Source organism: Schistocerca cancellata, chromosome 10 (genome assembly GCF_023864275.1).
Source record: "Schistocerca cancellata isolate TAMUIC-IGC-003103 chromosome 10, iqSchCanc2.1, whole genome shotgun sequence".
Taxonomy (NCBI): domain Eukaryota; kingdom Metazoa; phylum Arthropoda; class Insecta; order Orthoptera; family Acrididae; genus Schistocerca; species Schistocerca cancellata.
The window spans coordinates 215,406,336-215,694,693 of record NC_064635.1 but is presented as its reverse complement, the minus strand read 5'-3'; the positions used below and the strand labels follow the sequence as shown (position 1 = coordinate 215,694,693).

General features: G+C 43.1%; 1 protein-coding gene and 1 non-coding gene across 2 annotated transcripts; one reads left to right on the top strand and one right to left on the bottom strand.

Annotated features, from left to right (window-relative positions):
• The first annotated feature begins 63,508 nt into the window (after positions 1–63,508).
• Positions 63,509–265,405, top strand: LOC126106275 (uncharacterized). Its single transcript, XM_049912498.1, has 6 exons — positions 63,509–63,549; positions 149,109–149,159; positions 194,597–195,590; positions 213,245–215,437; positions 251,961–252,047; positions 261,755–265,405. Exons 2-6 carry the CDS (start codon positions 149,110–149,112, stop codon positions 263,690–263,692), a joined length of 5,262 nt encoding a protein of 1,753 aa, XP_049768455.1. The 5' UTR covers positions 63,509–63,549; position 149,109; the 3' UTR covers positions 263,693–265,405.
• Trnal-caa (transfer RNA leucine (anticodon CAA)) lies at positions 80,202–80,276 on the bottom strand. The gene has a single exon. It is a non-coding gene; the product is annotated as a tRNA-Leu (tRNA).
• Positions 265,406–288,358: the final 22,953 nt, after the last annotated feature.

The following is a 288,358-nucleotide window of genomic DNA, read 5'->3' as shown; positions in this document are numbered from 1 at the left end:
AGAGAGAGACAGCAGTGCACGAGGAAAACAAGTTTCCGAAACTCTTGCTGTGAAAAATACTGTATGTCAATGAAACGAAACTACGTCAACTCCTGTAGTTAGTTTTTCTATAAGGAATCTTCTCTTAAGGAATTAAAATCCACTTCTATCGGTTCCGTGCGTTTTTATCGCTGTAAAATACCTCTCATTCGATTCTGAAGCACAAAAAGTTCATATTTGCATACATTATAATTTCAAATTATAGACTGATGATGAAGCGTCTATTTTGTCGGCATTGGTGAAAGTTACTATGATACCTATTTTCCAAGTATTATGTAGCATGAATTTTGAAGGGTTTGCAGTGAAAAAATGTGGTCGCCGGCTACTTTACGTTTCGTCCAGTTTAGGTGATACGTTGCAGTGAAATAAATGTAGCTAATATATGGAAATTGTTTTTAAAGTTGGAACGAAAGTGATATCTCAGTACACAACTGAAAAAGTAGAAGTTAAAGTGCTTGATTCGTGCGCGCTGGCGGCCAAGTGCTGTAGCTTGCAGCTCAGTCGCGAACATTTCGTGGAAATAGACTCACTTTTTTCAAATCAGTGATCGCAAATTATTGTTGTACTTACTACTGGAAGAAAATCATGATGAACGAGCCATCCTACTCGAACTGTTGCATAATGAAAAAGTTGAAACATGTCGTATCTTTAAGACAAGGCTTGACAAAAATATCGTTTACGACGCTTACAAGTCGTTGCACACACACTTTTCCAACATCACAAACGAAGAAGATACACATGGAAGGCCCCATGGAGACCGGAGAAGACTGCAGATTGATTACACTCTAGTGAAAGCACGTTTTAGGAACCAGGAAGTAGATTGCAGGAGCTATCCCTCTGCAGACATAGGCAGTCACCATAACCTGGTCTTGATGAAACGTTCACTCAGATTCAAATGTCTACAGAAGAAGAAGAAGAAGAAGAAGAAGACAACAGTAAAACTTAAATGGGAACTAGAGAAACCGAAATCCGAGAGACTGGCAAAGCGCTATCCTCACGAAACATACAACCTATTTAAAAATATTCAACATGGTAAAGTAAATGAAAACTGGGATCAAATTAAATCTGGTATGTATAAATAAGCAGAAAAGATAGTTGGAAAACCTAAACCCAAAAACAAGAGGAAATGGATTACAGCAGATGTTATTGAGCTTATGGAAAACAGGAGATTATACAAAAACGCAACTGATGGACAAGGAAAGCTGAATACAGAAGACTAAAGAATTTAGCCAATAGAGAAGCTAGGAAAACAAAAGAAAATTCTCTTGAGGAAATGTGCAGGGAAGTGGAAGAAAATATGGAAAAAAGGGAGAACTGATTTAACCTACAAAACACCAAATAATTTTTTTAACAAACGTAAAACAACACTCTCAGGCACAATAGAAAATAAAGAGGGCAAAATGCAGTTTGGTGAAGACATGGTGAAGAGATAGAAAGAATACATGGAGGAGTTGTATGCCGGAATACCGCTTTCGGAGGAAGTGATAGGAAGAGAAGAGCAAGAAGACGAATATAACAAGGAAAATGACATTCTGCAAGAGGATTTTGACAGAGCTCTAAAAAAACTGCAAGACAACAAAACAAAAGGTATTGATGGCAACCTGCAGAACTAATAAAGAATGCTGGTGACAGCATGAAAACGATGCTGCTTAAACTTATTAGGTCCATCTATAACACAGGAGAGATAGCGACAGACTTCCATAAATGCGTCACTGTACCCACACCAAACAAGGCAGCAGCTACAAAATGTGAACAGTACTGAACTTTAAACCTGTTATCTCATGCGTCAAAAATTGTCATAAAAATGATTCTGAAGAGAATTAAAGAGAAGGTGGAGGATATGCTGAGTGAAGATCAGTTTGGTTTCAGAAGGCGATTGGGAACAACAGGAGCGATTCTGGCACTGAGACTTCTTATCTAAAAGCAATTACAGAAAAATAAACCAACTTATATTGCCTTTGTAGACCTGTAAAAGGCATCTGATAACGTTATGATGTTGATGTTCAGAGTACTGAGGAAAAGTGGAATGAAGTGCAAAGGCATCCGTGTGATAGATTCTATAAGAATGAGGTGGCATTGATTAGGAACTGTCACCAGGAACAAAAAGCAAATGTTAGAAAAGGGGTAAGGCAAGGATGTGCTCTCTCTCCCCCTGTTTTCAATGCTTACATCCAGAAATCTAGAGACCAAGTTCGAGAAACTACTGGGGTGTGAATCAAAATTAATGGGCAGAAGATAGACATACTACGTTATGCAGATGACGTTGTTATTGTCACGGAGATAAAAGAAAATTTAGAGGAAGTCCTCAGAACAATGGAAAGGATTCTATGCAGTCAATATGGAATGAGAAGAAACAAGAAAAAGACTAAAGTGATGGTATGCAGTACAGAAGAGAATGAAGATTGGAAGAGAGGAGCTGGAAGTGATAGAGGAATTTACCTACCTCTGAAGCAAAATCACAACGGATGGTAGAAGCTGGAAAGAAATTGCGAGCAAACTGGCCAAAATTGCATTTAATCTGAGGAGAAACTTACTCACCAGCAACAGCATCAGTCTGAAAATAAGGAAACGTATCATGAAAGCTTTCGGTTGAAGTGTGGCCCTATACGGATGTGAAACTTGGAGGATTGGAAGAGAAGAGAGAAGACGGCTAGAGGCCCTGGAGATGTGGTGCTATAGAAGGATGATGAAGATCAGCTGGAGACACAAAGTAACAAATGAAGAGGTGCTTAGAAGAGTACAGGAAACCAGACCTATGTGGAGGCACACCCAAACAAGAAGAGACAGACTTGTAGGGCACATCGTACGACATAACAACATCATTGGAACAATAGCAGAAGGAGCTACTGAAGGGAGGAATCGGCGGGGGCGACCAAGGATATCATACATGCAACAGATCACGAATGACGTTGGATGTAACACGCACGTGAATATGAAGGCAGACAGAAGAGAGGAATGACGCTCTGCTGCAAACCAACCTCAGGCTTGAACACTAGAAGAAGAAGAAGGAAACCAATCGTCATTTATTAAACGAAGACAAAGTTCGGTCATTTTTTCAGGTTAAATATTTCCCAGTTTAATTATTCCTAGACCGGGTCAAAGAAGCTTCCGGGAAGACTTCATGAAGTAGATATTTGAATCCAATAACACCTGACGCGAAATTAGCTATAACGTTAAAGCAACAAAAGTCAAAATACTTCGAAAATTGCTGTAGTTTATTTGTCATTTATTCTATAATAAATGATGTTTTTCCATACACCTGGAAAATACGAACAAATGCAGGACAGTCGCTATTTCACTTCAGGTAGAACATTCTAACGTTTTCAAAACAGTAAAACAAGTTTGCGTTAAAATATGGCACATTTTGCACAACTACATAACAAGATTATCTGATCTGTGTCAACACTTATCAAGCTGAGCCTGTAGTAGCCACAAAGGCACACTCTGTCTATGTTGCATTATCAGCAATGGATTCATCGTAGACTACAACAGCATTGGTTTGAATAAATAAATAGATTCTCTACCAAAATGATCCAAGACCTACTTTGCTTTTTCTTGTTCTTTTTTTGTCTACCCAGAAATAATTCTACATCTACATCAATACTCTGAAAACCGCTGTGAAGGGCTTTCTCCAGTTCCATTCACAAATGGAGAGCGGGAAAACGACTGTTTTAAGTCCTCCGTGCGCGCTGTAATTAGTCGGATCTCTGACCTCGCCCACGCAAACCACATGGGGAGATGCATAGGAACTTACACGCAAACTAGCTCGAGAAAGCCTACTTACAAAGTTTCAGAACTGGCTTCAAGTGATGACTCTAAAAAGTGCATCTCCAAGTATCTGTGAGTTCAGTTCTTTTAGCATCTCGGTGACCATTCGTGCTGCCCTTCTCTATATACATTCAATATCCCTTGTTAGTCATATCTGGTACGGGTCCCACACACTTGAGCAGTATTCTACGACGGCCCAGATAAGTTGATTTGTAAGCAATCGCTTTGTACACTGTCAGCGTTTCACCAGTTGTTGCTTTTTTATGGTCTTCAATCCAGAGACCGTTTTGATGCAGCTCTCCATGCTATTTTATCCTGTGCAAGCATCTCCGAGTTACTACTGCAACCTACATCCTTTTGATGAATCTGCTTAGTGTATTCATCTCTTGGTCTCCATCTACGATTTTTACCCTCCACGCTTCGTTCCAATACTAAACGGGTGATCCCTTGATGCTTAGAACGTGCCCTGCCAACCGATCCCTTCTTCTAGTCAAGCTGTGCCACAAATTCCTCTTCTCCGCAATTCTATTGTGTACCTCCTCATTAGTTACCCCAAACGATCGTACTTTTGATAATAAGCATAGGTGATCGACAACAATTCGCGCCCCCCATCGTGCATATCTTGTGAATGACTTCCTTAATGGTAACGACAACGCTCGACTAGAGTGGCCAGCATGTTCTTCAAACATGAACTCTATCGAATATGCCTGGGATAGATTGAAAAGGGCTGTTTATGGACGACGTGACCCAGGAATCTATGCCGAATCGCCGTTGAGGAGTGGGACAATCTGGACCAACAATACGTTGATGAACTTGTGGATAGAATGCCACGACGAATAAAGGCATGCATCAATGCAAGAGGACGTGCTACTAGGTATTAGAGGTACCGGTGTGTACAGCAATCTAGACCATCACCTCTGAAGGTCTCGCTGTATGGTGTTACAACAGGCAATGTGTTGTTTTCATGATCAATAAAAAAAGGGCGGAAATGAGGTTACGTAGATCTCTATTCCAAATTTCTGTACGGGTTCCGGAACTCTCGGAACCGAGATGATGGAAAACATTTTTTTCAAGTGTGTAGTTAACTGCGGCCTAACTCAGTGGCAGTATAAAATTTGATAGGGATTCCATCGGTCCCTAGGGCTTTGTACAATTTTAACGAGTAGGTAAACTCTTTACTGATTGCAAGTGTTAATCATACAATATTCGTAAGTTTGGAGGTATTGCTTTAAATTTTATTATAAAACAACTGTGCAGAATGACACCTTCAGTTATTAGTGTTAGAGCCGGCCGTTGTGGCTGAGCGGTTCTAGGCGCTTCAGGCTGGGACCGCGCGACCGCTACGGTCGCAGGTTCGAATCCTGCCTCGGGAACGGATGTGTGTGATGTCCATAGGTTAGTTGGGTTTAAGTACTTCTAAGTTCTAGGGGACTGATGACCTCAGATGTTAAGTCCCATAGTGCTCAGAGTCATTTGAACCATTTGTTAGTGTTAGAAACAAGCCTGAAAATAATTCGCTTGGACATCAGAAATACCATGTGAGGCTAAACAATTTTCGTTCGAATGCGAGACGTAATTGTCTATATGACGTTCGATTTTCTACGTGTTGTTTTCCATTTTGATCACAAAGACCCTTACGTACTTGCTATAATATGTCTGAGATGTTTTACGTTGTAATATACACTAACTGGCTTCCGGTACTTAATACTGTACTGTACTTCATTTTTGTGACTTATTGCACGTGTGAAAATTAAAAATTTTTGCAAAAATATTTACCATTTTGTAGCAGTTTAGCACTATATCCCTCCACGCTTGAGCCTTCTTCGAAAAGTTTTTACAATCTGCTTCGCCTGCGCCGCACAAGAATTAGGGCTTCCTCACCTGTTGGACAGGTTGTTCTGTTCGCATGGTTCAGAGTGAGCGCAGTGGTCGCTCACCGATGAGACTGATGTGCCCTCCGCCGCTTCTGGCTCAGCGGTCGGAGTGAGAGCGCTCACAGGTGGCCCCGCCCCCTGCGTGGGCAGAACGCGTCCTGTGTGGCCACGCCTTGAGCGCTCTCGTTACGAGACAGTGGATGAGTGCAGTCTGAGTAACATTCCCTCCACTTTAAGCAAAAGCAAGTTTCTGACACGCTGATATGGCGCGCGGCGCTATCCTGTGAAATACAATTTGAAACGAGAGTACACGAGTGGGAGCCGGCCGCTGTGGCCGAGGGATTCTAGGCGCTACAGTCTGGGACCGCGCGACCGCTACGGTCGCAGGTTCGAATCCTGCCTCGGGCATGGATGTGTGTGATGTCCTTAGTGTTATGTCTGCGTAAGGAGAAGAAACTAACGATCAAAGTCCGAAAACAATTTATTGGACTGTTCAATTAACCAAAACAAATTCTCCAAGTATAACACCAACACAAACAATCCGTCTTCGAATCACAACTACTTCCAAGAATAAGATAGAAAACAACTGAAATAAGTTCCTACTAGTCTCCGCCAGAGACTTCTCCGATATACCGAGCCTAATCCAGAGATCAGCGAGAATATCCAAAGCCAGCCATGGTGGCCGAGCGGTTCTAGGCGCTTCAGTTTGGAACCGCGCGACTGCTACGGTCGCAGGTTCGAATCCTGCCTCGGGCATGGATGTGTGTGATGTCCTTAGGTTAGTTAGGTTTAAGTACTTCTAAGGGACTGATGGCCTCAGATGTTAAGTCCCATTTGAACCATTTTGAAGATCCAAGCCGGGCTGCCAGGGCGGCAGCTATCCAAGTCTGCTGGCGGTCGATGAACTGCCGATGTGCGGCCGAGCGCCGGCCTTTAGCCGCTTCGGCGGATGAGTACCTCGGAACTATTTTCCATCACGTGGTTTGGCGTGTGAAAATAGTTCCGGGATCTGCAGCGACCTCTTCCTTACGTTTACGTGCACCGGTAGTGTCCCCTGGTGGACGCTGGTGTCTTTGCTGTGTTGTCGTTGTTGTGGTCGTTGCTGTGGCCGTTCATCAATATTGCGTGTCGGTTGTGTAGTGCTTCGGTGTGCCCGCGACGCGGGCAACCCGCGGCTGCAGGCTGTCAGTTTGGTTGCTGATACTCTAGGCGCCGTGATGTCTGGTGGACACAACAAATAGTTACCTGTAACACGCAGGCCTTACAAAATTGTCGTAAGTAGCACGTAGGCGTCCAAGATAGATGACATTATAAATGTTAAGTGTCCCCATCACACACGAGCGCAAGCCAGGTACTGCCGCAACTCCGGCTCTGTTCTTACACCGCAGGCCGCGTCGCGAGATGGCGCTAGCAGGAGAGGCGCCCATGAATGTCACAGCTCGCGCCATAACAGGCTCTGCGTGTGTGGTAACGCCACGTCATTAGGGCTTGTGCATAATTCTAGGGATTACTGTATCACGTAAACATATACAAAACTTATGAAAGCTGCACACCTACACAACTGCACATCTTGCCTGGTCACATATACGACATATCGAAAAGCAAATGCAAATTTCATGAGAACTGCGGAATTACAAAAATATACATCTGTCCGCTCCTATACGTAATAAGATGTGACAATACATAGATATTTAATGGGATCTGCAGGGTTATACACAGCACATCAGTCTGGTGATATATAAAATCTACCGAGAGTATCTACAAATTTTAAGAACATTACAGGGTTACACAGTGCATAGTCTGGTCATATATAAATACAGATTTTTTCCGGTCATATCAAACGCACATCTGCCTGGTTACACAGAAAACATACCGAAGAGAAATGCAAATTTTCTGGGACTTCCGTGTTTCTGACTGTAGTTCTCGTCTTACTGTGTAAAACGTTTAATAGAAGGCTATATCTCGTAATGAATAGATAATGACAGCGTTTTAATTTCCTAAATTCGGTTGGTAATTATGTGAATTATTGGAAATGAAATTTTTGTTGCCCCTGGAAGGCGTTACATAACCAACCTGAAACTGTTACTGGGTTTCTGTTTCAAGTTAGACGCTTATTAAATTAAGAGGCCACGATCACGTTCTGTCAGAACATGCAGTTAATCCACGGCTACGTAATTCTGAGGAGGGAGGTTCAGCGGTCGTGCGAACCGCTCGCACAGCAGGCAACATCGAAGCTGTTCGAAGCGCTGCTACAAGAAGGCCACGCCGTCCCGTCAGAGGGCGAGCATCGTCTTTGCCGTCCAAGCGGAGAAGGAAAAGAGAATCGAGGATCTGTTGTATGGCGACCACTTTGGCTTTTGGAAAAGTAAAAGCACCAGAGAGGCAGCTCTGCCGTTGCAGTTGTTAATGGAAACAGAGCTGAAGAAAACTCGAGACATTTTCAAAGGATTTGCCGACTTCGAGAACACCAAGACGGAAAAATAAAAGCGGAAGACCAAGAACAAAGCGCTCCGATTGAAAGTGGTGTAAGACAGGGCTGCAGTCTTTCGCCCCTACTGTTCCGTCTATACATCGAAGAAGCAACAGCAGAAATAAAAGAAAGGTTCAAAATTCGGATTAAAATTCAAGGTGAAAAGATATCAATGACAACATTCGCTAATGACATTGCTATCCTCACTAAAGTGAACAAGAATTACAGGATCCGTTGAATGGAATCGTCTAATGCGTACAGAATATGGTTTGAGAGTAAATCGAATAAAGATGGAAGTAATGAGAAGCAGCAGAAACGAGGACAGCGAGAAACCTAACTCAGATTCTGGGATCACGAAGCAGATGAAGTCAGGCAATCCGCTATCTAGGCAGAAACCATCGACCTTGCCGTTGGTGGGGAGGCTTGCGTGCCTCAGCGATACAGATGGACATACCGTAGGTGCAACCACAATGGAGGGGTATCTGTTGAGAGGCCAGACAAACGTGTGGGTACTGAAGAGGGGCAGCAGCCTTTTCAGTAGTTGTAAGGGCAACAATCTGGATGATTGACTGATCTGGCCTTGTAACACTAACCAAAACGACCTTGCTGTGCAGGTACTGCGAACGGCTGAAAGCAAGGGGAAACTACGGCCGTAATTTTTCCCGAGGGCATGCAGCTTTACTGTATGGTTAAATGATGATGGCTTCCTCTTGGGTAAAATATTCCGGAGGTAAAATAGTCCCCCATTCGGATCTCCGGGCGGGGACTTCTTAAGAGGACGTCGTTAACAGGAGAAAGAAAACTGGCGTTCTACGGATCGGAGCGTGGAATGTCAGATCCCTTAATAGGGCAGGTAGGTTAGAAAATTTCAAAAGGGAAATGGATAGGTTAAAGTTAGATTTAGTGGGAATTAGTGAATACAGGATTATAAATACATAATCAAATAGGGGTAATGCAGGAGTAGGTTTAATATTGAATAGGAAAATAGGAATGCGTGTAAGTTACTACAAACAGCATAGTGACCGCATTGTTGTGTCAAAGATAGATACGAAGCCCACGCCTACTACAGTAGCTCTGCAGATGACGAAGAAATTGAAGAAATGTATGATGAAATAAAAGAAATTAATCAGATAGTGAAGGGTGACGAAAATTTAATAGTCATAGATAACTGGATTCGGTAGTAGGAAAAGGGAGAGAAGGAAACGTAGTAGGTGAGTATGGATTGGGGCTAAGAAATGAAAGAGGAAGCCGCCTTGTAGAATTTTGCACAGAGCACAACTTAATCATAGCTAACACTTTGTTCAACAATCATAAAAGAAGGCTGTATACATGGAAGAAGCCTGGAGATACTGACAGGTTTCAGATAGATTATATAGTGGTAAGACAGAGATTTAGGAACCAGGTTTTAAATTGTAAGACATTTCCAGGGGCAGATGTGGACTCTAACCACAATCTATTGGTTATGACCTGTAGATTAAAACTGAAGAAACTGCAAAAAGGTGGGAATTTAAGGAGATGGGACCTGGGTAAACTGACTAAACCAGAGGTTGTACAGAGTTTCAGGGAGAGCGTAAGGGAACAATTGACAGGAATGGGGGAAAGAAATACAGTAGAAGAAGAATGGGTAGCTCTGAAGGATGAAGTAGTGAAGGCAGCAGAGGATCAAGTAGGTAAAAAGACGAGGGCTAGTAGAAATCCTTGGGTAACAAAAGAAATGTTGAATTTAATTGATGAAAGGAGAAAATATAAAAATGCAATAAAGGAAGCAGGCAAAAAGGAATACTAACGTTTCAAAAATGAGATCGACAGGAAGTGCAAAATGACTAAGCAGGGATGGCTAGAGGACAAATGTAAGGATGTAGAGGCTTATCTCACTAGGGGTAAGATAGATTAAGATATATACTGCCTACAGGAAAATTAAAACCTTTGGAGATAAGAGAACCACTTGCATGAACATCAAGAGCTCAGATGGAAACCCAGTTCTAAGCAAAGAAGGGAAAGCAGAAAGGTGGAAGGAGTATATAGACGCTCTATACAAGCTCGATGTACTTGAGGACAATATTATGAAAATGGAAGAGGACGTAGATGAAGATGAAATGGGAGATACGATGCTACGTGAAGAGTTTGACAAAGCACTGAAAGACCTGAGTCGAAACAAGGTCCCCGTGTAACGCCTACGCTCTTGCGTACGTTAACTCTTTAAAGCCTGTACTATGGTAAGTTGACGGGCTTCACCTTATAAACAAGGATTTGAGTAAATGTGTTGACTGCGTGTACCTGAATGGAGGCAAAATCAGACTTACACTCACTCAGTAACAACAATGATACGTCAAGCAAGTCTAAAGTGCAACTACACGTTAGGACGGGCAAGAAATATACACAGCAGATGTTGCCAATTGTTAATAATACGGCCGCCAGCCTAATTAGCCATTAAGTGAGTTTTTTCCCTGTACAAGTGGATGTACGTACAAGCATAACAACACGTAGTAATACTGCATTATATGATAAACTTTTGAACCAGAAAAATCTACTGAACTAATATTTTCACTTTCTGTATTAATTTGGACAAGCTATAAATACACAACATTACACTATAATGATTACTACAAACTGCGTTTTGTCTATTGATCCGACTGAAATCGGGCATAGGTTACCCTAGAAATAGCACTTTTGAAACACACATATAATGTCAATTTTAAGAAGGGTAAAACACTGATAAATTTAGGTTTTATATTGACTTTAACTCTGCTGGTCAAATCAGTTCAGTACACTTCTGAATTCAAATGAATAGAAAAGAAAAAAAGGGGGAGTCCTGAAACTATTATGATCACTGTAGTGAAAGTTTGATTATTGAGAGAATTAAGCATTCAAGATTTCCAAAATATGATTTATCACTCTTTTTGTCTTATTTCCTGCTCATTTAACTACCGTTATTTTTGTCTCAATTTAAATAAACTTCATTACTAAACCAATTTCAACCTTATCTTCCAACTTTGTCAAACCTATATTATTCGTCCAGTATTCATTAACAACAAAGTTCGTTAAACATCATTCTAACATAGATAGGCCTGCTGGTAATTATTATTAACAAAAACGTTTAATCTTCATCTTGGGACACTCGGATTGCACAATATGTGGAAAGGACCCTGTCTAGGTTAGTTGTGAGGATAATTAATTGATAGGACAGTTCTGGTAAAATTTAAGTTGTTATTGAACAGTATGTAGCAAAAGTAACACTGGTCCACACGAATACAGTACTGAAAGTTTCAACCTGTTCGTATCGATGAGGCGGTCGGCAAGCGGCGAGATGGCGTGGCACAAAGCACACATGCAATTACAGCAATGGCTCATGAAATATTGGCACTTCACTTCTTCATAGCGTCGCAATACTTTTCCATTTAGTGCCTATGGAATATTGCCATGCTGTATAGGCGTCGGAAACAGCACATCTGAGGCTCAACAAAACCACTTTTTCCAGGAGAGCCTCCTCGATCCAGCACGTGTTTCTCAGATCGATGTCCAACTCCGACTACTACTGCTGAGCCCGTTATGCCGTACCGCGCCCGTGTGCGTTTTCCCGCGCTTGCCTGCCTTCACCTTTTACCGCTCCCCTAGAGACAGGGTATTCACCAAAGGTTTTACATTCCACATATTCTAATACATTGCCTACATATGGACCAGGCGTACAAATACAACTTTCACATCTTACAATAGTTTCAACATTTGGTACACTTCCCTTCGATTACAACATTACTTGATATTTGACATAAATATTAAAATTTTGCATCGAAAATTGTTTATAGCTTTTTCAACATAATGTCATGAAACAAAAAAAAAAGAAATGAAATTCGAACATCGATTATGCTAATTTATTGAAATTCAGGGGAAAAATTTATTACATATACAGTAGGATAACGTTAGTGTTGTTACACATGCCCTTTTTCCATTAAATTTCACTAAGTGTAAATTTGATGGGAACACTGAACTTCATATTTATACAGGGGTTCTGAATCTTGGTGTGATTGTCCCATCAAAAAATTTTATACCACAAACTTCCTTCCACTCACTTTACATAAGTCTATAATTTTTTAACATATCAAGAACATTTACCTATCGTTTGCTTAAGTGCCATTTGGCACAGTCCAACCTCCTATCACAACATTATTTAAGTAGCAAACTACTCATCATTGTTCAATTTCTGAGACAAATAAAACCAAATTTGGAACACAAACACTTATTTACAAAAGCAAATACAATTATCTATTTACACTATAAAACAATTTGTTGCTGCTTGTGTTGAATGGCAGTCCATTTCCTTATTTACTAAGAAAAAACACACAATAATATTTAGAAAATTACTACGCACATTTGCTGCCTATTATTCAGATTTGGGCAGTCCTTTTCACCTCAAATTGTCACATCTCCTATATCACACTTACAATTCTCCTTTGACTATTTATCTGCCCTCTTTGGTGTTTGGCAGTCCTTTATATTTTGGCTCATACAATGCCCATTTTCATTTTTGACAGTCCCATCTTTTATCTGGCTGACAGCATTTATCCTTTCTTTTCAGCGCTTTTCTCCATATCTCTTTACATTTATAGTACAATTGGTAATCTGAAACTCACATAATTACATTAGTACACTGATATTGGTCTACCTATGTTACAAAGGTTTGTTACATTTGGCATAATTTAGCTTCAGCATAATATACAGCATATTTACTGTAAATTGTTTTCTGATTGTACTTAGTTCACTCACTTCTAGGAACATACAGTTTCAGGTCCACAACATTTCTTACACCTAAAGGTCTTTTGGATTTTGGGTAGAACAGGTAGTAAGCATTATCGTGTGGAATGTTCTGTATCACATACGGTCCATTATAAATATATTTAAATTTGGAAATTTCACAGTTCAGTTCACTAGATTTTTCGTGGGTTTTTAAAAGAACATAATCCCCAATTTTAAATTTTGAAACTTTCAGATTTTTATCATGTCTTTTAGATCTCGATTCAGCTTTTTGCTTTGCCCTTTTTCTGACTAATTCTTTCTTTTGACTCAACCCCAAGCTTGTACAGGGCGGAAACTCTAGTTTTTCCTCAATTAAACTTTTACTTCTGCTGCCTATCAATATTTCTTCCGGTGGGAACCCAGTAGTTTCATGATGTAAGGTATTCATGACATTCTCAAAGTCCGATATAAACTTGCCCCAGGCCCTATGGTTATGACTGCAGTACGTTCTACACAATCTCCAGATTTCTCGCATGTACCTTTCAACCGGGTTGCTAGCAGGATGATAAGCTGAGATATATTTAACCTCCACACCATTTTGCTTCATTCCTTCTTTCCAAATTTTGGATATGAACTGGGGTCCATTGTCAGATAGTACTGCCTTGGGTTTCCCGATGGTTCTGAAGTATTCGACCATCCTACTAAATACAGCTTTTGCTGTTGCTCTTTTCAAGGGGTATAATTTCACAAACTTTGAGAATACTTCCAAAATTACTAAAATATATGCACAATTTCCCGAAGTCTTTGGGAGTGGACCATATAAATCTACTGATAATAATTCTAGGGTGTCTTCAGGTAATGTACTTTGCATTGGACCTCTATTAGTTCTGTTCGGTACCTTGGCCCTTTGACAGACATCGCACGATTAAATTCGTTCCTTTACCTTCTTTTTGACACTACCAGCAATCACTACTACATTATTCAATTTATCCAAACATTTCTTTGGCCCACTATGCCCCAATGCTAAATGAAAATAGTCTACGACCTCGGTATCAAACTGGTGTGGCCAACATACTCTCCATTCCTCAGTGGTTAAATCTTTCCTCCTATATAAAATGCCTTTAAAGATTTTGTAATACTTCTTAATTTGAGGATACTGCACACTGTCAAAATTTACCTTCACAGATTTCCATGTCGGATCCTCATTCTGATGGTATCTCATATTTTTACATATTTGTTCAATTTTCCTTTTTCCTGAAACCTCTTTCATATACCTTATCTGAAAAGTACCCTCTTCACCATTTTCATTGGGTACTTCACTCATACCATTAGGCAATCGAGATAAAGCATCTGCCACATAATTCTCAGTACCCTTAACATAGCAAATCTCGTAATCAAATTGTTGCAGGTACAAAGCCCAACGAGTTAACCTGCCATTAAGTAAACGACAATCTTTAAGAAAAGTTAAAGCTTTGTGGTCAGTATGTATGATGAGTTTATGGTCCCACAGATAATTTCTGAATTTCTTTAACCCCCATATAATGGCTAAAGCTTCCTTTTCCGATATAGTGTAGTTTCTCTCGTATTTCGTTAGAGTTCTACTTGCTAACGCGATAGTCCTGTGTTCGATTTCTTTGCCATCACAGATTTCTTGGAAAACTTCTATACAAACTCCATAAGCATTGCTGTCAGTACTCATATGGAAAGGTTTTGACAGTATGGGGTGATGCAAAATATTTTCATTCAAAAGTTCACCTTTTAATTTTTTTAAATCTCTCGTGCACCCTTCTGTCCACACAAAAGCACTATTTTTCTTAAGTAGATTATTCAAATGAGGACTATTAAAAACTTGCCCCTTGACGAATTTTCTATAGAACCCACATAAACCCAAAAAGGCTTTCAACTGTTTTCTATTTCTAGGAGCTGGACACCCTGCTATTGCACTTAACTTTTCCGGGTCCTTGCCAATACCGGTCGTAGTAATAATGTGCCCCAGAAACTTTATTTCCGACTTCACAAATTCACATTTCTTCCACTTAAGCGTCATTCCACCTGCTTGTAGAGCAACAAAAACTTTCTGCAATAATTCACAATGCTCTTGCCATTCTTCTGTAGCAATCAGTAAATCATCTACATAAATGGTTAGCCGGGAACTCAATTCTCTCCCTAATACAAAGTCCAGTGCCCTAATAAATACTGCCACCGAAGTGCTAAGCCCAAATGGTACTACTTTATACTGATAGCATTTCCCGGAAAATAGAAAAGCGGTATATTTACAGGATTCTTTACTCAAAGGAATTTGCCAGTATCCGGCGGTCATGTCCAGACTGGTTAAATACTTCAGATTATATAATTTTTGAAGCATTTCGTCCAGATTTTCAGGTCGGTCTATTCTTTTTACAATTTTGTTCAAAGTCCTGGCGTCAATAACTACTCTTACTCCCCCATCTCTTTTGTTCACGATGATAAGGGGACTATTATATTCGCTGCTACTTCGTTCTATTACACCCCATTCTATCATTTTATCTATTTCCACTTGCACAGCCTGCCTCTTTGATATGGGTACCGAAAACGGTCTTACAAAGAAAGGTTTATGCTCTATTGTCTCAATCTGGTATTCAAAGTTCTTAACTAGGCCAGGTTTGTCCGAAAATACGGTGCTATTACTTTCTAAAATATCAAGCAATTCTGTTTTCTGTTCGGGAGATATTTCCTTCAAATTTTCCACCATTTCTTTAAAATTATGTCCCTGCTTGTCACTCTCATTTATTAACCTCTGGACATGGTACACCTCATACTTGTTTGTCAAACCATCATTCCCTTGGTCAATCTCCAACAATAAAGAATCAATTTCTGAATCGAACACCTTCCCATATTCCTCAAATTTTAATTCTAAATTCCTAGATGCACTATTAATTTTGATCACTTCCTGGCTACAATCAATAATAACCTTTTCTTTATCTAACCAATCTATTCCCAGAATCATTTCGGTACTCAAGCCTGGTACAACCAAAAAATCGTGTTCAAAGTTTTGTCCTTTTATACTAAATTCAACCAAAATCTGGTTCTTTACCGGCTTGCTAGTCTTGCCAGTAGCACCAACAATTTTTACACCCGTCACTGACATAATTACTATACCAGGCTTATCACAAATGTGTTCGAAAAACGACTGGGAGATTGCGCTTATCTGAGATCCAGTATCAAGAATTACCTGCAATTTCACATTATAAATTTCAACTGGTATGACAGTTTGTTTCATCGTCGAATGTTTTTCATTGTTGTGGTCTTCCCTAAGCAAATCCGGGTCGACGATAACATCGTCCCAAGATATGCTTTTAACATTCACCCCACCTATATCTGGCGGTTTCTTCTCTACCGCGACCTATGTAACTTCCTCTTCCTCTGCCTCTGCATCTTCCTCTCTGTATCACGTTGACGCGAAACCCTTCGCCGTCATTTCTCTCGTCATTATTGCGATTATTCCTATTACCAAAATTTTGATAATTGGCACGACTTCCGCGCGAATGGTCTTCATCTTCGACCCTCTCGAGAAACGTTTGGAAGCTGCGATGATTGCTTCCCACGTATCTCTTCGAATCTTCTGGAAGCTTTTTATATAGCTCCCATATGATTTCTGAATCGGATCTTCTCCCTCTTAAATGCGTCAACTTTCGGTACCAATATTCGCAGAAATCTTTCAAAGAATTCCTGCCCCTGTTATCATGAAGTTTGGCCATGATAAACTCGCGCCACAAATGATCCTGTCTTTGTTCGGACCAATATTCTTCTGTAAACTTTTGCTTAAATTCTTCGAACGTCATTCGTTCGGTATTCAAATTAATTCCCCAGCGCTTAGCGTCACCTGATAAGGCGCTAATTACCATGTTTATCTTTTCCTGATCAGACAAGTGTTCAGGAAATATTCTCTCGCAATTTTTGATGAAATCTAACGGATGCCATCCGTTATGTTTCTTGGCGGGATCGAAGCGTTCCTCACCTTCCAATAGCTTCGTAAGTGGTGTGCCATTATAGACAACACCAGGCCTATCTTTAATTTTACCCTCAAGATCGAAAATTTTGCCTTGAATTTTCGAAGTATTTTGTTCACACTTTTGTACACATCCGGTCACTTTTCCGCCTAATTCTCTTTCAGTGTCTGAAACTGCCTTTTTCAACTGTGATATTTCGTATTGACATTCGTTTACGATCTCAGTTTTAAGACCGAAAACTTTTTCGTCTACTTTTGTTTCCACTAGAGGCTCTACTTTCTCTTGGATGTTGAGAATTTCAACATCAAACCTACTGTTAATGTTGTCAATTTCCCCCTGCATAGTATCCATATTTTTATCAATTGTGTCAATTTCAAACTTCATAGTATTTACTACAGAGCTTAAACTACCCACTTTTTGTTGTACCTGTTCTAATTGTTTAGTAATTTTAATTCCTTGTTCTTCGACCTGTTTTTTAAGCTGATCATTCTGTGTTTTGAGCTGATTACTCTGAGTTTTAAGCTGCTCATCAACGTGTGCTTTAAGCTGATCATTTTGTGTTCTGAGCTGACTAACCTGATTACTGACTTGTTTTTGAAGCTGATAATACTGCCCTGCAATTTGTTTGGTTAATTGTTCAAATAAATCGTTCATGCTTAAAATTTTCACACTGTTTTGTTCTACGGGATCGGTGTGTTCCGATCCTACCTCAAAAGTTTATTTCGGTTCTTTCTTTATCTGTGGAGAATCAAACATGTCAGTGGATTCGTTCACGTACCCACTATCGTCTACAAAGTCATCCCCTTCTTCTTGTTTTATCTCTTGCTGTGTTCGAGGCAATCTCGACATTTCAATCTGTTCATTAACATGTTCGTGATATTGTATATACGCCAATTGCCTTTCTCTAACGCCATCTGTTATCTGGCCGCGTAAACTCCTGCTATTGCCGTGCGCCTCTTCCATTACGCTCGGCACATCTACTCTGTCTACTCTACCGTCCATACTGAATGCAAATTGCACTACACTATCGTATTTGACGTTCACTATTATTTATTTTACTAAATTAATATTGCAATTCGTGCCACTGAACATCCACTGTTCGGTATTCACATTAATTTGTGACCGACAACAACTGGATGTCCTGTCACCAGGAAGCCACTTGTAACGCCTACGATCTGGCGTACGTTAACTCTTTAAAGCCTGTACTATGGTAAGTTGACGAGATTCACCTTATAAACAAGGATTTGAGTAAATGTGTTGACTGCGTGTACCTGAATGGAGGCAAAATCAGACTTACACTCACTCAGTAACAACAATGATACGTCAAGCAAGTCTAAAGTGCAACTACACATTAGGACGGGCAAGAAATATACACAGCAGATGTTGCCAATTGTTAATAATACGGCCGCCAGCCTAATTAGCCATTAAGTGAGTTTTTCCCTGTACAAGTGGATGTACGTACAAGCATAACAACCCGTAGTAATACTGCATTATATGATAAACTTTAGAACCAGAAAAATCTACTGAACTAATATTTTCACTTTCTGTATTAATTTGGACAAGCTATAAATACACAACATTACACTATAATGATTACTACAAACTGCGTTTTGTCTATTGATCCGACTGAAATCGGGCATAGGTTACCCTAGAAATAGCACTTTTGAAACACACATACAATGTCAATTTTAAGAAGGGTAAAACACTGATAAATTTAGGTTTTATATTGACTTTAACTTTGCTGGTCAAATCAGTTCAGTACACTTCTGAATTCAAATGAATAGAAAAGAAAAAAAAGGGGGGCCCTGAAACTATTATGATCACTGTAGTGAAAGTTTGATTATTGAGAGAATTAAGCATTCAAGATTTCCAAAATATGATTTATCACTCTTTTTGTCTTATTTCCTGCTCATTTAACTACCGTTATTTTTGTCTCAATTTAAATAAACTTCATTACTAAACCAATTTCAACCTTATCTTCCAACTTTGTCAAACCTATATTATTCGTCCAGTATTCATTAACAACAAAGTTCTTTAAACATCATTCTAACATAGATAGGCCTCCAGGTAATTATTATTAACATAAACGTTAAATCTTCATCTTGGGACACTCGGATTGCACAATATGTGGAAAGGACCCTGTCTAGGTTAGTTGTGAGGATAATTAATTGATAGGACAGTTCTGGTAAAATTTAAGTTGTTATTGAACAGTATGTAGCAAAAGTAACACTGGTCCACACGAATACAGTACTGAAAGTTTCAACCTGTTCGTATCGATGAGGCGGTCGGCAAGCGGCGAGATGGCGTGGCACAAAGCACACATGCAATTACAGCAATGGCTCATGAAATATTGGCACTTCACTTCTTCATAGCGCCGCAATACTTTTCCATTTAGTGCCTATGGAATATTGCCATGCTGTATAGGCGTCGGAAACAGCGTATCTGAGGCTCAACGAAACCACTTTTTCCAGGAGAGCCTCCTCGATCCAGCAGGTGTTTCTCAGATCGATGCCCAACTCCGACTACTACTGCTGAGCCTGTTATGCCGTACCGCGCCCGTGTGCATATTCCCGCGCTCGCCTGCCTCCACCTTTTACCGCTCCCCTACAGACAGGGTATTCACCAAAGGTTTTACATTCCACATATTCTAATACATTGCCTACGTATGGACCAGGCGTACAAATACAACTTTCACATCTTACAATAGTTTCAACATTTGGTACACTTCCCTTCGATTACAAAATGACTTGAAATTTGACATAAATATTAAAATTTACATCGAAAATTGTTTATAGCTTTTTAAACTTAATGGCATGAAACAAAAGAAAAGAAATGAAATTCGAACATCGATTATGCTAATTTATTGAAATTCAGGGGATAAATTTATTACATATACAGTAGGATAACGTTAGTGTTGTTACACCCGGAGTAGACAACATTCCATTAGAACTACTGACGGCCTTGGGAGAGCCAGTCCTGACAAAACTCTACCATCGGGTGAGCAAGATGTATGAAACAGGCGAAATACCCTCAGACTTCAAAAAGAATATAATAATTCCAATCCCAAAGAAAGCAGGTATTGACAGATGTGAAAATTACCGAACTATCAGTTTAACAAGTCACAGCTGCAAAATACTAACGCAAATTCTTTACAGATGAATGGAAAACCTAGTAGAAGCCGACCTCGGGGAAGATCAGTTTGGATTCCGTAGAATTGTTGGAACACGTGAGGCAATACTGACCCTACGACTTATCTTAGAAGCTTGATTAAGGAAGGTTTTACATTCCACATATTCTAATACATTGCCTACGTATGGACCAGGCGTACAAATACAACTTTCACATCTTACAATAGTTTCAACATTAGAACTACGTTTCTAGCATTTGTAGACTTAGAGAAAGCTTTTGACAATGTTGATTGGAATACTCTCTTTCAAATTCTGAAGGTGGCAGGGGTAAAATACAGGGAGCGAAAAGCTATTTACAATTTGTACAGAAACCAGATGGCAGTTATAAGAGCCGAGGGACATGAAAGGGAAGCAGTTGTTGGGAAGGGCGTAAGACATGGTTGTAGCCTCTCCCCGATGTTATTCAATCTGTATATTGAGCAAGCAGTAAAGGAAACAAAAGAAAAATTCGAAGTAGGTATTAAAATCCATGGAGAAGAAATAAAAACTTTGAGGTTCGCCGATGACATTGTAATTCTGTCAGAGACAGCAAAGGACTTGGAAGAGCAGTTGAATCGAATGGATAGTGTCTTGAAAGGAGGATATAAGATGAACATCAACTAAAGCAAAACGATGATAATGGAATGTAGTCGAATTACGAGGTGCATTCAAGTTCGAAGGCCTCCGATTTTTTTCTAATTAACTACTCACCCGAAATCGATGAAACTGGCGTTACTTCTCGACGTAATCGCCCTGCAGACGTACACATTTTTCACAACGCTGACGCCGTGCTTCCATGCTAGCGGCGAAGGCTTCTTTAGGAGTCTGTTTTGGCCACTGGAATATCGCTGAGGCAATAGCAGGACGGTTGGTGAATGTGCGGCCACGGAGAGTGTCTTTCACTGTTGGAAGAAGCCAAAAGTCACTAGGAGCCAGGTCAGGTGAGTAGGGAGCATGAGGAATCACTTCAAAGTTGTTATCACGAAGAAACTGTTGCGTAACGTTAGCTCGATGTGCGGGTGCGTTGTCTTGGTGAAACAGCACACGCGCAGCCCTTCCCGGACGTTTTTGTTGCAGTGCAGGAAGGAATTTGTTCTTCAAAACATTTTCGTAGGATGCTCCTTTGGAACGCAATGGGTAAGGATTACGCCCTCGCTGTCCCAGAACATGGACACCATCATTTTTTCAGCACTGGCGGTTACCCGAAATTTTTTTGGTGGCAGTGAATCTGTGTGCTTCCATTGAGCTGACTGGCGCTTTGTTTGTGGATTGAAAAATGGCATCCACGTCTCATCCGTTGTCACAACCGACGAAAAGAAAGTCCCAGTCATGCTGTCGTTGCGCGTCAACATTGCTTGGCAATATGCCACACGGACAGCCATGTGGTCGTCCGTCAGCATTCGTGGCACCCACCTGGATGACACTTTTCGCATTTTCAGGTCGTCATGCAGGATTGTGTGCACGGAACCCACAGAAATGCCAACTCTGGAGGCAATCTGTTCAACAGTCATTCGGCGATCCCCCAAAACAATTGTCTCCACTTTCTCGATCATGTCGTCAGACCAGCTTGTGCGAGCCCAAGGTTGTTTCGGTTTGTTGTCACACGATGTTCTGCCTTCAGTAAACTGTCGCACCCACGAACGCACTTTCGACACATCCATAACTCCATCACCACATGTCTCCTTCAACTGTCGATGAATTTCAATTGGTTTCACACCACGCAAATTCAGAGAACGAATGATTGCACGTGGTTCAGGAAAGGAAAAAGTCGCCATTTTAAGTATTTAAAACAGTTCTCATTCTCGCCGCTGGCGGTAAAATTCCATCTGACGTACGGTGTTGCCATCTCTGGGACGTATTGACAATGAACGCGGCCTCATTTTAAAACAGTGCGCATGTTTCTATCTCCTTCCAGTCCGGAGAAAAAAAATCGGAAGCCTTAGAACTTGAATGCACCTCGTAATTCGGGTGATGCTGAGGGAATTAGATTAGGAAGTGAGACACTTAAAGTAGTAAAGGAATTTTGCTATTTGGGGAGCAAAATAACTGATGATGGTAGAAGTAGAGAGGATATAAAATGTAGACTGGCAATGGTAAGGAAGAAGACAAATTTGTTAAAATCGGGTATAGATTTAAGTGTCAGGAAGTCATTTTTGAAAGTATTTGTATGGAGTGTAGCCATGTATGGAAGTGAAACATGGACGATAAATAGTTTGGACAAGAAGAGAATAGAAGCTTTTAAAATGTGGTGCTACAGAAGAATGCTGAAGATTAGATGGGTAGACCACATAACTAATGAGGAAGTATTGAATAGGATTGGGGAGAAGAGAAGTTTGTGGCATAACTTGAATAGAAGAAGGGATCGGTTGGTAAGACATCTTCTGAGGCATCAAGGGATCACCAATTTAGTATTGGAGGGCAGCGTGGAGGGTAAAAGTCGTAGAGGGAGACCAAGAGATGAATACACTAAGCAGATTCAGAAGGATGTAGGTTGCGGGAGGTACTGGGAGATGAAGAAGCTTGCACAGGATAGAGTAGCATGGAGAGCTGCATCAAACTAGTCTCAGGACTGAAGACCACAACAACAACAACAACAACAACAACAACAGGCAGAAATATAACCCACAATGGACGGAGCAAGGGGCGCATTAAAAGCAGACTGGCGCTAGCAAAAAGGGCATTCCTGACCGAGAGAAGTCTTCTAGTATCAGACACAAACTTTTATTTGAGAATGTACGTTTGGGTCACGGGACTGTATGGTAGCGCAACGGATTGCGGGAAAAAGATCATTGAAACATTTGAGCTGTGGTGCTACAGAAGAACATTGAAAGTTAGGTGTAGAGGTAAGGTAAGGAATGAAGAAAGGAATGTATAGAAAATACTGACAAGAAGAAGGCCATGATGATAGGATACCTGTGAAGACATCACGGATGAACTTCCATGAGAGGGAGCTGCAGAGAGTAAGAACTGTAAGGGAGGACAGAGATTGCAATACATCCATTAGGTACCGTCAGCGTAAATAGTGACAATGAGTTCGTTAACAATTTGTAGACTTCGTTCGTAGCCCATTTTCGTCTTAATGGAAATGTTAGTGATTAATATTTTCGCAACTAACAAAAGAAAATCCTACCCTCTTACCCCAACGTCCATTGCACAGCAACACAGTTGGCATTACTAGTTAGTATTACACAACCCTGCAGCTACTACCTTAACCAAAGTCGCCCCTTTAGCATCCAGTAATGAAGTGAACGTTATGGAACTATTTGTGCTCAGGTTTGTTTCCATCAGGAGCAGCGTAGTCCACGACCGTATTAATAAGATACAAAATGGGAAGAACGGAAACATCGGTGGTGAATTTCGTTCTGACTACTACAGATCGATTTCAGCTACTGTCCAAAGACATTTTCGGTGCAATTATATCCAAATCATGACGGCTCATTTAAATACGATACGTCATAATAACTTGGATATAACTGCATTGAAAATAGCTACACACTAGCTGGAACTCATGTGCAATAAACAGTTTAAAATTGACGACCTATGCTGTCCTTCCTTCTACCTTAGACTATCCGTGATGTTCAGGAATTGGTAATAAGGTCGCTTTTTCTCTACAGAGTAGTTCGGAGGCATTTAGTGTTCGCGAGACGGAGGTGTGGCGTAGTTCGCACTAGCACATACCCACACGACTGCTTCTGATTACATCACCCCAGAACGAGACATGAATCCCACGTAGATGAACCGAAGTTATGGGAACCTATGAATCAGTGGATTGACAGACAATTTTCGTAGTGAGGTCGCCCTATAGCAGCGTTCAGACACACTCGGTCAGCTGAGTAGCTTGGTATTATCATCGCAAAGTTTCTCCTTCGCCAGCTTTCTTTCGGGTAGTGCTCAATCGACATAATGTTACCAAATGAGGAACCAGTCATTAGCATGCAAATCGACGGCTATAGCTCGAGGGAATATCGAGAAATCAATGGCGGAAAACTCTTTCATAACAACCTTCCACCATATAAGTACTGGGACAACCTGTGTATCAGTCCACTCTGCATTGTTGCCAGATGTATCCAAGATGGCGGCGATGACGTCATCCTAGATGGCAGCAATGACATCATTGAAGGTAGACTTGGCAACAGCGCATAACGTCATCCAAGATGGCGGCAATTACGTCATTGAAAGTGTCGGGAAGTTCGAATTTTGGAGGGGAACTGCCACGCCCGCCTCCCCCAGAAAAATGGCTCGAAGTTCAAACTCCAACAGAATAATGCATCACTCGCCGGTTATCTCTACTAAGCAAAGGAAATCGCTCGAGGATATGTCACTTCGGCTACCTCCACTAACCTGTCAACCGAACGCCAATTCCTCCTAAGAACTGGCACCAACTTTGAATTTTGGCGTTGAAAAAAGCTCAGTTGCGGTTTCGCTCCTAAGGTGAAAAAAATGGTTCGAAAGAAAACATACTTGTACTAACCTCACTCACTCCCTCCTCCTAAGGTTTCGTGGGAAGAAAGGACTTCTCTTTATTATTTAAACAATTTCTTGCAGATGTCTTCGCCACTAGGCCCAGAGACCAACTGGCTTAGTAAGCATCATCACCACCAGATGGCGCTCTCATCTGTGACGTAATCCAAGATGGCGAAACACAGTGTATTAACCAAGAGCTCCAGACACCAACTGGCTTAGTACACATCGCCACCGCCAGAGGCCGCTCTCGTGACGTCACGTGATGACGCAAGTACCGTTATAGAAGATGGCGGCGTACAATGTGTTCACCACGAGGCCTAGTACATATTGACACCACCAGAGCTCGCTACTGTGGACTTGGAATGAATTTTCGCGAATGCCACACCCACCTGGACTTGAAAGGAAATAGTCAAACTCTCCACCACGGTACTCAACTGACCAGTACGTCCCTTACCGACCCATGTCGGCGGCTAACGTGTTCTAACGTGCACTAACCTGTACTAACTTGTACTAACGTGCACATTGCATGATGTCATCCAAGATGGTGCGGTGAAATGGCCAGAAAACTGCGCTGAACACAAGTCTTTATTTTGCAGGCAGTGTCACCACCATGAGATTTAGTGTCCAACTGACCTAGTACACATTCGAGCCTGCAGACGGTACTGCCATCCCTAATATGACCTAATCCCAGATGGTGGTCTGTAGGACCGAAAATGGTGCGAAAATGACTCAGGCTGCTCTTGGCTGCTGCGCAGAGTAAGGGAGGAGTGCACCTGTTGAATATATTTGTCACACTGATGTAACACATGCTTGGGGTCACACCACATAGCCCACAGATCTGTAAACTACTACTAAATAACGCTCTCCATAAACGCAAACGACTCCTAATTTACCCAAAAAATTTGAGACTTTCAGACTCCTCCTAAATAATGCAGTACAGTGATGCGTAGACACGCTCAGTACCCCCAAACTGTCCAAATAACGCGTAGCACAGCCTACAGAGCTGCTCGAAAAATGTCATTACATAAACCATATACAATATAAACACATTTTACACATTGTCAGCCACACTAACTATACAATACAATATATACACATTTTACACAAACAGTGCACTTGTCTTTTATATCTGTACAGCTCCCGAAAACATTATCATACGTCTACACGTTACGATGCTCCCCACTCCCAGGGAAGCGCAGTCAGCCATTTTTTTCTTTCTACAGACGCGCCATTCAGAGATAATAAAGTACTTTACACTGATCAGCATTTCGCACCGTCAACTAAACCTCACAAAGTTGTCTAAACGTCATAAATTACATACGAGACACGCTAGAATTTTGGAGCATGAAACCGATCAGCGTCCCAGCATCATATCACTGAGTACCGTGTCGATCTAGTGAACATACAGTTCATATCGCCCACCATACAAAATAACCCCTTTTACATCAGCGGGCCGAAGTCGCTCTCAGAACTCTTCTATAAATTCGGGATCGCTCCCCTCGACACAAACGCTTTACTGTCTCTACTTCCTTGCCTGTCGATTTTCTGTGCACATCTCCAGACTCGCGGATCACAATAACACACTTATTTTCGCCATAATATTATCCCATTGTCGCAATACTTCTGGATATCAAGCACCAGGCAGCATGCTACCGATCGCTTACGCATTTCCCGAGATATAGACTAAATTATTTCTCTACAAACACTACATGGAGCGTGCTTTAGACGACTGACTAACTGAAAACACATGAAAAATCATATTTCCACTCACGAACACTCCAAATCGTCCATATAATTGAAACGTCCCCTTAGAAAAATTATACATGACTGTGCTTAAACTGACACACAATATTTTTTAGCGCAACACATTCTGACTTTCAAAAATCCCAACAAAAAAATGGCCCTGGCTAACATTAACCTATACGTTTCACAAATCACTTACCTCACAAAAATCTTCGTTACTCGAACTAGTGCAATACAGCGAGCGCCACTACTGCCAGGTAAATAAAAGATTCAAACTACTGAAGGCACTAACTACTAATAGGCACAGTTAGCAAATGAAAGATTTTGATAGAGAACAAACAATGTATTTACCTTAATAGTGTTCAAAAGTCATAATATATATAGCAGTTCGTTACATCCAGTCTTACAAATGTACTGTCTCTGATGGACACACGTCCAGATCATCGGCTCTCAAAATTCCTCCATCTCTCTCCCCACATCCACCACTGCTGGCGGTCACCTCCAACTGCGCAACGCTACGCGCTGTTAACAGCCAACTGCCCAATACTACAATAGCAAATTCCAACAATGCCACCCAGCCACAGACTGCACACAGCACAGCCAGTGATTTTCATACAGAGCGCTATGTGGCGGTGGCGTTACCAATATAAGAACCTAAACAGCCTACTTACATAGCCCCCATGCTCCCCACAAAAAATGTTACAAGTTGTTTTTGCAGTGGACAATACAGATTTGAAAAAATTTTACGTAATTACAATAACAAAGAAATCAAATGCATATACTTATTGATACAACGTTGATCAAAAGCTAAGATTTTCTCACAGTCCATAAAGACAGTCCCGATCATTCATCACAGTAAAGTTGCAGTGTTTTTTTTTCTCAAAGTCTGAGCAGTAAAAGAAAATGCACACAGAAGTAGTGGATTTCCATGCAGTCTTGAAGAAGTAGTGTTGTCCTTCCAACGGAAAGACAGTGCTGACTCTTGACATGCAGGGAGGTAATGGGTCACAACAGAGCAAACCCACAGCAGAGTCATTCGAAGTTTTGAAGAATATTGGTAGGTAAGTCATCACAGAGCAGACCCACTATAGTCTTGATAGAGAGTATGGTATTAGTGGGCCACCAGAGGTGCAGACCCACTGCAGTCCTTGTAGAAATAATGGTATTGGTGGGCCATCAAAAATGCAGACCCACTGTAGTCCTTGTAGAGATGGCCAGCAGCCATCTGGTGCGACTGTGCAGGTGCACAATCACCATCGAAGATTCTTGCGGACAATATAGCAAGTCCATAAACCATCACTTGTGCACTCACAAAAAAAAAGTTTTGAAATGTCCTTAGAACCAGCAATGCTGTTATCCAGTCCCTTGCTGAATTATCAACACACATGAAAGCACTAACAGTCCCAACTTCTCAGATACTGTGCATATGTTATGACCAACAGAAATGTGTGCAGTGAAATGTAACTTACAAGTTACTTAATTTGATGAACTGGTGTCAATTAAATTTTATAACGTAAGAATACAATAACAAAGGTACAAAATACAACATTAAAGAACATAACAATACAGATAACATTTCTAGTAAAACAGGCTTTACAAAAGAATAGAAATAAACATGTACATCAGTGCTACAAGAATTATGACATAAGTACATACATAAAGATCAGAATAACTTTTGAAACATCAACTTCACATATGAGCAACAAAACAGAACAGATAAATAATGTCTAAACATCTTTACAAAGTTGATAACATACGTGGTGTCACCGCCAGACACCACACTTGCTAGGTGGTAGCTTTTAAATCGGTCGCGGTCCGCTAGTATACGACAGACCCGCGTGTCGCCACTGTCAGTGATGGCAGACCGAGCGCCGCCACACGGCAGGTCTAGTGAGACGTACTAGCACTCGTCCCCAGTTGTACAGCCGACTTAGCCAGAGATGGATCACTGACAACTACGCTCTCATTTGCCGAGACGATAGTTAGCATAGCCTTCAGCTGCGTCATTTTCTACGACCTAGCAAGGCGCCATAGCATTTGATATTGAGATTATATAATGTATCAACAAGAGCGATGTTCACCAATTGTGGATTAAAGTTAAGTATTCTACCAGTTACTCTTGTTTGGCTAGTCTTATTTCTCTGACCTGTTCCATACCTCACGCCAGCCTGCGTGAGCTTAATCGCGTGCCTTTCGGCTTCCAACAACATAGTATTAGAAAAATTCTACAACATAACTCTCATCAGCTAAACACATAAAGACAGGAAAAAGTCAAATACACAAGGGTACACAAACACATAGGGGGATAACACATAAGGAAAGGACAGGGTTTGTTTTCAGTGTAACATTTGGTACTGCAGTATTTTGCAAACAAAACTTTTTTTCTTGGAGATCTCCCTTCGTTCATCATTATTCCCAAAAAGTCCTATCTATACCTGCTTTCTGTACTTTTTTTGTATAACTTCTCAATGCATTTCGTCCAATTCATCGCAACTCATTCTCTTATATAGTCTACCCCCTCTTAAGCTAACTTAAATCTACAGAGCTCAGATGCATAAACTAAGGGACGAGGCAATACAGCAACACATAACACATTAACACAAACAGCAGTGACAAAAAATTCAAATTGGCAAAGCAAACAGCAATAAATATAAATTATCAAAGCAAATGCAACATTATTGCCAATATAAGGCAGTGTGCAGCAACAAGAAAAATAAATCAGTAGTAAAACTGGCTTAACAGAGTAATACAATGTGAAATTCAGTAGCACTATGACTGGCAAACAGCAGCAGCAAATGCAATAACTTATACCTAAACATGACAAAGCTCAAGCAGAAAAAATATTACACTAAAGATGGCCATGTCTAATACCTATGTGACATCTTAACACTAGAGTGATGCATCACGAGAACTTACTCTAGCAGGCAAATTACCAAATTGTAAAAAAATTATTTATGCAATTCCTGTGAATAGAAATGTCTATTTATGTTCCCTCGTTTTCTTGGAAGTAGATCATAAAATTATTATTTATTGGATCTGTAGACAGAAAATATTTATATTAGTACATCTATAAAATTTTATTTTAATCAATGCTGCAGTGCAGCTAGAAACTAGATATTAAACAAAATAGGCAAAGCAAGGTGTGAAACGTCATTCACTAGCCATATGGCATTTCATAATGCAGTAAACAACCTTTCAACTAGCAAGACAATAGACGTGAAATGTTTCTCATCATTTCATTTCAGTAAATATCATAAATCAAGAACTCTACAGTGTAATCATGTTTTCAAGTTTGAGCGTGTCGTATTAGCGATGCTTTCTACAAAGAACTGTCAATATCGAGGTTAATGGCCTCTTTTCTCTCTACCTAATGGCTTTTTCTCCAGGCAACGCACAGCTGGGCGTCAACGACGCATTACGTCGAGGTCACTTAGCTTTCTTACCAAAATTTACAACAGAAGTTTCCGCTACAGTGACAGTTTGATACAAATAAAATTTCACAAGTCGAGAAATTACAGTAGAAACAAAATCCTATAAATATAACAGTGTCCAAAAAATTTTCGCCAGCATTGTGATACATTCACGCATTTATACACATTTCATAACTCTTAATGTACGATTCTTGGTTTCCACCATCCTTTATTCACAAATTAGAGTTCCTAGCCACTGCTCGTTACTCCTTACCTTATTATACATATACATATTCGTCGACAATTCTTCAACATTTCATCATAATAAATACGTAGCATAATCAAATTCCTCATATAGCATCAGCTTATTGATCATAAACATACCTCAACAGCATAATACACATCGTCATCGTAATAATAACATCATAACACCTCAGTCAAATCTCAAAAACGTCGTAGCTTTCTGCAATAGTTTCAAATCCTAAAAAATATTCTCTGCTCATTTCAATAGTGTCATCTACCTCAAACGTACTTTAAAAACCATGATCCCATATCAAATACATCATTCAAAGCTCTCATAGTATCGCAATGGTTCCGAAAAAGATATGAACAGTTCACAAAGTACAGACAAAATACAGTTTCATAAGTGTGAAGTTATCCAACTGTGTAATTACGTAAACATCTGTCACTGATGTAGTAAAAAAATGTTTGTTTCTCTGTTAAATAATCAGGTAGCTGTGTAATTCAGTGTTAGAGAAATATGGTACCGATGTGTAAAGCTGTATAAGCAAATACCATATTAGCTAGGGCTCCTTGTGCTTGCCAAACACATGGTACACAAAGTAAGCGTGTCCCCCCCTGAGGATTAATGTAATTATACCCTCAGGTGTTACAGATTACAGCAATGGAATGAAATGTATCATGGAAAACTTTCTTTGTAATTCAAAAATCTTTAAAAATAAATGTTTTAAGTACAAAATTAATCACTCAAATGCGTGTCCTGTAGTGCTAAATTGTGTGTCTTGTTGTAACATAATCTCTGTCATTACCTAAGGGTAAAAAATGTGCCAAGTGTCGTAATTATCGTCGTCCGTAAGCAAAGTTCTGTGGAAGTCAATGTACTTACCTCGTAATAAACAAAAGCGAAATGATATGCGTATAGATATCGTAGTTATTACGTACAGTACCGTGATCAAGAACTGTAACGTATTGTTGTGCTACAAAAAAGGCTGTCTTATTGTAGCTATACCACAAAGTTACTACTAAAACATGTTTTACTTTCCAGAAGAACACAGAAAAACTGTGCAGATATAAAGCAGATACAGCAGAAAAACAACAACGTAAATTGTGTCACACATTAGTAGCGTCGTGATATAATTGTGTAGCTGTCAAAGAAACCAAATGCTAAGTTATCTTTAATCCCACAGAAAGTACTTCAAATAAAGAATATCTTTTCAAGTAAACCAAAATGTTGCATGAACATCTCATTAGCAGTATATGTTCTAAGTATGTAAGCCTTATAGTCGTTACGTAATTGTGCAATTAACAAGCAAGAATGTACACACACAATAACACTGTGTCGTCTGTTCACTATAACAATGCACTCATAAATACTGTCTAAATATGTTCCCTAGGTTCTAGACTGGATAGTTTATTTTAAAACATAGTTGCATGTAAGCAGTTTCTAAGTGTGACAAAGAGTACTAGTAATGTAAAGTGAAAATTTTTATAGCAATGACTAAGTTAAAAAGTAGATTCTCTCTCAATAAACGGTTTTACATGTGAAATGTGGTGTAAACCTTTAGTCTTCCTAGTACGCAGAGTTTCAACTTCAACGCAATTATCATGCGGTATACGTCGGTAAACAATACTGGAATTCTTCTCAAGGTTAGCGTCTATGTTATTTTTCTCTGAGCCAGCCGCGCACGTGGCTGCCTGCGGTGCGAGTCATTGTCTGCTATCTCTTTGTTGGCGCGCGTCGTTATTAGGATTTGGAGACCTAACTTCTACAAATTCACCTTGTCGAAAGGGCCCTGCCCTGTTTTAATCCCGCCAGTTCTGATGCAATTCAGGTCTGTCGTTACAATTGTATCGTCTGTCGTCATGTCGGGAGTTTACATAGTTTCTTTTTTGTCGGTCATGTGGTGAAGAATTTCTCCCAGAATCGTAACTGCGCGATGGACCGTTGCGTCTGGAGTTATTCTGTCTCTCTTGATAATAATTATTTTGGTTCCCATATTGTCTGTTTCTGTGGTTATCTCTGCCATATTCATTACTATGGAAATGCGATCTTTCTCTGTAATTATTACTTCTCTGCCAATGGTTGTCATATGAGTGGTGTCTGTTTTGGTCACGATTTACGTTGTAAGAATAGCCTTGTCGTGTCCATTTATTATTTCTGTCATCGCGGAATTGTGACGGATGTGGCCTGTAATTGTTGTGCTTCTCTTTTTGCGTTCCGCGAGTGTCAGTGTCAATTTCCAATTCTTGTAAGAGTCCCTGAAAAGCTTTAAGTCGTCTTTGCAACGTCCTGCCAAAATAATATGTCGTAAATGTTCATCCAATTTGATTAAGCAAATGTGGATGAGTTCTGAGGGCTGTAAGTGCTTGACAGGTACTGATTCTTGTGCAACATGTCTTCAAAATATTTCACAAGACTGGAAAATTCAGATTGTTCGAAATGTTTCATCATTATGATGCTATGTTTTACTTGGTCCTGCGTGGCTTGAGACCAATATGTTGAGAGGAAGGCATGATAAAATTCTCCTTCACTGTGGCAATCGTGAATGACCGATCCCATTCTCACAGCTGGTTCATTCTCTAAGTAGCCACAGATAAATTCTAATCTTTGCTCTAATGACCAGTTGGGAGGAAAACAATGAGAGAATTGATGAAGCCACGCTTGTGGATGAATGTCCTTGCCGGAATTCTTAAATGTTTTGAATTTACGTGTAGTAATAAACAGCTTATAGTTAAAATCATCGTGTCGGCGAGTCGCATATCGGTCATTGTTACGTCGTGTCGGCGGTTCCATCTCAAAATTCGGTGCACCTTGCCAATTTCTTTCATAATTTCCGAAATACCCTGTGTTATTATTTTGCGGCTTTTCCGTATTTCTAAGTCCCTCTTCCCGTGCTGGAGCGCGAGTGTCCTCTGAAATATGTAATTTTTGTATTACTTGTGCCAACTGATCTTGTACTTCCCGGATTTCTCTTTTGTGTTGCGTATTAATTTGATTCTGATTTTGTTTGAATTTCTTAATTTGTTCCTACTCTTCTGTGTCAGTGATGGCTACAGGTCTTGTGTCATTCAGATCATCTACCTTTGTAGATAAGTTAGTGAACTGATCCAAAAGTTCGGCTACTTTCTCCGATAGTGTACTTATTTCCTCAGTGTGTTTTTCTGAACCAAGTTTCAGAGTGTCGATTTGTGTTGAAATCGTATCTACTGTGTCCTTTAAGTTTTCCTGAGTTTTTGCAAGTTGCGTAACCGAATCGGTAGATGCAACTGAGTCAATTTTAGCTTGCTAGGTCTCATGATTTTCATGAACAATAGTTTGCAGTTCTTTTATGGCTGCTTCGTGATTCTGTAATGTATTTTCATGCTGCGAAAAAATAGGTTGGAAATGCTCACAAATTTGTGTTTTTACGTCATTACTGACTTTTTGACATTTCGATTTGATTTTATGTAACTCAGTAGTTAAATCTTCACGTGTTTGTTCAAGCGCGGTGTGAAGATTTTGTTCCATTGCGTCTAACTTTTAAGATTTTGTCCCATTTGTTTCTGATTTTGTTCAAGTGTTGTGTCTAACTTTTGTTGTCTTTGTCCCATTTGTTGCATTAACTGTAATAACAATGCATTGGTGTCTGAAACATGTTCCTCAGTGCTATGAAGTATGTGTTTGTGGAAAGGAGATGACTATGCCCTGTTGTAGGGAAGGTATGGATTTGACTTGGAGTACTGGGATAGCAAAGGGAACAGTATGTCCAGTCATAAAGAAGGTACAGACATTTCCACAGTAGGGTGTATTTCTGATACTTCGCTCATTGTCAAATGACGTTCAATTGAGATCGCGATCGTAAGACGGCCGGCTTTCCTGATCAAGTGGAAATTTGCGAAGATTGTGTATGGAGGTGCATTTGCGCTGGACAGTTATTCCCTCGCAAGTAAATTGTTCGGTTGACTGCTTCTGCACATTTCGCGTCTTTATTTAGTTGAGAGAAGATCGATTGTGGTGTGTGCATCTGGCATGTGGAGGATTCGTTTGACTGCTCTCTAGACATGGGAGGGACCTTAGTTGCCTTGTAGATTATATGGATGATTTGGAGTATGTTAGATCAGCGAGATCGGTATTCGCGAGTGGAAATATGATTTTTCGTGTTTGTTTCTAGTTAGTCAGTGGTCTTGCGCACGCTCCACGTAGCTAAAGTTTCGTGTTTGTAAAGAAATGATTTCGAGTATGTATCCCAAGACTTATGTTGCATTAGCGATCGGTAGGATGCTGTCGAGTGCTTGAAATGGAGAAGTATTGCGAAAATAGGATAGTATTATGGCTAAAATACCTGTGTTCCTGTAATCCACGAGTCTGGAGATGTGCGTAGAAAAGTGAGCAGGCAAGGAAACAGAGTCAGTAAAGCGTTTGTGCTGAGGGGAAGCGATCCCGAATTTGTAGAACAGTTCTGAGAGCGACTTCGGCCCGCTTATGTAAAAGGGTTTATTTTGATTGGTGGGCGATATGAACTGTATGTTCACTAGATCGACACGGTAGTCGGTGATATATTGCTGCGATGGTGATTGGTTTCACGCTCCAATATTCTTGCAAGTCTCGTATGTATTTGATGACCTGTAGACAACGTTGTGAGGTTTAGTTGTCAGTGCGAAATGGTTATCAGTGTAAAGTAGTTTATTATCACTGAATGTCGCGTCTGTAGAAAGAAAGAAAAGGCTGACTGCGCTTCCCTGGGACTGGGGAGCATCGTAACATATAGCCAGTGTGAGTGTAGGTGTACGATAATTTTTTCGGGTGCTGAACAGATATAAAAGATAAGTGTAACATGTGTATATTTTGTATTGTAAAGTTAGGATGGCTTACAGTGTGTAAAATGTGTTTATATTGCATTGTAAAGTTACTGTGGTTTATTTTATGGCGTGGCTAGAGAGGCTGACTGTTGTCCTATCGTGAGTGACGTATAGATTCAGCATATTGATAACCATTGGTGTATGAGAGAGAGTTTTTATGTGGAAAATTATATGCGCTATAGGTACTGTGAAGCACAGTCATCAAAAAGAAACATTACCCGTACATTGATTGGTGTCACACTGTGGCAGCAATGGTAATATTTAAGTTTAGTTACACTGGTAAATATCTTCCGAGCTTCCAACATTCTCGTGAGTCTTGAATGTATTTGATAATCTGCAGACAACTTTGCGAATTTAACTATCAATGCAATTTAGCGATATGTGTAAAATAGGCGCTGAAAGTCCGAGAAAGCATAGATGGATGGTGCTTCGATACCAGTGGCATGAGTAATTCGGAGGGTAAATTCGATAAGACCCAATCAGAATTCTGGATTCATTGACATCGTTTGTGCTGGGATGTAAGAGCTCTACATAGCGTAGGGAACGGTTGCGTATGTTGACATGTGGAAGGCAAAACGTTAGGAGCGCTGGGATGAGTGCATTCGATGTTATTCTCGTAAACAGGCCTGTCGGAGTAGGAATGCAAAGCCGTGTGACGTGAGAATAACATTGGGAACGTTGTTAGACGGCGAGTCACTACGCAGACGTTTCGCGGCGAGGCGAGAGCCGTGCTGGGACGGGTACACACGGCTGAAGGCAGCTCGCATGTTTGATTAGATGGAGGCAGCCTGTGCTGTTCTGCCGTCTGCGATAAAGGCGTGTGCTGCCCAGAGGCGCCTCGCGCGTGGGGGCTGCGCCTTGGCGTTCTGTGACGTCGGTACAGCGCAAGCTGTACAGACGCGACTGTCACCTGCGCCGGCCGCGTCGAGGGCCGGCGCGCACGGCACAGCTCGGAGCATCTGCACTCTGTATGTAAGTCTTCCCTCCCATCCGATCGCGTCATCATCGGCGTCTAGGTGAAAACGTATGTGGATAGGAATTTCTCTTGTGCCAAGTAAGAAAAGGGATGTATCGGCATCGTGCCTGTAGGCAGCTGTGTGTGGTTTGACAGCTGACGGCCGCGTCACTTGGCACGGCTCCAGTGGGCTCCAGTGGACAGGGGCGGTGTCTGCATACAATGGTTGCGTGTCTGTTGCATTATTTTTCGAGCAGGTCTGTAGGCTGTGCTATGAGCTATTTCGACAGTTTACGAGTAATGAGCGTGTCTACGCATCACTGTGCTGCATTATTTAGGAGGAGTCTGGATGTCTCTACTTAAATTATTTGGGTAAATTAGGAGTTGTTTACGTGTCTGGAGAGCGTTATTTAGGAGTAGTTTACAGATCTGTGGGCTGTGTGGCGTGACCCCAAGCATGTGTTTTGCATCAGTGTGACAAGTATATGCAATAGGTAAATAAAATGTTTGAAAATAAATAGAGTGCACTCCTGCTATACTCTGCCCAGCAGCCCAGCGCAGCCTGAGTCATTGTCCCACCATTTTCGCCCCTACAGATCACCATCTGGGATTAGGTCTTAGGAGGGATGGCAGTACCCTCTGGTGGCTGTAATGTGTACTAGGTCAGTTGGACACTAAATCTCGTGTTGGTGACACTGCCTGCAAAATAAAGACTTGTGTTCAGAGCAGTTTTCTGGCCATTTCACCTCACCATCTCGGATGACGTCATGTCTGTGCACGTTAGTACAAGTTAGTTCAGGTTAGTGCACGTTAGTACTCGTTAGCCCGCCAACATGGGTCGGTAAGTGGACGTGGCGGTCGCTCGAGGACCGTGGTGGAGAGTTTAACTATTTCCCTCCGAGTCCAGGTGGGCGTGGCATTCGCGAAAATTCATTCCAAGTTTAATGGAGGTAGGTTAAGTGAGCTATTTTCCCGCGATTTTCATTGCTTGGTAGAGATAACAGCAGTGTGATGCATTATCCTATTGGAATTCAATCTTGGTGCCAATCCTTAGGAGGAGGTGGCAGTCTTATGAATTAGGTTACTAGAAGTGACCTATCTTCCTGCAATTTTATTAGGTTGATTGCGAAACCCCAAGTGACCTTTGTTTACAGCAAAAATTCAAATTTAGTGCCAGTTCTTAGGATGAATTGGCGCTCGGTTGACTTAGGTTAGTGGGGGTAGTAGAGATAAGAGGGGTGTGGTGCATTATCCTTTTGGAAATCAAACTTGGTGCCAGTTCATAGGAGGATGTGGTGGTCAGGCAACTTAGGTTAGTGGAGGTAGCCCAAGGGGCCTTTCTTCCCGCCATTTTCTTTGTTAGTAGAGATAACCTATGTGTGGTGCATTATCCTGTTGGAATTTGAACTTCACGCCATTTTTCTGGGGGACGGGGGCATGGCACTTTCCCACCAAAATTCAAACTTCACTCCATCTTGAATGACGTCATCGCCGCCATCTTGGATACATCTGGCAACAATGCAGACTGGACTCATAGCTCTTTGTCCCAATACTTATGGTATGCTGAGGGAAACTTTGTTAGAGGAATTAAAAGATGTGTCGAGTGAAGTACACCCAATAATTAGTATAGAAATCAACAATGTAATTGTAGCATGTGTCACCAACACGGGCAGTGTAACGAGTGTGTTGAGGGAAGATGTATTTAACTGCTGTAGTGTAACAAAGCCATGGCCAACGTTGCCATTACAGAAGACTACAGTGAGATGAGCAGTTTCAGGAAAGGGAATAGAAATGAAGTCGCAAGTGCAGGTAGATTTTGTGCGCCAGTCAAAGAGGTTTAGCACTTTGTTTATGATTGTGTCATCATTAACTGGTCAAGGAATATTGGGAGTAAGTTTTTTTAATCAATATAAAGCAGTTGTTAACATGCGAAATGGGTTACTGGCGTTAAGTCGAGTTTCGGAAGAAGTTATAATGAAATTCGATGATTGTTTGTGTGCTAATGAAGATGTACACTTCGCATTATGTCTCGCAGTAAAGTCCGATAGACACGAACAGGTTATGGGGTTGAATCAAGGGAAGACTGAAATTCAGAAATGTTTGGATGAAGAGATTAGTGAGAAAATCTGGCACCTATGAGGGACCACGGTCTACGATGATTTACGAAAAATTTTGTACATGAACAAGAGTGTGTTTAAACAGGATGCAGGTTCGATAAGGAATTTTGTATATAGATTTAAGGTCAAGCGTCATAAACAGTTTAGAGCCCAAGTATACCCGATGCCTGTCCTATACAAACAAAGAGTAGAGGCATAAATCGAAAGTATGCTGCAACAAGGCATTATAGAACCGGCATCCAGTCCATACAACAGCCCCTTAGTCTGTGTTGAGAAAAAGGATGGTTCTATCAGACTAGTTTTGGGCGCAGGGACACTCAATAAAATAGTAGAGGCAGAGTTCTGCATGAAAGACTTAAAGCCTGGAAAAAGTGGAACTCACATAAAACTGAAAACAACTTTGATGAATTTAAGCAAGCCAGAAAGAATGCCTCGAAAACTATTCGCAACACCAAGAGACAATATGAAAAACAACAACTGGACTCAATCGAAGAGAATTTCAAGAAATGCAACACGGCAGCTTGGTACAAAACATTCAACCAGAAACTCCGAGGATACCAGTCCCCTTGCCTAAACCTTATGAGAAATAATAAGACTCTCGCCACCAACAATACTGAAAACTGTGAAATCCTGGCTGAATATTTTGAGACACTCCTAAACTGCCAAACACCCATCCAGACTCTCAGTTTTATGCAACCAGAAACATTACCAACACATTCAACACCTCCGACACGAGAGGAAATCACAAACATAATCAAAAATCTCAAAAACAGGAAAGCATGTGGAGAAGACACAATTACAGCAGAAATGCTCAAGCTTGGGGGAGAAACATCAGTAGAAGCACTACACAAAGAACTTGAACAAGTATGGGAAACCAAGAAAATCCCAAGTCACTGGAAAACTGCCCTAATTCACCCTTCGTTTAAAAAAGGTGACAAAAGGGATGTTAACAACTATCATGGAATATCGCTTCTCCCAGTCCCATACAAAATTCTATCAAAAGCCCTGCTCAATCGTGTATCACCAATTATAGAGGGAAAACTTGGAGAATATCAAGCTGGCTTCAGACCAGGAAGATCCTGTGCCGAACAAATTTTTAACCTCAAAACAACAATGAACTACAGGGCTATTACAAATGATTGAAGCGATTTCATAAATTCATTGTAGCTCCATTCATTGACATACGGTCACGACACACTACAGATACGTAGAAAAACTCATAAAGTTTTGTTCGACTGAAGCTGCACTTCAGGTTTCTGCCGTCAGAGCGCTCGAGAGCGCAATGAGACAAAATGGCGACAGGAGCCGAGAGAGCGTATGTCGTGCTTGAAATGCACTCACATCAGTCAGTCATAACAGTGCAACGACACTTCAGGACGAAGTTCAACAAAGATCCACCAACTGCTAACTCCATTCGGCGATGGTATGCGCAGTTTAAAGCTTCTGGATGCCTCTGTAAGGGGAAATCAACGGGTCGGCCTGCAGTGAGCGAAGAAACGGTTGAACGCGTGCGGGCAAGTTTCACGCATAGTGATGTGAAAGATTCAGTGTTTAAACCTCCTCTATCAAGAAACGTGCCAGAACTGCGAGCTCGCATCAATAATGCTTTGATGGGGACATGCTGCGCCGAGTGTGAGAGGAACTTGATTATCGGCTTGATGTCTGCCGAATCACTAAAGGGGCACATATCGAACATTTGTGAATGCCTAAAAAAACTTTTTGAGTTTTTGTATGTGTGTGCAAAGCATTGTGAAAATATCTCAAATAATAAAGTTATTGTAGAGCTGTGAAATCGCTTCAATCATTTGTAATAACCCTGTATTTATCTACAAGGAGCAAGAAATATTTCATAACATTCATTGATTTCAAAAAAGCTTATGACTCAATCGATAGGGACACACTCATCAAAACACTTCGAGAATATGAAACAGATGAAACAACAATCACCATAATCAAAGAAACATTAACAAATACATCAAAAGTAAAATTCCAAGGAGAAATTTCACGGCATTTCGAGGTCAAAACCGGCGTCAGACAAGGAGATGCGCTGTCCCCGGTACTCTTCAACTGTGTTCTTGGTAAAGTCATAGCAGAATGGAGAAAACTCACGCAAAAACATGGAGTTGAGAAAGTCCAAATTGGAGGGAAGTGCTACAAAGCCATTGAAACCAACTGTTTTGCCTTCGCTGACGATCTCGCCTGTTTAGCTTACACACAAAAAGACACAATAAAACAAATAGAATTACTTAAAGAAACTGCTGAAAAAGCAGGCTTGCAAATTTCATTTGAAAAGACAGAAATCATTACAAATATCAAAAATCCACCAAAAAAAATAACTACGAAATATGGGAAAATACAGGTATCTAAACATTTTAAATATCTTGGTGAACTAATTCAGCCTGTGGCAAAAGGTCATCCAGCCTGCAGGGCTAGAATACAAAAACTAGAGACAGCAACTCACTACTGCAGACAAATGTATTCAAAAAAATGTATATCCAAAAACATTAAACTCAGACACTACCAGACTGTCATTAGACCGCAGATACTATATGCATCAGAAACACTGGCAAATTTTACATATGCAGAACAGATAGAAAATCGTGAAAGAAGAATTGTGAGGACAATTCTTGGACACAGGAAAATAACAGATGATCAAGGCAAGCCTGTATACAGACTAAAAAGCAACAAAGAAGTGTATAGGAAGTGCAGCAAAATTACAGACGAAATTAGAAAAAGAAGATGCTCCTTTTATGCTCACATCATGAGGATGAACCCGAATAGGCTTACAAAACAAATATTTTCGTACATCGCAAATCTAAAAAATTAAAATTTATGGTTTATCAACACAGAAAGAGATCTAAAAGAAATGGACATAGATCAGGAAACAATATTTAACAGAAACCTTTTTAGAAAAAAACTGAATTCATTCACGGGTTTCGGTGTGAAAATTAAGAAGACTTGTGGAACTAAATGGTCTGAAGAGAGAAAAGCCGCCTTCAGCGCAAGAATGAAAGAAGTGTGGACTGAGAGAAAGAAGACTTCCCAGAAGCGCAAGAAATAACTGTTTTCACGGTCTTTAACGGCCAAATTTGTATAATAATAATAATAATAATAATAATAGAGGCAGAGACAGATCGGCCACTGACGCTTGATGAACTGTTACAAAAGTTGCGTGGGATAAGATTACTCAGCTCAGTAGATCTGAGGATGAGTTTTTGGCAGGTGGAGCTAGACAGGGGGTGCAGGAAATACACGGTGTTCCTGTGTTACGGGAAATCATGTCAGTTTCGGAAACTACCATTTGGATTAAATGTGTCATCCGCAGCATTTATTGGGGCATTAAACACAGTCATTCCTGATGAAATAAAAGATAAAGTGACGCTGTATGTAGATGATGTCCTTATAGCAGAGAAGGATTGGCAAGATCGCAATAGAACATTAAGCACATTGCTCGATGCAATACAGAGACACTGAGTAACCGTGAATTTAGGAAAGTCCGAATTTGGACGGAAAGAAATCGAGTTTCTAGGTCACATTGTGACGCCAGAGGGAATAAGGCCGAACCCAGACAAACTCGAAGCAATCTGAAATTTTCCTGTACCGAGAACGAATCGTCAGTTAGGTGGTTATTTAGGGTTAATCAATTTTTACTGGAGGTTCATTAAGATTCAGGGTGCGGCGACACCCAGATCATGTCAACTAACTGGGAAGAAGACTGTATGGAATTGGGATCCTACAGCGCATTAAAGAGGGCACTGTTATCGGTACTTCTTCTCGGGCATCCAGACCTAGGAAAAGAGTTTTGCATGGCCACAGACAGTTCCTGTAGTGGACTTGGAGTGACATTGTTCCAAGAGCAAGAGCGAGGAGAAGAGGTATTACAACAGCCAATTGCTTTTGCGAGCCGACTGCTTAGCAAAGCTGAGAGAAACTACGCGATAACTGAGCTTGAAGCTTCGGCAATGGTATAGGGTTTTAGTAAGTTTCGCTACTATTTGTATGGGAAACATACTAAAATCTATACTGACCACAAGTCACTACAGTTTTTGATGTCAGCCAGACTCAATCATAGAAGACTCACAAGGTGGGCACTCTATTTACAGGAGTTTCAGTTCACAGTTGTGTATATTCCTGGACCACAGAATATTGTGGCAGATGCATTGTCAAGAAACCCGGTGGGCCATGGTCAATGCTCTGACGAGGAGCTAAATGAGAACAGGTATAACATACTGTATATGCAGGGCGTGCCGTTCGAGAAATACGTAGGATCGGCACTCAAGAATGTGGCGAAAGAAGAAGATAAAGACGCGACATGGAGAAAGGTGAAGGACAAAGTTTGAGCAAAGTCAGATATCAATATAGCACGTTTCTATACGATCCAGAATGGGATCCTGTTCTTCAGAAGGAATCCGATTACACAGGACTGGGTGTTATGTATACTGGATGAAACTGTCAACAAGGTGATCTGGTACACACATTTAAGTTTTGGTCATTATGGGACAAGGAAATGCTGTAGGAAGTTAAGAGAATCCGTTTACTTCATTAGTATGGAAAGGAGGATAAAGAACGTGCCGAGCAGTTGCAAATTGTGTCAGAAGGCAAAATCATTAACTATCTCGTGCAAAGCACCGCTTTTTCCAATAGTGCCAGGTAGGTTGAGGGAATTTGGAGCAACAGATTTGTTTGGCCAAGGCAGTACAAGAATATAGGTATGTTTTCGTGGCAGTGGAATTGGTTTCAAAGTACGTAAGTTTTACCCCATTGAAACGTGCAACGGGAAGGACATTGGCAGCAGCAATAGTTAACAATTTTCTGATGGAAGTAGTAACAGTAGAAAAGTCCATAGCGGACAATGGTCCACAATATAGATCCAGACAATGGCTAACCACAATGAAGAGAAGGATAAGACCAGTATTCATATCCAGATACCATGCCTCAAGTAACCCGAGTGCACGGGTTGTAAAGCAACTAGGAAAGTTGGGTACGATCTATTGCCATAGGCAACAAAGAAGCTGGAGTGTTTTTCTTGAGGATTTTCAGAACATCCTCAATGAGCTACCACATGGAGCAACCGGATCGAATCAGGGAGCTGGTAGATTTCCCGCCAACAGGGAAACACAGGCACACCGAAATTGTTAAGGCTGCAATAGAGCATATCAAAAAGCCGGCTAAGAACAGGCAGGAGAAGCAGAAAGGGATGATTCGCAAGATCAAATTGGCAGTAGGAGACAAGAGCCTAATAAAATCTCATCTTATCAAAGAAGCACAAACTAACAAATTCTTTACTGTGTACAGTGGACCGCTCAGAGTAAGACGGATAGTTCATGAAAAAGCTGTACTGGCAAAGACAATCAGAGGAAAATGTTCGCATGAGCTTCAGCACATCAAACTGGAAAAATTAAGGATGAATAGAAAGCAGGCAGGTTATGGTAGCTAGTCAGTGCATTTATTTTTGCTGTCGTGCGTAACGCTGTGTAGCGTCGAACCGAACATAAGACTTTGCAGGTGGGACGTCAGGAAGTATGATGGAATAGACTGGTCGAATGAGTCAGGACCAGGAGTCGATAGAGTGGTGTACACAAGAAATTTTTGTCATATAAATAATGATTAAGGAGAAACGACGCGACGAGCAATAGCGGTTAACGATGGTGAATAAAGAGAGAGGACGTGACAAATAGTAGTGGATAAGGATGGTGAATAAAAGGAAATTCGACGCGATGAAACAGGGGTGAATAAAGGTGAATAGAGGTGAGTAATGTAGAGAGGTCTTAGATGTATGTTGCCGGCCGGAGTGGCCGAGCGGTTCTAGGCGGTTACAGTCTGGAACCGCGCGACCGCTACGGCGCAGGTTCGAATCCTGCCTCGGGTATGGATGTGTGTGATGTCCTTAGGTTAGTTAGGTTTAAGTAGTTCTAAGTTCTAGGGGACTGATGAGCACAGCAGTTAAGTCCCATACTGCTCAGAGCCATTTAAACCATTTTTAGATGTATGTTACAGAGGGGCCTGTGTTTACTGCATTTGAGATTGATGGGAATGGCGAAGGAGGACCAAGAAATGACGGAGCAATGGATGGACGGAAGGCCGAGATACGAATGAAGACATGAGGGGTAGCTGCACAACGCGAAGAACATAAAGGGAGTATAAGACCTAAATCATAAATATTGTGGAATACTGACGTAAGATAGAGATTAGAGAGGAAACTTACCTATTACGTGAGTGATAATTAGTTATACCATAACGTTTGCAATCTAGCAAGATAGTATTTTTTTATGTTGAAGCGTGATACCAGTAGAACTATCAAAACAATACAAAGAATGTGTGAAGTTACTTTGCAGAATGAATGACTGCTATTTTTTTGTTGTTGTTCTTAAATTAAAGGTAAATAATGTGTGCCGTTACTTTGCAGGATGAATAGTTGGTGTGGTTTTGTTCTTTGATAAAATGTCGCTAATCTGAGCTGTTGTTTAGCAGAATAAATAATTAATAAAGTGGATGCAGATGTTAGACGACCCAGAATTATACCAGAGTGAAAGGATGTAATTGGATGCTGAAATGCTATCTCCAAGACAACTCCATGGATTATATGTTTGAGTATGATGAAGTGAAGGTATGGTATGGTAACGTGAGTGTAACTGTGTTAAGGTTAGCATACTTCTAGACCGATTCTGCAGGTGTGTTAGTGCGCTGAATGAGAAGGACGATGTGGTGTTAGTTGAATGTGTGCTGTAGACTAGTGTGATCTATGAGCCAAAGACTTCCAAGACACGCACTCCTACAAAGAAAATGAAACCTATCTACCCTAGAATATTATTATATGTTAGGCATAATCGTACTTTGGGAACATGTTTCTATTTTTGAAAGGATGTCATTAATCATACGTTTCAGATGTTGTATCTTTTTTAGGGGAGTATTTCACTATTGTCACCTGTGTAAGTCATAATTGTGCTTTAGAAATGTTTTTGAGATGAACTTAGTTTAGTACATGATGTTATGTGTCTGGCAGAACGTGTTATAGAGGTGTTTTTTAGAATGAAATGTATAATGTGTAAAGAAGTAGCACTTGGTTCTGTCAAAGGCACAAAAGTGCACTGTAGACTATAGATTCAGTACCATTCGTTTCAAAATACTTATTGTGACAGGATTTTGTAACAGTTTACTACTTGATATTATGTGATAGGCGCTTATGAGCTACAGAAATATTTCTTATTTTTTTCTGAGAACACTTTTTTGTTTTGTGATGAGATACGACATGTACTGTGATCAGCACTAGAGTGGACTGTACATAGTTAAGGAGTAAAAGTACTGCTGTTATGAAAGATTAGAGAGGAAAGTAGCCCGCTAAAGTATTGTGTGTTCATGTTGCATTTGTACAGAATTTTGTGTTTAAATAATTAAGAGCTAAGGCGAAACAAGAGATAGAAGTTGGTAATACATTCATAAGTACAGAAAATTAGTTTAAAAGGGCGTGCCATTTCATTTTGGAGGTACACATCATCATCATCATCATCGTCATCATCATCGTCATTTAAGACTGATAATGCCTTTCAGCGTTCAGTCTGGAGCATTCCTTATAAAATTCCTCCATGTAACTCCCCTCAGTGGCAACATTGGTGCCTCTTCTGATGTTAAACCTATTACTTCAAAGTCATTCTTAACCGAATCCAGGTACCTTCTCCTTGGTCTACCCCGACTCCTCCTACCCTCTACTGCTGAACCCATGAGTCGCTTGGGTAACCTTGCTTCTCCCATGCGTGCAACATGACCCCACCATCTAAGCCTGTTCGCCCTGACTGCTACATCTATAGAGTTCATTCCCAGTTTTTCTTTAATTTCCTCATTGTGGACACCCTCCTGCCATTGTTCCCATCTACTAGTACCTGCAATCATCCTAGCTACTTTCATATCCGTAACCTCAACCTTGTTGATAAGGTAACCTGAATCCACCCAGCTTTCGCTCCCATACAACAAATTTGGTCGAAAGATTGAACGGTGCACAGATAACTTAGTCTTGGTACTAACTTCCTTCTTGCAGAAGAGAGTAGACCGTAGCTGAGCGCTCACTGCATTAGCTTTGCTGCACCTCGCTTCCAGTTCTTTCACTATGTTGCCATCCTGTGAGAATATGCATCCTAAGTACTTGAAACCGTCCACCTGTTCTAACTTTGTTCCTCCTGTTTGGCACTCAATCCGTTTATATCTCTTTCGCACTGACATTACTTTCGTTTTGGAGATGCTAATCTTCATACCATAGTCCTTACATTTCTGATCTAGCTCTGAAATATTACTTTGATTACTTTGCAAACATTCAATCGAATCTGCCATCACAACTAAGCCATCTGCATATGCGAGACTGCTTAAATTGTGTTCTCATATTATGAAACGTCCCCTTTGAAAAATTATACGTGACTGTGCTTCAACTGACACACAATATTTTTAGCGCAACGCAATCTTTCTTTCAAAAATCCCTACAAAAGAATGGCCCTGACTAACATTAACCTATACCTTTCACAAATCACTTACCTCACAAAAATCTTCATTACTCGAACTACTGCAATACAGCGAGCGCCACTACTGCCAGCTGAATAAAAGATTCAAACTACGGAAGGCGCTAACTACTGATAGGCATACTAAGCAATTGAAAGATGTTAATAGAGAACAGAAATGTATTTACCTTAACAGTCATAATATAATACAGCAGTTCATGACATCCAGTGTTACAAATTTCAAAACTCTGCCATCTCTCTCCCCACATCCACCACTGCTGGCGGCTCACCTCCAACTGCGCAACGCTACGCGCTGTTAACATCCAGCTGCCCAACACTACAATGGCAGACAACAATGCAAACTGGCCACAGACTGCACACACACAGCCAGTGATTTTCATACAGAGCGCTACGTAATGTTGCCAATAAGAAAACATAAACAACCCCCATGCTCCCCACAAAAAATTTTACAAATTGTTTTGGGCAGTGGCCAATAATGATTTGTTAAAAATTTTCATAATTACAATAACAAAGATATCAAATGCACACACTTATTGATACAATGTTGGTCAAAAGCTAAAATTTTCGCACAGTCCCTAAAGACAGTCCTGATCATTCATCACAGTAAAACTGCCGTTTCTTTTCTCAAAGTCTGAGCAGTAAAAGACAATTCACACGGAAGTAGTGGATTTCCATGCAGTCTTGAAGAAGTAGTGTTGTCCTTCCAACGGAAAGACAGTGCTGACTCTTGACATGCTGACAGGTAATGGGCCACAACAGAGCAAACCCATAGCAGAGTCATTCGACATTTTGAAGAATATTGGTAGGTAGGTCATCACAGAGCAGACCCACTGTAGTCCTGGTAGAGATTACGGTATTGGTGGGCCACCAGAGGTGCAGACCCAATGCAGTCCTTGTAGAAATAATGGTACTGTTGAGTCAGCAAAGGTGTAGACCCACTGTAGTCCTTGTAGAAATAATGGTACTGTTGAGTCAGCAAAGGTGTAGACCCACTGTAGTCCTTGTAGAAATAATGGTATTGGTGGGTCATCAAAGGTGTAGACCCACTGTAGTCCTTGTAGAGATGGCCGGCAGCCATCTGCTGCGACTGTGCAGCTGCACAATCACCATCGAAGAGTCTTGCAGAGAAGCAAGTCCATAAACCACCACTTGTGCACGCACAAAGGTTTTGGAATTGTCCTTAGAAGTCTTGCAGACAATATAGCAAGTCCATAAACCACCACTTGTACACTCACGAAGTTTTTGGAATTGTCCTTAGAACCAGCAATGCTGTTATCCAGTTCCTTGCTGAATTAGTAACACATGTGCAAACACTAACAGTTCCAACTTCTCACATATTGTGCATTGCTATGACCAACAGAAATGTGTGCAGTGAAATGAATGCTTACAAGTTACTTAATTTGATGAACTGGTGTCAATTACAATATTATAACATAAGAATACAATTACAAAGGTACAAAATACATCATTAAAAACATAACAATACAGATAACATTTGTAGTAATACAGGCTTTACAAAAGAATAGAACTGACATATACATCAGTGTTACAGGAATTATGACATGAGTACATACATAAAAGATCAGAATAACTTTCGAAACATCAACTTCACACATGAGCATTAAAACAAAACAGAATAAATAATGTCTAACATCTTTACAAAGTAAATAACAAAACAGAATTTGCGTTACAAATGTGTAGAAGCAAAATCCTATAAATATAACAGTGTCCAAAAAATATTCACCGGCATTGTGATACATTCACGCATTTACACACACAGTTCAAATACGTGTCCTGTAGCGCTAAGTGTGCGTCTTGCTGTAAGATAATCTCTGTGGAAGTGTCGTAGTTATTGTCCTCCGAAACCTAAGTTCTGCAGAAGTCAATGTACTTACCTCATGATAAACAAAAGTGAAATGCTTTGCGTATAGATATCTTAGTTATTACGCTTATTGCTGTGATGAAGAAAGTACTGTGCTGTAACGTATTGTTGTGCTATGGAAAAGGCTGTGTCATTGTAGCTATACCACAAAAGTTACTACTACAATATGTTTTACTTTCCAGAATAATTCAGAAAAAACTGTGCAGATGTAAAACAGAAACACTGCAAAAGCAACATTGTAAATTGTCACTCATTAGTAGTGTCGTGATAAAATCGTGTAGCTGTCACATAAACTAACCACTGTGTTGTCTGTTCACTATAACAATGCATTCGCAATTACTTTTCTAAGTTACCTATGTTCTTGACTGGATAGTTAGTTAGCTTTAAAACATAGTTGCATGTTAACAGTTTCTAAGTAACATGAAGTGAAAAATTTTATAGCAAAGACTAAATTAAAAAACAGATTATCTCACAATAAACGGTTATACAAGTGAAATGTGGTGCAATCCTTTACTCTTCCTAGTGCACAGAGGTTCAACTTGAAAGTAATTATCATGTTTTATATGTCGGTAAAGAATACTGGAATTTTTGTCAAGGTTAGCGTCTATGTTGTTTTTCCCTGAGCCAGCGGGCGCACGTGGCTGCCTGCGGTGCGAGTCATTGTCTGTTTCCTTGTTGGCGCGCGTCGTTACTGGGATTAGGAGACCCAACTTCTACAAATTCGCCTTGCCGAGAAGGCCCTCCCCTGCTTGAAGCGCGCCAGTTCTGATGGAATTCAGGTCTGTCGTTTTGTCGGTAGTTACTGTAGATTCTTTCTTGTCGGTCACGTGGTGGAGAATTTCTCCCTGTGTCGTAACTGCGCACTGGACCATTGCGTCTAAAGTTATTCTGTCTCCCTTGATAATAATTATTTTGGTTTCCATATTGTCTGTTTCTCTGATTGTCTCTGTGATAGTCATTACCACGGAGAGGTGATCTTTCCCTGTAACTATTACTACTCTGCCAACGGTTGTCATACGGGTGGTGTCTGTTTTGGTCACGATTTGTGTTGTGAGAATAGCCTTGTCGCATCCAGTTATTATTTCTGTCATCGCGGAATTGTGACGGATGTGACCTGTGATTGTAGTGCTCCTGTTTTCGCATTCCGCGATTGTCAGTGTCAATTTCCAATTCTTGTAAGAGACCCTGAAAAGCTTCAATGTCGTCTTTGCAACGTCCTGCCAATATAATATGTCGTAAATGTTCAGGCAATTTGATTAAGCAAATGCGGATGAGTTCTGAGGGCTGTATTGGTTTGACAGGTACTGATTCTTATGTAACATGTCTTCGAAATATTTGACAACACTAGAAAATTCCGATTGTTCAAAGCGTTTCATCATCATGATGCTCTGTTTTACTTGGTCTTGTGTAGCTTGAGACCAATATGCTGAGAGGAAGGCATGATAAAATTCTCCTTCACTGTGGCAATCGTGAATGACCGATCGCATTCTTTCAGCTGGTTCATTCTCTAAGTAGCCACACATAAATTCTAATCTGTGCTCTAACGACCAGTTGGGAGGAAAACAATGAGAGAATTGATGGAGCCATGCTTGTGGATGAATGTCGTTGCCAGAATTCTAAAATGATTTGAATTTACGTGTAGTAATGAACAGCTTATAGTCAAAATCATCATGTCGGCGAGTCACATGTCGGTCATTGTTACGTCGTTTTGGCGGTTCCATCTCAAAATACAATGCGCCTTGCCAATTTCTTTCATAATTTCCGAAGTGTCCTGTGTTCTTATTTTGTGGTTGTTCCGTATTCCTATGTCCCTCTTCCCGTACTGGTGCGTGAGTGTCCTCTGAAATATGTAATTCTTGTATTACCTGCGTCAACTGATCTTGTACTTCCCGGATTTCTCTTTTGTACTGTGTATTGATTTGATTTTGATTTTGTTTGAATTTTCTAATTTGTTCATACTCTTCTGTGTCAGTGATGGCTACGGGTCTTGTGTCATTCAGATCATCATCTACCTTTGTAGATAAGTTAGTGACCTGATCCGAAAGTTCAGCTACTTTCTCCGATAGTGAACACATTTCCTCAGTGTGTTTTTCTGATCCAAGTTTCAGAGTGTCCATTTGTGTTGAAATCGAATCTACTGTGTCCTTTAAGTTTTCCTGAGTTTTTGCAATTTGCGTAACCGAATCGGTGGATGCAACTGAGTCAATTTTAGCCCACAAATGAACAATGGTTTGCAGTTCTTTTATGGCTGCTTCGTGATTCTGTAATGCATTTTCATGCCGCGAAAAAATAGGTTGAAAATGCTCACAAATTTGTGTTTTTACGTCATTACAGACTTTTTGACATTTCGATTCAATGTTATGTAACTCAGTAGTTAAATCTTCACGTGTTTGTTCAAGTGTGGTGTCTAACTTCCGAAGATTTTGTTCCATTGTGTCTAACTTTTGAAGCTTTTGCTGTGTTTGTCTCTGATTTTGTTCCATTGTGTCTAACTTTTGAAGATTTTGTTCCATTGCTTCTAACTTTTGAAGATTCTGTTCCATAGTGTCTAACTTTTGAAGATTTTGTCCCATTTGTTGCATTAATTGGAATAACAATGCATTAGTGTCTGGAATCTCTTCCTCTACGCTTTTCGGCAGTGCATTTGCACCAGCAACATTCACATTTCGACAAGCAGAAAATGTGTCTTGACTTATTTGAGAAAACGGTGATGACGCAAAACCTGAATCTACAGTATTTGCAAAATTGTGTCCTATCATTTCGGATTCCTGAGGCGAGCTGTTGCCGAGCGATCGATCGATAATGCTTCCCTGTTCACTAATTGTTTCACTGCCTACGCCATTGTTTGCCGCCCGCTCCATTTCCCTATGCACAATTACCAAATTACTATGTTGAACATTAGTTAATTCATTACATGGTGGCGCTAACACACTACTTTCGTCTTCACTGTCATTTCTCAGTTTATTTTGGAGCCTAGTATTACGTTTTTCACACGCCATTATTGTCACAATATTTCACATGACAACACAGAAAAACACAATTTGAAGAGGAAAAATAGGGGAACACATTAACATAGCACTGAAAATAATATCTAATTAATTGCAAGCGCAGCTGCGAAATACTTGGTACAAATCTACATGCATGCCACAACTGTTTTACTGTACAAGAATGAAAAACTACAACTACTAAGGAAATTCTCTCTACAATTACGCGCTAGCAATAAACAAAGGCTGCACTAATTGCACAAACTACAAGAAGAAATCAGAAGATTCCAGTGAGGTATCCTCGGCTAAGGGTCGACATATGAAACGTCCCATTTGAAAAATTATACGTGACTGTGCTTTAACTGACACACAATATTTTTAGCGCAACGCAATCTGACTTTCAAAAATCCCTACAAAAGAATGGCCCTGACTAACATTAACCTATACCTTTCACAAATCACTTACCTCACAAAAATCTTCATTACTCGAACTACTGCAATACAGCGAGCGCCACTACTGCCAGCTAAATAAAAGATTCAAACTACGGAAGGCACTAACTACTGATAGGCATAGTTAGCAATTGAAAGATGTTAATAGAGAACAAACAATGTATTTACCTTAACAGTCATAATATATATAGCAGTTCATGACATCCAGTGTTACAAATTTCAAAACTCCGCCATCTCTCTCCCCACATCCACCACTGCTGGCGGCTCACCTCCAACTGCGCAACGCTAAGCGCTGTTAACATCCAGCTGCCCAACACTACAATGGCAGACAACAATGCAAACTGGCCACAGACTGCACACAGCACAGCCAGTAATTTTCATACAGAGCGCTACGTAACGTTGCCAATAAGAAAACATAAACAGCCTACTTACAATATCTTAATCTCACCCAGCCAGTCTATTGTTTTCAACATATGATTCATAAATAATATGATCAACAGTGGAGACAGGTTGCAGCCTTGTCTTACCCCTGAAACTAGTCTGAACCATGAACTCAATTTACCGTCAACTCTAACTGCTGCCTGTTTATGTATGTAAAGACCTTTAATTGCTTGCAGAAGTTTGCCTCCTATTCCATAACCTCGTAGAACGGACAACAACTTCCTCCTAGGAACCCGGTCATATGCCTTTTCTAGATCTATAAAGCATAGATACAATTCCTTGTTCCACTCGTAACACTTCTCCATTAGTTGCCATAAGCTAAAGATCTGGTCCTGACAACCTCCAAGAGGCCTAAACCCACACTGATTTTCATCCAATTGGTCCTCAACTAATACTCGCACTTCCCTTTCAACAATACCTGAAAAGATTTTACCCACACAGTTTTGGAAAATTTCTTAGGTAATTATCTATTGGTTTCTGCATGTAATCAATGGTTGTGTAATGTGTATTAGAAAGACTGTAAGAGTTTTTTGTCGCTAATGTTGCGAAATGCGCGGTCGAGATGAACTGGTTGGGTGTCGCAGCACTGAAGGATGCGAGCGGTTCAAAATGGTTCAGATGGCTCTGAGCACTATGCGACTTAACTCCTGAGGTCATCAGTCGCCTAGAAGTTAGAACTAATTAAACCTAACTAGCCTAAGGACATGACACACATCCACGCCTGAGGCAGGATTCGAACCTGCGACCGCAGCGGTCGCTCGGCTCCAGACTGCGGCGCCTAGAGCGGCACAGCTGCACCGGCCGGCACGGCGATGTGAGCGACACGGGCCGGCAGACGCGGAGGACGAGGCAGGCCGAGGTCACGTGGGCGAGCCAGAGGCGGGTTCAGCCCACTACACGCGCTCCCTGCGGCCCGGGGCAGCCGAGCCACCGTGAGCCGCGCCACCCCCACAGCTGGGGAGAGAATCCCTTGAAAGCGGGAGCAGGCGGCCGTCTTGCTCAGAGGCGGCGAGAGAGCTGAATGAACGAGCCGAGGCACCACTAAGAACGACTGTAAACTCGTATGACCAGTCGTGTTGTCTAATTGTTGGCCACTGTGGTAACCTAAACGTAACGCCTCTTGTTAGACTGATAAGTAGGATTGTCATCCTTATTATTGACAACAGAACAATGAGTAGTTGGATAGTATACAAGACTTACTAGCGAATTCAAGCACTTGTCGCTGATTATTAGCTATATGTATTGATCAAAGTTGATGGACTGACCAGCTCAGCAGTAGGTATTTATTATTTTTTTTTTCTTTTAGTGGTATATATTTCAACTTGTAAACTAGGAAAAGGTTGAGGTCACAGTCAAGTAGTGGTTGTAGTTGCATAAACGATGAACGTTACTGACAAACCAACAAAGCTGCATTTGTGTGTGATATGGTTAGGTTTTGTACATGGATTTATAATTGTATGACGTGTGACATGATGTCTTAGCTGGTCTATATAATGTAACCAGGATGTAACTCGTGGTATATTTCATTATTTTTCGCGTTTAATTTTTGTATTCGGACATTGCTTTTAACATAATTGTGTGGAGATGAGTACTCTAGATGTAAATAGTGTACTTTATTTTTTTTTCTTTCTTTCGTTGTTTTGTTTTGTAATTGGACATTGCTGTAAGGGTAACTATGTAAAGATTAGTACCCAGTATTTCATGTATGTCAGATTACTCACTTTGTGTTTTGACTGTAAGCTATTTAGAATTTTATGACTGCAATTGGTCATTTTTTTGTTATTTGTTATGGGATTAGTAGAGTTTGAATTACTCCACAAACTACTGGAGATCCCGGTAACTTATCGTAGTTTATCTCACTGCTCTTACAATTTGTGTGATGTGATGTTTTATTAGTCATTGGAATTAGTGCAAATTTATATGTGTACATTACTCCGGATTGTGGAGAGTACAATAATTCAATACCTGTGTCATAATTTGGTAGAACTAACGAGTAATGGAATTAATCATCTGTTTGGGATCACCAGGGGCTAGGGTCTCCCCCTGGCTATGACCACGTGCTAGGTTTAACCAAATAAAGATTTTTAAAAAAGTGTTCGGGACTACCCTGTCATTGCAAGGATAGTACCGTGCCATTTATTTTCTACGTGGGTAGCCAGTGGTGGAAGGGTACAGCACTGCCCGACATAGAAAAGGTGTACAACAACATATTGCGTTGTTCTTGTCAGAACAGCAATGTTTGTATAATAACACCATTATATTTACTACACCGAAGCCAGATAGCAATGTAGGAAAGAAGGGCAATTTCTATGTTTGATTATTCAGATGTGCACTTCCTTAAAATAGATCCCTGAATTCGGTTTGGCAATGTTTGTGAATTGAATGAGTGGCTGGTCATCTGCTGACCACAGATAGTGAAGGTTCTCTGGTCACCTTTGACCGAACCAAAGAGAGGAAGTGTACCAGAGCAGCAGAGGGCCTGGAATGTGGCTGACCAACACGGTGGCAAGGTGCTGCCCCACGTCTGCGGAGGCGCGGGATGGCCGGATGAACGGGCGAGTCGCTGGTTCCTGAGGTGTGGAGACGTGCTCCGTGCCCCGTGTGTGCTCCAGGACAACAAATTTAAATGAAAACGGTATGCATGTGGAATGCTTAAGTGTAGAGAAACTAATAATTTCTCTTTTCAGAAACTTTTGGTGGGTGTCTCATGTGAATTGTTCGGAAAAAGATAGGCAGGTAAAAAAAATTCATGGGGGACATATAATTACAACACGTGGTTTCTTTGTCACTTCTGAAGAATTCTAAGACGAAATGCTAGCGTGTGGTAGTATTAAGATGAAATACTTGCGTGTGTAAATCTAAGTTGAAAATAATTAAGATGTCCGTGTGCAGAACTTGAATTAGAGACAAGCATTTCCACGTGGTGAGTACAGTGCGAGTCTCAACCTGTCTACGAGACAACGAAAAAAATTACAAGTGCTTGTCCTTGCATTCAGTTCAGGATCCGTATATGAGATAAATAGGATACCAAAACTTCCATTATGAGATACATTAGTGTGATGCCAGCTTGATATTCAGATAGCGGCCGAGCGGTTCTAGGCGCTTTAGTCTGGAACCGCGCGACCGCTGCGGTCGCATGTTCGAATCCTGCCTCGGGCATGGATGTGTGTGATGTCCTTAGGTTAGTTAGGTTTAAGTAGTTCTAAGTTCTAGGGGACTGATGACTTTAGAAGTTAAGTCCCATAGTGCTCAGAGCCATTTGAACCATTTGATATTCAGATACTTTAAGAGTGAATTAATGTGAGTCAGCCATGAAACCGGCAACACCATGTGGGCTCCATTGCTCCGGCAGATATGCATAAATCGTCCATAGTTTGTGGTAGGAAAATTATCGCGTGGGTCAGTGACGTGTGAATCTGGGATGACTATTGTTTGACGGGGGAAAGCAGAACGAGTACATAACCAAACATTTTGTTTTTGAGATGTGTTTTATACTGCCAGTGTGGTTTATTTTGTGTATTTAACCTGTGTGATTTGCATCAGACAGTAGCGAATTAGTTTCATATACGGAAGGTCAAGCATGATTTTTCCTAGTACAGCACGAGAGTCAGTAAATTCGTTATGTTGTTAATGAATGAGGTTAAGAGAGTGTGGGAGAGAATGAAGTAGAGAAAGGTTACTTACCAATCTAGAAAGTGTACAGCAGCAATAGACAGAAACATTACGAGAGCGCAGAAGAGTAAAACGCTTGCGTTACGTCATGCCCAGTGGGTACAGAATCCCTAGTTTAACTGTTGTGTTTAAGTGTAATGCAAGAAATTTTGCAACATTAACGTGAAAGAATTTATTGTAATAAAAGAGGAGAAATATGAGACAAATAATGGCCTTGACTATTGAGTTGTGGGTAGCCATTTTGTTGATGTATTTTACCATAACCTCCATTTTCTTGCTGGGATGTCCAAACTTTGATTAAAATACAGGGTGTTTCAAAAATGACCGGTGTATTTGAAACGGCAATAAAAACTAAACGAGCAGCGATAGAAATACACCGTTTGTTGCAATATGCTTGGGACAACAGTACATTTTCAGGCGGACAAACTTTCGAAATTACAGTAGTTACAATTTTCAACAACAGATGGCGCTGCAAGTGATGTGAAAGATATAGAAGACAATGCAGTCTGTGGGTGCGCCATTCTGTACGTCGTCTTTCTGCTGTAAGCGTGTGCTGTTCACAACGTGCAAGTGTGCTGTGGACAACATGATTTATTCCTTAGAAGAGAGGATGTTTCTGGTGTTGGAATTCCACCACCTAGAACACAGTGTTGTTGCAACAAGACGAAGTTTTCAACGGAGGTTTAATGTAACCAAAGGACCGAAAAGCGATACAATAAAGGATCTGTTGGAAAAATTTCAACGGACTGGGAACGTGACGGATGAACGTGCTGGAAAGGTAGGGCGACCGCGTACGGCAACCACAGAGGGCAACGCGCAGCTAGTGCAGCAGGTGATCCGACAGCGGCCTCGGGTTTCCGTTCGCCGTGTTGCAGCTGCGGTCCAAATGACGCCAACGTCCACGTATCATCTCGTGCGCCAGAGTTTACACCTCTATCCGTACAAAATTCAAACGCGGCAACCCCTCAGCGCCGCTACCATTGCTGCACGAGAGACATTCGCTAACGATATAGTGCACAGGATTGATGACGGCGATATGCATGTGGGCAGCATTTGGTTTACTGACGAAGCTTATTTTTACCTGGACGGCTTCGTCAATAAACAGAACTGGCGCATATGGGGAACCGAAAAGCCCCATGTTGCAGTCCCATCGTCCCTGCATCCTCAAAAAGTACTGGTCTGGGCCGCCATTTCTTCCAAAGGAATCATTGGCCCATTTTTCAGATCCGAAACGATTGCTGCATCAAGCTATCTGGACATTCTTCGTGAATTTGTGGCGGTACAAACTGCCTTAGACGACACTGCGAACACCTCGTGATTTATGCAAGATGGTGCCCGGCCACATCGCACGGCCGACGTCTTTAATTTCCTGAATGAATATTTCGATGATCGTGTGATTGCTTTGGGCTATCCGAAACAAACAGGAGGCGGCGTGGATTGGCCTCCCTATTCGCCAGACATGAACCCCTGTGACTTCTTTCTGTGGGGACACTTGAAAGACCAGGTGTACCGGCAGAATCCAGAAACAATTGAACAGCTGAAGCAGTACATCTCATCTGCATGTGAAGCCATTCCGCCAGACACGTTGTCAAAGGTTTCGGGTAATTTCATTCAGAGACTACGCCATATTATTGCTACGCATGGTGGATATGTGGAAAATATCGTACTATAGAGTTTCCCAGACCGCAGCGCCATCTGTTGTTGAAAATTGTAACTACTGTAATTTCGAAAGTTTGTCGGCCTGAAAATGTACTGTTGTCCCAAGCATATTGCAACAAACGGTGTATTTCTATCGCTGCTCGTTTAGTTTTTATTGCCGTTTCAAATATACCGGTCATTTTTGAAACACCCTGTATATACCACAGTAAGGAAATGTGGTCTTGCCAGGGTGGAGTGAGTCCGTCGGAAATGTGCACAAGCTATTAGTCAGATGCGTTGTCCATTCCGTTGCGTTAAGAAGTAAGGACAAGAATAAATTATAGCTTAACTGATAGGCACTAGGGCTCATATTTGAAGCATAGTTGCAGTAGGTATGATAAATCGTGAAAATATTTCCGATGTACGAATAATAATTGCACTCGCTTGGCAGAGCACTCACCTAGTAGGCCTGACGCCAGATGCCACAGAATGGGGTCGGAACCTCCCGACGTGATGAGAGGAAAGCGCGTGCCGGCTGTTGCTCGTCTCGAGATGAGTGCCCCGAGGGTTGTGACGCTGTAACTGCCTGATGGGGTGTTGTCGTGTTGTCTGTGTGAGGGGACAATTAATTGGCTAATAACAGTAATTGTAGTAGTATTCAAAGAAACTACCGAATATGAGACATCGTCACAAAAGTTTGTAAAATGATTTGAAAGTCAGTTTCCTGTTACTCATTGTACTACAACTGCCTTAATTTAATTGCATATTCCTATGCTAGAAATAAGTACCACATTTGAAGATGACCGTCTCTGCAGTGCTCATTCGCGAGTCCACGTCACCTCTGGGTCCAGATTTGTGACACAGCAGCTGATCAGTCCAAGTCGCACGCGTCTGTAAGTTGGCAGCACTGGGAGACATAGACTGAACGAAGCACTGCTCCTCTCACATCCTGCAATCCCACACTGGTCCGCCCCTGAGGTAAGCAGTCAATTTTACTTAGATCACCGACGTCAGTTTAAATTAAACTTACCTTAAGGGGCAGTCATTTGGAGACAAGACAGACGGAGAAAAGTAAGTAAATTGTTTATTATTTCAGAACTGACAGACGTAAGTGCTGAAACATTTATCGCACAGTGAGACGAGACGGTCAATGCTTTCGTGGAGAAATGCTGGCGGGTGCGCGCTCAACAGCTACCGTACCCGGGCACGCACCTCTTCGTCCGAACGAAATCGACGGCGACGAAGTGCACGTACCCCTGGCGCCGTGTTCCAGGAAGTCACTGGCCGGCGGTCCCTCGCAGGGCCGTCATCACTCCCCGGCCGCTGGCACGCCTGTTGTTCCGACTGCACTGCGGAAGTTTCGCCGGAAAGCGCCGACAGATCCTCCGTGTAGTGCCGCCCTCCTATTTCTGGCGCCGTGAAGGGACACATTTGTGGCCGTCGATTACATCTACATCTACATCTACATGCATATACATACTCCGCAGTCCACCATACGGTGCGTGGCGGAGGGTTCCTCGTACCACAACTAGCATCTTCTCTCCCTGTTCCACTCCCAAACAGAATGAGGGAAAAATGACTGCCTATATGCCTCTGTATGAGCCCTAATCTCTCTTATCTTATCTTTGTGGTCTTTCCGCGGCATGTAAGTTGGCGGCAGTAAAATTTTACTGCAGTCAGCCTCAAATGCTGGTTCTCTAAATTTCCTCAGTAGCGATTCACGAAAAGAACGCCTCCTTTCCTCTAGAGACTCCCACCCGAGTTCCTGAAGCATTTCCGTAACACTCGCGTGATGATCAAACCTACCAGTAACAAATGTAGTAGCCCGCCGCTGAATTGCTTCTATGTCCTCCCTCAATCCGACCTGATAGCGATCCCAAACGCTCGATCAGTACTCAAGAATAGGTCGCACCAGTGTTCTATAAGCGGTCTCCTTTACAGATGGACGACATCCTCCCAAAATTCTACCAATGAACCGAAGACGACCATCCACCTTCCCCACAACTGCCATTACATGCTTGTCCCACTTCATATCGCTCTGCAATGTTGCGCCCAAATATTTAAATCGACGTGACTGTGTCAAGCGCTACACTACTAATGGAGTATTCAAGCATTACAGGATTCTTTTTCCTATTCATCTGCATTAATTTTCATTTTCTATATTTAGAGTTAGCTGCCATTCTTTATACCAATCACAAATCCTGTCCAAGTCATCTTGTATCCTCCTACAGTCTCTCAACGACGCCACCTTCCCGTACACCACAGCATCATCAGCAAACAGCCGCACATTTCTATCCACCCTATCCAAAAGATCATTTATGTAGGTAGAAGAGAATAGCGGACCTACCACACTTCCCTGGGGCACTCCAGATGATACCCTCACCTCCGATGAACACTCACTATCGAGGACAACGTACTGGGTTCTGTTACTTAGGAGTCTTCGAGCCACTCACATACTTGGGAACCAATCCCATATGCTCGTTCCATAGTTAGGAGTCATCAGTGGGGCACCGAGTCAAACGCTTTCCGCAAGTCAAGGAATATCGCATCCGTCTGATACCCTTCATCCATGGTTCGCAAGATATCATGTGACGGAGGGGTGCACGTTCGGCACAGCCGTGATCCCGTAGGGAACCGCGAACATTTTGAGTTGTCTCACAGTGGGATAAATGTTTAAACATTTATGGCGTTCACTATTGAAATAATAAACAGTTTAACTAATTTTTTCATCCTACTCGTTTGCATTACGTAACTCTTTCTGAAAGTATTTTTCGTTTTTTACTGAGCAGGAAAACTACACTCTTAAAAAATTCTGAACGTTAGTTGACGTATTTTCATTCGGGTGTTAGTTACTATATGCTTATTATTAGAACGGCGGGTCGCACAAATAACTGACCCGGCCGCAGTTGGGAGACGACCGCCGTAAAGTGTTGTGTAGGCGCACGTGGCAACACGCGCTAGGCGCCGTGGTCCGCCTGCCTCAGAGCTTCGTCGGCGCACGTGCACGTGCACGTTCACAGGGCAGCAACTGACAGCCGGCTCCACGTTCTCTTTCTCTCCGTGCGAGGTCGTGCGTTCACGTGCGGCTTCACTCCTCTGCGAAACGGAGCGTTGACGTGTGTTTGGTAATGAGCGAACTGAGATACGAAACAGTCTGAAATGGCCATATCGAATGTACTGAAGTATTTTACTGATCTGGCTAACAGTGAAGAATGCACAAATAATACAAATTTAGTGCAAGTTCGTGAAATGACAACAAAACCGCCGTCGCCTGAATCTCTAGATATGAACATATTTTTTGATTCTCCAAGAAAGGAATATAAACGAAAACGGAAATCCACGGAATGCCACAATTTTGACAAAAAGTTAGTGCGCGGAACAGTACTTAGACGTCACGACCGAAGGGACTACCAGGCGACTAGAAAAACACAGGCTGATCTCCGCGAAACAGATTATTTTGGCTCAGAGACCTACGTTCCTTGTATTCTCCGCTCATTTGGTTTCTGATTCATAAAAATATAACGGAGGACGAAATGTTTTAATAGGGTGCAGAGACACTGCAGCTGCAAGAACCAAATAGAACCATATCCGCAAATAAAATTATGCAGTTTCAACGGAATTAGTGGCCTGAAAGCACATACAGTCAATTTTCTATAGCGTATATCGCCGATTCGGGTGATTGCTGAATGGCGAAGAGTCAATAACAGCAAATTAAAAAAAAGATTTGGGAGATAGGGAATATTCTCGGTAGTAAAACGTGAGCGGCGGCGGCGGCAAACAAACACACACGCGCTGTCGCGCACGGAGTCTGCGATAAATACGAGTAAAATACTTTCGTACGTCACGCAACACAGTAGTGATGTCTCAGATGTTAGCAAAATTAATTTCATAGTTATATTATAACAAATAAGCCCTCGGTCACAAATATTAAGTCAAAATTGACCTGGCTTCGACGCTACTATGAGCGTCGTCTTCAGAATGAGACTAACTGTTCTAAAACATATTAGGTATATAATACATTAATAACATTAAAGTTTGTACTGACTGGAAAAAGAAGCAGTAGTTACAAGTCACATATTAAAAAAAGATCTAAGCCGGAAAGGCAACTCTTGTTCACAGTACGAGCAGCCCTTAGTGGCTCGCCATCTCACTTGCAACTATTCATGACGTCGCCTTTCCGGCTTAGATCTTTTTTAATATGTGACTTGTAAGTACTGCTTCTTTTTCCAGTCAGTACAAACTTTAATTTTATTAATGTATTATATACCTAATATGTTTTAGAACAGTTAGTCTAATTCTGAAGACGACGCTCATAGTAGCGTCGAAACCTGGTCAATTTTGACTTAATATTTGTAACCGAGGGCTTATTTGTTCTAATATAATTCTGACACGGTGACTGAACCTTAGCAGCTATGTTCAAAGTTTTAATTTCATAGTTTTCCTAACAACTTTCTCGTTGGAAGTTTCTAGAATGTCCGACAGAACGAAAATTCGTTAACAGTTTCACTCGTCTTACGGTATTTCATTTTTCTTTCGTTCTTTTTTTGTCGCGGGCTACTTTTATATATACAAATATAAACCATCAGAATGTTCATGTATTTTTTTTACAGTCCAAATAGGTTAGTTGTTCCGTTTCAGCAACAGTTTGAAGTAAAAAAAAATTTTTTTTTTCCAAAATTTCTTGTTACGGTCGTTTTCTTCTTTTTCTCGTAGCAGCTGGCAGTAATTGTCTTTTAGAAACTACTGCATCACATTCTAGACTAAAAACAGAGATGACCATTTTTTTATATTTTTACTAACATTGGAAATTGTTAGTAACTGGAAATGGTGAAGAAAGGTAAGATCACCTCGATATGCCCTGCCTACCTTCGTGGCCAAAGTATTTCACACACACCCGAGGTGAACAACTGCAGTGCTTTATTTGTTTTGTGTTTCGCAGTATCGTAGATAATGTCCCGCGAGACGTTAGATTTTATGAATGTTTAATATTTTAAGTTTAATATTTTTTTGTGTATCTAAAATTTAAAAACCTCTCTCACACCGGCCTGATTTAGCTTCACTGATCAGGATAGTAAAAACATCCGTATGTTAAGGGAATTTTCATTCACAAAGCAGGCTTATCACATTCACACAGTTCAATACTGTTCTATCCTGATTAAATTGAGCTTAACTTAAATTCCATAAGGCAGTGAAGCAATTTCGAAGTCTCGGTGCGACGAAAATTGTCAGTCGATCTCTTGGAAACATTTGTAATAATTATTAACTTTCGGTGATCACATGGGGAAGACCGGAGATCTGCTGGTAAGACCGTGTTAGCCAATTTATTTGAAGTAATAAACTGGATATCTTGAGCATACAAAACGGCAGGTTCGTCCAGTGTAAATCAGACGTTCCCCACTGATCCCGTGCAACACAGCGTAGTAAGCAGACACTGTCAATAATAATCAGTTAAATAATACGCGAACACACTTACTTTAGTTTAGTTCATGTATTAAGTTCCTTCTCATACAGAATCTCATCAAGATGGCGACTAGCTCAACAATACATACATATACATCCTCCTTCTTTCACGACTAATCGGCAAGCATTCCTTCATTCTTTCCATAAGAGAAAACATAGATAGCAGAGAAGCTATTCCATGGAGTAAATGGACGCTCCAAGGAATAATTGGGCTTGAAACTACTTTGCATTGATAATCGGTAAGATAAGAAGAGATATTTCGAGATATGTACTGAGTTATATAATTTATAAAATTTCTGAAAATATCGCGGAGAGACAGCTGCAAGAGACATTAGAAATGCTTTATACTTCAACTTATTTTCGCACTTCTTTATTAATGCAAAACCGTCACTGTGTTGTGTAATTCATCCTTTCGAAACCAAATTACAATTTAAGATTCCTCCGCACCGAGAAACCTGTCGCCCTTGGCAGTGGTTCAATTCTGCCTCCCTGGAGCCGACCTTGCTGAAGGCAAGACCCGAGAACACGGACCGCTCTGCCGTGGCGTGGAGCCAGCTGGCGTGACGTCATAGCGGCTGTGGCGTCTTGCTCAAGAGGAAGCGGGCTCAGCGCATGCGCGGTGCGCTGCGGTGACGCGGCCTCGGCCGAGGTCTTTACTGCGCACGTGATGCCGCCGCCGCGCCACCGCTGCTGAAACCGGATTCTCCGCAAACGTAAGTTCGCTGCGCTGAGCGACGTGTTCGCGTCCTTCCTACCTGCTTCTCTATTGTGTGTACATCGTGGAATCTACATCCACAGTCTGCAAATTACTGTCGAGCGCATGGCGAAGCGTACTTCCCGTTGTAACAGCTATTAGGGCTTCTTCCTGTTCAATACGCGAATGCAGCACAGGAAGATTAAACGCTCGAAAGCCTAAGTGCGCCCCGTAATTAGTCGACTCTCGTCCTCGTGACCCCACGACAGCGATGCGTGGAAAATGTGGCGCACTGAGGTGGCAAACGTCATCGGACAGCGATGTACACAAATAGCGTACAGCAGGTATAAAAGGGCACTGCATTGGCGGAGCTGTCTTTTGTGCTCACAAGGGAACCTCCCCATCGCACCCCCCTCAGATTTAGTTATAAATTGACACAGTGGATAGGCTTGAAAAACTGAACACAGATCAATCGAGAAAACAGGAAGAAGTTGTGGGGAACTATGAAAAAATAAGCAAAATATACAAACTGAGTAGTCCATGTGCAACATAAGCAACATTATGACAACATGAACTGAGGGGCGCCGTGGTCCTGTGGTTAGAGTGAGCAGCTGCGGAGCTAGCGGTCCTTGGTTCGAGTCTTCCCTTAAGTGAAAATTTTACTTTCTTTATTTTCGCAAAGTTGCGATCTGTCCGTTCATTCATTGACGTCTCTGTTCACTGTAATAAGTTTACTGTCTGTGTTTTGCGACCGCACCGCAAAACCGTGCGATTAGTAGACGAAAGGACGTGCCTCTCCAATAAGAACCGAAAACATTTGATCGCAAGGTCATAGGTCAACCGATTCCTCCGCAGTAAAACATGTCTGATATATTATATACGACACTGGTGACGGCATGTGCGTCACATGACAGGAATATGTTGTCGACCCACCTAACTTGCACACTTGGCGAATGAGTAAAAAGATTCTTCTACCTTGCCCGATTTAGGTTTTCTTGTGGCTGTGATAAACACTCCCAAAAAAGTGATGAAAACATAAGAGTTTGTCACATAAACTGCAACAAATAAATGCAACAGTTTCACAGTCGTACAGTTTTCCCTGTGCTCTGTCAAAACACGTTTTCAAATGTTTCCGTGTGTAGACCGTCAAGCAAATCTGAACATGTCCTGGAATTTTGGAGAGCGAAGTTGATTGTGTGTGAGTGCCTGAACTTTGATAATTGTCTGAAAATAAAAAATTAAACTTTTCACTCGAGTGAAGGCTTGAACCATGGACCTCTAGTTCCGCAGCTGTCCACGCTAACTGCGGGACCAAGGCGCTCGTAGCCTTACACTCTCCTTGATGTTGCATATCTTGCACATGGACTACTCAGTTTGTATATTTTGCTTATTTTTATCATAGTTCCACACAACTTCTTCCTGTTTTCTCGATTGATCTGTGTTCAGTTTTTCAAGGCCTATCTCTGGACCAAGTCATAACTAAATCTGAGGGGGTTGCGATGGGGAGGTTCCCTTGTCAGGTGATCCACGTGGAAAGGTTTCCGACGTTATCGTCAGGGATTAACAGACCTTGAACGTAGCTGCAGCCAGACACATTCGACATTCCGTGTCGGAAATCGACGGGGAGCTCTGTATTCTGAGTGTCAAGACTGTGCCGAGAACAGCGTATTTGAGAATTTCAGGCATCACCTGTCATCACGGCAACTGAGTGGGCGACGGCCTTCACCTAATTCCCGATCGCAGCGGCTTTCGAGTAGAGCTGTCAATGCTAACAGTCAAGCAACACTGCGTCAAGTAATCGCAAAAATCAATGTGCAACTTACGAAGAATGTACCCGTTAGGGCAGTGCGGCGAAATTTGGCGATAATGGGCTACGGTAGCAGACCGACGACACGGGTGCCTTTGCTGTATGTTTGGCTACTTGGTGGCCATTTGCAGCCATTCGTTAAGCTCTCAAACAGCGATGCTATTTTTAGGGATGAAAAAGCGCCATGTCACCAGGCTACAATAGTTCCTGATTGGTTTGAAGGGCATTCTGTACAACTGGAGCGAATGATTTGGCTGTCCAGATCGCCCGAGATGAATATCATCGAATGTTTTTGCGAAGTATCAGTTCCTCTTGGACAAAATCCTGCACCGAGGATGCTCGCATTATGGGAGCCAGTGCGGCTCAGTATTTCCCCCCACGCGAACTGCTGCGTTACACCCAGAAACTGAGGCCTCAAACGATAGTAGTTTACCTTATTTCAGCATTGCAATTCGCGTTGTCCTTCTTTTAGGCTGTGAAAAATCCGTTAGTGGTCTTATTCGGTTTGGCTTCCATCCACTTGAGTAATACCCTCGGGTGGGTTGCGCAAGAAGTCTGTAATCGGTCTCATTTTTAGGCTGATTCCATTTTCCTAGTATTCTACCAATGAACTGCGGTACGCCACCTGCTTTAATTATACAACTCAGGGAATATAATATCCCCAGAAATTTTTGCACCCAGGCAATTGTACGAGTTGATCGTTTCCAGCTGTGACCCATTTATGTTGTAATCATAGTTCACTATGGTTTCTTCTCATTTCGTGAAGTGCAAAGTTTTACGTTTCTGAAAATCTAAAGCAAGTTGCCAATTGTTTTACCACTTTGAAATGTTATCCAGATCTCGCTGAACATTTACGCAACTTTTTTCTAGTCAGTAATTTATTATACATTACTGCATCATCTGCTAGCTATTAACGTTGCCGACGGCCTTGCCGCAGTAGTCATACCGTCTCCCGTCAGATCACCGAAGTTAAGCCCTGTCGGACTGGGCTATCACTCGGATTGATGACCATACAGTTTGCCAAGCGCCGTGGATAAGCGGTATGCTAAACTGACATACGGCCGGGAAAGCGGTGTGCTGACCACATATCCAGTGATACCTGTGGCTGAGGAGGACACGGCGGCCGGTCGGTCCCGTTGGGCCTTCATGGCCTGTTCGGACGTAGTTTAGTTATTTTTTTAGTTTCTACTGTTAATATTCACTGTAACATTGTTAGTATACGGCGTGAACAGGAAGGGACCAACCTCCGACCACAAAAAAGGTTCAAATGGCTCTGAGCACTATGGGACTTAACTTCTGAGGTCATCAGTCCCCTAGAGCTTAGAACTACTTAAACCTAACTAACCTGAGGACATCACACACATCCATGCCCGAGGCAGGATTCGAACCTGCGACCGTAGTGGTCGCGCAGTTCCAGACTGAAGCGCCTAGAACCGCTCGGCCACAACGGCCGGCTCCTCTCACCACAGATGTAAGTTGGGCAACCTTGGCATGGTGCCAATGTATGTCGTTGGCATTCGACATGAATATTTCTGTATTAGCAATTATCAGAACCATGCTCCATTAAGGATACGCACTGCGCACGCTATACTGCCTATGTGCAAAGCCTTGGTCTGGGAATATGTTTCTTATAAATCTGTAACTAGTACTTAGATCTCATGGCCACATTAATTGGAGTAAACGAAGAAAGCCCTAGTGTAAACACCCCTGTTCTACATCTACATGGATACTCTGCAAATCACATTTAAGTGCCTTCACAATTCTCTATTATTCTAATCTCGTATAGCGCGCGGAAACAATGAACACCTATATCTGATTTCCATTATTATATCGTGGTGATCGTTCTTCCATATGTAGGTCAGTGTCAACAAAATACTTTTGCATTCGGAGAAGAAAGTTGGTGACTGGAATTTCGTGAGAAGATTCCTTCGCAACGGAAAACGCCTTTCTTTTAATGGTGTCCAGCCCAAATCCTGTATCATTTCTGTGACACTCTCTCCCATATGTCGCGATAATACAAAATGCGCTGCTTTTCATTGAACTTTTTCGATCTACTCCGTCAGTCCTATCTGGTAAGGATCCCACACCGTGCAACAGTATTCTAAAAGAGGACGGACAAGCATCGTGTAGGCAGTCTCCTTAGTAGATCTGTTACATTTTCTAAGTGTCCTGCCAATAAAATCACTTTCGTTAGCCTTCCCTACAACATTTTCTATGTGTTTCTTCCAACGTAAGTTTTCGTAATTATAATACCTAGGTATTTAGTTGAATTTACGGCTTTTAGATTATACTGATTTATCGTGTAACCGAAGTTTAACGCGTTCCTTTTAGCACTCATGTGGATGACCTCACACTTCTGTCACTTTTCGCACCATTCAGACATCTTTTCTAAATCGTTTTGCAGTTTGTTTTGATCTTTTGATGACGTTATTAGTCGATAAACGACGGCGTCATCTGCAAACAACCGAAGACAGCTGCTCAGATTGTCTCCCAGATCGTTTGCGTAGATAAAGAACAGCAAAGGGCCTATAATGATACCCTGGGGAACGCCAGAAATCACTTTTACTCGATGACTTTCCATCAATTACTACGAACTGTGACCTCTCTGACAGGAAATCACAAATCCAGTCACATAACTGAGACGATTTCCATAAGCACGCAATTTCACTACGAGCCGCTTGTGTGGTACAGCGTCAAAAGCCTTCCGGAAATCCAGAAATAGGGAGTCGATCTGAAATCCCTTGTCAATAGCACTCAACACTTCATGTGAATAAAGAGCTAGTTGTGTTTCACAGGAACGATGTTTTCTAAACCCATGTTGACTGTGTGTCAATAGACCGTTTCCTTCGAGGTAATTCATAATGTTTGAACACAATATATGTTCTAAAATCCTGCTGCACATCGAACATTAACGATATGGGCCTGTAATTTAGTGGACTACTCCTACTACCTTTCTTGAATACTGGTGTGACCTGTGTAACTTTCCAGTCTTTGGGTACGGACCTTTCGTCCAGCGAACGGTTGTATATGATTGTTAAGTATGGGGCTAATGAATCAGCATACTCCTAAAGGAACCTAATTGGTGTACAGTCTGGACCAGAAGACTTGCTTTTATTAAGGGATTTAAGTTGCTTCACTACTCCGAGGATATTTTCTTGTAAGTTACTCATGTTGGCAGCAGTTCTCGATTGGAATTCTGGAATATTTACTTCGTCTTCTTTTGTGGAGGAGTTTCAGAAGGCTGTGTTTAGTAACCCTGCTTTGGCAGCACTGTCTTGGATAGTATCTCCATTGCTATCGCGCAGAGAAGGCATTGATTGTTTCTTGCCGCTAACTTGCTTCACATACGACCAGAATCTCTTTGGATTTTCTGCCAGGTTTCGAGACAAAGTTTCGTTGTGAAAACTGTTATAAGCATCTCGCATTGAAGTCCTGGCTAAATTTCGAGCTTCTGTAAAAGATCGCCAATCTTGGGGATTTTGCGTCTGTTTAAATTTGGCACATTTGTTTCGTTGTTTCTGCAACAGTGTTCTGACCCATTGTCTGTACCAAGGAGGATCAGCTCCGCTGTTTGTTACTTTATTTGGTATCAATCTTTCAGTTGCTGCCGATACTAAAATTATTAATTTGGAATGAGTGGAGATTGTCTCTCAGGAAGGCGTCAAGTGAATTTTTATCTGCTTTTCTGAATAAGTATATTTTTCGCTTATTTTTCGAGGATTTTGGGATTACAATATTCAATCTCGCAACGACAAACCTGTGTTCACTAATCGGTTTTGATGCTCGTTATTAACTCAGGATTATTTGTTGCTAAGAGTTCAAGTGTGTTTTCACAACCGTTTACTATTCGCGTGGGCTCATGAACTAGCTGCTCGAAGTAATTTTCAGATAATGCGTTTAGCACAATTTAGGATATTTTACGCGTACCTTCGGAAGTAAACATGTACATCCCCACGAACTATTATCGTATGAGTCGGGTACGTGTTCGAAATCAAACTCAAGTTTTCTTTGAACCTATCAGCAACTGTATCATCTGAATTGGGTGGTCGATAACATGATCCAATTATTATTTTATTCCGGTTGCCTACAATGACCTCTGCCCATTCTAGCTCACAGGAAGTATCTACTTCAATTTCGCGACAAGTTAAACTATTTCTAATAGCAACAAACACGCCACCGCCAACCGTGTTTAGCCTATGCTTTCGGAACACCGTTAGGTTCTTCGCAAAAATTTCGGCTGAGCTTATATCCGGCTTTAGCCAGCTTTCAGTGCCTGTAACGATTTGAGCATCAGTGCTTTCTATTAGTTCTCGGAGTTCCGGTACTTTCTCAACACAGCTACGACAATTTACAACTGTTATACTGATGGTTCCTGTATCTACGTTCTTCCTGTGTTCAGCCTGCACCCTTTGTAACTGAAGCCCTTCTTGTGTTTTCCCGAGACCCTCTAACCTAAAAAACTCTCCAGCCCACGCCATACAACCCCTGCTACCCGTGTAACTGTCTCTTGGTTATAGTGGGCACCTGATCTATTCAGCGAAACCCGAAACCCAACCACCCTTTGGCACAAGTCGATGAATCTGCAGCCTACACGGTCGCATAACCGTCTGAGCCTCTGATTCAGACCCCCCACTCGGCTCTGTACCAGAGGTCTGCAATCGGTCCTGTCGACTATGCTGCAAATGGTCAGCTCTGCTTTCATCTTCCAAGCAAGACTGGCAGCCTTTACCACTTCTGTTAGCCGCTCGAAACCAGAGAGAATCTCTTCTGGTCCAAAGTGACACACATCATTGGTACCGACGTGAGCAACCACCTGCAATTGGCAGCACCTTGTGCTCTTGATGGCATCTGGGAGGACCCATTCCACATGTGGAATGACTCCACCTGGTATGCACAAGGAGTGCACATTGGTTTTCTTATCAGCCAAGTCCCTAAGGGGCTCCATAACACGCCTAACGTTGGAGCTCCCACCTACCAATAATCCCACCGTCTGTGATTGTTCGGATCTCGCAGGCTGAGTGGTTTCCTCTGAAACAGGAGAGGCGACAGCATCTGGCTCAGCGACAGTGTCAGCCACAGACAGCGCCTGGAACCTGTTTGTCAGACAAACCGGGGAGGCCTCACGTGCGGCCGCCTGGGAAGTCTTTCGCCGCCTGCTACTCCCCAGGGCGAACTCCCACTCGACCACAGGTGAGGGGTCAGCCTCAGTGCGAGCAGTGACTGGGTTGGCCACTGGTCAGGACCGGTCGGAGGACTCGGACGCGCTGGACGTCCGTTGGATCCCCACGGCCGGCCCACAACAGTGGCGCCCATCCACTGCAGCCTCAAGCTGTGTAACCGAAGCCATCACAGCCTGGAGCTGGGAGCGAAGTGTCACCAAGTCGTCTCGCATCCGCATACAACAATCGCAGTCCCTAAAGACGGCGGAAAACTTAAATATGCAGATAAACGGACTATCGACTCACGCTACGGAAATCTGCTGTAGACCCTGCCGAAAACGCACAAACTGTGTCTAGTAATACGCAGATATTCAGAAACCTAACTACCGAATCACTCAGGTGAACCTAAATAATTCGCCCCTGATTAGGAACGTGTAATATGTCACAAAATCAGTTTACTTTCCGACGCAAACGAAAACGCGAGAACAGTGGCTATTAGATATTAAATTTACACGCAGAAACTCAAGAAACTAAACTACGGAAGCACACAGATGGTACAATAAAATTCGCTCCTGGTTAGGAACTCATAAACGTCACAAATGCGGTTATTTTCCTGTTGCTGCGTCTGTCTCGGTCGGCTAGTGCTGTTATATGTAAGGAACACAACTAGTTGTTTCTCCCAAGAATTTCTGTCTGTGAATAATTTGTACTAAATGGTGTGAATTATGACTCGAGAAATTATTATAAAATCCCAGCTGTAACTATTGCTGAAATCCGTCTAATTGGAGCAGCCCAGAAAAAGAGCAAAGTGCTACATATTTCACTGCTTCCTTTTCTTGCAAAATAATTGCCTAACGCAATATGTAAGCATATTAGGAATATTACATCTTGGATGGAAAATGTATGTACATAATATGTATGCATATAAAGTTTCATGAAAAACTGCGTAGCAACACAATGTGGTATCTAAATTAAACTGATAAACTGAGTGAGCAATGCACAAGTATTTTATTAGTACATAATAAAAATTAAGCACAGTCCATTTTATGTCCCTTAAATAATACTGTTTTTGTAAGCAAACTTCGTTTCTGCGATGATTACGTCATATTCTTTACCGAATGACAATTTCTGACTTCCAAATACTGAAGTAAAATAGATTTCGTAAACGTTGTGTTTGACTTTCTAATGAAGAATTTACACATTCGGTACGATATACGAGGCGGCTACACAGGTAGCGGGGGTCTGAGGTTTGGACTGGGAGAGTTTTTACACTACTGGCCGTTAAAATTGCTACACCACGAAGATGACGTGCTACAGACGCGAAATACAACCGATAGGAAGAAGATGGTTCCACAATGAGATTTTCACTCTGCAGCGAAGTGTGCGCTGATATGAAACCTCCTGGCAGATTAAAACTGTGTGCTGGCCCGAGACTCGAACTCGGGACCTTTGCCTTTCGCGGTAGAGGTAGAGTAAGCCATCCAAGCTCTGACTCAATGCCCAGGAGTATTACGGCTGTTATTAAGGCCAGAGGTGATTGTTCTGGGTACTGATTTCTCAGGATCTATGCACCCAAATTGCGTGAAAATGTAATCACATGTCAGTTCTAGTATATTTGTCCAATGAATACCCGTTTATCATCTGCATTTCTTCTTGGTGTAGCAATTTTAATGGCCAGCAGTGTAGATTAGAGAGTCACAAAATGCGTTTCTGTCACAAAGAGTGCAGGTCGAACACAGGTCAAGGACTGACAAAAGAAACACAAGTATTATAACAGTAAATTGTTACAGCAGTATTGGGACAGAACCAGAGCTGCAGCCACTGATAGAAAACACTGAAGCACAAAGTTACAGGTACTGAAAGCGGTGTAAAGCCAGAGATAACTTCAGTCGATTTTTTTTTTTCGGTAAGGATAGACTAAACGTAGTTGGTTCGCTCGTGTTTGTAGCCGTTAAGAGAGGTTTTCCCCAACATGAACCATGGACCTTGCCGTTGGTTGGCAGACTTGCGTGCCTCAACGATACAAATGGCCGTACCGTAGGTGCAACCACAACAGAGGGGTATCTGTTGAGAGGCCAGACAAACTTGTGGTTCCTGAAGAGGGGCAGCAGCCTTTTCAGTAGTTGCAGGGCAACAGTCTGGATGATTGACTGATCTGGCCTTGTAACACTAACCAAAACGGCCTTGCTTTGCTGGTACTGCGAACAGCTGAAAGCAAGGGGAAACTACAGCCGTAATTTTTCCCGAGGGCATGCAGCTTTACTGTATGGTTAAATGATGATGGAGTCCTCTTGGGTAAAATATTCCGGAGGTAAAATAGTCCCCCATTCGAATCTCCGGGCAGCGAAAACTCAAGAGGACGTCGTTATCAAGAGAAAGAATACTGGCGTTCTACGGATCGGAGCGTGGAATGTCAGATCCCTTATCGGGAAGGTAGGTTAGAAAATTTAAAAAGGGAAATGGATAGGTTAAACTTAGATATAGTGGGAATTAGTGAAGTTCGGTGGCAGGAGGAACAAGACTTTTGGTCAGGTGAATACAGGGTTATAAATACAAAATCAAATAGGGTTAATGCAGGAGTAGGTTTAATAATGAATAAAAAAATTGGAGTGCGGGTAAGCTACTACAATCAGCATAGTGAACCCATTATTGCGGCCAAGATAGACACGAAGCCCACGCCTACTACAGTAGTACAAGTTTATATGCCAACTAGCTCTGCAAATGACGAAGAAATTGAAGAAATGTATGAGAAGATACAAGAAATTATTCAAATAGTAAAGGGAGACGAAAATTTAATAGTCATGGGTGACTGATAATTCGATAGTAGGACAAGGATGAGAAGGAAACGTAGTAGGTGAATATGGATTGGGGGTAAGAATGAAAGAGGAAGCCGCGTGGTAGAATTTTGCACAGAGCATAACTTAATCATAGCTAACACTTGGTTCAAGAATCATAAAAGAAGGTTGTATACATGGAAGAAGCCTGGAGATACTAGCAGGTATCAGATAGATTATATAATGGTAAGACGGAGAGTTAGGAACCAGGTTTTAAATTGTAAGACATTTCCAGGGGCAGATGTGGACTCTGACCACAATCTATTGGTTATGAACTGTAGATTAAAACTGAAGAAACTGCAAAAAGGTGGGGACTTAAGGAGATGGGACCTGCATAAACTGAAAGAACCAGAGGTTCTACAGAGTTTCAGGGAGAGCATAAGGGAACAATTGACAGGAATGGGGGAAAGAAATACAGTAGAAGAAGAATGGGTAGTTTTGAGGGATGAAGTAGTGAAGGCAGCACTGCATCAAGTAGGTAAAAAGACGAGGGCTAGTAGAAATCCTTGGGTAACAGAAGAAATGTTGGTGAAAGGAGAAAATATAAAAATGCAATAAATGAAGCAGGCAAAAAGGAATACAAACGTTTCAAAAATGAGATCGACAGGAAGTGCAAAATGGCTAAGCAGGGATGGCTAGAGGCTTATCTCACTAGGGGTAAGATAGATACTGCCTACAGGAAAATTAAAGAGGCCTTTGGAGAAAAGAGAGCCACTTGTATGAATATCAAGAGCTCAGATGGAAACCCAGTTCTAAGCAAGGAAGGCAAAGTAGAAACATGGAAGGAGTATATAGAGGTTCTATACAACGGCGATGTACTTGAGGACAATATTATGGAAATGGAAGAGGACGTAGATGAAGATGAAATGGGGAATATGATACTGCGTGAAGAGTTTGACAGAGCACTGAAAGACCTGAGTCGAAATAAGGCCCCAGGAGTAGACAGCATTCCATTAGAACTACTGATGGCCTTGGGAGAGCCAGTCCTGACAAAACTCTACCATCTGGTGACCAAGATGTATGAGACAGGCGAAATACCCTCAGACTTCAAGAAGAATATAATAATTCGAATTCCAAAGAAAGCAGGTGTTGACAGATGTGAAAATTACCGAACTATCAGTTTAATAAGTCACGACTGGAAAATACTAATTCGAATTCTTTAGAGACGAATGGAAAAACTGGTAGACGCCGACCTCGGGGAAGATCAGTTTGGATTCCGTAGTAGTATTTGAACACGTGAGGCAATACTGACCCTACGACTTATCTTAGAAGATAGTTTAAGGATAGGAAAGACCTATGTTTCTAGCATTTGTAGACTTAGAGAAACCTTTTGACAATGTTGACTGGAATACTGTCTTTAAAATTCTGAAGGGGGCAGGGGTAAAATACAGTGACCGAAAGGCTATTTACGATTTATACAGAAACCAGATGGCAGTTGTAAGTCGAGGGACATGAATGGGAAGCAGTGGTTGGGAAGGGAGTGAGGCAGTGTTGTAGCCTCTCGCTGATGTTATTCAATCTGTATATTGAGCAAGCAGTAAAGGAAACAAAAGAAAAATTCGGAGTAGGTATTCAAATCCACGGAGATGAAATAAAAACTTTGGGGTTCTCCGATCACATTGTAATTGTGTCAGAGACAGCAAAGGACTTGGCAGAGCAGTTGAACGGAATGGACAATGTCTTGAAAGGAGGATACAAGATAAACATCAACAAAAGTAAAACGAGGATAATGGAATGTAGTCGAATTGAGTCTGGTGATGCTGAGGGAATTAGATTAGGAAATGAGACTCTTAAAGTAGTAAAGGAGTTTTGGTATTTGGGGAGCAAAATAACTGATGATGGTCGAAGTAGAGAGGATATAAAATGTAGACTGGAAAGGGCAAGGAAAGCCTTTCTGAAGAAGAGAAATTTGTTAACATCAAATGTAGATTCAAGCGTGAGGAAGTCGTTTCTGAAAGCATTTGTATAGAGTGTAGCCATGTATTGAAGTGAAACATGGACGATAAGTAGTTTGGACAAGAAGAGCATAGAAGCTTTTGAAATGTGGTGCTACAGACGAATGCTGAAGATTAGATGGGTAGATCACATAACTAATGAGGGGGTATTGAATAGAATTGGGGAGAAGAGGAGTTTGTGGCACAACTTGACTAGCAGAAGGGATCGGTTGGTAGGACATGTTCTGAGGCATCAAGGGATCACCAATTTAGTACTGGAGGTCAGCGTGGAGGGTAAAAATCGTAGAGGGAGACCAAGAGATGAATACACTACGCAGATTCAGAAGGATGTAGGTACTGGGAGATGAACAAGCTTGCACAGGATAGAGTAGCATGGAGAGCTGGATCAAACCAGTCTCAGGACTGAAGATCACAACAACATCAACAACAAGAGAGGTTTGTCTTGTAGCGAAATTGAAGTAGATAGTTCCTGTGAGTTAGTGTGGACAGAGGTTATACTTGGCAACCGCAATAGTATCGACAGCAGTGAGGAGATTTATACGAAATAAATGAATACGAGACGGATATGAGGCCCACTCCTCATAGCACACTAAACGGTTTAGAACCGGGGAGAGGGGGTGGTGGGTTCTAACCCGTGTTGCGTACTATGGGGAGTGGGCCTCAAATCCGTCTCGTATTCATGAATTTCCATGTGAACTGGAAGGGGGGGGGCGCTTTAACTTGGCGCACAAAAGCGTTAGAACACTGTTGCAGAAAAAACGAAGAAAGTGTGCCGCATTTAAAAGAATACAATATCTCCAAGATTGGCAAAGGCTTACAGTAGATAGAAATTTAGCGTGAACTCCAATGCGAGATGATTTTAACAGTTTCCACGACGAATCTCTGTCTCGAAATCTGGCAGAGTATGCGAAGATGTTCTGGGTGATCGTGAAGTACACCAGTGGCGAGGCATGGTCAACACAGCCATAGCGAGTTAGCCGAGGTGGTGATGTCGGAGATGGTAGCACTCTGTAGGGGTTACTGAACACGGTTTCCGAAATTCCTTCACCGAAGAAGACGGAGAAAATATTCCAGAATTCCATGAAGTACTGTTGCCGACATGATTAACTTAGACGTAGATCCTCTTGGCGCAGCAAAGCATCTTAAATCATTTAATAAAGGCTAGTGCACCGTTCCAGATTTTATACCGATCCCTTTCAGAGTATGGGAATATAACAGCTCCATACTGTTACATTACAACTCGCTCGACGAAAGATCTGACGTAAAGGCTGGAAAGTTCCGCAGCTCACATCAGTGCTCAAGAAATGAAGTAGGAATAAACCGATGAATTACAGATCCGCGTCACTAACGTCGATTTGCAGTAGCATTACGGAACATATATTGCGTTCGAACATTATGAATTACTTCAAGGAAGACGATCTGTTGACACAAAGCAAGTTTAACATTTTTAAATGTTCGGATTATAAGTTGCCGTCTCTTTATCTAAGAATAGATGATGAATGCAGCTAGCCGCTGTCTCTGTGTAATGTCTTGTCTGTATAGACGTGTATCTGTTGCCTTTAAGACCCCTTCACCTTCACCCATAAATCTATACAGTAAAGTAAGGCCCTCCCCGTTCTTGGCTGATCCGTGATAAGACAGGCGAAAAATTAGACTAATGGAGGATTATTAGTATTATCTATATTTTCATCCGCTCTCTCTCTCTCTCTCTCTCTCTCCCTCTCTCCTTTATCTATGTACAGTTTTTAATATAATATAGCATTACGTGAAATCAGCCAAATAGGTTCTTTGGTGGGGCCCTTCGTCTTGGTAATCAGCGGCTGGCTTGCTGTAAGAGATCTTTACATTTATTATTACTGTTAAACACTGCAGTCAGTCGGGAGAATCAATCGTGTGGACAATTTGTTCCTTTTACGAAAGATTGCGAATTCCAGATGTGTACGAAGCCTTTTTGGACGATTTAACACAGACTCAGTGATTGCAGGTTCTCTTCGACACAGCTGAAACTTCCCCACTAATTACAGGGCCAACGTGATCATCAAATGATTCAGAAAAAACTCATTCGTTCATTCACTCCAGAACAAAAAAAGTCACAAACCTTATTTATGGAGGAAATTGTGTATTATATCCATCTCCATTACATATCCAGATCTCTGGTGATTCCACGCCTTAATTATTTTCCTTTTACAGTCTCTTTCTCCTCAAACAAACCGCTAGCGGCACAAATGTTAATTGGCTCGCTTTAGCGAGAAGAAAAGCAGAATATGTATCTCTCAGAAACACGTCAATCCCTCAACAGGTACTCCAGATGGCTCAAATGGCTCTGAGCACTATGGGACTCAACATCTTAGGTCATAAGTACCCTAGAACTTAGAACTACTTAAACCTAACTAACCTAAGGACATCACACACACCCATGCCCGAGGCAGGATTCGAACCTGCGACCGTAGCAGTCCCGCGGTTCCGGACTGCAGCGCCAGAACCGCTAGACCACCGCGGCCGGCACGTACTCCAGAAGCTGTCCTAGTTACCACTCTAACAACCATGGAGAATGCATATATGCATCTCTGTTATTTCAAAGAATAAACGCACTAGAAAATACTTTGGCGTCGTCGTGCTGTCGCCGCATATATTACGAGAAAATCAGATCAGATAACTTTTCCAAAGTGAATGACTGTGGATGGTTTGATTGAAAATGATTAATTGGTGCGTGGTAGAGGGTATTTTCTGTGGGGACATTACACAATGATTCAGAAAATATCGTTCTTGTCAAACACAACTAGCTTTTTTATTTTTTCGAAGTAATGAGTGCTACGGACATAAGATCTAAAACTGATTCCATATGTCTACATTTCCAAAAGGCTTCTGTTACTGTACGCCACAAGCGGCTTCTAATGAAACTGCGCGCCTGTGGAGTGTCGTGGGAGTTGTGTGTCTGGACTCGTGATTTCCCACTGGAAAGGTCACAGTTCGTAGTAATGGACGGCAAGTCATCGAGTAAAACAGAAGTAATATCTTGCGTTCCCCCATGAAGTGTTATAGGCCCTCTGATGTTCCTGATCTACACTCCTGGAAATTGAAATAAGAACACCGTGAATTCATTGTCCCAGGAAGGGGAAACTTTATTGACACATTCCTGGGGTCAGATACATCACATGGTCACACTGACAGAACCACAGGCACATAGACACAGGCAACAGAGCATGCACAATGTCGGCACTAGTACAGTGTATATCCACCTTTCGCAGCAATGCAGGCTGCTATTCTCCCATGGAGACGATCGTAGCGATGCTAGATGTAGTCCTGTGGAACGGCTTGCCATGCCATTTCCACCTGGCGCCTCAGTTGGACCAGCGTTCGTGCTGGACGTGCAGACCGCGTGAGACGACGCTTCATCCAGTCGCAAACATGCTCAATGGGGGACAGATCCGGAGATCTTGCTGGCCAGGGTAGTTGACTTACACCTTCTAGAGCACGTTGGGTGGCACGGGATACATGCGGACGTGCATTGTCCTGTTGGAACAGCAAGTTCCCTTGCCGGTCTAGGAATGGTAGAACGATGGGTTCGATGACGGTTTGGATGTACCGTGCACTATTCAGTGTCCCCTCGACGATCACCAGTGGTGTACGGCCAGTGTAGGAGATCGCTCCCCACACCATGATGCCGGGTGTTGGCCCTGTGTGCCTCGGTCGTATGCAGTCCTGATTGTGGCCCTCACCTGCACGGCGCCAAACACGCATACGACCATCATTGGCACCAAGGCAGAAGCGACTCTCATCGCTGAAGACGACACGTCTCCATTCGTCCCTCCATTCACGCCTGTCGCGACACCACTGGAGGCAGGCTGCACGATGTTGGGGCGTGAGCGGAAGACGGCCTAACGGTGTGCAGGACCGTAGCCCAGCTTCATGGAGACGGTTGCGAATGGTCCTCGCCGATACCCCAGGAGCAACAGTGTCCCTAATTTGCTGGGAAGTGGCGGTGCGGTCCCCTACGGCACTGCGTAGGATCCTACGGTCTTGGCGTGCATCCGTGCGTAGCTGCGGTCCGGTCCCAGGTCGACGGGCACGTGCACCTTCCGCCGACCAAATCGATGTACTGTGGAGACCTCACGCCCCACGTGTTGAGCAATTCGGCGGTACGTCCACCCGGCCTCCCGCATGCCCACTATACGCCCTCGCTCAAAGTCCGTCAACTGCACATACGGTTCACGTCCACGCTGTCGCGGCATGCTACCAGTGTTAAAGACTGCGATGGAGCTCCGTATGCCACGGCAAACTGGCTGACACTGACGGCGGCGGTGCACAAATGCTGCGCAGCTAGCGCCATTCGACGGCCAACACCGCGGTTCCTGGTGTGTCCGCTGTGCCGTGAGTGTGATCATTGCTTGTACAGCCCTCCCGCAGTGTCCGGAGCAAGTATGGTGGGTCTGACACACCGGTGTCAATGTGTTCTTTTTTCCATTTCCAGGAGTGTAGATAAAAGATTTAGAAGACACTTTGAGCAGGCTTTTTAGACTGTTTGCATACGATGCTGCCATTTACCATTTAGTAAATTCATCATAAGATAAAAACAAAAGGCAAGATGATTTGTACAACATATCTGGATGGTGCAAAAAGAGGCTATTGACCCTAAATAATAAAAAGTGCAAGGTCGTCCGCAGTAGTACTAAAATGAATCCGTTGAATTTCGGTTAAACGAAAAATCACACAAATCTAAAGGCTGCCAATTCGACTAAATACGTAGCAGTTATAACAACGAATACCTCAAAATGGAACGACCACATACAGAACGTAATATTGCGAGGAAGAGAAACGAAAGACTGTGTTGCATTGTCAGAATATTTAGAAGATGCAACAGGTCTACTAAACAAACTGCCTACACTGCTATGAAACTTTCTGGCAGATTGAAACTATGTTCCGGACCGAGACTCGAACTCGGGACCTTTGCCTTTTGCGGGCAAGTGCTCTACCAACTGAGCTACCCAAGCACGACTCACGCCCCCTCCCCACAGCTTTAATTTCGCCAGTACCTCGTCTTCTACCGTCGAAACTTCGCAGAAACTGTCCTGCATACCTTGCGGAACTAGCACTCCTCGAAAAAGGATATAGCAGAGACACGGCTTAGCCACAGCCTAGGGGATGTTACCAGAATGAAATTTTCACTCTGCAGCGGAGTGTGCGCAGATATGAAACTCCCTGGCAGATTAAAACTGAGTGCCGGATCGAGACTCCAACTCAGTTGGTAGAGCACTTGCCTACGAAGGGCAAAGGGCCCGTGTTTGAGTCTCGGTCCGGCACACAGTTTTAATCTGCCAGGGAAGTTTCACATCAGCGCACACTCCGCTGCAGAGTGAAACTTTCATTCTGTCCACACTGCGTTTGTCCATACTGTTGTGGAGTACTGCTGCATGTGGGACCCGCATCAGATAGGATTGACAGAATGCAAAGAAGGGAAGCTCGTTTTGTATTAAGGCGAAATAGCGTCACGGATATCATACACTAGTTGGGGTGGCAGTTATTAAAACAAAAGCGTTTTTCCTTGCAGCGATATCTTTTCGCGAAATTTCAGTCTCTAACTTTCTCCTCTTGAATGTGAAAATAATTTTGTTAACACCCATCTACATAGGGAGAAATGATCATTGGCATGAAATAAGAGAAATCAGAGGTGGCATGGCAAGATTGAAGTGTTTGTTTTGGTCGAACGGTAGAGAAATAGTGTGAAATAGTTTGATCAACCCTCTGAGAGGCACTTAAGTGTGAATTGCACAGTAGTCATGTAGATCTAGATTGAATCTTTTCCTTTTGAGAGATTTTTAAAGGAGCGATCTCGAGGTGGATGAAGATTAAACAATGTGTGTTAAAAATTTCATGTTAGACACCTACCATTGTACTATATACATGATTCCCATCAAAAGTTGCTAATATCAAGTCAACACTAGTATCAAAAGGAAACTTTAGAGCCTTATTAAGTAGGTTAGATTTTTCAAGAACACTTAGTTCAGCGACCAGAAAGTAACCAATCAGAAGTTTCCAAGTACTGTTAACATCAGTTTCCATAAATGTTAGTGTCTCCTTTGCAACAAGTATGCTACCATAATCAAGTCAAGAACGATAATCTTCATACCAAACAAACGAAAATTCAATGTGTTTACTTATAGCAGTTTCAACAAACAGCATTGCACATAGCAATTTCTTGACCTTCTTCATGAATTACTGATATTTTATTTTGAGTGTAGCTGCTGCTTCTTTGCTGAATCCTGGATTCCCACTTACAACACTGTACCATCTTCTCAATCTCTATCCATAGGTAGAGATGTACTGAAATTTCTCCTGATATAAGTACATGCCTTGCTGCTGCAGAAATTGAGAGTTATAGCGATGGTTCGAAGAGCAGATGGGCGCTTTTGTCTTGTTTGACCTCCACTGGCATGCTTTAAGAACTCGGAGGTAAGCAATATGGCAGCATCACTTTGGCATACGTGTCTCCTGCAGACCTGCAAACTGTTCTTTATACATTCATGACGAGAAATTACATTGATATGGAATGAGAAAACAACAAAACGGAACTAATAACAACTAAATTTTTTCACAGTGGGGCCAAATAATAACCTGTTGTTGCGGTCTTCAGTCCTGAGGCTGGTTTGATGCAGCTCTCCATGCTACTCTATCCTGTGCAAGCTTCTTCATCTCCCAGTACCTACTGCAGCCTACATCCTTCTGAATCTGCTTACTGTATTCATCTCTTGGTCTCCCTCTACGACTTTTACCCTCCACACTGCCCTCCAATGCTAAATTTGTGATCCCTTGATGCCTCAGAACATGTCCTGCCAACCGATCCCTTCTTCTAGTCAAGTTGTGCCACAATTCTATTCAATACCTCATTAGTTATGTGATCTACCCATCTAATCTTCAGCAATCTTCTGTAGCACCACATTTCGAAAGCTTCTATTCTCTTCTTGTCCAAACTATTTATCGTCCATGTTTCACTTCCACACATGGCTACACTCCATACAAATACTTCCAGAAACGACTTCCTGACACTTAAATCAGTACTTGATGTTGACAAATTTCTCTTCTTCAGAAACGCTTTCCTTGCCATTGCCAGTCTACATTCTATATCCTCTCCACATCGACCATCATCAGTTATTATGCTCCCCAAATAGCAAAACTCGTTTACTACTTTAAGTGTCTCATTTCCTAATCTAATTCCCTCAGCATCACCAGACTTAATTCGACTACATTCCATTATCCTCGTTTTGCTTTTGTTGATGTTCATCTTATACCGTCCTTTCAAGACACTGTCCATTCCGTTCAGCTGCTCTTACAGGTCCTTTGCTGACTCTGACAGAATTACAATGTCATCGCCGAACCTCAAAGTTTTTCTTTCGTCTTCGTGGATTTTAATACCTACTCCGAATTTTTCTTTTGCTTCCTTTACTGCTTGCTCAATATACAGATTGAATAACAACGGGGATAGGCTACAACCCTGTCTCACTCCCATGTCAACCACTGCTTCCCTTTCATGCCCCTCGACTCTGATAACTGCCATCTGATTTCTGTACAAATCGTTAATAGCCTTTCGCTCCCTGTATTTTACCCCTGCCACCTTTAGAATTTGAAAGAGGGTAAATGCAGTCAACATTGTCAAACGCTCTCTCTAAGTCTACAAATGCTAGAAACGTAGGTTTGCCTTTACTTAATCTTTCTTCTAATATAAGTCGTAGGGTCAGTATTGGCTCAAGTGTTCCAATATCTCTACGGAATCCAAACTGATCTTTCCCGAGGTCGGCGTCTACCAGTTTTTCCATTCGTCTCTAAGGAATTCGAGTTAGTATTTTGCAGCCGTGACTTATTAAACTGACTGTTCGGTAATTTTCACATCTGTCAAAACCTGCTTTCTTTGGGATTGGAATTATTGTATTTTTCTTGAAGTCTGAGGGTATTTCGCCTGTCTCATACATCTTGCTCACCAGATGGTAGAGTTTTGTCAGGACTGGCTCTCCCAAGGCTGTCAGTAGTTCTAGTGGAATGTTATCTACTCCCGGGGCCTTGTTTCAGCGCAGGTCTTTCAGTGCTCTTTCAAGCAGCATCATATTTCCCATATAATCTCCATCTACACCCTCTTCCATTTCCATAAATTGTTCTCAAGCACATCGCCCTTGTATATACCCTCTATATACTCCTTCCACCTTTCTGCTTTCCTTTCTTTGCTTAGAACTGGGTTTCCATCTGAGCTCTTGATATTCATATAAGTGGCTCTCTTTTCTCCAAAGGTCTCTTTAATTTTCCGTTAGGCAGTATCTATCTTACCTCTAGTGATATAAGCCTCTACATCCTTACATTTGTCCTCTAGCTATCCCTGCTTAGCCATTTTTCACTTCCTGACGATGTCATTTTTGAGACGTTTGTATTCCTTTTTGCCTGTTTCATTTACTGCTTTTCTATATTTTCTCCTTTCATCAATTAAATTCAATATTTCTTCTGTTACCCAATGATTTCTACTATCCCTCGCCTTTTTACCTACTTGATCCTCTGCTGCCTTCACTACTTCATCCCTCAAAACTACCCATTCTTCTTCTACTGTATTTCTTCCACCCATTCCTGTCAATTGATCCCTTATGCTCTCCCTGAAATTCTGTACAACGTCTGGTTTAGAAAGTTTATCCAGGTCCCATCTCCTTAAATTACACATTTTTGCAGTTTCTTCCGTTTAAATCTACAGTTCATAACCAATAGATTCTGGTCAGAGTCCAGATCTGCCCCTGGAATTGTCTTATAATTTAAAACCTGGTTCCTATGTTTTTAATATCTGTGCTCATATTAAATTTAACACAGTTTGTTTGGTTAGGAGAGCTGCATCAAACCAGTGTCAGGACTGAAGACCACAACAGCAGCAGCTTGGTTAGAATGACTCTGCTTTGATACAAGTTTTTGCTTTCTCATTTGTATTTGCAAAACCTTTTGAACAATACATTTGATCATTTAATTTTTTTATTAATGCAATTTCCCCATGAAGATCATGCATTTGTAAATGAAGTTTTTGCAGTTTTACATTCTCATCTTTGACAACAAAACTGCCAATTTCAGTATCCCTTTTTAAATTCATATTGAATAGTTTAAATGACCATTAAAAGTCACTAAAAATCAAAGTATTTGTTTAGTTACACTAAAGCTTCCCAACAAATAATAATAACAATAAATATCTGCGAATTGTACGTCAGGCCAGGTGATGACAACAGTTTTTCTTGCCAGTTTCCTATCCAAAAGAGAGATCCTGTCCTCTTTTTGTTAGTTCAATTTTAGTACTCTGTACCTCAGTCTGTGAAAATAGAACTATTGTAGGACAACTGTATTGTCTATCTGTCTGTCTATCCGACTGTTCATCACCCTTTTTCTCACGAATGTGTAGATATATCAAATTAAAATTTATGTCACATACTAAGGTCTATGGTCCCTTGACGATATAATAAACGTTAGTCATTAGAATCAAAAGATACAGTTTAGCTTCTAAGTCATTACTATCAAAAGATGCAGTCATTTATGTCTCATATTTTGTTAGACATTAATGCATACATCAGACTCTATGGGGTACTTCTTCTTGACAGAGAATCATGGAATTTGACAAAAAGAAAGGTTTCATAGTACAAATAAAGGAAAAATTCAGAAAATTGTGAGTCCATAATTAAATTGCACAAAAAAAAACAGTTTTTAGGTGTCTGTTATCTGACTGTTTGTCCAGCCGTTTGCTAAACCAATCGGTCGATGTAGTAAAAGGAAATCTGTGTCATACAGAGGTTTATAGTCCTTGAAACGTTAAGGTTCTAAGCGAATGTAATCAAAATATATGACCATTTATGTCACATATTTTGATACTCACAAACTGTCTTATTGCAGCCTATGGGGTATTTCCCTTTCAAGTATAATCATGAAACTTGGAAAGAAGGCAGGCTTCATAGTACAAGTACAGGAAAAGAATGGGAAATTTCTTTAATTATTAATTATATTACATGAAAAAATATTTATTTTGTCATTTGTTATCCAATTTCAGAATTGAAATAAAAACATTCTCAAAAGTCTTGGAAACCCTGAGACCAATATCTTACCCTTATCAGTGTTCATAACAGGCAAAAATTGCCGGATTCTCGATTCCCAGAATGGATGAATGTCTGTATATATAATTAAGTTTTTATGGATCCTTCATTGAGTAAGTTGTAATCGCACTTGGCCCTTTTTAAAATGACTCACTATATTATAAACATCCACAATTGCTATGCAGTGACTTTCCATAAGTTTTGCAGTTCTATTAAGCAAATTTAAAATATGGCTATCAAAATGGGAGTAAATTTTAATTAATTGATCTTTAGTGATACACATAAATAAGTTATGGAAAATCATTGGAGGATTCCCTTGTAAGATGACAAAATAACTTCTAACAGCTTTCCAATTTATTAGTAAAGTATCTGTGTGGGGTAAGAGAGACAGTCATCCCACGTGGCATTTTGCTTCATGAAAGTGTGCATCTACTGATTCCATGAGGTTTCTTTCAGTTCTCTTTTTATAGCAGAGTCGAAAAAGTAGGTATAAATTTTCAAAATTGCAGACTGAATGTCACATGAGAAGAAAACCTAATGGCATGTGTCATGAGCTCACTTGGCTCGCTTCAGGAATGATCCAAGTTACCCAGGACCAATACTTTTAATCTACTATAGACCACAATTCTAGATCAAAATCATATATTTTCGTTTAAAAACATCAATTTTATATTAAATTACTTAAAAGATTAATGAAAGTTAATATCTTTTGGTATGATGTTCACTTATTATAAAATAATTCTTTTTCTCACAAAAAGGTGTATGCAATATAATAAATTTAATATTTTTTAAAAAAGGTCAATGTAATAAAATAAATAAAATGGATTATGGTGAACATAAAAATGTAAATAAATAAATAAATAAATTCATTATCAAAAAGTGCAAATTTTCACAATATGAATTCCTAATCATGTAATTCATTATTTCTATTTTTAAGTTATTTCATTCCTTTATATTTCAGTTTCATCTGTTGGTTTTCTATTAATTTAAAATTCCAATTAGTAATTGTGTTACAATATCTATCTGGTAAAATAACATTAAACTCATTAAAAGTTGTACAAAATTTTTTCTTCATATCTAGTATTTAAATATGCACATGCAGTAATTTTATATAAAACATTTATCTGTAATGGATGAGGAATTCTAGTTTGCTTTTGTTCTACGGTATTACTTTTATTGTGTTAGCCGGTTTTTGGCTTACAAGGCCATCTTCAAGACATTATTATAATGTCGTTCTACCAAGAACTAATGGAAGATTCAGTTAATAGTTATCTCTAACTCACGTAGTTTTTTTGAGCTTCATGATTAATCTCCATTTGTATAGAAATTTTTTTATAGTTTGTAACATCCATATGGTCATGTATCTATTTTAGTTTCCAAAACATGTCTTTTGTCATTATGAGGTCTCTTCGCTTTCTTGTTTATTTCAACTGTATAGACTTTATGATTTTCACTTTTTAATATATAAATTTTTTTATTCTGCTCTCTATTGGGAAACAAACAATGTTTATAGTCTTCTGAGCTTATTCTATTTTTGACAATTGATGTCTTAACTCCTTAAAATTTTTTCTCTATTTTATCACCAACTTTATAATCATACATTTTTGCTCTCAAACCACAAAATTCTTCCATTATTTTTCCATTGCAATCATCTTTCATTTTTGATACTGTTTAATATTTCTATTGTGTACTACATAATTATGTTTGTAATTCAGAGTAATTAACTATTTTCTTACTTTAGTCCTGGTACATTTTTATTTTCAGAAGCTAATGATAAATCTTTATTTCAATCATGTAATCCTTTTGGATATTCTAAATAGATTTCAAAAATATATCCAATTTGATCTTTTCCAAATTTTTTGAATGTTTTTCAAGCGATAAATTCATAAATTTAATTGTAACAGTAACCTCATTTTCAAGCTTTTTGTACTCTTATCAAAACTAAAATATGTATTCATTAATCGGTATTAGATCTATATCTTTTTTGTGATAAAAATGTTCTTTCGCAAACAGATACAAATCGAATCCTATTAAATTATGTAAATAAATTAGTACAAAACTTGTATGTTTCAGCTGTAATTTACAATTATGAAATAATGGATTTATAAATTTAAATGATCCTAAAGATGAGCCTTTTCATTTTTCTGTGAATAATGACATCACAAAATGTACTCTATTTTGAACATGAATATCTTGATTCTTCTAATAATTTCCGGGTATGCAGCCGGATCCCGTCGACATTCTGCCACGATATTTCGGCCCAGAGACGTCCGGCCATCATCAGGTGAGTACACAACTACTGAAGAGCCCAGGTGCGGTCGCAGTATTTATGCCGAATCTCGCGCATGTGAAATGTACTGGCATCCTACAGCGCATGCGTCAGGTGTTGACATGCGCAGCATAGCCGAGTTGTACGTGCTACCCTCGGTGGTGGAAATAAAGGTTCATCTAGTCATTGAGTATCGAATGACACTGTCGATTCCGCTGTGATTGTATAATTTTAATAACAGGATTCCAATTTTTATCCAGCTGAAAGCTGGAAAGTGAGTGAGGCAATGCGTAAACGCAGACTAACGTTTTATGGTCACCTGTCGAGGATGGATGGAAACAGACTAACAAGAAAAGTGTTTGAACATAGTAACAGGAACGAAAAAACCAACAATAAATGGATACAGATGGTGAAAAAGGATTTGGCCTATTTTAATGTCACCCGTGAGTCAATCAGGGACAGGGAAAAGTTTAGACAAATAGTGAACGAAATTAAGTGTTTTCCAGAAGAAACGAAACTAAAGAATAATAACAGGAAATGGTCGGAAGAGCGGAGGAGGAACCACTCGAAAATGATGAGGAAATATTGGGAAGAGAGAAAAAAAGATCAAAAAGCCGGGCAAGTGAATTGTTGAACGTGGTCCAAAGATGGCCGAAATCGAAAGAAGAAGAAGAACAGAACCACTTGTGTCATGTTTTTGATATTTCATTGTATATGAATTTTCTGGATTGCTCTGACAATTGTCCACCTTTAATAACAAACACTATAAATCAGCATAAATATCAAGTGGAACATTTTATGTTTGTTGATAATTTTTAAAAAGAATTTTGGCATTTGTACTTTTAGTGGTTTGTTAACTAAACAGCTTGATGTGTTATCTAATTTTTCTTCTTATCATGGACTGAGTGGTATTTCTTATCACTTCAACACTTCTTCAGGTGTAGTTCGAATGTCTTTATAAAAAATGTCTTTGATGAATCCCCACTTGAAAAAATCCAAAGGTAGCAAATCTGATGAACGAGCCAGCCACAACACATTTTCTCCATGTCCAATCCAATGATTTGGGAATTTTCTCTGCAACTCATTTCTTGCCATCTGCAAAAAATGTGCTGGTCACCCATTGTGTTGATACAATATTCTGTTCGTAAAGGTATTTCTTCTAACAACATTCTTGCAGGAATGTGGTGTAATTCCTACCATTAAAATTTCCTTCGATGAAATAGGGGCCTATAATTCTGTCCTCCAGAATCCCACACAATACATTCACCGCCCATGGATTCTGGTGTGCAACATGCTGCAGCCAATATGGATTTTCAGTTGCCTGATAATGAATGTTATGCAAATTAACATTTCCATGGTTCGTGAATGTAGTCTCGCCAGTAAATATTTAAAATTAATAAATGTGTCATCCCTCTGAATATGAAGTTGACCAAGTTGGCAGACTTCAATACAATGCATACAATCCGTGCCAGTTACGCCTTGGTGGAGACTGATATGGTAAGGATGATATTTATGGCAATGTAGGACATGAACAACATTACTCTGGCTCATGCCACATACCCTTGTGATTTGATGTGAACTAACACAAGGAGCTAGAACCAGAGTGGCAACAGTTCCAATATCCATTTCGTTGTTAGTAACTTTCCTTTGGCGGATATGTTTCTGATGCGTTAAGGATCTAGTTGTTCTCAATTTGTCATACACGTACTTAAATTTACAACATGTAAGGTGAGTACGTTGAGGATATCTTTCAGCATATAAGTCTCTAGCTCTCACTGAATTTTGTTGGAATTCTCTGTAAACGAGATCATATCGACTTGGTCTTCGAAAGAATACATCATTCGACGATACTAGTCTCACCATTCCTAATAGTGTTGTGTTGCAAAACTAGCGAATGGTGTTTACATGTCAATGGCACGTTAGATGGATTCGGCATATTCAGTGAATATTTACTATTTCCACGATATACGAGAGAGAATTGTCAGAGCATGAGCTTCAATAAGTGCCGAAGTGATAAGGAATACCACTCAATCCATGATAGGAAGATTGCATCACTTCGAACACCTTCTTTAAATGGACGTTCATGCCACTTTTGTGACATTTGTTGACCTTCAAAGACCTTACTGTTACACATAATTGGGTTTGCCTTGATAGCTGCTATCAGAAAATAGGTACCAAACTATAGCATCCCATTTAAAAAAACAAAGTTGACCTTCATATCTTTGATGCGACCCCACCAAGCAACAAACAACTAACATCATATTACGGCCCCCGTTGTCCCATGCAACATTTGTCCCACAAACTTTTCTTCTCCTATCATACTTTTGGAATTATTCTAGGTGGAAATAGTTAATGACTCACCATGTACAATGGATACATTATTGATTCATAAACATGTGAATCATATAAACCTAATGAGTGACCAATTTTATGAACTGAAAATTGAAATAAAATAGTCTGATATTTTTGAATTTCTTTACATATTTCCATGAACCAAACCTTATTTTTATCCATATGTATTTCTATAAGATCATTATTCATAATGGGAAAAAATGCATGAGTTAACAGAGTTCCTTTTCCATCTAGTTCCTTTGAACATTGATGACCAGATATCTCATGTGTATGCGAGGTGCGACAATAAAGTAATGAGAGTGATGTGAAAAAATAATTGCTTACCGTTTTAGTCAAGTTTAGTGTTGTCTCCTTCAAAGTAGTTACCTTCTGATTGCACACAATTTTTCCAGTGCTTCTGCCATTGATGGTAACATTTCTGGAACTCATCTTCTGTAATATCCTCCAAGACCCTCGTCACAGCTGTTTGGACACCTTGTGTTGTTTGAAAATGGTGTCCCTTGAACGTCGTTTTGACTCTTGGAAATAGAAAAAAGTCGCACGGAGCGATATCTGGTGAATAAGGTGGCTGTAGTAGTACTCAAATTTGTTTTGAGGTTAAAAATTGCTGCACTGACAGAGCAGTATGGGATGGCGCATTATCGCGATGCAGAATCCAGTTATCAGCAATGTTGGCACGGACACAAAGAACTCTTTTACGAAGTCTTTCTAAAATTTCTTTGTAGTAATTTTGGTTCACTGTTTGTGCAGGAGGCACCCGCTCTTTATGAACAATTCCCTTGGAATCAAAGAAGCACACAAGCATGCATTTCACTTTTGACTTTGACATGTGAGCTTTCTTTGGTCTGGGTGATCTCTTTGAGCACCATTGCGAACTTAGGCGTTTTGTCTCTGGATCGTACTGGAAAAAACAACTTTCATTACCAATGATAACACAGCTCAACTATTCTGGATTGATTTCCGTTTGCTATAACATATCAGCTGCCACATTTTTCTGTGTTTCTCGCTGTTGTGGTGTGAGATTTTTGGGGATCATTTTTGCACAAATCTTTCTCATACCAAGATCTTCAGTTATTATTAGACGAACCGTTTCTCGATTTATGTTCATTTCTTCTGCAATCATTTTCACGGATAATCTTCGATCAGATCGTACGAGTTCACGCACCCCGGACAAGTTCACATCCGTTCGTGAGGTTGAAGGTCGTCCACTGTGGTCTTCACGTTGAACATTCGTTCTACCATCACTAAACATTTTATGCCAACGAAAACTTGAGCTCTTAATATAACCACCTCTCCAAAAGCCTTCTGAAGCTTACCATAAGTTGTCGTCGCGTTTTCACCCAATTTAATGCAAAAAGAAATGGCATACCGTTGCACAATATTGTGCAGTTCCATTTCTGTGACAAGAGACACAAACACGTGTTAACTTATTATAGCATAACTCATGACTGAGCAGTTGCATTGATGTGCCCCTTGAACTAGAAGCAGCTTAAGGACCAAGGTCGAAGATGTTGTGCCTATGCAAGCCTGCAGGATTGCCATATCTTGCAACGAATATCAGCTTCATTACTTTATTGTCACACCTTGTATAATTGTCTTTTACTAGTAATTAAAATATCAGGATGATTAAAATTATGAGCAAATTTAATATTAATAAATTTTGCCATAAATGAAATGCTACCTATGTTATTTCTAACATTTTTTCTTTGCTCATTTATAATTCCATTTTTATATTTTCCTTATTCCAGTTATACATACTAGTTGTATAACTCCCAAATGATTCTTGTACACCACATCTCGGACTGTCCATAAAATTTAAAAATTCTTTACTTAATTCACCAGTTATCTCAAGATTGTATGTTATTTAAAATAATATTAATTGTTCTTTCACTAAATCATCACTCATTTGAATTATTTCGCTTGTTAATGGAATATTCAAATAGCCAAAATCAAATAAATAATTTACTGCACAATCTTTATCATCAGTAATTACTATTTTCACAAAGCTGTGCACCATCCCCAACACAAATTTGAATTCATTTTTCCCTTACATATTGTCACTACTGCCAGCGCTCTCTGATATAGTCAAGCACCCCAGCATTGGGCGTGATGGAACGTCCTCGCCTATCAAGAAAGAAGACCCGGGTTCGAGTCCCAACCGCAGTACAAAATTTAATTCATTTCGTCTGCTTCGATCATTATTTTATTTTGAGTGTTGTAAACGAGCATTACATGTAATTTACATTTCATCACTTCAAATGGCTCTGAGTACTATGGGACTTAATATCTGAGGTCATCAGTCCCCTAGAACTTAGAACTACTTAAACCTAACTAAGCTAAGAACATCACACACATCCATGCCCGAAGCAGGATTCGAACCTGCGACCGTAGCGGTCACGCGGTTCCAGACTGAAGCGCCTAGAACCGCTCGGCCACACCGGCCGGCTCTTCAAATAAAATAACGAAAATGTGAAGAAAATAATTTATTTACATCCAAAATAAATTAATGAAAACAGCATTTTTATAATGTACTTTGTCACTCGAATACAAAGTAAATAGACAAACTGCGCTCGAAAACATTTGCTCCCGGAGTGTTCCAGGCTGGGAGTGGGCTGCTTCACATCTGCTGTGCAGCGAGCTACGTTAATTTCAGTATTAACTGTATTTTTCTTACTTTTCACTTCTTCTTCCGTGTGTTTTTGCTTTTAGGAAGCTTTAATTTTCAAGTACTACTAATGGCGTTCCATAGATTACGTGTTTGTTTTGAACAGAGTCAGCTATAGTGTCAGTAGTGCTAGTGTTTGTTTTGAATACAGTCCAGAGACAGGTAGCGCTTATTTTCATTGTTTTCAACAAGAAGTGTCTAGTAACTACAGTTTAGTCGGCTATCAGCCGCCTTTAGTGAATTAGCAGTATAGTTAAAAGTTGATTAACTCTCTACAGTAAATTGTTGATTTCTCAGGATGGATAGGATGTGTGACTGCTGTGTACGGACGCAGGAGGAGCTGGCCACTGTTCAAGAATAGCTGAACGTGCTGATGGCCGCGGTCAGCCGTCTTCAGGCTGCTGCCTCGAAGTGTAGCGGCAGTGGGGAGTCTGGTGCGTCGCATGGTACACCCCAGGTGTTACATGCTTCACCCACTGTCCCTGCTGTCGAGACATCTTCGCGGGTACAGGGCGCGGTTGGGCCACCCTCTCCCCGAGGCGAGTGGCGGGTTCAGCGGCTTTCGCGGCGCACGAGGCGGAGGGTCAATGTGGAGGCTGGCCGTGTGGCATCGCCCGCTCTGCCTGTGAGTGGACATGTGGCTGCTCCTTCAGCAACGTCCGATCAGGCACGCGTGGAGAGGGGTTTATTAGTGATTGGGAGCTCCAACGTTCACTCTGTCTGCTTGCCGGGAGGTCTCATCCGAGAAGTGGAGGAGGAAATGTTTCAAATGGATCTGAGCACTATGGGACTTAACCTCTAAGGTCATCAGTCCCCTAGAACTTAGAACTACTTAAACCTAACTAACTAAGGACATCACACACATCCATGCCCGAGGTAGGATTCGAACCAGCGACCTTAGCAGTCGTGCGAAGTGGAGGAGGCCCTGCCGGTGGCGATAGAGAGCACTGGGTGCACCCGACTGCAAATTGTTGCTCATGTCGGCACCAATGACTCCTGCTGTCTGGTTCAGACCTCATCCTCAGTTCATACAGGTGGTTGGCGGAGTTGGTGAAGGCGGAAAGCCTCGCTCGCGGCGTGGAATCTGAGCTAACTATTTGTAGTATCGTTCCCAGAACTGATCGCGGTCCTCTGGTTTGGAGCCGAGTAGAAGGCTTAAACCAGAGGCTCAGACGATTCTGCGGAGATCTGGGGTGCAGATTTCTCGACCTCCGCTATCGGATGGAAAAATGTAGGGTCCCCCTGAATAGGTCAGGCTTGCACTACATGCAGGAAGCGGCTACGAGGGTAGCGAAGTACGTGTGGAGTGTACATGCGGGTTTTTTAGGTTAGAGAATTCCCTCCCTAGGCCCGACAAGACGCCTCCTGAGAGTGACAAGGTAGCAGTAGGGAAAACGCAACAGCGAATAACAGTATTAATTTGGTAATAGTAAACTGCAGGAGTGTCTATAGAAAGGTCCCAGAACTACTCTCATTAACAAACGGTCACAATGCCCACAGGGACAGAAAGTTGGCTGAAACCAGATGTAAACAGTAATGAAATTCTAAACTCAGATTGGAATGTGTACCGCAGAGACAGGCTGGGCAGTGAAGGGGGAGGCGTGTTTATAGCGACAAAAAGTGCAATAGTATCGAAGGAAATTGACTGAGATCCGAAATGTAAAATAATTTGGGTGAAGGTCACGATTAAAGCAGGCTCAGACATGGTAATTGGATGTCTCTATAGGCCCCCTGGATCAGCAGCTGTTGTGGCTGAGCACCTGAAGGATAATTTGGAAAATATTTCGAGTAGATTTCCCCACCATGTTATAGTTCTGGGTGGAGATTTTAATTTGCCGGATATAGACTGGGAGACTCAGGCTTGTACACTCCTGGAAATGGAAAAAAGAACACATTGACACCGGTGTGTCAGACCCACCATACTTGCTCCGGACACTGCGAGAGGGCTGTACAAGCAATGATCACACGCACGGCACAGCGGACACACCAGGAACCGCGGTGTTGGCCGTCGAATGGCGCTAGCTGCGCAGCATTTGTGCACCGCCGCCGTCAGTGTCAGCCAGTTTGCCGTGGCATACGGAGCTCCATCGCAGTCTTTAACACTGGTAGCATGCCGCGACAGCGTGGACGTGAACCGTATGTGCAGTTGACGGACTTTGAACGAGGCCGTATAGTGGGCATGCGGGAGGCCGGGTGGACGTACCGCCGAATTGCTCAACACGTGGGGCGTGAGGTCTCCACAGTACATCGATGTTGTCGCCAGTGGTCGGCGGAAGGTGCACGTGCCCGTCGACCTGGGACCGGACCGCAGCGACGCACGGATGCACGCCAAGACCGTAGGATCCTACGCAGTGCCGTAGGGGACCGCACCGCCACTTCCCAGCAAATTAGGGACACTGTTGCTCCTGGGGTATCGGCGAGGACCATTCGCAACCGTCTCCATGAAGCTGGGCTACGGTCCCGCACACCGTTAGGCCGTCTTCCGCTCACGCCCCAACATCGTGCAGCCCGCCTCCAGTGGTGTCGCGACAGGCGTGAATGGAGGGACGAATGGAGACGTGTCGTCTTCAGCGATGAGAGTCGCTTCTGCCTTGGTGCCAATGATGGTCGTATGCGTGTTTGGCGCCGTGCAGGTGAGCGCCACAATCAGGACTGCATACGACCGAGGCACACAGGGCCAACACCCGGCATCATGGTGTGGGGAGCGATCTCCTACACTGGCCGTACACCACTGGTGATCGTCGAGGGGACACTGAATAGTGCACGGTGCATCCAAACCGTCATCGAACCCATCGTTCTACCATTCCTAGACCGGCAAGGGAACTTGCTGTTCCAACAGGACAATGCACGTCCGCATGTATCCCGTGCCACCCAACGTGCTCTAGAAGGTGTAAGTCAACTACCCTGGCCAGCAAGATCTGCGGATCTGTCCCCCATTGAGCATGTTTGGGACTGGATGAAGCGTCGTCTCACGCGGTCTGCACGTCCAGCACGAACGCTGGTCCAACTGAGGCGCCAGGTGGAAATGGCATGGCAAGCCGTTCCACAGGACTACATCCAGCATCTCTACGATCGTCTCCATGGGAGAATAGCAGCCTGCATTGCTGCAAAAGGTGGATATACACTGTACTAGTGCCGACATTGTGCATGCTCTGTTGCCTGTGTCTATGTGCCTGTGGTTCTGTCAGTGTGATCATGTGATGTATCTGACCCCAGGAATGTGTCAATAAAGTTTCCCCTTCCTGGGACAATGAATTCACGGTGTTCTTATTTCAATTTCCAGGAGTGTATAACGGGTGGCAGCGACAAAGAATCCAGTGAAATTTTTTTAAATGCATTATCTGAAAACTACCTTGAGCAGTTAAACAGAGAACCGACTCGTGGCGATAGCATATTAGACCTTCTGGTGACACACAGACCCGAACTATTTGAAACAGTTAACGCAGAACAGGGAATCAGCGATCATAAAGCGGTTATTGCATCGATGATTTCAGCCGTAAATACAAATATTAAAAAAGGTAAGAACACTTTTCTGTTTAGCAAAAGTGACAAAAAGCAGATTTCAGGGTACTTGACGGCTGAACACAAAAGTTTTGTCTCAAGTACAGATAGTGTTGAGGATCAGTGGACAAACTTCAAAACCATCGGACAATATGCATTAGATGAGTATCTGCCAAGCAAGATCGTAAGAGCTGCAAAAGAGCCACCATGGTACAACCGAGTTAGAAAACTGCTGCGGAAGCAAAGGGAACTGCACAGGAAACATAAACATAGCCAAAGCCTTGCAGAGAAACAAAAATTGCGCGAAGCGAAATGTAGTGTGAGGAGGGCTATGCGAGAGGCGTTCAATGAATTCGAAAGTAAAGTTCTATGTACTGACTTGGCAGAAAATCCTAAGAAATTTTGGTCTTTTGTCAAAGCGGTATGTGGATCAAAACAAAATGTCCACACACTCTGTGACCAAAATGGTACTGAAACAGAGGATGACAGACTAAAGGCCGAAATATTAAATGTCTTTTTCCAAAGCTGTTTCACAAAGGAAGACTGCACTGTAGTTACTTCTCTAGATTGTCGCACAGATGACAAAATGGTAGATATCGAAATAGATGACAGAGGGATAGATAAACAATTAAAACCGTTCAAAAGAGGAAAGGCCGCTGGACCTGATGGGGTACCAGTTCGATTTTACACAGAGTACGCGAAGGAACCTGCCCCCCTTCTTGCAGCGGTTTACCGTAGGTGTCTAGAAGAGCGTAGCGGTCCAAAGGATTGAAAAAGGGCACAGGTCATCCCCGTTTTAAAGAAGGGACGTCGAACAGATGTGCAGAACTATAGACCTATATCTCTAACGTCTATCAGTTGTAGAATTTTGGAACACGTATTATGTTCGAGTATAATGACTTTTCGGGAGACTAGAAATCTACTCTGTAGGAATCAGCATGGGTTTCGAAAACGACGGTCGTGTGAAACCCACCTCGCGCTATTCGCCCACGAGACTCAGAGGGCCTTAGACACGGGTTCCCAGGTAGATGCCGTGTTTCTTGACTTCCGCAAGGCGTTCGATACAGTTCCCCACAGTCGTTTAATGAACAAAGTAAGAGCATATGGAGTATCAGACCAATTGTGTGATTGGATTGAAGAGTTCCTAGATAACAGAACGCAGCATGTCATTCTCAATGGAGAGAAGTCTTCCGAAGTAAGAGTGATTTCAGGTGTGCGGCAGGGGAGTGTCGTAGGACCGTTGCTATTCACAATATACATAAATGACCTTGTGAATAACATCGGAAGTTCACTGAGGATTTTTGCGGATGATGCTGTAGTATACGAGAGGTTGTAACAATGGAATATTGTACTGAAATGCAGGAGGATCTACAGCGAATTGACGCATGGTGCAGGGAATGGCAATTGAATGTCAATGTAGACAAGTGTAATGTGCTGCGAATACACAGAAAGAAAGATCCTTTATCATTTAGCTACAACTGGAAGCAGTTAATTCCATAAATTATCTGGGAGTAGGCTTTAGGAGTGATTTAAAATGGAATGATCATATAAAGTTGATCTTCGGTAAAACATTTGCCAGACTGAGATTCAATGGAAGAATCCTAATGAAATGCAAATCGAAAACAAAGGAAGTAGGTTACAGTACACTTGTTCGCCCACTGCTTGAATATTGCTCACCAGTGTGGGGTCCGTACCAGGTGGGGTTGATAGAGGAAATAGAGAAGATCCAACGGAGAGCAGCGCGCTTCGTTACAGGATCATTTAGTAATCGCGAAAGCGTTACGGAGATGATAGATAAACTCCAGTGGAAGACTCTGCAGGAGAGACGGTCAGTAGGTCGGTACGGGCTTTTGTTGAAGTTTCGAGAACATACCTTTACCGAGGAGTCAAGCAGTATATTGCTCCCTCTTACGTATATCTCGCGAAGAGACCATGAGGATAAAATCAGAGAGATTAGAGCCCACACCGAGGCATACCGACAATCTTTCTTTCCACGAACAATACGAGACTGGAATAGAAGGGTGAACCGATAGAGGTACTCAAAGTACCCTCCGCCACAAACGGTCAGGTGTTTTGGGAATATGGATGTAGATGTAGATGAAGATGTAGACAACCCAAGCAATGAGGATCATCAGACACCAAGACGCTGTTGAAGAAGCTCTGCCCCTTCAACTAAAGATGATGTGTGACAAATGCAGAAGAAGAGCAGCTGTTAGTAAGTCACCGAAAACGACTTCGAAAAAAAGAACCGGAAGATGAGAAGATTAGAAAAATAGAGAAGTTTAAAAACTCCCTCTGGGGGTGTCGTTGATATTGCGCCAAAGGTTTATGGATTTTTTGATTATGAATTTATTTATTTATTTAGTTTTGTACTTTCAGCATAATTCATTTTACTTATTTTCTTACATTCACCTTTTATTTAAAAAATTAAATTTCTTTTCTTACATTCACGTATTGTGAGAGAAAAATAATTAGGTTATAATAGTTGAACATGGTATTAGAAATATACATTTTTATTAATTTTCTAAGTAATTTTCTATGAAAATATGTGTAGATAAAAGGTATCGGCTCTGAGTAACCTGTGTCCGTCATGGCGTGAGCCAGCATTGCGCCAGTTGTGCTAGGATCGGTACTTTTTAACTAGTCTCATGGAGCTATGCTCTGACTGCGCATGACAATTTTTCGTAATCGGATCTGGTACCAAACGTTTCATATTTGCAAGTAATCAATTTATATCTAAAAAATTAGCAGATGTTTTGTCAGCACGTAGATCATATACATTACAAAAATACAATCTGTTTTTCTTCACTCAGTTTTGAATTGGTAGAAAGACGCCATCAGTAGCGAGCCTCCATCGCAGACAAGACTGTCGGCAAGAGTACCACACAAACTGTCAACTACTCTGACCAACGGACAAGCACGCCCACGATGACGTCACACGCACCTATGAAACGAGGTAGTGTTTCACAGGTAGCCGCACATCTACAATCGTTGTCTACAGAGTCACAGACGGTGCATTATGGCACAGCCAGACTGTGTGGTGGAGGGCCGTAGAAAGAAAGCAAGCGGGACAGTTGCAAAGCCGGCCGGTGTGGCCGAGCGGTTCTAGGCGCTTCAGTCTGGAACCGCGCGACCGCTACGGTCGCAGGTTCGAATCCTGCCTCGGGCACGGATGTGTGTGATTTCGTTAGGTTAGTTAGGTTTAGTAGTTCTAAGTCTAGGGGGCCGATGACCTCAGATGTTAAGTCCCATAGTGCTCAGAGCCATTTGAACCATTTTTTGAACAGTTGCAAACCTATGTGGCCCGATGGCTTAATGTGAATCGTTCTGTTGTTTCTCGGATGTGGCGACAGTTCGTAGAGACCGAAACCGTACCCCGAAGACCAGGGCAGGGCCATCCACGTGTGACGTCAGAAGAGGGGACTGTTGTGTGGCTGTGAGGGCGCTCCATCACCACTTTAGTACCGCATGGCAACTGGCGCGTGAGCTCCCGCCCTCCACTGGACGTGTCGTATCGACGCAAACGTTGTGCCGAAGGCTTCAGCAGAGTGGCCTTTATTGTCAGCGACCTGCTGCACGTCTGTCTCTGACGCGTCTTCACAGATTGGACTAAACTTGCCACATACGGTTGAACAGTCAGCCAATGTCGTTTTTACATACGAGTCCCGATTTAATCTGGAGGGTGATTCTCGATGGATTCACATTTGGAGGGAATGTGGAACACGATTTGGGGACGCAAAGATTGTGGAAAGGACCGATTGCAGGAGGATCCCTAATGGCGTGGGCGCGGATTGTGTTTGCCACTCGAAGACCTCTTCACGAAATTATGTGAGTGAATGGCAAGGTCTAACTGCTGTCAGGAATCGTGACGAGATCTCGGGACATCATTTGCGGCTGCTGCGAGGTGCTGTGGGCCCAGACGTCGTACTGGTGGGCGATAATGCTCGACTTCATAGAGTTTTCTTGGAAACGGAAGATACTGCACGCTGCTCGCTCTCCCAATTTAAACCTGGTAAAAGATGTGTGGGATGCACTATGGAGATGGCTTCGATCGGGTGAGCACCCGCCAACCACTCTCGAAGACTGTGAACAGCTCTGCTGGAAGAGTGGGTGTTGCTGCCTCAACACGAGACTGCTGACATCATTGACAGCGTGCCCCGCTGTTGGCAGGCCTGTACTGCTGCCAGAGGTAGTCACACCCCGTACTGAGCACATTAACCTGTTGTCGGAATCTCGCGGTTCTAGGCGCGCAGTCCGGAACCGCGCGTCTGCTACGGTCGCAGGTTCGAATCCTGCCTCGGGCATGGATGTGTGTGATGTCCTTAGGTTGGTTAGGTTTAAGTAGTTCTAAGTTCTAGGGGACTGATGACCATAGCTGTTAAGTCCCATAGTGCTCAGAGCCATTTTTTTGTTGTTGTCGAAATGTGTGTGCAAATCCACTAGATTGGAAAAAAAACGAACATTTTTGTCTATCATTATGCACGATGCAGATGTTTACGTTCTGTATTGTTTAATTTTTTCTACTTTACTATCGCGTGTTTATTCTGTTTTGTGGAAAAATAAACGTAACGTTGCAAAATGTCCATTTGCTGCTTTAATGTTGGACCTCAGTGTACATAAATGGTCTAGCTGACAGGGTGAGCACCCATCTTCGGTTCTTTGCTGCTGCTGCTGATGATGTGGTTTACGGGAATATGTCGACGTCGAGTGATTGTATTTGGATACAAGGTAGCTTAGACAAAATTTGTAGTCGGTGTACTGTACGGCAGCTGATGTAAATGTGGGAAGATGCAAGTTAGTGCAGATGAGAAGGAGAAACAGTGCTGCCGTCTTCCGGCTGAGTGCTGCTCGACACAGGGACGTCGGTCGAATGTCTGGGCGTAGAGCTGCGAAGTGACGTGCGATGGAACGAACACGTAAGGACTGCCGGAGGGAAGGCAAGTGCTCCACTTCGGCTTACTGGGACGATTTCAGGAGAGTGTAGTTCGTCTTTAAAGGAGACCACTTATAGAACAGCGGTGCGACCCATTCTTGAGCACTGCTCGAGTGTTTAGAATCCGTACCAGGGTGAATTAAAGGCAGACATCGAAGTAAAGCAGAGCCGCGCTGCTAGATTTCTTACTGGAAGCTTCGATCAACACGTGATTATTATGGGAATGCTTCGTGAACTCAAACGGGAATCCTAGGAGGGAAGAGAAAGTTCTTTTCGCGGTGCACTATTGAGAAAGTTTAGACAACCGGAATTTGCAGCTGACTGCAGAACGATTTTGCTGCCCCAAACGTATGAAGGTAATAGAACTTGGAGTTCATATGGAGGCATACATTTACTCGTTATAGCCTCGCTCTATCTGCGAGTGGGACAGGAAAGGAAATGACTGGTAGTGGTAGAGAGCACCCTCCGCCACGCACCGTACGGTGCCTTGCGGAGTACGTATGTAGAGGTAGAAGTAGCAAATATCACTATTTTCATAAACATCTCTCAACTTACTTTGAATGCTATTTTTATCTGCAAAATACTAACTCTAATGAAAAAGTTTGTCTTTCGCTTTTTTGTTAAAAGCATCACTTTCCAAGTAGTGAATTACATTGTCTGTATCTACATCTACATCTACATCTATACTCCGCGAGCCACCTTACGGTGTGTGGCGGAGGGTACTTATTGTACCACTATCTGATCCCCCCTTCCCTGTTCCATTCACGAATTGTGCGTGGGAAGAACGACTACTTGTAAGTCTCCGTATTTGCTCTAATTTCTCGGATCTTTTCGTTGTGATCATTACGCGAGATATATGTGGGCGGTAGTAATATGTTGCCCATCTCTTCTCGGAATGTGCTCTCTCGTAATTTCGATAATAAACCTCTCCGTATTGCGTAACGCCTTTCTTGAAGTGTCCGCCACTGGAGCTTGTTCAGCATCTCCGTAACGCTCTCGCGCTGACTAAATGTCCCCATGACGAATCGCGCTGCTTTTCGCTGGATCATCTCTATCTCTTCTATTAATCCAACCTGGTAAGGGTCCCATACTGATGAGCAATACTCAAGAATCGGACGAACAAGCGTTTTGTAAGCTACTTCTTTCGTCGATGAGTCACATTTTCTTAGAATTCTTCCTATGAATCTCAACCTGGCGCCTGCTTTTCCCACTATTTGTTTTATGTGATCATTCCACTTCAGATCGCTCCGGATAGTAACTCCTAAGTATTTTACGGTCGTTACCGCTTCCAATGATTTACCACCTATGGCATAATCGTACTGGAATGGATTTCTGCCCCTATGTATGCGCATTATATTACATTTATCTACGTTTAGGGAAAGCTGCCAGCTGTCGCACCATGCATTAATCCTCTGCAGGTCTTCCTGGAGTACGTACGAGTCTTCTGATGTTGCTACTTTCTTGTAGACAACCGTGTCATCTGCAAATAGCCTCACGGAGCTACCGATGTTGTCAACTAAGTCATTTATGTATATTGTAAACAATAAAGGTCCTATCACGCTTCCTTGCGGTACTCCCGAAATTACCTCTACATCTGCAGATTTTGAACCGTTAAGAATGACATGTTGAGTTCTTTCTTCTAGGAAATCCTGAATCCAATCACAAACCTGGTCCGATATTCCGTAAGCTCGTATTTTTTTCATTAAACGTAAGTGCGGAACCGTATCAAATGCCTTCCTGAAGTCCAGGAATACGGCATCAATCTGCTCGCCAGTGTCTACGGCACTGTGAATTTCTTGGGCAAATAGGGCGAGCTGAGTTTCACATGATCTCTGTTTGCGGAATCCATGTTGGTTATGATGAAGGAGATTTGTATTATCTAAGAACGTCATAATACGAGAACACAAAACATGTTCCATTATTCTACAACAGATTGACGTAAGCGAAATAGGCCTATAATTATTCGCATCTGATTTATGACCCTTCTTGAAAATGGGAACGACCTGCGCTTTCTTCCAGTCGCTAGGTACTTTACGTTCTTCCAGCGATCTACGATAAATTGCTGATAGAAAGGGGGCAAGTTCTTTAGCATAATCACTGTAGAATCTTAAGGGTATCTCGTCTGGTCCGGATGCTTTTCCGCTACTAAGTGATAGCAGTTGTTTTTCAATTCCGATATCGTTTATTTCAATATTTTCCATTTTGGCGTCCGTGCGACGGCTGAAGTCAGGGACCGTGTTACGATTTTCCGCAGTGAAACAGTTTCGGAACACTGAATTCAGTATTTCTGCCTTTCTTCGGTCGTCCTCTGTTTCGGTGCCATCGTGGTCAACGAGTGACTGAATAGGGGATTTAGATCCGCTTACCGATTTTACATATGACCAAAACTTTTTAGGGTTCTTGTTTAGATTGTTTGCCAATGTTTTATGTTCGAATTCGTTGAATGCTTCTCTCATTGCTCTCTTTACGCTCTTTTTCGCTTCGTTCAGCTTTTCCTTATCAGCTATGATTCGACTACTCTTAAACCTATGATGAAGCTTTCTTTGTTTCCGTAGTACCTTTCGTACATGATTGTTATACCACGGTGGATCTTTCCCCTCGCTTTGGACCTTAGTCGGTACGAACTTATCTAAGGCGTACTGGACGATGTTTCTGAATTTTTTCCATTTTTGTTCCACATCCTCTTCCTCAGAAATGAACGTTTGATGGTGGTCACTCAGATATTCTGCGATTTGTGCCCTATCACTCTTGTTAAGCAAATATATTTTCCTTCCTTTCTTGGCATTTCTTATTACACTTGTAGTCATTGATGCAACCACTGACTTATGATCACTGATACCCTCTTCTACATTCACGGAGTCGAAAAGTTCCGGTCTATTTGTTGCTATGAGGTCTAAAACGTTAGCTTCACGAGTTGGTTCTCTAACTATCTGCTCGAAGTAATTCTCGGACAAGGCAGTCAGGATAATGTCACAAGAGTCTCTGTCCCTGGCTCCAGTTCTGATTGTGTGACTATCCCATTCTATACCTGGTAGATTGAAGTCTCCCCCTATTACAATAGTATGATCACGAAACTTCTTCACGACGTTCTGCAGGTTCTCTCTGAGGCGCTCAACTACTGCGGTTGCTGATGCAGGTGGTCTATAGAAGCATCCGACTATCATATCTGACCCACCTTTGATACTTAGCTTAACCCAGATTATTTCACATTCGCATTCGCTAATAACTTCACTGGATATTATTGAATTCTTTACTGCTATAAATACTCCTCCACCATTGGCGTTTATCCTATCCTTGCGGTATATATTCCATTCTGTGTCTAGGATTTCGTTACTGTTCACTTCCGGTTTTAACCAACTTTCCGTTCCTAATATTATATGCGCACTATTTCCTTCAATAAGAGATACTAATTCAGGAACCTTGCCCTGGATACTCCTGCAGTTTACCAATATTACGTTAACTTTTCCTGTTTTTGGTCTCTGAGGACGGACGTTCTTTATCAACGATGATAATGTCCTCTCTGGTAAGCCGTCAGGTATTTTATCGTTTCGCCCAAGGGGGGGTCCCTCTAACCTAAAAAACCCCCGTGTGCACGCCACACGTACTCTGCTACCCTAGTAGCTGCTTCCGGTGTGTAGTGCACGCCTGACCTGTCTAGGGGGGCCCTACAGTTCTCCACCCAATAACGGAGGTCGATGAATTTGCAACCATTATAGTCGCAGAGTCGTCTGAGCCTCTGGTTTAGACCCTCCACACGGCTCCAAACCAGAGGACCGCGATCGATTCTGGGCACTATGCTGCAGATATTAAGCTCAGCTTGCACTCCGCGTGCGATGCTGGTTGTCTTCACCAAATCAGCCAGCCGCCGGAAGGAACCAAGGATGGCCTCAGAACCCAAGCGGCAGGCGTCATTCGTTCCGACATGTGCTACTATCTGCAGCCGGTCACACCCAGTGCGTTCAATAGCTGCCGGAAGGGCCTCCTCCACATTACGGACGAGACCCCCCGGCAAGCACACCGAGTGCACACTGGCATTCTTCCCCGACCTACCCGCTATTTTCCTGAGGGGCTCCATAACCCGCCTAACGTTCGAGCTCCCTATAACTAATAGGCCCGCCCTCTGTGACTGTCGGGACCTTGCCGGAGAATCGGCCACTGGCCCAACAGGCGAGGCATCCTGTGGTGGCTCGGAAACGATGTCATCACCACTAGGAAGCACCCCGTACCTGTTGGAAAGGGGTAAGGCAGCTGCCACGCGGCCAGATCCCACCTTCGCCTTTCGGCCAGGCACGCGCGAGCCCACCACTGTCCGCCATTCACCCTGGAGTGATGGCTGACCGGTAAGATGCTCACTGCCGGAAGACGCAGCGACATCAGGGGTTCCATGTGATTCCAAGGCCACCGAAGTAGGCATAGGTCTCACCACAGTTGCCCCAACGCCACTACGAGCCGACGCCTGCGCCTCGAGCTCGATGAGCCTAACAGACAAAGCCTCCACCTGCCCCCGAAGAGTGGCCAATTCTCCTTGCGTCCGCTCACAACAACCACAGTCCCTACACATGACTATGTTTACCCTACCCTATACGGTGACAAATTCCCAAGATAATCTTCTGATGAGCTACTCTGATAATCAAGAAACACTCACTGAAATACGAGACGCGAAAACTACGCTAGGTTTTCCCAGAAAAACTATTTAAAAGCTAAGCGCAGCAAATAAGTACAAAAACGCTTTATACAAACAGTACTGTGCTGCTGCCGGTGCTCTCGCTCTGGCTGTCACAAGACAACTGCTGATTCAAGTGACTAGTGGCTAACGGCCGCGAAACAAACAAATGACGGTTTTAGGGCGCTTTCTGTTCTAAACGATCAAGAAAACACTAAGAAATGTAACACGAAAACTACGTAAAGTTTTATCAAGAACTGTTAGTTACTATGCAGAGCAGATAAACACAAATAAAATCCCTTCCTTAGTGGAAGGTCGTAAACAAAATGCAAAATAAACGCTTTATACAAACAGTACTGTGCTGCTGCCGGTGCTCTCGCTCTCGCTGTCACAAGACATAATCTATTGAATATTGTTTCATTTTGGTTTTAGCCAGACCAATACGTGAAGCTGTACATGGATAAACATAAAATAATTTTCTTCATTGTTACAGTACGGTTGATAGGCCTACTGTTGTAGGACAAATTGTATTTTACAATGTGATATGTTAAGTCTAGTTCAACTGCGATAACATTTTCTTGATCACTGGCAAAATAAACTTTTACATATGTAAGCAGAAGTAGAGTTCATAGACTTCTCTAGATGTTTTTTTTTCATTTCTGATAAAGATTTATGATGTTTTGTTTCTAAGTGTTGCTTAACCTGACATAAGCACGAATACACTGTTCCCCTCAACCTCTAACCGAAAGTCCAGCCAACAATCATACTCATAACAAAACATACACACACGTATAGGCCTGCACAGCGCATTCGTGTACAGAAGATCGTTCCACTCAGCTGTTCGCTCCATCCCAAGCAACTGTAGGCGCAATTCGACATAACACGCATTTTCGATTATAGTTAGTTCAAACTCCATGTCAGATTTCCCGTTGACTCATACTTCTGTAATCGTTTTGTCTTCTGCACAGTCGGATTAACCACTTGACGCATTTTTCCGATATTTGTTTTATCCTTTTCACGATTACGTTTTGTAGGTCTACAGGGAGTATTCGGTTTACTAAAGTTGCCTTTGTAAACCGAATAGTCAGTCTTCATTGCACTCAGCGTGCCTTTCATGAAACAAAATGGTGGCACAACGGCTGGACCGCCGAGGCTGGCAGCAGCCACCTCGTAAGGTCACGGGAGGTCGCGTGCGACTCGTGCCGTGACGCAATGAGCATTACTTTGGAGGCCGTCTACTGGTTTTTCTTCCTTCTCTTGTAATAAATAACCCACAGAGAGAGGTTTGCGTCACACGGTTTAGCAGGCTCGTGTACGGCATTTAGTGCTGTAGTTGCAAAAAATATGAAATCAAAGAATTCTCAGTTTTTTTCCAATTGAAACCTTGACATTGACATTCGTCTTGACGTTCGAGGTTAGGCTGCATTCACAAACGAGAACTCGTTTCATGGCTCAGTTACCCAACACACGTTACAAGCAAAATGACTATCAACTTTTGTCGTTTTTAATGATTTATCTGGTAAGCAAGATGTATGAGACAGGTGAAATACCCTCAGACTTCAAGAAGAATATAATAATTCCAACCCCAAAGAAAGCAGCTGTTGACAGATGTGAAAATTACCGAACTATCAGTTTAATAAGTCACAGCTGCAAAATACTAACACGAATTCATTACAGACGAATGGAAAAACTGGTAGACGCCGACCTCGGAGATCAGTTTGGATTCCGTAGAGATAACACGTGAGGCAATACTGACCTTACGACTTATCTTAGAAGAAAGTTTAAGGAAAGGCAAACCTACGTTTCTAGTATTTGTAGACTTAGAGAAAGCTTTAGACAATGTTGACTGGAATACTCTCTTTCAAATTCTAAAGGTGGCAGGGGTAAAATACAGGGAGCGAAAGGCTATTTACAATTTGTACAGAAACCAGATGGCAATTATAAGAGTCGAGGGACATGAAAGGGAAGCAGTGGTTGGGAAGGGAGTGAGACAGGGTTGTAGCCTCTCCCCGATGTTATTCAATCTGTATATTGAGCAAGCAGTGAAGGAAACAAGAGAAAAATTCGCAGTAGGTATTAAAATCCATGGAAATGAAATAAAAACTTTGAGGTTTGCCGATGACATCGTAATTCTGTCAGAGACAGCAAAGGACTTGGAAGAGCTGTTGAACGGAATGGACAGTGTCTTGAAAGGGGGATGTAAGATGAAAATCAACAAAAGCTAAACGAGGATCATGGAATGTAGTCGAATTAAGTCGGGGGATCCAGAGGGAATTAGATTAGGAAATGAGACACTTAAAGCAGTAAAGGAGTTTTGCTATTTGGGGGGCAAAATAACTGATTATGGTCGCCATAGAGAGGATACAAAATGTAGACTGCCAATGGCAAGGAAAGCGTTTCTGAAGAAGAGAAATCTGTTAACATCAAGTACTGATTTAAGTGTCAGGAAGTCGTTTCTGGAAGTATTTGTATGGAGTGTAGCCATGTATGGAAGTGAAACATGGACGACAAATAGTTTGGACAAGAAAAGAATAGTAGCTTTCGAAGTGTGGTGCTATGGAAGGATGCTGAAGATTAGATGGGTAGATCACATAACTAATGAGGCGTTATTGAATAGAAATGGGGAGAAGAGTAGTTTGTGGCACAACTTGACTAGAAGAAGGGACCGGTTGGTAGGACATGTTCTGAGGCATCAAGGAATCACAACTTTAGCATTGGAGGGCAGCGTGGAGGGTAAAAATCGTAGAGGGAGACCAAGAGATGAATACACTAAGCAGATTCAGGCTGTAGGTTGTAGTAAGTACTGGGAGATGAAGAAGGTTGCACAGGATAGGGTAACATGGAGAGCTGCATCAAAGCAGTCTCAGGACTGAAGGCCACAACAACAACAATAAAAATAGAGTCTACAAAGAATCAAACTATGTGAAATAAAGTACTTTCACGTACCTCATTCTTCTCATAAAATAGAGAGAACAGTTGCCGCAATAATATGCAATACTCTGTCCCGTGGCAACCAACATGGATTCTGAAAACATCTATCATGTGAAACACGACACCAACTCTTCTCACATTATATACTGAAAGCTTTGGATCGAGGTAATCAGGTAGAGGCAGTATTTCTTGATTTACGGAAAGCATTTGACTCAGTAACATTCAGAGTGACGATCATTAAACTATATGAAATAAAATCGTCATAACTTCTGAACAGTTTGCGTTAGGACACTGAAACTGCACGGTTGAGCACGGGTATGATGATAATTAGTATGCGCGTGCATGGTTTGGTTTAGCGACGAAACCCACTTTCATTTGAATCGGTTTGTCAATAAGCAAAACTGGCGCATTTAGGGGACTGAGAATCCGCATTTCTTGATGGAGAAGTCTCTTCACCCTCAAAGGTGCGATGTTCCCCGGTGGCGCGGTGACTGCCGAACGGTGCGTGAAGGTAGTCCCCATCATCGAAAGTGACCCTGGTTCCGACAAGACATGGTTCGTGCAAGACGGAGCTGGATTCTGTCGAAGCAGGAGAGTGTTTGATGTCCCGGCGGAGCTCTCTGGGGACCGCATTCTGGCGCGGTCCTCGACTGGCCGCCATATTCTCCGCGTCTCAATACATGCCACTGTTGTTTGTGGGGCTACGTTAAAGACAAGGTGTACAGCAGTAACGCCAGAACCACTGCTGAGCTGAAAACAGCCGTGCAGGAGGTCATCGACAGCGTCGATGTTCAGACACCTCAGCGGGTCCTGCAGAATTTCGCTATTCGTCTGCACCACATCGTGGCCAATGATCGCAGGCACATCGAACATACACTCCTGGAAATGGAAAAAAGAACACATTGACACCGGTGTGTCAGACCCACCATACTTGCTCCGGACACTGCGAGAGGGCTGCACAAGCAATGATCACACGCACGGCACAGCGGACACACCAGGAACCGCGGTGTTGGCCGTCGAATGGCGCTAGCTGCGCAGCATTTGTGCACCGCCGCCGTCAGTGTCAGCCAGGGACGACCGACGCCCGGTCCTCACAGCTTTACTTCTGCCAGGATCTCGTCTCCTACCTTCCAAACTTCGGTAGCTCAGATGGTAGAGCACTTGCCCGCGAAAGGCAAAGGTCCCGAGTTCGAGTCTCGGTCGGGCACACAGTTTTAATCTGCCAGGAAGTTTCATATCAGCGCACACTCCGCTGCAGAGTGAAAATCTCATTCTGGACACATCCCCCAGGCTGTGGTAAGCCATGTCTCCGCAATATCCTTTGTTTCAGGAGTGCTAGTTATGCAAGGATCGCAGGAGAGCTTCTGTAAAGTTTGGAAGGTAGGAGGTGAGGTACTGGCAGAAGTAAAGCTGTGAGTACCGGGCGTGAGTCGTGCTTCGGTAGCTCAGATGGTAGAGCACTTGCCCGCGAAAGGCAAAGGTCCCGAGTTCGAGTCTCGGTCGGGCACACAGTTTTAATCTGCCAGGAAGTTTCATATCAGCGCACACTCCGCTGCAAAGTGAAAATCTCATTCTGGACACATCCCCCAGGCTGTGGTAAGCCATGTCTCCGCAATATCCTTTCTTTCAGGAGTGCTAGTTCTGCAAGGTTCGCAGAAGAGCTTCTGTAAAGTTTGGAAGGTAGGAGACGAGGTACTGGCAGAAGTAAAGCTGTGAGTACCGGGCGTGAGTCGTGCTTCGGTAGCTCAGATGGTAGAGCACTTGCCCGCAAAAGGCAAAGGTCCCGAGTTCGGGTCTCGGTCGGGCACACAGTTTTAATCTGCCAGGAAGTTTCTATTAACAAAGGTTCAGCCGCGCGGGATTAGCCGAGCGGTGTAAGGCGCTGCAGTCATGGACTGTCAAACTGGTCCTGGCGGAGGTTCGAGTCCTCCCTCGGGCATGGGTGTGTGTGTTTGTCCATAGGATTATTTAGGTTAAGTTGTGTGTAAGTTTAGGGACTGATGACCTTGGCAGTTAAGTCCCATAAGATTTCATACACATTTGAACATTTGATTTGAACAAAGTTTCAAGAACTGGCTTTAAATGATAACTCTAGGAATATACTACAATCCCCTACTATCGCTCACATAGGGATCGTGAAGATAGGGTAAGAATAATTACTGCCCGCACGGAGACATTCCAACAATCATTCTTCCTGCCCTCCATACATGAATGGAACGGGATCAAACGTTAATAACTGTTACAGTGGGACGTATCTCTGCCATGCACTTCACAGTTCTTTGCACAGTATCGATATAGACAGATAGATACAGTTACAGTGCTTCATCTGGTACGTTAAATAATGCAGGTACTGTAGCCGATAGCAGTTTCTTATTTTGTGTGTTCATAAAACGGTTTATTACGATGTAGTGAACAAAACTTCACCTTATTTTAGAGATATTCGAAGTATTTCTCGAGGTTACCATGTCTTCGTCAGTTTGCTATGTATTTGCTTTCCTTACAAAGGTATGTTATTGTTTCGGAAATATCTATGAGTGACAAGAAAATCGTAAGTAAACAGCCACGTTTAGCAGGCCCACGCTGCCCCTGTCAGATATGTAGTTATTCGTGGTGTTCCACTGCGCCCGCCGAGACGAAACAAACGGAGTATTGCACTGGATTAATTTCGGACCGCTCTATCGATTTGACATATAAAATTCCACATCTAGAAACATTTTGTTTGCAACGAGACACAATCGAAATTTTTCAGTTGACAGAGGGGGTTGTATGAAACCAGCATTTACAGCGAGGTGACAAAAGTCGTGGGGTAGCGATGCGCACATGTACAGATGGAGGTAGTATAGCGTACAAAAGGTATAAAAGGGAAACGCACTGACGGAACTATCATTTGTACACGAGTGATTCATTTTAAAAGGTTTCCGACGTGATATTGCACAGTGTGGTAATTGGAGCTGGAAGTATGGGACACTCCATTTCGGAAATCATTAGGGAATTCAGTATTCCGAGATCCACAGTGTCCAGAGTGTTTTTTTTTTTCTTTTTGTGTGTGTTTAAGGCGCTCAACTACTAAGGTCATTAGCGCCCAGTCACAAACGTTAGTGCACTAATAGCGTAGAAAAACAGATAAACGCAAGGGGGCAACATCAGAAAGTATTTACAAAGACACAGAGAAACAAAAGAGTTAGATCTTTTTGGACAGGTCAGTCAGTGTAATAAAAACAAAGAACACGAGCAGCTGCAGGAGCGTCACCATTTAAAATTTCCTTTAATGAAGACGGCGGACATAGGACAACACGAGAGTGAATAAAACGGGGACAGGACAATAAAACGTGGCGCACCGTCAATGGATGACCACAGGGGCACTGCGGGGCGGGCTCGCCGGACAACAGGTAGCGGTGGCTAAATCGGCAATGCCCAATCCGCAACCTGGCCAAAGTGTGCCGAGGGTAGCAGAGTTCAGGCGTCACCCCCCACCACTGAGAAGGCAGAGGACGACGGCCTTCACGCAACGACCGACAGCAGCGGCGGCTGCGTAGAGTTGTCACTGCTGACAGACTGGCAAGACCGCGTGAAATAACAGCAGAAATCGACGTACGACTTATGACGAACTTATTCGTGAGGCCAGTGCAGCGAAATTTGGCGTTGACGAACTACGGCAGCCAACGACGGACGCGAGCGGATGTGCTAAAGGTACGACGTCGCCAGCAGCGCCTCTCTCGGACTCGTGACCGTGTGGACTCGAGTTGTCAACAAGGCACTGTGCAAGCTGGTAGTGGCTCCACGAGCGGGGTCCTCTGATCCCACTCAACCGATCATTGACTGGAAATGGTGCGAGGTGCCGGGGCTAGCAGTGTTTTTAACACTCAATTCTTAGAGAATTTACATATGTACATGATGCTCTAAGCCCCCCCTTTTCTAACTCCAACTTTTCCTGTTGCACAAGGATAAAAAAAATACGCGAACTGACTCTAATCAACCCTGCCAGTGGAGTAGAAGAGAGTTTGGCACCTGCAATAATTTAATTTGTTAAATAAGTTAATTAAACGAAGGTTTCATTAACATAGTGAGGAATGATGGGGTTGCTCTATCTATTAACAGAATGAAAGTTCTGTCCAAAATAACAATATGATTTATTAAGACTAAACACAAAATAATAAACAACAACACATGAAACATTAACAATATATCAAATTGGCTCTAATTGGATACTTAAACAAACGCTGTGAAATTGAAGTTGCCCCTAAACTAGATTGTGAGGATTATGACGAAGTGGTATGTGCAGCCAATTCCTAGCAACTCAATTCTTAGAGAAAACACATAGCCAACCCACCATTAATTGCTGCTACCCAAGACAGAACAAAGTTAGGAAAAAAAAGACGAACAGGCGCACTCTGCTGAGCTCTGATTGTCACCTAGGAAAATCCCTATCTGCCGGTGCTGCGGACATACATTACCAAACCGACTTCTTGACCCCCAGAACACGATCTGCCGTACCGGAGCCGTTGGCTGGTTGCTTCGACGTCCTCGACCGAAAGGCGAGAGACGACTACCCACAAGAGCACCCATACAAAAACCGAACACAGAACATTCCCGCCCCCACGACAGTGGCCGTGGTTAAACGTTCCAATCAGCAACTCGAAAACCGGCGGAAATTCCACTCCATTGCCGGAACGCTACCATTCCACCAATGGAGATTCTTGGCGCCAATTTCTGCGCCGATCTTGCTACGTCACGGAGCTATGCCCTGAGCAAGCCAATCACAGTTACTATTTTGCAGAAAGTGCGGGAATTTTCCCGCCACAGCTGCCTGGGTACACAAGTCATTCCCACGCCTCGCTGGTAGCCCGCCAGAAAGTGTTTTCGCTAAGTTTCTGCGAAGTAACGGAACCTCTAGCCCAGCCACTACTTCAAGCTCTGCGGGCGTGCCTCTTGACAATGTCGGTGTCTGCAAAGCATTCACTCGACTTCCTCACACCCGTCGGCTTAAAGCTTTCCAGATCAGCAGAGCCCGCCTGTCACCGGACCACCCGGGTGACGAGAGACGCTGCGTGGGAAGTCCGCGCGTGAAGGAATAGCAACTTTCCACCGCATGCAATTATAGAGGAGAATCGTAAGATAGAAATATGAGAGGGGGCTCATGCCACCTCTCATAGCCCCTACGCCATTTTAGATTGTAATTGGTGAGCGGTTGGCTCACTTAGGAGCAAGGTAGTGAGTCAATCGCCCAAGAACAATCTCGCAAACTGGCTGCACATGCCGCACTCTATAAAGAAAATAACTGCAACTGAAAAATGCAGCTCATAGAGGGAGGATTATTTATGATGTAGCCAACTTCACCTTCTTAATATGGAACACTAACACTCACATCACACATCCATACCCAGGGAGCCCCTTCCAAACACCGATTCACACAGACATTCACTCTCTAAATATGGCCCGGGCATGTGAGCCAAATATGGAGCAATTTATTCTTTACAATCAGAGTTGGAGTGCTCCGCAATTAAATGCCCAAGATGTTACAACAATTTTAATCATTAAACTAACCTGAACTCACTCACACATGATACTATTTAAGTTAACAATCTCTTTGTGAGCTTTCAGAATCTAATTACGACCTCCGATTCATTCTGTCTCCCTGCAGCAAGAATAACCTTTACAAAATGTTCCCTGAACTGATGGTCCATTCACAATGACAGAGGTGGTATCTGCTTCAGTTTATGGGGACTTCAGGCACACTGTTTCCATACACTCAACAATAAATACAAGATAAAAAAAATGGTGTGGAGAACAATACAGTAATTTGTAATGAGAATTACAGTGTAAAACAAACACATACAAGGTATCACATACATTACAAAAACAACACTAGAGAAAGAAATTAAAAAAAACAAGGTTCATGGGACATTAAGTTGTGCGTGCACATTGCACACTGTTCACGACCGTGCTGAGAATGTGGCACTAAATCACATTGTTAGAAATGTTCGAAGCACTTCACAAATTCATTAGTTTCTCTGAGGGGGTTGGTATGTTGAGTCACATGCATTGATGCACGTGGTTCCATGTCTTGAGCATTGGAGGGCGGCTTTTGGGATGGGGCCACAGTACTGACATCACATAGGGCTAAACGTCGGGTGTTGTTGCTACGTTGTTGCAACAGCAATAGGGAGTGCTGGAGCGTCTGCAGTACGCTGTTGAGATTGTAGTCAGACCCACGCATATGATCACGGCAGTACGGTAGGAAGACACAGTGATAGGCCCTCCTCACGTCGATTAATTGTCTCTGATGTCTACTTGTTGGGATACATCACTAGTCTAGGTCTCTTCTCTCGCTGGGCAGTACTTTACGTTTCCCAATATTGCAGTTCGACGAGGGATGATGGCACGTGGAGTGACTCCACAAGTGTGTGAGGTCATCCATACAGGATCGAACTAGGAGCGACGATTGCTAAAAACTGCTCTCTAATAGAGAGGAGAAGTTAGAAATGAGACCATACATTTGTTAGTGTGGCACGATACTGCTTTGTGTAAGCAGATCGGCCAATGCTAGTGAGTTGTAAAAACCCAAACAGGTGAGTATATAGCGTCCCTTTCTGTCCTGAGGCACATGAGACGCCAGTTATGACACCATATGTGATCTTCTTCGTGTACTCACGACTACGTGGTCTGCCGCAGGGAATCCCTCCAAACGGCTGCCTCGTGTGGGTCGCGTGTCAGTGTCAACGGCCAGCCTCACTTTCGCTTGTGGCCCGGCGAGGATCCTTCCTAATCCCTCAGGTACACGGCCCGGTGACTGTCAGCTTGTAGGACCGGACGCCCTCGCGCCCCTCACGTCAGGTAGCGCGTCGACGCTCTCCTCCTGCAGGTAGCCGATGACCTCCGGCTGGCCTCTGCGTTGCCACTATCCCAGTCCTCTGCACAATTCTTACAAAAATCATATGCCTAACTTTTCCCCATGACCTTCTATGTTATAATAAATTTACATACCGATACATTGATGGTCTGTCATTTCAGACACTGTAATTTTAATTTTATAGTTATTTATCTGTAGCTATCATAACAAAAAAATGGAAATAATTTATCTTGATATTTGTGTAGAGACCGATCTCAGTATTGTACATGGTGTGTGATAACTGATGCTATGTAATGGATGAACAACTAAATGTGCGGGCCCACACTAATATTACTATTTATTATATAGATCGACAGTAGACATGCTCAAGAATTAACTACCATTTGCCAACGATCTACATTCTATGTCTTTTAATTAAATTATGTTGTTATTCAGGTCTAAGTTTTACTGTGCTATAAAGAACATGCAACTATACTACTTTCGCTCGCCGGTCGTCCCTCCATCTCGAGTCTGTGATTTGATGACCTGAAAAATAGCATCCCAACAGGCGCGCGCCACACTTGTGGTAGAAAACCCCCACAATATTAATCTAGTTATTGTTAAATCCTACAGTTTAACTTATCCTAGTATAACTTACTTTCCCTTTTATTTATTTATTTATTTATTTATTTATTTATTTTATTTTTTTTTTTTTGTTTACCTTATACACTACTCTTACATAATTCCTGTTACGCTGAGATATCTCGCTGCTCGCCGCTATTGACGACAGTGATGTGCGCGCCGTACGACACGGCCTCCGATTTCTCACTACGCCTCACTGAAACTCCAGAGACTGGGTTAGCCATGGCTATACAAGACAATAAATTTATAGTTGAACTTAATTTTGTATGTGATGCAGTCTTAGCAATGAAAGCGCACCTTTCCAGAGGCAATGTAATTTGACCCAGCCAAGTCTGGTTCCTGTTGAGGATTCAGTCGCCCATCACACGCCAGCTACACAGTATGTCACGAATATCCCAGTATGAGTCACTGGTTATTCATCTGTGACAGTCGCAAGCAGCATGCTAAATCCCCAACCAGCACATTGGCATGGTAGGCTTTATGCCCGCATTTCTACCGTCTAGGCCCTAGGGCACCATTGGAGTCAAACGCTCACAGGTTCACCCCGACTTGCAAGACAACGATGCTGGCGCAGCTCTGCAAAAACTATACTGCCAATATTCATCCTCGAAATCTCGCAATATACCACAATCTTGCAGTGCACTGACGCGTGCCTGCAAGCATTGGTATGAACGTCTCACGAACTGGCTGTGGCCGCTATGGAGCGTATCACGACTTCTCAGAGCGCTTCTAAGAGCACGTTCTTGTATGCGCCCGTTTGTGCGACATCTCGTCACTCATCACTATCCCTTAACATGGACACCAGATTGGAAAGGACAAAAACATTGCTCATGGAAAGGTAGTGCCTCTTATCGCATTGACAGTGGAGTTTGCGAACATAAACAGAAAAAAAATTAGCAGCAGTAAATTCTTATGCGAGAAAACGCAGCGTGTTAATACTTTAACAATCTTAATCTATTAATGCAACGATTATTGTTCCCCGAAGAAAGGTTCATATCTTTGCCTATTCTACTCTGTACACCACTTACACTACTACTATAGCAAGGTTCACGTATTTGCCCATTCTACTACGTACACCACTTACACTACTCTATTCCACGAACTCCTTTATGTGAGAGATGTGGTGGAGTCCTATGGACTTCTTTCCTTTCAGCGTCTCTAATTCATAAGCATTGTGGTGAGCTGCTCTCCTTATACGGTACGGCCCGTTGTAAATAGAATAGAATTTTTGGCATTTCATTTTTTGTTTGTTCGAAAGTCGGAAAGACTTAACGAGCACCTTTTGTCCAATGTGGAAGTGTCGTAGACGAGCTCCCCTGTCGGCACGTCTCTTCCTGACCTCTGCTGCAGCACGTATCCTCTTGAGAGCCAAATCCACTATGGCTTGGTGCTGCGTTCGCGCACTTGGTGGGAAGTTTACGACATCGGTTATCAAGTCCTTAGGAATCCGGTTTTTCAGTACTGTAATGGGTGCCAATTTTGTTATCCCATGGGGTGCCTCATTGATCACCTCCTGGAAGTCTTTAAGGAAAACGTCCCATGTCGTGTGCTGTTTGTTACAGTACAACCGGCACAAGTTTCCGAGTTCTTTAATAACCCGTTCTGCAGCATTCGAGCTCGGATGGTGCGAAGATATAAAAATGGGATCAATTTTACATCGACGCAACGTCTCCTTCCAAGTTTTTGACTTAAACTGTGGCCCGTTATCAGAAATAATTTTACTCACATGACCAACCTGTTGTAGGAAATCCCGGATTAGGGCTCGAGATACAGTTCGTCCTGTCGCCCTCTTCAGTGGCGTAAAGGTAACGTATTTGGACGTTAGTTCAACAAACACTAATACGTAAGTATATCCTCTTCTTGTTCTTGGCAAAGGTCCCATCAAATCTGTTGCTGCTAATTGTCTTAATTTGGTCGGTACGATTGGGTATAATGGTGCCTGCATGCTCACAGTGGTGTGCTTAGCCTTTTGGCAGTCTTTACACACCGACAGTACCCTCCGAATTCGACGCTCCATGTTTCGAAAGTAACACATGGTCCTTAGCTTGAGATTGCACTTGCGTGGTCCGAAGTGTCCATAGCTGAGGTGAGTATGCCATATAACCTTGTTTATTAGGTGTTCAGGGATGCATACCCCCCATTCAGTGTCATTGGCATAATTTCGGTGGAAAATTATGCCTTTCCGCAAGAGGTAGAACTGCCTGATGGTGGCGTGTCTTCTGTCTATCCATTTCTGTTTCAATAACACTAGGGCAGGGTCCTTGTCTTGCTCCTTCTTGATGTCATGCATACTACAGGTAATAAAATTTTCAAAGGCTACTTTCTGCATATAGAAAAGGCAGTAGTGATTTTCCTCCAGATCTTCTTCCATGTTGTGCTCAAATCCGATCGGTGACCGTGATAAGGCGTCTGCAATAATGTTCTGACTGCCGGGGATATATTCTATCGAAAAGTTGTACTGCTGCAGATATGATGCCCACCTAATGAGCCGCCTGTGATTAAGCTTTGCAGTCATCAAGAACTCGAGTGCCTTGTGGTCTGTGTAGACCCTCGTCTTGCGACCAAACAGAAGGTATCTGAATTTTTCAAACGCCCATACAATAGCCAGCGCCTCTAACTCGGTTACTGAGTAATTCCTCTCACTCTTGGCTAGTACTCTGCTACCAAACGCAATTGTCTTCCACACCCTGTTTCCTTCATGTACATAGTCTTGGAACACCATGACACCCAGACCTGAGTATGAACTGTCCGTTACTATGCAAAGCTCTTCTGCTAAGTTAGGGTGTGATAGGATGGGTGCTTGTAATAATGCGAATTTTAATGCTTTCCATTCGGATTCGGCCGCCTCATCCCATTCCCAAGGAATCTTCTTTCCTGTAAGTTGATGCAACCTAGGACTGCTCTGAGTTTTGACATGTATAAAGCGGTTGTAAAAATTTATGATCCCCAAGAACCCCCTTAACTGCTTCTTTGTCGTAGGAATGGGAAACTTTTCAATCGCTTCGATCTTTTCGGGATTTGGCGCAATGCCCTCACCCGTGATGATATGTCCCAGAAATTTGACAGAGGACGTCCCAAAATTCGATTTTTCGATATTGATAGTCACTCCGTATTCCTTGAATGTCGCAAGGAGTTCACCGAGGACCGCATTGTGCTCTCCCCAAGATTTCTCCGCGATCAGCAAATCGTCCACATAGCTGGTGACATGACGTTTCAAATTATCGCTTAGTATGCCGTCCAGCCCCCGAATGAATGCGGCAGATGAAACGTTCAAACCAAATGGTAGACGACGAAACCGGTAACATCTTCCAAATGCTAAAAAGGCTGTGTACTGTCTGCAATTTGGATGGAGCTCGATCTGCCAGAAACTCGATTTTAGATCAACTGATGAGAAGATTGATATTCCATGGAAGTTTTGTAAGAGTTCCTCTAATCGTTCCGGTCTGTCTGTTTCGGGTTCTATTATGGTATTAATTTGTCGCGAGTCCAAGACTAAACGAATACTACCATCTGCCTTCTCGACCACTCTTAACGGGTTATTATAGGCTGAAGCCGTAGGTTCTATTATTCCTTCACTCAACATTCGCGTAATTTCGGCTGCTACTTTCTGTCGATATGCCAAGGGGATTGGATAGGGTGGCACACGAAACTGATTGTGCGGACGTACACGAAATTCATATTGGAAGTTCTTTATTGATCCTGTCTTGGGAATGAAGACCTCCGCATGTTCTACTAGTAATTTATGAAGTTCTTTGCGGTGGTCGCACCTTATATTCTTTATTGCTTCCACTTTTTCTCCTATTTTCTCCTTTATTTCCCCCATTATTCTGACTTCATTCTCATCTGTGTCCGCTCCCCTACCCGCAACGTCGACCTGTTCTTCCTTTCTGTCTTTCAGACACGCATAGTTTATCCGTACACAGTTAGACGGTAGTTGAGCTGGGATCAGCTGATCGTCGAATTTAATGTGGACGGGATTCCCTTTCCTCAAAACCACTTCACCTCGTCCTAGATCAACTATCGCTTCATGTTCATTTAGGAAGTCCGTTCCTATTATCATGTCGATCGCCAGATTTGGCACAATCCAGAAGTTAGACTCTATTTTGTGTCCTTGGCAGGAGAATTCCAGTCTTGTTTGTTGGGTGACCTCCGTACATTTTCCCGCTAATGCCCCTTTTATTTTGGTTTTCTTAACCGATAGGACAGGCCAGTCCATCTCCTGAGAGCACATCTTGTATGCTGCCTCAGATATTGCTGTTATGTAGCTTCCACTATCTATTATCGCATTCATACTCTTTTCAGCTATTGCTACTGTGATAAGAGGCTGCCGATCTTGTCGAGGAGTTGCTTTATGTTCCTCGAGCAGGATTTCTGATAAATCTTCGTAATGTATCATCCGTAGTTGGCCAGGTCCGAGATTACGTGCGAAATTCCGGCGGCCTGTGTGACTGTCTCTGTTTCATCCTCTACTTCACTATCATAATCACGGCCGCAACGCTGCTCTGAGATCGCGTCCAAATCACCTTCCTCATCAAAGACCCTGGCGTCCTGTCCTGCTAAAAATGTGCCCATCTCATCTCCGAACCTATTCCCGTTAAACTGCCCCTTATCCATTATGCTATCCTCTTTTGTTTTAGCTTCGCTCGATAATAGTCGTGCCTTACTTCTCGTTATCATTCATGAAAAACAAATTTATCTAAAATGCACAATAAAATTAATCTACTCCATATATTTCTACACATAGACACAAAATTTCAACAACGCTGTTCCAACGCTGTAATTACAAGCACAATTTGAAGTGGTACAGAAACCGCACACAAATCCGACAAAGTGCGATGTGGTACGGACACCACACCAACGAAACACAAAAAAACAATGAACAAAAAAAAACAAAACAAAAAAAATATATACACTGAAAACAAAAACTGTAATCATGCGCCGCTACTTACAACTAAACGCGGAACTACCAGAAAAAACTTGGGTATTAATCAATAAAAAAAATTAGAGAAAAAAAATTTGAATGTTCGTACTAAGAATACTGTTTGTTAATCAGTGATTCTCAGGAAAGATCCGAGGCTAAGGGTCGCCATTTTATGCGAGGTGCCGGGGCTAGCAGTGTTTTTAACACTCAATTCTTAGAGAATTTACATATGTACATGATGCTCTAAGCCCCCCCTTTTCTAACTCCAACTTTTCCTGTTGCACAAGGATAAAAAAAATACGCGAACTGACTCTAATCAACCCTGCCAGTGGAGTAGAAGAGAGTTTGGCACCTGCAATAATTTAATTTGTTAAATAAGTTAATTAAACGAAGGTTTCATTAACATAGTGAGGAATGATGGGGTTGCTCTATCTATTAACAGAATGAAAGTTCTGTCCAAAATAACAATATGATTTATTAAGACTAAACACAAAATAATAAACAACAACACATGAAACATTAACAATATATCAAATTGGCTCTAATTGGATACTTAAACAAACGCTGTGAAATTGAAGTTGCCCCTAAACTAGATTGTGAGGATTATGACGAAGTGGTATGTGCAGCCAATTCCTAGCAACTCAATTCTTAGAGAAAACACATAGCCAACCCACCATTAATTGCTGCTACCCAAGACAGAACAAAGTTAGGAAAAAAAAGACGAACAGGCGCACTCTGCTGAGCTCTGATTGTCACCTAGGAAAATCCCTATCTGCCGGTGCTGCGGACATACATTACCAAACCGACTTCTTGACCCCCAGAACACGATCTGCTGTACCGGAGCCGTTGGCTGGTTGCTTCGACGTCCTCGACCGAAAGGCGAGAGACGACTACCCACAAGAGCACCCATACAAAAACCGAACACAGAACATTCCCGCCCCCACGACAGTGGCCGTGGTTAAACGTTCCAATCAGCAACTCGAAAACCGGCGGAAATTCCACTCCATTGCCGGAACGCTACCATTCCACCAATGGAGATTCTTGGCGCCAATTTCTGCGCCGATCTTGCTACGTCACGGAGCTATGCCCTGAGCAAGCCAATCACAGTTACTATTTTGAGAAAGTGCGGGAATTTTCCCGCCACAGCTGCCTGGGTACACAAGTCATTCCCACGCCTCGCTGGTAGCCCGCCAGAAAGTGTTTTCGCTAAGTTTCTGCGAAGTAACGGAACCTCTAGCCCAGCCACTACTTCAAGCTCTGCGGGCGTGCCTCTTGACAATGTCGGTGTCTGCAAAGCATTCACTCGACTTCCTCACACCCGTCGGCTTAAAGCTTTCCAGATCAACAGAGCCCACCTGTCACCGGACCACCCGGGTGACGAGAGACGCTGCGTGGGAAGTCCGCGCGTGAAGGAATAGCAACTTTCCACCGCATGCAATTATAGAGGAGAATCGTAAGATAGAAATATGAGAGGGGGCTCATGCCACCTCTCAATGGCTGCGTTTGGCTACTTGGCTACCATTCGCAGTCATTCGTGGGCGTCTTGTTCTATACAGGAATGGAATTTTTATGAATGACCGGGCGCCATGTCTCGAGCCCACAATTATTCACTACAGGTTTGAACAACGTTCTGGACAATTCGAGAGAATGATTTGGCGGCCCAGATCACCCAGCATGAAACCTGCCGAACATTTATGGGACACAATCGAGAGGTCAGCCGGCCGGTGTGGCCGTGCGGTTAAAGGCGCTTCAGTCTGGAACCGCAGGTTCGAATCCTGCCTCAGGCATGGATGTGTGTGATGTCCTTAGGTTAGTTAGGTTTACTTAGTTCTAAGTTCTAGGTTCAAAATGGTTCAAATGGCTCTGAGCACTATGGGACTCAACTGCTGTGGTCATCAGTCCCCTAGAACTTAGAACTACTTAAACCTAACTAACCTAAGAACATCACACACACCCATGCCCGAGGCAGGATTCGAACCTGCGACCGTAGCAGCAGCACGGTTCCGGACTGGAGCGCCTAGAACCGCACGGCCACCACGGCCGGCAAGTTATAGGTGACTGATGACCTCAGAAGTTATGTCGCATAGTGCTCAGAGCCATTTGAACCATTTAATCGAGAGGTCAGTTCTGCACAAAATAGAGCACGGGCAACACTTTCGCGATGGCTCAATATTTCTGCACTACGCCGGGAAAAAGTAGCTCCGACAAATTATTAGGAGGTGCTCCATGACTTCTGTCCTCTCATAGTATTTAGGCTTAGTCCATACACATTTGGGCTTTCCCTTTCGAGAGAAGGTAACAGTCGTATGAGTGACAATGATTTCGTCGTCAGTTTGTTTTCTCGGTTATTCTTCCCATGAAATAACTGAAAGCAACGTTTCATGTGTTAAAGCTTCCTTCTACAATTGGGTGGTCTGTAAACTACTTGTACTTCAAACTGACACACTGGTGGTGCTGGATATTATGTTTTATTGGGAAATAGAGCGAGTTACGACGCAGGACTTAATAAACTCTGTTTCATGTTCAAAATATTGTCAACAGTTTTGACGTAACGCATGCTACTGCTTTAACACTAGAACCACCGTCAGGACATTTTTGTCCCATAGCAAAATTTGAACATCCCTCCCTCCCTCTGATTGTTTCGTAACTTAATGTTTCCTACTCCATTTTGAATTAAAAGTCAACGCTTTCAAATGCATAGCTTTCGAGGGAAAAAAAACTAAAATGCTGAGTGACGTTTTAGGCTCACTGAAGAAACTAAGCACTGCTGATTACTACACATTGTTAGTATTTTTTACTTGTGTCTGCTGCTGCAACGCAGGCACGAAACTGTACGTGCACCATCTTTGACAGCTGTAAACATGCTAAAAGCGGTAAGTCCCGCGGAATTCAGGTAATAGATTCTTTCGCCTTTGCTCGGCTGTCAGTACAAGGGCAGAAGCTCCTGATGCAAAACAGTGGGAAGCAATGCATACTAATACACTACAATTTCAGAAAAATTACACGATTTTTTGAAGGGAAACAACTTGACAAATCGAGCTAGTCACTAACTCACTGGAGCACTTCTGACCCAAACAGATATTTAGCTTGGCATAGATTGACAGCGTCGTTCCTAACGGATGTCGTCTCAATTTGCGTCCAACTGGACAGCTCTCCCGAGCTGATTGCAGGGCCCTGCCCATAACGTTCCAAACATTCACAATTGGGGACAGATCAGGTGACCTTGGTGGACGAGGTAGGGCTTGGCAGGGACGAAGACAAGCAGCTGGTGGGCATTATCTTGCTGAACATTTACATCTACATTTATACTCCGCAATCCACCCAACGGTGTGTGGCGGAGGGCACTTTACGTGCCACTATCATTACCTCCCTTTCCTGTTCCAGTCGCGTATTGGTTCGCGGGAAGAACGGCTGCCGGAAAGCCACCGTGCGCGCTCGAATCTCTCTAATTTTACATTCGTGATCTTTTCGGGAGGTATAAGTAGGGGGAAGCAATATATTCGATACCTCATCCAGAAACGCACCCTCTCGAAACCTGGCGAGCAAGCTACACCGCGATGCAGAGCGCCTCTCTTCCAGAGTCTGCCACTTGAGTTTGTTAAACATCTCCGTAACGCTATCACGGTTACCAAATAACCCTGTGACGAAACGCGCCGCTCTTCTTTGGATCTTCTCTATCTCCTCCGTCAACCCGATCTGGTACGGATCCCACACTGATGAGCAATAAGTATAGGTCGAACGAGTGTTTTGTAAGCCACCTCTTTTGTTGCTGGACTACATTTTCTAAGGACTCTCCCAATGAATCTCAACCTAGTACCCGCCTTACCAACAATTAATTTTATATGATCATTCCACTTCAAATCGTTCCGGACGCATACTCCCACATATTTTACAGAAGTAAGTGCTACCAGTGTTTGTTCCACTATCATATAATCATACAATAAAAGATCCTTCTTTCTATGTATTCGCAGTACATTACATTTGTCTATGTTAAGGGTCAGTTGCCACTCCCTGCACCAAGTGCCTATCCGCTGCAGATCATCCTGCATTTCGCTGCAATTTTGTAATGCTGCAACTTCTCTGTATACTACAACATCATCCACGAAATGTAAGTCCAGGAAGGTTTGGCATAGAGGGCAACAAAACAAGGCATAGACGTACGTTTATGCCGTAAGGGCGTAGGGGATAACCAATGGGGTCGCGCTGTGGCACCCCAGACCACCTCTCCTCGCTGTCGGCGACAGTCGGGGTGGTACCCCACGGCTGTCCGTTGCGTCTCCAGAGAACTCTTCGCCCCTTACCGGGGCTCAGTTTCAAAGTGAGACTGAAGACACTTCTTGTCCAGTCCATTCCAACTCAACGGAGAGACGTCTACAGACGTTAAAGTAACCTCTGGCGTGCCACAGGGGAGTGTTATGGGACCATTGCTTTTCACAATATATATAAATGACCTAGTAGATAGTGTCGGAAGTTCCATGCGGCTTTTCGCGGATGATGCTGTAGTATACAGAGAAGTAGCAGCATTAGAAAATTGTAGCGAAATGCAGGATGATCTGCAGCGGATAGGCACTTGGTGCAGGGAGTGGCAACTGACCCTTAACATAGACAAATGTAATGTATTGCGAATACATAGAAAGAAGGATCCTTTATTGTATGATTATATGATAGGGGAACAAACACTGGTAGCACTTACTTCTGTAAAATATCTGGGAGTATGCGTGAGGAACGATTTGAAGTGGAATGATCATATAAAATTAATTGTTAGTAAGGCGGGTACCAGGTTGAGATTCATTGGGAGAGTCCTTAGAAAATGTAGTCCAGCAACAAAGGAGGTGGCTTACAAAACACTCGTTCGACCTATACTTGAGTATTGCTCATGAGTGTGGGATCCGCACCAGATCGGGTTGACGGAGGAGATAGAGAAGATCCAAAGAAGAGCGGCGCGTTTCGTCACAGGGTTATTTGGTAACCGTGATAGCGTTACGGAGATGTTTAACAAACTCAAGTGGCAGACTCTGGAAGAGAGGCGCTCTGCATCGCGGTGTAGCTTGCTCGCCAGGTTTCGAGAGGGTGCGTTTCTGGATGAGGTATCGAATATATTGCTTCCCCCTACTTATACCTCCCGAGGAGATCACGAATGTAAAATTAGAGAGATTAGAGCGCGCACAGAGGCTTTCAGACAGTCGTTCTTCCCGCGAACCATACGCGACTGGAACAGGAAAGGGAGGTAATGACAGTGGCACGTAAAGTGCCCTCCGCCACACACCGTTGGGTGGCTTGCGGAGTATAAATGTAGATGTAGATGTAGAACTCCTGATGATTGGCAAAAACATTGCCTGCAGACGCCCCACAAATAGCCCACCCAGTGGTGATGGGCTGCAGTGACGTTCCATTTCATAGCAGCATCCCCTTGGCTGTGATCCGCGGCACTCCAACGGCACGGCGGTACGTCGACAATATTCACGACGCTCTGCCCTTCATGGCAAGCCGTCCTGCGATTACATTTCAGCAAGATAATGCCCGCTCACACACAGCGAGAGTTTCTAGTATTTCTCTTTGTGCTTCCCAAACCCTACCTTGGCCAGCATGGTCGCCAAATCTCTTCCAAGTTGGGAATGTTTGGAAAACTACTTTGTGGTGTAGAAAGAGAGAGAAAAAGACAGAGAGAGAGAGAGAGAGAGAGAGAGAGAGAGAGAGAGGGAGAGGGAGTGACTATTAGGACTCCTGGATGAAGTGGACAACAGATTGTTCTTCGGTAGTATTCTGACCGTAATCCACACATGAGAAGGCGTGTTATCAAACACATTGAAAAGTTCACTGAAACAGCGGCCCATAGAGTATTGTAAGCTGAACGCTATTGCTGTACTACCTTGATGCATTTTTGTTTACTGTTCTCTCTGTTACGGGTGATACTGAAACCAAAAGAGTAGAAGTGGAGATTCTTTGGTCAGAGAAACGGAGAATGCATTCTTACAAATCTGTGTTGCCACGTCATCGTTTCGTGAAAACCATAAGGTACCTCAGGTTTGATTTGAGGTCGACATCGTCAGACTGGCAAGTTTGCTCTCACGTCAGATATGTGGGAGGGGTACACAGCAAACTGTGAAAGCATGTATGTTCATTGTCCATATATTTGTATCGATGAGCACTCGTTCTAGTCCAAGTGTAGATATCGGTTCCTTCAGTTCGTGGCTCGAAAACCTGACAAGTATTACGCAGAAATAGTGGATTGGTATCGATAAAAATTCCAAATAAACGCCAAATGATTCGACATATATTACTGAAGATGATATTTATTGAGCAATCCGTGGAATTCTAGTCTCCTTTGTACCTGGCTTTCGTTGACTTTGAAAAAGCCTTCGATAAGGGTGTAGCGTGAAGCCATCTGGAAAGCAATGCAGATGTACGGAGGACCTCCAAAGAGCATCAGTATCGTGAAGATGATGCACCAGGCGAAACATGATGGAAACCTCTCAGATCCATTCGTTTTAAATTCTGAAGTAAGGCAGCGCTGTTTGCTTTCACCGCTGCTGTTTTTGCTGACATCAGACGGTGTCGTGAAGAAGGCAACCCGAGAGAAAAGGAGAGGTACGCAGACGACCCTATAAGGTCGCCTGGAGGACCTGCACTTTGCGGACGACATCTGCCTTCTGTCCCACACTTTCAAGGATTTGAGCGAGAAGCTTAAGGAATTGGAAACAGAAGCTCAGAGAGTTGCGTTTAAAATAAACACGGCTAAGACTAAAGAACTTACGATGAACAGTAAGAACAAGAATGCTCTAGCCGTGAAGGAAGAGGAGATTGACCAGGTGGAGAGCTTTTTTTATCTGGGAAGTATTGTTTCCAAAAACGGAGGGGCCACAGAAGACGTCGAAAGTCGGATCAAAAAGGCAAAAGGGGGCTTTGCCCAGCTGCGACCAGTTTGGACATCTCGTGAAACATTGTTGAAAGTAGTCTAAAGCTTAAAATCTTTGACTCAAATGTAAAATCTGTTCTCTTTTACGGTTGTGAGACGTGGAAGGTGAGAGCACAAATTAAAACAAGAGTAAAAACCTTGATCAATAAATGTTTTGCTGGCCGGAGTGGCCGAGCGGTTCTAGGCGCTTCAGTCTAGAACCGCACGACCGCTACGGTCGCAGGTTCGAATCCTGCTTCGGGCATGGATGTTTTTGATGTCCTTAGGTTAGTTAGGTTTAAGTAGTTCTAAGCTCTGGGGGACTAATGACCTCAGATGTTAAGTCCCATAGTGCTCAGAGCCATTTGAACCAATAAATGTTTGCGGACTATACTGGGAGTACGCTGGCCAAAGTTATCTCAAATCAAGACCTAAGGCAACGCACCCAACAATGGAAAGCCGAGATAATCCTAAAAAAAAGGTAATGGAGATGGATTGGACACGCCCTGAGAAGAGGCCTGCAACATATTCCAAAGGGGGTTTTACAATGGAGTCCACAAGGAGCAAGGAGGAGAGGCAGACCGAGGTGGACGTGGCACAGGAGTGTTGGAGCTGAGGTGGCAGCCGTTGGCCACTCCTGGAATAACGTCAAGAAGGTGGCAAGAACAGGGTCAGACGGAACGCTCTAATATGTGCCCTATGCTCCACATCGGAGTGAAAGAAAGTCAGCCAAGTCACTAAAGATGAACCTCTTAGTAATGGTGAACGTTTTAGTGAATTTGTAGAAAATGCTTTCAGGTTGGAAGAAATGTTAGGTGCGAGAACCTCTTCAATCCACTTGCAAATCGAGCAACCATGCGTGGTACCATTAACAAAGTTATGAGGAAAGTGTCTGAGTGCATGAAGAGCGTTCACGAACACCTATACAAGAATGTAACATTCAGAGACGACGATATCATCTGCCAGCCGGCCGTAGTGGCCGTGAGGTTCTAGGCGCTGTAGTCTGGAGCCGAGCGGCCGCTACGGTCGCAGGTTCGCATCCTGCCTCGGGCATGGATGTGTGTGATGTCCTTAGGTTAGTTAGGTTGAGTTAGTTCTAAGTTCTAGGCGACTGATGACCTCAGACGTTAAGTCGCATAGTGCTGAGAGCCATTTGAACCATTTGATATCATCTGCGCAATGTATGAAAGAAAGCCAGGAAAGAATATGTTAATTCCGTCCCTTGATGCCTGATGTACAATTGGCACTGACATTAAGTGGAAGCCTCACACGGTGACAGGTTACAGTGGAATTAATTAGGGTCGCTAGACGTTGTTGACCAGATGGTCCGGAAGTACTCAGTGAAAGCTGATGCAAGAAGGTGGCCTGTTGATGCTTTGTATAATACTCTAGATTTATCGGCCATCGATGCTTGGGTAATCTACAGAGAAGTAACAAATATCGAAATAAGAAATGAGATTTCCTTCTCGAGATCGCAGATGAACTTACCAGAGATTATACAGAAACGTTTGTCAGAACTCTAGCTATTCACAATCAGTGCTCTTAATTTTATTCACATTTAGATCGTTTTAATGCTACCACACTCGTCACTTTTTCTCGGACCAACTTCCTGAATTGGTCACGTCGAGTTCCAGTAGCGCTCAATCAGAGTAACTTGATTTCGGGTAGCTCCAGGAGCAGTAACTGATATCATGGTCTCAAAATTTCCATCACCACATGTAAAAAGGGCGGAGGTCAAGCAGTAATGACTTTCAAATATATTTCCCTGTTACAGGGGTTGTTCGTCATTCGAGGTGGCTAACGAATCCCGTTTATCGGTTGAAAGTGTTCACGTTCCGTGATGAATTTCAATTACCACCACAAGAAAGGATGGAATTTGTAATATCTACATTTTTCTCGTTAGGGTGTACGTGCGGGCGTGGTTCTTTGCCGCACCTGCTGCCAGAGCACCGTCCACGGATTTCGGCACTGGCAGAGGCCAGAGAGTGACACGGCGGTCGGTCGCTACCGATGGGTCTGCGGACGGAGTTGACGTGTTCCGATTGTGACACATATTTACGCAAACTGAAAAATCATTTAGGTACCCCCTTCTTCAATCTGTCGTCTTTGGATTCTTTGATCCTAATTTTTGTTATTAATTCAAAATGTTCATTGCACTGGATCAAGGGCTAGAACCGTCAGACGAGTATATTAAAAGAGACCAAGTAGAAATTCACAAAATCTTAGAAATTATCAATAAGAGGATCGTAAAGTTTGTTTTGAATAAAATAAGACTATTTTCTACCAGTTTGAGCTCGAGTACGCCGAGTTCGTCAAGACAGGTTCTTCGTAGTGGCATGGATTCCATGGACGCCTTAGAAATAATGAGTAAACTGAAAGATGCAGATGATCCGGCTAAGAGAGGCGTCATGCTGAACTGCAATAAATTATTACAAGAAACGAGAAACAAAAGTACTATGCGCTCGAGACTGTTTCCAGAGAATAAAGAAGAAACTTGAGCAAAGAATTCAGCTTTACGAAAGAAAATTTGATGTTCTCATCTTATTTGCCTCACAAACATTGCACTTAGCAATTGTATAAGTTAAATTAGTACAACAAATTTAATAATTTAGTTGAAAGTAATTGGTTAATGAACTATTGCATGTAATATTTTTTGAGATAACAAGTACATGAGATGCTTACATGTTTTTTTTCCCCCTTCAAATGTACGGGCCGATGGGAACAGATTTCCCTTTTTCTATGGAGCACGAATTACACACAAGTAATCTTTCTATTTGACAGAACCAAACAATGCGATAGCACAACGAAAAGAATCAAAGTTGAGAAATAAGAGCTACCCTAACATGTACAGGGTGAGTCACCTAACATTACCGCTGGATATATTTCGTAAACCACATCAAATACTGACGAATCGATTCCACAGACCGAACGTGAGGAGAGGGGCTAGTGTAATTGTTTAATACAAACCATAAAAAAATGCACGGAAGTATGTTTTTTAACACAAACCTACGTTTTTTTAAATGGAACCCCGTTAGTTTTGTTAGCAAATCTGAACATATAAACAAAATACGTAATCAGTGCCGTTTGTTGCATTCTAAAATGTTAACTACATCCGGAGATATTGTAACCTAAAGTTGACGCTTGAGTACCACTCCTCCGCTGTTCGATCGTGTGTACCGGAGAGCACCGAATTACGTAGGGATCCAAAGGGAACCTTAGGTACAGAAGAGACTGGAACAGCACATTACGTCCACATGCTAACACCTTTTTATTGCTCTTTTTCACTGACCCACATGTATATTACCATGAGGGGTGAGGTACACGTACACATGTGGTTTCCGTTTTCAATTACGTAGTGGAATAGAGTGTGTCCCGACATGTCAGGCCAATAGATGTTCAATGTGGTGGCCATCAATTGCTGCACACAATTACAATCTCTGGCGTAATGAATGTCGTACACGCCGCAGTACATCTGGTGTAATGTCGCCGCAGGCTGCCACAATACGTTGTTTCATATCCTCTGTGGTTGTAGGCACATCACGGTACACATTCTCCTTTAACGTACCCCACAGAAAGAAGTCCAGAGGTGTAAGATCAGGAGAACGGGCTGGCCAATTTATGCGTCCTCCACGTCCTATGAAACGCCCGTCGAACATCCAGTCAAGGGTCAGCCTAGTGTTAATTGTGGAACGTGCAGGTGCACCATCATGCTGATACCACATACGTCGACGCGTTTACATTGGGACATTTTCAAGCAACGTTGGCAGATCATTCTGTAGAAACGCGATGTTTGTTGCAGCTGTTTGGGCCCCTGCAATGAAGTGAGGACCAATGAGGTGGTCGCCAATGATTCCGCACCATACATTTACAGTCCACGGTCGCTGTCGCTCTACCTGTCTGAGCCAGCGAGGATTGTCGACGGACCAGTAATGCATGTTCCGTAGATTCACTGCCCCGTGGTTTGTGAAACCCGCTTCATCGGTAAACAGGTAGAACTGCAACGCATTCTCTGTTAATGCCCATTGACAGAATTGCACTCGATGATTAAAGTCATCACCATGTAATTGCTGATGTAGCGACACATGAAACGGTGAAAGCGGTGACGATGCAGTATGCGCATGACACTGCTTTGACTCAGTCCACCGGCTCTCGCAATGTCCCGTGTACTCATGTGTGGGTTCATGGCAACAGCAGCTAACACACCAACTGCACCCGCTACTCCTGTGACGGGCCTGTTACGGACCCGTTTGCGTGCTACGACCATACCTGTTGCATACAGTTGGCGGTAGATGTTTTGCAATGTGCGGCACGTTGGATGCTCTCTGTCCGGGTACCGTTCTGCATACACCCTGTAGGCTTCATCTGCATTTCGTCGACACTCGCCATAGATGAGTATCATCTCCGCCTTTTCAGAGTTCGAATACACCATGGTCACAGTTCCTACAACACTGCACTATCACAGACGTCTGGTAACACGGTGTACTACAGTTGGTCTGCGTGTGGAGACGACTGCAGAATAACAATAGCAGCAAGCGCTACATGCGGACACTGCGACAGCTAGACCAAACCACAACTGTGCACTACAGCCACACTCGTAAACACGGTCGTCATCGTAAACATGTCCCTGCAGATGCTGCTAGCCGACCGTAGCCCGTGTTTGTTACAACACGCAACTGAACGTCGGAGATTTCAAGCGTCAACTTTAGGTCACAATATCTCCGGATGTAATTAACATTTTACAATGCAACAAACGGCACTGATTACGTATTTGTTTATATGTTCAGATGTGCTAACAAAACTAACGTGGTTTCATTTTAAAGAAACGTAGGTTTGTGTTAAAAAACATACTTCCTTGCATATTTGTATGGTTTGTATTAAACAATTACACTAGCCTCTCTCCTCATGTTCGGTCTGTGGAATCGGTTCGTCAGTATTTGATGTGGTTTACGAAATATATCCAGCGGTAACGTTACGTGACTCACCCTGTATATATATAGCCAAAAGCCTTCCGTGGTGTTTCAAGTAAAGCACCATCGGGTGTGGCTGTCACGTAGATGAGTGACCATCCGGGTCTGCAGTGGGCTGTGGGGTCCAGTCAGCTCTTGCGTGGTCTATTGAGAAGCTGTTTGATAAACAAGTAGCGGCTCCGGTCACGAAAACTGAGAACGGCTAGAGAGCGATGTGGCCACGTCACGCCCACCATACCCGCATCCGATGACGCCTTTGGGCCAAGGACGATGCGGCTATCGGTCGGAAAGTTCACGAAATCCGAGGTTGTTTCGGACGGAGTTCGTGGTATTATAGATATTGCGAAAACAAAATTGAAAATCACCGATGAAACACCAGAGGGAATACGCCTGGCAGCTGTGTGTACCAACGCTGATGAGCGAAAACACTGGGAACACAGCCAGCCCATCGCGACAGCGAATGCCACCTGATGCGGTCACGGGCACGCGACGCGTAAGAACAAGCGGGGAGGGACAGAGGCGAATGGGGACTCAGGCTAGTGGCAGAAGTGCAGTGAGATAACTGAGTCTGGTACAGGGCAGGCGACATTCTTTTCGAAGAACATAACTGAGAAAATTTAGGGAATCGGCATGTGAAGCTGACTGCAGAACGATTCTGCTGCCGCCAACATACACTTCGCTTAAAGACAAGTTGAGAGAAACTGGGGCTCATACGGATACATATAGACAATCCCTCTACTTGCGAATGGAACTGTAAACGAAATGACTTCCACGAGTCATGACTCTTGACGCTGGATCAAAAACGCATGAGAGTGGACATATCGGAACAATGTTTTAGGAGACACGAAGAAGACTTTTTGCGCCGCTTTGTGGCCACAGATGAAACTTGGCTGCACTAACGTACCCCAGAGACAAAACAACAAAGAAAGCAAAGACAATTCCTTCGGCGGGAAAGGTCATGGGATCATTCTGGGATGCGAGGAGGATTTCGTTTTTAGAATCTTCCTGCTGGGCAAACGATTACTGAAGAACACTATGTTAACCTCCTGGACACATTGCAACAAAAAATACGTGAAAAAAAGCCAAATTTAGGAAGGAAGACATTCATCTTTCATCAAGACAGTGCGCGCCCACACACGTGTCCCGTCGCCATGGCAAAATTAGATGAATTGACGTCACACCCACCTCATTCACCTGATATGGCTCCGTCAGACGAAAAGTCACTTCAAACGAAGAATTGATAGCCAGAGCTGACAACTATTTTGAGGGACTGGAGGAGAATTATTTTCAAAATGGGATCAAGGCACAGGAACATCGTTGGACCAAGTTCATTAATCTACAAGGAGACTACACTAATAAATGAAAAATGTTTCAGTGATAAAGGTACATTTCCTATATTCCGTTCTGAGAAATTATCGAACCACCCTCATAGTGACGGAGCATACCCTCCGCCACCCACTGTACAGAGGCTTGTGCAGTGTGTATACAGACTAGGAGTAGGCGACAAAGTATTGGATGTCCATGTCTCACCAGAGAACGTGGAGGTGGGAGGCTCACCCATTCTGAAAACAAGCACTTGCTGTGATGTGTGTCGGCCCTGATGACAGAGTACAGTGCTGGCACAGGTCTCAGAGCCTACCACTCGGCACACACGGCTGACAATTAAGACCAGCAGACCGCTGGGCACACACAGTTGTGACCAGCAGCAGTTGATCACCACCAGCTCCAATCAGAGCCCACCACTCAGCACACACTGTTGACCATTGTGACGAGCAGCAGGTGATCCCCATCTGCTCCAATCAGAGCCCAGCGCTCGGCACACATGGTTGACCATTGCGACCAGCAGCAGGTGATCCCAACCCGCAACAATCAGAGCCTACCACTCGGCACACACGGTTGACCATTGTGAACAGCAGGAGGTCATGCCCACCAGCTCCAATCAGAGCCCACCGCTCGGCACACTCGGTTGAAAATTGTGACCAGCAGCAGGTGATCCCCACCTGCTCAAATCAGAGCCCACCGCTCGGCACACAGGGTTGACAATTCTGACCAGCAGCAGGTGATCCCCACCTGCTCCAATCAGAGATCATCGCTCGGCACACACGGTTGACGATTGTGACCAGCCGCAGGTGATCCCCAACAGCTCCAATCAGAGCTAACCGCATGGCATACATGGTTGACCATTGTGAAGAGCAGCAGGTGACCCCAACTGCTCCAAACAGAGCCCACGGCTTTGCACACACGGTTGACCATTGTGACTTGCAGCAGGTGATCCCCACCTGCTCCAATATGAGCCCACCACTCAGCACACACAGTTGGCAATTAGGAAGAGCAGCCGGTGATCCCCAACTGCTCCAATCAGAGCCCATCCCTCGGCGCACACGGTTGACCATTGTGACCAGCAGGAGGTGATCCACACCTGATCCAATCAGAGCCCGCCGCTTTCCACACACGGTTGAACATTGTGACCAGCAGCAGGTGATCCACACCTGCTACAATCAGAGCCCACTGCTCGGCACACACGGTTGACCATTGTGACCAGCAGCAGGTGATCCCCACCTGATCCAATCAAAGCCCACTCCTCGACACACATGGTTGACAATTGTGACCAGCAGCAGGTGATCCCCACCTGCTCCAATCAGAGATCACCGCTCAGCACACACAGTTGACGATTGTGATCAGCAGCAGGTGATCCCCAACAGCTCCAATTAGAGTTAACCGCTTGGCACACACGGTTGACCATTGTGACCAGCAGCAGGTGACCCCATCTGCTCCAAACAGAGCCCACGGCTCGGCACACACGGTTGACCAATGTGACTTGCAGCAGGTGATCCCCACCTGCTCCACCCTGAGCCCACCACTCAGCACACACAGTTGGCAATTAGGAAGAGCAGCTGGTGATCCCCAACTGCTCCAATCAGAGCCCATCCCTCGGCGCACACGGCTCACCATTGTGACCAGCAGGAGGTGATCCACACCTGATCCAATCAGAGCCCGCCGCTTTGCACACACGGTTGAACATTGTGACCAGCAGCAGGTGATCCACACCTGCTACAGTCAGAGCCCACTGCTGGGCACACACGGTTGACCATTGTGACCAGCAGCAGGTGATCCCCACCTGATCCAATCAGAGCCCACTCCACGACACACACGGTTGACCTTTGTGACCAGCAGCAGGTGATCCCCTCCTGCTCCAATCACAGCTCACCACTCGGCACACACAGTTGACCATTGTGACCTGCAGCAGGTGAGCCCCACCTGCTCCAATCTGAGCCCACCCCACAGCACACACGGTTGGCAATGAGGAAGAGCAGTAGGTGATCCCCAACTGCTCCAATCAGAGCCCAGCATTCGGCACACATGGTTGACGGTTGTGACCAGCAGGAGGTGATCCACACCTGCTCCAATCAGAGCCTGCCACTCGGCACACACAATTGACCATTGTGAACAGCAGCAGGTGACCCCCACTTGCTCCAAAGAGAGCACATCGCTCGGCACACACGGTTGACCCTTGTGACCAGCAGCTGGTGACACCATCTGCTCCAAACAGAGCCCATGGCTTGGCACACATGGTTGACCATTGTGACTAGCAGCAGAAGATTCTCACCTGCTCCACCCTGAGCCCACCACTCAGCACACACTGTTGGCAATTAGGAATTGCAGCAGGTGATCCACAACTGCTCCAATCAGAGCCCACCCCTCGTCACACACGGTTGACGATTGTGACCAGCCGCAGGTGATCCCCAACAGCTCCAATCAGAGCTAACCGCATGGCATACATGGTTGACCATTGTGAAGAGCAGCAGGTGACCCCAACTGCTCCAAACAGAGCCCACGGCTTTGCACACACGGTTGACCATTGTGACTTGCAGCAGGTGATCCCCACCTGCTCCAATATGAGCCCACCACTCAGCACACACAGTTGGCAATTAGGAAGAGCAGCCGGTGATCCCCAACTGCTCCAATCAGAGCCCATCCCTCGGCGCACACGGTTGACCATTGTGACCAGCAGGAGGTGATCCACACCTGATCCAATCAGAGCCCGCCGCTTTCCACACACGGTTGAACATTGTGACCAGCAGCAGGTGATCCACACCTGCTACAATCAGAGCCCACTGCTCGGCACACACGGTTGACCATTGTGACCAGCAGCAGGTGATCCCCACCTGATCCAATCAAAGCCCACTCCTCGACACACATGGTTGACAATTGTGACCAGCAGCAGGTGATCCCCACCTGCTCCAATCAGAGATCACCGCTCAGCACACACAGTTGACGATTGTGATCAGCAGCAGGTGATCCCCAACAGCTCCAATTAGAGTTAACCGCTTGGCACACACGGTTGACCATTGTGACCAGCAGCAGGTGACCCCATCTGCTCCAAACAGAGCCCACGGCTCGGCACACACGGTTGACCAATGTGACTTGCAGCAGGTGATCCCCACCTGCTCCACCCTGAGCCCACCACTCAGCACACACAGTTGGCAATTAGGAAGAGCAGCTGGTGATCCCCAACTGCTCCAATCAGAGCCCATCCCTCGGCGCACACGGCTCACCATTGTGACCAGCAGGAGGTGATCCACACCTGATCCAATCAGAGCCCGCCGCTTTGCACACACGGTTGAACATTGTGACCAGCAGCAGGTGATCCACACCTGCTACAGTCAGAGCCCACTGCTGGGCACACACGGTTGACCATTGTGACCAGCAGCAGGTGATCCCCACCTGATCCAATCAGAGCCCACTCCACGACACACACGGTTGACCTTTGTGACCAGCAGCAGGTGATCCCCTCCTGCTCCAATCACAGCTCACCACTCGGCACACACAGTTGACCATTGTGACCTGCAGCAGGTGAGCCCCACCTGCTCCAATCTGAGCCCACCCCACAGCACACACGGTTGGCAATGAGGAAGAGCAGTAGGTGATCCCCAACTGCTCCAATCAGAGCCCAGCATTCGGCACACATGGTTGACGGTTGTGACCAGCAGGAGGTGATCCACACCTGCTCCAATCAGAGCCTGCCACTCGGCACACACAATTGACCATTGTGAACAGCAGCAGGTGACCCCCACTTGCTCCAAAGAGAGCACATCGCTCGGCACACACGGTTGACCCTTGTGACCAGCAGCTGGTGACACCATCTGCTCCAAACAGAGCCCATGGCTTGGCACACATGGTTGACCATTGTGACTAGCAGCAGAAGATTCTCACCTGCTCCACCCTGAGCCCACCACTCAGCACACACTGTTGGCAATTAGGAATTGCAGCAGGTGATCCACAACTGCTCCAATCAGAGCCCACCCCTCGTCACACACGGTTGACCATTGTGACCAGCAGCAGGTGACACCATCTGCTCCAAACAGAGCCCACGGCTCGGCACACTTGGTTGACCATTGTGACCAGCAGCGGGTGATCCCCACCTGCTCCACTCTGAGCCCACCACTCAGCACACTCAGTTGGCAATTAGGAAGAGCAGCAGGTGATCCCCAACTGCTCCAATCAGAGCCCACCACTTGGCACACACGGTTGACCATTGTGACCAGTAGGCGGTGATCCACAACTGATCAAATCAGAGCCTGCTGCTTGGCACACACGGTTGACCGTTGTGACCAGAAGCAGGTGATCCACACTTGCTCCAATCAGGGCCTGCCACTCGGCACACACGGTTGACCATTGTGACCAGCAGCAGGTGAACCCCACCTGATCAGATCAGAGCCCACTGCTCGGCACACACAGTTAACCTCTGTGACGAGAAGCAGGTGATCCCCTCCAGCTCCAATCAGAGCCTACCACTCGGTAGGCATGGTTTACCATTGTGTCCAGCGGCAGGTGATCCCTACCTGCTCTAATCAGAGCCAACCGCTCGCCACACATGGAGGACAATTGTGACCAGCAGCAGGTGATCCAAACCTGTTGCAATCAAAGCCCTCGGCTCGGCACACACGGTTGACCATTGTAACCATCAGCAGGTGATCCACACCTGCTCCAATCAGAGCCCACTGCTCGGCACAAACAGTTGACAATTGTGACCAGCAAAAGGTGATCCCCACATGCTCCAATCAGAGCCCACTGCTTGGCACACACGGTGGACCGTTGTGAGCAGCAGCAGTTGATCCCCACCTGCTCCAAACAGAGCCCACCACTCGGCGCACATGGTTGACAACTGTGACCAGCAGGAGGTGTTCCCCACCTGCTCCAATCAGAGTCCACCGCTCGGCACACACAGATGACCATTGTGACCAGCAGCAGGTGATCCCAACCTTCTCCAATCAGAGACCACCGCTCGGCACACATGGTTGGCAATTAGGAAGAGCAGCAGGTGATCCCCAACTGCTCCAATCAGAGCCCACCGCTCAACTAACACGTTTGACCATTGTGACCAGCAGGAGGTGATCCCCACCTGCTCCAATCAGAGCTCACCACGCGGCACACACGGTGTTGCATTGTGATCAGCATGAGGCGATCCCCACCTGTTCCAATCAGAGCCTGCATCTCGGCTCACACAGAGGACCATTGTGACCAGCAGCTGGTGATCCCCAACTTCTCGAATCACAGCCCACCACTTGGCACACATGGCTTACAACTGTGACCAGTAGCAGGTGATCCCCACATTCTCCAATCAGAGCCCACTGCTCAGCACACACTGTTGATCATTGTGACTAGCAGTAGGTGATCCCCAACTGTTCCAATCAGAGCTCACCGCTCAGCACACACGGTAGACCATTGTGACCAGCAGCAGGTGTTCCCCACCTTTTCTGGTCAGTGCCCACCACTCGGCACACACGGTGAACCATTGTGACCAGCTGCAGGTGATCCCCACCTGCTCCAGTCACAGCCCACCGCTCGGCACACACGGTTGACCATTGTGACCAGTAGCAGGTGATCCTGACTCGCTCCAATTAGAGCCCACCGCTTGGCACACACTGTTGACCATTGTGACCTGCTGCAGGTGATCCCCACCTGCTCCAATCAGAGCCCACTGCTCGGCACATACGGTGGACCATTGTGACCAGCTACAGGTGATCCCCACCTGCTCGAATCAGAGCCCATCGCTCGGCACACACGGTTGAACATTGTGACCAGCAGCAGGTGATCCCCACCTGCTCCAATCAGAGCCCACCACTTGGCACACATGGCTTACAACTGTGACCAGTAGCAGGTGATCCCCACATTCTCCAATCAGAGACCACTGCTCGGCACACACTGTTGATCATTGTGACTAGCAGCAGGTGATCCCCAACTGTTCCAATCAGAGCTCACCGCTCAGCACACACGGATGACCATTGTGACCAGCAGCAGGTGTTCCCCAAATGTTCCGGTCAGAGCAAACCACTCGGCACACACGGTGGACCATTGTGACCAGCAGCAGGTGACCTCCACCCGCTCCAATCAGAGCCCACCACTCAGCAATCACGTTTGGGAATTAGGAAGAGCAGCAGGTGATCCCCAACTGCTCCAATGAGAGCGCACCCCTCGGCACACATGGTTGACAGTTGTAAGCAGCAGCAGGTGATCACCACCTGCTCCAATCTGAGCCCACCACTCAGCACACACGGTTGGCAATTAGGAAGAGCAGCAGCTGATCCGCAACTGCTCCAATCAGAGCCCATCACTCGGCACACATGGTGGACTGTTGTAACCAGCAGCAGGTGATCCCCAGCTGTTCCAATCAGAGCCCACCAGTCGTCAAACACTGTTGACCATTGTGACCAGCAGCAGGTGATCCCCACCTGCTATATCAGAGCCCACCCTTTGGCACACACGGTTGACAATTGTGACCAGCAGCAGATGATCCCCACCAGCTCCAATCAGAGCCCACCGCTCAACACACATGGGTGACCATTGTGACCAGCAGGAGGTGATCCCCACCTGCTCCGATCAGAGCTCACCACTCGGCACACACGGTGTTTCATTGTGATCACCACGAGGCGATCCCCTCCTGTTCCAATCAGAGCCTGCTGCTCGGCTCACACGGTGGACCATTGTGACCAGCAGCAGGTGATCCCCAACTGCTCCAAACGGAGCCCACCGCTCAGCACAGACGGTTGACCATTGTGATCAGTAGCAGGTGATCTCGACTTGCTCCAATCAGAGCCCACCGCTTGGCACACACTGTTGACCATTGTAACCAGCAGCAGTTCATTCCAAACTGTTCTGAGTAGAGATCAATGCTCAGCACACACCGTTGACCATTGTTACCAGCAGCAGGTGATCCCCACCAGTTCTGACCAGAGCCGACCGCTCAGCACACACGGTTGACCATTGTGACCAGCAGCAGGTGATCCCTACCTGTTCCGATCAGAGCCCACTACCTAGCAGACACGGTTGACCATTGTGACCAGCAGCAGGTGATCCCCACCTGTTCCGATCCGAGCTCACCACTCGGCACACACGGTGGACCATTGTGATCAGCTGCAGGTGATCCCCACCTGCTCCAATCAGAGCCCACTGCTCGGCACATATGGTGAACCGTTGTGACCAGCCACAGGTGATCCCCACCTGCTCGAATCAGAGCCCACCGCTCGCCACACACCGTTGACCATTGTGACCAGCAGCAGGTGATCCCCACCTTCTCCAATCAGAGCCCACCGCTCTGCACACACGGTGGACCATTGTGACCAGCAGCAGGTGATCACCTCCTGCTCCAATCGGAGCCCACCACTCGCCACACATGGTTGACGTGTCGAGCAGCAGGTCATCCCCACCTGCTCCAATCAGAGCCCACCACTGGGCACACAGGGTGGACCATTGTGACCAGTAGCAGGTGATCCCCCGTTGCTGCAATCAGAGCCCACTGCTCGGCACACAGTGTTGACCATTGTGACCAGCAGCAGGTGATCCCAAACTGTTCCGATTAGAGGTTACCGCTCAGCAGACACGGTTGACCATTGTAACCAGCTGCAGGTGATCCCCAACTATTCCGATCAGAGCCCACCACGCGGCACACAAGGTGGACCATTGTGACCAGCTGCAGGTGATCCCCACCTGCTTCAATCAGAGCCCACCGCTCGGCACACACGGTTGACCATTGTGACCAGTAGCAGGTGATCCCGACTTGCTCCAATCAGAGCCCTCCGCTCGGCACACACTGTTGACCATTGTTACCAGCAGCAGGTGATCCCCACCTGTTCCGATGAGAGCTGACCGCTCAGCGCACCCGGTTGACCATTGTGACCAGCAGCAGGTGATCCCTACCTGTTCCGATCAGAGCCCACTACTCAGCAGACATGGTGGACCATTGTGACCAGCTGCAGGTGATCACCACATGCTCCAATCAGAGCCCACCACTCGGCACACATGGTTGACAATTGTGTCCAGCAGCAGGTCATCCCTACCTGCTCCAATCAGAGACCACCGCTGGGCACACACGGTTGACCATTGTGACCAGTAGCAGGTGATCCCCACTTGCTCCAATCAGAGCCCACCGCTCGGCACACACTGTTGAGCATTTTGTCCAGCAGCAGGTGATCCCGAACTGTTCCGATTAGAGCTTACCGCTCAGCAAACACCGTTGACCATTGTTACCAGCAGCAGGTGTTCCCCACTGTAGTGAATTGGCAGGAGCCAATTCACGGAGCCTGGAGGAAGCCGAGAGGCACACGATTAAGCTCACACAGGCTGGCGTGAGGTCTGGAACAGGTCAGAGTAATAAGACTAGCAAAACAAGAGTAACTGGTAGAATACTTAACTTTAATCCATAATTGAACATCTCTCGTTACTGTACAACTAGCTTCACAATAATAATTATCAAATGCTATGGCACCTTGCTAGGTCGTAGCAAATGACGTAGCTGAAGGCTATGCTAACTATCGTCTCGGCAAATGAGAGCGTAGTTGTCAATGTAGCATTGCTACCAATGTCTGCTGTACAACTGGGGCGAGTGCTAGTACGTCTCACTAGACCTGCCGTGTGGCGGCGCTCGTTCTGCCATCACTGACAGTGGCGACACGCGGGTCCGTCGTATATTAGCGGACCGCGGCCGATTTAAAAGCTACCACCTAGCAAGTGTGGTGTCTGGCGGTGACACCACATTCCTCCCCCGCAAATCGGCGAACGGTTGTATTATAAGGCTTCCGCCCGCCGTGGGGGGGGGCCCATGTTGACGTATGCGAGGCTGTGCCACCCGCACCCGGCCATTCGGTCCGAGGGGAGCTAGGAAACGCCGGAAAACCTAGACCAGGGTGCACGCCAACATGCGGTGAATGCACCCGTAGATAGTCAGGAGGGGCCGAAGCGTCGACCTCCATCGAGTCGGAGCACCCGACTGGCGAAGATGACAGATGGGCCGGAGCGGGCAAGAATTCCTTGGCGGAGGACAGCTGGTCACGGGAAGCTATCGGCGGCGCGTGACCCAGGGAAGCGCCCGGCGTTTGAAGCGACGCGTACACTGCGGGCGTCGCCGGCGGGGGAACAGTCGGCGGCGGCGGCGGCGGTGCGTCGCCATGGGGCAAAATGGAAGGCAGCGTCGGTAACACCTGGGGATGAGGCGAGCCAGTAGATGGGTCGCCAGGGCGCTGACCGGACGGCACCGTCGCTGAAAGCAGACGGGGAGCGGCAGAACCCGTGCGACGACAGAGGCGCAGCTGATTGAGATGACGACGCACCTCACCAGAGGCCCCCAAAACTAGATACAGAGCGCGGCCGAGGCAGCGAAGAATGCGCCCTGCGAGCCAACGCCGTGAACCTCGATAGTTGCGAAAGTATACAACGTCGCCTGGGACAAAAGCAGGTGTCTGCCGCTGCACAGGAACCTGTCGCGGCGGATGCAGCAAAGACATAAAGGTTCGATGAGGGCGACCATTAAGCAACTCAGCCGGCGAGCGACCATCGCGGGGCTGAGAGCGATACGAGGACAAAAAGAGCAATAACGCGTCCTCCCGAGAATGCGACTCTTTCAACTTCAATTTCTGTGACTTGAAAGTCCGGACCAATCGTTCAGCGGCACCGTTTGATTGAGGCGAAAACGGCGCGGACGTCAGATGTTGAATACCATTGGCCATGCAGAATGACTGAAATTCTGCGGACATGAATTGTGGGCCATTGTCGGAAACAATAGTCTGTGGAAGACCTTCAATGCAAAAGATAGCAGATAACGCTTGGATTGTGGCAGAAGACGTCGTGGAAGACATCCGGACAACAAAAGGAAAATTACTGAAGGAATCGACCAGAACCAACCATCGAGCATTCCAGAATGGACCAGCAAAATCGATGTGTAAGCGTTGCCAAGGGGAAGTGGCTTTTGGCCATGCAAAGAATTTCCGCGGTGGCGCGGATTGGTGTTCGGCACACGCCATGCAAGAAGAGCACATATTCGTAATCGCAGCATCGATTCCGAACCCAGTGCTGACGAGCAAGTTGTTTCGTGCGCACTATACCCCAATGTCCTTGGTGGAGAAGCAGTAAGACAGAGGACTGTAACGAACGTGGGACCACGACCCTGGACTGATCATTATGAGAACGCAACAGCAAAACACCACGTCGACCAAAAAGTCTCTCCTTGTGAGCAAAAAATCGGCGAACCAACGGATCCTCGATCCGTGACTTTGACAAGGGCCATTGCGTAGCAACAAAACGCAGAACGGTAGCAAGGACAGGGTCTGCAGCTGTGGCTGTAGCTACACGACCAAAATCAATCGGAAACGATTCGACCACATCATCGGTTTCCGAATCAATGAACATGCAAGCAAGTTCGGAGGAATCGAATGCTCTATCCTCAGCAACAGGCAAACGGGACAACGCATCGGCGTTTCCGTGCTTAGCAGTGGACCGATACTAGATAGTGTAGCGGTACTGCGAGAGGAAAATAGACCAGCGAATGAATTTTTGCGCTGTACGTGGAGGTACAGGCTTGTTCGGATGAAAAAGCGACGTAAAAGGTTTGTGGTCTGTGATGATGGTAAAGTGATGACCATACAAGAAATCATGAAACTTGGTAACACCAAATACGAGAGCCAATGCTTCCTTCTCGATCTGTGAATAATTTCTTTGCGCTGACGAGAGCAATTTGGACGCAAAGGCAATAGGGCGATCTTGCAAACCATCTTTGTGCACAAGCACAGCACCGATCCCGAAACCCGATGCATCCACCATCAACAAAAGGGGCTTCCGGGGATCGAATGGCGTAAGGCAAGTATTGGAAAGCAACGCCGATTTCAACTGGTGAAAGGCGCGTTCGCATTCCGTCGTCCAGACGAACGGAACACCCTTACGGCGTAAGCGATGAAGCGGAGCTGAAATGGAAGAGGCATGTGGAATATATTTATTGTAATAATTAATTTTTCCCAGCACACTCTGTAGCTGCTTCAAATTCTGCGGCGAAGGCAAGTCTTGTATGGCACGGAGGTGCTCTGGACTGGGATGTATGCCTTGGGCATACATGTCCCAGATATGGCAAATCACGAGCAAAAAACACACATTTGTCCTTCCGCAAGCGAAGACCATTTTGTCGCAAGACCTGAAATAATGTTCGGAGATTGGCTAAATGTTCTTCTTCCATCTTTCCGGAGATCACAATATCGTGCAGATAGTTTGCTGCAGTAGGGACCGACACACAAACAGTTTGTAAATATTGCTGAAAAAATGCAGGGGCGGATGCACACCCGAATGGCAGTCTTTTGAATCGGTACAAACCAAGATGCGTGTTAACCACCAATACGCGCTGGGATTCGTCGTCCACCGGTATTTGCAAGTACGCATCTGCTAGGTCCAACTTTGAAAAATATTTACCCAAGCACAGTTTGTCAAAAAGATCTTCCGGGCGGGGTAAAGGAAAAGTAGCAGTCACTATTAGAGAGAGTAGCACTGGGCGGAGTGGCATTAACTACATGAATTTCCATGAGTGAAGGTGCACGAGCCCGAGTATTCTTGCTTCGATTCCAGCGCGAAGCAAAGAGCCTGGAATGGTTGTGAGTGTCCGATTTGAGCTTTTTCTGGCAAACACTTTGAACATGTCGTTTTTTATTACAGAAAAAGCAAATAGCCTGGCGTGACGGGCAATTCTCACGTGAATGTCTAGTAGCACACCGTGGGCATGTTTGTATCACTGCATTTGCTTGCTTACGCGGGACACGTGGCGGAGGGCCAGGCGGCAGCTGCGCGGACGAGCGCGAGGGCTGTTAACGGTTCCGTGCAGCTCGCCCGGCGGGCCGGTTAACATGACACAGGGCTGGCGAAGTTGCAAATGATTCCTGTGCAAAGTCAAGTGTGTCTTGCCTATCCAATATGTCCATCACTTGTTGAAGGGAGGGATTGACAAGTTTCAAAATCTGTTCCCTTATACGAACATCAGAAACGTACTGTGCAATTGCATCACGTACCATAGTATCTGAATAAGGGAGTCCACATTCACACTCAAAAGCACAATCCCTGGTAAGGCCTTGCTAAGTTGCAACCCACTCCCGATTAGTTTGACCGGCCGTACGTTTTGTACAAAAGAAAGTATACCTTTTTGCAACGACATTGACTGATTCTTTGAAATAGGCATCCAATGCAGACAAAATTTCTTCATAAGACAGAGTTGCTACGTCGCGTAGGGGAAACAATTTCACTATCACACGGTAGGTGGACACACCTACACAAGAAAGGAGATGAGGCTGCCGCTCGTTATCTTGAATTCTGTAGGCGGCGAGATGGAATCCATCCTCGTCGCCAATGTTGTGAATTGGCAGGAGCCAATTCACGGAGCCTGGAGGAAGCCGAAAGGCACGCGAACAGGTCAGAGAAATAAGACTAGCAAAACAAGAGTAACTGGTAGAATACTTAACTTTAATCCATAATTGAACATCTCTCGTTACTGTACAACTGGCTTCACAATAATAATTATCAAATGCTATGGCGCCTTGCTAGTTCGTAGCAAATGACGTAGCTGAAGGCTATGCTAACTGTCGTCTCGGCAAATGAGAGCGTAGTTGCCAATGTAGCATTGCTACCAATGTCTGCTGTACAACTGGGGCGAGTGCTAGTACGTCTCACTAGACCTGCCGTGTGGCGGCGCTCGGTCTGCCATCACTGACAGTGGCTACACGCGGGTCCGTCGTATACTAGCAGACTGTGGCTGATTTAAAAGCTACCACCTAGCAAGTGTGGTGTCTGGCGGTGACACCACACCCACCAGTTCCGATCTGAGCCCACTACTCAGCAGACACGGTGGACCATTGTGACCAGCAGAAGGTGATCCCCACCTGCTCCAATCAGAGTCCACCGCTCGGCACACATGGTGCACCATTGTGACCAGCAGCAGGTGACACCACCTCCTCCAATCAGAGCCCACCACTCGGCACACATGGTTGACAATTGTGTCCAGCAGCAGGTCATCCCCACCTGTTCCAATCAGAGCCCACCACTCGACTCACACGGTTAACCATTGTGACCAGCAGCAGGTGATCCACACCTGCTCCGATCAGAGCTCACCGCTCTGCACACACAGTTGAGCATTGTGACCTGCACCAGGTGATCCACACCTGCTACAATCAGAGCCCACTGCTCAGCACACGCAGTTGACCATTGTGACCAGCAGCATGTGATCCCCAAGTGTTCCGATCAGAGCCCACAGCTCAGCACACACGGTGGACCATTGTGGCCAGCAGTAGGTGATCCCCACCTGTTCCGATCAGAGCCCACTGCTCAGCACACACAGTTGACCAATGTGACCAGCAGCAGGTGATCCCCACCTGATCAGAGCCCACCTCTCAGCACATACAGTTGACCATTGTGACCAGCAGCAGGTGATCCCCACCTTTTCTGATCAGAGCCCACCGCTCAGCACACACGGTGGACCATTGTGACCAGCAGCAGGTGATCCCCACCTGTTCCAACCAGAGCCCACCGCTCAGCACACACGGTTGACCATTGTGGCCAGCAGCAGGTGATCCCCACCTTTTCTGATCAGAGCCCACCGCTCAGCACACACGGTGGACCATTGTGACCAGCAGCAGGTGATCCCCACCTGTTCCGATCAGAGCCCACTGCTCAGCACACACAGTTGACCAATGTGACCAGCAGCAGGTGATCCCCACCTGATCAGAGCCCACCTCTCAGCACATACAGTTGACCATTGTGGCCAGCAGCAGGTGATCCCCACCTTTTCTGATCAGAGCCCACCGCTCAGCACACACGGTTGACCATTGTGACCAGCAGCAGGTGATCCCCACCTGTTCCAACCAGAGCCCACCGCTCAGCACACACGGTTGACCATTGTGGTCAGCAGCAGGTGATCCCCACCTTTTCTGATCAGAGCCCACCACTCAGCACACACGGTGGACCATTGTGACCAGCAGCAGGTGATCCCCACCTGTTCCAACCAGAGCCCACCGCTCAGCACACACGGTTGACCATTGTGGCCAGCAGCAGGTCATCTCCACTTGCTCCAATTTCTGTCCAGTGACACACTCAATTACGACTGCACTGGACACAGCATCATCAATATTAGACCGTGAATCAATGGGACCTTGTCGACAGGTTGGATGATCATGTTTCCCAGTGGTTGTGTCTGGGTAAGGCATCAACCGGATGAAGAGCTGCTAGGAACATCCACTGCATGTGTACCTGTGGAGACAGTATTATGCTATAGGGGCCTTCGCCTGGACGTCTGGAGGCCTACGATAGAATGGAAAGCTTTATAGCACTTTTGAGCTTCCTGAACATTATTACAGACCACTTGCGTCCCTTCGTGCTTGATGTTTTTCCCAGTGGTGAAGGCGTCTTCCAGTAGGATAACTAACCGTGACACTAGGCCAGGATCTTGCTACAGTGGTTCGACGACCGTGAACCCCCTTTGATGACCTGACCACGAAATTCGGCTGGTTCGAACCTCACAGGAAACATCTGGGACGCTACCGGTCGTCAGTTCCGCGATCCAACACCACCAGCCGCTAACTTACGGGAGTCGAGTGACCTGCGCGTACAAATCTGGTGCCATGCTTCTCTAGAAACCAACCAGAGACTTGCCGAATAGCTGCTGTATTGTACGCTATTAACGTTCTGCTCATTAATGTCCGTGTGTACAGATACATATATGTGTGTGTGTGTGTGTGTGTGTGCATGAGCATGGGATGAAACCGGAAGTGGTATCCAGAGTTGAAAACCATAAAAAATTGTAATTCAGTAATGCAACTGGGCATTCATATGCTGACATATCCTATTTTTTGTTTTCTTTTCCAGCATGTCCGCTCTTCAGGATATTCTAACTGCAGTGACGTCCGCTGATGATTGGTGAGTTTTGCTTTGTTTCTGAAACGTTTACAAAGCTCCGTTGTTGTGCACGTGCTAGTAGGAACTGAATGAGACACAACTACCTAGTTGCATGTCAGTTGACCGTTTGACATTCTCTAAGTCGGGTGTCCTTCAGACTGGCCTGGTACATGGGCTGCCTCTACGTCTAAGCAAAACATAGAGCAAGAAAACATATTTTGTACAAATACTTTTATCGTTTCTCAGAGTACTTTCCTTTACACCTAAACTTTCTAACGCGTTGAAACCAATTTTAGAATCCGAACCTGGTAAAGAATCTTTTTATATGACCTGTGGCAAGTAAATTGTAGCATGCTATTCAGCGTTAATCGTTCTCAGATCCCCTAGAGCAGTGGTCACGCCAACGACTGTTTTATAATGAGTCTCATTGTTCGGAATTACTTTAGTTTCGCAATAAATCTGAAATGCGAGTGACTCTGGCGACAGATCCAACTAAACGACTTACTGTGTATGCACGGCGCGCGACCAAACTAATAACTGCTTTGAATCTCAGTAAGTGTCAGAGTTTTTTTGTTTGACGCGTTGAGTTCACAAGGCTAAATAGTATGTACGCAACACAATAATACTTCCGTTACTGCAGCCTTTACTCCGGACTGTAAGCTTAGTAACTATCACACATGTATATATTTGTACTTATTTATTAATTGTGAATGAAATCCCAGTGCTTAATGAAATCAAAACACTATTGCTGTTTATAAGAATATGACCTCGAACGACAGGACGACAGCGATCATAAAGTGAAATTTGAATGTCTTGTGGGTGACTGGTGAAAAAATAAAATTAACGCACTACAATCTCCTTTAAAAAGCTAACAGACTGTTCTTAAGCTTAAAGTTCAAAGTAACGAGTAGAGTGTAAGTGCGCGTTTAAAGGCAACCGAAATACTTGCCAAGTATGGCCGACCATTGCTGACAGCGAACTAGTGAAACAGCGTGCTTAACGGCAAAGAAGGTGTGTCCAGATAGAAAAAAACTGGAGATATCTGTCTGTCAGCGGCCATAGTACGGAAGATCTGGGCACTAATTTGTTTCAACAACTTCAGCAAAAGGCGCGATTATTTGAACGGTTCTCTCAATCTATCTATGGAAATTATGATATTTCATATACTGCGGAGCTACTAATATTTGTTTCTGGTACTGATTACAACTTAAAATATTTCAGGATCTTTTTCATATACACAGTTTGGAAAGAATGACTGCAGGGTGTAACATTACGAGTCAAGATAGCTGTAACGGAAATCGAATAGCGTAAAGTTACCATTAAAAATGCACACCGCGCGATTTAATTGAATGGCGTAAAGTTATCATTAAAAACGCACGCCGCGCGATTTGTGACGATTTGTTTGGTCATAATAGTAGTAACATGCTTTCGAATACAATTAAAATATAACGGCGATACCTGTTTAGTGTTATTGGAAACAATATGTAGTAAATTAATGAGTAAGGTGGCCGATCCTATAAGAAGAGGTGAAATTGGGCGTATTAAGGTGTTTTGCTTTATGTCGACTAAGCCGATTATACGGCGTCTTTTTTTCCGTTTACTCTTAGAAAAAAACGAGTAACGAAGTGCTAATTGTGCGTTGTGAAAAATATAGGGGCGAATTTTAAATAGCTACAGTGTATAATCAGACTAACAAATGGACATTCAGTTACGCGAAATAGCGGACAGCGAAGTGTGGTCATTAAATTGAGTACACCTACAGGGCGGTCAATTCCGGGATAAGTCTATTCGCATCTCACGAGGGACGCGGTATTGAGACCGGTTTTTTTTAATTGTATCACGGAGAGCGGGCTTCAATTTATAAAAAGGAGAAAAGCTGTATCATTATCATTGACTGTTGGTGTTAAGCAACCAAAACTGTTCATCAAAGGGTTTCGGGGAATGAGTAGTGAATGCGAAATGAAAGTGTGAACAAAGTTATGTTAAATAAAGCAGAAGAGACAAGACAGTTTGGTCGTATCTGTTATTATTCCATCAACCGTAACATTTCTTCTCGTTGTACGAAGCCTTTATAGACGATCGTTATGACAATTTGCTTTGAAGGGATCTCGTTACGAGTTAAGTTTTGGGGATCTGGTCAACAGGGGATAGTTCGTAGGTCTTAACTACCGCTGCTATTCTGGAATCAGGTGCTACCGTGACCGTTGTGTGTTGTCAATGGCTTAAGGTCATCATATCTCGTGCTCTAAGATCGACGCGCCTTTCCTCTTGGTATAACGGTGTCTCACGGTAACAATGACAACGCCGACGGCGAAGGAAGATACGGTAGAAGTGGCGCCACAACGTGCGGCTCGATCGATCGAGGATTGCTGCATCGAGTCGAGTGTCATCCGGATTCACGAACCCTAGAGTTGGAAAATATTGTAGCAGCCAGTGAGTCTGTCCAATGAAAGAGGTATTCTTCAATAATCGCTAAAAGTGAGCGATACTACCAGATATGATTAAAATAACTGTATAATTATAAAAAAAAGAAGTTGAGACTTGTGATTTCGGTAGATAAATATCTATAAATACATAGTGAAAATAAGTGTATGTCTTGGTAGTGAATAATCATGTCAAAACGAACGAAAATAATACATGATAATGTGCGGTTGAGTAGAGTAATGAGTAGAGAGAGAGAGGAAATTGAAGAGGATATGGATGATGCATCCCATGAGCTCAATCTCGGACAGGAGACATGTACAGATAACAATACAGTTATTGATTTAGAGCCGTTAGGAGATTCAAATACAATGATAAGTAAGGTAAGCAGCATGGGAGAACATAAAGATCTTGAGGTTTCGGAAGTAGATCAGCAAGTTGATCCTCAAAATGGAAATATTAATCAAAAAATGTTTGATATGCTGGTATCAATAAATACTCAAATGGGTGTAATGAATGGAAGACTTGGTTCACTAGAAAAAGATAATAAGCAATTAAAAGAGGACAATCAAAAGTTAAACGAAAAATTTGAGGCCAAATTTGGTTCATTAGAAGTTAAAATGGATTCTTTGGAAAGCAAACTGAACACCTTTGATTATAAACTGGAAAATACTAAGAAAGAATTAAAGGCGGACTGGGAGACTCAATTAAATGCGAAATTTGGAGAACTAGATGTAGAGTTTTCTAACACCTTAGAAAGACAATATAATAATTTAACGGGAAAACTTCATGACGTAGAAAAGAAATATGAGGTAGTTTCGAAGAGTTATGATGGCCTGTCCAATAGGATGGTTAAGTGTGAAAGCAGCTGTTTCAATGCTAGCGCACAGATAGAAGAGCTTTCGAAACAAATAGTCGAGTTTGAGTCCGATGCTCGTAAGGGGATTGACAAGTATTTAGTAGATCAAACTAAAAGACTTGACGAAGATCTATCTGAATGGATAGAAATAAAAGGAAATGAAATTGTAGACAAGGTTAAGACTACTATTGGATCCCAGCCAAATGAAAATATCAATGAGCACCTAAGTAGAAATGATGAATTAATTAAGCTCTTCACTAGCGAAATTCAGAAAATAAAAGAGAAAATAGTTGATGAGTTACCTAAATGCCAAAAGGAAACCAATCATAAATTGGCGGAGTTAGAACGAAAGTCATCACAAAATTTGTTGACTGAGGACGAACGTTCGGAGAATAGGTCGAAAAACAACAGAACATGTGAAAATACGAAGTACAATTGTGGTGAAAATTTGCATTGGGAAGTTGATGATTCGGTTGGTAAAGATGATGATTCTTTTGGTCAGCGAGGCTATTTGTCTTCTTTAAAGGTGGAGAACAGCATTTTTAAAAGTAGACAATTCCCAACATTCTCCACTGAAAAGAACAACCTGCATCCGAAAATCTTTATCAATAATTTCAAAAGAATATTTCCACGTAGCTGGTCAGAACACGACCGACTTCAATTTATAGTATCCAAAATTACCGGAGAAGCCGCATTATGGGCCGCTGAAGTAAGTGAAAGTTGTCATACTTGCGCTGAGTTTGAACAACTTTTTTTGGCTAAATACTGGTCGTCGAGTAAACAAGAGAAATTAAGAAAAGCGGTTTACCAACCTGAGTATTTTAACAGTAAAAGGAGTACTTTAAGGCAATATTTTGAAAAGTACATAAATAAGACACGTTATTGGAGTGATCCAATTTCCCACAAGGAAGTGATCAGAATTTTGAAGGGAAGGTTGCCCATAAATATACGTGAAAAGTTAATAAATGTTCCTGACCACGATGTAGAACAGTTCTTGTCGGTGATTGACTCTATAGATATGATTATGGAAGACGCAAGACAAATGAGTGGTAATCAAATGTCGACTCACACTCATAGTAATACGAATAATTATAATAATAATAATAATAATTTAACGTATGATAATAATAATACCGAAAACCAGGTCAAACCCGCATCACAGGAGCGTGGACAATCTTCATCCTATGGTTGCAATAAAAACAATGATTATAATAAATATAGAAGAGATACTTACTGTGCTAGAGGTAAACCTCGATATGGTGACGCGAATGTGCATAGTAGTGATATTAATAAGAGTAACAGGTACCCAAGTGATGATCCCAATTGTATTCGACCTTGGGAAGATAATTCGAAGCATAATGTTCATCGGCAGGTTGGAACAAATGCCTCGAGTCCTCATCCAGCACAAGGAGTTATACCAATGGGCGAAGGAGCCTCCAATGTGCGACGGGGTGAATACCATAACTCGGATCATACTGTACGGATTGTGGAAGTTCATGAACCCCCACCGATGACTCAACGAGATAGATTAAACTAATACCAGTCATCAAATGCCTTCCTAGGATGACTGGAAAGGAGAAGGAAGGCAGGCATCAATTTGAACTGAGAGTATTAAGGTACAATAATGATCAGGATATAAGGAATGAATTAATTGAAGAAAAACCTGAAGTTTCTAATAAATGTGGACAAATTTTACAGGCAATAATTCCAACAAGTATAAATAATGTTGATGTTGAAATATTAATTGATACCGGAGCAACTATTAGTGTCATGATGCTGGACTGTTTAAAACAGATAAGCCGAGGGGTAAAAATGCCCACTTTTCCTATCACAGGATGTACCGTGTCTGGCGCGTTCAGCGCAAAAATGCAAAAAGTTGTGAAACAGGTACGTGTCGACGTTACAATCTGGGGGGCTCAAATAGAAAGTACATTCCTGGTTGTTCCTAAAATGACAGTACCATGTATCTGGGGTTTGGATTTTTTATGTGAGACCGGTGCAATCATTAATTTAGAGAAAGGTGAATGTATATTTAATTCCAATGGTAATGTTTTGACAGCCACCCTGAGAAAGGGCCGAGTAATTCCAAATCAGTTGTGTATGAATCTAATGGTAAAATATGACAGTATTGATGATGAAAATGTGTACGATATATGCCTTATTGAATGTTCTGAAGAAATGATTGATAAAATGTCATTGCAGGAAAAGGTGTTGGAATCAGAATATTTATCTGTTATCCAAAAGGACGAACTGTACTACTTGTTGGAAGCATATCAGTCGATTTTTAGTAAACGTCCGGGTATAATAAAAGACTTTGAATTCCATATAAAGACGTATGCACATAAACCCTTTTGTCATACTTCCTATTCTATCCCATGGACAAAGAAAGAAGTAGTCAGAAAGGAAATCAATAAAATGTTAGAATGGGGTATTATTGAGCCCTCAGATTCCGAATATTGTAACCCTCTTGTGGCGGTAATTAAACCCAATGGTGACATCAGATTGGTGTTGGATGCCAGAGAGATCAATAAGATCATTATACCTGTACAAACGCGACCGGAGAACCTAGAAGAGTTAGTACAAAAGTTTTATGGTGCCCGCTTCTTAACTTCTTTGGATATGCTTAGTTCATATTGGCAAACTAGAATATCGAAAGAATCTAGAAAATATACTGCATTCATTTTTATGGGCCGAAGTTACCAGTTTACCGTCATGCCATTTGGGTTGAAAATAAGCGGTGGTGTTTTCATATCGGCATTAGATACCGTACTGGGCAGAGACCTTTTGAATGAAGTTACGTTATATGTGGATGATTTGCTAATTGCTTCTGAAACTTGGGAGGAACATTTGGACTTATTAAGAAGAGATTTTGCGAAATTTTTGGAATACGGAGTTACTGTAAATTTGAGCAAATCCAAGTTTGCTCATAACCAATTGAAATTTCTTGGACATATAATCACTCCTGAAGGGATAAAACCAAATCCTAAAAAGATGGATGCGATTAACAGATGTGCTTATCCAAAAAATAGGACGGAATTAAAGTCATTTATCGGCTTAGTTTCATTTTTTCGATGATTTTTACCCAATCAGTTAGGAAGCCAAGACTGTTTGTTACGGCTGTTAAGAAAAAATGTCATGTGGGAGTGTAACTCCGAATGCACGCAAGTTTTTGATAACATCCGCAATGCTTTGACTAATGCTCCACTGTTACATCATCCGAGACTTGATCAAGATTTTTATATTGCTGCGGATGCTTCTGAAACAGGATTGGGTGCCACTCTTTTCCAGATGGACAATACAGAAGATATCAGTACCATCAAAATAATTGGGTTTGCCAGCAGAACACTCTCTAGCTGTGAACGTGCATATTGTACTACTGAATTAGAAGTACTGGCCGTGGTCTGGTCACTTAGAAAGTTTCGCTATTTTGTATATGGAAAGAAGATCATTGTATTCTGTGACCACAAAGCTTTATCTTCTATTTTAACAGGAAGGATGTTTCATTCACGTTTAACCCGGTGGGCCTTGCTACTGCAAGAATATGATATTACGCTCAAATACATCAGAGGGAAAGACAACATCATAGCCGATGCTCTTTCAAGACTACCGAAAAGAAAGAATGACGACGAGTGTGAAGAACGGACTATTGACTTTAAAGTCATGAATTTATCAAGGCAATATTGTGAGAGGCAGATTTCACAGCTATGTCGAAGTCTTCCACAACTGCAAGACGATGCAAAGTTGTGGAAAGCCATTAGGCATGCTGTTGAAAGCAAAATGCTAAGTCACTCTCAAGAACAGTATCAATTAAAATCCGGAATATTGTATCGAAAGAAGGATGAAGAAGATGTTTGGAAAGTTTGTGTTCCAAATAAATATTTAGAGTCACTAGTATGGTACACTCACTTGAATTGGGGACATTTTGGTGCCGCTAAATGTACAGCCAAAATAGCACAATACTGCTATCATCCAAATTTGGGACGTATAGCTACAAATATTCTTAAGAAGTGCAAAATATTTCAGAAGGCGAAACCCATAAACTATTGTCGGAAGATAGAATTACATCCTATCATCCCACAACAACCTTTAATGTTGGTGTCATGTGATGTCTGTGGGCCATGTCCCATGACACGTGGACGGTTCAAATATGTATTGGCTTTCTATGATCTCTTTTCAAAATATGTGAAATAATATCCTTTGAAAAATCTCCACGTTCGACCCATGTTACACAAATTTATAAACAACTATATAACTGAGCTTGGCAAACCTATAATGGTCTTGACAGACAACGCTGCTTATTATAAAAGCAAAGTATGGAGAGACACTATGAAAGAACAAGGAATCCAGCACATTTACATCTCAAGATTTTACCCTTGTGGAAATCCGGTTGAGAGAATCTTCCGAGAGTTGAACCGATTTTTACGGACGTACATACCCAAACAACATTATAAATGGATCGATTGGATTTATGAATTTGAGAAAGTGTATAATGACTTACCACACTTATCGACAGGTTATTCACCTAACCAAATAGTATTTGGTGAAAGTATTGTGCCAGAATGGATGAAGAAATTACCTGCGATAGAACAAAAGATTACCAAGAAAGAAGATATGGTGAAGAAAGTCTACGAAAACCTGAAGCATCAAGCACAATTGAGAAAAACCCGTTTTGATAAAAATGTGAAGAAAGTAGTCACATATGAGTAGGGGAAGAAATTTTATTGAGAAATCACCCAAACGCATCAACCAGGAAAAGACTGAATAAGAAATGGCAATATTTATATACAGGTCCATACAAAATAATGAAAATACCTCATGAAGGGAGCTACCTCCTGGCAGATTGTGATACTGATGTAATTAAAGGCTTGTTCCCTCACATAGACCTGAATAAGTATTATCAATAATGAGCAAAATATAGATTCAAGAAACACTGAATGATACCAAGACTACACTCAGTGGACTAAATAAAAGCACCAGTGGATAAATACGTACTTACACTAACTTACAAAGAAAATTAAAGAATGTACCGACGATTTCCATGAGATACCTTCTTGGTATCAGCAACAATGTCGACGCTGAAAAACGATTTATCCTCTCACCGAGCAGCGAGGATGGATGATTTAAAAGTGGAATTAAGAAGAACAGAAAAGGACCAAATCCTCTCTGGTTAAACAAGTGGCCTAATAAGGGTTTTGGCCTAGGATGCCAATCGTCGAACCCGGCTGTGATCCCTGCCTTGCACAGTCGGTTGAAGAACTGAGGGCTTCATCCAAGAAAAAAAATGTGGTGTGAATATGAAGTGATTAGTGCGAAGTGTTTCTAAGACAACCTATAAACAAATGTGGAATTTAGTTAAGGGCATTTTGTCTAGGCCCATTAACTCAACTTAAATATTGTAGAATGTATGTACTGACTTGTTGAGTGAATCTGGGAGTGAGTGTATTCGCCGAAACAAATACCCTCTCCTGTCATTGTACAAAAAAAAGCCTGTTCGGTCTGGAACCCTCTTCAAGACATCACAGTCTGGGGGGCCGTGTAACATTACGAGTCAGGATAGCTGTAACGGAAATCGAATAGCGTAAAGTTACCATTAAAAATGCACGCCGCGTGATTTAATTGAATGGCGTAAAGTTATCATTAAAAACGCACGCCGCGCGATTTGTGACGATTTGTTTGGTCATAATAGTAGTAACATGCTTTCGAATACAATTAAAATATAACGGCGATACCTGTTTAGTGTTATTGGAAACAATATGTAGTAAATTAATGAGTAAGGTGGCCGATCCTATAAGAAGAGGTGAAATTGGGCGTATTAAGGTGTTTTGCTTTATGTCGACTAAGCCGATTATACGGCGTCTTTTTTTCCGTTTACTCTTAGAAAAAAACGAGTAACGAAGTGCTAATTGTGCGTTGTGAAAAATATAGGGGCGAATTTTAAATAGCTACAGTGTATAATCAGACTAACAAATGGACATTCAGTTACGCGAAATAGCGGACAGCGAAGTGTGGTCATTAAATTGAGTACACCTACAGGGCGGTCAATTCCGGGATAAGTCTATTCGCATCTCACGAGGGACGCGGTATTGAGACCGGTTTTTTTTAATTGTATCACGGAGAGCGGGCTTCAATTTATAAAAAGGAGAAAAGCTGTATCATTATCATTGACTGTTGGTGTTAAGCAACCAAAACTGTTCATCAAAGGGTTTCGGTGAATGAGTAGTGAATGCGAAATGAAAGTGTGAACAAAGTTATGTTAAATAAAGCAGAAGAGACAAGACAGTTTGGTCGTATCTGTTATTATTCCATCAAACGTAACATTTCTTCTCGTTGTACGAAGCCTTTATAGACGATCGTTATGACAATTTGCTTTGAAGGGATCTCGTTACGAGTTAAGTTTTGGGGACCTGGTCAACAGGGGATAGTTCGTAGATCTTAACTACTGCAGCTATTCTGGAATCAGGTGCTACCGTGACCGTTGTGTGTTGTCAATGGTTTAAGGTCATCATATCTCGTGCTCTAAGATCGACGCGCCTTTCCTCTTGGTATAACGGTGTCTCACGGTAACAACGACAACGCCGACGGCGAAGGAAGATACGGTAGAAGGGCAAAATTTATTTTGCCACTCCGAACAAGTGTTAGTGTCAATGCAAGTATTACGTTTAAAACTGGTTTGCGTTACAGCTGATGGTAACAAATATAAAACTACAGGTTGAGGTATCCCCTTACTTTTCCATTGTACTCTCCACGGAGAAACATTATGCTGTAAAATTTTTGCATCCAAAGAAATAACGAACATCATTATACCAACTGCAAACTTCTTCAGAAAAAACTGGGTTGATACATCGCGAATTGACCTCAGAAAAGAAATTAGCACATTTATGACAGAAAAAGGCATATGTGTTCCAGAACTTACACGCCTCTAGTGTTTGATGGACTTTGGATTTTTGACAGATTTAACTGATGAGTTAAATATGCTGAATATGGGGCTTCAAGGAAAACACAAATTAATATCTGATATGCATACAAGTTCAGAGGCATTCCGAATAAAAAAACAAGCTCTGCATAAAACATTTTGACGACGGAAAGTTGGACCAATTCCCAAATCTTAAAAATAATGTTTAGGGTTCAAATGGTTCAAATGGCTCTGAGCACTATGGGACTCAACATCTGTGGTCATCAGTCCCCTAGAACTTAGAACTACTTAAACCTAACTAATCTAAGGACATCACACACATCCATGCCCGAGGCAGGATTCGAACCTGCGACCGTAGCAGTCGCGCGGTTCCGGACTGAGCGCCTAGAACCGCTAGACCACCGCGGCCGGCTAATGTTTAGGGAATTGGAATAAATTCCGTATGGAAAAACAGTAAAATGAAATGCATTTTAATGCAGCTACAAAACCAGTTCAACCAGAGATTTTTTAAGTTCGAGAACATTTCTGGTAACCTCAAGAATTTTGCACGCCCTTTTTCATGTGTACTGAGAACTTACCGAGTAATATACAAATGGATGTGACTGGTCTTCAGTCTAGTGACACTCTGAAAAACTCTGAAGTCGGTGATCCTGTTCAATTTCGTGACAGTCTGCCATCTAATTTTGAAGAGTTGAAACGGTTTTCTGAGCAAATAATTTCTATTTTTGGGAGCACTTATTTATGTGAGCCATCTTTTTCAGTTCTCAATAACAGAAAAAATAAACATTGTCCTCATCTCACAGACAAGCATTTGAGTGCCATTCCACGAATTTCTACGACAGAAATAAAAGCAAATATTCCACAAACAGCCAGTCAAATATATCCCCAAAAATCACATTAAATTTTGATTCGCCTCGCATGTGTAATTATTTACAAGTCCTCATTTAATATTTTTTCTCATTTTACTTTCGTCATAGTTCCTACTTATTAATAAAAATGATAGTGAATAAAATTTAAAAGTAAGTATTTTATGATTTTGCATTTTTAATATCATAGAGATAGTTATAGCCAAACAAAGCTATTAACGAATACCGCCCGCCTTTATTTCTAGCTATATGGTCCTTACCAGTTAAAATGTTGCTGACCATTCCTTTAGAGCAAGTCCAGTGTAACCTAAGGAACAAGCCATCACTTTCACAAAAGCACATTGCAGTCACACCACTTTCATTGGTTTGGGTTAATCTTCGAACCCTAAGTACTTGATTGTTGCATAAGTTCTGGCTCTTACACGCGCGACCGCTACGGTCGCAGGTTCGAATCCTGCCTCGGGCATGGATGTGTGTGATGTCCTTAGGTTAGTTAGGTTTAAGTAGTTCGAAGTTCTAGGGAACTGATGACCTCAGATGTTCAGTCCCATACTGCTCAGAGCCTTTTGAACCATTTTTTTGGCTCTTACAAATGAAGGCAAGTTTCGTCGTCTGTTATACGAATTTTGCTTTTCCTTAGGCAAATTTCTGAACCCCTGATGGTGCATCACAGTACGTCCGGCTCACACCACGTTGTGTTGATAATGGTGTCGGGAGGAGATTTAAAAGTTTAACCTGTTGCCGGGTGGAGAACTGTAGCATCTACCTTAGTACGTCAGGCGTGCACTACATGCGGAGACAGCTACTAGAGTAGTGGAATACACGCGACATGCACGTGGGCTTTCTTTTAGGATAGTCAGGGAAGAATGCTACTCATACTAAATAAACAGAGCAGCATTCATCACGGCAAATCATAGAAGGAATTAATACAGATTAAGCACAGGAGGGTTGAGCCCTGAGTGGCTCGTGTTCCCGCCATCACGTATTTACGCCCTGTTTTTCCACCCCACTACGTTAATTTAAATTACTACTGTCACTGAGTTGCTGCTTTGCCTGACCATGAGGGGCGCTAGCAGCACGTATCGATGTCTTCCCTCTCGTAGGATCGTGGTTCGGCTGCTATTACTTCCCGGTTGTCGTCCGTCGTCCAGTCAGCTGGAAGGTGCCAGCGGGTTGCGAGTTGGGGTCGGGAGTCCGGGTCTGCCAGTCAGTTGGAACGCGCCTGGACCGCAGTCCGGACCTGCCAGTCGGGGAGCTGCAGTGCTGGAGTAGTGCAGTCGGGTTGGAGCAGCAGTGAGGTCTGCGTCGACATGGCTCGCACGACCAGCCAGGCCACGGTCTTGGAGGATCGTCGGTCGGTCGTCCTACCGGACGACGCGTTTTAGCTCGCCGATCGTTCATGTGTCAGCTGTGTGTGTGTGTGTGTGTGTGTGTGTGTGTGTGTGTGTGTGTGTGTGTGTGTGTGTGTGTCTTCATGAGTGTTAGTTACTGTTTGGTATCGTTCAGGTTTTCGTGCAAGTGTATGTCAGGTTGTGTGTGTAGTTTGTGTAATTTCCACTGATAACTTGTTTTAAATGTTGTCGGAATACTGACAGTGTGTCGGTCAGTTGCTGTGGACCAGGGAAGATATCTCCGCGCGGTGCAGTCGGCTGGGTCCGTTGACTGTCCCTGCGCAGTGTCGGAGCGTGTGTGGAACTGTCCGATCGCTATGAGCTTCGTGGCTCACCGACCCAGGACGTCAACGTTGAGTGGTGTTTTAAGTACCCAAGCCACGTCCATTTATGTTGTGTGGTTCGTTTCGGTGGTTCGCTGTTGGGGAGGATTTCCTGTGAGCAACAACGAGTGAAGAGTTCGAGATAGCTGCCGTCAGGTGCAACTGATTACATTAATTTATCCATAGTTAAGTGCACCAGCGGAATTTTCTGCCTTGTGGCCGTTAGTGTTCTGGTTACCTGCCCTGGCCGCTAACGTAGTTTTTAGGCAGTGTCTTTCCTCACCTTTTCTAGCTGCCCAACATGGTGTGTAGTTTTGGCACGCGTTGGTTTGGGGAGAGTAATACTTGTAAATTTTTTTGGGGGCCTTGATTTCTCATCTACTCCGTCGTGGCAAACAAGCGGTTGGTCGGTCGGTCCATGACTGTCCCTCGGTTGGGTTCGCATTAATTAAGTGTAGCTGGACTCACCACCTGTCTCGCCTAAGTGAACGACGGCAGACCGACCCACTGGAGGCTCCTGAGTTCCGTTCTCCTACTCATCCTTTTGGCAGTGTTGATGTTGTTGTAGTTTAACTGTATTCTATATTTTTAATTTGGCAAGGTTAGTTGTGGGCCTTCAGCTTTGGAAACATGTTCTCAGAGTTTCCTTCAAGTTCAAACATTATCGCTTTCTGCTCTTGAAAGGTTATTGTAATTTCCTCTGAAAGATTTTACAAGTTATTGTGGGCCTTCCGCCGTTGGTGTTGCAAAAGGAAATTTTTCAACTTAATGTATTGTTTTACCGATTGTTGCAATATATATTTCCTTAATTTGCAGAATTTAACTTTGCGGCCTTCAGCCATCTTATTGCGTTTGTTTGTCTCTTTCTGTGCACCTTGTGGGTCATCAGCCCTGTTAGCATCTAAAAACATTGTGGCCTTCTGCCTTCAGTAATCATCACAGTATATTTGGAACTCTGAAGATTTAATCCGGCAGCCTTCAACCACTCCGCATCATATATATATATACACTCCTGGAAATGGAAAAAAGAACACATTGACACCGGTGTGTCAGACCCACCATACTTGCTCCGGACACTGCGAGAGGGCTGTACAAGCAATGATCACACGCACGGCACAGCGGACACACCACGAACCGCGGTGTTGGCCGTCGAATGCCGCTAGCTGCGCAGCATTTGTGCACCGCCGCCGTCAGTGTCAGCCAGTTTGCCGTGGCATACGGAGCTCCATCGCAGTCTTTAACACTGGTAGCATGCCGCGACAGCGTGGACGTGAACGGACTTTGAGCGAGGGCGTATAGTGGGCATGCGGGAGGCCGGGTGGACGTACCGCCGAATTGCTCAACACGTGGGGCGTGAGGTCTCCACAGTACATCGATGTTGTCACCAGTGGTCGGCGGAAGGTGCACGTGCCCGTCGACCTGGGACCGGACCGCAGCGACGCACGGATGCACGCCAAGACCGTAGGATCATACGCAGTGCCGTAGGGGACCGCACCGCCACTTCCCAGCAAATTAGGGACACTGTTGCTCCTGGGGTATCGGCGAGGACCATTCGCAACCGTCTCCATGAAGCTGGGCTACGGTCCCGCACACCGTTAGGCCGTCTTCCGCTCACGCCCCAACATCGTGCAGCCCGCCTCCAGTGGTGTCGCGACAGGCGTGAATGGAGGGACGAATGGAGACGTGTCGTCTTCAGCGATGAGAGTCGCTTCTGCCTTGGTGCCAATGATGGTCGTATGCGTGTTTGGCGCCGTGCAGGTGAGCGCCACAATCAGGACTGCATACGACCGAGGCACACAGGGCCAACAACCGGCATCATGGTGTGGGGAGCGATCTCCTACACTGGCCTTACACCACTGGTGATCGTCGAGGGGACACTGAATAGTGCACGGTACACCCAAACCGTCATCGAACCCATCGTTCTACCATTCCTAGACTGGCAAGGGAACTTGCTGTTCCAACAGGACAATGCACGTCCGCATGTATCCCGTGCCACCCAACGTGCTCTAGAAGGTGTAAGTCAACTACCCTGGCCAGCAAGATCTCCGGATCTGTCCCCCATTGAGCATGTTTGGGACTGGATGAAGCGTCGTCTCACGCGGTCTGCACGTCCAGCACGAACGCTGGTCCAACTGAGGCGCCAGGTGGAAATGGCATGGCAAGCCGTTCCACAGGACTACATCCAGCATCTCTACGATCGTCTCCATGGGAGAATAGCAGCCTGCATTGCTGCGAAAGGTGGATATACACTGTACTAGTGCCGACATTGTGCATGCTCTGTTGCCTGTGTCTATGTGCCTGTGGTTCTGTCAGTGTGATCATGTGATGTATCTGACCCCAGGAATGCGTCAATAAAGTTTCCCCTTCCTGGGACAATGAATTCACGGTGTTCTTATTTCAATTTCCAGGAGTGTATATATACGATTTATCTTATTCGTAAATTTAACTGTGTGTCATGCAAAATTCTTTCAAAAATGTATTTGTGAACTAAATGATAATAAATTACAATTGTGAAATGAATCCGACCGCAACTCCGTTGGCCCTTTCCACAATCCTAATTACCTGTCAGCCCTGCGTGATTTATCAGGCGTTTCAAGGGTCTACGGAAGGGTTCAGAACTAGTCTTGCTCGTAAATGGTAACAATGGCCACATAGAACTAGGGACAGAAATCTTGTTGAGCCAGATGATAACAGCAATAAAATTCTAAATTGGTATGTATACTGCAAAGATAGGTTAACGTCTAATGAGGCTGCAACAGATTTGTAATGTAAAACGATTTGGGAGAAGATTAGTGTTAAAGGCGTATCAAACATGGTCATGGGATGCTTTTATAGACCTGAGCAGCTGTGCTGGTGGGAGATTTGAAAGGGAACCGGCAAAAAATTTCGCGTAAATGTCCTGATCTGTGCAGTAGTCAACTTACCACCTACATACTGAGAGACACAAGAGATTAGGGCGGGTAGAAAGAACGGTGAAATTGTTCTAAATGTCTTATAGATAATTTACTTTTAGCAGCTAATCAGAGAACGTAAAAATTACATATTACCTGCAGGTCATCAATACGTCAGATACAGCGTGAATGACCCAAATGTTGGTAATCAGGGCCTGACATTGTTAGCCAACCATCAGTTTGTGTTAATACGAGGGTCGTTCAGTACGTAATGCCCCACATTTTTTAAAAAGCCATTAATATGCATAGACAAACGTCCTTGTTGGTGCTTCACATATGATGTTTGATCTGTGCGCCGGTGAAGTTTCGAACCGCTCTGGCAGATGGCAGAGCTGTAGTTCAGTGTCAAATTGGTGTCTAATACGACTCACGTTACAAGCAGCATGCTGTTACTGAATTCTTGCGTGCAAAAAAAACAAACCGTAGTGAACATCCATAAACGTTTTTGCGTACTGTATGGCAGTGTTGCAGTGGACAGATGTACAGTTGGGCGATGGGTAAAGAAAGTTTCAGCCTCAGGGAATGCAGAAACAGAGCTCCACGGTCATCCGCCCTACAGTGCAGGCCTGGCACCTTCGGACTTCCACTTCTTTGGGCCGCTTAAGGTTTCTCTATGGGGAACACACTTTGGAGAGTGTCAGTCATTCAGTGAAAACAGGACAAGACCTGCAGCCAGCAGGGAACAGATGCCCTTCCACAAAACTGGCGTACGGCCATAGAACGTGATGGAGACTGCGTAGAAAACTAGGACTTTGACCAGACGTGTTGAAGTATATTGTCGTCAAATTCTAACGTCAAATATGTGCCGAGAAAAAAAGTGGTACAATACTTATTGAACGATCCTCGTTGTTAGAAAGTGTGATAACAGTTTTTTTGCGTAAACATACACTTTTAAATGGAACATTGCCTATTGACAATAATAAACTAAAAGTAGGATAAATCAGAAGGTGGGTGGCGTTTGTTGCAGGGCTCTACTGCGAGTCGCTTACGAGGTATCGTATTGTGAGAAGTTCCCTCACTGACGCTTGGAAAATACCTGTGGTAGGTCACACTAAAGAAGTGCATACACTAGTTACGTGGATACTGACTAATAACGAGACAACTGACCATCACAGGTTGTGTTCAAAATCCCACCTGCGTCGGCAATAACTGCTTCCAGTCTGGTACGGAACGACCGCTGCACGCGCCCTAGCATTTTAGCGGAGACGTTCGAGCAGGCTGCAGTAATACATCGGGTGTAGTTGGCATGTCCTTATAGGAGCGACTTTCAGCTTTCCCCACAGAAAACAGTCTACGGGCTTCAAATCCGAGGAATGGGCCGGTCAAGGTACAACTCCTCTGCATTGAATCCAATGATTTGAAAACAATTCGTGAAGACATCATGCAGTAATTCGTGCACTATGGGCAGGACAGCCATGATCAGAGATTCCCACTAGTCTGCTAGCATCCGTGGAAGATGGTCTGTTAGGACGCTGCGATACCTCGTGCGTTCAGTGTTCCGTCTATGAAAAAAAAAGGCCTATGAGCCGATGGCTCACTAACCCACACTACAAATTTATACTTCATGGACGCGGACGATCCACCTGACGAAGTCAACGGGGTCTTTCAACTGACCAATGGTGGCCGTTTCGGTGGTTTACTTGGCCATCGTGTGGCTTCATCACTAAACAAGTTACATGATACATCTGGAGTATCCGTCTTAATGCCCGTGCACAGCAGTTAACACAATTCTCAAAATCGTTTCCATGCAGCTTGTGATATTCGCTATTTTTGACTTCATTAAAACAGCAAATACGAGTAGTTAATACTTTCAGCCAGAAGGCAAATACTTGTTTATAAATAATGATTAATGTATAATGAGGTGTCGCATGGCGACGGTGGAATTTTCTAAATAATGTAATTCGTCGTCTTTGGGCGGCAATATAAACAGAAAAATACGGATAGATATGCGATCCTTCACTATTTTGTTCGCTGGAGAACAAATGAAGCCTTGAGCGCTAAAAAGTCTTGTACTGTTTTTCTCGAGTAAGACGGACGCAGATTTGTGGTAGTCTGATCTAATTTTTACTAAATGTATATAAACGTCAGTATATGTATATAAACTTGTCAGTCTGGATACCAAACCTACAGAGACGGTTGTGATACAGGTCTATATGCCTACCACAAACCAGGAGGATGAGGAAGTTGAAGCTGTATATGAAGAGTTAAATGGAGCCATGAGAGGAATCAAAGGAGAAACAAATTTAATAATTATGGGAGACTGGAACGCAATAGTAGGAGATAAAGAGGTACAGCCAGCTGTTGGACGCTACGGCCTTGGTAAAAGGTATGATAAAGGAGACCGACTTATAGAATTTTGTAACAGGAATCAACTGATAATATCTAACACGTGGTTTCAACATCACCCCCGTAGAAGATACACCTGGAAGTCACCAGGGGATAGAGAACGATACCAAATTGATTACATTCTAGTCAAAAATAGATTTAGAAATCAACTAAAAGACTCTAGAGCATACGCAAGCCCAGATATTGTGAATGATCACAACATGGTTGTTGCGGAATGCCGACTCAAGTTCAAATGCATAAGGAAGAAAATAGGAAATGGAAAACTGGATATAGGGAAGCTTGGAAACCGTGAGACGCAGAAGGAGTTCCAAGAAAGGGCTAAGGATCTAATTCAACAGCATCCTATAGAGAATGTAGAACAACATTGGGAAAATATGAGAGATGGCCTAATAAAAGCAGCTGAAGAGATAATTGGAAAACAAAAACCTGAAAAGAGGAAGGAGTGGATAACTGATGAAATAATACTTATGTTTGAGGAAAGAAGGAATCTCAAAAATAATGAAACGGAAGAAGGGAAAACGGCATACCGAGTGCTTAGCAACAAAATCAACAGGAAGTTGAAGCAAGTAAAAGAAAGATTCCTTGAAGACAGATGCAAAGAAGTTGAAGACCTTCTGAAGAAAGGGAACCTTGAATTAGCATACAAAACAGTGAAACGCTTCTTCTCAGAAGGACAAAGGATTAGATGTAATGCCCTAATAAGAGAGGATAATAAGATGGTGTATAATCATGAAGATATAGCACTTACGTGGAAGGAATACCTAGAGAAATTATATGGAGGCAACGTACAAGATGACATGATTGAAAGTGAGGACGAAGTAGATAAAGATGAACTAGGAGACAGCATACTAAGGTCTGAATTTGATCAGGCACTACAGGCACTTAAGCACGGAAAAGCACCAGGAATTGACTCATTGCCTGCAGAAATCATCAAAGCAGCTGGAACAGAAATAAAAGATAAACTGTATAAATTAATCTGCCAAATATATGATACTGGAGAGCTGCCTGGGGACTTCAAAAAGTGTATTATTGTTCCATTACCAAAGAAAATGCCAGCAAAATCGTGTGCACAATACAGACCCCTCAGCCTAACATCACATGCATCAAAAATTTTGACGACCATCCTCCTCAGAAGAATTGAAGGGAACGTGGAATGCATGCTCACAGAAGACCAGTTTGGCTTTAGAAGAGGGAGAGGTACGCGAGAAGCCATTATGGCCCTAAGGCTCATAATAGAAAAAAGAATGGAAAAAGGAAAGGACACCTACATAGCATTTATTGACCTCGAAAAAGCCTTTGATAAGGTTGAATGGAAAAAGCTATTCCAGATATTGAGGGAAACTGGAGCTAAGTATAAGGACAGGAGAACGATATGGAACATATACAAAGAAGAGGTGGCAATAGTGAGATGTGGGGAACATCAACAACAAGCAAAAATTAAACAGGGTGTGAGACAGGGATGTGCACTCTCCCCTGTCCTCTTTAATATGTACATACAGAAAGCAATGGACGAGGTCAGAGAAAAGTTAGGACAAGCTAATGGAATCAGGATCCAGGGAAAAATAGTTGATATGCTGCGTTTTGCGGATGACATTGCTGTCCTTGCGGAAAATGAGGAAGAATTACAAGTAGTGTTGGAGGAAATGGAAAACACTCTTGCTACACGGTACAACATGAAAATTAATAAGTCAAAAACAAAAATCTTAGTTGCAAGCAAACAAAGTAATCAAGCAATTACGAATATAAGGCTGAATGGAGAGAAGCTGAAAGAAATACAAGACTTTGTCTACTTGGGAAGCAGAATAACATCAGATGGTCGTAGTAGGAAAGATGTAATAAGTAGAATAAACCAGGCAAAGATTGCATTCTATAAAAGGAAAGGACTCCTCACATCAAATATGATAAGTCTGTCGTTAAGGAAGTGGTTAATAAAGACCTTTGTTGGGAGTGTGCTTCTCTACGGCAGCGAAACCTGGACACTTGGAGAGGACGAAAGAAGAAGTATTGAAGGGTTCGAAATGTGGTGTCTGCGAAGGATGTTAAAAATTCCATGGACGGCCAGGATGACAAATGAAGATGTCCTGCAGAAAGCGGAGGAAGTTCCAGTTCTTTGGAAGACGGTCAAGAAGAGGAGAGATATATGGATGGGACACATTCTGAGACATGAAAGTCTTCTCCACACTATAACGGAAGGCCTTGTGGAGGGCAAAAGGGCAAGAGGCAGACCTAGAAGAAAGTACATAAGTCAGATAATGCAGGACCTAGGATGCGGAAGTTTCACGGAATTGAAGAGGCTGGCCGACAATCGCACTGAATGGAGAGCTGCTGCAAATCAATCTTAGGATTGGCAACTTAAGAAGAAGATATAAACGTGTTATGTCTAAGTTTGAGTGAAGTGTAAAGAACTGTTATAACTTACCGTGACGACGCACGAGCGACTCAAAGAAGACAATGGCTATATAAAAGCGCGCTCAATGGACATGATACGGACATAAAAATCTACCGTCATTGTAGTATTAAGCTTAAGGTAGGATATATGTTTTAGTTATAATAAATATTTGTTCTGGGAATACTGAATCATTTAGCAGTGCTCATTTCTATTATCTCCTCAGTATTATTTTCATTTTAATTGTGCATTTTGCTAATATTACAGACACCAAGATCAGCAGTCCAATGTGCGTGTTACATTGATAAAAACAAAACTGTTTTATCGTCTTCTTGCATCAGCTTTAATATTGAATTTCCCTTTTGTGTGATGTTACAGTTGTTTTTGCGCCCTTAAGAACTTTCTGGTCCCTTAGGAAATTGTTTTGTGATAACAATAACTTCACAACCGGGTATGATCGTATCTACGATCATGAAGTAATTAGAAAGATGATAATGCGATTTCTTAATCAATACCACGCTAGTTGTGACTGCCTCAAGCCACGCGAAACTGCAAGTAAAAACTAATCACATCTCATAATGCAATATTTTATGACAGTGGTCAATCCATGATTCTTACGCCAATTGTGATTGATAAAACAGTAAGCTAAATCGCAATTTCCAACTTTCCATTGAATAACAACCTCACTTTTATTTTGTAACATCACACTTGGCGCCCGAACAGGGACATGACCAAAAATTAGTTCAAATTCTTGGAAAATTTTCTATGTGCTTGTGTTAATAAATGTTCTGTCGTTTCATGTACACATCATCTCTGTGTGAGAATGACGGAAAATATGCTGGTCGATAACGCAGTTTAATTATCGAGAGAAAGGAAAAAAAAGAGACGTGAATTTGCTGAGACAACATAGCGGTAATCAAGCCATCAAAAAGTAAGTCAGAATTTTGCATACGCAGTGTAGTGCTTCAGTAGCAACGTTGCTTTTCCAAGTCGATCCACATCCTTTCTATCTCCTTCCCGCTATAGAAAATCTGCTTTATTTTATCTTTCAAAGTAAAATTCTTCGTAGTCTGATAATAGAAATTATTTCTCTCCATTGTTAGTATAGCTGTATTACATTTTCAACATGGTGGATAGTGTGTGCAATTTGCAGTGAAGAGCATCTTCATTCATTTGTCTGAAAAGTTTAGGTTCCATCTTGTCTTCTCGCCAGATAGAATTTCATTTGTTGCTCACGCGAGAGCGGTGCTCTTAGCGGACTCACCACGTCACTGACAAACGACGAAAGCCTTGCGCAGCACGTGATTTACTGACGAAAATGGCAGATAGTAAACAGAGACAGGTGACAACAGGAGACGGGAGTGAAGACGTTAATATTATTCCATATCCTTTACGATCGCGAACGGTAGGTTCCCGTGTGGAAACTGAACTAACCATGTCTGTAACAGGGGAAAGTGACCCTAAAGTCCAAACTCTTCTCGCTGCAGCTACAAATGACCTCGGTGCGTTAATGGAAATGCTGAAACAACAGTTTGACGCAGTAAATGAGACTATAAAAACACAAAATGAGACTGTTAACGCCCGATTCGATGCTGTAAGCGAATCAGTAAAAGCCCAAATTGAGACTGTTAACGTCCGATTAGAGGCTGTAAGCGAATCGTTAAAAACACAGCTAGGCACAATCAAAACAGATCTGCATAAAGAAATTACGGCTGAATTAAATACCCATTTGGGTGAGGTGCAAACTAAGATCAGTGATCAAATTCAGAAAATGCAGAAACAGGTGAAAAGCGAAATAGCTGAAGTATCTGGAACATTAAACACAAAAATTCAGGCAGCTACCAAAGAAATAAACTCAGTTAGAAATGCAGTATCTGACATTGAAGGTGTAGTGGAGAATCTGTCGAGGCAGATAGACTCAATCAATATCGAAGAACAGGTTCAGAGCACCGTGAAAGCACACGCGGAGGCATTGTCGGAACACTACGGTGAATGGATAAAGGGTAAATATATTTTTATCGAAAAGAAGGTCAGGGAGGAGCTTAGGGAGACTGTCAAGGATGTAACTTATGAAATCTTAGCAGCTCCTGGTAAGTCGGGAGACACAGTGGTTTCTGAATTGGGACAGATTCGGAGGACACTTACACGGGATCTTCCCGAGTGGAAGCAGCAAGTAGTGGACGAAGTCAGAATGCTGAGAAACTGGGTAGAAAATCCGCACACGCATACGCAAACTATAGGGAACAACTCTTTAGACGGTGACGAATGTCAGTCAACTCCTTATCGTTCACCGCCTGATTACATGCAAAACAACAGTCCTGTTGAGTCCCGAGTAGGGAAAATAAATGATCCGCCCACAATTTTGAGTTTAATGCAAGAGGAAAGTGTGATTAAGCATCGCACTTTTCCTGTTTTTCATCCGCAGAAGCGAGAAATACATCCCATAGTGTTCCTAAAGAATTTTTCCGGCATATTTCCCAGGAGCTGGACAGAAAGACAGCGTATTCAGTTCGTCACTGGCTTTATTTCTGGTGATGCAGCATTATGGGAACGGAAATGGTAGACACGTGTAGGAATTATGAAGAGTTTGAGAAAATGTTCTTGGCAAAATTTTGGAGTAATGGGTACAGCGAAGATTAAGGAAGGAGGTGTATGGTGCGGAAATTTTCAATGAGAAGCATGGAAGTCTCCGGCGATACTTCGAGAAGTATCTAGCAAAAATTAAATTCTGGGATTCTCCGATTTCTTCCAAGGACGTAATTATGATTCTCAAAAGCAAACTCCCTGTGTCTATTAGAGAGAAACTAGAAGAAGACACGGATGTATTCCTTTCTGTGCTGGATTCCTTAGATTTAATTAGCGAGGATGTGCGCTCCAAGGTTGGCAGCGGCAAATACTTCCCTGGCAGCCAGCAGAATGCATCGCACGCGGACAACAATGCGCCGAAGGAGAGAGTGCGCTACTGCGATCGCGGGTACCAACCTGCCAGCCGTTATGAAAACGCAAACGGCAATAACTTTAAACGGAAGCAGAAAACCAATTACAGTAATCAGCAGAGATACCACCCAATTTACAACCACCAGGTACAACATCAGTACGGAAACCCACCCTTTAATTCTGCGCCTGAGCAGTATGGAAATTCTCCACAAACTAGTGGTAATTTTTCAAATGGGCCAGTGTACAATCAAAGTTATAGGTCGAAAAATATCAAGTGGCATGGGCAAGGCGGAGGCCACCCAGCAAAACATCAGAACAACTTTTCACAGGATAGAGGACCGCGGAACAATTTTCAAATGGCACCAAATGCGAACTTTCCTTCACAAGGAAATGGTTTTGCCGGCAACCAAAAGATCGGGCGACAGCAGCCGTCTCAAGTATTCTATTCAAAAGTGAATGCACCCAGTGGATTTTACCCCTTTACACAGGCATTTGTACCACATAACCAGCACCAATATGAAACGGAACAAGCACTTAAGGCCATGAATGACAAACAGGTTAAACAACCTGCGGAAAATTAGAGGCAGCGCCTTTCAGCCTCCTAGAGGTCGCTGCCGGTTCCAGTGGAGGTACTAACGAATACTCTGATTCTGAGTATGTCAATGCGATACGGTACGACCATGAGACCGAGTTACGAGATGACCTTGCACCTGACCTAGAAGCTCAAGACATTAATGACATTTATGATGAACAGGTCCAGGCTTCGATTAAGATTTCTATTGCCAACATTCCTGTCACAGCAATTGTTGATACAGGAGCAAACATCAATGTGATGTCATCATGTCTCTTCAGACAGGTGTCTTCTGTTTCAAAAATTTTATCATTGCCGATTCAGGGTTGCTCCATATCGGGAGTGATTGGTCCATTGAAACAGAGAGTTAGTTTACAGACGCAGCTTCAACTGCAGATAAGGTGAAGGCAGTGTTGGTATTGCATCAGGTTTGGAGACGACAGAGGACAGGCAAACCGTGCTTTGATCAGACAAATGACCTGACTAAATGTGATGACATAAATGACAATGAGTATGAAGACTTACTTCCTGACAAAGACGAGATCGACGCTAAAGCCAAGGAATCGACTGAACTCAGGGGGGAGCAGTATATGAGTTGTTCCATTTATTAGTTAGTTACAAGAAAATCTTTTCAAAGAAACCAGGAGTAATAAAAGGGTTCGAGTATAAAATGGAAGTGCTTCCCCACTCAACGTTCTGCAAAAAAAGCTATTCAGTACCCTACGCCCGACGAGAAGCTGTAAAGCATGAGATTAGGAAAATGCTGTGTTGGGATGTTATCGAGTTATCGAATTCGCCGTACTCAAGTCCCTTGTTGTCCGTACTTAAACAGGACGGTAGTGTCAGACTAGTACTGGACGCCAGATCAATAAACAAAATAATTGTACCGATAAGGACTCGGTCTGAAGCACTTGAGGAGCACTTGCAAAAATTTCATGGCATTAGATTTTTGAGTACACTTGATTTAAGAAGTAGCTATTGGCAGGTGAAATTGGCCAAGGAATCCAGAAAATATACTGCTTTTATATTTGCCGGCCGCTCATATCAGTTTAAGGTCATGCCTTTTGGTTTAAATGTAAGCTCGGGAATATTTATTTCTGCTCTCGATTTTGTGTTAGTACCTGAACTTCTGGATGAGGTAACTATTTATGTAGATGACGTGTTGATAGCCACTAAGAACTGGGAAGATCATTTAGCTATTCTACGAAAGGTGTTTCAGAGATTTCAAGAACATGGTGTTACAGCAAATCTGAAAAAGTCAAAATTTGGAAAAGGTGAGGTTAAGTTTTTAGGTGATGTGATTACACCTGAAGGGATTAAACCCGACCCGGAAAAGTTGTCTGCGATTAAGAATTTCCCTACACCAGTAACTAAGAGGCAACTAAGAAGATTTATCGGTCTTTCGTCTTTCTTTCGACGATTTCTGTCTGGTCAAGTAATGAACAATCCCGCTTTGCACAATCTCCTGAAGAAAAGTACGCATTGGATTTGGACACCAGAGTGTCAGAAAGCTTTTCAGGCAATTAAAGATGGTCTTTTAAACAATAACATTCTCTGTCATCCACAAATGGACAAAGAATTTTGTATCACCTCAGACGCTTCGTTTGTTGGAATTGGATCTTGTTTGTTTCAGATTGAATTAGTAGACGAAACAGAGCAGATCAGAGTGATTTGTTTTGCGAGTAGGGTCTTAACAGAATGTGAAAAGTCCTATTCAGTTACTGAGCTGGAGGCACTTGCAGTTATTTGGGCCTTCAAGAGGTTTAATTATTACATTTTTGGCAGAAAGATAAAAGTATTTACGGACCATCAAGCACTTTCGTATCTTTTGACCTGTAAATTACAACATCCGCGGCTGACCAGGTGGTGTTTATTTTTGCAAGAATACGACTTTGATATTGTGTATATAAAGGCCAAGGATAACATTATTGCAGACGCACTTTCTCGTTCACCAGAAGGTCTGCCTGAGACAAGTGAGTTGGTAGAACAGATGTCGAATTACAAAGTTCTTCTTATGCAGGACCCCATTCATAGGAAATATTTCTTGGAACTGTGCAAGCAAATCCAGACACTACAGAGCACAGATCCTAAGTGGGGAAAAGTAATCAGACTTCTTCAAGAAAATCCAAACCATAAGTTGTCCAAATTCTTCAAGATTCATAATCAGGTATTATTTCATCGTACCTCTGTGTCATCAGACAACTGGCTTGTTTGTATACCTAGCAGTTTTGTCGAACATCTTTTGTGGTATACCCACATTTCTTGGGGCCACTATGGTCCAGAGAAGTGTAAAAAGAAGATTGCTACTTACTGTTATGTGCCCAACCTACGTCGTCGGATACACAAATTGCTAAAATTCTGTGTCATCTGCCAAAAGGCGAAAGCTCTGAATATTCCTACTTTAATTCCATTGAATCCGATCATCGCAGAAAGACCTAATCAGCTCATTAGCATTGACCTGGCTGGCCCTCTACCGATGGGTAGGGGAGGTGTCAAATACCTCGTTGCTGTTCTCGACAACTTCACAAAATACACTCCTGGAAATTGAAATAAGAACACCGTGAATTCATTGTCCCAGGAAGGAGAAACTTTATTGACACATTCCTGGGGTCAGATACATCACATGATCACACTGACAGAACCACAGGCACATAGACACAGGCAACAGAGCATGCACAATGTCGGCACTAGTACAGTGTATATCCATCTTTCGCAGCAATGCAGGCTGCTATTCTCCCATGGAGACGATCGTAGAGATGCTGGATGTAGTCCTGTGGAACGGCTTGCCATGCCATTTCCACCTGGCGCCTCAGTTGGACCAGCGTTCGTGCTGGACGTGCAGACCGCGTGAGACGACGCTTCATCCAGTCCCAAACATGCTCAATGGGGGACAGATCCGGAGATCTTGCTGGCCAGGGTAGTTGACTTACACCTTCTAGAGCACGTTGGGTGGCACGGGATACATGCGGACGTGCATTGTCCTGTTGGAACAGCAAGTTCTCTTGCCGGTCTAGGAATGGTAGAACGATGGGTTCGATGACGGTTTGGATGTACCATGCACTATTCAGTGTCCCCTCGACGATCACCAGTGGTGTACGGCCAGTGTAGGAGATCGCTCCCCACACCATGATGCCGGGTGTTGGCCCTGTGTGCCTCGGTCGTATGCAGTCCCGATTGTGGCGCTCATCTGCACGGCGCTAAACACGCATACGACCATCATTGGCACCAAGGCAGAAGCGACTCATATCGCTGAAGACGACACGTCTCCATTCGTCCCTCCATTCACGCCTGTCGCGACACCACTGGAGGCGGGCTGCACGATGTTGGGGCGTGAGCGGAAGACGGCCTAACGGTGTGCGGGACCGTAGCCCAGCTTCATGGAGACGGTTGCGAATAGTCCTCGCCGATACCCCAGGAGCAACAGTGTCCCTAATTTGCTGGGAAGTGGCGGTGCGGTCCCCTACGGCACTGCGTAGGATCCTACGGTCTTGGCGTGCATCCGTGCGTCGCTGTGGTCCGGTCCCAGGTCGACGGGCACGTGCACCTTCCGCCGACCACTGGCGACAACATCGATGTACTGTGGAGACCTCACGCCCCACGTGTTGAGCAATTCGGCGGTACGTCCACCCGGCCTCCCGCATGCCCACTATACGCCCTCGCTCAAAGTCCGTCAACTGCACATACGGTTCAAGTCCACGCTGTCGCGGCATGCTACCAGTGTTAAAGACTGCGATGGAGCTCCGTATGCCACGGCAAACTGGCTGACACTGACGGCGGCGGTGCACAAATGCTGCGCAGCTAGCGGCATTCGACGGCCAACAGCGCGGTTCCTGGTGTGTCCGCTGTGCCGTGCGTGTGATCATTGCTTGTACAGCCCTCTCGCAGTGTCCAGAGCAAGTATGGTGGGCCTGACACACCGGTGTCAATGTGTTCTTTTTTCCATTTCCAGGAGTGTACGTTCGAATGTATGTTATGAAGACATCTTGTGCTCTGCCTATTATACGCTGTCTTAAAAATGACTATTTCCTTCGATTCGGAGTCCCCGAATCTATACTTTCAGATAATGCATCCAACTTTACTTGCCGCAAATGGCGTGAGTTTTTGGCCCACCACAATGTCAAGCAGATCTTAATATCACGTTTTAGGCCTCAGTCGAATTTGACTGAGCGGATCTTCAAGGAGTTTAACAGATTTGTTCGGACGTACATTCCAGACAAGCAATTTCGTTGGGTTGATTTTGTGACACCTTTTGAGGAGATAGTTAATAATTTGTCACACACTTCCACAGGTTTTACTCCACACGAGTTGATATCTCGAAAGAAGGAACAGAATGAGTGGGTTGATCCTCTTCCCCAGATACCTAGCCCTGAGGTAGATCTAGATGTCAAAATTCGAGAAGCTTTAAGTTCCATTACCACCAATGCTCAATTAAGGAAGAAAGGCTATGATAAAAAAGTAAACAAAGTTGTAAATTACCATGTAGGTGAAAAGGTATTACTTAAGACTCATTTCAAGCCATCCTTCATATGTAAGAAAAATCGCAAGTGGCAACATATGCACCAAGGTCCTTACCTTATTTTAAGGAAACCGCACATAGGGAGTTATTTTTTAACTGACACGGCTACGGGGAGAGTAAAAGGCTTATTTCACCACCAAGACTTAAAGAAATTTTATAATGGTAGTGGTTAAATACTGTCGTGGAAATGAATTCTTGCTTACTGGAAATTTCCTTGTGTGAACTGTTAATGATAAGTATTGTGTTGAACAGCGCACTGACTACATGGTAACGGCTACTACATGTAAACTTTAAGTATTAAATGCTATGTATGGAAAAATTGTTTATAGTGATGGACATGAACTGATATTTCTTCAACAAGCTGAAGCAGGAAATTAAGGTTGCAGAAAGAATTTCAATTTGGCTTTAAGTTAGTATAAAAAAAAGTGCTTGCGAGGTGATTGCCCGGAGCTATATAAATATGTAAAGGTGAGAAATGGAGGAGGATGCGTAAATAAACACTTCTCTCAAGGTACAAGAAGATTTATAGATTTATATTTAGTAATGTAAGTACTTTAAGTTCTGTCGTAAAAGCCCAAATTACCTGCTTAAAAAAAAAAAAAAAAAAAAGGGTACATGTTCAAACAGTCCAGACAGTGGACAGGAGTAGAAGAAATAGCTTAAAGTTCAGTTAAAGCGTGCTGTTAAATGGAAAAACAAGTGGTAACCCACATGTGTTCACGCAAGGAGACAATAAACTGTAGTAAACTAAGTTAGGTGAAATACAGTACAAATAGAGGCAAACCATGAAGCATCAATAATGTAGCGTAAGTACTCCACGAGGCCACTAATTGCTATGAAAGTAAACTATTTCCCTGTGATCTGAGCTCAATGTAAAGAGTATATGAGTAATGTTAGCTGACGAATTGATTTCAGTAGAATCAAGGTACTAAATAACCACACAGTAAGCCCCCTGTATCATAAATAAGTCCAAGTAAACAAGCCCTCTGTATCATAAATAAGTCCAAGTAAAGATCTTCAGAAGATTTGTAGTGTAATCTAGCGACCATTCAATACCCTAATTGAAGGCTAATCTAAAGAACAAGCAATGCAGTGATATTTAAACTTAATACTGACTATAACCAGAGTAAGACATAGAAGTAGCAAAGCATGCTGTAATGAAAGAGGTTGAAATTTATATATGTGCCTATGTTTATTATGATAATTTTATTTACATGCAGATTTTATTGCAAAAATGTCTCCTAAGACACTCCTCTTATGAGAGCCACTTTCCTTGTGCCCGTTCCTTTTGATCCTGGTTCATTAACCCAGACCAAGGGTCGACTTGTAAAAGGCACGTGTGCTTCGAGGCAAAGCAGTGCTTATGAGAAATGAGACACGTGGCGTGATGAACTTCGCTAGCTTTGGTAATGTTTGTTATGGACCGGTTGCGTGAATTCCATTCATGCGAACAATAGTAGACACGCGTTACCCTTTTTTTTTTAACAGAAAACGATTGCTGAGTACATGAAGCGAAGAGGGAGACCTATTGTTATCCAGTCTGCCCTCAAATATAAAAAAAAATTGGCAAGCACAAAGGAAAGCACAAAAAAAGATTCAGCGTTAAATGCGTACTCGTTAAGTAGTAGCTATGCTGCGTGGCAGTAGAAAATGATCTTGGGTGCACTAAAGAATAAATACAACGAGTGTTGCGAAACCTGTAGTTTTCATAATGAGGAGATGAGCCCTTAAAAGAAAGTTTGAAAGAATATTTTTAGGTTCACTAGTGAAAGTAAACCTTGAGATATAAAGAGTCCATTCATAAAGCAGTTGTTCACTGCACTTAACAAAAGGAGTGACCATTAATTATAAATATTAGCTCGTAAGTGATCTTTTGTAAATAGTAGAATATAAGTCTTTCTGTACCAATGGAGGAAACCTGCAAAATTGATTGTTTTGTAAATGAACTCTATCGGCGAAGGAACTAAGCACGAATGCTGTGTGAGGATGCACACTAAAGTGCGACGTGCATAATAAAAATAACTGTTCACTGTATATTAGTGGTAGTGTTGTATTGCAAGTGTAAAAAGAAGTCAAGGCTACGACAACAGGTGCAACGCAAAGTTCAGTGTTGTTCTAAGTGCAGCGACAGCTAAAACATTCGTCGTCACTTACCTGTGAGCCTCATGGGAGGCAGTTGACAGATAAGTATGGAGACAGCTTCAGTGTCCGGCTCCTCCGATGGAAAACGCGCGCGAGGTGTTTGTATCGATGCACTCGTGTGATACGAAGTTCACAAAAAGAAAAAAAAAAAGGGGGGGGAGCAATCGACGACTAGCAGCTCTGTTACAGCCTGAGCGCGAACGGATACTGAGTATTGGAGCTCAGGCAACACTGTGCAGCCGCTGTGAGTGGCTGACGTGTGGGTGACGAAACAATCCAAACTTTAAACTGCTAACCGCCACGACTTCCATCGTACATACTGGAGGAAAGAATTTGTACACTTGTGTGACTACGTTTTCATACGTAAATTAAGCAATTTTCTTGAGTTGAAGTTAAGATGAGTGAGAAGTAGATAGTTAGATTACTCAGGCCTTAAAGCCATTAATACCGGCACTCCTGAACACTGCTAAAATGAATTATAATCCTGTCTCTTGATGGACAAAGAAAATGAATGTGCACTATAGGAAGACCCTAAACTCCAGACCAGTCCCGATCCTTAACAAATGTATCCAATAGGTTGTAACTAATAATTTTCCACTTCTTCTGTTTCATATTGTAAATAAAAAAACCCGGGAAGCCACTTGAATTCCTGGCACCACAGTGGAAAGGACAGATGTACTGCATGATGAACGCCGTAGACAGCTAACACAGAAAGTGAAAGCATCACGAAGTGTAGTGCTACGTTATTAAACTATAATTGAACCACAATGAGTCAACAGATGCTCGAACATTGTCCACTCTAGTTTAGTGAAAATAAGCCCTCACTGTACTCATGTATTAGTTGTTAAGCTCAAGAGAAAGTAATTTCTAGATGCTCGAACATTGTCCACTCTAGTTTAGTGAAAATAAGCCCTCACTGTACTCATGTATTAGTTGTTAAGCTAAAGAGAAAGTAATTTCTGAATTCTATCCCCTGAAGTGCGAAATGAACGTTCACTTATTGTTATAAGCAAATATGGACCAAACTTAAATATGCACATAAATGTTAATCTTGGTATTATGGAATGAAGTGAGTGATGAACAAAGAATGAAAACCTTTATTTTGAAAAATGATAAATATCTGATATATGTTTATAAATGTAATTTCAATTTATGTACTTTGTACGCCAGTAACATTATGTAAATGTCACACGAAAAATCACGAATATCTCATGAGGACATGAGGATCGAGGTAATCCTTCGGCATTCCCTCTCTCCTCATGGGTGGCAATGTGATATTCGCTATTTTTGACTTCATTAAAACAGCAAATACGAGTAGTTAATACTTTCAGCCAGAAGGCAAATACTTGTTTATAAATAATGATTAATGTATAATGAGGCGTCGCATGCCGACGGTGGAATTTTCTAAATAATGTAATTCGTCGTCTTTGGGCGGCAATATAAACAGAAAAATACGGATGGATATGCGATCCTTCACTATTTTGTTCGCTGGAGAACAAATGAAGCCTTGAGCGCTAAAAAAGATTTGTACTGTTTTTCTCGAGTAAGACGGACGCAGATTTGTGGTAGTCTGATCTAATTTTTACTAAATGTATATAAACGTGTTATGTCTAAGTTTGAGTGAAGTGTAAAGAACTGTTATAACTTACCGTGACGACGCACGAGCGACTCAAAGAAGACAATGGCTATATGAAATGGACATGATACGGACATAAAAATCTACCGTCATTGTAGTATTAAGCTTAAGGTACGATATATGTTTTAATTATAATAAATATTTGTTCTGGGAATACTGAATCATTTAGCAGTGCTCATTTCTATTATCTCCTCAGTATTATTTTCATTTTAATTGTGCATTTTGCTAATATTACAGACACCAAGATCAGCAGTCCAATGTGCGTGTTACATTGATAAAAACAAAACTGTTTTATCGTCTTCTTGCATCAGCTTTAATATTGAATTTCCCTTTTGTGTGATGTTACAGTCGTTTTTGCGCCCTTAAGAACTTTCTGGTCCCTTAGGAAATTGTTTTGTCATAACAATAACTTCACAACCGGGTATGATCGTATCTACGATCATGAAGTAATTAGAAAGATGATAATGCGATTTCTTAATCAATACCACGCTAGTTGTGACTGCCTCAAGCCACGCGAAACTGCAAGTAAAAACTATTCACATCTCATAATGCAATATTTTATGACAGTGGTCAATCCATAATTCTTACGCCAATTGTGATTGATAAAACAGTAAGCTAAATCTCAATTTCCAACTTTCCATTGAATAACAACATCACTTTTATTTTGTAACATCACAAGCTCTCGATGGAGGGAGATGTGGTGGTGATGGAGCCTGTGCAGACGGAGAATGCGCAGCAGGACTGCCTCACTCATGCCACTTCCTGACGCGATTGTGAGGGAGACAACGTGTCGATCAGCTGCAACAGCAGCGAGACATTAATTTGTATCTCTTCTGCCGTCACTTGTTTCCCTCTGTTACGCTGTCTAGGTGTTCCACTGCTGCTGCCACATAACTGGTTGAAGATGGGTCTGAGCACTATGGGACTTAACTTCTAAGGACATCAGTCCCCTATAACTTAGAACTACTTAAATCTAACTAACCTAAGGACATCACACACATCCATGCCCGCGGCAGGATTCGAACCTGCGACCGTACCGGCCGCGCGGTTCCAGACTGTAGCGCTTTTAACCGCTTGGCCACCACGGCTGGTTGAAGAGGTTGAAAAATAACTGCCGTTATTGTTGACCCCTATTGAGATATCTTGCAGCTTGCACCGTACAAGAACGAAATGCATTCTTCCTACACCCTCTGTACACCTTGAACACGTTGGCTTCTTCTGCATTCGTAAATCGCATTGCCCACTCACGACATATTGCTCGGATTGTCACTCTGTAACTGGCTAGCAAGCCGCAATGCAGTCAAGGGACGCACAGCTGCACTGTAAACAAACATAACAACACAATACCTAGCAACTACCTATGTTGAATGGCACAAACAAGTGTGGATCTGGAAACTTTTCAAAATACGATATCTCGCAAACGACTCACACTAGAACCCTGCAACAGACACCACCGACATTTTAATTTACCCTACTTTCAGTCTGTTAATGTGAATAGGCATTGTTTCATTTAAAAAAAGTGCATGTTTGCACAAAACTACACTTTCTAAGTATTATTACAATCTGTTTATTGGCTAACAATACGAGCCACTGAGTACCATTCAGTGAAAACCGCACATAAACAGCACTTTCCATTTCCGCAATATGTGCGGTGCAGAGTTTAGGTGATTCAATGTGTATATATATTTTCTCGTGACCGCGTGATGGCTCCATGACATCTGGTTCAGTGCGGATGCACTGATATCGTCCAGACTCCTACGGGAATCAATGATTTGCGAGCAAAGGGTTAATGGACGAGGGACGCCGCGTTGCAGCCTGCGGTGTGTTGGAAATCTCGGTAAGTTAGGGACCGTGTCCGGATGGGCGAAGCAGCTACCGCAACCGTCCACGAGAAGCGGGAAATCCTGGGTCGAGTCCCGTCCGGCACAAATTTCCAACTTTCGCCGTTGCATTACCACAATGCCCTGGGCGGCTGGAAGTCACCAGTTTCTCACCCACCCTTTCACTTTGTTTTCCATTCCTCTATTTCATATACGCTTCATATTAACTGAGCTGTTATCCAGAAAATTTCATCTCCAGCACTGACGATGCTGAGCATCAATGGAGAAAGTTCGAGAGATCAGTGGACATTACAGCCTTCTATCGAGACACACTGAAACAGGACGCGTCACTGAGGGAGATGGCGCTGCGGTTTCTCATTCAAACCGTGTCCGACGAAGGGCGGGTCTGCGCTCCTCGGTTTCATGTCCAGCGACGAGAGTCCAGCGAAGGTAGCAGTCCAGCCAAGTTCCAGTAACATTATCTTCTTAGCTATGACGGTCAGGCGCTGTAGGTAATAGCAAAAATTCTTACGATTTTATCGTGTTCAGTACATTAAGGACATGCTGATAACCTTGCTGTTGGACACCATTTACTCATCATCATTATCTGCCATTATCATCATCATAATTATTGCTACGAAAGGTGTTTCTAAAATATTTCTGTTTCCTGACACCACTAGCTTAGTAGTAAAGGATGTTGAGTGGAACATAGGGAATTTATCAAATACTGCAATTCAGTACATAAATTCATGGACTGTAGAAAATAAATTTAGCCGGCCGGAGTGCCCGTGCGGTTCTAGGCGCTACAGTCTGGAACCAAGTGACCGCTACGGTCGCAGGTTCGAATCCTGCCTCGGGCATGGATGTGTATGATGTCCTTAGGTTAGTTAGGTTTAATTAGTTCTAAGTTCTGGGCGACTGATGACCTCAGAAGTTGAGTCGCATAGGGCTCAGAGCCATTTGAACCAGAATAAATTGATGCTAAATCACAGTAAGGAACTGTTTTAAGAATTTTAGCACATTATTTAGCTAAAACTCTCATTTTCATGACGCGGATCGGGCATACGATTAATGAGACTAATCATTCCAAATAATTAGGTGTTCAGACAGACGGTAACCTGTCATGGAGAGCCACACTCAGGAACTGCTGTATGTACCACTACATTAATATCTGCACTAAGTGATAATGCAACATGAAAAGAGGTCTAGTTTGTTTTATTATAATTCCCTTATGCCAGCCGGCCGTTGTGGCTGAGAGGTTCTAGGCGCTTCAGTCCGGAACCGCGCTGCTGCTACGGTCGCAGGTTCGAATCCTGCCTCGCGCATGGATGTGTGTGATGTCATTAGATTAGTTAGATTTAAGTAGTTCTACGTCTATGGGACTGATGACCTCAGATGTGCTCAGATCCATTCGAACCATTTTGAACCCTTATGACATACGGCATCATATTCTGGGATAACTCTGCCCATTCGCAAACGATTCCTCTGGCTCGGCAACGGAAGGTACGAGCGGAAGGTGGTGCAAATTGTGAATTGTTCTCTGAATAGAGGGTGTCCCAGGATGAACGACAAATACTCAGGGCTACGCCGGAACGTTCATTCGAAGCAAAAAAGCTGGGCTCTGAAATGCACGCCTTAAGAGCTACACTATGTGATCAAAAGTATGCGGACACATGACTGAAAATGACTTACAAGTTCGTGGCACACTCCATCGGTAATACTGGAATTCAGTATCGTGTTGGTCCACCCTAAGCCTTGATGACAACTTCCGATCTCGCAGGCATACGTTCAATCAGGTGTTGGAAGGTTTCTTGGGGAATGGCAGCCCATTCTTCAAGGAGTGCTACACTGAGGAGAGGTATCGATGTCGGTCGGTGAGGCCTGGCACGAAGTCGACAATCCAAAACATCCCAAAGGTGTTCTGTAGCGATCAGGACTGTGCAGGCCAGTCCATTACAGGGATGTTATTGTCGTGTAACCACTCCGCCACAGGCCGTGTATTATGAACAGGTGCTCGATCGTGCTGAAAGATGCAATCATCATCCCCGAATTGCTCTTCAATAGCGGGAAGCAGGAAGGTGCTTAAAACATCAGTGTAGGCCTGTATTGTGATAGTGGAAAGCAAAACAACAAGGGGTGCAAGCCCCCTCCATCAAAAACACGACAACACCAAAACACCACCGTTGTCTCTACACACGCTGGCAGAAGACGTTCACCGGGCACTCGCCACGTTGTGTACCGTGATTCGTCACTCCACAGAACGTTTTTCCACAATGTTTACGCTCCTTACACCGAGCGAGGCGTCGTTTGGTATTTACCGGCGTGATGTGTGGCTTATGAGCTGCCGATCGACTATGAAATCCAAGTTTTCTCACCTCCCATCTAACCGTCATAGTATTTGCAGTGGATCCCGATGCAGTTTGGAATTTCTGTGGACGGGCTAGATAGATGTCTGCCTATTACACTTTAGGACCCTTTTCAACTGTCGGCGGTCTCTGTCAGTCAACAGGCGAGGTAGGCCTGTACGCTTTTGTGCTGTACGTGTCCCTTCACGTTTCCACTTCACTGTCACATCGGAAACAGTGGACCTAGGAATGTTTAGGAGTGTGGAAATTTCGCGTACAGACGTATGACCCAAGTGACATCCAATCACCTGACCACGTTCGAAGTCCGTGAGTTCCGCGGAGCGCCCCATTCTGCTCTGTTACGATGTCTAAGGACTACTGAGGTCGCTGATATGGAGTACCTGGCAGTAGATGGCAGCACAATGCAGCTAATATGAAAAACGTATGTTTTCGGGGGAGTCCAGATACTTTTGATCACATAGTGTATGAGCTCCTGCGCAATAGGAGAGAAATGTTACACAGTAGCGAAGATGAACAAGTGCTCTTAGCTGTTAAAGTACGCATTCTAGAGCCCTTGTTTACTAGGGTTGTTTTTGCTTAGAATCATCGTTCCTGTCATATCGCTGAGTACTTGTCGTTCCCCCTGGGACATCCTGTATTTATTTTCTTTAACCAAAGAACACTAACTGGGGAAAAGTGTTCCATTGTTACTAAACTATCGTAAATTTTGTTATTCCAATTTATAGTGTATGCGCTAGATAATTACAATAAAAGGTCTCCAATGGTACGCCAAAACAAGTACAAAATGTCCTGTTTTACACCTTATACTGACAATACCAGATTGTTGGGACCAGTTGAAAGGGTCCTGTAGCCACCTTTCATTAGTCCGGTAGCCCATTTTCACTAGCATTTCGCTTTCTTTTCCTTGTTTCTCTTTTCTCATAACTCTCATAGTGGTGTGATTGAATGAATGTTGTGTGTCATTTTGCTAGACGGTGGCGTAATCTGCTGCAGAAAGTGTGGGACAGTCATACAGATTGTCAGCAGTTGTACAGAATAGCCAGCTCTTGTAGTGGTCAAATGGGCAAAGAGGTTTGCGCTACTTGTGAGAAATCCACCTGCGTTAGGTTGGTGGCGGAAATAGCATCTTTGTTGGATTTTCCGGGCCACGCGGGGCGTGGAGGAGGTGGAGAAGAAAAAGCGAGGCAGTCTGCCGCCGGTACGGGAAGCGTCTACAGCTGTGCTCCAGTCGAAGAAGGGTGAGTCAGAATGACCGCGTGGCGCGTTGTTACTTGGCAGGAGGAGAGCTGTTAGCTTTTGCTCTCGCTTTTCAACTCTGAAAGATTCCTTTGCCTTGTCGCAGCAAGGAATGCAAAACTTTGGCAGATTTTTCTTTTAGTAAATTTCTATAGCAGGCTTGGATCCGCCGGAAGAGCGCCACACAAAGGTGTCGATAAGACGTGAGCACTCACCTTCAGCTGTGCCTGTATAAGCTTTTATTTTTCTAAATATTAAATAGCTTTGCCTTCTCGTAAATATTCCTTCCTTTATGTATCTTTCGTCCGCGGGGAGTAGACCACGTGGTTGAACATTAGAGTTTGTTGGGCTACCGTCATCACTAACAGTCCGATCTCATGTTTGTTTTAAAGAATGTTACTGTTCATGCCTCCCCCCGTGAACCATGGACATTGCCGTAGGTGGAGAGGCTTGCGTGCCTCAGCGATACAGATAGCCATACCGTAGGTGCAACCGCAACGGAGGGGTATCTGTTGAGTGGCCAGACAAACGTGTGGTTCCTGAAGAAGGGCAGCAGACTTTTGAGTAGTTGCAGGGGCAACAGTCTGGATGATTGACTGATCTGGCCTTGTAACGATAACCAAAACAGCCTTGCTGTGCTGGTACTGCGAACGGTTGAAAGCAAGGGGAAACTACAGCCGTAATTTTTCCCGAGGGCATGCAGCTTTACTGTATGGTTAAATGATGATGGCGTCCTCTTGGGTAAAATATTCCGGAGGTAAAATAGTCCCCCATTCGGATCGGGCGGGGACTACTCAGGAGGACGTCGTTATCAGGAGAAAGAAAACTGGCATTCTACAGATCGGAGCGAGGAATGTCAGATCCCTTAATCGGGCAGGTAGGTTAGAAAATTTAAAAAGGGAAATGGATAGGTTAAACTTAGATATAGTGGAAATTAATGAAGTTCGGTGGCAGGAGGAACAAGACTTTTGGTCGCGCGAATACAGGGTTATAAATACAAAATCAAATAGGGGTAATGCAGGAGTAGGTTTAATAATGAATTAAAAAATAGGAGTGCGGGTAAGCTACTACAAACAGCATAGTGAACGCATTATTGTGGCCAAGATAGACACGAAGCCCACGCCTACTACAGTAGTACAAGTTTATATGCCAATTAGCTCTGCAGATGACGAAGAAATTGAAGAAATGTATGATGAAATCAAAGAAATTATTCAGATAGTGTAGGGAGACGAAAATTTAATAGTCATTGGTGAATGGAATTCGGTAGTAGGAAAGGGGCGAGAAGGAAACGTAATAAGTGAATATGAATTGGGGCTAAGAAATGAAAGCCGCCTGGTAGAATTTTGCACAGAACACAACTTAATTGTAGCTAAAACTTGGTTCAAGAATCATGAAAGAAGGCTGTATACATGGAAGAAGCCTGGAGATACTGACAGGTTTCAGATAGATTATATAATGGTAAGACAGAGATTTAGGAACCAGGTTCTAAATTGTAAGACATTTCCAGCGGCAGATGTGGACTCTGACCACAATCTATTGGTTAAGAACTGTCGATTAAAACTGAAGACACTGCAAAAAGGTGGGAATTTAAGGAGATGGGACCTGGATTAGCTGACTAAACCAGAGGTTGTACAGAGTTTCAGGGAGAGCATAAGGGAACAATTGACAGGAATGGGGGAAAGAAATACAGTAGAAGGAGAATGGGTAGCTTTGAGGGATGAAGTAGTGAAGGCAGCAGAGGTTCAAGTGGGTAAAAATATGAGGGCTAGTAGAACTCCATAGGTAACAGAAGAAATATTGAATTTAATTGATGAAAGGAGAAAATATAAAAATGCAGTAAATGAAGCAGGAAAAAAGGAATACAAACGGAGAAAAGAGAACCACTTGTATGAATATCAAGAGTTCAGATGGAAACCCAGTTCTAAGCAAAGAAGGGAAAGCAGAAAGATGGAAGGAGTATATAGAGGGTCTATACAAGGACCATTTACTTGAGGACAATATTATGGAAATGGAAGAGGATGTAGATGATGATGAAATGGGAGATACGATACTGCGTGAAGAGTTTGACAGGGCACTGAAGACCTGAGTCGAAACAGGCCCCAGGAGTAGACAACTTTCCATTAGAACTACTGACAGCCTTGGGAGAGCCAGTCTTGACAACCCTCTACCATCTGGTGAGCAAGATGTATGAGACAGGCGAAATACCCTCAGACTTCAAGAAGAATATAATAATTCCAATCCCAAAGAAAGCAGGTCTTGACAGATGTGAAAATTACCGAACAGTCAGTTTAATAAGCCACAGCTGCAAAATGCTAACGCGAATTCTTTAAAGATGAATGGAAAAACTAGTAGAAGCCAACCTCGGGGAAGATCAGTTTGGATTCCGTAGAAATATTGGAACACGTGAGGCAACACTGACCCTACGACTTATCTTAGAAGCTAGATTAAGGAAAGACAAACCTACGTTTCTAGCATTTGTAGACTTAGAGAAAGCTTTTGACAATGTTGACTGGAATACTCTCTTTCAAATTCTAAAGGTGGCAGGGGTGAAATACAGGGAGCGAAAGGCTATTTACAGTTTGTACAGAAACCAGATGGCAGTTATAAGAGTCGAGGGACATGAAAGGGAAGCAGTGGTTGGGAAGGGAGTGAGACAGGGTTGTAGCCTATCCCCGATGTTACTCAATCTGTATATTGAGCAAGCAGTGAAGGAAACAAAACAAAAATTCGGAGTAGGTATTAAAATCCATGGAGAAGAAATAAAGACATTGAGGTTTGCCGATGACATTGTAATTCTGTCAGAGACAGCAAAGAACTTGGAAGAGCAGTTGAACGGAATGGATAGTGTCTTGAAATGAGGATATAAGATGAACATCAACAAAAGGAAAACGAGGATAATGGGATGTAGTCGAATTAAGTCGGGTGATGCTGTGGGAATTAGATTAGGAAATGAGACACTTAAAGTAGTAAAGCAGTTTTACTATTTGGGGAGCTAAATAACTGATGATGGTCGAAGTAGAGAGGGTATAAAATGTTGACTGGCAATGGCAAGGAAAGCGTTTCTGATGAAGAGAAATTTGTGAACATCAGGTGTAGGTTTAAGTGTCAGGAGTGAAACATGGACGATAAATAGTTTGGATAAGAAGAGAATAGAAGCTTTCGAAATGTGGTGCTACAGAAGAATGCTGAAGATTAGATGGGTAGATCACATCACTAATGAGGAGGAATTGAATAGGATTGGGGAGAAGAGAAGTTTGTGGCACAACTTGACTAGAAGAAGGGATCGGTTGGTAGGACATGTTCCGAGGCATCAAGGGATCACAAATTTAGTATTGGAGGGCAGCGTGGAGGGTAAAAATCGTAGAGGGAGACCAAGAGATGAATACACTAAGGAGATTCAGAAGGATGTAGGTTGCAGTACGTACTGGGAGATGAAGAGGCTTGCACAGGATAGAGTAGCATGGAGAGCTGCTTCAAACCAGTCTCAGGACTGAAGACCACAACAACAACAACTGTTCATGATTGTATGATGTGATATTGTTGCAACTTTGCCACGATTCCTAGAAATTTCGTCTCCACAAACCACGTGGGCACGCGGGTGTACTGCGAAACGTGTACCTTTTCACGAGTTACTGCGATGAGTTGTCAGGCAACATCGGTTGTATGAATGATTCACACCAATGATTTTAGGTGTAGACTATATCGGTGAATGTATCGATACCTTTCTTTAATGTTTTAGGAATTAATGTTATCAGGAATTGTGTACATGCCTCACATCCATATCTTAGGAATAAATGATTTTATCCACAATTTTCTCTTGTATTCCGTGGTTACGTTTTTGCACCTAAGCCACTCACCTCATAGGTTTCCCGTTAGCACGTTCAACGCGTTTCCTTACGCGCAAGTCCAGTGATTAGTTTCCCCTTTTATTTTAAAACAAATGCTTTAGATTAAGTCTTATTTTCAGGTGCGTTGCTGGGAGCTGATCTTATGCACAGTGTTCATGCATTTTCTATTTTATTTTAAATGTTTGATTCTCGTCAACAGTGCACGGGCAATACTATTAATTACATCGCATCCCCTATGAACGACATCACAACGTATGCATTTTTATGAGTTTTTGGTCTGTGATCAAATTAATTTATTTTCCGGCTCGGCCAAACCTTTGATTAGTTGTATGGTTAGTGTCGGTGGCGACCGTAATCTTAACGTAATAACCCGTAGAAACAGATTAGTTACACAGTGAACTAGTATCAACTGCAATCGTGTATTTTCCGAGAGTTTAGTAATCTAGGATAAATAACGTTTGTTGTTAACAATGTGAACTTATTTCCAAGAATTTGCAGTTTTCGCTCAATTAAGACTTGGCAGAATCCCGACCTGCCTTTGGACCGCACTTCCTCCAGACTTGTACAGAAAGTCGTGCAGTATTCCGCTGCATCTGTTTTCAGTAACCCGTCGGAAAATTAACAATTTTTTCTAGTCTAAATTGAAGAATTCCTTCATGTCTCACTCATTCTGATCTGTCATGAAGTCCATTGTTGACAGTGCTAACACATTTTCAGCAGTTTGTGGTCTGCATACTATTGATGTAAATTTTAGTTACTATATATATATATATATATATATATATATATATATATATATATATATATCGATAAGTGTGCACATCCACAGCCTTGTTCAGTGTTGTATGTCCAGATCTAATTCACTGGCCCACTACATTGGTTCATCCAATTCGTAGTGAATGTCCATTATCGTTCCTCTATATGCTTCAAGAGGACACTCAATAACAATATAGTGGGCTGACTGTAAGGAGGCACCGCACTGACAATTTGCAGAACTACTCATCTCCCAGTTGTACAGTACGTAACCACACGTGGCTGGTCCAGTTTGAATTCTGCTTATGATCTCCCACTAACTCCTGGTGAGATCGAATTCTTGTATCCAGAGGAAAAGATTCTCAAGAAGACGTTTGGTCACTATTGACGACTCCCAGTGTATTGTGGTTGAATGTTGTGCCTGACCTTCAGGAGAGTTTCTGATCACCTTGGAGCTGCAGATGGAATATTGGTGAGTACAGGATGCCATGGAGTGTTTGTATTCCGAATACTTCCTATAGTTATTCACATTGCCTGACTGAGTAACACATCTACCTTCTTAGCGTGAGCTCTATTGGTCCAGGTCGAACAGGAGTAATCGGAAACACAGTATGACAGGACCGAGGCCATGAGGCCACAGCAAGTTTTTGAAGGATGTTGTTTCTCGCTTTAACTGTGAAGCTAGATCTGGAACATGCCACTTGTAAGTTAGAGCTCTGTCAAATGTTATTCCTAGGTTCATTGGTGTATTGCAGTATGGCAGGAGTTTGTCTTCTGAATCTGACTTCTGGTTTGTAATTTGCCTGTCCACTGCATAGGTGAAACGTAGACATAATCCACCATTTCTTGAAGTGTACTTCCAGTACTTTTGTACCAGCAGATAAGGTGGTTTCAGCAGCAGAAAAGTTGGAACATTGGACTACCAGATGAATTTCATCAGCATAGATGAATTATCTTGTAGATGTTTTTGATAAGTCGTGTGTGTGTGTGTGTGTGTGTGTGTGTGTGTGTGTCTGTGTCTGTGCGCGCGCCCGTAGACTAAAAAGAAATTGAGCCAAAACATCCTTGAGGTAAACCACCATTATTAATTTTCCAATGTATTTGAGCCGTGGCGGCCCATATCACCCTCTGGGGCCTACGCGAGGAGTAACGAGGCGAGGTCCTGTGGGGGTGTGCTCCGGGACGTGGTGGGAGACGGTTATCGGGTTGACGCAGCGAGTGTGGGACCGGACCTATCGCATGGAGATATACAAGTTGGCTCTGAACGGAAGGCGCCGTAGCAAGCAGCGGGAAGCAGGCGAACTGTAATTTGTGTGAAGGAGTAACGATTTTGCACTGGATGTCCCAGTGGTTCCCGAGAGTTGCGGTGGCTGCTTTCGGAGAAGAGAATTGGTAAGACCTTGTGTCTACGCTCTTTTCCGTACGATGTTGCTGCCTGCCGTTATAAACGGGTGAAAATCAGGCGCTTGTATTGACTATATGGGAACTGGTGATGTAAAATTACGTTTGTGATTGAGTCTCACTTGTACTGTGACGATTTAGAGGCGGGAACTGTGGTGGTTTCATTAGGTCTGGTTCTTGCTGTGCAACTAAGGGAGTCAGTTATTTGGGTAACTGAGGGAGCACCATTATGTTGGTCTAAATGATACGTTCTCCACGTTTTGTCTATGGCTTTACGAATCGAAATCGTGGGGGAGTACACGTGTGAGTAATTTGCTATTGTATTGATGGTTGTGTTGTAAAGACTGTTCTCTGGTGTGTTAAATCACGCGCTGATTTGTAGCCAATCTAAGCAGAAGTTACCATTGCTACTTGCTAATGTGCTACTGTCCTTATTATTGGCGTTGTTTGTCTTTTGATTGTGGTTGTGCTCACGTTTAAAAACAATTACGGCTACTATTCATAAGGGTTGTCTAGTAAGGAAATTGCTTAAGCTTTTGTCATATGCTGGTCTGTTTGCATATCACATTGGATTTCTACGCAGTAACTGAAGGAATGTGTACGGTGGTTCAAGATTGTAGGCTGACTAGTATTTGAACTGGTGTTGAGCTTAAGGGCGAGATCAGCATCCCGCAAACCCGCACGCTGCGCGTGGTTAAGTGTTCCGCTAGTGGGGAGGCGGCTCTCTGTTATTGGATTTTGTAAGGATACGGGATGAGTGCATCGCTGTAGTTTTTCGCGTGCTAAATTGCGGGGTGTCGGTGCTGTCCTAGGGCTAGACTTGTGATGTACGTTATGTTGAAAGGGAATTATCTGTACCACACTTACGAGAGCTTTTAGTTTGTTTTAGGTCTGTACATCGAATGATGTTGATATTTTGTCGATTGCGGCATTGACTTCCTGTGTGGGAAGATCCTCTGAGGGACTTGTATTGTACTGTTGCAGTGCAGTCCGTCTGAAACGTGCTGCTTAAAACTTGGGACTGCAGCTCTCTGATGTTATATATTACAGTTTAATCTTAAATGTCTTGGATGTAATATGGTTGTTGAGGATTAAGTAATTTTGATCGCTGGTTCCTTAAAGGAAGCATTTCGTTTTAAAATATGTGCTCGGTCAGAGCCTTTTTAAGTATGATTTTAACTCATCATTCAAATTTTCTAGTCTTGCTTTCTTAAACGGCTTTCAGTCAAATGATTGCCATTGGCCTGTTTAAATGTTTGAGTGACTTAAAGGAAAAGAATACTATTTTGTAATTTGTACTGATTGTTCCTTTTGGGTAATACCTGACTTTGCCGGCCGCAGTGGTCTAGCGGTTCTGGCGCTGCAGTCTGGAACCGCGGGACTGCTACGGCCGCAGGTTCGAATCCTGCCTCGGGCATGGGTGTGTGTGGTGTCCTTAGGTTAGTTAGGTTTAAGTAGTTCTAAGTTCTAGGGACTTATGACCTAAGATGTTGAGTCCCATAGTGCTCAGAGCCATTTGAACCGTTCAATACCTGACTTATGTGTTCAATAAATGAGTGTCTAGTCAATGGTGATGCAGTGTTCTATTGCTAGCCTACCCCTTCCACTCCACAGCCTATTGAGCTGCTTTGTGTCGAAATTGTGTTCAGAACACCCCTCTGACCTGACACCTCAGTAATCTCATGTACTGTCTCGTCCCACGACCACGGAGTCTGGTTTCTCCATCTACTCCTGTGGAAGTAGGAGTGTAAAAAAACATGAAATCGTGTGTTGCAGGTTTGGTGGGCTGGAGTATTGCAAGGGCGCCCACTCCACAGGAGAGGGGGACCGGTACGAAGAGCGCATGCTGGCGCTGGTGTTCCTTCGCTGCCTGAAGCACCGGCTGCGCTTTCAATTGTCCTCCAACAACGACGACGCGGGGAAGTTCGACGACCTGGTGCTGGTGTGGCGTCCCGAGGGGCAGCCCGGGGCGCGAGGTCTGCTCGTCCAGCTCAAGCACAAGACTTCCGAGCGGGCCAAGCTCGTCCACCGGAGCACGTGGCTGTCCGAGGCTCCCAACTGCGACTTCGGGCTCGCCAAGTACTACGCCTCCTACAGGAAGATAAGCGGCTCGCTCGAGATGGAGGGGCTCGCACTCGTCTTGCTGACGAACGCGCGTCTGGCCGACAGCTGCGGCGGCATGTTCGTGAGGCAGGCCGAGACCGGCGTCCCGGGGGCGGAGCTGCTGCGCGCCGGCGGCCGCCTCTACAGGCTCGACCCCGCCGACGAGCAGGTGCGGGGGGCGGTGCGCGGCGACGCCGGCTTCGCGGAGCGCTTCTACGTGCTGTGCGGGCAGAGGAACAGCGAGGAGATCGCCGGCGACCTCTACGAGGAACTGGAGGAGCTGCTCGGCGCCGGACCCCTGTGCGGGCGCATCTGCGACCGTCTGTGCAAGAGCGTCAGGGAGTGGATGAACGGGCAGAGCGTGTGCCTGACGAGCGGCTGGAGCGCGTGGCGGGCGCTCGTCGACGAGTACGTCAGGGACGAGGTGACTGGCTGCGGGGCGGCCACCACCGGGCTCCAGTTCGGCAGCGTGGAAGATGTTCGGGATTACGTGACGACCTGCAACCCGGCGTGGGTGAGACCTCCAGACGAGAAGACGGTAGCCCTGACTGCTACCAAGATCCACCAGGCACTGGCTCACGAAACGCACATTGTGGTCGGTATGGAACATTTCAGAGCACTGCGACAGAGGATCGTGTGCTGTTGGGGGCCGTTTTGCCGATGGCTGGTACGTGTTAGTGTGATGGAAACATCAAAAAGATTTTAACTGCGCACCTTATTTTTAGGGACAATTTTGAATAGGGTAATTCACTTTTGCTGTTTACTTCAAATACTTCCTGAGTGTTTAAGATATCCTAATTCTGCTTTTACTATGAGAAATTAATAGCAACGTGTAATTTCTATGAAAATACTAATCGGATTTTGAGCAATGAAACACCATTCAATTTGCCTCTTTTAGAAATATCGACAGTAGAAAAAAAAGAAATAAATAACTATAGAGCGAGATTCAACTGCCATACCACTGTCGTTTTATGCAACCCGCAATGTTATAGCTGGCCTTCATAAACCACGCCCAAGATTTTTATGTTCTCTCGCTCTTTATGTGCCATGCAGAAAAAAATAATCGGGATTATTCTGTAGGCAATTTAATGTAGTAGCGTTTTGCACTGGGGTACGTTTTCGCTGTGCCGTTTTCAAGTTACTCAAGTGGCTTTCGAATGCAGCCGGACTCCCCTATCAGGCCCTACCAGTCAGGATTTCTAAATTGCACGTCATTTACGACGGCGGCCGAGTTTAGGTACGTTCTGCGCACCTGACGTCACAAAATACAGTCAGCCAATGAACAGAGAACGACGTTGCCAGAGCTCGACTGTAGTGCAGAGCACGGACGAGTGTCTTTAGTTTTACAAACGTCCAATCATAAATAATGTAATTGAACAAAAGCAATGTCTTGATAACAGACTTTCTTTTATAGAAAGTTTGGAAAAAGCATTCTTTATACCATTTGCTTCATATTTTATTAATTAATTAAACCAAACATGCAATAAGCCTCCTAATTCAGGCGATAGCAAGGAAAGGTGTTTGTATCATTCTCACTAACCGCTTTTTCACATATAAACAACAGCGGTAATTGTTTATTTCCTATTGTATTTCGACGAAACATACGTAATTCATAGTCATACCAACAGTGTTTGCCGGTATTTTGCGTGATACGTTAAAATCCTCGACGAGTTCCATGGAATGACGAGTTGCGTTAGCGTAATGTTTAAGGTGTATGACGATTAAGCGAAAGGTTTCGAGTTCACATCTTGTTCGGTGCTTAATATTTTCTTTATTTAAAAATAATATCGACGTGTCTTAATTCATAAATTTTATTCGTTTGAATGTAATTTTTTGAAATTTCTAGTGGCAACTAAAATCGATCATACGGAAAGTTTACGCTATGGACTTTTACCTCTGCAAACTCTTCAAAATTTCTTACAATGGTTTACTACATTTAATGCTGCAGAATAACCGCGTTGAACATCGAAACAAAATTAAGTAATTTAAGGGAGGGAAGGTATCAGTCAAGAAGATGTGTAAAAATCAAATTTTTGGGCCGAATAGTTTTTGTGAAATCGAATGATAAGTGTGTCAAAGCAGTCGGAACACCATGTGTCTCCACAGGCAAGCAGTGCAGTGATGACAAAATCGCGCACAGCGCGGAATGCGGGGAGCACGTCTCTGTAGCAGCGAAAGGGTTAATGCGACCGTGGTGGCTTTACTTCATAAACTGCGCGCTCCCCCCTACAGGTAAGTTTGAGAACTGTACTATACTATGGCGCTGCTTCTCTTGGCGCGTGCAACTGGCAACACAGCAATCTCCCGCATCTGAGCGGGCATGCGCGAGACGCCATGATAAAAGAATACGTTGTTCATAGTACTCTCTCCTACCATTGTACAAATATTTGCTACTGCACGAATTGTTTCCCACATTCGGCTTTTTAAGGACTTCACTAGCTGGCCTCATTACGCCACCGTCTTAGTCGGGCATTTGCAAATTGTAAGATTGACGTTTTGTGAATTTTAACAGCATAAAACACACAATTATGCCGTTGTATTCGTCAAGGCTTCTGACTACGAAAGTACTGTGCTTGTAGGATTAAGGTCGGATCGAACTGTCATCGTAATTAGTTTTAACATAATGTTTACGAAAGTCGTTTTCCGTGCTTTACCCTCTCGGGCACGTTTAAATTAATAATGTGAACGAAGTAGCCGACTATGCTGGAGGCGTAGTAGCCTAACCAGTAGAGACCAAAAAACGTCGAATATTTGGAATAGTTCGTATAGTTGGAGATTTTTGTTCAGTGGTAGGAGGGAGTGCCACAAACAACATGCTGCAAATAATGACTCCTGAGGAATGAGTGTGAGAGCAGAAACGCGTTTAAAGGTCACTTTTCTACGTTTTTCTTGAATAACTAGTGAAAACGTAACCTGGTATAAAATTTAACTAAATAAAATTCGCTATAAAAAGATCCATCTCATTTTTTTCTCTCTAAGACTAATAGTTTGTGCGTGCCGAGCGACAGAATATGAAAATCTCGTGCATGGTTTATGAAGGCCAGCCAGCACTGCGAGTTGCATAAAACGACAACGGTAGGGGCAGCTGACTCACCCTGAATATCTGTAATTAAAATAGTGATCAATAATGGCTGTAAGTCACTTACTGAGGACTTTTTCACAAACAATTTGGATGAAAACAGAAATACGATATCTGAAACGGTTAAGGAAAAACTGATATTAGCAACTTAACTGAATCACCCTCTACGTATATATCTTCGCCTTATGGCTTATTTCCTGTTGCTTTTATGCCGAGTTCTTCAACTCTGTAAAAGTTTTGCTCTGCTTTGGCTTCTTCCTGCACTGTCTTCCTTCGTGATGCCCTTGGTCTTCCTAGTTTCCTTTCACAGAGAGTTTGTCTGTCTAGAGCATCCTCCCTTTTTCGGAGCGTGCGTCCGATCCAGCTACACTTGCTTCCCTGGATTAGAATGGCGACAGGTTATTCTCTCGATCGATTCCAAAGGTATTCATTGGATAAGAAATTTGACCAAAAGATTTAAAGAAGTCTCCTGAAACACCTATCCGGGAAGACTTCCAAAGTCTTGGCGCTGGTCGAGGTAGCGTTTCGTCTTTCACATCTGTGTAGCAGCACGGCTTTCACGTCCGTACCAAATATTCCAAGTCTGGTTGTTATGGAAATCTGTCTTGTTCTCCGTAATGGGTACAACTGCATGATGGCCCCATTCGCCTTTCGGATTCTCGCTCTAACATCAGCAGCTGCTCCTCGTCTTGAGTAGCTACACTTCCAATGTACTTTACTTTTTTAATATGGTCTCAGCTTACTCGCATCTCTTGTATTGATTTTCATAACCTCCGTCTCCACGGCATTCACTATCAGCCCAAAAATCATGGCTTTATGTTGGTGGTCCTGCAGCTTTCCTTCCACATCAACGTGGTTCCGCGATAAGAGGCAGATATCGTCAGAAAGTCAAGATCTTCCAATCGCTTAGTCAGTTCCCTTTATATCCTACACTTCTTCACCACCACTTTATCTGGCACCAGTAAAGAAAAGATCCGAGATAAAACTCATCCTTGGCGAACTCCAGGCTTAGCTTGGAAAGATTTTATGACTTTAACCTCGTGGATGAGTCGGCATATGTAGTTACTGTAGACCTCCATGATAACCTTTACTGTCTTCTCTAGTATCGCGTACTTTTCGAAGATTTGCGCATACGAGTTCTTTTAATGGAGTCGAGGGTCGTTTCAAAGTCTAAAAAAAGCATATAAAGCCTAGTAATAAATTCATGTGATTGTTCCATAATGATTCTAAGCGTTTTCATTTGATCTGCAAAAGAACGGTTACTTCTAAAATAAAACTGCCATCATCCTTTCTTGCCTGCATTTCAACTTGCACATTGAGTCTATGAAGGATCATCTGTTGCAACACTTTGCTTCGAATCGTAAGCAAGTTGATCCCCTCCGATTACGGAAGTTGTTGATGTCTCCTTCTTCTTTGATGAGGAGTAATTCTCTGCACTGCTGTGGCACGCTCGCCGAGTACGAGTCCTTATCAAAAGATGGTGAGCAATATCACCGGCTGTGCCTGGGTCAGTAGTCAGAAGCTCCGCTGCAATGTTCTAGGCCCCTGGAGACCTTCTATTTTTTAGCTACTTGATTGTTCTCTTCCTCTAAAGGTGACTCTGAGCTAATCACATTTACTACAATTTTGAGATCGTGTTCATCTTCGGATTCTCTTCCTTGTTCGGACTCTCTCTCTCCATCTCTGTTCAGCACCTGCATAAGGGGCTCACGCCACACTACATATATACACTGATCAGTCAGAACATTATGACTACCTAGGTAATAGCTGGTATGTCCCCCTTTGGCTTGGATAACAGCAGCGATACGTCGTGGTATGGAGGCAATGAGGCCTTCGCAGGTCGCTGGAGGGAGTTGGCACCTCATCTGCACAGACAACCCACCTAACTCCCTTAAATTCCGCGGATGGGGCTATGAGCTCTGACGCCATGTTCAGTCACACACCCAAACGTGTACGATTGGGTTCAAATCTGGCCAGCTGGGAATTCGGCACATCAACTGGAACTCTCACCACTGGGTTCCTCGAACCACTCCCTCACACTCCTGGCCTTGTGAGATGGCCATTCTCTTGTTTAAAAATGACGCTACTGTAGGGAAACATGGACGTCGTGTGGAGGGTACATGATCTGGAACTCGTGTAGGATACAACTTGGCCATGATGGTGCCTTGCAAGAGCGCCACTGGACCCACGGATGCCACGTGAATGTTCCTCAGAGAGTAATGGAACTGCCTCCAGCTTCCCTCCGTCCTCAGTACCGATGTCGAGGAGCTGTTTCCCTGGAAGACTACAGATTAACACCCTCCCTTCGGTGTGATGAAGAAGGTATCAGGATTCATCAGATCATGCAACGCTTTGCCACTGCGACGTCCAGTGCCGATGGTCAGGTGGCTATTTCAGTGGTAGTTGGCAATGTCAGGAACTAACATTGGCTCATGCACAGGCCATCAGCTATGGAGACCTATCGTTAGAAGCGTTCAGTGCACTGTGCTCTGCCCAGTATAATTTTAGTTCGTCACCCGTGCTTTTTTACCGGTCTGCCCAGCCTACAATATCTGACATCTATGATGAGGGATGGCCACCCAGTCCCACTGAGCTGTGAGTGGCTCTTGTTCCCACCATCACGTATTTTACACCCTGTTTTTAACGTACTTGCACCTCACTACGTTAACTTAAATGACCGGTGTCACTGAGTTGCTGCTTTTCCTGACCGTGAGCGGCGGTAGCAGCGCGTGTCAATATAACCCCTCTCGAAGTATCTTTGCTCGATTGCTATTACTTCCCAGTTGTTGTCTGTCGTAAACCAGTTCGGGTCGCGAGTTCGGGCGGCCAGTCAGTTGGAACGCGTCTGGAGCGCAGTCTGAACCTGCCAGTCGGGGAGTGCAATTCGGCACAAGTGCAGTCGGGTTGGAGCTGTGAGGTCTGCGTCGACACGGCTCGCCCGACCATTGCCGCCACGCACCCCATGAGCCGGGCCACGGCCTTGGTGGATCGTCGGTCAGTCGTCCTACCGGACGACGCGTTTTGGCTCGCCGATCGTTCATGGCCGGCCGGGGTGGCCGAGCGGTTCTAGGCGCTACAGTCTGGCACCGCGCGACCGCTACGGTCGCAGGTTCGAATCATGCCTCGGGCATGGATGTGTGTGATGTCCTTAGTTAGTTAGGTTTAACTAGTTCTAAGTTCTAGGGGACTGTTGACCTCAGAGTCCCATAGTGCTCAGAGCCATTTTTGAACCTCAGAAGTTAAGTCCCATAGTGCTCAGAGCCAATTGAACCATTTTTGATCGTTCATGAGTCGGCTGTGTGTGTGTGTATGTGTGTGTGTGTGTGTGTGTCGACTCTCGATTTGTCTTCGTGTGTGCTTAGTTACTGTACGGTATCATTCAGGTCTTCGTGCAAGTGTTTGTCAGGGTGTGTGTGTAGTTGGCGTTATTTCCACTGACGACTATTTTAGATGTTGTCCGCAGTCTGAGGGCAGACGGCCGGTTGGTGGGGATCAGGGAGGATCTCCGTGCGGTGCAGTCGGCTGGGTCCGCTGGCGGTCCCTGCGCAGTGTCGGGGCGTGTGTGGAGCTGTCCGATCGCTACGAGCTTCGTGGTTCACCGACCCAGGACGTCGAAGTTGAATGGTGTGTTGAGTACCCAAACCACGTCCGCTCATGTTGTGTCGTTCGTTTCGGTGGTTCGCTGTAGGGGAGCTTCTCCTGCGAGCAACACCGAGTGTTTGTAGTGGGCAAATCGAGCCGCCGTGCGGTGGAGTTAACGTCTCGAGCAGCCGACAAGTCGCACAGTTCTCGAAATACTCGCGGCCATCGTCTGGGCCATCACAACCTGCGCTCAGTCGAACACACAGGTTGCGCGCCTTCCCCATTCTACATAGGGACGACATGCTCACTGACGCTGCATGTACCGTGTGTCTGCCTGACCAGCATTCATTCCTCGCCAGGAGACGGTGCCGTCGCCTGGACGGGATTATATCGACAGTAGGTCGGTGGTCGTAATGATCTGGCTGATCAATGTATAGCACTTGAGCACCCCAAATAATTGTCTGGAAACAAAATAAAAAAATTATCAAAAGAAAAAATGGTTTAGCTACCTGTGGCACATTAACCGCATGATTGTCTTTCTTATAACTTCGTTTCGAAGATATGAACAGCTGTACATCTTTTTAAATAGCACCCCATATATTTTGTGTTTCATAATCCATTTCCTTTCCTGAAGACCTGTTCACAAACGTATTATATTGTTCATTCAAGTAAACACGACGTTATTAAAAGATATTAAAACGCAGCGTAAAACTGTTTTGATTCCCCTGGACTAGCGCACAGTTCGCAATATAACTCGTCCACTTGCTGTAGCTGGCAGTAAACAAACGAAAACACCGGGGTCATTCACTCAGCCGTCTTTAGTTGAAGATTTGTGAGTGCAGTGTACACCGACGTGGAGCAGCTACGGACGCTGCAGGTTTGTGCAGAACCGAAGCCAGCAGAGCAGTAGTGACGCGTGTGCCATCTCCTCGTGTTTACATTTGTTTACTGTCCACTCCAGCAGGTACATGAGTTACTTTACCCTGCACTTTGCGCTAGTACGGGAGAGTCGTAGTCAATTTTGAGTCACGTTTGCAACACTTTGCCGTCCACACGCCTCGTACAAATTTATTCTCTTGGCGCCGGCAGCGCTAGTCGGATTACTTGGCTTGTCGCCTGCTTTCCGTTGATGACAAGCGTCAAACACATTGACTTTTGCGCGCTTTAATTTTTCCGGTAATCCTCTATTGTGCCATACCGTTCCACAAACTCGAATTTTCTTTTGAACTAACGTCTGTGCAGGTTCTACACCGTTCTAATAATTATCCAAGTAGAGTCGATGCCACTTTCCGTAAGAAGGAGTCAATAGTTCCATCACTGTTTTTACTAAAGGTTGTTCAGCGCCGGAATATACATTGAATGAGGAAATGTGTCCCGTACTCCAATCGCACAGCATCCTAATGCGTATGCCATATTTCGTAATTTTCGACGGATTGTAAACTTTATAATTTAACTGTCCACGCTACGGTTTCATTCCTTCATCAACTGACGTAGATTAAACGTTTCTTCAAACTTTTTGGGAAAATAATGAATTACAAATTGCACTTTGAAAAGCAGGCCGGCATTATCCGATTTATCGTTGGTGTCGGAAAAATGTAAATATGATAATATTTGTCTGAATCGGTTGCGGGACATCGTTTTACAAAATATTGGTATGTCTATCAACGGATTCGTTGACCAGTCATAATCGATCCTTGCTTTCTTTACATTTCCCATAAGGATAGCAACCTCAAACCATTTTCTAAGTTCGGGTCCCTTAACGTTGACAAATTTGGCATTTTTTAATCCAGTTTTCTTCTATTGAAATTTTGACTCTAATACTTCTTGGTTTCGTTGCTAATATATTCAAATAGATCGTTCCCAATATATAGTTCTACGATACCCACGACGCTCTGTGTATCTTTGGGAAATATGTGTGGACCCGGAGATCCTTCAAATTTATTATTGGTCCTCAGTACATCATAGTCTGCGTTCTTCGTTTGATTCATCAGAATCAGTTAGCAACCGTAGCGTTCGCCGTATTCTTCTTGGACGTATTTCACTATCATCCGACGATTCTGCTTCGCTTTCATTTTTTTGATATCCAGTGTCTTCTTCCCAATCGGCCAAGTCGTCCGGAACGCCTGACAAGGCGTCCGCGCATTCGTCGTAAATAATCGTACCGTCTCTTTCGTCTGCCGTGATGAAAGTGCACAAGTACTTATAAAAACAAAAAACTTGTTGATGTGTGTAACTTATTGTTACCTAAACAAAACACCAACAGAATGAAAAAGTTATTAAGTGCCACCGGCCACTGCGCGAGGCTATGCTCACGACACCACTGTGGTGTCGCCATGTTTACGTGAATAGTACACTGTGACACATTTCTTAACAGGTCTTGAGATGAGGAAATTGATTACTGACTAAAAAATTTCGAATGCTACGAGCATTTAATAATGATGCGCTGCTGCTATTCGCATTATAAAGAACAAAGTTGCAAGAAAAGAAACCATGCTGGTTAATGTCCCTTTGGTAGCTAAACAACATTTGCTTGACAAATATTCTTTTTTTTTTAAATTTTGATTCCGGCCAGAACGTTACTTGTGGTGCTGAAGACAAAGTGGATACCGTTTATATATAAGGAACATGGAAAAATTTTCCGTTTGATGGCGTTAGTGTAGCGCTTAGGCAACGTAGCACGACTCCGATGGGGCACACAAGCACAGCCGGCCGCGGTGGTCTAGCGGTTCTGGCGCTGCAGTCCGGAACTGCGGGACTGCTACGGTCGCAGGTTCGAATCCTGCCTCGGGCATGGGTGTGTGTGATGTCCTTAGGTTAGTTAGGTTTAAGTAGTTCTAAGTTCTAGGGGACTTATGACCTAAGATGTTGAGTCCCATAGTGCTCAGAGCCATTTGAACCATAGCCACACAAGCACCGACGTGTAGGCAAAGGACTAGTGTAGCATTCGCGTCTTTCTGACGTGTGTGCAGTAGATGTGGAAACGTTACCTACTGTAACGTTATTACCAAATGCGTCCCAACAGGAACAACGTGCTGTTTTCTTTTCTCGGCTGCCGATGTATAAACACCGGTAGACATCAATCGGAGAATGAAGATTGCGTTCTGTGCATAACTTACGCCAGATCCGTTGTCAGACACTTGAGCACCCATCTAGTCCTGGTCTCTTCCCGTGCTATTATCACGCCTTCGGTCCCTTAAGAGAGGCCTTGGAGGGTCGACGATTTCTGTCGAACGACGGTGTGGAACAGGTGGTTACGGACTTCTTCATGCAGCAGGGCATGGTGTTTTACCAAACAGGTATCTTCAACTTGGTGGGTCGATGGGATGACTGCTTTAGTTTCACAGCAATTTTGCCTGATTGGCGTACTGATTCTGGACTGTAAGCCCTTCGAATGGAAACTTTTTGATCACTCGTTGTATATATATGGGCTCATTTGTGAAACAGCCTTTCCATTTTGTGAAAGTTTCATGATCGTGAAAAAGGTTTCAACAGTATCATTCAACACGTTAAAGCAAGTATGATTTTTTTAATGGAACTATATACTTCATAATGGGTTTAGAAACCTCTCGAAAAAACGTGCAGTGATCTTACACTAATTAACATCGCTATTCAAATACTTTGCAATGGTACCTGAGAAATTAGCTACAATTGAAAAATAAAGAATCAGCTATTTGGTTGTAAACACTGCTAAATGGGACTGTTAGTGCATAAAATTTGAGGCCAATTAAATAGTAACTTAATCGATAAGTTTATTTCATATACTTTTTTACTAACTAGGACCATACTTCACACTGAAGTCAGTGATAGGTGGTAAACACCCATTTGCTTTGTGGAGCCCCATTTAGAGGAAAATTTCTGATTATATTTCTGGATACTTTCACCTGTACCAGTTTTTACAGTTAATTATGATATCAACCAAATTTTATACACACACTACTCGCTATCTGAGAAGCAGCACTGCAGAAGTTAGAACCTCATAGCTCCCAGAGGAGCAGAGATACAGGTGGAAAGAGTTTTTGAATCTCTGAGATGTAGGCTGTCAAGCATAACAAGTATGTTCTGCAATTAGTATCGTCATGCATTGCAGGAGCTACACTTACAGATGGACAAGGCTTAGGAAAGAGATGGGGATGAGATGGACAGAGAAACTGGGGGTCAAGGGGGAAATTAACAAAGAGACGGAAGTAGCAGATGGACATAAGGAGAGGGGTACAAGGATATGGAGAAGCAGAGAGAGTAGGGAGAAGGAGATGGACGGGTTAAGGTGAGAGGATGTGGTGGACAGAGTGAGAGAGAGTAGGGAGAAGGAGATGGACAGGTTAAGGTGAGAGGATGAGGTGGACAGAGAGGGAGAGTAGGGAGTAAAAGATGAACAGGTTAAGGTGAGAGAATGAGGTGGACAGAGAGAGAGAGTAGGGAGTAGGAGATGGACTGGTTAATGTGAGAGGATGAGGTGGACTTAGCGAGAGAGTAGGAAGAAGGAGATGGACAGGTTAAGATAAGAGGATGAGGTGGACAGAGAGAGAGAGTAGGGAGAAGGAGATGGACAGGTTAAGGTGAGAGGATTAGGTGGACAGAGAGAGAGAGTAGGGAGTAGGAGATGGACAGGTTAAGGTGAGAGGATGAGGTGGACAGAGAGCGAGAGTAGGGAGAAGGAGACGGACAGGTTAAGGTGAGAGGATGTGGTGGACAGAGAGAGAGAGAGTAGGGAGAAGGACAGGTTAAGGTGAGAGGATGAGGTGGACAGAGAGAGAGAGTATTGAGTAGGAGATGGACAGGTTAAGGTGAGAGGATGAGGTGGACAGAGAGAGAGAGTAGGGAGTAGGAGATGGACAGGTTAAGGTGAGAGGATGAGGTGGACAGAGAGAGAGAGTAGGGAGTAGGAGATGGACAGGTTAAGGTGAGAGAATGAGGTGGACAGAGAGAGAGAGTAGGGAGAAGGATATGGACAGGTTAAGGTGAGAGAATGAGGTGGACAGAGAGAGAGAGTAGGGAGAAGGAGATGGACAGGTTAAGGTGAGAGGATGAGGTGGACAGAGAGAGAGAGTAGGGAGAAGGAGATGGACAGGTTAAGGTGAGAGGATGAGGTGGACAGAGAGAGAGAATAGGCAGTAGGAGATGGACAGGTTAAGGTGAGAGGATGAGGTGGACAGAGAGAGAGAGTAGGCAGTAGGAGATGGACAGGTTAAGGTGAGAGGATGAGGTGGACAGCGACTGAGAGTAGGGAGTAGGAGATGGACAGGTTAAGGTGAGAGGATGAGGTGGACATAGAGATAGAGTAGGGAGAAGGAGATGGACAGGTTAAGGTGAGAGGATGTGGTGGACAGAGAGAGAGAGAGTAGGGAGAAGGACAGGTTAAGGTGAGAGGATGAGGTGGACAGAGAGAGAGAGTATTGAGTAGGAGATGGACAGGTTAAGGTGAGAGGATGAGGTGGACAGAGAGAGAGAGTAGGCAGTAGGAGATGGACAGGTTAAGGTGAGAGGATGAGGTGGACAGAGAGAGAGAGTAGGGAGTAGGAGATGGACAGGTTAAGGTGAGAGGATGAGGTGGACATAGAGAGAGAGTAGGTACAAGAAGATGGACAGGTTAAGGTGAGCGGATGAGGTGGACACAGAGAGAGTAGGGAGAAGGACAGATTAAAGTGGCAGGAAGACGTGGCTAGAGAGGGGGGAAAGACGAAATGTGTGGAATATATGTGCAGAACACATACTTGAGTGAAGTCATGGATAAAAGGCTAGAACACGTTTAAAGCGTCGTACCCTAGCGAATGCTTCACTCAGGAGCTCTAAGTATGTATGGCAGATGACTTGTCTCACTAGTGATAATAATTTATATATGCAAACTTTTCTCATGAATCAGTCTATCTATTCGTGGAAACCATGTTAAAATCCCTGTCATATTTTTGGCAGTACTAGCAGTGGAGGGTATATAAAGTATGCTGGGGGAGGGGGGTGGGAGACAATGCAGTCGTTGTCGCAGTGCAGAATTCGAAAAGGGCGCAATCACTGCTTTCGGGCCAAGGGTGGAGGCATTTCCGAAACGGCTAAATTAGTGAACTGTTCACATGCTGCTGTGGTTAAAGTACATGGTGCATGGAAAAATGGTGCTATCCATACTGGGCACTGTGACAACTGTGGTCCACCAAGGGCCACAGATGATGGAGCTGAATGAAGACTGTGGAGACATGTGTGGGGGAATAGACGTTCAACTGTTGAGAAGCTGACCACCTGATCAACCAAGGGTTTGCCAACAGTGTCTGCTTGAGGACTGTCCAGGGAACTTTGCTGCGTATGGGCCTCAGCAGCGTGCACCTGGCTCACGCACCAATGCCGACTGCTGTTCACTGGCGGTGGAGGCTGGAATACACACGCCAGTGCCGCAAATCAGCGGCCGCTGAGTGGCGACAGGTGGCTTTTCCAGACAAATTACGTCTCATTTTCCTTTGGACGGATGGCCATTGTGTGTAAGACGTGAAATCTGAAAGAAAACAAGGAGAGAGCATATGGTCTGGAAAATGTTTTCGTTACATTCTTTGAGTGACATCGTCATTCTGAAAGGCACAATGGCTCAACAGAAGAATGCCTCCATCATTGGGGACCATATCCACCGATACATACTATTTGTTTTTTCTCGACACAATGGCACTACCAGCAGGACAATGCTAAGTTTCATTCAGCTCACAGTGTACATGAGTGGTTCGAGAAGTCCCAGGATGAATTTACCGTACTCACGTGTTCACCATACTTCCCAAGCACAGTTGAGAATGTTTGGGACCACCTCAGTGGGGCTGTTCACGCTACGGATCTCAGCTGAGAAACCTACCGCAAATGACCACAGCACTTGAGTGTGCATCGCTCCGCATCCCTGTCAGTGCATCCCTCAACCACACTGGCTCTCCTCCAACCGTGTCTCACGACAGTCCATTCTGAAAAATGCGGCTTTTCGGACTGTCGATGGGTGGTCACATTAACGTGGTGGACAGTGTTTAATAGGTTGTGGAAACAATAATTTTGTGTCGCACATTGACTTGGTGCATGTATTTTAATAGGATGCCATTTTGGCGACCTGTGTATCCTCGAACGTCCACAGTTATCTAATCAGGAAAACGGGACTTGCATGTTAAGTGGAATCTGAACCATAGATTGATTCTGGCAAGTATTCACATTAATGAGAGTTGAATGCTAGGTTAAAGGCAGACTGAAGAGTCTATACTTCTGACAGGAGTAAATGCCATAATCTTTTGGCATGTGCTATACTACAAAACTACCGGCCCAAAACAGATTCTGGTTAAGATTTGGTGCTCTCCTAGAGTTGTGGTGGCTGTTTACTTTGCCGCCTCCTCTTTCGCTGACCATCTGTAGCTCCCATCATTGTCTTGAAAAGTCACTCCAATCGCCAAATAAATATGCTACAGATAAAAATACATATACGCACACTTATCATTTAACATTCGTACATCACATCAACAAAGTCTTCTCATGAATTATTGTATCTATTAGCGAAAATCGTATCAATTCCTGAGATTAGCCCAAAAATAAAGACAAGAAAACAGAGCATGGCACTTTAATTTATCATAATAGAAACGTACCATTTCTGCATTTTTATCGCTAAAGCGCTAAAGTAGTTGTTGTGTTTGGTCGAGGGGACAGTGAGTTTATGTAGTGGCTATATCAAAGTAGTTTTCCAATCTATCGTTGTTAAATACACTCCTGGAAATGGAAAAAAGAACACATTGACACCGGTGTGTCAGACCCACCATACTTGCTCCGGACACTGCGAGAGGGCTGTACAAGCAATGATCACACGCACGGCACAGCGGACACACCAGGAACCGCGGTGTTGGCCGTCGAATGGCGCTAGCTGCGCAGCATTTGTGCACCGCCGCCGTCAGTGTCAGCCAGTTTGCCGTGGCATGCGGAGCTCCATCGCAGTCTTTAACACTGGTAGCATGTCGCGACAGCGTGGACGTGAACCGTATGTGCAGTTGACGGACTTTGAGCGAGGGCGTATAGTGGGCATGCGGGAGGCCGGGTGGACGTACCGCCGAATTGCTCAACACGTGGGGCGTGAGGTCTCCACAGTACATCGATGTTGTCGCCAGTGGTCGGCGGAAGGTGCACGTGCCCGTCGACCTGGGACCGGACCGCAGCGACGCACGGATGCACGCCAAGACCGTAGGATCCTACGCAGTGCCGTAGGGGACCGCACCGCCACTTCCCAGCAAATTAGGGACACTGTTGCTCCTGGGGTATCGGCGAGGACCATTCGCAACCGTCTCCATGAAGCTGGGCTACGGTCCCGCACACCGTTAGGCCGTCTTCCGCTCACGCCCCAACATCGTGCAGCCCGCCTCCAGTGGTGTCGCGACAGGCGTGAATGGAGGGACGAATGGAGATGTGTCGTCTTCAGCGATGAGAGTCGCTTCTGCCTTGGTGCCAATGATGGTCGTATGCGTGTTTGGCGCCGTGCAGGTGAGCGCCACAATCAGGACTGCATACGACCGAGGCACACAGGGCCAACACCCGGCATCATGGTGTGGGGAGCGATCTCCTACACTGGCCGTACACCACTGGTGATCGTCGAGGGGACACTGAATAGTGCACGGTACATCCAAACCGTCATCAAACCCATCGTTCTACCATTCCTAGACCGGCAAGGGAACTTGCTGTTCCAACAGGACAATGCACGTCCGCATGTATCCCGTGCCACCCAACGTGCTCTAGAAGGTGTAAGTCAACTACCCTGGCCAGCAAGATCTCCGGATCTGTCCCCCATTGAGCATGTTCGGGACTGGATGAAGCGTCGTCTCACGCGGTCTGCACGTCCAGCACGAACGCTGGTCCAACTGAGGCGCCAGGTGGAAATGGCATGGCAAGCCGTTCCACAGGACTACATCCAGCATCTCTACGATCGTCTCCATGGGAGAATAGCAGCCTGCATTGCTGCGAAAGGTGGATATACACTGTACTAGTGCCGACATTGTGAATGCTCTGTTGCCTGTGTCTATGTGCCTGTGGTTCTGTCAGTGTGATCATGTGATGTATCTGACCCCAGAAATGTGTCAATAAAGTTTCCCCTTCCTGGGATAATGAATTCACGGTGTTCTTATTTCAATTTCCAGGAGTGTACATTGGAAGGGTCAGTGCTATCAGCATGTACATAATGTAATAATTTCTTTCACCAAATGCCACTTCTCTATGCATGCTATTCATGTTTATAATATGTTTATTCAACTGGACTGACAAGAGTACAATAGTGCTAGAAGTGAAAACACTACTATAATATTAACAAACTAATTGAATTCTGTCTTATAGATAAGCAAAGCAAATGGTGAAGTTTGATCAAGGGAATGTGAATATTTAAGATTTTGCCTAATACTCGTCTGTGAAAAGTAATTTATATTGTAATTTATGCATATTAATTAAAATATGGTGTTGTGACGGAAATTAGATATCTCAGTCGAGTTATTTCGACCTTCGACTTTGACTGAGGTAAACTATTTCAATAAACTCTTTCTGAAAGCGTCTGATCCAAATAGTGCAGTACTATCGAATCATAGGTTTGGTGCAGTCATGCCAACTAACTTGTTGTGCATAGAATTATTACTGCTATCACTTTGTGGATAAGTTATATTTCTATTAATAGATGATAGCAACTTTGTCTACTTTCTAAAAGACAATTAAAATCGAAATTTGGGATCACATGTTGATAATCTCATTTCCATATATAGTGTAGGCAAACTAAAACTGGCCCAGAAAATATTTCATGCACTTTATACAGGATGTTACAAAAAGGTACGGCCAAACTTTCAGGAAACATGCCTCACACATAAATAAAGAAAAGATAATGTGGACATGTGTCCGGAAACAATTTCCATGTTAGAGCTCATTTTAGTTTTGTCAGTATGTACTGTACTTCCTCGATTCACCGCCAATTGGCCCAATTGAAGCAAGGTAACGTTGACTTCGGTTCTTGTGTTGACATGCGACTCACTGCTCTACAGTACTAGCATCAAGCACATCAGTACGTATCATCAACAGGTTAGTGTTCATCACGAACGTGGTTTTGCAGTCAGTGCAATGTTTACAAATGCGGAGTTGGCAGATGCCCATTTGATGTATGGATTAGCACGGGACAATAACTGTGGCGCGGTACGTTTGTATCGAGACAGATTTCCAGAACGAAGGTGTCCCGAGAGGAAGACGTTCGAAGCAATTGATCGGCGTCTTAGGGAGCACGGAACATTCCAGCCTATGACTCGTGACTGGGGAAGACCTAGAACGACGAGGACACCTGCAATGGACGAGGCAATTCTTCGTGCAGTTGACGATAACCCTAATGTCAGCGTCAGAGAAGTTGCTGCAGTACAAGGTAACCTTGACCACGTCACTTTATGGAGATTGCTACGGGAGAACCAATTGTTTCCGTACCATGTACAGCGTGTGCAGGCACTATCAGCAGCTGACTGGCCTCACGGGTACACTTCTGCGAATGGTTCATCCAACAATGTGTCAATCCTCATTTCAGTGCAAATGTTCTCTTTACGGATGAGGCTTCATTCCAACGTGATCAAATTGTAAATTTTCACAATCAACATTTGTGGGCTGACGAGAACCCGCACGCAATTGTGCAATCACGTCATCAGCACAGGTTTTCTGTGAACGTTAGGGTAGGCATTGTTGGTGATGTCTCGATTGGGCCCCACGTTCTTCCACCTACGTTCAATGGAGCATGTTATCATGATTTCATACGGGATAGTCTACCTGTGCTGCTAGAACATGTGCCTTTACAAGTACGACACAACATGTGGTTCATGCACGATGGAGCTCCTGAACATTTCAGTCGAAGTGTTCGTACACTTCTCAACAACAGATTCGGTGACCGATGGATTGGTAGAAGCGGACCAATTCCATGGCCTCCACGCTCTCCTGCCCTCAACCCTCTTGACTTTCATTTATAGGGGCATTTTAAAGCTCTTGCCTACGCAACCCCGGTACCAAATGTAGAGACTCTTCGTGCTCGTATTGTGGACGGCTGTGATACAATACGCCATTCTCCAGGGCTGCATCAGCGCATCAGGGATTCCATGCGACGGAGGGTAGATGCATCTATTCTCGCTAACGGAGGACATTTTGAACATTTCCTGTAACAAAGTGTTTGAAGTCACGCTGGTACGTTCTGTTGCTGTGTGTTTTCATTCCATGATTAATGTGATTTGAAGAGAAGTAATAAAATGAGCTCTAACATGGAAAGTAAGCGTTTCCAGACACATGTCCACATAACATATTTTCCTTCTTTGTATGTGAGGAATGTTTCCTGAAAGTTTGGCCGTACCTTTTTGTAACACCCTGTATAGATGACCCAACGTAAATAGTCTGACCCAGATACGAATGATGTGAGCTGAGTTGTGTATCTCAAGGTGCACGAAATATTTTATGTCCCACTTTTAGTTTGCCCATACGTTATATATAAAAATATTGGTACATAAGGAACATGAAATTGGAAGCAATTTTATTTTCACGTCAGAACCAGATTGTAATATTTACAAAGTTCGGTATCTTGATTTTATAGTTTCTGGAATAACCCAAATGCCGCATTAAAAAGAATTTAAGCTTTTGAAAATGTCTGAAATTAACTTATTAATTTTAATCATCCACAGGTACTTGTAGACGACGATAACCGTGATAACTCCGACATTTTCTTTGAGCTGATGAAACAGATGCACACTGACCGCCGCCTGGTGATTGTATCAATGACAGAAAATAGCTGCTTCATTGACACTTGCCAATCTTCTAACATCAGTGACGACAGCTGGAATGAGAAGTTGAATATCAAGGTCAGACTGAATGGGGACCACTACGAATGCCACCTGTGTGACCTTGTGGGAGATGCTGACACCCTCAAAGCAGTGGTGGATGGGAATCCGGCACTGTTGTTGGCCCTGGCACGGTTGTCTCGGCCTCTGCGGATGGGCCAGGAGTTGGAACCACTGCCATCGGATTATTCTCCAACGAAACTGGTGGAGCGGCGTCTTGTGGCGCCCGAGTTCTTCTCGTCTGTGGGGCAACAGGATGTGTGCATCACCGATAGTGCATCCTACAGACTCTTGTTGCACGAAATTGGTGGACATGCAGTGTTGAGTGTGGCAGATGTGGGCAGTGTGCTCACTTCATCAGAAACAGAGTGGCCCCTGTTTGTGTTAACTGACGACCTGAACGCATCTAGTATTCGAGAAATCTGTAGGAAACAGACGAACTGGAATATTTATGTGTTACAATTTGCCGATGATGGGTGGGAGATTCTTTACTTTCGAGGGAACCCCCGTAAGATTCGAGAGTATGTAAGAGAGAAGGAGAGAGAGCCGCTTGAAGTATTAGATGCCGCCAGGAATACAGTAATTGTGGAGGGGAGGCCTGGTGTGGGAAAGTCGACGATGCTGTCCCATGTGGGGAAGCAATTAAAAGATAGGGATTCTGCCTGCTGGTTATTGAGAGTTAATTTGTTGGACTTTTACACAGTTTTTGATCACTGTGACAGTGGTACGATAGCATCAGAAGACATCTTACAGCAATCTGTCTTCAATAAGGGCGATCAGGGCAGGCTGGAGTACGCACTGCTTCACCACAGCCTGCTGGAGTCACCGCGAGTCATCTGTCTCGTGGACGGCTTCGACGAGGTGTGCCCAGATTACGCCGACAAGTGCCTGGAGGTGTTGTCTCTGCTGACGCCACGTCGGGGCAAGCTCCTGGTGACGACGAGACCGGCGACAGTGACACACTTGGAGACGCGGATGAGTGTGCTGGCCCACACTTTGCGGCCTTTCAGTGATCCAGAGCTACAGGAGTTCTTTATTCTTCACAGTCGGAGGCGAAACCTCCCACCCATTAACGGTGTCAAAAAGGGCGTGAGGGATCTCCTGAGAATTCCACTCTTTGCCAGAATGTATGTGAATCTGTCAGGGGAAAGAGCAGCAATATACGATATTGTGACGCTGTACGAGGATTTCTTCCGAAATAAATTCAGGAGGCTTTACGAGGAGAAGTGGGGTGACAACTTGTCTGCTCCCGGCAAGAGGAAGGAGATCGAGGTGGCGAGGAAGAGGCACGAAGAGCAGCTGATGCTCCTTGCAGTGTCGGCTCTGGTGCACAGTGCAGACGAACCACTGGGTCCGTCATTCGACAGTGACATCTTCGTAAAAGCTGGAATCGTGTACGAGTTGACTGGCAGTAAACCCGTGTTCCTGCACAGGACGTTCGCCGAACACTTCCTCGCCAAGTGGTGCTTCGTCGGGTTCGGGGAGCCGAGCCGTGCGACCGTGTACCGAGAAGCGTACCGGGACGGGAGCCTCGAGTTCTTCCTGGAATCCTTCGACCGCAGGGCGGCGAGAGGGCGGCCGCTGCTGCTGGCCGTGCTGGACGGTGACGAGGCGGAGCTCGGGGCGCTGCTGGCGGCGGGCGCCGACAGACCCGGGGAGGCGGACGAGTGCGGCCGCGGCGCACTGCACCTGGCGGCGGCCCACGGGGCGGGGTCGTCGCTGCTGCTGCTGCGGCTGTGCAGGCGGCCGCGGGAGGGGGCCATGTCTGCGGAGGACGCCCTCCTGCGGTGGACGCCGCTGCGGTACGCCGCGGAGGGCCGCCGCTGGGCTGCGGTGAAGGCGCTGCTGGAGGCCGGCGACGACGTCAGCCACCTCGGCGACTTCCGGGCGGGCTCGCAGGACCCCGCGCTGCTGCGGTCGGTGTTCGACCGGGGCGGCTACCGAGCCCTGTTCCGGCACGTCCTCCGAGAGTCTCAGGGAGCCCCGGTAACTCGGTGGTGCACAGCTGGAGAAGGCCAGGTTTCTGCACAAATACAGGTAAATTAAAACAGCATTATAGTTACATTATAGTTGCAACATTAACATACATTACTGGCCATTAAAATTGCTACAGCAAGAAGTAATGCAGATGGTAAACGGGTATTCATTGGAGAAATATATTATACTAGAACTGACATGTGATTACATTTTGCCGACAGGAGTGGCCGTGCGGTTCTAGGCGCTACAGTCTGGAACCGAGCGACCGCTGCGGTCGCAGGTTCGAATCCTGCCTCGGGCATGGATGTGTGTGATGTCTTTAGGTTAGTTAGGTTTAATTAGTTCTAGGTGACTGATGACCTCAGAGGTTAAGTCGCATAGTACTCAGAGCCATTTTTGATTACATTTTCACGCAATTTGGGTGCATAGATCATGAGAAATCAGTACCCAGAACAACCACTTCTGGCCGTAATAACGGCCTTGATACGCCTGGGCATTGAGTCAAACAGAGCTTGGATGGCGTGTTCAGGTACAGCTACCCATGCAGCTTCAACACAATACCACGGTTCATCAAGAGTAGTGACTGGCATATTGTGACGAGCCAGTTGCTCGGCCACCATTGACCAGACGTTTTCAGTTGGCGACAGATCTGGAGAATGTGTTGGCCAGGGCAGCAGCGAACATTTTCTGTAGCCAGAAAGGCCCGTACAGGACCTGCTACTTGCGGTCGTGCATTATCCTGCTAAAATGTAGGGTTTCGCAGGGATCGAATGGAGGGTAGAGCCACGAGTCGTAACACATCTGAAATGTAACGTCCACTGTTCAAAGTGCCGTCAATGCGAACAAGAGGTGACCGAGACGTGTAACCAATGACACCCCCCACGATCACGCTGGGTGATACGCCAGTATGGCGATGACAAATACATGCTTCCAATGTCCGTTCACCGCGATGTCGCCAAACACGGATGCGACCATCATCATACCGTAAACAGAACCTGGATTCATCCGAAAAAATGACGTTTTGCCATTCGTGCACCCAGGTTCGTCGTTGAGTACACCACCGCAGGCGCTCCTGTCTGTGATGCAGCGTCAAGGGTAACCGCAGCCATGGTCTCCGAGTTGATAGTCCGTGCTGCTGCAAACGTCGTCGAAATGTTCGTGCAGATGGTTGTTGTGTTGGTCCCCATCTGTTGACACCGGGATCGAGACGTGACTGCACGATCCGTGACAGACATGCGGATAAGATGCCTGTCATCTCAACTGCTAGTGATCCGAGGCCATTGGGATCTAGCACTGCTTTCCGTATTACCCTCCTGAACCCACCGATTCCATATTCTGCTAACAGTCATTGGATCTCGAGCAACGCGAGCAGCAATGTCGCGATACGATAAACCGCAATCGCGATAGGCTACAATCCGACCTTTATCAAAGTCGGAAACGTGATGGTACGCATTTCTCCTGCTTACACGAGGTATCGCAACAACGTTTCACCAGGCAACGGCGGTCAACTGCTGTTTGTGTACGAGAAATCGGCTGGAAACGTTCCTCATGTCAGCACGTTGTTGGTGTCGCCACTGGTGCCTACCTTGTGTGAATGCTCTGAAAAGCTAATCTTTTGCATATCACAGTATTGTCTTCCTGTCGGTTAAATTTCCCGTCTGTAGCACGTCATCTTCGTGGTGTAGAAATTTTAATGGCCAGTAGTGTACTTTTAGGTGATATACGATTATTTTCTTTCCCTTAGGGAGTGGATAACCATTGTTCAAGCTTATCTTGATGGTACTGGGCCCTGCAGAAACTATTAAAATTTTGTTACAGGCCCAACAGTAACACTACAGAGAGTATGTGTAAGATGAGAGTAGTAATTGATGACTAACAGAATATTATTTTACGACACAATAACTGAAGTCAGTTTTGTTTATCTATTTATTTTAGAATTACATACGTTAGATGGCCAGCATCTCCTGTGACGCAGTGACAGAGTCAATGAGCGAAGCTATGCACTACTTTCAGCAGGTTTTCCTGTAGAATTGCCTAAACCTCTTCAAGGTTGCGTCCCCTCAGAATCTCTAATTTGGGGGCTTGCGCTGCAAACATTTGGCACTCGATGTGCCCCGCCAGAAAGAAATTGCAAGCGCCCAGATCGGGAGACCTGGCTGGCCGCGGTATATGTCCGAAGCGCGAGGCGCGAACGCCGTGCACACCGGTCCCATCACATCCCCCGCGGTCGTCGCAGTTCCCACGTCTCGCTAAACTTATATCAAATCAACGCCTGCCTCTGCATTTCAGCAGTCAAGAAAGTCGGCAGGAGGCATCTGCAACGTTCCGAATTGACTGTGAATAAAAAAAAAAAAAGAGTTTTTCGTGGAGTTCCTGTGGACCGACATTACTCCATTACCGCTCGGTGTGGTTGTTGATATGGCCTGTCATTTCAAAGTGTGTCTCATCCGACATAATCAGGTTGGGAAGAAAGTCCCTATTCTCGTCCGAGATCGGTACTGAATTACGCTCAAGCACCTTGCACCTTATGTTGCAATTCGGCAACGGTGGATGCAAGTTCTCAGTTCACCATGTCCAAATTTGCTGGCAAGCGCTGCTGTTCCACACTATGAAGAGAACACTGCGTCGCATTAGCCGTGTATCGATGTGCGTTCTCGTGCTGACGAAGCTCATCAGCTGCCTGTGGGAAGGCATCGGATAAGACTGACGTAGCAGCCCGCGCATTGTGGCGGGGACTCATCCTGCAGGAACACCAAGTGTGACTACGATATCTGTCTGATGCCATGAAGTCTGGGATGCGACATTTGTGTAGTGGGCGAATGCACTCCGCAATGGGCCGCTCAACATGTCAGAGGTCTATATGGTGTCACACCAGAACAAACTTTTAATATGTGAAGATGTAAGTTTGCGAGCCAAAACGCCGTGAGCCAGAAGTGTTTTCTATCAATCTATGGATGTGGGGACATCAGCATTTAGTCACACGTTTGCTCTGCAAATGCGTCACATACAGCACATTGGGTTGCTGCATAAGTTCGTAGCGTTTTTCCATAACTTCTATAAACATTAGAAGCATTACAAATACACATAACAGACACTTTATTCATCAGTAATATATTCTCCTTCGTTATTTACAGCAGTCTACCAATGCTGGAGTAACTTTTCGATTCCGCGACCGTAGAAATCATGTAGTTTTGAGCCGAAGAACTCGTCGAGCCATGTTCTGAGTGTATTTTCATCCGGAGAAGAAGTTCCTCAAAGGTTGTTCGATAGAGAGCGAAAAAACTGGAAATCTGAGAGGGTGAATAGCGTGGCTGCAACCTGACTCCTCTACAGTGTTTTTCGTGTCTGGAAAAATGTGGACGGTCGTTATCGTGGAATAGCATCGCTTCAGGCAGTCTTCCTGATCGTTGTTCTTGGAGTGTGTCTACAAGGCGTCTCAGCTGTTGACAAATTAATGTCAGCAGTGATGGTCACACCTGGAGGAAGCAATTCATAGTATACCACTGAGTCATTGTTCCACCGGATCCATAACATCATCTTTTGTGGATGAGCGCAGGCTTTCGTACGGGGAGTTGCCGCTTTGTTTCCACTCAGCCAGTTAATCTCTCCCTTGTGCTAGCATAAAGACATCACGTATCGTCACCACTAACGATTCGGGATAGGAATGGTCGGTGTTGTCACGAGCCAATAGGTGATCAGCAAGCAGAGATGCGCATATCGCCATCCGCTGATTTTTGTGATTCTGCCTTAGATCGTGCGGTACCCATATACCCAGTTTTTTAAAACTTCTCATTGCATTCAAACGTCGCACGATCGCGGAATGATCTCAGTTCGTCACATTTGCCTATTCTCGAGTACGCTGACGTGAATCATTATGGATCAATGTGTTTTAACAACCATCATCGCACTCCAAAGATCTTCCTGTAAGTGGAGAACAAGTAATACTAAAAGCATTCCTGTTGAAACGAGAAAACCATTTTCTTGCCGTGGTCTGCCCAGTGGCGTTGTCCTCATACATGGCGCAAATTTTTCTGTATTCCTCCGCTGCTGTCACCCCTCCATTAAATTCAAACTGTAAAATACGTCGCAAATATTCCCATTTCTACAACTGGCACTCCAGTTCTTAGCGTACACAGCTCCACTCGAATGACCAAATGACAATATGTAAACTTAAATAGCAATAGTCATCTACAAATAAAAAATGCCAATCAATAAATAAATTCATAGCAACCGGAATACCAATCTGCAAAAAAAAAAAAAAAACGCCACGATCTTATGCACCAACCTAATACATCTACATCTACATACATAATACACACACAACCAGGTAGCGAGTAGCGGAGGGTGCCTTGTACCACTACATGTCAGTTCCTTTCCTGTCACAATCGCCAATAAAACGAGGGAAAAACGAGTGTCTACATGCCTCCTTACGAGCCCCTAATCTCTTTTATCTCCTCTTCGTGGTCCTTACGCCATGCGGAACATACACTCCTGGAAATTGAAATAAGAACACCGTGAATTCATTGTACCAGGAAGGGGAAACTTTATTGACACATTCCTGGGGTCAGATACATCACATGATCACACTGACAGAACCACAGGCACATAGACACAGGCAACAGAGCATGCACAATGTCGGCACCAGTACAGTGTATATCCACCTTTCGCAGCAATGCAGGCTGCTATTCTCCCACGGAGACGATCGTAGAGATGCTGGATGTAGTCCTGTGGAACGGCTTGCCATGCCATTTCCACCTGGCGCCTCAGTTGGACCAGCGTTCGTGCTGGACGTGCAGACCGTGTGAGACGACGCTTCATCCAGTCCCAAACATGCTCAATGGGGGACAGATCCGGAGATCTTGCTGGCCAGGCTAGTTGACTTACACCTTCTAGAGCACGTTGGGTGGCACGGGATACATGCGGATGTGCATTGTCCTGTTGGAACAGCAAGTTCCGTTGCCGGTCTAGGAATGGTAGTACGATGAGTTCGAGGACGGTTTGGATATACCGTGCACTATTGAGTGTCCCCTCGACGATCACCAGTGGTGTACGGCCAGTGTAGGAGATCGCTCCCCACACCATGATGCCGGGTGTTGGCCCTGTGTGCCTCGGTCGTATGCAGTCCTGATTGTGGCGCTCACCTGCACGGCGCCAAACACGCATACGACCATCACTGGCACCAAGGCAGAAGCGACTCTCGTCGCTGAAGACGACACGTCTCCATTCGTCCCTCCATTCACGCCTGTCGCGACACCACTGGAGGCGGGCTGCACGATGTTGGGGCGAGAGCGGAAGACGGCCTAACGGTGTGCGGGACCGTAACCCAGCTTCATGGAGACGGTTGCGAATGGTCCTCGCCGATACCCCAGGAGCAACAGTGTCCCTAATTTGCTGGGAAGTGGCGGTGGGGTCCCCTACGGCACTGCGTAGGATCCTACGGTCTTGGCGTGCATCCGTGCGTCGCTGCGGTCTGGTCCCAGGTCGACGGGCACGTGCACCTTCCGCCGACCACTGGCGACAACATCGATGTACTGTGGAGACCTCACGCCCCACGTGTTGAGCAATTCGGCGGTACGTCCACCCGGCCTCCCGCATGCCCACTATACGCCCTCACTCAAAGTCCGTCAACTGCACATACGGTTCACGTCCACGCTGTCGCGGCATGCTACCAGTGTTAAAGACTGCGATGGAGCTCCGTATGCCACGGCAAACTGGCTGACACTGACGGCGGCGGTGCACAAATGCTGCGCAGCTAGCGCCATTCGACGGCCAACACCGCGGTTCCTGGTGTGTCCGCTGTGCCGTGCGTGTGATCGTTGCTTGTACAGCCCTCTCGCAGTGTCCGGAGCAAGTATGGTGGGTCTGACCGACACCCCCGGGATAACAAGGCCGCCCAGCAGTGTTAGTGACGTCACACTAAGCGGCCCATAGCTGACGCAGCAGTCCACGGACACCTCCGTACAGACGCGCCTGATGCTAGCGATCTTCTGTCCGCCATACAGATGGAGCGAACTACAATTCGAACCAAAGACCAAATTATATATATTCTTGTAAACAGCATAAAGGTTCATAACGAAATACCGATTACATATACGGGCAGGAATAGGTTCTAGAACTCCTCTGAAAAGTGTTTATCTTCAGTACCAGAATGAACATCAAATTGTCAGGTTTTCTAAATAGAAAAGCACTTTGTTAGTAACAGACAGCAACAATGAGACTTGCAGTTGGTGATTTCTACGTGGAAAAGGAAATAAGCTGTAGAGAGATTGAAAATGGTAAGTAAAGAGAGCCTCAGTCTTTTGGTCACATTCTTACACGTAATGCACTTGGTTGTTTTTCATTTCCTTACCTTTCATAACATTTTTAATATTGTTCCAAGAAGTGTATCTTCAATAGCAGAGTGAACTTCAAATTGTCAGGCTTTTCTTAAAGGAAAGAGCAGTCCCTTAGTATCACAGTGCAAAACAGAATCTTGTGTTCAGTGGTGTCTATGTTAAAAGGAGAATATTTGATATCTATCTTTTGTTTCCATTCTTTATTACTGGGGATACACTTGTAAAAATTCTTGAAAAGAGCTGTCACCATGAACATATGAGTAAATTCACAGTAGTCATGTGTTTTATGAGATAAAGCGAACCCTTGTTACCTTATTGTAAACGAAGGTTGTGAGGGTTTTGCTATGTATGACAGTGTTTAAGATAATTCACTTTCAGTGTAATAGCTTGAAAATGTTAAGTCCTGCTGTCAGTTGGCATTGGTCACCACCTGTATGCGAGTTTTAAAGCTAAATAGTGTTCTGACAATTGTAAAATAGTGGCAAAGTGGCTCAATCGATTAAACTTATTCCTGCCCGTATATGTAATCGGTATTTTGTTATGAACCTTTATGCTGTTTACAAGAATATATATAATTTGGTCCTTGGTTCGAATTATAGTTCGCTCCTTTCTGTATGACGGACAGAAGATCGTTAGCATCAGGCGCGTCTGTACGGCGGTGTCCGTGGACTGCTGCGTCGGCTATGGGCCGCTTAGTGTGACGTCACTAACACTGCTGGGCGGCCTTGTTATCCCGGGGGTGTCGGTCTGACACACCGGTGTCAATGTGTTCTTTTTTCCATTTCCAGGAGTGTAGGTTGGTGGCAGTAGAACTGCTCTGCAGTCAGCCTTAGATGCCGATTCTCTGAATTTTCGCAGCAGCGCTCCTCGCACAGAACATCACCCACCATTCCCATTTGAGTTTCCGACGCATCTTTGTAATACTTTCGCGCTGTTAGAACCTTGCGGTAAGAAATCCAGCAGCCCGCCTGTGAATTGCTCCGATGTCTTCCTTATGTGCACATTCCAAACACTGGAACAGTAATCTACTCAAACGTGGGTCGCACCACTATCCTGTATTGGGTCTCATTTACAGGTGAACCACACTTCCCTAAAATTTTCCCAATAAACCGAAGTCGACCATTCACCTTCCCTACTACAATCATTGCGTTCTCATTTCACTTCACGTTGTTGTGCAGCGTTATACATGTGCCAAGCACCGCACTGCTGCTGCTGCGCTGGAACACTGTGGATTTGTTTTGCTTCTCAAGTGGCTCAGCTTTCATTTTTCTACACTCAGAGCTAGCTGCCGTTCATCACACTACCTACAGATTTTTTCCGAGTCACCTTATATGCTCCTACAGTCATTCAGCGACGACGTGTTAGAGCATCATCAGCAAACAGATCATTTACACTATGTGATGAAAAGTATCTGGTCGTCCCCAAAAAACATACGTCTTCCATATTAGGTGCATTGTGCTGCCACCTCCTGCAAGATACTCTATACTATATATTAAACATCGTGAGAGAGCAGAATGGGACGCTCCACGGAACTCACGGACTTTGAACGTGGTCAGGTGATTGGTTGCCACTTGTGTCATACGTCTGTACGCTAGATTTACACACTCCTAAATATCCCTAGGTCCACTGTTTCCGATGTGATAGTGAAGTGGAAACGTGAAGGGACACAGGCCGACCTCATCTGTTGACTGACAGAGACCGCCGACAGCTGAAGAGGATCGTAATGTGCAATAGGCAGACATCTATCCAGACCATCACACAGGAATTCCAAAATGCATCTGGGTCCACTGCAAGTACTATGACAGTTAGGAGGGAGGTGAGAAACCTTTCACGGCCATCGGCTGCTCGTAAGCCACACATGTGTCAAACGAAGCCTTGATTGGTTTAAGGAGCGTAAATATTGGACGATTGAACAGTGGAAAACGTTGTGTGGAGTGACGAATCACAGTACACAATGTGGCGATCAGATGGCAGGGTGTCGGTATGGCGAATGCTCAGTGAACGTCATCCTCCAGCGTGTGTAGTGCCAAAAGTCAAATTCGGTGACGGGGTCCGCCGCTCGTGGTCTCGCGGTAGCGTTCTCGCTTCCCGAGCACGGGGTCCCGGGTTCGATTCCCGGCGGGGTCAGGGATTTTCACCTGCCTCGAGATGACTGGGTGTTTGTGTTGTCCTCATCATTTCATCATCATCCAGGAAAGTGGCGAAATTGGACTGAGCAACGATTGGGTAATTGTACGGGCGCTGATAACCACGCAGTTGAGCGCCCCACAAACCAAACATCATCATCATCATCATCATCATCGGAGACGGTGGTGTTATGGTGTGGTCATCTTTTTCATGGGCTTGCACCCCTTTCTTGTTTTGCCTGATACTATCACAGCACAGACCTACATTGATATTTTAAGCACCTTCTTGCTTCCCACTGCTGAAGAGCCATTCGGGGGTGGCGATTGCATCTTTCAACAGGATCGACCTGTTCATAATGCACGGCCTGTGGAGGTGTGGTTATACGATAATAACATCCCTGTAATGGACTGGCCTGAACGGAGTCCTGACCTGAATCCTACAGAACACATTTGGGATGTTTCGGTACGCCGACTTCGTGCCAGGACTCACCGACCGACATCGATACCTCTCCTCAGTGCAGCACTCCGTGAAGAAGAGGCTATCATTTCCCAAGAAACCTTGCAGCATCTGATTGATCGCATTGCTGCGAGACTGGAAGCTGTCATCGAGGCTAAGGGTGGGCCAACATCACCGGTGGACGGCGCCGAAAATAACAACAGTCCTATTACACTTCCCTGGGGTACTCCTGGCGACAGCCTGCCGGAGTGGCCGAGCGGTTAAAGGCGCTACAGTCTGGAACCGCACGACTGCTACGGTCACAGGTTCGAATCCTGCCTCGGACATGGATGTGTGTGATGTCCTTAGGTTAGTTCGGTTTAAGTAGTTCTAAGTTCTAGGAGACTTATGACCACAGCAGTTGAGTCCCATAGTGCTCAGAGCCACTCCTGGCGACGCCCCTGTCTCGGATGAACATTCGCCGTCGGGGACAATACGCTGGGTTCTATTACTTACGAAGTCTTCGAGCTACTCACAAATCTGGGAACCTATTCCGCAGGCCCGTAGCTTCGTTAACAGGCGGCAGCGCGCCACCGTGTCAAATGCTTGACGGAAACCTACGAGTAAGGAGTCCGCCTGTTGCCCTACATCCACGGTTAACAGGATATGTGACTAAAGGGCAAGCTGAGTTTTGGACGAGCGATACTTTCTAAAACCGTGCTAGTTTGTGGACAGAAGGATTTTACTCTCGAGAAAATTTATTATATTCGAACTCAGAATATGTTCAAGGATTCTGCAGCAAACCGATGTTAAAGATATTGATCTGTAATTTAGCGGGTCTGTTCTAACGTTTTATGTACAAGAGTCACGTGCGCTTTTTTCCAATCGCTTGGGACTTGGAGCTGGGCGAGGGACTCGCAATAAATGCAAGGTTCTGTGAGCACCTGGCGACCTATTTGCTTTCAACTCTTTCAGTTATTTCTCTGCACAAGAGATGCTGATTTCTATGTCGTCCACACGGGATCTGTGCGATCATCAAACGACGGTATGTTTGCGTGATTGTCCTACACAAACGATTTCTTAAATCCGAAATTTAAAACTTAAGCTTTACTTTTGCTATCTTCTACTGCCCAACCAAACTGGTCAACGAGTGACTGGGTAGAAGCCGTAGACCAACTTAAGGATTTTATGTAGGACCAGAATTTTCTCCAGATCTCGGGATGATCTTTCGCTAAGGCGTGTCGGTGGTAGTTGTAAATTTCGCTCATCGATATTTCTATAGACGAACGAATCTCTATTAACTTTTGCCTGTCGTCATCTTGGCGCTCTCTTTTGAACCGAGAGTGCAACAGACTTTGCTTCCTCATCATTTTTCATATTTCGTTATTAAACTACGGTGGGTATTTTCTGTCCTTAATCCACTTACTCGGTACATAGGGCTCCAGAGCACGTCCATCGCACTGGAACTGAATGACGTTAGTTAATTGTCTAAGTGGTATGCTAAGAACTATCTACCTACCCTTCCTAGCAAAAATATTCTCCTAGCCTTCTTGATGAATTTACTAACCTTAGTAACAGAAATCACTATGATGACATCACGGTCAATTATCCGTGTGTCTGTAGTGATGCTGTCGATTAGATCAAGCCTGTTTGCAGGTGCAACGTCTGCAAGGTTTCCACTGGATGTGAGGTGTTGAAATAGTTGCTCAAGAAAGTTTTCGGAAAACGTGTTCAAAAGGCTATCGCTAACTGTCTGTTTGTATCCCTGGAATGAATCCATAGACATTCCAGTCTACACTCGGTAACTCAAAGTCGCCTTCGGCCTAATACTGGACGATCTGGTTATTTCCGTGTTACTGCTCGGACGCTTTCTGTCAATGGCTTTAAAAGCGTCGCAGTGCAATCGGGTGGCTGGTAAAACGTACAAAAAGCAACCTGATTTCACCTAGACATATGCGACCTGGTAGCTTCACTGTCACAAATTCTACCTCAGTAGAGACAGTAATTTTGTCAACTGCAGTGACCACATCCCCTCCTAGGTGTCTAATCCGTATAAAGATTGCATGTAGTCGAGTCAACGAAGGAAAATTAGGTGAAAAAACATGTAGCCGCAAATCGTTGTACAGGGGAAGGAGGAAGTGTCAGGAACAACCGCGTTTAAAGGTAACTTTCTTACATCCTTATTGAATATCTCGGAAACAGCGGATTCTAGAGAAAATAGTTCCTTGTTCAAAATTAAACTACATTAAATTTCCTGCAAAAATATCTTCTTTATTTTTTCTGTACAACTTATTGTTTGCAAGTGATTGCAAAATCGCATATTATTAAGAATTGTGTTTCAGTGGTGTGAAATTATTGTTATCTGTTAAATGAAGTAGGTTAACAACAAATGTTAAATGTGTGTAACACGTCTGACCGCAGTAGATCAGTGTTAAGGAATAAATTGCTTTCCGGGGGTGTAACAGGTCGGGGGGGGGGGGGTGTAGAAGTGGGAGAGAAGGCAGATTGAGATCCGGAGGAGGGATCATGGTCTCGTACCCCCCTCCAGAGTCAGCAGGGGGCGGGTGACTCACCCACAGCGTCGCGAGAAGCGGCTGTAGGGCGTCTGTCACGCTGGCCCTCCCTCCCTCCCGCCCACCCTCCGCAGCGCGCCACGCCACTGGAGAGCGACACGGTGACCAGATATCCCCTGTGAACCGTCAATTAGGGCGATTCACAAACAACAACTTAAGTACACGTATTATTCCAAAAACGTTATCGTGGAAGTAGAGGCCAGCAGGTGCTGGTGAAAAAACACACATTCATAAGGTTATCGTTTATTTTAAAACGCTTTCTCAGAAATAAATTTTTAAGTCTGGCATTTCTTTAAAAAAAAATAATTTCATAACCATTTCAAATAGCTTGACAATTTTCATTATGAAAACGAGATTACCACATATGACATTAACAACTTGCCAATAATAAGATTTTAACTTTACAAATGTCTGCTTGTGTCTGTGTATGTGTGGATGGATATGTGTGTGTGTGCGAGTGTAAACCTGTCCTTTTTTCCCCCTAAGGTAAGTCTTTCCGCTCCCGGGATTGGAATGACTCCTTACCCTCTCCCTTAAAACCCAATCCTTTTGTCTTTCCTTCTCCTTCCCTCTTTCCTGACGAGGCAACCGTTGGTTGCGAAAGCTAGAGTTTTGTGTGCATGTTTGTGTTTATTTGTGTGTCTATCGACCTGCCAGCGCTTTTGTTGGGTAAGTCTCATCATCTTTCTTTTTAATATATATATATATATATATATATATATATATATATATATATATATATATATATATACAGGGTGTCCCAGCTATCTTGTCCACCCAAAATATCTCTGGAACAATAACAGCTATTGGAAAACGACTTTCACCGGTATCAATGTAGGGCTGGGGCCCATGAATGTACATATTTGGAAACATTCTAAAACGAAAGCATATGTGTTTTTTAACACAAACTTATGTTTCTTTAAATGGACCTCCTATATTTTTTCTTCAGCAATCCATGGCATGACAAAGCACATACAGAATGGCGTTGATTGCGTCGCAATATTCCCATTACGTTCCGAGATATTGAGACGCGAAGTTGACGCTTGAAACCCCCGCCATGCGCTGCTAGCGCACGTCCTGAGGCTCAGGCGTGAACCCCATGCTGCCCGTAATCGCGATGTCATTGACATGCGTAAACACAGCTCCATACTTATCAAGAGGTCCGAAACGAATAATACGGTCTGCTGCCATCAACTCTCATAAGCACATAATGGTTTCCCTCTTGCACGTTTTACGCATCTACGTACACAATATGAACCAGTACCGATCAGTGTACACCCGTCAGGTTGTCTTATTTATCCTGCGCGCCCAAAATAAGGTTTATCTAATGCGTTATATGACCCATTGTGCCTGTCGCGCAGGGCCTAGTCAGGTGTCCAACGTAGTTGCCACTACTGCCACAGTTACCACTTCGCCTTGTTTATGATTTGCGACCCATGCAATCTCCTGTACTCCACCACCCTCCGAGCATCCCATTTGTTGTTGCTTTGGCGTGCAGTACACCGCTTGCCAGTGTAGTCGTGCATCAGAGTAATCTAGTGACGGCACGGAGGTAGTACACATTGTGAATAAACGTTGTGTTGTGGAACTTATACTGTACAGTATAATGTACACACATGAAGATGTGGTAGAAATGCTGCTGATCTATGGAGAATGTACGTTGACGGGAAATACGTTATGAGATTGCTTGTTTGTTGATAGTACTGTTAGCGAACATTATGATTATTAAGTTAATATGCCTGTTTTCAACCCTACTCTACGTACCCTACAGAAGACGATTCCCTGACAAGCCATCGCCTTCGCGCCGGATGTTTGGTCATCTCACATCTCGTCTACGTGAAACGGGAAGCTTAAATCCAAGACCTCGACATCGTCCTAGAACACGCACAGATGAACGTGCTGAAGTTGCTGTGCTCGCTACCATAGCTGTGAATCCTCAAATCAGCACACGTCAAATTGAACGTGAAGTTGGTGTGTCGAAATCAAGTGCACAGCGTATTCTTAAACGTCATAAATTTCATCCTTACCATGCTCATTTACACCAGGATCTTCATGGAAATGACTTCTGCAATAGGGTAACATTTTGTCGGTGGACTCAGCAAAAACTTCTGACTAATCCAAAGGTTTTTTTGCAGATGTTCTCTTTACCGACGAGGCATCATTCTCCTACAAAGGAATTGTCAATATGAGGAATATGCATTATTGGTCCGCAGACAATCCAAAATGGCTCCGTCAGGTAGAGCATCAACGTCCGTGGAAAGTTAATGTTTGGTGTGGGATTATTGGAGATACCATTATCGGACCTTTCTTTATAAATTGCATCCAAAATGGCAGACAATACTCCAGATTTATACGACACAATCTTCCTGTTCTCTTGGACACCGTACCTCTGAACCGGAGAATTGTCATGTGGTATCAGCATGACGGATGCCCTGCACATAACGCCTTACGAGCACGACGACTTCTGAACCGTAAGTTCCCTGGTAGGTGGATTGGACAAGGTGGCCCAGTTAGGTGGCCTGCCCGATCTCCGGACCTTACACCGCTGGATTATTTTCTTTGGGGAGCAGTGAAGGATGCTGTTTACCAACATGAACCAACAACACCAGAGGACATGAAGCAACGCATTATTGATGCTTGTACAGCCATCAAAGAGGAAACAGTAGCACGAAGTAGGGCATCCTTCATCCGCACAGTGACCCTATGTATGGAAGCCAATGGGCATCACTTTGAGCATGAGATGTGAACGCTTTGTTTAGTATGTAGTGCTGGTATCACAGTGGAAGTTTCTAAAAAGGGCCATTTTACCCAGTGATGTTAAGAAACATTTGTTTGCAACAATTTGTCATTTAACGCATTAGATAAACATAAGATTGATAATTATGTGATAATAAAAGTAATTGGTTAAACATGTTTACATTCATCTTCTATGTCCTCCCTGAACTTCCCAAATCAAAACATTTTTACCTAAACAACGGTAAAACGTTTAGTCCACTTGCTCGTTTCACTAAAACCATCAACATGAATTTTACTATTACGAGTGAATGATTAACTGTCACTTGCGCTAGATCTACAGTAAAGTAAAGTTTTAACGTTGAACGGCATTACCTTTTTAGTAACAGATTAACGATAAGCGAAGTTAACTTTGTGACTAACGTTGCGGTACACAGGTATGTTACAGAACCGCATCACCCCTAGCCTATGGGATAAATACCTGCTGGAATGTACGACGTTAATGCAGGATGGCAGCAGACCGTATTATTCGTTTCGGACCTCTTGATAAGTATGGAAGTGTGATTAAACATGTCAATCACATCACGATTACGGGCAGCAAGGGGTTCACGCCTGAGCCTCAGGACGTGCGCTAGCAGCGCATGTCGGGTGTTTCAAGCGTCAATTTCGCGTCTTAATATCTCGGGATGTAATGGGAATATTGCGATGCAATCAACGCCATTGTGTATGTGCTTTGTCATGCTACGAATTGCTGAAGAAAAAATATAGGAGGTCCATTTCAAAAATCATAAGTTTGTGTTAAAAAAAACATATGCTTTCGTTTTAGAATGTGTACAAATATGTACATTCATGGGCCCCAGCCCTACATTGATACCGGTGAAAGTCGTTTTCCAATAGCTGTTATTGTTCCAGATATATTTTGGGGGGACAAGATAGCTGGGACACCCTATATATATATATATATATATATATATATATATATATATATATATATATATATATATATGAGGATAATGGAATGTAGTCGAATTATGTCGGGTGATGTTGAGGGTATTAGATTAGGAAATGAGACACTTAAAGTAGTAAAGGAGTTTTGCTATTTGGGGAGCAAAATAACTGATGATGGTCGAAGTAGAGAGGATATAAAATGTAGACTGGCAATGGCAAGGAAAGCATTTCTGAAGAAGAGAAATTTGTTAACATCAAGTATAGATTTAAGTGTCAGGAAGTCATTTCTGAAAGTATTTGTATGGAGTGTAACCATGTATGGAAGTGAAACATGGACGGTAAATAGTTTGGACAAGAAGAGAATAGAAGCTTTCGAAATGTGGTGCTACAGAAGAATGCTGAAGATTAGATGGGTAGATCACATAACTAATGAGGAAGTATTGAATAGGATTAGGGAGAAGAGAAGTTTGTGACACAACTTGACCAGAAGAAGGGATCGGTTGGTAGGACATGTTCTGAGGCATCAAGGGATCACCAATTTAGTATTGGAGGGCAGCTTGGAGGGTAAAAATCGTAGGGGGAGACCAAGAGATGAATACACTAAGCAGATTCAGAAGGATGTAGGTTGCAGTAGGTACTGGGAGATGAAGAAGCTTGCACAGGATAGAGTAGCATGGAGAGCTGCATCAAACCAGTCTCAGGACTGAAGACCACAACAACAACAACATATATATATGACAACAGTTAAAGAACTCTTTTAAAAGTAGATCTATGTAAAGGATATTGCAAGGTTTGACATTAACAATAAGAAGATTTTAAACTTGTTATATCAGTAAGGGAACAATTCCAAAAAACTTTAAGTAGCTAGCTCGTACTAAGCAAAAATAGTTGTCTCTCGCCAGTTACATAACTTATATTTGTTACAAGATAAATGTGAATAAGCCAGCAAACAAGCCTTCACATTAAAGGCAGAATCCAAAAAAAAGAGAAAAAAATTCCTTCCCTCGGTGAGGGAGTGACATGTGTAAAGGGGCCCAAATCACAATAGGCGGAATAGTCATTGGTGGTCTACAGGGCCATAGCAGATCAGCCCCCAAAACTTGCATTACAAGCCGCCACCACCCCGAGTTACTCAAAACCAGAAGATGTGGCAAGGGCGGTGTCTGCACAGACTCCGAACCATAGAGACCCGCGATACCAACCTTAAACCACCCACTCGAGGTGTGAATGAAAACGGCCCCACCAAGAAGCAGCACTTACCATATTCCCACTGACAGGCAAACGAAAACTGTGGTGGGATGACACCAACAAAATCACTGGTGAAGAAACTCATACACTTCAACTTGAAAACCTTCTTCTATATAAACAGTACTCAACTTCTCACACTCCACCACAGCGCCGGTAACATGTCGCACTTCCAAACGCTCGTCAGAGCCAACCGCTGCCAGTGGTTTCAACGGCCGATAAGAAGACGTACGGTCCCACGCGCTGGTCTCCTGCACCACCGCTTCTAAGCTTCAGACTCAGCCCCTGACAGCCGAGAGGTCGGGCAAAGCACGTGGCGAGCAGCTGGCGACCCCCAACAGCAGGGCCCCGCTCGCGCCACCACCTCTCTCGGTCACCGCCCAGTACGTACTCCTCGATCGTCACGCGACCCTACACTTGCTCCACCTCCCGCCAGACGGCGGTAGCGATCCAAACAGCGCGCCAAACCGAAAGCGCCACCGCAAACACTAGACGCGAAGTGAAAGCACTCCGCCTGGCGCGCTTTTCTAAGAGCCGGTCGCAATTACGGCTCACCCGGAGGTGTCTATTTCCCACAGGGTGCATTAACACTGTATGGAATACGGATATGTGGTGCGAACAATACCAACACGAGAAGCGCATGTCTGAAACGTCCCCTTAGAAAAATTATAAATGACTGTGCTTAAACCGACACACAATATTTTTAGCGCAACGCAATCTGACTTTCAATAATCTCGACAAAAGAATGGCCCTGACTAACAATAATCTATAACTTTCATGAATCACTTACCTCACAAAAGTCTTCGTTACTCGAACTACTGCAATACAGCGAGCGCCACTACTGCCAACTAAATAAAAGATTCTAACTAGTGAAGGCACTAATTACTGATAGGCATAGTTAGCAAATGAAAGGTTTTGATAGAGAACAAACAATGTATTTACCTTAATAGTCTTCAAAAGTCATAATATATATATATATCAGTTCATGACATCCAGTTTTACAAATTTACTCTCTCTGATGGACACACGTCCAGATCATCCACTCTCAAAACTCCGCCATCTCTCCCCTTATATCCGCCACTGCTGACAGCTCACCTCCAACAGCACAATGCTACGCGGTGATAACAGCAAACTGCCCAACACTACAATAGCGAATATTACAACAATGCTAACCAGCCACAGACTGACACAGCACAGTCACTGATTTTCATATAGAGCGCTACATGGCGTTACCAACATAAAAACCTAAACAGCCTACTTACATGTGCACAGGACCTAAGTAAACCTGTGCGCACTGTTCTGACTGTGAGCCGTGCTGCGCAGCAGCAGCTTCACCCACCTCTTTCCATTTCGTAGACGGTCCCTGCCTCCACAGCGTTTCCTGCCCATATCTCGTGCGTGAGCAGGCAAAATAGCTTCAATGGTCTCGTGTCTGTATATTGGGTTCAATATCACTTTACTACACGAGTAATTATTTGGAGCTATTAAGTAACATTTTACACTGTAAAGAAAAAAATCGTCTGCATGGGACGGAAATCGGCAGATGTGATGTACATCTACAGTCGAGGAAATTGTAGCGGCGCCACCGCATAAGGTAGTTTTACAGAGGTGTTCAAATTATTAGATTAAAAGAGTAGTTTTGATACTCTTAAGTTTTCTGGTGTAAAAATAAGAGAGAAAAGTGTAATAATTCATTTGTTTTAATGGTTTCATTGATGCCACGAAATTTCGCTTCCAAGCAACTCACAGATCACTGAATTTTTCACAGTTGGTAACATTTGTCATTTTCCCTCGAAATCGTGTTGGTGTTAGTTGTCTGTGTACATACTTTGAAACTGTGTTTACAGTAATGTTTTATGTTTCTGTGGTGTACTTCGTCTTCTTATTTGTTCTATCAACTTCTTGCTACATTAACAAGACATTATATACTGTACCTTGCGAACTTGCATGTTTTAAGCTCTAGGAATAAATCGTGGAGTTTTCAAAGAAAGTGAGGTTATGGGGACGACAAAAGATCTTTCACCTCAGAGAGTTTCAGCTCTGGTACCCCTTCTTGCTGAAATCGTTATACACACCGAGGGATTGCTGACAGAATTACAATATCACAGAAAACTATCAGCAGAACCAAACTTTCAGTGCAGAAAGGTGGTGTATACGAGCCAAACAGGAAAGGAAAATGTTGACGTAAAATAAAAATCAGTCCAAGATCAATACTTGCAAACATGGCAACAGTGAACTGTAAACTTACTTCTACGCCCATGAGTCGTCAGCTGAAAGGTTTGGGTGTTGAAGTTTCACATGTGGCAGTGAGGATGACGCGCTTTGACTGTCGTTTAAGGCATGTCGGCCGAGGAAAAAACAGAACACCAAAAGATTGGAGTGGGCTAAACAATTTCAGCAGTGCCCAAGTGAGAACTGGGCTAAGGTATGTGCAATGATGTGGTAAATTAGGTGGGTCTGATATCTAAAGTTAGGAGTTTTGACTTGAAATTGTGATGTTTTATTGATACTGAAAAAATGCACATTCGAATTCTGGGACTGTTGAGGTCTCCTATGCTACTATTCCCAACTTTCCTAATCTGCAATTTTGTACACATGCTTCAGGTATACTTCAGTGATGAATCTGTATTCACTGTGATGGAAGAAAGCAGCCAGTATGTTCCTCCCAGACCTGGAGAACAGTCCAAAGCTGAGAGTGTGCAGCAATGTGAGAGGCATCCAACTTCTGTTATAGTCTGGAGTGTGATGTTGGTGATAGTTCCCGGCAGATTACACATTGTTGACAATGAGACAAGAACAATAAAAGGAAATCCTTGAAAAGGAACTTTTCCCCCAAATAAAGGAGTGATTTCCTAATAATGACGCCATTTTTATGCATGATGGAGCATCTTGCCACAAATCCATTAGTGTTTCCAAGTACTTGGAAGAAAAGCAACTCAAAGTGTTGCCCTGCCAAGGGAATAGCCCTGATATGAACCCAACTGAAAATTTTTGGGGCTATTGTGAAACGGAGTGTTGCCCTGGCAAGGGAATAGCCCTGATATGAACCCAACTGAAAATTTTTGGGGCTATTGTGAAACGGAGGATAACGAAATTTGCAATAACCACCAAACAGATCTCATGGAGAAACTAGAGTAAATCTGGTACCATGACAATGATATTAGAAATGTCATGTGAAAATTTAATAAAAACTGTGCCAGACATGATAAAAATGATGATTAAGAACAAAGGCATGCATACAAAGTATTGAATGTACGAACAGAATATGTGGATGTAAATGTGTAATAAATGTTAAGTTTTGGAATACATTTCTTTAGTCTCATAATTTGAACACGTCTGTAGTGTGAATTTGCGGCAGTGGATTCAAGCTGTACAGTAATTCAGGCGCGGGCTTGTCTATAGTAACTTTGTGCAACGTGAAGTAGCAAAGTTTGTCAGGACGATGTGAGCGCAAGAGTTGCTCAGCGTGACTGAGAGTTGGTTGGTTGGTTGGTTTGGGGAAGGAGACCAGACAGCGTGGTCATCAGTCTCATCAGATTAGGGAAGGATGGGGAAGGAAGTCGGCCGTGCCCTTTCAGAGGAACCATCCCGGCATTTGCCTGGAGTGATTTAGGGAAATCACGGAAAACCTAAATCAGGATGGCCGGACGCGGGATTGAACCGTCGTCCTTCCGAATGCGAGTCCAGTGTCTAACTGACTGAGAGTAACTCTTGCTACAAACCGCCATCGATACCAGCGCAATGACGCTAATCTAATGTGTGTCAGTACGTGACTCGAAATTCGTGACTCGAATTCATGACTCGAAACGTACTCACGCTGGCGAGTATAAAGAGGGGGTAGTCACGTGATACCAGTGCGTCTAGTGCCACAGCTCTCACGGACAGCAGTGCTGTGCTACATGGGCGTGGCCGAGGCTCGTGCCGAGGGAAGAAAAAAACCTCTGCAACAATGGGATGTGTAGTAAGACCAGTAGTGCCTCACTAGCTGCGATAGTTCATGCAAGGTTGGATTTGTTAGTGCGGGTATTGAAACACCCCCATTTAATTCCTTTACTAGATTTTGTGTAATTTATTGAAGCCGCCAAACAGTTAATTGTTTTGATTATATGACCGTGCCCTTAATGGATGAAAGGCTATCGGTTTTTCTGCTGTGGTTTTGGGGGCATTTCAACCGAGTGCGGCTGTCCTGAGACTGAATAGTGGAATGATTGAAGGTTTGTCTATTATTAAGGACCATAAAGGTTGCAATGTACAAACTGATATATATTCCTAATAACACATAAATTCTGAGGCAGTTGCTACCTTTGCCTTACACGTCTAATTACAGTTATATCTTTTTATTGGTTGCTGATTTTCAGTGCTTCGTCACACGCAATGCTGATGGTTAACATTCACAACAATCCTCACTGCAATCCACGGTTGTTGCTGGCCGACGCGGTTGACGCGAAACACGTAATTCGGCACTTGTCACTTTCTGTTTCATATCATTCGCTAATCAGTATTAGTGAGGGCCAATCCCACGATGATTAGGGGGATTTGCTCACTCGTCATACTCCGGTGAATTTTACCGTTAACAACTTACTCGACGACCATTCTTGCGTGTCTCTCCAGCACCACTTCTCACTCGACACTCTCTAGTACCACTCCGCACTAAACACTCGTCTCACTGCCTCCTGCAGCGCTTGACAATCGAGTCCTGTCTACTATCGACCTGGGCGTCGGATACTAGCATCTATGGTCATCTTGACTTTGAAAGGTTTGTACGAGCCATTAACTACATATTTGTTACTGGTTAATCTTTTATGACTTGCTACAACAGAGCCAAAATATAGACTAGTTGAATACCAGCTACCCCTTTGCTATGCCGTCCTTTCAGCGGGGTTCCTGCCGTCCATACCACTATCACTCTAATACATAACTCATTTGGTGGACACACACTAAATTAAAGGAAGAAATTCACAACTTATTCATTTCAGTCTTTAACACAAGCAAAATTGAAAATGAGAACAATATAAACCATTTATATCTTGACTTTTGCAATTATTTTAGAATTCCTCATACCTCTACAAACTCAATAATGTTAAATGCTCCATTATACCACTAAATACATATTGCATAACCATTTGCATCACTGTAACTAATGTGGTCACCCAATGAAAAATTTTAAATTACTAATCGTTTTCTTTCATTTTGCCAAACATTTATACTGCCATATGTGAATTGTTATCACTAATGCTCAGATGAGAGGTACAATTTTCCTGTTGTGTTGACATTAATTCAGATCTGCTATATGGATATTTATTATTCATTACACAGTGCCAGAGTTCTGCTTCTAAAGCTTGACATAAGCATAACCATAATTGGCTCTGATAGCTAATTGGATACACGAATTACTCATTACTCATGAGTTATACTTTCTGTTTTATCAGCATACCTCAGATCAACATGTATACCTACAAACAACTTGCAAACAGATATTAATCATGTGCTAAATGACATACTTCAAACATCTCATACTCCATACTCTTCATTACACAACTCCCTCAACTTAACAGCAACTTCAACTGCAAATAAATATACATCTTCAAACTACATCAGCCCTCCATATTCGCTGCAATAACTACATAAAAATACTACTCCAGGCTCCTTGCCCTCTCCGTTCATCATATTTCACATAATTTATTCGAACAACTATCTCCTCATGTATTTGTTTCTTTATATGTTCGTCTACTTACAAGCTGATACATTACTTCAATTATCTTACAATTGCTTGACCTTTTTATGCCTCATAAAACAACTCTGTAAGATTACACAAACTCTTGTTTGACCAATTAGTTTCCCACCACATTTTATAAACATTGGCTTTCTGAACTGGTTCTCATTCCATTACTTCTGGCACTACTAATTTTGTAGTGTACTGACACTAAACTGATTTTTAACTTATTGATTCTTTGACATCTCACACTCTACATCAACAGTAACTACTTATCCTTATTTTAAGTCAACTATAAATTTGCTACGTGGCTCCTGACTGAATTACTTGGATGACCACTACCTATTCTACCTATTATTCACTAACTTTCTTAATCTAAGGACAGAGAAAGATGGTAGAGGAGTGAAACTTGAAATAAGAAATAAAGTCTCACCCAGCTGGGAGTGTACCAGTCGCCACTTGGTATACCAGAAAAAGAGTTGCTGGCTCCCTACACCTCTCTTATTTCTTCAATTCGCACCTCATGATCCCTTCGTCTATCTTCTCCCCTCTCATAATTCCTGTCATTATCATCATCATCTCTCCTATAATTGTGGTGAAACTGTCGACCATTGCCATGGTTCCTATCTCCATTACCCCCACCTCTACCTCAGTAATTTGGTGGGCCATTAAACTGACTCTGATGGTAATTATTTACACCTTGGTCCTGATTATACTTCTGGTTGTTTTCCTGTGAACGAATGGTTTCTAATTGCTCCAATACTTCCATTAAAGTATCTTTATCTTTAATCAGGCTTCCAGATAAGTTTTCTTGCATCCTATGACTTATCCTCCTTTTAATTGCTGATATCATTATGTCGTCATTCAATGGCTGCTCCAATGTTTCATTCAACTCCCATAGATGCACAGCAAATTCTCTCAAGGTACCTATCCACATATTAAGGGACTTGCGATGCAGTAATTCTTGGTGACTTTTGGACCAGTATTTCTTTAAAAATTCTTCCTCAAGTTGACTGTAGCTGGTAACTTCTTCTTTCTTCCTAACTCCCCAGGTCTTCCATTCTGTCTATTGCGAACTGAATTTTATCTGAATCTCGTAAGTGTGCTGGGAAAACTCCTCGTAACCACTTAGTAAATATCATTGGATGTAATGCCCCTTTGGGTTTATATTTTTGCCCGATGTTGGTCTGGGTATACCTATTATCAGCATTTACTAATGTAACGAACTTGCCCTCCCCTACTGTTAAGGTGGCACTATTTATCTTCCTATCAATCCCTTTGGTTTTAGTTTCTAGCTGTTGGACTCCCTCCTGCAGCTGTTTGATCTCATTTGTGACTATATGTTCCACAGCGTCCGGCAATTTCACTTGCCTATTTCCTAATTTACCAATATTAACATGGCACTGCTGCTGTGTTTGTACCACGTCCTTAATCTGTTGGTTCTGGTGTGCTTCCATTTCTTGCATTCTCCCTTCCAATTCAGTTTTGACGTCCTTGACATCACCCTCAATTTTCCGATTATCTCTACTTTCATGTCGTTCATCTCTTCTCGGAATCGATCTACCTTTGCCTGTAGTTTGTCATCTCTCTCCTGAAGAGTTATTCTCATCTGTTCCTGGAATTTCTGCAGTCCTTTCCTTAAGTTTTCTTGGGACATCTCTGCTATACTTTTCTTGATTTCTTTGTTTTCTTTCTTGATTTCGTCATTTCCTTTCTTGATTTCTTGGAACATCTTGAATATTGTTAACTGCGATTCTCCATCCACTAGACTCAATTCTTTTCCAATAGGTTTTACTGGTGTCTCAGGGTAACACCGGTTGAATGACCCAATGGGCTGTCCATTGACATTCCACTATTACCAATTCCTGACTCATCCTTGTCCTCTTGAACTATATCCATTTTTCTAACTACCTCCTCCACAACCTTTTCTTTCAATTCAGGATCCATTCTAACTATTCACTATGCGCAGACAAGAAAAGAAATATAAAAAAATAACCTCTAGTAACCCAAACACTCACTAATTAGCTAATAATTAAATAATCCTCCACTGTATTAGGTTAACCCAGACTGGCAAAATAGACCTCTCCATTGAACAGCATAAATCACAGAAGCCTACCCAGATCAAACATCAATGACTGCATTTATCAACAAAATCTCAAAGTAACATACACACAACTTAAAAGACACATAAACATGTAGTTTACAATAAATAATGCAAATGAGACATTATCCTGTGCTGCACAGCATGAAAACAGATGCATATTAGCATACTAGGCTTCAGAGCAAATTCGCAAACAAATTGTTAAAACATATTGTTTTTATGATTTCTGCAATTGACAAATTTAATTTGAAGTTCTTTCCGCGCTCTGAATATAGTACGATATGGTTTACTATAGCGCCAGCAATTCGTCTTCACTCACCTCTCGACGCTCGTCGAAGTCGCGATGTTCTGACGTTTGAAGTCGCGCTGCTAGTCGTGTTGGTGCTGGCTCCTCCGGCGCGGTAGCTGTCTGGCGAAGCGTCGTTGTAGCTGGTGTAGTGCCATGTGCACTGTTTACGTCCGCGGCGAATCACGCTGACGCAGTCTCGTAGTTCGGTGGTTGGCGACGGGATGGAGCTGCTGTTGCGTATTTCGCTGATCGGCGGGTAGGTGGCGCAGACGTCGTATACTTCAAGGGTTCGCCACTAGATGTCGAACTCCGCGTCGTCGTTGTTTCTACTTCGACCACTTGGCTCCACTGTACTCACTGGTCAGTGTGGTACATTTCTGCTGTCCAAATCCTTGCTGTCGCGGCGTGTGGAACTTCTTCACTGCTTCAGATGCTTTGGTTAGCCGCTCAGAGAGTCTAGGTGACGTCATCCAACAATTACGCCAGTCAACACTCGCAAATGCGGTAACAGTTTATGGGTCCACATCAAATTGAGCGATTTACACTGTTCAAAAAACAATTTCAGATACAAAATCACTTGAAAACATGTTCCTGATACTTTCGTAACTGAATTTTGGCTGGTTCACTCGCGATTATGCACAAACGCGCTTTTCCTTAGAGTATGATTTTTACAGTACTTCATGCAGGTTTTCGTGTCCATACTTCAATCCATTGTTCATTAACACTGCTTTTATCACTTGAACTTGTAAAAAGTAATTGGTAATGTTCATCAGTCACTTTTGCACTGTATTGTCTAAATGATGTGCTTCGTTCCCGCGATTTCTAATTTCACCATAAATGTCATATTACACTGTTTCTAGTTGGAATACTGTAACTTTAGTCACGGTAACGACAATACCGGAATGCTCTTGCACTAAAATTGTCCGATAACTGCAAATGTCATTCTACTGAAACCAAGAATGGTGCTTAATAAATCATTGTTCGGATCCGAAGATTGCAACTGTCCTTTTCACGGGAGCCAAGATGAAACACCCCCGTTTAATTCCTTTACTAGATTTTGTGTAATTTATCGAAGCCGCCAAACAGTTAATTGTTTTGATTATATGACAGTGTGCTTAATGGATGAAAGGCTATCGGTTTTTCTGCTGTGGTTTCGGGGGCATTTCAAGCGAGTGCGGCTGTCCTGAGACTGAGTAGTGGAATGATTGAAGGTTTGTCTACTATTAAGGCCCATAAAGGTTGCGATGTACAAACTGATATATATTCCTACTAACACATAAATTCTGAGGCAGTTGCTACCTTCACCTTACACGTCTAATTACAGTTATATCTTTTTATTGGTTGCTGATTTTCAGTGCTTCGTCACACGCAATGCTGATGGTTAACATTCACAACAATCCTCACTGCAATCCACGGTTGGTGCTGGCCGTCGAGGTTGACGCGAAACACGTAATCCGGCACTTGTCACTTTCAGTTTCATATCACTCGCTAATCGGTATTAGTGAGGGTCAACCCCACGACGATTAGGGGGACGAGCTCACTCGCCATACTCCGGTGAATTTTACCGTTTACAACTCACTCGACCACCATTCTTGCCTGTCTCTCCAACACCACTTCTCACTACTCACTCTAGTACTACTCCGCACTCAACACTCGTCTCACTGCCTCCTGCAGCGCTTGACAATCGACTCCTGTCTACTATCGACCTGGGCGTCTGATACTAGCATCTATGGTCATGGAGTCACGGATCCCTTACAGTATCATGCATCAGTACCGTGGCAGGCGATGGCGATGTATCCCGGTCTGCTGCAGCCGCTGCATTCCTGAACAGTCGAGACCGTTATATATTAGTGAGAGATCGGTCATAGATCACGTGACTGTGTATGGGGTGGGTATAGCTTGTCTGCATGTAGTGTACGGTACGGCTTCCCTGCATGGTGCCGGTTTTTCGGCAGGTGTATTCCAACTGGGTATCCAATAATGGTGGCTGATAAACACGGGGCTCACCTGTATCGTTGTGTTTGCGTGTAGATGTTAGGTCCTTACAAATATGTTTTTTGGTCTGTTATGTTTCCATGTATGGCTGTGGTCGTAGTTCCCCAGATTCAGAATGAACGGGTTCTGCGAATGTCTGGAGTTTCTGTATAGCCTTGTGGTGAGTTTGTGGATTACCTCCGTGAGAGTCTCAAGTCGGTATCCCCGGTGAAGATCCGCGATACGTGTGCATCGTGGAGCGCTGCATATGATTTTGAGTACTTTGTTTTGTACGATCTGCAGACGGCGCAGCCGTGTGGACGCAGCGTATCCCCGGACAGGGGATGCGTACGTCATCAGTGGTCGGATAAGTGTCACGTACATGCACATCGACACCCTTCTGTTCAGTGTGCTACGCCTGTCGAGTATAGGTTAGAGATGTCTGAGCCTCGCGCTTGCTCTGTTGGTCATGTGTCGTATGTCGTATGTGGTCCCCCCAGAGTAATTTCCGGTCCAGCCAGACACCGAGGTATTTGGCTTTCTCAGGGAAACGTATTGGGCGTGCACGTAGTGCTATCGGTCTGCAGTCTCGATGTTTTCGCAGTTGCTTCGCACTTGTCGACGTTTACTCCTACGCGCCATTTCTCTAACCGAGGCTCAGCCACCCTGAGTGCGGTCTGTAATCGTGGCGTAGTGTTTGGCGCTGCGGAGCGTCGCCTCGCCGCGGCCTCCGGAAGGCGGAGCGACTCACGTCTGTTGCTTGTGAAATTAACGTGAGAAGATTAGGGTCGCCACGACTGTAACCATACAACTTATCTAAGGTTTGCTCGAGTCGGAAAATAAATTAATTTGATCACACACCAAAAACTCACAAAAATGCATACGTTGTGATGTCGCTAATAGGGGATACGATGTAATTAATAGTATTCCCCGTGCACTGTTCACGACAATCAAACATTTAAGATAAAATAGAAAATGCATGAACACTGTGCATAAGATCAGCTCCCAGCAACACACCTGAAAATAAGACTTAATCTAAAGCATTTGTTGTAAAATACAAGGGGAAACTAATCACTGGACCTGTGCGTAAGGAAACCCGTTGGATGTGCTAACGGGAAAGCTACGAGGTGAGTGGCTTAGGTGCAGAAACGTAGCCTCGGAACACAAGAGAAAATTGTAGATAAAATCATTTATTCCAAAAATAAGGATGTGAGGCATGTGCACAATTCCTGATAACATTAATTACTAAAACATTAAGAAAAGCATCGATACCTACACCGTCATAATCTACACCTAAAATCAATGGTGTGAATCATTCGTACAACTGCTGTTGCCTGATAACTGATCGCAATAACTCGTGAACGGTACACGTTTCGCAGTACACCCGCGTGCCCACGTGGTTTGTGGAGACGCAATTTCTAGGTATCGTGGCCAAGTTGCAACAATATCACATCACACAATCATGAACAGTTAACGTTCTTTAAAACGAACATGAGACCGTACAGTTAGAGATGACGGTAGCCCAACAAACTCTAATGTTCAACCACGTGGTCGGCTCCCCACGGACGAAAGATACATAAAGCAAGGAAAATTTACGAGAAGGCAAAGCTATTACTATGTAGAAAAATGAAAGCTTATGCAGGCACAGCTGAGGGCAAACAGACATTCATACAGAAGCGAGTGCTCACTTCTAATCGACACCTTTGTGTGACGCTCTTCCGGTGGATCCAAGTCTGCTATAGAAATTTACTAAAAGAAAAATCTGCCAAAGTTTTGAATTCCTTGCTGCGACAAGGCAACGCAATCTTTCAGAGCTGAAAAGCGAGACCAAAAGCTAACAGCTCTCCTCTCGCCATGTAACAACGCGCCACGCGGTCAGTCTAACTCACCCTTCTTCGACTGGAGCACAGCTGTGGACGCTTCCCGTACCGGCGGCAGACTGCCTCCCGCTTCTTCTCCAGCCTCTTCCTCGCTCTGCGTGGCCCGGAAAACCCAAAAATGCCATTTCCACCACCAACCTAACGCAGGTGTATTTCTCACCAGTAGCGCAAACTTCTTTGCCTACTTGACCACTACGAGAGTTGGCTATTCTGTACAACTGCTGCTGAATCTGTATGACTATCGCAGACTTTCTGCAGCAGACTACGCGACCGTCTAACAACGTGACACACAACCACATTCATTCAATCACACCACTATGATAATTATGAGAAAAGAGAAACAAGGAAGGAAAGAGACATACTAGTGAAAATGGGCTACCGGACTATTGAAAGGTGGCTACAGGACCTTTTCATCACCCCAAACGTCCCGGAGAAGACTGTGCCGCGAATTTTCTCGCCATGCTAGGAGATTCGCCAACAGTCTTCGAAACAAACATACTCTAATGAGCAACAATTGCAACAGGCAAACAGCAGCACAAAATTGATTAATCTCTTATATCCGAATGAGTTTTATCTGACATTAGTAAATAATTGTGACCTCATGTGGTCCGCAAGGCAAACAGAACAAAATAAATTAAGCGTGATATTGTACACTAACATCATGTCATCTGACCGACTACGACAACAAACGTGAGATATTATTTTAAAATTGCTTTAACCAATTATCAGAGTTAACTTAGAGACATAGATGAACAGGTACACAAAATATATACATATATAAACAAATACAATGATGCAAAATCATTACCAAGAGCCAAAGGAGTGTCAGCTGGTGCTGACGTTTATAAAAACTTCTACGTGAAAGTGCAAAACTCAATGTGCATAACAAATACAGTGACACAAAATCATTAATGAAACCAATGAACCAATGGAATGACAGCTGGTAAATAACCAACTATGGAAAATAAGACATGAGTACAAAAAACACATCTAGAAACCAGCACCTCCCACCTAACTGTCATAGTAGTTGCAGTGGATCCAAATGCAGTTTGGAATTCCTGTGTGATGGTCCGAATATATGTCTGCCTACTGCGCATTACGACCCTCTTCAACTGCCGGAGGTCTCCCTCAGTCAACAGACGAGCTCAAGCTGTACGCTTTTATGCTGCACGTGTCCCTCCGCGTTTACATTTCACTTCACACCGGAAATAGTGGGCCTAGGGATGTTTAGGAGTGTGGAAATCTGACGTACAGACGTATGACACCCAGTCACCTGGCCACGCTCGAAGTCCGAGAGTTCCCCACAGCGGCCCATTCTGATCTGTCACGATGTCTAATGACTACTGAGGTCGCAGATATGGAGTGCCTGACAGTTGGTGGCAGCACAGTACACATAATATGAAAAACGTATGTTCTGGGGGGTGTCCGGATACTTTTGATCACATAGGGCGTCACTGGCAGTGGCATACCAACCTGACGTTGGCACACCGCACAGCCGGGCGACCAGTCGTCACGGCCTGGGGTGGCTCCCAGCCGCGGCTTCCTCACAGCAGAGCCGTACGTCGACGGCGTTCCACGCCCCGTTTTGTTGTCCTCCATGGAAAGCCATCCTGGGCTTACATTTCAGCTCGACAGTGCTCGCACGCACACAGCGAGTGTGTCTACCGCTTGTCTTCGTGCTTGCCTAAACATACCTTCGCCGGATCTCTCACCAATTGAGGACGTTTGGAGCGTTATGGGCCCTCCAAACAGCTAGAGACTTTGACGATCTAATGGAGAGAGACTGGCGCGATATTCCCCAGGAGGACATCCCATAACTCTGCCTATCAACACCAGCGCGGAAAAAATCATTGCATAACGGCCAGAGATGGACTAGCACGTTAGTGACATGCTGAATATCTCAAGTTCTATCTGTCGAATAAATGATGCAATGTTTCTGAAATTGTAATCCGTGTGTTTGCGAGTACTTGTACCTCATCTCATTACATCTATCGATTTACATTCCATTCGGATGATTCTTTCGTTGCTCGTCCTTTTTTTTAAAGTTTTTTTTTTTTAGAGTTACGTTCCTATGAATGCCATGTTGTTCTCAGTGATCCATTTGCAGTGTTGGTGGGAAGGAAGGGACTGGACTGATAAATGCGGCGTCTTGCTGTTGTCTTTTACAGCACATTCTGAAGCCACGAAACAGCGTCGTAGTCACTCAGTGGAAAGATACTGCAATGATCTCACCATTAATTTTGTTCTTGGTAGGCCGCAGAAACCTCTTCCATTCAGGAATCACTGCCACTTATAGAGTGGGCTGCGCTGAGTGGAGCCAGTCGTCACACATCTACTGTAAGTCCACCAACGAGGGCGTGAATGAGACTGATCGTGTTCAAGTGCATAACAGCAATCTGGTGCATCCACTGCTTAACTTATGTTGAGATAGCCCAAGTTCTGTAACACCTAGGTGACCTACTTCCGTTATAGACGGAGAAATGTTCATCCAGTGGGGCTCTCCATATGGTGGCGGAGCCAACGCTGCGGCGATACACCTGACGCTCTTCGTGCTGTAAACAGAGTACCAGCCAATGACAGTGGCAATAATAAAGTCGACGTTGTGGAGTACATACATGCATCGAGTTGCACTTGGGGCAGGCTCCAGCTGTTCTACATTTTCACATAAAAGCTCACTTAACAACCGCGAGTAATCGCTCATTTCATAGACTAAAAACAACTCCAAAACATATACATGAGTTCCGTGAAGTTATTTTGTCTATTCACATAAGAGGACTGGACAGGAAATACTTGGGAGGTAAATCTGCTGCAAAATTAAACGTGATGGTGCGGATAATTCCTTTTCCGCAAGAATGCTGCCGTACGAAATGACTAAGAATCGGTTCCCCTTTAGGAGTGTAGAAGACTATGCAGATAATTATGCAGAATCTCTCAATGTGTGTCTCTTAATGTCTGTATTTCATCCAGTGTTAACGCACTTTGTGGAAAATAAACAGCCCCGGGTGTTTCTGCGCACTGCGTCATCACAGACACCTGTAGGCGGTCGGTATAACTTTCTGAAACGTCATGGAATTGCTTCTTGTGACGCAGATCTGTACCAACAGATTGGAAAATTGCGAAGGTCGCACCAGTGTTTTAGAAGGGTAGTAGAAGTAATCCACCGAACTACAGACCTATATCATTGAGGTCGGTTTGCAGTAGGGTTTTGGAGCATATACTGTATTCAAACATTATGAATCACCTCGAAGGGAACGATCTATTGATACGTAATCAGCATGGTTTCAGAAAACATCGTTCTTGTGCAACGCAGCTAGCTCTTTATTCGCACGAAGTAATGGCAGCTATTTCTGGATTTCCGGAAAGCTTTTGACACCCTTCCTCACAAGCGACTTCTAATCAAGCGGCGGGCCTATGGGGTGTCGTCTCAGTTGTGCGACTGGATTCGTGATTTCCTGCCAGGAAGATCATCGAGTACAACTGAAGTGATATCGGGTGTTCCCCAGGGAAGCGTCCTGTGACCTCTGCTGTTCCTGATCTATATAAATGACCTGGGTGGCAATCTGAGCAGTTCTCTTAGGTTGTTCGCAGATGATGCTGTAATTTACCGTCTAGTAAGGTCATCCGAAGACCAGTATCAGTTGCAAAGCGATTTAGATAAGATTGCTGTATGGTGTGGCAGGTGGCAGTTGACGCTAAATAACGAAAAGTGTGAGGTGATCGACATGATTTCCAAAAGAAATCCGTTGGAATTGGATTACTCGATAAATAGTACAATTCTCAAGGCTGTCAATTCAACTAATTACCTGGGTGTAAAAATTACGAACAACTCCAGTTGGAAAGACCACATAGATAATATTGTGGAGAAGGCGAGCGAAAGGTTGCGTTTCATTGCCAGGACACTTAGAAGATGCAACAAGTCCACTAAAGAGACAGCTTACACTACACTCGTTCGTCCTCTGTTAGAATAGTGCTGCGCGGTGTGGGATCCTTACCAGGTGGGATTGACGGAGGACATCGAAAGGGTGCAAAAAAGGGCAGCTCGTTTTGTATTATCACGTAATAGGGGAGAGAGACTTCAAGAAGAATATAATAATTCCCATCCCAAAGAAAGCAGGTGTTGACAGATGTGAAAATTACCGAACAATCAGTTTAATAAGCCACAGCTGCAAAATACTAACACGTATTCTTTACAGACGAATGGAAAAACTAGTAGAAGCCGACCTCGGGGAAGATCAGTTTGGATTCCGTAGAAATACTGGAACAAGTGAGGCAATACTGACCTTACGACTTATCTTAGAAGAAAGATTAAGGAAAGGCACACCTACGTTTGTAGCATTTGTAGACTTAGAGAAAGCTTTTGACAATGTTGACTGGAATACTCTCTTTCAAATTCTAAAGGTGGCAGGGTTGGTTGGTTGGTTGGTTGTTTTGCGGAAGGAGACCAGACAGCGAGGTCATCGGTCTCATCGGATTAAGGAAGGACGGGGGGAGGAAGACGGCCGTGCCCTTTGAAAGGAACCATCCCGGGATTTGCCTGGAGCGATTTAGGGAAATCACGGAAAACCTAAATCGGGATGGCCGGACGCGGGATTGAACCGTCGTCCTCCCGAATGCGAGTCCAGTGTCTAACCACTGCGAAAGGTGGCAGGGGTAAAATACAGGGAGCGAAAGGCTATTTACAATTTGTACAGAAACCAGATGGGAGTTATAAGAGTCGAGGGACATGAAAGGGAAGCAGTTGTTGGGAAGGGAGTAAGACAGGGTTGTAGCCTCTCCCCGATGTTATTCAATTTGTATATTGAGCAAGCAGTAAAGGAAACAAAAGAAAAATTCGGAGTAGGTATTAAAATCCATGGAGAAGAAATAAAAACTTTGAGATTCGCCGATGACATTGTAATTCTGTCAGAGACAGCAAAGGACTTGGAAGAGCAGTTGAATGGAATGGATAGTGTCTTGAAAGGAGCATATAACATGAACATCAACAAAAGCAAAAAGAGGATAATGGAATGTAGTCGAATTAAGTCGGGTGATGCTGAGGGAATTAGATTAGGAAATGAGACACTTAAAGTAGTAAAGCAGTTTTGCTATTTGGGGAGCAAAATAACTGATGATGGTCGAAGTAGAGAGGATATAAAATGTAGACTGGCAATGGCAAGGAAAGCGTTTCTGAAGAAGAGAAATTTGTTAACATCGAGTATAGATTTAAGTGTCAGGAAGTCATTTCTGAAAGTATTTGTATGGAGTGTAGCCATGTATGGAAGTGAAACATGGACGGTAAACAGTTTGGACAAGAAGAGAATAGAAGCTTTCGAAATGTGGTGCTACAGAAGAATGCTGAAGATTAGATGGGTAGATCACACAACTAATGAGGAAGTATTGAATAGGATTGGGGAGAGGAGAAGTTTGTGGCACAACTTGACCAGAAGAAGGGATCGGCTGGTAGGACATGTTCTGAGGCATCAAGGGATCACTAATTTAGTATTGGAGGGCAGCGTGGAGGGTAAAAATCGTAGGGGGAGACCAAGAGATGAATACACTAAGCAGATTCAGAAGGATGTAGGTTGCAGTAGGTACTGGGAGATGAAGAAGCTTTCACAGGATAGAGTAGCATGGAGAGCTGCATCAAACCAGTCTCAGGACTGAAGACCACAACAACAACAACAACAACAGGGGAGAGAGCGTGGCGGATATGATACACGAGTTGGGATGGAAGTCATTAAAGCAAAGACGTTTTTCGTCGCGGCGAGATCCATTTACGAAATTTCAGTCACCAACTTTCTCTTCCGAATGCGAAAATATTTTGTTGAGCCCAACCTACATAGGTAGGAATGATCATCAAAATAAAATAAGAGAAATCAGACCTCGAACAGAAAGGTTTAGGTGTTCATTGTTCCCGTGCGCTGTTCAGGAGTGGAGTGGTGGAACCCTCTGCCAAGCACTTAAATGTGAATTGCAGAGTAATCATGTAGATGTAGATGTAGATGTAGTGGGATAGAGAGAGCGGGAACCACCTGCTGGCTCTTCCGTTTGCACACCTATCAAAGAGGGCAGTGCATGACCCCAATCTCGCGACATAACTTCCTTCGAGTTTCTACCAGGCACGTTCTAATCTCCACCCTGTTGTGAGCGTGGGGTTGATCTGAGACTCTGTTATTCTGAGCAACGGATTAGTCTGAGATGTACCCTTTATCTTGTGGCTCCCACAAGATGCAGTTTCCACCCCCACACTACTACAGAAGTCAGACAGACGCTCCTAACGTTCTAAAGAGAAATGCCTGAAAAACTTTCAGCAATAAATATTTTCTGGAGTCGTCCGCTGTAAGGAAATGACACAAAAGTTCACAAAATTTCTTACGTAACTAGTGGGATACTTGGGTACTGGAATAGTGCTAGTTAGTGTAAGAAAAACATGAAACGAACGAAAATTATTATTTATTTTGAAAAATTCTGAGAAATCACAATGGCACTTTTAGTAATGAATTGAGTAAGTTATATCCTGGTTCTTTTCGGAATGTGAAGTTACCTCTCAAGGATAGGATTCGCTAATGAAATTTCTATACAAAGTTTAATATTGTTATTGACTTGGCAGAATGGCTGAGAGGTGCGCGTACTCAACTTGAATAATTATCCTTTAGAATGTTGCTAGGTACGGTCGAGGCTGTCGTGTGTGAAATGCAGTGAAGTGTACTGTTGTGGAGGAAATATGGGGCTCGCAATAGCTGTAGCGCACAATACCGTAAGCTGCTATGACTGCTGTCTGCGCCGCTCGATGCTGACAAATAAGATAACTCTCGTTCTATCTGGATTGACCTTCGCCAATCAAACTCTCCCTACGCCTTGATGAAGTCAAGGATTCCTATTCGCCCCTAATCTAACTATTGGCATGGTACGCCGGTCAGATAACCAGTCCACCGCGATGCCACTCAAAAATTCGCTCGCAGGCGTTTAACTATAACTGTCCGTTCACACCGCACAATAAGTGTGTTGGCCAACACAGTGAACAATGCTTAATCGCAAGGACTCAATATAGAGAGTCGCACTTCGATTCGCTCTCGACAGAGGTTCTCTCCCAGTGAAGTACTGAGGAGAGACTTGTTCTTCGCTCCAAGACCGACAACGGAACGGCGCCTCTCCACGCCAGACATGAAGGGGTATATCGTTTGGTCTCTTCCATTACTCCTTCAGCTCAAGGTGCCAGAAATATCGTCTGCCAATCAGCATTGCTCTTCTAAAACGGGAGAATGACGTTTCGTTCAAGGCGACCAATCCGGAAACCTGTAGTATCGGCGTTTGGCGTTTGCTGTCTCCCTGTGAAAACCTCTCAAATTGTGTGCTATGTGTAAAGAATGTGTAGGCTGGCCGCTCCCACACAATGTAGCGGAATTTGCTTCTAAGCCGAACACGGGGTCGTTCCTCCTTTCCCTTGGGCGAACGCTGTCCGCTCCACGGGCGGCCGCCGACCGACGTAGGTGGGTTGTGGGACCGGGCTCCTGGCGTGCGGTTGCCTCTCTCGAACTAGAAGCTCCTGTGACCGTCGTGTCTGGAATGTATGTGTGTACGCCAGCCTAGAGTATTTCAACCACAGTGCGCACTTGCGATTTATTAGTTATTTGCATATCGTTTACATGAATTCATACAACATTGACTTTATCTTATCGAGTTTGGGTTCGAATGAAGCGTCTTGACGTGCGGAATATGATTGTGAGGGCGGAATATGTAAGCAATGAAGGTCAGGAGACCACGACGCCTTACACTGTTACACACCTGTGTCACTATTTATCCCTTAATACGTCTGACTGCACTTAGATGTGGTACATACATTTAATATTTGTCGTTACCCCACTTCATTTAATAGTAAAGATTGATTTAATACCATTAAAACACTATTTTTAATAATACGCGATTTTTCCGTGCCCTGCAACGTTGAGGCTGTATTACTCCTGGAGAGAAAATCAATAGGACCCTTTTTGAAGGAAGTTTTTTACAAGGAAATATTTTCGTTAGAAGCCGCTGTTTTCGAGATACTTTTAAACGCCGTCGCCAACGTCACTGCTCGCACCTCCTTGGTCAGGACTGTCCCTCCCACCACTGTACAAAAATTTGCGATTACACGATTTTTCCCCTATTCGAGCTGGACTGTATGTAAGCAGTTCGGACTCTGTAAACTGTACTTACATCGAGAAAGACTTTTAAAAAATGCAACACTATTTACACAGTGTATATTTTTCAGTTTGCCGTGTCCTTGGTCTGTGCAAATATGGCGGAAGATTGGCTGGATCTTATCACTGAAAAGGCCATGGAAGAAGGTCATGTGGAGGTAAATATGACTGTTTTAGAGTAACTCTTCTTATATGAGACAATTGTGTCACAATGATGTGTATGGAGCTACAGTATTATGGTGAGCCGGCCGGTGTGGCCGATCGGTTCTAGGCGCTTCAGTCTGGAACCGCGTGACCACTACGGTCGCAGGTTCGAATCCTCCCTCGGGCATGGATGTGTGTGATGTCCTTAGGTTAGTTAGGTTTAAGTTGTTCTAAGTTCTAGGGGACTGATGACCTTAGAAGTTAAGTCCCATAGTGCTCAGAGCCATTTGAACCATTTGATATTCAGATACTCTGAGAGTGAATTAATGCGAGTCAGCCATGTACCCGGCAACACCATGTGGGCTGCATTGCACTGGCAGATACGCATAAATCGTCCAGAGTTTGTGGTAGGAAAATTATCGCGTCGGTCAGTGGCGTGTGAATCTGGGATGACTATTGTTTGACGGGGGAAAGCAGAACGAGTAGATAACCAAACATTTTGTTTTTGAGATGTGTTTTATACTGCTAGTGTGATTTATTTTGTGTATTTAATCTGTGTGATTTGCATCAGACAGTAGCGAATTAGTTTCATATACTGTAGGTCAAGCATGATTTTTTCTATTACAGCACGAAAGTCAATAAATTCATTATGTTGTTAATGAATGAGGTTAAGAGAGTGTGGGAGAGAATGAAGTAGCGAAAGGTTACTTACCAATCCAGAAAGTGTACAGCAGCAATAGACAGAAACATTACGAGACCACAGAATAGTAAAACGCACATGTTATGTCATGCCCACTGGTTGGAAATATAAATACTGATCTACATATAACCCAAATAAGTGGACAGTTTGTAGAGAGTGTTCCATGTAGTTTGTGTATACCCACTAATGTAACGAATATGGCATTAGAAGCAGGACAGCAAAGCATTTTCAGCTTATGAAAACTGTAACCTCCGATTACACGGCCAACTGTTACAGTTAAGTAACATATTATGCATAGGACGATGTCTACGTTAGTACGAGTATTATGTTGGCCGTTGAACGCAGTATTGTGCAGCCCCTTTGTGTTCTTTAGACGACAGACACATGTGCCCTTATCTTAAAAATTTTTGATAGTCTGTTAGAATTACGCAGCAATTATATAGACTTTTGTAGTATGCACATCCTGAACATTTGTCTGCCATGCATGGAATCGTATTGGTGCATTTATATCCGCCTCCATACCGTACATTTCTAGCATGTTTCTATTTGGTTCAAATGGCTCTGAGCACTATGGGACTCAACTGCTGTGGTCATCAGTCCCCTAGAACTTAGAACTACTTAAACCTAACTAACCTAAGGACATCACACACACCCATGCCCGAGGCAGGATTCGAACCTGCGACCGTAGCAGCAGCGCGGCTCCGGACTGGAGCGCCTAGAACCGCACGACCACCGCGGCCGGCTGTTTCTATTTGATTGATATTACACTCTGTCGGCAAAATTTCTCGACGTTACGTTGCAGAGCGAAAATAACAATGTAGACATCGATCTAGGAACAATGAATTAATTAACTGTAACTATTTGTTGTCTAAAAGTAGGTTATAATCTTGTCGTTTCTATAAACTGAAAATGCTATAATTATTACATTTATGTAACACTATATTTGTACTCTTTTGACTGCCATATTCGCTACATTAGCAATATGTACTATGGGGCGTGTCACAACCGTGCATTCTCTACACGCTGTTCACTTCTTTCTGCTGTATGTGAGCTAGCACTATGTCTATCTTTATATACTTCTTGTACATCACTGTATGCACTTAGGATACTTATGCCTATATGTGTGCTTCTTTTCATTATTTTTATGTAACATTTCCAACTGCTATTGACATATTTATCAGGTTGTGGTCGGAACCTTTGATACTGCATTTTTCGCTGTTATTCAGCATGAATCATTGACATGTATTTAAGTGTAGCCAGTAACTGAATATGCTGTCAGGTACCACGACGACGACAGTCAAAAACAATTTCCTCTCATATGATTTGTACCATTTTCTATGTTGACAGTCCACTACTTGTGTAGCGACCGGCCACGATTACGCTTGAAGTGTGTAAAAGTGCGCGGTATTTTAGCGTCATAAATTGAAACGTAGTGCTCGGCTTTTTACATTCAAATATTTTCATATATCCGCAGTATTGCACTGTTGTCTTTATTACCTATGCCATCCATTGGGTCTTAACTATATCTACAGTTTTCATATTTTTGTGTATAAACCATTATAAGGTACACTACAACTAGTATTTTCTAAACTTCTGCGTATTTTTCATTGTGTAAAAATATTGAATATTTAATGAACTGCCACCTAGTTTCAACTTACATTGAGTCAAAAGTCGGCATACACAATATTGGTCACTCTACTAATTGCTGTCAGCTGGATAGGTTTATCCGATACTGTCAACAGCGCATTAGATGGATCGTTATATTGTCTCATTATATCACTTTGATGTACTGTATCTGTTATACTGCATATTGAAATGGGGTACAGTGTATTTAACATGTATATACTGTAACCATAATTTTATAGGTGTGTATTATTCAAAAAATCTTAATGTACATAATTTTTCACCAATGACTGTGGATTATTTCCATAAATTTTGTTCGACTCTATCTTACAGTTCGAAATTGTGAACACAACTGTGACAAAGCGTCTTGCTTCACTAATCAGTGTAGACACTGCTTTGTATTATGTGGTATGTGGTCTTACAACTGTTATGAGAAATCATTAATTTCGAATATTCTTCATATTATGTAGCAGTCTGTATACTTCCATATCTGAAGATGGCCATTTAACTGGTCAAAACTAGTAGTCCATGTATTCTCATCCTTGCGACCTTGGGAAATAAAAAGTTTTCTTGGAGAAGACTACAACACTTAACATGGAAATATTTTAGTGTTTACAAAAGGGAACAGATTTCAGTACCTTAACTTCGTCTTTAAATGGTATGCAACTGAAGGCCAACAAAACAAAACGTTTCTCCTCACTCATAATGATAATTCAAAAGTTGACACCGAAACATTTGAACATACGAATTCATTAAAATATCTTGGTGCCTTCTTCGGTACATCAAAGAAACTAAAAAATGAAATAAAAAATTGTTAACAGAAATCCAAGAAAACACGGTCACTACGTCGCGATGCCATACAGTGGTCCACATGGGCGCAGTGAAATTGGCTGTCCAGTGAAAAGCTGAAGTCTCAGAATGCCTTGGCGTGTGGCACTGGAATTACGACAAAATACCTAGCACGTAAGAATGGCCTACTTTCAGTGGTCTTCCACGTGACACTTGAACGAGGCGTCCGGTGACCTCTAGCCGAGTGTGTAGAACAGTCTCAAGGCACAGCGGCTAACGATTCCCGCAATACTGTTAATCAGCCAGAGCATAATTTCTCTTGAAATCCCGTTTGTACACTCAGCACATCGCACCAACTGAAACTTAGGAACCCAAAGAATTGCTGGCTTGATGGCCGAATGGACTACACACCCCCGCATATTTTCAGCATTGTTGCCTCCACCGTCACATCCCACCCCAGGCCTCAAGGAGCAGAAATCGGTAAAACAAAAAAGTCTAAAGCCTTCAGTGAAACTAGCATATTAGCTACAGCATCCGCCACCTGACTTTGAAGATCCTATAATACTATAGCAGATGTTGTTGTTGTTGTGGTCTTCAGTCCTGAGACTGGTTTGATGCAGCTCTCCATGCTACTCTATCCTGTGTAAGCTTCTTCATCTCCCAGTACCTACCGCAACCTACAGCCTTCTGAATCTGTTTACCGTATTCGTCTCTTGGTCTCCCTCTACGATTTTTACCCTCCACGCTGCCCTCCAATACTAAATTGGTGATCCTTTGATGCATCAACACATGTCCTACCAACCGACCCCTTCTTCTAGTCAAGTTGTGCCACAAACTTCTCTTCTCCCCAATCCTATTCAATACCTCCTCATTAGTTATATGATCTACCCATCTAATCTTCAGCATTCTTCTGTAGCACCACATTTCGAAAGCTTCTATTCTCTTCTTGTCCAAACTACTTATCGTTCATGTTTCACTTCCATATATGGCTACGCTCCATACAAACACTTTCAGAAACGACTTCCTGACACTTAAATCTATACTCGATGTTAACAAATTTATCTTCTTCAGAAACCCTTTCCTTGCCATTGCCAGTCTACATTTTATATCCTCTCTACTTCGACCATCATGTTATTTTGCTCCCCAAATAGCAAAACTCATTTATTACTTTAAGTCTCTCATTTCTTATTCTAATTCTCTCAGCATCACCTGATTTAATTTGACTAAATTCCATTATCCTCGTTTTGCTTTTGTTGATGTTCATCTTATACCCTCCTTTCATGACACTGTCCATTCCGTTCAACTGCTCTCTTAAGTCCCTTGCTGTCTCTGACAGAAATACAATGTCATCGGCGAACCACAAAGTTTTTATTTCTTCTCAATGGATTTTAATACCTACTCCGAATTTTTCTTTTGTTTCCTTTACTGCTTGCTCAATATACAGATTGAATAACATCGGAGATAGGCTACAACCCTGTCTCACTTCCTTCCCAACCACTGCTTCCCTTTCATGCTCCTCGAGCCTTATAACTACCATCTGGTTTCTGTACAAATAGTAAATAGCCTTTCGCTCCCTGTATTTTACCCCTGCCACCTTCAGAATTTGAAAGAGAGTATTCTAGTCAACATTGTCAAAAGATTTCTCTAAGTCTACAAATGCTAGAAACGTAGGTTGGTCTTTCCTTAATCTAGCTTCTAAGATAAGTCTTAGGGTCAGTATTGCCTCACGTGTTCCAATATTTCTACGGAATCCAAACTGATCTTCCCCGAGGTCGGCGTCTACCAGTTTTTCCATTCGTCTGTAAAGAATTCGCGTTAGTATTTTGCATCCGTCACTTATTAAACTGATTGTTCGGTAATTTTCACATCTGTCAGCACCTGCTTTCTTTGGGATTGGAATTGTTATATTCTTCTTGAAGTCTGAGGGTATTTCGCCTGTCTCATACATCTTGCTCTCCAGATGGTAGAGTTTTCTCAGGACTGGCTCTCACAAGGCTGTCAGTAGTAGTAATGGAATGTTGTCTACTTCCGGGGCCTTGTTTCGACTCAGGTCTTTCAGTGCTCTGTCAAACTCTTCTCGCAGTATCGTATCTCCCATTTCATCTTCATCTACATCCTCTTCCATTTTCATAATATTGTCCTCAAGTACATTGCCCTTGTATAGACCCTCTATATACTCCTTCCACCTTTGTGCTTTCCCCTCTTTGCTTAGAACTGGGTTTCCATCTGAGCTCTTGATATTCATACAAGTGGTTCTCTTTTCTCCAAAGGTCTCTTTAATTTTCCTGTAGGCAGTATCTACCTTACCCCTAGCGAGATAAGCCTCTACATCCTTACATTTGTCCTGCTTAGCCATTTTGCACTTCCTGTCGATCTCATTTTTGAGACGTTTGTATTCTTTTTTGCCTGTTTCATTTACTGCATTTTTAAATTTTCTCCTTTCATCAATTAAATTCAATATTTCTTCTCTTACCCAAGGATTTCTACTAGCCCTCGCCTTTTTACCTACTAGATCCTCTGCTGCCTTCACTACTTCATCTCTCAAAGCTACCCTTTCTTCTTCTATCGTATTTCTTTCCCCCAATCCTGTCAATTGTTCCCTCATGCTCTCCCTGAAACTATGTCAACCTCTGGTTTAGTCAGTTTATCCAGGTCCCATCTCCTTAAATTCCAACCTTTTGCAGTTTCTTCAGTTTTACTCTACAGTTCATAACCAATAGATTGTGGTCAGAGTCCACATCTGCCCCTGGAAATGTCTTACAATTTAAAACCTGATTCTTAAATCTCTGTCTTGCCATTATGTAATCTATCTGAAACCTGTCAGTATCTCCAGGCTTCTTCCATGTATACAACCTTCTTTTATGATTCTTGAACCAAGTGTTAGCTATGATTAAGTTGTGCTCTGTGCAAAATTCTATCAGGCGGTTTCCTCTTTCATTTCTTAGCCCCAATCCATATTCACCTACTACGTTTCCTTCTGTCCCTTTTCCTACTACCGAATTCCATTCACCCATGACTATTAAATTTTCGTCTCCCTTCACTACCTGAATGTGTAGAACAGTCTCAAGGCACAGCGACTAACGATTCCCGCAATACTGTTAATCAGCCAGAGCATAATTTCTCTTGAAATCCCGTTTGTACACTCAGCACATCGCACCAACTGAAACTTAGGAACCCAAAAAATTGCTGGCTTGATGGCCGAATGGACTACACACCCCCGCATATTTTCAGCATTGTTGCCTCCACCGTCACATCCCACATACATTTCTTCAATTTCTTCGTCATCTTCAGAGCTAGTGGGGATATAAACTTGTACTACTGTAGTAGGCGTGGGTTTCGTGTCTATCTTGGCCCCAATAATGCGTTCACTATAAGCAGTAATAACTCCTTGGCTACCAATGGGTGAGCTGTGTAGGCAGACGTATGTGAACCAAGTGCACTGTTGCCACGTAAACCACATTAGCGATAGATGTGTGTTCGGTAGCAATGCTGAATGCTGAAACGCAGCAGAAATGCAAATTTGGTTCTCCACCATCTAACGGAAAGATGTCGCTGCTAATATTCGTGGATCGAGGGCGTTACGCTTAAAAGGGAGACAGGGTTTTTATATTCCGAGGGCAGGCGTCAGTTGAAGCCTGTCCACTATGTTGGTGAGTGTTGGAAGTACGTTTCTCTGTTGAAGCTGTGTGTCAAACATATTCCCTTAGCGTTAATGAATTGATAGTCAGTCCTGAGCATGTACTTTGAAGCAGTATACTTTCGTGGATTAATACTCATCAACAGACGGTTCAAATGTTAATGTCTTAGCACCAGTTCCCACTTGTTCACCATGTTGTACATCCCAGCGAAACAGCCGAACGTTGTGTCTCTGTTTCAAGTGAGAGTCAGGGGCGGCACTTTATCGAGACTGACTCATATGGCGGAGGCAGGCCGAAAGAAAGGGAGAGATTGACAGAGGTGTAGCGAGAGGGATATTCCTGTGTACGATAAATCCCTTCTGTTTCCACAGATGACGTGTTGCTGATCTCATTTCTACTAACACTGCAGTGTCCTCGAGGTGCCTAGTTGCTTCCGCCGCCTTGAATGGAATGGATGAGTTCTGAATAATATTCATCAGCATGCAGACTTCTATAGTTGTTGTCCTCTGCGCAGAAAACAGTACCTAGGCTATGAATACGTTATCTTGAAGCTGTAATAAACTGTTAGCGAGGAATCGGTATTGTATAAATAATTAAATCTTGAATTCTTTGTTTACACGGTTGGCCACTCGCTTTTTATTAGCATAATACGAGAAACTGACCAGTTATAGTCCACTTTACGAATCAAAAATTATCTCCAGTCTTCACAGTTCCATAGAAAATAAACCAAATAAATAAATACGTATTTCCGTAATTATTATCAAACTGTTCACAATTACATGTACAAATAGTGAGAGATTGCTAATTGAGTTCCTAAGTGATGCCGACTGCGGCAGACAACGTGCCTGCCCTCCACGACTGCCGAGCCAGCTCTGGTCTTACAGCCGAACCACTTCGCCCGCCGTCCAAGTCAGGCGCGATCCGAAGATCGCCTTCTCAACTGCTTTAAATTTCTTCCAGCTGAATATTACGGCTGTAAATGCCGAAATATTACAAGGCTACATTTCTTCGGCTTAAAGGCGGTGCATCTAAGAAGCGACATATTGTTTGACTGCATATGGAAGTTGCATGACTTCATGAAGTTCTGATGACATAATTTTGCAAAGTACACACGAAAGTAGAATTTGGCCTACTAGTGCAACGGTCAACCCCTCATATGACAGAAAGAGGCATTGATAACTTGATATACAAACAAATCTGTGACGAAAACAGCATCGAGAAACATGTATGTAAGAAGATACTCAGTATTCGTGGTAGTTATTGCTGGTACACGTGTGTCTGTCGAGTGGACAGTCCGTGGTTACGCAGCTGGCTCACAGTGTCCAGCGGAGGCAATGTTTCGGCCATCGGACACGTCGCCGTCGTGAACGGCACTGACGAACTGACCCACTGGAGGCACACCCTCTCTCCTCGCAACGGTCGCGCGCGTCGTGGGAATCAGTTCATCAGTGCTGCTGACGATGGCTATGTATCTGATGGCCGAAATATCGGCTAGATCAAAAAGTACTTCACAACTTTGAATACTCGTAGTCATTTATTCATTCAGCTTAAAGACATGTTTTTGAAGTAATTTTATAGCAAAACAAACCAAATTTTTTACCGTATACCTACACAGGTTCAATGTGAGTTCCATTGGTTATGTAGCACACATCCCATCTGAAGTGGGTTTCTTTCCAAACTTGCTGCAGCATGTCAGGCGTGACCTGCTCAGTTGTGAGGTAGATTCCAGCTCTGAGCTCTGGTGGAGGAGCTGGTAGTAAAAAGTCAGGAGGTGTCTGGTCCGGTGGCAGTGGCAGCGGTGCAGTTGGTGCACCTCAGCCCATTCATTCACCTGCGAAGCGGACATTTAGGAAATCCTAGACGTAAGGTAGGTGGTGTGGCGGTGTGCCATCTTGCATAACTCTACGTGGCGCTCTTTTCCACCAACGTCAATCTGGGGGATTAAATGTTTTCCAATGTACCTAAGTACACTAACCCATTGATAGTGTTCTCTTGGAAAAAAGGCCCACAAGCTTTGCTCTTGCTTAGTGCATAAAACACATTCGATTTTGCACATTACATTCATGTTCCAGGAATTTTCGTGGATTTTTACTGCCCCAAATTCTAAAATTGTGTTTATTAACTTTGCCACTTAAGTGAAAAGTCAGCACTCAATATAATCTTTCCAGTGAAACCTTCATCTTCATTCAACCAACGTAACATTTCCAAACAAAGTCCTTACGAGAAATGCTATTAGTATCTTCTTGTTCTTGCACCATTATCGACTTGCACAGTTCCAGATGCAAACGTTATCTTGAGACCCACCAAATAGTTATGTGTGAGCTCCCCAGCTCTTGAGAAGGACGCCATTTCGATTTTGTAGGACTGTTCGTGAAGCTTTGTCTGACTTACTCTACAACATCGTCAGATGCACATGGACAACTTGAGGATTTTTTGTCTTACTCAGTATTCAGATTCTGTAAAACAATTATGTCACTTGTAAACAGTAGGCTGCTGAAAGGATCTTTACCTTAATACGTATGAAAATTACGTTACACAGTTATCTCGGATATCGACTCTTCAAACCACAACATGTAGCGAGTATGCTAGGGACCAGTAAAGGCTTCAATTGCCACTAGCGCTTGCAGTGATGCGATACTGTATTAGCGTACCATGAGACTCAAAATATGAGCAGTTTGCCTTCCAGATGATATCGAGACTAAGTCTGTAAGTCGTATTAATAAGTACGTACGAGTTTTCTAAGTTATAAAATTCTTTCTGATAAAACATTTATTGTGTCCACTGGACAGTAAGAACGATCAGTATTTCTGTGGGCTGTTGCATGAACTAATATATTTCAGCTGTAAGAATAAAAACCTATTTTAAAACTATCTTTTTTACATAACAGGACTGTGACGTCGCCACACCTTCAGCACTGATTAAACTAATAATCTGACACGATCTGGTTCTAAACACTCATGCTCTTTTACAGGTTCACAATTTACTCTTACGCGCAAATGTCAACACAGCAGAAGAAGAAACTGGTGACACAGTAGCAAACCTGAAAGCCAAAGGTGATCGTGCAGACCAGTTGAGAAACCTTCAGGACACTGGCCAGCAACAAAAAGTGTCCACAGAGGTGGCAGGACAGGAACTAGGAGGAATTTACAGCCCCAGCTGTGCTGTAGGGGTTCCAGATGGGGGTGCTCTATCCACAGCACAGTCTGGAGCAGACGCTAGTGGATGTGAATGGACAGAGCTGCACAACATGTACCTGGTAGGTAACGATAGGGGCGCCATGTTGTTTGTGGATGGCGGCACAATAGTGCAACGTGCGACAGTGGTTCCAGGTGAGAAATGTCAGAGACTGCTTGCAGAATCTGGAGGTCGACTATTGTGCCTGTCTGCAAAAGGGGACACTCGAGGAATAAAGCTTAAAGTAGTTCCCACAGAGGGTGAACTCGAGCAGCATCCAGCAATCTCATCACTACACTATGACGCAGCCGTCGGCAATGCCGACATTCTTCACACACTTATAAATATGGGTACAGATGTGAACGAAACAGATGAGTACGGCAATGCAGCACTCCACTACGCCGCCACCTCTGGGAGTGCAGAGTGTATCTCGCTCCTCTTAGAAGCAGGTGCAGACGTACAGGTGAAAACTGATGACGGCTCTACAGCCCTGCACTTGGCGTCGAGGAACGGCTATGCAGACAGTGTGAGACTGCTTATAAGGAGTGGTTCACACATCAATGGGCAGAACTCAAATGGGGATACACCTCTGATCTGTGCGGCAGGCAGCGGCAGTGTCGAGTGTATGAGGGTACTGTTAGATGCTGGCGCAGACGTGTGCGTGGCTGATAACCGCGGTGATACTGCTCTCTGCACTGCAGCGGGTGGTGGCAATGCAGAATGTGTTGCGGTCTCGGTAGCTGCAGGTGCAGAAGTAAATGTACGGGACTCGGGGGGTTATACACCGGTCCACGCTGCAGCCGTGTTGGGGAGTGTGGAGTGTGTCAAGTTGCTGACAGACGCCGGTGCAAGTGTGCGAGTACAGGATAATGCAGGTAACACGCCTCTGCACTTTGCCGTTGCTATGGGCAACACAGAATGCGTCAGGCTGTTGATCGAGTTGGGTGCTAGTGTGCGCGAGCAGAATTGTGACAGGGCTACTCCACTGCACCGTGCGGCAGAAGAGGGTCACGCCGATTGCGTAAGACTTCTCCTAGACGGTGGGTCTGACGTGAAGGCAAAGAATGACGACGGCTACATTCCGTTGCACTTTGCAGCAGGAGGTGGTCACACTGAGTGCGTGAAACTTCTCGTACACGGCGGCTCTGACGTGCTGGCTCAGAGTGCTGACGGATCGACTCCTCTGCACTACACAGCTCTGAATTCTGGCAACGTCGACTGCATCCGCCTCCTGTTGAACGCCGGCGCCAGTCTGGCAACGCTGGACGGTGAGGGCGGCACGCCGCTGCACTGCGCAGCAGCCAACGGGAACGTGGAGTGCACCGCCCTGCTGCTGGCTGCCGGGTCGGACATCCGCGCACGGGACTCGGACGGCTACACGGCGCTGCACTTTGCTGCACTCAACGGCCATGCGGAGTGTGCTGCCTTCCTGCTGGACAATGGCGCGGACGTGCTGGCTCAGACCGCAAATGGTGACACCCCTCTGCACCGGGCAGCTGGTAGAGGTCACGCTGATGTCATCACCGTGCTACTCCGAGCAGGTGCACCTGTAGGGGTGCATAACAAAGCAGGGAAGACAGCCCAGCAAGTGGCGCAGGAGGAGGGGAACTTGGACTGTGTGGCGCGACTTTTGCTGCAGGGTGCCCAAGTGGTCGAGGTGGGCGATGATGTCCACTCCAGAGGTACAAACTGTCATACTCGTCAAAATCACAGGTGGTTGTGTTCACTTTCGTAATTTCTGCAGCTGAACTGCAACTACTTTCACTACAGAAAGTCGTTGGTAAAAACTGATATTACGAATGTTTCGAACATTTTGGGCTGAAACTATCCAGAAGGTGGAAGACTGCAAAATGAGTGCTTTTAGATGAAGTTTTGTTGGGCTGTGAAATAGAGAATGAACACTGTCTGTGACATATGTCTTCGTAAACTGTTACTTCTCATAACACAACATGCCTGCATATTGGCGTTGCTGTCTTCCTAAATAATGTATAGTCGTGACTGTGAAGTTTGACCAGTAGCGTTTGAAGAAAAGCTTTTAATGAATGGTTCTGCACGATGTAGTATAAATGTGCATGCATAACAGCCATCATGTGATTCCATATACGTGTGTTTGGAAAATTTTCCTCTTAATCAATGTTTTGTAACAGTATGTATTTTTCTATGTCTGATATAATTATGTATCTGTGTTCGCTGTGGGCAGTGTACTACTCAATATAAAATGTTAATTATGCTATATATGCTCTACGTAGCAAAAAAAACGAAGACTGTTTCTTCACCTCACTGCTTTCTTTTGCTGTCTATGGTATTGTTAAAGCTTTCTAGGTAGACTGGTCACTGCCCTTAATATGAACTTCTGATCAAACAATGGACAGAACATGGAAGTCTCAAGGACAGAGAAAATGTACAACTGTCACAGCTAAATCATCCATCCGATGTGCTTCAATTATGACAAGTGATTTGTACAAAACTGATAACAATTTGGTCATTTGATATGTTCGGACCTTATTTTATATATTTTATACAGGTACTAGTAGACAGCTTTCATAAAGGATAGTAACAGCATCATACAATACAGCACTATATTTTGTAGGCGGTATGAGTCATACTCAACTCATTTGTACTAGAGGAGAATAATTATATAAGGAGCAGTCAGATTAAAACGAGACAGATGGAAGAAAGGAAGTAAGCTGTCTATTATTTCAAAAGTAATCGCCATAACTGTTAATGGACACGTCCACATGTTGCCACAATTGATTAGAGTATGCTGCAGCAGTATTCTTGGGAAGCCCATACACATTCTCCATATAGAGGATGTAATTTCCATATTTTTGGATCCAAGGAGAAAGATGTTTGTGGACGTCGATTTGTTTTGAACGATGGAGTGCACGCCTGGGTGCAATCATGATTCCATAGACAACTGAAAATATTTTTCAGTGAAGGCACTGACCATTCTGTCTCACAATGGGATAAATGTATTAACAGTTAGAGCGATTACTTTTGGAATAATAAGCAACTGGCTTACATTTTGTACCCCTGACAAATAAAGTGTGTACACTGAATGTACATAATGTCTCATAAAACGTTTTGCATCTAGTATAAATGCGTTATACACAGATTGACAGTTATTCAAAAGATGGAAAAATGTTTTACAAGGCACTATGTACAGTCAATGTATGCACTTCGCATAAACTTGTTCTCCTTTGGTACAAATAACTGGATGATGCTCGGTGCATGAGAGAAATCGATTATAAAGAAAAAGTAATGATACAGTTCTCAAGCCATAATTTATGTTTCTGGACTAACCACTTTTATGGGAAGAAGCGAAATTTTTTATTCTTGCCAGTGATTTGAATGGTGTAATACTTAACTAATCAAACACAGAAATAACGTTCCTACTATTTGTGTGATAAAAATGAAATTTGTATGATCACATTATGTATATATGTGTTTGTGTGTGTAATGTTAATAAACGTTTGTAATTTCATAATAACAGAATTTTCCTTATAAAACTGCCTTTCTTTTCCAAGCCAAGCTTTGTGGCGGAGCGGTTCTAGGGGCTACAGTCTGGAACCGCGCGACTGCTACAGTCGCAGGTTCGAATCCTGCCTCGGGCATGGATGTGTGTGATGTCGTTAGATTAGTTAGGTTTAAGTAGTTCTAAGTTCTAGCGGACTGATGACCTCAGAAGTTGAGTCCCATAGTGCTCAGAGCCATATGAACCAATTTTTCTTTTCCAATAATAATACACCTACACAAACGGTTATAACCGAAAAAGATGTGTTTCAACCCAGTTGTCATTCCATTTCTCTGACTCAAACTTCCTGAAACCTGACTGGTAGGTAGTCAGACAGCGCACACGATAAGGTTAAGGTTGTGGATGGGGCCATAACAGTTACTGTGAGTTGCACAATCAAACACACAACTTTATTTTTCTACAAACTACTTATTTACATAATGGCTTAAAAGACCACAATTAAACAATAAGTCTGAAGACCACACATAACACATGGAACAGCTTAACGGCTTAGGGCTTGGATTACAAACAATTTCAGATAGAACAATTTCTAAGAAATAATTTTTTTAAATAATCAAAGCTGAAAATTTTAATTTAACATGGCTGAAGGTCTTTATGTAAAATTTAAAAAAAAACTGAATTAATAAACGGCCAATGGCCTTGCACAGTACTTCAACTAAAATGAAAATCACAATTTAAAACAAACAGAACAAGTGGTGCTCAGAAATGTTCCAAGGTTCGGCCTGGGGAGGTAGCTGAAACGTAAGGGGAGGTGAGACAGGCAGCCTAGAGTTAAAGTGTGGTAATCGGATAGCAGCCCAAACTAGGGATGACCCAAGGACTGAACAACAGTTTAACCAATTCCCTTCCGTCCGACCAACGGCACAACGATGGAGAATATCGGCCGAGGACGAGAATACGAACAGCACTACACCTCCAGAAATTGACGTCTAAAAACAGCCAGGGGAACAATAGCCACTCTAAGCAAAAATGAACCAAACAACTTAAAAGGCTGTCGAACTACACGCCGTACTGGACAGCAACAACATGAGGAAAAGGCACGCTGCCTGCAAACTACGCTAACTACCAGGGCAGGTAACTGGATCGTTAACGGCCACAGGGCAGAAAATACCGCTGGTGCACTTCACTGATAAGTAACAGTCAATTTAATAATTAATCAGAACATAGGAAGACGGCGGCAAGATTTCGCAACTCCAGCACATCATACGATGCTGCTAGCCTGAACGGCCAAGGGGGCAACAACCCACAAATGAATGAGGAGATGTCACAATAGTTTCATAAAAGATCACTCAACTTCAGCGTCCAGGTTCAGTGGGCAACGAGCTTGTCAGTCTCACAGCTAGTGCCTCACGCGTGCACGCCGTCAGCGGCCCCGGCCTGGCCTGCCGCAGCAGAGACTCGCTCGCTGCTCTGTCCCAACCGACTCACTCCATCCAACACGCAGACAGCGTTACGACAACTGGTCACTCAAAACCACAAGCTGCACACGGTTCTGCAGGAACACTTCCACAAACAACTCGCACGATACTAAAACCAGTCACTATGGAACAACTAGGAGGAATCACATGTCGACACACACAGGGAACCTGGAAGCGGTCGGCGACCAAATAGACGTCGTCCAATGAGACGACCGACCAAACGACCAACCAAGGTCGCAATGGTCGAGCGAGTCATGGCTGTCTGAACCTCACTGCTGCTCCGTTTCGACTGCCTTCAGAAGCACGACAACCTGGAGACACTGGCTTGGACCCAAACGTGCACAGGGAAGACTTGCCAATTGGAAATCCGACATCTCTGAAGAAGGAAGGAACCGACCCAAGTCCCACAAGCTGATCAATTGAAGGGCCCCAGAAGCGATCGGAAGACCAAATACATGTCGCCCGATGAGACAACCGACTGAACGACCAACCGACGCTCGTCGCCACTCGAGTCTCCTTCTGTCAGACAGTGCATGTGTGCGACCCCAGCGGTCGGGCGAGTACTGGCTGTCCAGACCTCAATGGAGCTCCATCCTGACTCCCTTAATGTCCGTTCACAGCTCGGACACACGACGATCCAGAGACACTGGCTCAGACCCAACCATGCAGAGGGAACACATGCCCATTGGCCACCCGACATTTCTGCTCGAGGAAGGAACTGACCCACATCCCACAAGATGACGAACGAAGGGGCCCAGAAAACAGTTGTCCTTGCTCAAGTCTCCTTCCATTGGACAGTGCATGTGTGTTGCCAGCAGTCAAGCGAGTACTGGCTGTGCAGACCTTACTGGAGCTCCATCCCAACTGAACTCATCACACACCACGACCCGGAAATACTATCAGTCGCTCCAAAGATAGTACGACAGCGCTCTTATCGATAGCGCTGCTGCTGCCACTCACAGGCAAGTAGGCTAGCAACTTAGTGACTCGTAAATCGAATAAGAAACGGTGTGACAGTAGCACAAAGACAAGATGTCAAATAAAGAACGGCACGAACTTAAGTCATTCAGGGCTCACTTCCCTTTTTGTGACTCAACCAACTTGTTTGTCTAAACATATTCTATAAAAGTGAACCCTATAATGTAACAGTGATTCTTTACATGCATAGATCATGATGCAGACTGGAGATCTAATGTTGTTCATGTGCCTTACAGGCGCAAGTGTAAAGGAGAGAAATAGATTCTCACAGTTGTAGTACTTATACATAGTGTTAAAAATTATTCCATAGCGTGAAACGTATCTCTTGTAGAGCAATCTGTATGCTGTTACAAACGACCTACAGACTGCAGTAAACAAATGAGAACACATTATTCTGTCACTGCGAAAATGCAAAGATCCTAATCTAATCTGCTCGCTTTTCCACTGATCTTGCACTTGTGGGCCCTGGCTAAAGGTTGGTGCTCAGTATGGTGTCCATTAAAACTAAGTCATGTTACTGTCTGATGCCTTAAGGGCTCACGCACTATCTGAAAAAAAATTTCGCAAACTTATCAAAATGCAAATTGGTTCCATTGAAAATAAAGTATGCTCTGCACTTACCCAGAACTGTGAATACAACCTACAGTAGCAGCACTAATAGATGTTTATCATATGTTGTATCCATGGAGAGTAACAGAAACATCAGTCCTCATTTATTTACTACATTCTGTAGGTTGTTCATAATAGCACAGGTTTTTCACAGGAAGAAAAATGTGTCACAGTAGCAAAGATGACCAAATACTCATAGTTCAAGAGCCCATATTTACTGGACATTTTTCTCTTGTTACGACCCATACTATCACCTCTCAAAATATGGAATACTTTCTGCAATGCCCTGAATAGCAGTAGCTGGCTGATTTTCCATTGGGTGTTAGTTGTTTTACATACATATCCTCTTCACTCACTCTCCAATCCGAAGGGCATTATGGCAATCTTACACCAACAGCCTTTCTTTCAGTCATATATGTTCTGTGTATGCTTGAAATAGCTCCTAGCATTCCATATTTATGCTTCTGTTGCACCTCTTGTCCGCACCCATCCCTATAACTGCTAGTGGCATCTTACTATCGGTTCAGTGTGGTGTTCCTTGGGTTGAGGACAGCTTTGGATATCTACATTGACAGCTATTTACCACCCAACCATTGAGTGCTTTTATGTCCCAAACTATGAGTGAGTGTCAACTGATAAGGTTTCAAAATTAACAAGTCCTTGAAAGTTTAACAAGGGACATTCAAGATAATGGAAGAGCAGCTGAATGAACTGATATTGTCTTGCAAATAGATCAGGAAATGAACAACAACTGAAGTAAAACAAAGATAGTGGAATGTAGTCGAATTAAATAAAGTGATACTGAGGGGATTAGATTAGAAAAGTAGACACTAAAAGAACTAGACAAGTTTTGCTGTTTTGGCTGCAATGTAGCCGATGGTAACCAAAGTAAAGACTGGCATACGCAGACTGGCATTAGTATGAAAAAGTTTTCTGAATATAGGTAATTTGTTAACAATGAATTTAAATTTCCATGTTAGGCAGTCTCTTCTGACCATATTTGTTTCGATTAAGTTCTTGTATGAAAGCAAAACAAGGACAATAAACAGTTCATTCAAGAACAGAATGGAAGATTTTAAAAGGTCTTAGCACAGAATAATGCTGAAAGTTATGTGGGTAGATCTAATAAGTAATGAGGAGATATAGAAACAAATAGGGAAAAAAGTAAATTTATGATACAACCTCACCAAAAGCAGGGATCAGTTGTTATAACACATATTGAGGCGTTAAAGGACTGTGATTGAGGAAAGTGTCAACGGTAAAAATTGTAGAGGGTGGCCACAGATAGAATACAGTAAGCTGTAGTAGGTATGGAGAGATGAAGAGGCTTGGTTTCGACAGAAGAGCCTAGAGAGTTGCATGTCACCGTTCTTGCAATTGAAAGCTTCAGCAAGAACAACAGGTCAAAGCCCAGTATTGCTTCTTCATCACCATACATCACACTGGCCACTCCAGAAAGAACCAACCAAAAAATGCGTGGTATATGCACAACTTATTCTCAACAAAAGCATTAAAATAAAAGTTTTATACCATTGGTGAAGCCTCCTACTAAATTTCCTGTGCAGTAACATACCTCACTTAAATTAATATCAAAATATATGTGTACAGAACACCATATTGCACCTGTGGTCTAGGGGTAGCGTCTTTGATTTATAATCAAAACATCTTTAGTCCTGGGTTCGAATCCCACCCCGACTTAAATTTTCATTAATAATCAGCAGTGACAGTGGAGGACTTCTGGCATAAGAAGTCACCCTCATTCTGCCAACGGCCTCGTCGAAGAGGGCAGAAGGAGTCCGAGGGGTTGGAAACTGCCCCTAAAGATTGACGAATCAGCAATGATCAACGGCATGAGGACGCAGAAGGCAATGGAAACCACTACATTAAAGACACATAATGTGTATCGAAAGGACATGCGGCCTGTAATTGAAGAAGTGTCATGATGATCTCTCCATTGACAAAAGATTCCAGAATGGTCCCCCATTCGGATCGCCGGCGGTGAAAGATAGAATAATCATTGAAAGGATACGTTTTACAAGCCAGGGCGTGGAATATCAGAACTCTGAACGTGGAAACTAGAAAATCTTAAAAGGGAAATGCAAAGGGTCAACCTAGTTATAGTAGGGCTCATTGAAGTGAACTGGAAGGAAGACAAGCATTTCTGGTCAGATGAGTATAGGGTAATATCAACAGCAGCAGAAAATGGTATAACGGGAGTAGGATACGTTATGATTAGGAAGATAGGGCAGAGGGTGAACAGTTCAGTGACAGTGTTGCTCTTATCAGAAACGACAACAAACGAACACCAACAGCGATAGCTCAGGTATATACATGCCGACGTCGTAAGCTGAAGATGAAGAGATAGAGGAAGTGTATGAGGTTATTGAAAGGGTAATACAGTATGTAAAAGGGGATGAAAATCTAAAAGTCATGGGGGACTGGAGTGTAGTTGTAGCGAAAGGAGTAGAAGAAAAGGTTACAGGAGAACATGGGCTTGGGACAAGGAATGAGAGAGGAGAAGGGCTAATTGAGTTCTGTAACAAGTTTCAGCTGGTAATAGCGAATACTCTCTTCAAGAATCACAAGAGGAGGAGGTATACTTGAAAAAGGCTGGGTGATATGGGAAGATTTCAGTCAGATTACATCATGGTCAGACACAGATTCCGAAATCTGGTACTGGATTGTAAGGTACACCCAGGAGCAGATATAGACTCAGATCACAATATAGTAGTGATTAAGAGTAGGCTGAAGATTAAGACATTAGTCAGGAAGAGTCAGTACGCAAAGAAGTGGGATAAGGAAGTACTAAGGAATCACGAGATATGCTTGAAGTTCTCTGATACTATAGATACCGCAATAAAGAATAGCTCAGTAGGCAGTACAGTTGAAGAAGAATGGACATCTCTAAAAAGAAGTTGGGAAGAAAAATATAGGTACAAAGAACGTAACTGCTAAGAAACCATGGGTAACAGAAGAATACTTCAATTGTTAGATTAAACGAGGAAGCACAAAAGTGTTCTGTGAAACTCAGGAATAAAGGAGTACAAGTCGCTGAGGAATGAAATAAATAGAAAGCGCAGGGAAGCTAAGACGAAATGACTGCAGGAAAAATGTGAAGACACCGAAAAAGAAATGATTGTCGGATTGTCGGAAGGACAGACTCAGCATACAGGAATGTCAAAACAACCTTCGGTGACATTAATAGCAAGAGTGATAACATTAAGAGTGCAACGGGAATTCCACTGTTAAGTACAGAGGAGAGAGCGGATAGGTGGAAAGAATACATTGAAAGCCTATATGAAGGGGAAGATTTGTCTGCGTGATAGAAGAAGAAACAGGAGTCGATTTAGATATGGGATCCAGTATTAGAATCAGAATTTAAAAGAGCTTCAAAGGACTTAAGATCAATTAAGGCAGAAGGGATAGATAACATTCCAACAGAATTTATAAAATCATTGGGGGAAGTGGCAACAAAACCACTATTCACGTTGGTTTGTAGAATTTATGAGTCTGGTGACATGCCATTTGACTTTCGGAAAAGCATGGTCCACACAATTCTGAAGACAGGAAGAGCTGACAGCTGCGAGAATTATCATGCAATCAGCTTAACAGCTCATGCATCAAAATTGCTTCCAATAATAATATACAGAAGAATGGAAAAGGAAATAGAGGATGGGCTAGAAGACGATCAGTTTGGCTTCAGCGAAGGTAAAAGCACAAGAGAGGCAATTCTGACGTTGCAGTAAATAATGGAAGCAAAACTGAAAAAAAAAATCAAGACACATTCATCAGATATGTCGACCTGGAAAAAGCGTTAGACATTGTAAAATGGTGCAAGATGTTCGAAATTCTGAGAGAAGTAGGGGTAAGCTATAGGGAGAGATGGGTCATATGCAATATCAACAACAGCCAAGAGGAAATAATAAAATTGGACGACCAAGAACGAAGTGCTTGTATTAAAAACGGTGTTCAATGTATACATCGAGGAAGCAACGATGGAAAAAAAGATGTTCAGGAGTGGAATTAATATTCAAGTTGAAATGGGTATCAGTGATATTCGCTGATGACATTGTTATCTGGAATGAAAGTGAAGAAGAATTATATGATGTCGGCCAGAGTGGCCGAGCGTTTCTAGGCGCTACAGTCTGGAACCGCGCGACCGCTATGGTCGCAGGTTCGAATCCTGCCTCGGGCGTGGATGTGTGTGACGTCCTTAGGTTAGTTAGGTTTAAGTAGTTCTAAGTTCTAGGGGACTGATGACCTCAAAAGTTGAGTCCCATAGTGCTCAGAGCCATTTGAACCAATTATATGATCTGCTGAATGGAAGGAACAGTGTAATGAGTACACAGTATGGGCTGATAGTAAATCGAAGGAAGATGTAGGTAATTAGAAGTAGCAGAAACGATAACAGCGAGAAACTTAACATCAGGTTTGATAGTCATGAAATAGATGAAGTTAAGGAATTCTACTACCTAGGCAGTAAAATAAGCAATGACGGACGGAGCACAGAGGACATCAAAAGCGGGCTAGCAATGGCAAAAAGAGCCTTCCTGGCCAAGAGAAGTCTACTAATATCAAATACCGGCCTTAATTTGAGGAAGAAATTTCTGGGGATGTACGTCTGGAGTACAGCATGGTACGATAGTGAAACATAGAGTGTGGGAAAACCGGAACAGAAGAGAATCGAAGCATTTGAGATGTGGTGCTATAGACGAATGTTGAAAATTAGGTGGACTGGTAAGGTAAGAAATGAGGATGTTCTATGCAGAATCGGAGAGGAAAGGAATATGTGGAAAACACTGATAAGCAGAAGGGACAGGATGATAGGACATCTGCTAAGACATGAGGGAATGACTTCCATGGTACTAGAGGGAGCTGTAGAGTGCAAAAGCTGTACAGGAAGACAGAGACTGGAATACATCCAGCAAATAATTGAATACATAGGGTGCAAGTGCTACTCTGAGATGAAGAGGTTAGCACAGGAAAGGAATTCGCCGCACCAAATGAGTCTGAAGACTGATGACCAAAAAAAAGAAAACAGGATACCAGATGAACTTCATGATTCGTTTGAAGAATTCCTAGCAAATAGAACACTCATGTCATTCTATAAGGGAAGAAATCTTCATATGACAGTTGATAGGCAATTGGGCTACGAGTATACATGTAGTGTGTGGCCCCATTTTCTGTCTACAATAACTGAATTACAACTTAGTTTTAAGGGCGCCATTTTTATTTTGCCAGATATAAAATAAAAACAGAGTTTCATTAAAAAGTAAATAAACTGTCACAAAAATATATATTTTAACTAAATAGAAAAATAAATTAAGGATCATAAAACTCATATATTTTAATTGAATATGAAAATGACTGAAAATCGGTTAATTAAAAGATTTTAACTGAACAAAAAAATATGTACATGAAAAAATTAATTTTCTTGAAGTTAAATTTTAAAAATATAAATATTTTTTTTGTTTTCATGTTTTTTTAGTTCTTTGCATTTCAATCTCTTTGTCATTTTTATTTTCTCGTTTCATTTATCTTCATTTTTCATTTTTGTTTTATTATTTTCATTTATTATTTTTATTTTTTTGCAGTCCCATTGTCTCTCTACCGTATACTGAATTCCAAATCAATTTCAAGCACACCATTTTTATTTCTCCAGAAGCAAAATAGAAAAAGAATTTCATAAACATTTTTATTTCTTCCAATAATTTTTTCTTAAGAAGTGGAAGTTTTTCAGTTTAAGATTTGTAAAAATTATATGGTTGAGAAATAAACTGATAATTTTACTTCCAAAAATAATTCAAAATATGGTTAGAGAACAATCCTGGCTCTTGTATATGTGAATATCGTAAAATATATAATAAAAATCAAATTCTTTGTGTAGGTGTAAACATATTTCTAAATGCCAGAATGAGATTTTCACTCTGCAGCGGAGTGAGCGCCGATATCAGACTTCCTGGCAGATTAAAACTGTGTGCCGGCCCGAGACTCGAACTCGGGACCTTTCCCTTTCACTGGCAAGTGTTCCACCAAGTGAGCTACCCAAGCACGACTTACGCTCCTTCCTCACAGTTTTACTTCCGCCAGTACCTAGTCTCCTACCTTCGAAACTTAAAAACAAAGTGTGGTGTGCGTACTGTAAGACCTTCGGTATACAAACCATCAGATTATTTGACTTGTTGCTCTAACGAAGTAGGCGAGTGTCAGCAATACGTCTCGTGGTCTTATCGTGGCGTGCTTCTCTTCTGCCATTAGGTCAGACAATAGAAATGCCACTTGCACACTTAGAGTAGGAGATTGACGGTGATCAACTTCAAACAGAACTTGATTAATTTTCACACACATTTCTTAAAATAATAACAAGCATAAAAATAACTTCACTTGGTTCTGGATGCTATTTACAATTGACAATCTGAAGTTCCTTTGGGACTTGGTACGTTAATCTTATTCTCACACCTCTGATATTTGACAAAGTGTCTATACGTTCCTCTTCATGGCTATGTACAGGAATATGATAATCTTATTAGGCACAGACTAATGCAGACTAATGCAGACTGACTGATCGGAGGTCTGTACACTCGTCATAATACCTCTAGCGTTCAGGTATCACTGCGCGAGTGTGATCCGTGAGGAGAAAAGGTTCTACGTTAGCAGCAATCTCATTGGCTGCGTTACATATTAATACGCGGATCGGCGGAAACAGAATTTAGTCCGTCTTTATGGCAGCGCCATCTCGTAGTGTGGAGACGGACGAGCGCTGCACCTGCGCTGTTGTGCTTAGCGGGGCGCGCTTTAGTTGGAAAGTTGTGTATGCGCTGACTACGCGGAACTATGTACACAACACAAAGGTTCGCAGGAGAGCTTCTGTAAAGTTTGGAAGGTAGGAGACGAGGTACTGGCGAAAGTAAAGCTGTGAGGAAGGGCCTGAGTCGTGCTTGGGTAGCTCAGTTGGTAGAGCACTTGCCCACAAAAGGCAAAGGTCCAGAGTTCGTGTCTCGGTCCGGCACAGTTTTAATCTGCCAGGAAGTTTCATATCAGCGCACACTCCGCTGCAGAGTGAAAATCTCATTCTGGAAACATCCCCAAGGCTGTGGCTAAGCCATGTCTCCGCAATATCCTTTCTTTCAGGAGTGCTAATTCTGTAAGGTTCGCAGGAGAGCTTCTGTGAAGTTCGGAAGGGAGGAGACGAGGTACTGGCGGAAGTAAAGCTGTGAGGAAGGGGCGTGAGTCGTACTTGGGTAGCTCAGTTGGTAGAGCACTTGCCCGCGAGTGCAAAGACCCCGTGTTCGAGTCTCGGATCGGCACACAGTTTTAATCTGCCAGGAAGTTTCATATTTCTAAATATTATCATAAAGAGCATTTAAAAGGAATTCCAATTTGAGAACATTCAAGAAGATTATTACCACTGGAAAACATAAAAAAATGAAGAGTCTTCGTAAGTTGATGTAAATTCAAAAAATCGAAAAATTGCCAAGAAAGAGTTTTGAATAGGTTTTATAAGTAGCAAACAACTAAAGAAAAATATTCAGATAAATGTAAAAAATGAATTCTAGAGTATAACAAAAAAGGAAAAATATAATTCTATATAAATGGGTCTTCTCAATTTTTTTGGAAGGTTTAGGAAAATATAATGCAAAATATATTTTAAACGAAAAATCAAAAATGTTATTTGATAGATGTATGAGAATGTTAATTATCATATACATACTATATACTAAGAATAATGATAAAAAAGCCTCAAATTTTATTGGTGTTACAAGTTTAAAACAAGATAATGATGCTAGGGAATTTAGATTTGGAATGAAAGAAATATGACTGTTTTATTTTTGATTGGAAAACATTAATATATTAGATGAGAATTTTATGAAAAATTAAAACAGAAAATTCAAAATTGTTTAATAATATAGTACAAGAGTGCTCATATGATAATGTACAAGTTTTATTTTCTGAAACATATCTTTTATTGTCATGAGGACATAATGATTGTTTATTAATTTCAATAGATTAGGTTTAATGTTTAAAGCTTTGTATTAAATCCATATCTACGTATTCTTTACTGTTAAGTAAGTAGGCTTTATAATCATATAAACATATTTTATTTTTACAGCACATTTCTTTACTCTTTTGTATTTTTCTTGTCCTGTTCATCAGCTCTATAAGCAAACAATTTCGCTCTTAAACTACAAGTTTTTCTGATATTTTTTGTTTCCATTCATTTTTAATTTTTCCTAATACATTCTTACTAACTTCAGGCAAATTATAAGTACCATATTGTGGGTAGTTACTAACATCAAAACAGTCAAACATTCGTTTCATAAAAATCTTCAGTTTCTTTATTATAGCTATACCAATCAGTAGCTTGATAACAAAGTTCAATTTTTTGTAACATTTTGGTTTCATCACATTATAGTGAAAATCATCCATATTATTTCGATAATAATAATATTAATTCATATTTTTGACCCTCTGAGACTAATTTTATATCTAAATTGCATTGTTTTTCCAAATACACGATTATTCATCAGTTTACAGAAATCATTTTCATAATCATTTTCCTGCTTTCATTCTCATTTCTGGGTTTAAATCTATATACTTTTTTTAACAATCAGATAGTTTAAATTTTGAAACTTTATGATTTGTTGAATATTCATTTCTAGAGACAGATACTATTCAAGACCACTATAATGAACACTGTAATGATAATGATTAACTATAGTAGTTTCTTTTTTCATTAGTTCCTGACAATGTTATTCTTTTGGCTGAAAATAAATCTTCTTGGAAAGCAAGTAAATTTTTTGGATATTCTAAATCAGCTTCAAAAATATAAACACTTTTTAAATCCACAATATGTTAAATACTGACTCATAGAATAACCATATAAATTAGTTGCTTGAACATGATAAATAATTCGATATCATATTTTAATTAATCTTTTTCATATATCAATTATTTGCCTTAACATATCTTTGCAACATTGGGATATACTACCTCTCATTTCTTTTTCAGTCACTAAAATCTTTTCATAATCATGCAATAATTGACCTGGTTGTTAAGTTATTTTTACCATAGCATCAAAAGAAAAAGTAAATATTTATTGAAGTGTTACTAAATTTTTCAGAAATGGCAACTATTGATAAAATATCGTTTTTAATTTATAAATCATAATATTCACCAAGGTTTTTGATACAAAATTTTTCCCAAACTAACTGGGCACTCCAGAATGAGATTTTCACTCTGCAGTGGAGTGTGCGCTGATATGAAACTTCCTGGCAGATTAAAACTGTGTGCCGGACCGAGACTCGAACTCGGGACCTTTGCGTTTCATGGGCAAGCGCTCTACCGGCTGAGCTAACCAAGCATGACTCACGCCGTCCTCACAGCTTTACTTCTGCCAGTACCTCGTCTCCTACCTTCAAAACTTTACAGAAGGTTCTGAAAATTTAATATAATCCATTATGGAGTTGAGGTAGCAGTTGTTGTTATACTGGTTATCACTGTTAGCATTCAACCACGATTCATATATTTTAACAACGCGTTTCAAGAGACAATGCTCCCATCATCAGGTTGTAAAATCTATGTCATGAAATTAAACAGACTAAAAAGACAAAATACCATCACAAATAGTTGGGAAGTCCATAGAATAAAACAGAATTGAAAGTATATTGGACTGTGGGTCCTCGTCTTGCATTGAAGTTGTTGACACCAGTCGATGGCCGTCCCATAGCTACCAAATATGCTGTCGCACTGTGCCGGCTCGGGAGCTGTTGTGGACTGACGTGCCTAGGTGTTGTGGCGTGGTTACAGCCGTGTGCTTGACGGTAATGCCATGCTTCTGTAAAGTTTGGAAGGTAGGAGACAAGGTAGTGGCAGAAGTAAAGCTGTGAGGACAGGTCATGAGTTGTGCTTGGGTAGCTCAGTTGGTAGGGTACTTGCCCATGAAAGGCAAAGGTCCCGAGTTTGAGTCTTGATCTGGCACACAGTTTTAATCTGCCAGGAAGTTTCATAACTGGGTATGTTTATCATCTTCTTCACTAACATCACATTCCTCTTTTGATGGATTTTTTCCAAATTATCCATTTAATTATTAGGATAAACTCCTTTTTTTAGTTACTAAATTTATTCGTTCTTCTGGAAAAAAGTTGTAGTATTTATCAGGTAATTTTTTTGGATTTGAAGAAAGGATATCAAAGCTAAGTCATATTCAGACTTTTTAATCATCTTGTGGTGCAGTTCTTCTTGTTGTCTCCATGCTTGCTAAGAAAATGGGATGAGAAGTTCCACCTTTTTTCTTTTGTTTCACCCATACATGTTTCAGCACTTTTGTGCCATCGTCAGCGGGTTCTATTTTTATTTTTAACTGTAAATTTGTTGTTAACATATTAACATTTGTGTTGTTTACAATATTATGTAGAAGTTGCATTTATAACTTAATTGGCGAAAAATAGGTGTAAGCATTAGTTACTTCCATAAAATACAATAAATTAATGTTTTTTGTCTTCATTTTTTTGTATGAAATCGATGTACCTCATATTCTTTAACAAAAGAAAGAAGCATTAATGAGTTTATTAATTTTAGTATACAGTAATGAAATACCATCATCCTTAATTTGTAATACAAAATCTGTAAGATTTTGATCAATGTGGGTCTTACGTTTTATACTTACATTTAATACTTTAATTATAGGATATAATGTAGATTTTCAAGTCTATAGAAAAACATTTTAATAATTATTTTTAGCGTTAATATAAGTTTTTTCTCTTTTATTTTTTCTTTTAATTTGGTGTAAGATGAGTTTCGTAATGGAACTTACTTATTAATTGTTAATTGTATTCCATTAATTCTGTTTAATTTTAATGTTGAGCCAGAACCATGAGCTTGAAAACCAGTTATTTTTGTTAAAATTTCTTGTTTCACATTGTTACACTCTTTCATTATATCTTTCTCTGTAGCAATCCTTTTACTTTCAATTAGATCTCCACTTTCCTAGACATCATTATTTGTTTGCATTTTCTATTGAGAAGATGAATTAAAATTTATTTTGCAACCTTTAAATAATTGTAAAATTACTTGAACTACTTTCATAAATTTTGATTTCGACACATTTATGAAATCATTTGGCTCAAATGAGTGCATATTATTTTTGGAAAATAATGTTTGTCATCTTTTTTAAATGCTTTTTCAGATAAATAGTTAACTGTTGTTGTAAATGTTTATTTTCAAAAATTATGTAATATTATTCAATATTAGGAAAAGATAATATTTTAGACTTTTCTCTAACTTATTAAGTGTCTGATTAAAAATTTGATCCACTGATGTTTATTTAATGTATGGCAGTCATTTAAAATTTCTAATTTTCAAAAACCTTCAAGTTTATCTACAGTGAAATTCTTTTTAAGAAAGTCCCAAGCTTCAATCACAGTGTATATATAAGTGAATCCTAGGTCGATAAAAAATTTCTTTCAGTTCCTTTATATGTAACTTATGAATCTCTTCTTCAAGAAACTGAAATATATATTCAACAATTACAGTTTTAAGCATGGATTTTGCTCAGCATCTGTATATAAGTTTCAGTATAGGAATCACACAGCCAAATGGTTGCAAATAACTGTTTTGTACATTCACCTATGTTTCAACACCTGTAGCGATGTCTGCACTGGAATGAAATTTGAAGAAACCCTATAAAAGAATATATAGAACACTAAGTTTGACAAAATTATTAATAAGGAAGACATTTGTCATGGCATACAAAGGTTACTTACATAATATTACATTGTAAGAAAGGAATACTCGTAGTTTTGAGCAGATATATTTGTAACTTCCCCCTCACTTATCGACCTTAATGACAGTGAAAAATTAAACCGCGTGTACCTGATGGAAATTTGGGAAAAGCAATCGTCACCAAAGTTAAACTGTCGGTAAAGAGGGAGGAAAGGGTTACATCTAAATGAAAGGAAAAATGCAAATGAAACTGGTGGAAATTAATTTTGAAAAGGGGTAAAGTTAATAAAGAAAGTAAATGTGCAGCCGTTACGTTAACAATTAACTAGCGGTAATCAGATATTTGAGATTTGGGGGAAATTACAGTCGCCAGTCCTAAGGACAATTACTATAGTAACTGAAAAAGAAAGGTTATTACACATATAATTAGCACTAGAAGCGTGGCAACTGAAGGTTGACACGTGCAGTGTGAAAACAAAGTTTGTCAGAAGTAATAAATTTCGCTACACTCTGACTTAATTTAGCAAAAGAATTAATTAAACCGGAAAATCGAAAGTTAATTTAGTGACTGAAGTTAATAGTGAGCTTTCTTTCTGAAGCACATCGAAATTCAGCAAAATACGGTTAGTCTTGGACTACCTCAACAATCATTTCAAAAGCTACTTGAATCTACACAATTTGGAAAGAAGAGATTTAACTTTGAACTTGAATTAAATGATTCTGAACAATTAACAATAGTAAAATTTAGTACGTACCAAGCTGAGCTGCAGTCACAGGTAAGCTAAAATACGGTAACAAAACTCGCACTCTTAATTCGTGCTTGTGTAATCTAAATATTGTAGCCAGCTATGAATACTTTAACTGAACTATGAAATTAAAGCAGTGAAATGCTATATTATTATTTTAATGCTGGCGTTTGAATTTCAACGACACTCGGGTTCATTCCGGAAAAGGAAGGGACCCTGCTTGGTAATGCAATTGGGACAATGAGCAACAAATGTTCATGCTAAGTTGCTGTAATTATAGTTACGAAAATGGTACAGTTTGAAAAGCTGAGGTCTGCCATACAGTTCTAAAACTTTACGTGCTTCCAGTCTTCCTTGTTGGTTGATTGATTGAAGGTTTGAAGCCGTCGATCGAGGAGGTGGCGACAGTCACTCATTGTCGGCCGTCGCTGTTGCAGAAGCTGGATGTTGGCGCGCCTTCTTCTCGACACGGTCACCAGGCGAAACGGGCTCTTGATGTGCGCCAGCTAATGCTTCCCGTCCGCAACACCATGTCAGAAACTATCATCGCAAGTCGAGCGCAATTATATGCTGCCAAACTCCGAAAGCGCGGCAACTCGCGGGAGCTTCACACCACCCTGCTCCACTCGCTACTCCAGCCAGACTCTCTCTCTCTCTGCCCGCGCTCCACGCGGCCGAGTTAACACTACCAAAGATCCCACACGCTTTGATTCTTCACACGACCTATCGATGTAATCGTTCGATAGCAGTTTTCCCTAGGCAAGACACAGCGTAAAAATGCAAATAATATTTACTAAACAAACCAATTATACATCGACATAAATGCATATATATATATATATATATATATATATATATACACAAACAGTAAAACAATTACAATATATAAAGACAGAAATGTCATATCTTGAGCTAACAAAACAAGGAAAAAAAATTATAGTACAATAGATGGAAATAGGAGGATATGCATTTCCGGCGTTACATATTCAAGTCGAAAATTAAAATTAAACGCATTCAAGCCTCTGGTATGTATGCCACACTAGAAACAGCATCAGACCGATTGGCCCAATCTTTGACATTGCTGCCACAAAAAAAAAAAAAAATACTAGTTGCACCACCTATTGGGTGCAGACAGTGACGTCCACATTTGAGACATAGCTAGAAAAAGGGCTTAATTACAGTGTCAGACCTAAATGTTGTAGAAAATATGAGCACAGATCTTAACATAGGCCTTGACTGCGTGAAATTACATACTTCTCAGCAAATGAGGAGAGCTCATAATGTGTGTAGTATTTTTGAGGAACAAGCAGTTAAAAACTTGACTAAAAGTATTAATTTCAAGATAAAGGAAAACAGTTCCTTTATAACGAAGTGTGACAAAGGGAATGCTGTAGCCTTTGCTAGTCAGAATGAATTTGAGTCTAAAACTTTTAGAGTTTTTGAAGAAAATAATGTTTACTAGCTGGATAACGATTAGACATGCCTTAAATAGCGCTATGCATTTCGTTAAACCATTTCATAAAATATGAATCCACAGGTCCCAAAGCCGTACTCCCAGTTTAAGGTATAGGATATTCACCATACAATATATCCAGATGTAAACAGTATGAACAGTGCATATCATGAGTTAGCAAGGCTTCCTCATGAAAAAATTAAGAATCATTTGTTTTCTAAGTAATTATTCTGTCATCAATAGTTACAATCTAGTCAGCAATATCAAAGATTTTCAGTGTGATCAAGACACTAAATTATTTTCACTAGACATTATGAACCTGTATACTAGTATACCTGTTCAAACAACACTCACATCGTTGAGAAACACCTATGTACTCTTAAAAATATGTTTCTGATGATCAAATGACTGTGCCAATTGGTTCGCTAAGAACAGTAGTAAAATACGACTGTTTTGTGTTCAGTCCAAACTATACCATCAGACTAACAGCCTGCTAACGAGCTGGTACAGAAGAAACCAGAGTAATAATAAAACCATAATGGGTACAAAAAAAGATGAAGAAATGCAAGCAGCTGAAACAACAGCATGACTATATATCGGTAACTTAAAGAGAACCAGCACAACTGCTACAGTAGTGACATACCTTAACAAGAATGGAATACTAGGACAACTAGAATGTGAAGAACTGTGCATACTGTGCGACAAAAAAGCTTTCAAAGTAGGCATTCTGTCTGAAAAGCTACAAATCACACAAGAACCAGAATTCTGGCCAGAGAACATAAAAGTATGTCGATTTCGTTTCCCAAGACAATCAATGGAAGAGGGAGCAGAGCTCAACTAAACTAAGAAGAAAACCAGAAGATCAAGAAATAAAAGCAGTCTTGTGGAATACAGAGGGAGTAAAAAGTGCTCTTAACCTAACACCAACAGACATTCTGCAAAACTCGGATCTTGCAATTCTAACAGAAACCTTCGTGATAGACAGCTGGCAACATAAAGATTTCTACAATTATCAACTAATGGCAAAGAAGGGTGAAAGAGGACGACCCATGGGAGGAATATCTATCCTACTGAAACCCTGGATGACGCCCACCAAAAAAATCATAAAACAAGAAAATAGTAGAAGCAGCAAACATAAATATAATTGCTGTCTATTTTAAACAACACACAAATGCTATAGAAATAATTGACGAAATAGTCACACTCATCAAACAATGGGACAGCAGACCCACCATTATTGCAGGTGATCTCAACTGCAAAATAGACACAGACAACTATAAAAACAAAACTAGTCATTGAACCCTAGAAGAAGATGGTTTCACCCTATTTAATGATAGACAGATACCTACATACATATGCCACAATGGGAAAAGCACCATTGATATCGCATTAACAACAGGAGAAATAGAAGGAAGTATTCAACCAAAATGGCATGGCTCCATTACTCCTATACGAAAGCACATTCCAATAAAGATAAAAATAAATATCGTCACGTCACCGCCAGCAAGAAAGACCCACTAAATCACACAAAGAAAAACTGATGTAGAAAAATTAACTAACCAGCAACATCAATTAACACAAATTGAAACTTTACTAGAGAAAGGAGACCTCTGAAAAGCAACAGACCAAATAGAAGACTTCCTAAAAAATTCGGTGATACAGACAAACCCAAAAACAAGGATGGCAAAAAGATGGTTTGATGCTGAATGCTACAGCAAAAGGCACACTGTTCTAAGAACTCTCCACAGGTTAAGGAACGAGCATGAGGAGGAAACATACAAACTGTACGCAGAAGAGAGGAGAATCTACAAAAAACTAATAGAAGAGAAGAAAAAAGAATACATAGAAAAAGAGGCAAAAAGAGAACTGGATGAAGCAGATAAAGACCCATACATATCAGGAATACCAAGAAAAATGGCTCATACACCAAAAATGGACATGAAGGAATGAGAAGACCACTTCAGTAAGATACTGAATAAATGAGGAATCAAAACACTCCCAAAGAAAGAGAAACAACATCAAAATAAGGAAAAAGACAATATATGGGAACCTCTAAATGAAGAAGATGTGAAAGATGTAATAAAAGCACGGAAGAACAAGAAAGCAGCAGGACCTGATAATATATATAATGAACATATAAAAGACGCAAAAGAGGCCCTCCAACATGTATGGGCCAAACTATTTAACAAATGCCTGGAACTTGGAAGAATTCCAACACAATGGAGACACTCGACAATGAAAGTTCTCTACAAAGATAGAGGAGACCCAATGGACCCAAACAAGTACAGAGGCATAGTCCTGGAAAATACTCAATTCAAGGTGTTTTCAAAGATAATTACACAAAAAATTCAAGCCTCTGTGGACAGTCATCTCCCAGAATGACAAATGGAAGATCAACACTTACAGCACTCAGCCTTCTTCTAAACAACATCGACAAAGCGCTACAAAAGAACAACAAATTTCTGCACAGTCTTCATAGATCTTACCAAAGCATTTATGATCCAGAATTATATTTTAGTTACTCGATGGTTAAACTGGGAAAATATCAAACTTTTATACATTTATTCTAAAAGTTTTGATCAATGAAGATGCTCAGAATTAATAAAAACATGTGAAAAAATAGAATGTAATTATAGTAAAAAATTGTAACTTAAATAGAAATTAATGATGAAATTATACCATTAGATGCATGTGAAGTTAAATTTATTTGATGATTTTATTCTTGAAAATCAAAATAAAGAATGTTTTACAGCAAAAAACAGAAAGGAATAGAAAATTTTTTAAATAGCACAGTCATATTCAAAATACCAAAACAGATAGTTACATATAATCTTAATTTTTTTATATTTTTAAGCAAGATGATATGAATTAAATGTACATGTAATGAACTTGCTGGCAGCGATCGAAAATTTATCGTCTCAAGGGGAATTTGTACCAGATGTTGGAATAATTATTTAATAAATTGCAGCCAAATAGCCATATACTGTTACTTTGTTTAACATTTTACATTTACATTTTACGTTTTTGCATATTCATTTATCGATTTCACTCTTTTACTGCACAGTTCTATGTGATATCGTTCACAGGCATCGTTACACTGTTCACATACACATACACATGTTGCGGTTGGGTCGTGATAAGTTTTGTTTTTGCAGATTAGATGATGAAAGCCGTGAGTAGAAAGTCTAGTTACAACATGTCGCTGTTCCAAGTTTGGTGCTGTCCATGAGCGGTTCGTCATTGCTTCGGTGCCGTAAAACTCCGGCCATATTTTTTCTCGTTTGTCCTCCATGATCTTCAGTTGCTTTCTGGAAGCACTGGTGTGTGGCATCATATATTGAAGTCTGATGTCTTCAATTAGGAATGTCTCTCTCGCTAGCAGGTACACTAGTCTAGATCTTGTTGTCTTTGAGAGACCTAGTGCTCTTTTTAGATAGGTCGATTTTACTTTTTCTAGTGTTTCTAGATTTTTTTCTGTCAGGTGGTCCCATATAACCTCCATCCCATAGGCCAGGATTGGCAAGATTTTTGCGTTGAATAATGTCATGGCTGTTTCTAAACTGAGTAGGCGGATGTTTTTGATGTCCTGTAATGTTGGAATAATGATACATATATAAGGATTTATTACCCTAGATATAACTAGAAAAATTAATAAAGGGAAATGCAGATACTGAACGAAAGCCTTTTTAACAGTATACACAACACATATTTAAGATTTTTCTAGCATCATAAAAATTTTACTTAAGCTTTAAACAGCTTTCTAAGAATATAAACAAAACAAAAAAGATCTTTTAAAAAATATAATCGTTAAGATAAACATCAAACAATAATTTTGACAACATAAACAAAACCAAAAATCATTAAATAGCATTTCAACAATGTAAACAAAATATAAATACTGAATTTTTTTGACAATTTAATTGTTAAACAACATAAACAAAACAAACAGTTGAAGATTTGTAATAACATAGTCATCAACAAAGGAATGTACCAACTAAATTATGAATTAATTTTTATTCATAATAAATGTTTAAAAATTTGGCATAGAAGTTGTTAAAAAAGTTAGATGAAATAGAAAGATAAAAAACAATGAAGAGAAGAATTTAAAAAGTGGGAAAAACAACCTAGAAAATTATACGAAAAACATAATAGAAATGATGGAAAACAAATTGTTAATTATCATTAACAACACCAACATTATTTAAAACTGTTTAATGATATACCAACAAGGATTACCTCAGGTAATCAGAAATGCAAGTTTTATTGAATAAATACGAAGAAGACTTAAAGTTAAAAAAAGGCCAAGATATAATGGACAAGTATAAAATATAAAGAAATTGATGAACAAGATAGTGAAAGAATGATTGAATGTGTCAACTATAGTGAAGTTACAGTTTTTGGATTATGACCTGTCAGTACTTTTAAATTTGTTTGTAAATTACCAGAAAAGTTTAAATATGATAAATTAACAGTTGGTGATAAAAATATCAAGGAACAAATGAAATCTTTTACTAAAAAACAGAGTACTATGTATGACATGACTAAAATATGGGATGTGATTGATTTATCATATTATGTGGATATTTTACACAATTAAGGCACATTATATTCTGAAAATAATTTAAATAACATAAAATGAAGGTTGTTGTTGTTGTTGTTGTTGTTGTTGTGGTCTTCCGTCCTGAGACTGGTTTGATGCAGCTCTCCATGCTACTCTATCCTGTGCAAGCTTCTTCATCTCCCAGTACCTACTGCAACCTACATCCTTCTGAATCTGCTTAGTGTATTCATCTCTTGGTCTCCCCCTATGATTTTTACCCTCCACGCTCCCCTCCAATATTAAATTGGTGATCCCTTGATGCCTCAGAACATGTCCTACCAACCGATCCCTTCTTCTGGTCAAGTTGTGCCACAAACTTCTCTTCTCCCCAATCCTATTCAATACTTCCTCATTAGTTATGTGATCTACCCATCTAATCTTCAGCATTCTTCTGTAGCACCACATTTCGAAAGCTTCTATTCTCTTCTTGTCCAAACTATTTAACGTCCATGTTTCACTTCCATACATGGCTACACTCCATACAAATACTTTCAGAAACGACTTCCTGACACTTAAATCTATACTCGATGTTAACAAATTTCTCTTCTTCAGAAACGCTTTCCTTGCCATTGCCAGTCTACATTTTATATCCTCTCTACTTTGACCATCATCCGTTATTTTGCTCCCCAAATAGCAAAACTCCTTTATTACTTTAAGTGTCTCATTTCCTAATCTAATACCCTCAGCATCACCCGACTTAATTCGACTACATTCCATTATCCGCGTTTTGCTTTTGTTGATGTTCATCTTATATCCTCCCTTCAAGACACCATCCATTCCGTTCAACTGCTCTTCCAAGTCCTTTCCTGTCTCTGACAGAATGGAGGTAAGGTAATGAAAATAAATATTTGATAAAAGAAATCGTCACTTTCATTTTTCAGAAAAAAAGCAGATTTAGATTCTGCTTGAGGTTTATAGGAAAAAATTGGTCAATATTTTATAAAAAATTTGCAAAACTAATGTGATATATCTGGAAAACAAAAATTAGGACTGGGCCTCAATGATATTGGTTGGGGATTATAAATTTTTTAATTATATCAACTCAGTGTTGTTATAAATTTGTAATCAAAATTGAAAAATTGTAATTATACTCAGTGAAACAATTTCATTAATTTTTAATCAAAATTTGAAAGTTTTATTTATATTCAATAATATTTATAAATTTTTAATCAAAATTTAAGAAAATTTTAATCTAAATAAACGAATAATTTTACAACAGGTTATACTTTGCTGCCAAGTGGTAATACTAATCCTAAAGCAATTAAAATAAATGTAAAAATTTAAATAGTAATAACAATTTTTACCTGACACACATAACAAAAAAACGAGATAAATAGGTGG

What these genes read in the sequence shown, in the direction of transcription:
- LOC126106275 (XM_049912498.1), top strand. Translation starts at nt 149,110, where the DNA reads ATGTCCGCTCTTCAGGATATTCTAACTGCAGTGACGTCCGCTGATGAT. An exon ending in GTGACGTCCGCTGATGATTG is followed by an intron (nt 149,160 to 194,596) that starts GTGAGTTTTGCT and finishes CGTGTGTTGCAG; the next exon opens with GTTTGGTGGGCTGGAGTATT. An exon ending in GGCCGTTTTGCCGATGGCTG is followed by an intron (nt 195,591 to 213,244) that starts GTACGTGTTAGT and finishes AATCATCCACAG; the next exon opens with GTACTTGTAGACGACGATAA.